We start from the raw sequence: 278,332 nt of genomic DNA on the forward strand, positions 1-278,332 counted from the left end.
GCATGCTAGAATTGTTTTCTCCTGTTACATATAGCTCTCTCTTTCTTACTTTTGAGACAAGGTAGAGTGTTGCTTCTGGCTGGCCTTAGAGTCTCTCTTCCCAGTCAATCCACAGACCCTCTCTGTGGTACACCCTCTGAGCCCACTACTAGTCAACTTGCTCACTATAGCATGACCTGATTCCAGATGGATTTCAACATGATTTCAAGTCCTTTCAACCCTTCCACTTGAAGGGTACCACTTCTCTAAACATGCTCCAGCTGGTCTTTTCTACTCAATTCCATAAAAACGTACTGAGTACCTACTAAGTGCCAGGCTCTGTGGGTACAAAATTAAATTGGACACAGATCCTGCCCTTTAGGGCAGATGGACACATAAGCAATATGGCAATGAAAAAGCGATGCATGCAGTAGTACAATTGAGCTGGCACAACATGGCCATGATTAAATCTGCCTGGTAGACATGGAGTGGAGAAAGGTGTCATAGAAGAGGTGACCTTGAGCTGGCTTGGGAAAGATGAATAGGAACATACCAGGCAGACAAGAGGGCATGCCACACACTTAAAAGTGAATGTGTCACCCCAGGTGTGCACAGAAAGGGGAAAGCTTGCTTTCTTCTATCCTCTATAATTGCAGACTCCAACCATATTCATCTTTTTGGCAGCCTCAATGCACGGCAGGCTCGCAGAGAGCTAAAGCCACTCTCTTTCTCGCATTGTTTGGACCCATCGACCTTCATCATTCATGCCGGTGAGTCATTACTCTTTATCAAGAAATGAAAGCAAACCCTGAGCTCCTTCATGTGTCCCTACTCCATCTGATCACTGCCCCTTGCTTCTGGAGAAGCAGCCTTGTCTCTCCTGTACTCAGCAAGAGAACCCTCCATTTTCACCAATTTTCCCTCCCCTCTCCTTCACACATCTGCTTCTAAGACGACGTGCTCCAAACTTTGCAGGAGGCAGAAATCAGCTTTAGACAAGGTTTACGGAGGGTTAGATGCAGTTTCTACCCAGCTGTTGTCCAGCGTTCTCCGAAACCAATCGAAAGAAAAGAAACCAAAAACATGTTTGCAAAAATCAAATTAAAGCCAAGCTCTGATGGAGTCACAGCTATCTACGCCCATACGGGCTGCCTGCCAAGAATGTTTTTAATATAATAATCGCTCATCCATAGACCCATAATAATTGATATTTGCAATTCGATAATGCTTCTTAACAATTTTTTATTTGTTTCCAATCTCCCCGCTTCCCTCCTCACCTCATCCGCCCAACAACCTCCTGTGTCAGCACATTCATGGCTCTTAATGACCCTCTCAGCAGCTACTGATCAAAGTCAAATTTTAATTACGATTCTAATTTTGGAAGTTTGCTTCCTTTTAATCTGAACTTTTAGAAGGGAGTCAAATGTGTGCTTGCAACGACTCACAGAAAACCCATCAGGCTCCAGGACTATTTAATTGGACGAGTTCAAGTCGTTTTGAGCGTCATGCTTCCTACCAGCTTGTCTCCACTAGGTGATGACATCTACAGAATGTAAAGTACATGACTAATGACTGTAGTCTGGCCTGAGGATGATGGCATGAAAAAAGATGCAAACATATGACCACAGGACGTTGCTTTCATCATTTCAAAACGGGGCTTTTCCTCCAATCTTCTCTTCCCAGTTTGGTCTGAGCCAAACCTAAAGCCTTCTCTGCACCTTCATGGTAATCCCCTTATCCCTTCAAGAATATCTTGATTTATTTAGCCTTTAGAAATTCTAACCATTCTTAACAAAACCACCTCAAAACTCCACTTTCTGTGCAGCCTTTCCTGATCCCTCCTGATAGAAAAGACTTCTCCCTGGAAATCCTGGAGCACATATCGTCATCATGATTAATATCAAATAGCAATCACAATAAAAGCACTATGCTGGCACATGAGCAGCGTTATCTAACTTTATCTTCCCAATAATCCTACTGTATACTGTTATCATCCCCATTTTACAGATGAGGAAACTGAGTTTCAGATATATTAAAATGTGTTCAAAGTCAAGTAACTATTTAATGGGAGAGTGAGAATTCGAATTCTAGGTCTCGTCATAGCAAATCACAAGGATTTATATTCCTCTTACATGCATACCAATAATCTCAATCAGAATGTAAGATTGTGCAAGAAAGAAATTATATCTCATGCTCCTTTGAATCTCCTAATGCTCATTTAATAATATGTTTTCAGGGGCGCCTGGGTGGCGCAGTCGGTTAAGCGTCCGACTTCAGCCAGGTCACGATCTTGCGGTCCGTGGGTTCGAGCCCCACGTCGGGCACTGGGCTGATGGCTCAGAGCCTGGAGCCTGTTTCCGATTCTGTGTCTCCCTCTCTCTCTGCCCTTCCCCCGTTCATGCTCTGTCTCTCTCTGTCCCAAAAATAAATAAACGTTGAAAAAAAACATTAAAAAAAATATGTTTTCAGATTTAATAAATGTCATTTAATAAATGTTTTCAGATTGAATGACTCCATGTTAGAATATATATTTAGAAGATTGAGGGCACCTGAGTGGCTCAGTTGATTAAGTGCCCGACTTTGGCTCAGGTCATGATCTCGCAGTTAGTGAGTTCGAGCCCCGCATCGGGCTTTGTGCTGACAGCTCAGAGCCTGGAGCCTGTTTCTGATTCTGTGTTTCCCTTGCTTACTGCCCCTCTCCCACTTGCATCCTGTCTCTCCTCTCTCTCTCTCTTTCTCTCTCTCTCTCTCTCTCTCTCTGTCTCTGTCTCAAAAAATGAATAAACATTTAAAAAAAAGAGTTAAAAAAAGAAACTTGCTTATCAAAAGGAGTAAATGACTTAAAAAAAAGTATTTCTCTACTTCCTAATAGTTTCTTTTGAAATTTAGCATTTCAAAAAGATAACTGAGGTGGTACCTATACACCACTCCAAACCTTTAATAGGAAGACAAAAGTACAGACTTACATCAATAGTATCGTTATTATCCAGCCTTTATCAAGTACCTAACATGTGGTAGGTCCGTAGAGGATGTGGACATGAAAAGAAATATTCGGGTCATCAAACTAGCTCAGCTTCTAGTTTAGGGGCACAATGAAAAGCCAGTATTTGCTTCGCTAAACCTGACTGCCTTCTGAAAAGGTTAGGTAATGATAATAACAGGGTTTTTGTTCTGGAGACTATTTGGATGAACAAATGTGTGCATTTAGAGTAGCAGCCAGAGGGAGAGAACTCAATTGTTATGAATCACAATTTATAACCCAGAGAGGAATTACAGATAGATTCTAGAATGGGAAGAGAAGAAGGCAAGAGAGATCAACTGTCAGTAACAATGTTTGAAGAGAGAAAAACTGTGTGCTGTGAATTTTAAATTGTTTGATGTGGGGTGCAAACATAAAGCCTTCCTCTATGAAATCGTCAGGAAATTGTACAGTGATCACTCATAAGTTTGTGTCCATGAATTTTTCTGGGAAAAGCAAATATGCTTAATTGTACATCTGTGTCAAAGCAACACAGTCCAGGGACATCACGAAGGGTGTAGGGGCCCTGAGAGATCCACCAAAGCTAACAGGAAACAAGGGTTTCTATTCGAGATGATCACAGGATCCATGAGCAACCCTTGCCAACCCCTTCCTACAGAGGGGCTTGTGTTTACTCTCTTCTGCCTGGCTTTGACTTCCTAGTTCTTTATCACAGGCCCCGTACCCTAAACCTGGAGCCCATTGTTTGGATGTCATTCTCTTCTAGCTTCTTGGGCCCCATACCGGGCTGAATAGTGTCCTCCAAATATCGAAGTTCCATCTGGAACTTCAGAATGTGACCTTTTTTGGAAACAGGGTTTTTGCAGATGTAATCAAGTGAAGGTGAGGTCATACTGGATTTGGGTGGGCCCTAATCTCATGACTGGTACCCTTTTAAGAACAGAGGAATTTAGGGGCACCTGGGTGGCTCAGTCGGTTAAATGTCCGTCTCTTGGTTTCAACTCAGGTCATGATCTCATGGTTTCGTGACTTCAAGTCCCGCATCAGGCTGTCAGGCTCTGTGTTGACAGCACGGAGCCTGCTTGGGATTCTCTCCTCCATTCTTTCTTCCCCTCCCTCAGTCACGCTGTCTCTGTCTCTCTCAAAATAAATAAACATAGTTTAAAAAAAAAAAAGAATGGAGGAAGTTGGGCATACTCATGGGGGCAAAGATTGAAGTGATGTGTCTGTAAGCCAAGATTTCCAGCAGCCACCTGAAGCTAGGAGAGAGGCACAGAACACATTCTTTCTCAGTGTTTCCAGAAGAAACCCAGCCTGCCAACACCTCTAGAATTATAAGAATACACTCCTGTTATCTTAAGTCACCCAGTTATAGCAACCCGAGAAAATTAATACAGACCCTTATTTTCCTAACTCATAGTCTGGCATCCTCTAATACTCAATTAGACAATCTTCTACGGACCCAGACTATAGAGCCCAATTCTATTATTGACCTGCCCAGGGAACTGTGAGCATTCCATTGAGATCCCAATAGGACATTATTTCGTTTTTTCCTAGGACTCTGACAAGGAAACAATGAGGCATATCTTTTCTATCACACTTCCTAATTCTCTATAAAATAATAGCACACAGGACTCTTCAGAGGCTTAGAGCTACTGCGTGATAAAACCACTATAGGAATTTAGTAGCCCAGTCATGTTGACAGTAAGTACAACGTGGCAAACTTCATTTATACTTGAAAACACAGATAATAGGACTGTCACTGTCCACGAACTCCTATGTACTTACTGCCTGCACCGCAGACAGACAATAAATACACACTTGATTAGAGCTAGGATGTTGCTCTGCCACATGGGCATTTCTTTCAATGACCTGGTCCGAGGAGTGTCACATGTGACATAGTCAAGATGAATACTATGCAGCTTGATAAATGACCATTCATTCAGTCATTTGACAAATATTTATTGTGTGCATATGTAGGCCATAGTATTTGGGACTTAATCTTTTTTGAAGAAGTCATGGGACTTGAGGTCCAGTTGAAGAGAAAGAGACATGAATGCTCACTTATAATTCATGGAGGTGAATGCTATGTCATCGACCATTAGAAACTCATAGACTTGACTGGAGTTTCACATGTCTGGGAATGAGCTCGAGACCCTTCTACAAATTTGGATTGCCCCATTCACTTGTTCATTTGGTACGTGAGTCTAGCGAACTCCCCAACATTAGCATCTTCACATAGGTTTGTTGTTCTCTATTCATCTTGTGTACACAGTTACTCCAGTGAGTGATAAAACCTGTTTCTTTGAGGGAAATGATCCTCAAGTGAGAAATAAAACTTTAGTGTGAGAAGAACAAGGTGATGACTTGCTTTGTGCTTCTAAGCACTTGGAAACACCTACTGACGTGGAATTGAAGAGAAAACAAGTCTCCTATTCAGATATTGTCATTGTTGAAACCGGAGATTTTAGAAGATGCCATGATGGACTACAGATAAATACTAAAGGTCTACTTTAGTAAAAATGAAAGGAAGGGAGAGAGCAACAGAGTATTCTTTGAGTTCTTTGAGTACAGTTGAATGATGAAGGTCTAAATGCTCCTTTGTTTGGGGGGTAAGGAGTTTGGAAAAGGTTTGGGAAAGGACCCCCATCTTCCTGTCCATGGATGTCCACGATGAAACTTCAATTAGAGTAACAATGCTGACCTCTCTTTAAGATGCATTTCTGCCACTCTGTAAGTAACAGTAGGACTGAAGCTGCTCCCTTCACCTTCTACTTGGTGGCTATGTTTCACTCTAAAAGCAAGTCTTATGGAATTCAGCTGAGACACAGACACCCACGCTGTACCTCCAATCAGCTTAGTCGCAAAGCATCTACTTCTTGGTTGGCTCTAAACTCAGGAAAGAAAACATGTGGTATTATTAATCTACTCAGACAGTCACTCCTTGCTGACTCCCCTTTGCAAATGTCCACCAGATTGTTCCACACCTCTTCTTATTCTTACCCCCTTAACTTCACACGCCTCCCTGCCAGCTTGTTACATGATGGGGGGGGGGGACTATAGAGGCTATTTCAAATGCTGGGAATCTGTGTCTAACCACATGGGCTCTCTTCTTCCATTGAGCATCCATGGCATGTCATGAATGTGTCACTGAGACTGTTTTCATTCCGCCTTGCGTTGTAGTTATTTGAGTATTTGTTTTAACAGCCTGTCCATGCAAACCACCGCACCATCTGCTCCAGCTTTATCCCCTCATCCACACTCCTGAACTCCAAGCTCTGCAATAATAAGGACTTAAGTCAAATCGTGCGATACCTGGTCTAGTGTTTGTCATAAGGGAGCGCATTTGCAATACGTGTCTTCGTTTCATTAAGAAACTTTGTTCTGACATCAGCTGGTTCTGCTTCACCAATTTCAAGGTACACATATCATCACAATTCCAATTAACTGTTAAAATACCTCTGTGCCTGTGTTAGCAAGTCTCAAGGCTCTCCTACACCGCAGTGTCCAGTTTAGAGGGCTCTACTCAAGTAAAGGTGTCAGTTCTGCTTCAGAATGTCAGTGAGGGAGAGAAATCGGGGATCCTGCCTGGCGACACCTCGGTGTCAGATGGTCTCTGTCACTCGTCCATCCTCTTCTCCCTTGGAAAATATGGTCCCTTTTGGGACCTTGGAGTTCTTTCCTACCGGTCAGTTGGAACCATCTCAATCCATCAAAGAGATTTGAAGTGAATCCTGTTCTTCTAGAGATAACCTGGTCCTTGTGCAGATTTGCCTGTCCCTAACTCTTATGCAACCAAATCTTCATTCCAAGTGGCTTAGGAGCAGCAACTTTGGCCGGGGCTGAAACGATCTGGTCCCATACTAAATGCATCCATTCATCTTACAATTGCAAAACTCAATAACTCTGTCTCAGAAGTACAATTGTTAGAAAAACTCAACTGAGTTTTTTCAGTTTTCCCAATAAATTTAAAGATCTAATTGGCTTGATTCAAGGATTCATGAATCAGGCAGCATACCATGTAGCAAATAGAAGGGAGCTCCAAGGAGTTGTACAAAATGGAAGGTTTTTACAGGCAGAGGGAGGGCAGAACAAGGAAGTTAAAAGAGCGATTACTTCAGGCAAGGGTATCTTCCCTTAGGAGAAGGCAGGGGGTCTTGTCAGGCAGATTACCTCATTAGTGCTGACCAGGAAATTCCAGACTGATTGGCTTAAAATTCCACTCTTGGGAGAGGCTGAAACTGCAATTAGGTTAGGTGTTAAGTTTTACTGGGACTTAGCAAAAGTGACTCCATTTTGAGCCTGTTGGGTTTTTTTTTTTGTAACACAATGATGCTCTAAACTGACAGGCTGGGTTCACCTAGCAAAGCAACACACAGCCTCTATCGCTAAAATATAAAGTTAGGTAAAATAAAATAAATTCTACCTCACCAGGTACCTCAATAGAATTCCTTATGTCCAGAAAATATGTGTGTATGTACTGTCTGTTGGCCAACACCAAGTTCAGATTTTTTTTTTTTTTAATACAAATGCCTTTAGGAAGGATGTATGCACTCCAATTCTGCACAGGATCCACGTAAACATGGAAGCTCAGCTTTCTGCCTGGCCTCTATAGACATTTGAGTTTGAGCACTCTGCTTTATGAGTCTACATGATTAGCTATACCCCTGAAGGTATGGGGGATAAAGACACACACACACACACACACACACAAACATGAGACCCCATGAGGTGAGAGAAAGCATAACCTTCCTAATATTTGTATGTTTCTATTGTTTTTTTTATTTAAAAAAAATTTTTTTTTTCTACGTTTATTTATTTTTGGGACAGAGAGAGACAGAGCATGAACGGGGGAGGGGCAGAGAGAGAGGGAGACACAGAATCGGAAACAGGCTCCAGGCTCCGAGCCATCAGCCCAGAGCCCGACGCGGGGCTCGAACTCACGGACCGCGAGATCGTGACCTGGCTGAAGTCGGATGCTTAACCAACTGCGCCACCCAGGCGCCCCTGTATGTTTCTATTGTTGATCCTAGAGCTATTTTCAGCAACTTGTCCTCTGAACAACCACAGGTAAAGGGATGGAAATTGAAGATAATCTAGGTAGGAAGAAAAGACACTACAATCACCCCCAGGAGTGAGGCTTTCCCCAGTCCTGCATGTTACTGTGATGGTCAGATTGTCTATCGAATGGTTAAAAAAGAATTTTACTCTACAGGCTTGTTTTGAAGTAAGTCAACCATTGTCCTGTGGGTGTCCACAGGGTCCACCCACAAGAGATGGGGTGTCCTGGGGGGTGGGAAAGAAGGGGAGCCTGACTCCACCACCACCACCAGGTACCCTCTTCAAGGAGGGAAGTTGTTTTCATCTGTTTGACCTATTGGTGGTCTCACTAGGAGAAAAGGAAGCAGTTGAGAAAAAAATTGAGAAAATCACTGGGATACGTTAAAATAATTTTTTAAAAAGTCCTCTTTTTAGAGAACTCTACACTTTATTTTTCTTAAGAGAAGTTGAAGAGTAGTGGTTCTCAACTGTGTATGTGCGTTAAGATCATTTGGGCGAGGTTTAAAAGTACCGATGCCTGGGTTCAACCTTCAGAGATTCTGATTTAAAATTTGTCTGGGGCGTGACCTGAGCATTGAGTTTTTTGTAAAGCTCCTGGCAGATTCCAGTGTGCAACCAGGGTTGAGAATTCCTGCAAGAGAGGGAAAAGGCTAGATTTTGGTTTCAGGGAGGTAGGATGGACTCCTAATTCATCTCTGTCTGTAATGCAAGCTAATCACATAAAATCCAGATCCTCCATGTTATCATCTATACATTTGGAAAAACTTATGAATATGTATGTTGTTGCTCATTTGCACCTTTTTTTTGCCCTCAAAATAGTTTCATGTGCCTTACAGAAATGCAGGTAGGATAGCAAGGAAATTGTGAAAAAGAAATAGGAAGTTACAGTAGACTATTCCCCACAGGTTATTAGACCTCTACACTTCCTGGAGCTTCTTGAGGTCATGGCACAATGTGATAAAATCCTCAAAAGCCACAGTAAAAACAGTAAGGATCTCTATAGGACTGGGCTTCAGTTTCCTACACCTATAACATGGGGACCATAACAGACACTGCTAATACTTAGTCCGTAACTGGTCTCACCTTCCTCCTTAACAACAGAACGTTGTTTTTGTTGGGGGCAACAAAGTGCCCAGTTAAGAAAAAAGAGCAAGATGATGAAAGGGTGAAGAAGGAGGAAAAAGAAGAGGAAGAAGAGACAGAAGAGGAAGAAAAAGAGCAAGAAGTAGGAGCAGAAGGAGCCCTTTCCTCCATTTGCTTGCAAATAGTGGTAGTCAATGGGATGGAAATTATTTTCAATGGGATGGAAAGACAATTATTTGCAAGGAAATCTCTTTAAATGGGGCTACTCTAGGCAGAAAAAGTGTTCTTGTTCTTGTTACTTTCCCACTTAAAACAAGGATGTGATGGTTGGAGCTGCAGCAGCCACTATGGAGACACAAGGAAAAGCAGACAGACTTGCAGATATCTTGGTCCTGAACAGACAACATCTCAACTATAGCCAGTGACACTGGACTCCTGATTACGTGAGGTGCTAAAATTACACCTTATCATTTACAGTCAGATTTCAACAACTTGCAACCAAATTCAGTTCTTAACAAATGCAGGGACAATTATATCTTACATAGTCTTGTGAGACTGAAATTAACATAGGCTGTATTTCTGGCATTTCTTAGTGATAATTATATTCATCCATTCCATCAGAATGTATGAAATGCCTACCCTATGCCCAGCATCATTCTTAGTGCTGAAGAACATGACCCAACCTTCATGGAGATTATTTTACTAAAACATTGCTGCTCTTTGCCCAAATGTTTCCTTTTATCTCCATATACATTTTTGAAAACTTTTTGGCTTGTGCAAAATCAGGATTTATACATCACCATTTCTAGCAATAGAGTCACACATCTATCTATTGGTCAAATAGGATTTGAATGTACATGTGTGTATTTGCTTTTCAGGTACCAAATATATCTAAAAAACAGTCACTGCTCAGTCAGTTAAGCATCCACTCTTGCTCAGGGCATGATCTCACAGTTCGTGAGTTCGAGCCCATATCAAGCTCTGTGCTGACAGTGCAGCTCTGCTTGGGATTCTCTCTCTCCCTCTGTCTATGCACCCCAGGCCTGCTCTCAATCTCTCTCTCTCTCTCTCTCTCTCTCTCTCTCAAAATAAATAAATGAACTTAATTTTGTTTTAAATAAATAAAAATAAAAAACAGTCACTGCTCTCAAGAATCATGAATTTCTTTCTTTTTTTTTTAATTAACGTTTATTTATTTTTGAGACAGAGAGAGACAGAGCATGAACGGGGGAGGGGCAGAGAGAGAGGGAGACACAGAATTGGAAGCAGGCTCCAGGCTCTGAGCCATCAGCCCAGAGCCCAACGTGGGGCTCGAACTCACGGACCAAGAGATCGTGACCTGAGCTGAAGTCGGACGCTTAACCGACTGAGCCACCCAGGCGCCCCAAGAATCATGAATTTCTACTAGGAGAGATAACAAAAGCCAGTTAGGCCAGACAGACTATAGGTTCGTAACTAGCATCTACTGATCTAACTTATGTACCATGCGTTTTTCAAGCACATCACAGCACGTATCTCTTTTATTCCCCGCATCTCTTAAGAGAGACTGATATTATCTTCCTTTGTACCCTGAGCAAACTGCCCCAAATCACACAACTCCTAAGTGGTAGTTCCAGAATTCAAACCCACCGAGTCCAAAACCACAGCCCACGTACTTCATGACTACTCAAAACCAACTCCGGGTAAGTGACAGATGCCAAGGAGAGGCAATGGCAGCCGTCAATGGAGACATTTGTTTAAAACCTATTCGTTTATTTATTTATTTTTTCAACGTTTATTTATTTTTGGGACAGAGAGAGACAGAGCATGAACGGGGGAGGGGCAGAGAGAGAGGGAGACACAGAATCGGAACAGGCTCCAGGCTCTGAGCCATCAGCCCAGAGCCCGACGTGGGGCTCGAACTCACGGACCGTGAGATCGCGACCTGGCTGAAGTCGGACGCTTAACCGACTGCGCCACCCAGGCGCCCCTGTTTAAAACCTATTCGTGCAGCACCTTCTATATGCCAAACATTGATTGGGACACAACTCCATAAGTAAACAAGCAAGGAAAACTGTCCACCAGAGGAGTCATGACTTACATTGTCATGGTATCAGTAATCACTGTGACTGAGGCAAAGGTTCTGAGAGGTCAGGAACAAGGTGAGATACTTTTGGTATTGTTTTAAGCATTTTCAATACCTGCAAAGAAACCAGACTATGTTCCTCAGTAAACCACACCAGTCACCAGGACATCTCACTGTGAGTGACTCCGTTCCCCTGCTCTCCCCAAGCCACTTGTGGAACAATTAGGCTTCTATTCTCTTTCTCTCTCTCCCTGCCCAGTGATGAGTGATATTTTTTACATCTCCTTTCCCTGCCCCCTTAAAAAAATAGGTGTCAAAATGAGAGTCTGCGAGAGTTTGCCCAAATTTGGTGACATGTGAGAGGCAGTGACTAGCATAACAAACTAAAATGGTATTTCAAGGATGGCCCTGCTGGGAAGGAATTATTTGCAGAGAGTGTGGTCACTAATGAGAGAAGGTCCCACAAACATCCCCAGTAGAAACCCACAGACACAAGCTACGATCATGCTTTTAATCCTGACGGCTCTTTGCTTTCACAAACTGCAGTAAGCCAAGTCAAAACAGGTTCCATTTGTCTTTGAGAGTAGTCTTTTTTTTTAAAATAAATTTACTTATTTTTGAGAGAGAGAGAGAGAGCACAAGCAAAGGAAGGGTAGAGAGAGGGAGACAGAGAAGAGAAAATCCCAAGCAGGCTGCGCACTGTCAGTGCAGAGCTCAATGCAGGGTTTGAACTCATGAACTGGGAGATCACGACCTGAGCTGAAACCAAGAATGGGACTTTTAACCCACTGAGCCACCCAGGTGCCCAAGAGTAAAGAATATTCTTAACGTCACATCTTCAGTATTTAGAAAAAATATATCCATGAAGCTATTATGTGTATATATATATATATATATATATATATGAAGTAAGTTTACTTCAGTATCCATTACAAATAACAAGTATCATTGGGAGGCATTTACTTCTGTTGTGTGCTCAATGTTCCACAAGAATTTTCTCCTTGACTCTCTACAACAATCCTAGGAGGTGGGGTCTTTTGTGTACCCCATTTCATAGATGACAGGAGTAAGACTTATGAGCTGGGAAAGCAGTTTGGTGGTTCATAAAAAAGCTAAACATAGAATTACCTTATAACCCAGGAATTTCACTACTAGATATGTACCCCATAGACTTGAACATGGATACGGAAACGAATCTATGCACACAAATGGCTATAGCAGCATTACTCAAAACAGTTTTTGGAAATAACCCAGATTTCCATCAATCAATAAATGGATAAACAAAATGTGGTGTAACCGTATAATGGAATATTATTCAGCCATAAAAATGTACAAAGTACTAACACATGCTCCAAAAACATTATGCTAAACAAACTGGATACAAAACATCACATATTGTATGATTCCATTTGTATAAAATGCTGATAATGAGAAAACCCATAAAGACAGAAAGTACATTAGTCGTTGCCAGGGACTAGGAGGGAGGGGAAATGGGGAGAAACCGTTTAATAGGTACAGGGTCTCCTTTGTGGGGGATGAAAACATTTTGGAATGAGATAGAGGTGCTGGTTGCACAACATTGTGAATGTACTAAATACCGCTAAATTATACACTTTAAAATGGTTAATTACATGCTAGGTGAAATTCACCTCAATTTTAAAAGTTTTTAAATTGTAAATGAGACCAGATCTGGGGTGGCCATGGAGGTACGCCACTCAGGCCTCGCTTCAAGAGCGCTGGCTGCAAGGAAGGTGGCCGGCTGACAGCCTCCAGCCGCCAAACTGCTGGCTCCTCTCCCCCAGTCCCCCGAACACGGTATTTATGCCCCAGTGCCCTGCTCTCTGTGATCTCTGTGAGTTGTTCCCAGTCAGTGATGGAGCACTGCAGGGCCCCCAGGGCTGTCTGCCCCTGCCCAGCTCTGGATTCACCTGGCAGGCATCTCTGCTTTCGACTGAACGGCAAACTTCACCCCACTTTCCTTTCTTCTCTCTCACGTCAGCCTTGTATTTCACTTCCCCCTCCACCCACCTTCTTCACCGCCTCCTTACTTTATCGGTCCCAGACATCTGCCTCCAGTAGATCCCCGGCACAGCTAACCCCACCTCAGTGTCTGCTTCTTAGGGAACCCAAATTGACACAAAGCCCAATAAATTGCCCATTGTTACACAGACAGTTGGGGGCAAAGCCAGGACTCAGTAGCTCTATTACTAACTTTCTGAACGTAAGTACAAAATCACATTTATTTGATGATGAGAGCTACCTAAATAGGGTTTTCGTGTATTCCTGGTAGAGTGGCTCTGATTTGCTCATTAAATAGCTGTGATTTTGAGCAAACTGCTTACTGTTAGTATTTCTGTTTTCAAAAATGTAAAAATGAAAGTTTGCCAACTTACAACTTGTCAATCCCTTCTCCCTCATGTGTCCACGGCTGACCTCATTGACCTACCCTCAGTCCTTCCTCACCCTAAGAGACCAGGCAGACATTGCAATAGATCAGAGTATATATATATATATATATATATATATATATATATAAACTGATTTGCTTCCTATCTGTCAGAGTCCACTCTTGGCAGCTCAGCCTCATGTGATTAAATTATCACACTTTTTTTTTGCCTATTTTTTAATATGAAATTTATTGTCAAATTGGTTTCCATACAACACCCAGTGCTCACCCCAACAGGTGCCCTCCTCAGTGCCCATCACCCACCTTCCCCTCTCCCCCACCCCGCATCAACCCTCAGTTTGTTCTCTGTATTTAAGAGTCTCTTATGGTTTTCCTCCCTCCTTCTCTAACTTTTCTTTTCCTTCCCCTCCCCCTTGGTCTTCTTTCTGGTAAGTTTCTCAGGATCCACACGAGAGTGAAAACATATGGTATCTTTCTCTGTATGATTTATTTCACTTAGCAGAACACTCTCCAGTTCCATCACGTTGCTACAAAAGGCCATATTTCATTCTTTCTCATTGCCACGTAGTAGTCCATTGTATCACACTCTTTTTGACCATGGCACCACCCAGAGCACCGAGTCATCCAAGCAAGACCCCCACTCCTTCCTGTGCAGCATCCTTACCACATAATCAGCCTAAACCAGAATGTCGGGATGAACTGAATTGATCTGACTTTCATATTGATGTCAGTCAACACTAGATGCCCCAACTCCCAGGTCATCCTTCCTCACCCTAGAGTTCTTCACACTGTCTGCTCTCACCCCCATCTCCCATTCCTCACCGTGAGCCTTCTAGAATGTACGGTCCATTGTCAGTAAAACTCTCCCTTTATCACCATTCCTTTCCGTTTCTCTGACTTACTCTAACTGAAATCTAGCTTTGTGCCGAAGACGCTAGGTGGCTTAAGCTCTCTTAACTAATGGTTTCTTTCTTTCCCTTATCCCTTCTACCACTGAACCTAGAGGTAGGGTGCCATCCTTGTACGTCCTAGTCATTTCTAGATCATTGTCTCTTTCGCTCAAACTACCAGCTTGGAACTTAACTCAATTAGACTATACGTACCAGTACCACCCTCCTTCTTAATCCAGCCCTTAGTCACTCCTCATTTCTTACTAAATGTAGCACCTGGCTCATTATTACTCTCTAGTATTAATTCTGTCACGATTCTTGGCGAGCTGTAATATCCATGGGAACCCTTCTTTTATTACTCTGGCCTCTTGGTGGGAAGCTTCTTGATCTCCTCCCTCCATGATGCTGTCTACTCAACATCAGCCAACCAGTCCTCCAGACATTTCCTGAACTTTTTCATCACCATAATCTAATCTCAATCTTAACTATCTTCACTTCATACCACACCCCCATTTTGTACAGCTCACTCACTCTTGTGTCCTGACTCAACATTAATAAACCCCACAGGGTCTCTAAACCTCATTGCCAGCACTCACTCTTCTCTTGTTCTCATCTCGTTCCATACCCAACTTGGACTCCATGGCTCCTTGCAAATAGGCTAACATCCCTTCCTCTCTCTTCCTTCATCGTGATTCCCTGATTAACTTAATTTTCCACTTTCTCTGTGCCTGCACCAGGGTACTTGAACTTAGATGGAAAAAAAGAAGCCATACACAAATGGGGGCTCATCCACGTCACTCAAAACCATTACTACGGCCCTCAGGAGGGTCTTTGAACCTGCCTGACAATCTTCCTACCATTCCCAATCTGTTTTCTCTCCCATGATTCTAGGTGAGAATTTCATATCTTCCCTTTAAAATTCCAGCACCCCCTGCCTCCTCCTCATTCCCCCCAGAGAAGTCACTTCCAAGTGCACTGAAAAAATAGAAATAATGAGAAAAGAACTTCCTTGAGAGGCCACTGTCGTGTTTCCCCCTCCTCATTTATTTTATCCCATGTTTTCTTACTAGCCCTTACCCCACCCCAGACCTACTATTTATGCAATCAATTCTTTATTGGTTTGTCATCCATTTTCCCCTGCAGAATCTAATTTCCAAGATAGTAAAGATTTGTCTTTGTTCATTGCTATATCCCTTGCAGTGCCTGGCATGTAGTAGCATTCGATAAATATTTGCTAATTGTGTATCTATTATGTTGTACAGGCACAACTCACAGTTCGCAATCACAAAGTAATCCTACTCTGTCTCCTTTGTCCCTTTAAAACTGTTCTCATGCTGCTAGTTTTGCCAGGAACTTCTGCCGGATTCTTGGTTTTTCTCGTCATCCTTCAGTATACAAAGAGTTTTTTCTTGTCCCTGTGAGTCACAAAACACTGCTTCAATTCAGTGATTAAAATGTGTAGTTCCATGTAAAAGTATATTTCAATTGAAATGAAAGCTTCTCTCTCTCCTCCAGCTCAGACTGCTCTGAAAGAAAGAAACAAAGAAACAAAGAAAGAAAGAGAAAGAAACCAAAACCTTTGGTCAGAAGGTGTTAGACTGACCTCATCCCTTTCCCAGCCTTTTTTCCCTCTTCCGCAATTTGCAATTCAAAGCTTCTTTTTTTTTTAATTTTTTTAATGTTTATTTATTATTTTTGAAGGAGAAAGAGAGAGAGCAGGGGAGGGGAGGTGCAGAGAGAGAGAGGGAGACACAGAATCCAAACCAGGCTCCAGGCTCCGAGTTCCCAGCACAGAGCCCGACGCGGGGCTCGAGCTCACGAACAGTGAGATCATGACCTGAGCTGAAGTCGGATGCTTAACCGACTGAGCCACCCAGGCGCTCCGCAATTCAAAGTTTCTGATGGCTTCCCCCAAACCCAATGTCGAGGAAAATGAGAGAAGAGAGTAAAGGGAGAAAGACATTTATTAGCTGACACTACCTTGTTGATTTTATCATTGACTTTTTCTGAAGTTGTCAGATGTTCACAAGTGACTCTTCTGTGATGCTTTCAAGGGTTACTTGATGTCCTTCCATCACCATGGGCCTCACCTGCAATTTCATAGACAAGGTGACTGTGTCTCTGTTTTAGCTGACTCTTACTCTTTTCCTCCAGTCCTGGGAGTCCAGCAGTAACTCCAGCGGCTCTCTGCTTAGATCTGCTCACCTCTTTTGGACATGATCTAAGACCATTCCATGCAGGTCTCTCTTGTGTGTAGCCACATGAATTTCTAGGAACTACTCATTCTTCCTTTGCTCTGACAAACTCTTTTATTTTATTTTATTTTATTTTATTTTATTTTATTTGAGAGAGAGAGAGAGACAGTGTGTGTGTGTGTGTGTGTGTGTGTGTGATGGGGGACAGGGGCAAAGGAAGAGAGAGAGAGAGAGAGAGAGAGAGAGAGAGAGAGAGAGAATCTTAAGCAGGCTCCACACTCAGTGCAGAGCCCCACATGAGGCTTAATCCCACCACCCCGGAATCATGACCTGAGCTGAAATGGAGTCAGAGACTTAACTGACTGAGCCACCCAGGTGCCCCTGCTCTGGCAAACTCTTATAAGCCTATTGCCCAATGCAGCAAGCTTGCCTTTGTTCTAGCAGTTGAGCATTCAGCCAGCCAGCCCATCCCCACTGTAACTTCACAGCAAACCTGAGTCTCCAAAAAGCCACGTCATAATAGGTAACACTTATTTTGGCACTTAATATATGTGCTTAAAATATATTAATTTACTTAATCCTCAAACAGCCTTTAGAAGTATATACTATAATCACTTCCATCTTACAGATGGGGAACTGAGACACCCCCATTATTGCAAGTCCCCAGTGCTGGGTTCTAGCCACACACTTTGGGATGTGGTTTCTGTTATCTTTAGCCTCAGCCAAAGCAACTGAAGTCATTAGCTAATAAGTATAGAGTAGATAATTTTTAAGGTCTTTTCCAGTACTTATAATGTTGACATTTAAAATTATATTACTGTCCCATCCATCCATGGCAAAGCATAGGAATGGTGGTGGTGGAGGATGCAGAAGATTGGAAATGGCCTTTTCTGGCCTAAATCCCTGGGGGTTCCCCCCATGTGATTCTAGCTACAACTTTGTAGTTCAGCAGGACACTAGCAAAACTAGTCTAGATGGTATGTACTCATGGAACCGTGAAGTTATAACTCTTCCCTGGTCCTATTAGCAGATGTTTAATTGACCATTCAGACTTGCACCAAATTGCATGCAGCAAATGAAAGCATAGTGCCAGAGAACTGGACATGAAGACCTGTGTTGTTGTTGTTTTCTTCTTCTTTTTTTTTTTAAGTATATACTTAGAAACCAAATTCCCAACTGTTTATCTCTGCTCCCATACAATTCCAACATTCTTTTATTGAAAAGGTCTCAGAAGAGTGGGAAGCAAAATTAACTCCATGATAACTAGTTGGAGGTTTTCTGATATGGGAAAAAAAAAGGCAACAGACATGAATTTTATGGCGGTGTTTTGGTACTCCCTGCTGAGGTATCTCTTGCTCGGAAAGGGAAAGAGCTGGGGACTCATCTATGAGTTCAGAGGATATTTAAAATGGCTTCCTCATCTGGGGTCTGTGATCATCATGCAGTTTTGGTACCATTTGTTAACGTCCAGCTGAAGAGCACAACCATGAAGTAGGAGTGAGTACAGCAAGGGAATATTAAACATTAGAAGGCTCTTCAGCCTCATGTCTTGGATTTTGAAGGCTCTGCAGCACACCTGGAGGGCAGGAGTCCCCTGTCTGCCAGTCTACCGACGTGACTGGGGAGGCATCTGTGAGCCCAGAATTAAAAGCCAAGGAGAATCCATAAAAGTAAGTATGTAATCATAAGGTGGATATAGAAAGAAAATGATGCCAGGCCCTTGCCCCTCTATCCCTTCTATAGTTATCTTTATTTCATTCCATCATAGTCATCTCTTAACTCTTTTCTTTGCTTTTAGACTTTCCTACTCCTATCCAAACTCAACTTCACAGCCAGAGTCATATTTCTAAAATGCAAATCTGATCATGTCACTTCTCTGCTCAAAAGCTGTTGCTCCCCACTGCCTACAGGCTAGAGTCCAAACTCATTAAAATGGAAGTCAATGCCCTTGAAAGGCTGGCACTGACCCACCTTCTGGCCTCATTTCTCAATGTAATATTTCTAAACCCATCATGATCTCTCCTCTCTCTCTGGGAGCCTTTGCACATGCAGCCCTCCTGTCTAGAAGTCCCTGCAGTTAGGAGGGGATCCATGGTAAGTAACAGAAAACTCAGCTTAAATGGGCTTTAACAATGAAGCTGATGTATTGGTTCACAGATTGGAAAGTCAAGAGGTTGACAGGATCCATATTTGATTGAACCAATGGACGCTGGCATTATCAATGGCCTGCTTTCATGCCATCTCTCTTCTCTGTTTTCTTCAGTGTCCATTCCAATATCTGGGAGGCTCATGTTGGGGTAATAGGATGGCTGACGATCAGCAGTAAACAGGTCTTCATGGGAGGGAGCATCCACACTTTGAGGAAAGAGTGGTTCTCAGGGAAAAATCTGGATGCTAAAAAGTGAAATGGAGGAATAAAGTTATAGGACATCTTCCAGTCTAAATGATTTTTAGACATCCTTCCAGCCCAGTTCAGGTGTTCCATGAGCTGTAGAGAACACCCCTTTTCCTCATGCTAGGTTACAGTTTGTTCTTTCATGCTTATCTTTCACCTTATGCACAGCTCTTCCATTAATACTCCTACAAGTCATGGGGCACCTGGGTGGCTCAGTAGGTTGAGCATCTGAGTCTTCATTTTGGCTCAGGTCATGATCTCATGGTTCATGTGTTCAAGCTCCACATTGGGCTCTGCACTGATAGTTTGGAGCCTGCTTGGGATTCTCTCTCTTCCTCTCTTTCTGCCTCTCTCCTGCCCATTCATTCTCTCTCTCTCTCTCTCTCTCTCTCTCTCTCTCTCTCTCTTTCTCAAAAATAAACATTAAAAAAAATACTCCTAAAAGTCCTAAAAGTTTTCATATTGGCCTACTATGTGCTGACTATCTGATATACATTAATTTACTTAACACCAACAGTAAAACTTTGAAATAGGTATTTGATATCCATGTTTTATTTATGAGGAAACTGTGATGAGAAGTTAAATAACTCTCCCATGGTAACACAGTTAGCAAAACTCTCTAACATATGCATTCATATTGCTTGCTCTGTACTATGTAAATGAAAACACATCACAAAATATCCACTCGATCACAGTCACCAGAAAGATATTTTGGATGGGTCATAATACTTATCACACGGTCTTGTATTTATGGGTCTCCCTTCCACACCAGCTATAAAACTCTTATAAAAAGGGATTGTATTCTATTTCCATTGAGAGCCCTGGAGTGTCATGATTAGACATTGTAGAGACAAACCTAGCCAGTCTGTCTCTGCCTGACATCGTCCACTTCCTGTGAGACTGTGGGCAAATTTTTTAACCTTCCTACATCCAAGTCCCCTCATCGATAAAATGGGGATAATAATAGTACATCACAGAGTCATTATAAGGATTGAATAAGGTACAGAAAAAGCCCAAACACATATGCCTGAAACACTGAAAGCCCTTGACCAATTTTACATAAAAATGATTGTTGTGTACCTTTCATCCCCTTAGGATAGTGCCTGAAAAGAGGCAAGATAGTCAATGAAATATGATCAGTCATGGGTAAGATCCTTAATCCTGCAGAATACTTAACTTTTACTCCAGTTTTCCCCACTGTCTTCTAGTTCTATGGACACAGAAATGTTTTGTGTGCCTGAAAAGCAACCAGGACCTGGTTAGCACAGAACAGTGACCTTTTGGTGTCCTGGATGGGACACACGGAAGAGGAAAAAAAAAGTCATATGATAGTGAGGGGGAAATTAAAGACGGTCAAGGAATCAGGAGATTTTGGTTTCTAAAGCTGTTCTTAACTGTGTGGGACATTGGAATGATATCAACAGGACTTGATAACATCTAAATGTGTGGATTGAGTAAGAAAGAGAAATTCAGGGATCTATTCTGCTATTGGCCAAACATGTCAATGCAATAGCCCTTGATCTTCCACCTGTGAAATGGGGAATAGCATCATTAGCCTTTCTCACTGCATTGCTCTAAAGATCAAATGAGCTTCCCATTTAATGACCAACACTCTACGAGAAAGAGCCAACACAACCATTCGAGCTGAAGAAAAAGCAGCAGCTGGTGCAGGTGTCCAAGGAGGTAGTGTCTCATACTTCATTTTAAGGACTTGGGACTTCATCCTAATGGGGGGGGGGGGAGCACTGAAGAGCTGGTCAGTAGAGTGGCATTATATTTGCATTTTAAAAACATTTCTCTGATTATAGTTTAGGTAAAAATTGTGGGAAAGTGAAGCTTGCAAAACCAGTAAGGGGTTATTGCAGGAATGTAGACAAGAATTAATGGGAGACTGGGCTGGGGTTGCAGCTATGGGAAAGAAGAAAATGCACGAATTAAACATGTTCAGTAGAACTTGGTGATGGACTTAATGTGGGCCTTAATGAAGAAAGAGGAATTGAGGATATTTCCCAGATTTTCTGATTCATCCAACAGGGCGAAGGCAGTGTCACTTTTTAAAATGAGAAAAGTAGTAGATCAAAGTTAAAAATAATCATTCTTTTCAGAAATTGAAACAAGACACAGAAGAGATTCTTACCTGTGACCTGTTATAATGTAGACTCATGGATTTCATTAGAATGATTTTATACCGATTATTATAGGATCTAGTCTAGAGAATAAATATGTGGAATTAAAGGAAATGACAAGAGAAGTATTTGTCAAGTCCATTTATTCATTCAGCCAGTATGTCAGGTACTATTCTAAACAACTTTTTAACAATAGTAAAGAAGAGAGAAGGTCCTTGCCCTTTGGAAGTTGATGTTCTAGTGGGGGCAAAATATATAATAAACAAACAAATAGGAAAAATCATATAGCAATGAGGATTACTCAGAACATTAAGATAACTTGACATGATGGGAAGGCCAGGGGATTTTTTTAGGGGCAATAGGAAGAGGTCACTCTGACGGAGAAAACACTGAAGCTGACGCTTAAATAATAAGAAGAGGAGTCAGTGACCCTTATAATCAAGGGAAAGGGCCCGCTAAATAGAGGGAACAGCCAGTGCAAAGGCCCTGTGGCAGGGCATGTTGTTCAGGCCAACCACAGAGAGTTATGAAGACAGTGGCACAAGAAGTTGGAGCCGTGAGCAGTGCATTGTAAACTGGGGCTTAGAGTCACATTTTATTGCACATGTAAATGGAGGCCATAAAAGAGGTTAAATTATTTTGCATGTTTAAAGGTACCCTCTTTACTGTGTGGAAAATGGGTTGTGGGAGCCAGGAGGAAAATTTGGGCCCAGGTAAGAAATGTTTGGTGCTTGGTGATTAAGGATCTGCAATTGTTTTTAGTAATACCATTGACATAGTGAGGGAAGGATCCCTGCGCAGAGAAACTTACAATGACTTACAATGACAAAGGGAAGCATGCACAGCGCAGTGAGGGGGAGAAGGTCAGTGGCGGAAAGGCCGCCCACACTGAAGTTAAGAAGGGCCCCTCGCCTCCCGGGAAGCAGGCAGAGTGCCAGCTTCCCACTGGGCAAAGAAAACTGGCAATCATTTGGGGGAGGAAAGGGAAAAAAGAGGGAGTCAGAGAATCTACGAAGAGCACGCGTTAATTTAAGGATATATTTATATTAGGTTTCATTTTGAAATATATATTTGCCTTGTTAATAAATCTTTTATTTTGAATTATGTGTAGTGAGTGCTAGGTACTGGGATGCCATTATCTTTGAGGATGTACTATAAAGTCTCCGAAGGTCTGAATTTATCTGAGAAGTGAACATGCCAAGTCATCACAAGAGACGAGGGGGAAAATAAAAAGAAGACACATTAGGGGCGCCTGGGTGGTGCAGTCGGTTGGGCGTCCGACTTCAGCCAGGTCACGATCTCGCGGTCCGTGAGTTCGAGCCCCGCGTCGGGCTCTGAGCTGATGGCTCAGAGCCTGGAGCCTGCTTCCGATTCTGTGTCTCCCTCTCTATCTGCCCCTCCCCAATTCATGCTCTGTCTCTCTCTGTCCCAAAAATAAATAAACGTTGAAAAGAAAAAGAAAAAAAAACAAGAAAAAAAAAAAAGAAAGACACTGAGTCGAGGCATCCTACATTCTAGAGGCAGGTATGAACCCAGATGCTGCTTCTTTTTCACAGTGTCAGACAATGACAAGTTCCTTTAAATTTTCTGAGCCTCATTTCCTTTATCTTACAGATAGGGAAGATGGAAAGAGAAAGTGACAATATGTATATGGGAAGGTTTATAAGCACTAAGAAATGACAGTGGAGAAATAAATTCCGGAGAAGTCTTGAATAACACATGCACACATATATCCACACAGACACATCCACCTGCACGCGCGCATGCACACACACATACACACACACACACACACACACACACACACACACACACACTTTATAGATCACCTCAGCATCTGGGTGGTGAATAATTTGAACAGGATATGAAACTAGAGAGACCTGGTTAAAAAGAGTGTGAAAGCAGAGGCACAGAGTAAAGAGCCCAGAATCAGACCCATTGCATATATGGAAATTTGATGAATGAGTTGATGCTGCAGGTTGATGAGAAAAGGGAGGACTATCCAACAAGAGGTGCCGGGGAAACTGGTTATCTATATAGGAAGAAATAAAAACAATTGTGTACCTTAGACCATATGCAGAAATTTGTATAAAGAACTATTGAAAACTTTAAAAATTACATAGAAAAACATTCTCACTTTTAAAGGAAGATTTTTAAAATAAGACACGAGGTAAACAACCTATAGAAAAAGGAATGATAAATCTGACTATTGAAGTTATAAACTTTAGTTCATCAGAAGAATTCTCAAATAAGAGGAAAGATAAATCACAAACTTGAATAAGATACACACACACACACACTCACACATGCACACACACACATACATCCTTGACTGCCTCTACCCCCTACCAAGAAAACCACTATTCTGTAATTTGTTAATTATCCCCTTGTTTTTTCTTTATAGTTTTATCACATATGTATGTTTATGCATAATATAGTTTTGCTTGGTTTTGAAATTTAAACAAATGGAATCATAATATTTTCTTTGGGGCCATGAAAACCATAGTATTATGGTTTCTAGCTCTATTCTTATTGATTTAGGTAGCTACTTCATTATCATAGTTGTATTGTATTTCATGGAACAAATATACCACAGTACAGTTATTTATTTCTCCTATTGTTCACCTTTGAATTGTTTCAAGGGTTTTACTCTTCTGAACAAAGTTGTTGTGAACATTCTTGTACGTGCCTCCCGATGCTCACAGGAGAGATCTCTTCACAGCAGGGGTTAGCAAACATTTTCCACAAAGAGCCTGATATTAACTATTTTAGGCTTTGCAGACAATATGGTATCACTTGCAATTATTCAATGCCATTTAGCATGAAAGCAGCAATAGATAATATGGCTTTAAATAAAACTTTATTTTAAAAGTTTTAAATAAAACTTTATTTATATAAACAGACAGTAGGCCAGATTTGGAACATGAGCTATAGTTTGCCAGTCCTTGGTATAGATAATAATCTTTACAATAATCAAAAATATTAATACTGAGGAACAGAGCAAGCTGCAATAAAACATGCTATAATTCTGTTTGTTTACATTTTGGAACCTAGCAAAATTATAACATATCATAATGTAATTTGGAGATATTTATATGAGTGGCAAAACCAAAGAAAGCAAGAGGTTATTAACAAATGCAGGGTGGTGGTTTTCTCTGGGGATGGGGATGAACGCAATCAAGGACTCTTCAGAAATTTTGGTGATATTCTAAGGTTTAAACTGATTAGTGGAGGGGCGCCTGGGTGGCTCAGTCAGTTGGGCGGCCAACTACAGCTCAGGTCATGATCTCACGGTCTGTGAGTTCGAGCCCTGCATCGGGCTCTGTGCTGACAGCTCAGAGCCTGGAGCCTGCTTCCGATTCTGTGTCTCCCTCTCTCTCTGCCCCTTCCCTGCTTGCTCTCTGTCTCTCTGTCTCAAAAATAATAAGCATTAAAAAAATTTTTTTAACTGATTAGTGGATAAAAGGAAGTCATTTTGTTATTTTTTAAACAACACTTTTAAGTCCTCTAGACTCCTCTATTATATAAAATGAAATATGTGTGCATGTGCACATGTGTGTATGTATGTGTACATTTTATTTCACAATAAAAACAAAGAATTTTAAAAAAAAACTATTATAGTGTCCAAGTGATGGTGGCTTGCTCCAAGCTAGTGGAGACTAAGACATGGGTTTAGATTTATAATACATTTGGAATCCAAAGTGACAGGACTTTGTGACTATTTGCATGTGAGTATCGGCAAGGGGTTGAGAGGGGTACACAGAGGTGACTCCTGCGTATTTGCATCTGGACTGGGTAGACACGCCATTATTTCTTGACGTGGGCGGACTTGAGTGAGGTGAAACAGAGTTCAGTCTTGAGTGAACTGGTGATCACAGGTGGGATACATGACAGGGGTCAGCCCTAGGCAGCTGAGTGGACAGGTCTTGCTCAGGAGAGGCTGAGACTGAAACCTAGTAGCGAGTAATCAGCCCCAAGACGGCATTTCACGCTGTGGGAGTGGTTGGGATATGCCGGGTACTGAGCACAGAGGAAGAGCGTATGTTCGGTGGTGAACGCTTTTGTCTCAGAGTCAGATCAGTACTTGGCCACCCACCAGCCAAAATGACTTGGGGAAGTTACTAAACCTTCACTGCTTTAGTTTCTTCATTATGTGAAAACGAATGCAATTAAGGTACAAGGTCCTAGCACGTAGTAGGTGCTTGATAAAAGATAGCTCTTAACTAATAACAAGGTCGCAGAAAATGTTGACCTGGTGAATGGGCAGAGAGACATGAGAAAGATTATCTATTCAATTTTGCCCTTTTTATTCTTTCTGGGGAGAAATATCCACCCTTCTACCAAAACTGTATCTTTTATTCCCAGCCTGAGGCAAGTGGAAAGCAGTGGGGAGAAACCAAGGAAGGAGGAAGAAGCAAGGGAACACTGGCTTACCAGATTATATTGCATTTTAACACAACATAAATCTCCCCGAACTTGTTTCCTGCCCATTAGCATCACATCCTGCGCTCTCTCTAAGTAGTCTGCCCAAGTCCCTAAATGTATCTGGACCATGCATAAACTTCATTTTCCCTTCCTCTTTTCTCTACTTTTCATTAAGCTCATCCACCCACATCATTTTTCCCTCGATGAAAGCCACCAGGCTCATCTGGAAAAACATTAAGCTCTCAGTTTTGTCTGTCACTGGGAAACATTTTCAGATATTTGGTATGAAGGTTGCTGAAGAAAAACAAATTGTGTTCTCTCCTACCTGCCAGCATTGGCTGCTGCTATACCAAATTTAATGAAAGATTGCCATCAGGTGTCTAAATGCTTAAGCGACCCGAAGGTCAGAGGATGCCTTCTCTGCTGTTGTACAACCCAATGTGAGTCACAGACTCCTACTGCTGATGCAGGGAAGGAAATAACAGATATAATCACGAAACTCTTTTTCCATTGTCTTGTCCAGAATTTTAGACAAAAAAATATATATTAAAATATTAAATGATTTAAAATATGCTCAATGAGAAAATGTGAAATTGAAAACTCACCTTTTCCATAAATCACTGCTACATGTTGTTACATCCTCTGAAATTCCAATAGTTTTCCCCAAAATTATTAGAAATGATCCCTTTAATTGTGAACTGGTTAACCAAAAATATCAGTCCTTCTCAGTGAAAGTGACATGATATGAAATACTGAGTAGTCTCAGCTTTCAGAAAATGGCAAAGCTATACTTCAGTTTCAAGCATAATAATCTATTCATTTATACAGCCACTGTTTAATGAGCACCTACTAAGTGGCAGAGACTGTGCCAGACTCCAGGAAGAAGCAGTAGAAGAAAATAGATGAGGTCCCTACCTAGTTTGCATTACAGTTAGAGGTGTGAATTTGAAATAGATTGACGATAAACAAAGAAAAAACATCTGATTACAGGGCAGAAGAGCTAGGAAGAAACAGGGTGGGGTCCTAAAGGACCCTGAAAGCAGATTGTTGGGGAAATGGGGCAACCCCTCTAGGGAGGTGATATGGGCACTGATGTCAAAAAGGTAGGAGTCAGCCATTCAGGTGGTGATGGCGGGGAAGGCTGGACATGTGGGAGTCTCCCAGGCAGTGAGATTTGCGAAGGCAAAGGTCCTGGCTGGGAAAGAATTTGGCTTGTTCATGGATCACAAAGGAAGCCGCTGAGGGGTTCATAGAAGGAAGTGAGTGTAAGAGCACATTTGTGAAGTTATGGGCCATAAGAGGATTATATACAGTCTTTGGACTCAGGCATCCTTACCCGCTTGTGCTCAGTCTCAGCGAAAAATGGCTCTGAGTCTGGTAGCTATTTTGATTTCTCTTTCTTTGTTAGCCATGTTCTATCATTGATCAGGTTTGCCTATGCAATGTTTTACAAATCGCCAATCGCAGCTCCTGGCCTATTTTTTAAGCCCTTGATCTATTAAACCCGGCCCATTGAAGAAGCCCCACCCCCACCCCAGGCCCTGGATTCCCACTGCCTCCCTCTCCTCCTTCAGCCTAAAGTTTTTCCACTTTGCTGCACAGTCAGCTTGTTAAAACCTCCAACCAGGCTACTCCATGTTCGACAACTTCAGAAGCTCTCCACTGCTCAGCCCACTGAACTGCAGAACACAACTGAAGGGCCCTCACCATCTAGCCTCAATTTACACTCCTGATTCACTGTTGCATTGGCTTCCTAGAGCTGCCCGAACGAAGTACCACAGACTGGATGGCTTACACATCAGAAATCTACTTTCTCTCAGTTCTGAAGGCTAGAAGTCCAAAGTCAAGGTGTTGACAAGGTTGGCTCCTTTTGAGGGCCATGAGAGGTGGATCTGTTTCAGAACTCTCCTTGGCTGATAGCTGGCTGCCTTTTTCCTGTGTCTCTTTGTATTATCTTCTATTTGTGTCTGTGTCCATATCTCCTTATAAGGACACAAGTTATAGTTGTCCTTATAGGGCCTGCCTTAATGGCCTCATTTTAACTTGATTATTCTAAGGTTGCCTGGGTGGCTCAGTCGGTTGAGTGTCTGACTCTTGATTCCAACGCAGGTCATGACCCCAGGGTTGTGGGATCAAGCCCCATGTCAAGCTCCACACTGAGTGGGGAGCCTGATAGAGGTTCTCTCTCTCTCTCTCTCTCTCTCTCTCTCTCTGTCTGTCTCTCTCTCTCTGCCCGTCTCCCACTCACTCGCATGCATGCACACTCTCTCTCTCTGGTAAAAATAAATAAAATAACCTGAGTACTCTATAAAGACCCCATCTCCAAGGAAGGTCACATTCTGAGATCTGGGAGATTAGCATTTCAGCATAAACATTTTATAAGTGACACAGTTCAACCCAGAGCACCTCCCATACCGCATCCAACACTCATCCTATGCTCTGATGGCATTTAACACTGTGTCCCCCATATCATCCCTGAATCTTTGAGGCCACCAGGGGTTCCCTCCTTCTTTTCCAAACTCTGCAGATGGAAGTCCCTTCATGTCTTACTCAATTTGGTAAAATCTTACTCACCAAAAAAGACAATCTCAAAAGTTATGACCTCTGTAAAGTCCCTCAGCCCCACACTCGTACAGTTGGAAGAAATGGCCTCACTCTTGTTTTTTTGTACCAATTTGTTTATAACTGGACAGGTCTTGTGATGCATTCTATTATTTAGTTTGGGGCATGCCCATCTCCACAGGTAGAGGGTGACAAGCTGTTGCATGCCCTGCCTGCAACAGACTCTCAACAAATTGTTAGTGGACCATGCTTACATGGCCCTGCTTCTGCTCTCAGTCTGTTGGTTTTTCTTTTTAGAAACATTTTTGTTGGAGACCTTTGACAATGACAAATGGTATTATCAGAATAACGATGGAGACGATGGAATGGATCATGTTGTCAGACTCTGCAGTTTCTTTTCTACATGAAGTATTGACCAGCTACGTGATTGAAGGAAAATAAAAGTATTATCCATTGGATGAGTGGTTGGACTTGACAACCTTTAAGCTGTCTTCCATCTCTCAGGAGTGTAACAGAACTTTCAGCTGCTTCAACTCCCATCCCCCACTTCATAAAGAATCCTTTATTACCCAGATTCTAAAGGTGCATTAGAATGAATAATAATCCAAAGAATAAAGGTGTCCCATGGTCAAATGAGTTTGTCTGAAGCTAACTTCCAAATCTCACTCTTGAAGATGACAATGATGTCAACATATTAAAGATTCTGGGGGTGCCTGGGTGGCTCAGTCAGTTAAGCATCTGACTCTTAATTTCAGCTCAGGTCCTGATCTCATGGTTCATGAGTTGGAGCCTCACATTGGGCTCTGCACTGGGCATGGAGTCTGCTTGGGATTCTCTCTCTCTCTCTCTCTCTCTCTCTCTCTCTCTCTCTCTCTCTCTCCTTCTACCCCTGTTCCCTGCTCACTCTTTCTCTCTTAAAATAAATACATATTTTTAAAAAAAGATTCTGAAAAATCAACCAGCAAAGACTTTTTAAATTTGTTCCAACATTTCTCCCATGCAGTTGATTACAGAAACTTGTATACATATAAATATATATACACACACCTATAATGCATACATTTATAAAATAGTTATTTGCATATAAAAGTATATACATATATTTACATATGTTATATAATATATACATATATATGTGTGTATATATATATATATATATATATAAATGCCGATAGATATATAGATAACAACAGTGCAAATAGGCATTTTATCTTAAGAAACTAATGTTCTGGGGCACCTGGGTGCCTCAGTTGGTTGAACGTCTGACTCTTGGTTTCGGCTCAGGTCATGGTCTCATAGTTTCACGGGTTCGAGCTCCACATTGGACTCTACACTGGCAGCATGGAGCCTGCTTGGAGTCCTCTCTCTCCCCCTCTCTCTGCCCATCCCCTGCTCACACACACACACACACTCTCTCTCTCTCTCAAAAATAAACATCAAAAGAAAATAAAAACAAAGCTAATGTTCTGTATAATCTGTGTTAGGAATGACAAACACAGTAACATTCACTGGACCTAGTAACAAAGGAGAAGCATTTACATTTCTTATATTTTTTAATATTATATACTTATATTTTTCTCTTACTCTACACACATGGATTGGAGGGAGCAATATAAAACTCATTTCTCCACCTAATTCCTCCCTAAAGACATAATAGCAGTGAGTCCTGAACTTCCGAAGACATGGTAAACCCAGTGATTATCATTTCAAGGTAAAATTGTTAGCACTTTAGGTAACAGATTCTCGAAATATTTGTTCAACAGACGTCTGTGATTTTGGAAAAGCTCTACATTAGGTCTCTGACTCATGAGGATTTTGCAAATGATGATTGTGATGATCGGTTTTATGTGTCAATTTGGCTGATGCTTGCCTGAGGTTATTCAATCCAACACTAATCTAGGTGTTGCTCTGAAAATATTATGCAAATGGGATGAAAGTCCATAATGAGTTGACTTTGAGTAAGAGAATTTGTTTTAGATAATTTGGATGGAGCTGGTTCTGTCCATTGAAAGGCCTGCATTGCCACTGGAACCTCCTTGATGAAAGTGGAAGTTCCACCTGTGCCCAGCAGGCTCGACTTGAACCCATAAGTTCCAGAGACCCATCCAGATGACCTCCCTACAGATTTTGGTCTTGCCTAAACCGTCTCCACTATTTCATTAGCCAATTCCTTGCAATAAATCTCTTAACATGTATCTCCTACTGGTTCTGCTTCTCTAATTGAACACTGATTGATACCAAGGTGATGTGTTTTCTATGGCCACTTACAGTTTCTTCAGCTTTTTTGATCAGAAGCATTGTAGGGGCAGGAAACAAATCCCATTCATCTGTTGGACTATCTGTTGGACTTGGTAGAGTTGAGCTCAATAAAAGTGAACTGAGTGAAATAATCAATATAGGCCTAATCCATGACAATGGCATATTTAAATAGACTTCTTTGTGTTTCTGTGTGGTTTTAAAATAACCCACTGAAGTCATATTTTTTGTGGTTTTGTTGAGGAAAGAAAAGAGCTCCATTTTTCTCCAATCTTCTATAGAATGAAAGAAAAATATAAAAGCACTATAAACACAAGCCTTGCCTAATTATTAGGGAAATTACATGGAGGAAGTACAGCAAACAAAATAGTTTCAAGGGTAATAACACTGGCATTTTTGTATAACTCTAGAATGTTGTAACGAAAATTCCAATTTTATGATACAATCCCATAACTTTACAAATATACAAAATACTGGAGGTATTTTTTTAATCATTTTTGTCACATTCCAAAATTCAGGTGCATCATAAGGAAAAGCCCAGGGTTTCAATGGAGATATACTGGTAAGGAAAAAATAAACTAGCATAATTTTCACTGAGTGTATATATGATAGATGTTTGATTCCCAACAAACATGTTCCTCCTTTAACAATAGGTCAAGTGATTATGATGAAGTGAAACAGGCTTTTGAATGTACAAAGGATGTGTATGTATGGGAGTGGAGAGAGGGAAAGACAAATGTTACTTGTTCAAGAGTAGAGAAATGAGGAAAATAACCTAGAGTTCTACTCTATGCCAACTTTGATGATACAGGGGGATCATGAAGTAGGTTATACATCTTACATCATTTAATCTTTACAATTTTGTAAGATACATTTGTTATTGATATTTTACAGAGGAGGCTCTGTACAGTTACAGAGGAAGCTCAGATAGGTTTAATAATTGAGTCAATAACTAGTCAGTCAAAGAGTCAGGATTTGAATTCAGGGCTGACTCTGAAGTTGATGCCATTTTTCACTACATAAATGTTCCCCCTGCATTTTCATCACACTTTATAGTAGGTAAACTCTTTAATATATGTTTGGGTTTGGGGTCATAAATAAATAACATCTATTTCTCACATCTGTCTCTTAAGAATGGAGTAGAGGGGCGCCTGGGTGGCGCAGTCGGTTAAGCGTCCGACTTCAGCCAGGTCACGATCTCGTGGTCCGTGAGTTCGAGCCCCGCGTCAGGCTCTGGGCTGATGGCTCGGAGCCTGGAGCCTGTTTCCGATTCTGTGTCTCCCTCTCTCTCTGCCCCTCCCCCATTCATGCTCTGTCTCTCTCTGTCCCAAAAATAAATTAAAAAACGTTGAAAAAAAAATTAAAAAAAAAAAAAAAAGAATGGAGTAGAAAAGTTAGATAGATGGAGGGCAAGTATCTCATTTATTGTAGGTAAATGTGGAAGGGAGAAGCTGGCTTCAATGTGCAACCACATTAAAACTTCCCAGTATTGGCACACCTGGGTGGCCCAATCGGTTGAGTGCCAGCTCAGCTCAGATCATGATCTCACAGACCGTGAGTTTGAGCCCCGCATCAGGCTCTGTGCTGACAGCTCAGAGCCTGGAGCTGGCTCTGGATGCTGTGTCTCTTTCTCTCTCTCAGCCCCTTCCTCACTCACGCGCACTCACTCACTCTCTCTAAAATAAAATAAACATAAAAAAATGTTTTAAAAAAGGTTAAAAAAAAAAAACTTCCCAATACTACTTCCCAAATCTACACCTTGGAAAAACCCACCTGAGGGAAAGTGTAGATCAGACATCATTACTCAGAAACTTTGAACTATATGCCTGCCTTTTTCCTTATTAGTAGGAGTAGTTACAAATTGAGTCCTTCCTTTAGAAACCAGGCTTATACCCTGATCCACATGTACTAACCGTATGGAAGATCAAAGCAGAAAACACCCATGCTATAGGCAGATAAATTCAAAGGGAGAAACTGGAAATGGATTTAGCTACACACAATCAGTGACCTCTTCTTAATCTCGGTGGTCAGAAAAGTCACACTTCTCCAAAGGAGAGGAACGGGTGAGTGGTGGAGAAAGATCAGAAGCATACATTCTAAAATTTTCCCTCTGGAAAGTGTGGTGAAACCCCACCCACCAGCTCTCCTCGCTTTGCTGATCATGGAGATTTAAGAAGAGGGAATTGTAGCCCTTTCTAATATTTTTACAACTATGTCAATCAAAAAAAATGTAGCTACCTCTCTGGATGGAAATAGGGGAGGCTTATCATTTTATCTGGAACAATCTTACTCCCACTTTAATGAGGTGGTTCCTCCATACTGCTACCTTTTTGGAAGAGCTGGAGGGTAACTGAGCTTTTCCTTAGAGAAGGCTCTGAAATGATCAAAACAATAGATTAATTAAACACCAAGGCCAAGTTCCACTACAGTTACAAATTCATTTCCTAGTTTATTTACCATCCAAAATATTGCCCAGGAAATTAATTATTCTACACAGTTTACCAGTTATGCAAAGTATACTGATTTTCTAGGGCTGCTGTCACAAATTACCACAAACTAGTTGGCCTAAAACAACAGATAGTTATTTTCTCATAGCTCCAGAGGATAGGAGTCTGAAATCAAGGTGTTGGCAATGTTCCCTCTAAACCCACAGAGTACAGTCCTTCCTTGCTTCTAGCTTCTAGTGTTTGTTGGCAATCCTTTAATTCTTTGGCTTATAGATACCCCAATGTAATCTCTTCCTCCATCACTAAATGGCTGTTTTCTCCACTTTCCCTTTGTGTGTCTGTATCTACACATGCTGATCACTTTTCTGTCATCCCTCCCCTTTTTTCTATAAGGACACCAGTCATATAAGATTAAGTGTTCACCCTGCTGCAGTATGACCTGTTTTTAATTTAACTAATTACTTCTACAACAACCTATTTCTGAATAAGGTCTCATTCTGAAGTACTGGGTTAGAACTTCAACAAATATTTTGGGAGGACACAATTCATCCCATAACATAAAGTCATAAGGCAACTACATAAAGGTATAAAACAACAACGTCCACAGCTTAAAGGAGCTCCAGATTTAAACAACTAAATCTTCATACTCCTAGAAAAACATTAAGGCCCAAGATTAAGTCCCTTTGCCTTTTAGCGTCCAATGATATTACAGTCCAAAAATTATGAAATTAAGGTCTGGAATGTATCTCATTCTGCCTCATTTCACCCAGATACATCTCTCTGATACATTCCTCCAGGAGCTGCACTCCCTGGAAAGGAGGTGATTCCTGCAGGAATTAGTTCAATACAAAGAATTTGTTCAATACAGTCCTTCATGCCCTTTCCTCTGAAAAGCCTGAAGAGTCAATAGGACACACAAGATCATCACAGCAAAACCCCCACATTCACACAATTTAGAGAACAGGCCAATGCCCAACCTCAAGAGCAAAGTCACACACACTCCCCAAACCAGCAGCGGGTACAATCCACGGGAATCAGAAGAAATAATACTGAGATAGTAAGATAGTACTTCTAGATTGTATGCTTTCTGTCACACCCACCATCATGATTGTGGGGTCTGGAGCAATATTACAAATGGAGGTCCTCATACCATTGTCCAGACATTCAGATGTTATAAATCAAGTTAACAAGCTGGAAGAAAGTATATTCTTGTCTTCGTACCTAGACAACAATAATAACTTGGAGGTCAAGTTAGAATTTTGAATTCTCAAACTCTTCTGTGTTTTTTTCTAATGACACTTTTAAGAGCAGTGAGACCCTGGGGTCCTCCTCTACACTGAGACCATGGAGCTCTTCTCAGTCATTCCCACTATGTTTTTTTTGTTTGTTTTTTTCACTTTGTGGTGCTACCTCAGTTTTCTTTCTGCTGTTTCCAGACATAAACCCATTTCCTGAATTACAGTTCTATGTTTACCTACTACATCTTGAATTCTGTTTATCTGCTCTCCCAGGTCTTTGTGCTCTTCCCCCGTTCATCTGATTTCTGAGAGAAGGCATTCTAGATACAAGCCATCTCTTGTAAGTTTGTGGACTTTGAGTTTGTGATGATCTCATACAATTTCTTTTCCTTCTTTTTTCATAGAAACTTTTCCAGTGGATCAAGAGCACCAATGATCTCTATTTATTGAGTAAACACACGAGTCTTCCATGATTGGAGCCAGTGTCCAATCATGTGTTCAGGGAATTTGAAATAAGAAACAATTGTCAGAACTTTCCATAACTGACAAGTCTAGAACCAAAGTACAACAATGGGATGGAAGAAGGGAAAATTAATGACTCTCGGATTCTGTGAATAAGCCACTTGGAACCAAGAAGTTTTTTCTTCCAGAGTTTTACCATTGACCCTCTCCATAGGCAGTTCACAGAAAAGAGAAAAAAGAGGCAAAGAGAAAAGAAACACAATGGGGGCTGCAAATATATGGCTTTTTATACCCATCAGACACAACTTAAAGGCTCAAATCTAAAACACAATTCTTTTGTGTTCCAGTAGAACTTGCTTGCCCCTTTGCATTTTGAAGTCCTGTTCTGAAGTTCTAGGTGAGAACACAACAAAGAAACAATAAAGCTATTTTTACAAATACTGCAAGGTAAAAAGTCACCATACTGTAGATATGCTCATTCCAAAGGGAGCTTTAACTGGAAATAAAAATAGTCCTTTCCTTATAATCTAATCACTGTCTCAGTTGAGCCTGGAAAGTCAAAATCAGCTTTAGAAACCCATTCATTCAATCTCAAATTGATTAGGATCAGCACAGCCCAGGTGACTTTCAAAGACAAAAATATCAACAAAGTTCCTGATGGGGAGCAGAATATGCCACCCCAAAATATGCTACTTTGACATGTTGATTATTTTGAATTAAAGTCACTTGAGAAACACGCAGTGTAAGAAGGACACTCAGACTCCTTTGTTCCCCTGAAATCAGGAGATAACTCTCTCACCAGAAAGACATTCTCCTTACATGAGGAGGAAGAAACACATCTGTATCATCAGAAATAGGGAATTTAGGGCTGAGCAGGCTGTATAAACAAACCTTGTTACTTCTTCACAAATTTACTACCCCAAGCCCAGACTTCTTTGCATTGTCATTTCTTCACAAATTTATTATTTCTTTGTCTAAAAAGTATAAAAGCTGCCTTTGGTCACTTCTGTGAGTCTCATATTTTTAATGAGGCTCCCATATGTCCAAAATTGAATTTGTTTTTCTGTTGTTAATCTGTTTTATGTTAATTAATTATTGGACTAACAAAAGAACCTAGAAGGGAAGAAAGGGAAAGTTTTCTTCCCCAAACTACACAACTTAAAAACTTTGCTTTTTGTTCTTCCTGGTCCTTAACATCACCAAGGTGGATCAATTACTTCCAAAGGAATTAAGGTAAGTTGAAGGAAGAATAAACATTTTCCAATATTGTCTCCATTTTACCAGTGAGAAAACCATAAGCATTTGTATCATATGCCAAACACACACCGACTACACCCAGGATGAGCAAAGATCTGTGCTGTTACTTTGAGCTGAATAAAAACAAATGAAGTATTTTTCTGTCCAAGATTATATTATCTTGTGGGAGGGAGAATATAGTTTTATATGATGGCCTGTTGGATCCTGTTTGATTCTGTTAATCCATGAATCTATAAATTAGTGAGTTTTACAAACCAAGACAATTAACAGTAGGTTACATTGGAAAGTTCTATATGAGTAGGAGAAAACACCTCAGCAGAGGGAATGGGAAAGATTTCAGAGAGGAAGTGACATTTGAAATAGGACAGGGTGGGTTGAAGTTTACATACTGACTCATATAACTATTTTTCTATGACTCAACTCAATTTGCTCATGAACTCTGATTCCTGCCTTTAGTGGGCCAACAGACTCAATCACTCTATTTCAAGGTTGTTCTGTCTGGAAACTTAATTTCTTCTAGTTTAACTCTCTTTTGCTTTAAACAAATTTCCAGGGTGTTTCATTGTTTATTGCCTTATTTTGTTTTCAGAAACTCTGCCTACCCTTTTCATTTCTTTCTCTCCCTAGACCTGATCTCAAATCCCAGAGGGTGCTGCCATCATGCTATTACTAGAAGAAGCAGTTGTCAGGTCTGTTTTCCCCCACAGGCCTCACTGGTCTTCACTGTGGTCTAACTGTTCCACTAGAGCACAGGGTATCCTGAACCAGAATCCACTGAGGTATGCCTAGATACACCCGAACCCTTTGGGGATGGCACCAAAGTGCACCATTGTGGCCCATGGTATCTTTTGTGACCTACATACACAGACTGCCCATACCCATACCCACCCCCACCCTCCTGCTCAACCAATTTTCTCAGTGTTTCCCTATAAGCTGGTAGGGCCTGGGAATTCTAAACTGCTATCACTAGACTTCACTGAAATTTGGGGGATTCTATGAGGCTACCTCAAATCCTGCTCCTTAAACATTTTCATGAGCCACAACTCTGGTACTGACCCCCAGAAGGAAAGCCAAGACATTCTGAATTTATGCCTGAAGTTCTGTATGGTCTTTTCCCTCCCCTCCCTGCTTCTGCTTCACCTTCTCCTTTATCTCACTATCTCCCTCCCTCTTCTCCTCTTCTATCCTCCTTTCTTCTCTCCCTCTCTCTTTCTCTCTCTGTTTGGACAACACTAGAATCCAGAGGACCTTGTTTTCCATCTTGTATAACAAAAACTTCTCTCAGTCTATATGTGATGGTCTGCCTTCTCTACAAGCTACAGCTCTGATGACCTCTGACAGACAGGCTTGCCTCTTCACATGTAAAACCCATCCTTGGAAACATTGGCCTTCATTTGTGGCAGGAAGGACCAGGAGAACAAATCAAGCTATCAAACTTGTGTGGCTGTTTGGGGTTGTGCAGTGGTTAGGAAGCTTGGAAGTGTGTAGGTCTCTGTGGATGACTAGCTGAACAGGCTCAGCTAAGACAGGGATTTAGTTACAAAAGGCTTCTTCATTCCAGTTAAGCTCACCTCAAAGTGGGCAAAACTGCTATATGTTGACATTTTTTAACACTGTTTACCTTACCAAAAAATGTCGCTTTTATCATGCTCCTTAAACATTACTTGAGCCCAGCACTTGAAAATGCAAAGGGTAAAACATTCCACTGGGGCCACAGACCACCAGCATTTGAGATTTGAGCTTTCAATTGTTAGTTGTAGCTATAAAGCAGTATTGTTAGATTCGCTGTCTAAACTAATGGGACTTTTCATCTCTTTTGAACTACCTGCATGCAGGTTCGATGAGAGGGCTGTGGAGGGGCAACCTGCTCTTTCCATGTCACTGATCCACTCCCTCACCCTTGTTCCTAATCACCACATGACTTCAAGTTGGCTCTGACTAGTCCTTCAAAATGTATCAAGCCTCACTATTAAAAGGCTTATTCTGGGCAGAAAGAACAAGAGCAGTAACAATGAATATACAGCATGTGGGATGGGAAGGAAGGATAGCAAGTACTAGAATTTGATTTAAGTTTAGGTTTGGACCATAATTGTGAAGGGCCATGATTGTAGAGTTTATTCAAAAGACAAGGAGGAACCATTAAAACGTTTAAGTTTGTGAGTAGTGTAACCGAAGCAAGTCTAGAAAAAAACGTAATGGTCTGAAACAGTCCTCTGTAGGAGCCTGGAATAGATGTGACTTTGGGGGGGGGGGGGGAATCATAATTTACAGACACAATATATGGACAAAGGGGGCACTGTGTCCTAGAAAAAAACTGTCTCTTTCTCAAAACCAGAACCAATAACTTTTACCCAAAAGACTATAGAACTCTCTCTAGTAAAAATGGTTATTTGTACCATTAGTGTATAGACATAGTCTTGAGAAGTACAAAACACGTTGTAGCGATTTTTTTAAAGAACATTAAATATAGGTCATTCACAAATCCCCCTGGCTGATCACACCGAATGCATTCAAATTATGCTCCAATGACTTATACTGTGCCAGCCTGGCGTGACTTCCTAGTGGCAGCAGCTGAGATGTGCTTTAAAAATAGGTTTTCTTTAATTGGATTCAAAATCAATTAAAATCCCATTAGAAACATAATTGTAGTGATACAAATCATAAAATGGTATCTTTTAAAATAAACTAAAAAGGGGGGGATACTTGCATAATTAATACTCGGTACACATAGGCTACATTGTACTTTTTAGTCAGCACCTGCCCTGATGAGAGTAGATGCTTCAATTATACTAGAGAAGGAACAACCGGAAAAGAATGTCAAATGCAGGTGTAGACACCAATGAAGCATGCAGATCCCCACTGGTTCTCTTCCGAGAGAGCCAAAAGTTCTATAGATATCCTAATACGGCTCAGGAAATATTCTCCATCTTTTCTAAACATAATTCACCTATGAGAACATACCAAGCAATACTCCCTTCCACTTACTTTAACCCATTATTCAAGGCCCAACTCAAATGTGAGTCTTTTGACAAAGAGACTCCTGATATCCTCAGCTGCAGTCACTAAATGACCCTTCAGAACAATTATGATGGATTCCTTTGGCTTTTATCCCTTCAAAATTGCTTTCAGCATAGACTCTGTCCTTGTTCTCAAAGTGTGGTCCTCAAACCCATGACAATCACCTGGGAGCTTATGGGAAAGGCAGAACCCCAGGCCCCACCCAGACTGACTGAATCGGAATCCACAGTGTGACAAGATGCTCAGGTGGTTTGTCTAGACATTCAAGAATGAGAAGTGATGCATTTTGTCTTGTTCTTAAGAGAGTTCCTTGGAAAAAAACAATTCTCAATATATATATTTAAATAAATGGCGTTTAAAATTCTGAGGTATTAACAAAATTACGTTAAAAATGTGAGCACATTTTTTTTATATTGGGGCTCCCTTTGCTTCTGAGTGGTAAGAATTAAACGAGACAATTACATATCAAGTGCTTATCCAAAGCAATTACATGTAAAGCACTTAGAGTGGCTATCATCTAGTCGGCTTATTAAATGTTAGTTAATACCATCATTATCAAGATTGTTATGCCACTGATTTCCTTAGTCATGTAGGCATGATTTCCTTGTTTTGGCCAATATATTCAGCATAACTTGGTTGAATTTTGCCGCCAGTGTAGAGCAGGAAAATGACGTGATATTGCCTAGCCATTATTAGAAAACAGTAAGAAAAGCAATGGAAAATATGAGTTTCTTTCTCTTGGAGCAGAATGACTCAGAGCCTTAATGTAAGGAATATAATTATTATGGTCATTGTATAGAACACTTCTTAAGTAGCCACTGGGTGTCTGGGAAAATTCAGAGCCCACAGGTGAAATATGTCCTCTTCATCACCACGCTGTAAGGATGAAATTTGGGGAATGGAGGAATTTTCTTTTGGCCAAAGTCCCACTTTCAGTGATTTCCTCATCAACCTTGCTTTTAAAAATATCTTTAAAAGAATATACTTTAAAAAAAATCCTTTGTGTTGAACAAAGTAGACATTCCCAGCTTTTGAACTGATACTTGAAGTGGGGGGCAATACAAAAATGAAGTACATAGTTTAATTGTCCTTTTATCAGATTGGGGGTGGGGGCACATGATCAGATTCCCTTCAGCAGCCTATTGACTCTTTCAACCTTGCCTCTTGAAACCTTTCTGAACACAGGAGCTGATACTGCAGGTTTTATATTTATAATGATTAATTAATTCTGCACTAAGCAATGTTCTTGACTGCAAGAACAAAATCCACTTTAGAAAGCCTAAATGACAGCCTGCCTAAAATAATTAACACCCATACTGATAGAATTGAAATGTTCTTACTCTATGCAGGCAGATTTCAGCAATTTAATTACTAGTATTTCTAATTGTTCTAGAATTATAATAAAAATAAGGAGAGTTTGATAAAGCAGTAAAAAAAAATCAAGCAAAGAATATAAAATGAGGAAATAATATTTACATGTGGATACACCTAAAATTATTACATACAACCTAGGCACAAACATGCATTTTTTTGGTCGGCTGAACAGTGAACATAAAAACGGAGCTGATTTCGGTCCGGGTTTGGGGCAGAAGCTCTTTGAACCCCCTTGTGACTCCCTGGAACGATTAGACACTCCCGTGAAAAATCATATAACTGTAGTTCCTGAATGTTGAACTTTTAGCACTTTCTTGAAGTTCCTTGGCCCTTACTGTCAATTTTAACTATTATCCAGTTCATTGTGGGCCTTAAAAATTTCCAAATTCGGGGCGCCTGGGTGGCGCAGTCAGTTAAGCGTCCGACTTCAGCCAGGTCACCATCTCGCAGTCCCTGAGTTCAAGCCCCGCGTCAGGCTCTGGGCTGATGGCTCAGAGCCTGGAGCCTGTTTCTGATTCTGTGTCTCCCTCTCTCTCTGCCCTTCCCCCGTTCATGCTCTGTCTCTCTCTGTCCCAAAAATAAATAAACGTTGAAAAAAAAAATTTTCCAAATTTAAGAGTGCTGACATCTGGTTCATGTGACATTAGTAAATAAAAGAGGCAGAATCATGTGATATTGTCTCTTGCTTTTTCCCTTGAATTTCCAACTTGAGTTCGTAAAATTACCTTACAAGTGGAAGCTCTCGAGCAAAGCAAACTCAGCATCGTGCCTGTCAGATTACGTGTCTATAAAGTGACAGCTTTGCTGATAAAAGACTTTGATGACATCCTCCTAGTCCCCATTCTCCCATCTCCCTGTTTTGTATTCCCTAAATATCTGCTAAATGAATTCTAACTGTTTTCTTCTGTCCCACATGAAATCCTAACTACCTTTTTAAAAATTTGCTTATAAAACCATAAAAGCATCTGAGTTCCTGCTTTGCTTAAACAAATACTTTTTTTTTTCCTTAAGGGCAAAAGAAGTTAGACCCTTCTTTGTGGATTTAGCAGGTGTAGCCCAAAATTTCATTGAGAGTATTAATTCATAAAATCTTTGATCACATTTTTCCTCCTTTTGATATACTGTGGCAACTCTGCTGTAGCCACCAACCTCAAGGCCTTCCATAGCTTGGAGAATCATCTAAATTGAGAGAGCAATTGCCTAAAGTTACACTATCTAATGTGGTAGCCACCACCACTTGTGGATTTCAAGCACCTGAAATGTGACTAGTTCTAACTGAGATGTGTTGTATGTGTAAAATGCATACTAGATTTCAAAGGGGAAATACAAGGGGGAAAAAAAGAATTTAAAATACCTCATTAGTCATTTTTTTAAGTTTACTTATTTTGAGAGAGAGAGAGACAGAGGGCATGAGCAGGAGAGAGAGAATCTCAAGCAGGCTCTGTGCTGTCAGTGCAGAACCCAAGTGGGGCTTGATCCCACGAACCATGAGAACATGACCTGAGCCAAAATCAAGAGTCCAACGCTTAACCAACCGAGCCACCCAGGCTCCCCCCCCTCATTAATCATTTTTATATTGATTAAACATTTAAGTAAAAGTATTTGGGGTATATTGGGTTCAATAAAATATATTACTAAAATTAATCTCACTACTTCATTTTGCTTTTATTAAAAAAAATATATGGCTACTGGGGAATTTTAAATCATATACATGTCTCACATTCTTGACTGGCATTTTATTTCCATTGGGAAGTGGTGGTTTGCAGAGAGCTACATACATAACAGTTTACAAAATGCTCATCTGTATGTTTTTAGTGTGGAAAAAAAAGTGGGCTTCAGAATCTGAGAATTCTATGTCTAGATCCTCTCTCTGGGTTTTTTTTTTAAGAACTGGAGGGTATTATGCTAAGTGAAAGAAGTCAGTCAGAGAAAGACAGATATCATAGGTTTTCACTCACATGTGGAACTTGAGAAACATAACAGAAGACCATGGGGGAAGGGAACAGGGAAAAAATAGTTACAAACAGAGAGGAAGGGAGGCAAACCATAAGAGACTCTTAAATACAGAGAACAAACTAAGGGTTGATGGGCGGGGGGCAGGAGAGAGGGGAAAATGGGTGATGGGCATTGAAAAGAGCACCTGTTAGGATCAGCACTGGGTGTTGTACATAAGTGATGAATCACAGGAATCTACCCTCAAAACCAAGAGTACACTGTATACCCTGTATGTTAGCCAACTTGACAATAAATTATATTTAAATAAATAAATAAATAAATAAATAAATAGATAGATAGATAGATAAATAGCAGAATACTTACCTCTCAGAATCACCTACATTTTAGCTAAATAGAATCGTGTCTTTGAATACAGACCCCTTCCCAACTACATAGTTGAGGGCCAGGTAACCGATGAACCTCAGGGTTTTCTTCACCCATGACGTGAAAGGGATGATTTGGCCTGGTGACCATCCCCCCTGCCACCGCCACTAAAGGTCATGGTGGTGACAGAATGGTCCTCAACAAGTAGAGGCCATTAAAACACATTCTCAGATGTGAATCACACTCCTTTTGCTTTCTACCGTTTACTGCTTACCAGATGCCAGGCATTGTTCTAAAGAATTCCAGATACATTTTACCAGTTAATCCTCACCGCCACCACCACCACCACAATAATAATAATGATAACCACAATAATAATAATAATAACAGCTAAATCTTGTAGAGATTTGAGCAAGTCCTGAGCCAAGGGCCTCACCTGTGTTATCTCACAACATCATGATGAAGGATGCAAAGGAATCGAGGTGCCAAACATCACTAGCTTCATTTTATGGATGAGGAAATTGAGGCTCAGAGAGGCTAGGTAACCACTCAAAATCACATAATTAGCAGGAGACTGAGCTGAGAGTCAACCCACTGGTTCCAAAGCTATTCTCTTAGTTATTACATCAGAGTCAATCTGCAAGTCCTTCCCTTCAAGGCTTCATCCCTTCCCATCTTCTTCCCTTTCCTGTATTTCCCTTCCTTTTCCCCTCCTATCCTTCATTCCATTATGTCTCCTTTTATTTCTCATTTCTCTCCAACGACTTGCCACATGCCCGGTTACATACATGAATAGGAGTTTTCCCTCTCCTAGCAATATGCAGCTCACTGCATTAAAGAGCCATATTTTTAAACTTAAAAAAAAATCATCTCTACCAATATTTTCCCTACCTGTGATGTAGTATTTGTACTTCCAGCTGTGAACCAAGGTCTGGTGTGTTCCCCCTTGTGGTTACTGCTCCTCTAATATATTAATCAGTGGATCAGTGCCGCCACAGAGGTTCTTCCTGGGAATTGTAGAATCTGAAGACTGTCAGACATCTAGGCAAAACAGCCAGAATAGCACTGCTGCTTGATTCCAAGCTGACAAGAATATGCATGAAATCCCATTGCAAATCATGGAATTTGGTAGTAACCATCACTTTGGACATCACCCAGTTCATCTCTCCACATTTGACACATAAGGAAATTCTATCTCAGAGAGAGTTTCACTTGATTTTGATTTTCACGTCACTATTTAGTTATGAAGGACTAGATTCAACCCACCGTTCTTTGTACTACAATAGTCTAAACTCCAAACTTGTTTAGCTTTAATAAAACTCTACTGTTAAATACAGAGCTCCGTTTGAGAAAAGAAAATTCAAAGAAAGCATAGCGATATGAAAATTTTTGTGGTTGAATCCCATGACTACTTTCTTTATCTGTTTATCTATGTCTTGACCCTGTTTTAAACTGTACCCATATCCCCATAATCAAGGCTTAGGGTTTCAGTGTAGCAGAAAGCAACCTGCATTTCTCCCATACTTGACCTTCCAACATCCAGTGGAAGACCAAATGCTTAGCTTCAGAGCTGCAAATCCAGCCCGTCTTAATGTTGTACAATATTGGAAACAACAAAGATACCAAGTCTTTAGTTAATTTTGGTTCCCCACCACCACCCTGTCCTTCCCCAGATCTAAGCCCGTAGAACAGGTTAGGTCTGTTTTACTTAAAGACCAGAACTTTACGATTTTCAAAACGGATCTGGGAAAGCATGCAAAGCCAGATGAAACCCTCCAACACTTCTGACCCAAGCTCACTAATCATCTCTTCACATACCTCTAATAAAGTTTTTCAAGCTTCAAAGCACCCCTTCCTGTTTAGAGCAGTGAGATCTTGTGCAACACCAGGAAAGGGTAACTATTCAAAAATGCCTTCACAAGTAGTCTTCTTGATCTGAGAGAACATTTACAAACTTCTCCTGTGGCAGCTTCCCCCCATCATATTTCATACAATCCCCGCCCACCCCCCAGTGCCATTACTCGTCACATTCCAGAATCAATTATTGCTATTATATCTACTAAAGAAGGTGGTAGAAATGATCGCTTATTGTTCTACATCTTTAATTCGCCACTGAGAAATGAACTACAACTTTATTAACGTCCACCGGACTATAATAAATTTGACAGAAATAATGTTAATTTGTAGCAAACACAGCACACACGGACATGCCTCTAATCTCTCAGGCTGGTTACCCGCTCTCCTGGTCCATGTCTCCAGCAGGAGAGTCTAAATCTTTCCCATTTCATAGCATCATTTGCTCCAAGGAGAGCTAGATATATTTTCCAATTGTGCTTTCTGGTGACTGAGCAGAAAGAAATCACCAGCGTCGTTTTCTTCAAAGAACATCAATAGAGTACCCGTCTGTACCTTGCAGGGCTCTAGGCATCACATAAAACCAGATAAGCAGATATGGTCCTGCCCTCCAGGACCTTAAATAGACACCTATGCTATGTGGATGCACATCGGCTTCAAGCATAAACTTCTGCCCCATGTGGTGGACTCTCAGTCAGTTACAGAACATACAAATACTGAGTTTTTACAACGCTTATTTCTACAGTCTCTATTCATGTAGCACATCCTGTGGAAAGGCATTACATACTTTCCTAAGAGAGTATGTTTTTAAAACTTGTGTTGACTACAATTTGGCTTCAAGACTGAGCCATAAATTGAACTTGAATTATAACTTGGTGCCTGTCTATAGCTCCTACCTCTCCCATCAGTCAAACTGTGATTCCAGGATGCAGATTTCTGAGGGACGTGGGGAAGATGTCCTAGGGAATAAATACTGTACAATAACAGGCACATCCTTTTTATAATACAGAGTTTAATGAAAAGGAAATAGATCCTTATGTCTCCTATAACCCCAAACCTAACAGACTGAGTCTGAATGTATCTCCTTTGAGAGACTAATCCCTCTCAGATGCCTGTTGATCTCACCTGCATGTTAAAGGGATTCTGATCTTTCTCCTCTTAATTCTCCCTCAGTTATTTCTAAAGGTCTCTGGCATGTGTAACATATCCTTATGAAGATCAGACATATTGTTTCACTCCTGCCCATGGGGTGAAACCTTATTCTTCTAGAAGCTTCTCCCACTCTCGTTGCTCCCAGGGTCCTCAGTGAGATAAAACAGGTTCACTTGGGAGTCAGAGGCAGGGTGTCCATCCTTTTTGCATCGTGAGCTGAGGGGCCGAGGCGTGCCTAAACAGCACTGTGACCCTCTCAGGGCTCACAAAGTGTAGGTTCCACACCATGTTTCACACAGAAACGAAGAAAAGTTCCACTCCCCTGGGCTGTCCACACAAATAGACTCTGAAATAGTGCTGCTTGGACCCCAGGCCTCCCAGAAGCCTCTCACAAATCAACAAAAAAAACAGTCCATGCAGCTGATCCTGCAGGCACCAGAGTTTTTCCCCTGATGCACTTCACCCGCTCCCTACCTCCTCCCACACAAAATCAGGTTATGAAAATGACATGCCTGGCTCCTGAACCACCATACACAGCCAGACAGGGGCTTCCTAGTAAATAGCAGAATCATAGCTCACCCTCTCTGAGTGCCTAATTTGAGCTGGGCAATGTTCTAAGTGCCTCGTGGGTAAAAATCCTGACTCTTGCCACATCTGTGTGACTTCAGGCAGGTTTCTAAACCTCTGTGTGCTTCAGGTTCTTCAGCTGTGAAATAGGAATAATCCTAAGAATGACAATAATATCTCTGTCAGAGGGTTGCTGTGAGGGCCAAAGAATTCAGACAGAAAGCCCTCGGAAGAAAGCCCGAACATAAAAGGCACAATATCATTTCTACTTATTAATTCTCATGGTAACACTTCTAGGACTAGTATTATTGTCAACTGCAGATGAGGAAACCAAGGCATAGAGAAATCATGTAACTTGTCTAAGATAAGCCAATTCGAAGGTGATAACTCTGGGAGTCAAAGTCAGAGATTCCAGAACCACAGCCCAAGCTTTTTACCACTATCCTCTTGCCCTGTGTATCAAGACTCAAATTTGCAGGCGACCTGTCAAAAGTCTTGTAGGATTCCCATTTGAGGGGTGCCTGGGTGGCCTAGTCGGTTAAGCACTCCACTCTTGATTTCAGCTCAGGTCGTAATTTCATGGTTTGTGAGATCGAGCCCCATGTGGGGCTCTGCACTGACAGCATGTAGCTTGCTTGGGATTCTTTCTATCCTTCTTTCTCTGCCCCTCCCCCTTTCTCTCTCTCTCTCTCTCTCTCTCTCTCTCTCTCAAAATAAATAAATATTTAAAGAAAAAACAATAATTCCCATTTGAGCCTTCCACTTGATTATCTCCCGTAGTGGAGGCAACAAGAAACAGTAAGCAAAGATCCCTGAGCACCAAAGCCTGTAGCAGAGCCCTGTGCAAAGACATCGTCTCTTCTCAAGAGCTTTCATTATTAAATTGTAAACCAGTGTTGTTGTATCCTCTCAACATCTGTGATCACCAACGACTGTTCCTGTCTGATTTCTTTGTCTTGTGTTGTCTGTTTTTGCTATCCTCCAGCATTAATATTGCCTTCACTTCTCATTTCATTGCAGCTGGGTATCTGCCCCTAACTTTCTCCTCTGTGCTCGATTCCATCATATAACCTGTAATCAAAGCTCTGAAGCAGAAAACTTGGGCAGTGCAGCTCTCCCCCTAGTGGTGATGCAGAGAATAGCCTAAAATTGCCTGGGTTGCAAATGAATCACTTTTTGTTAAAACCGACCTATTTCTCTGAAAGTTATTACAAAAAGAAGAAGCAGATGAGTGCGGAATGTCAAATGAAGAGGACGAAACAGGTTTCTGACGTCCGCTAAAAGCTTAGGCGCTACAGTCGCCCGGAGAGGATGAGTGGAATTAACAAGAGGGAGTAGGGAGCTAGGCAAGAAAACCCACATCCCACCACCCCACCCCCACCAGGCCCGTGCATTCAAAAGCCCTGAGACAAAAGGGAGCAATTCTTGTTGGGAGGGGAGTGGGACATAAAGGAAGGACAGTGAGGTGGGAATGCAGAGGAGAGAAGAGAATTAGCAGGACCAGCACAGGAAAGTTCTTCTGGGCCAAATTTAGAATTGGGGGAGTTGTGGGGGGAGGTTGGAGTTGTCTAAAAGCAATGGGAAGCAGTTGAAGGTCTTTAACCAAGGACGTAACATGATAAGACTAGAATTTTTAGTAAATCCCTCAAATCATATCTAGTCATGCCAAGTTGGAGGTAGGAGCCATTCCAATCCAGTGGTTTTATTTTACCCATTTTCTTCATTTCACTTCATTTCCATTCACTTCATTTCACTTCACTTTCACTTTCTTCATGTAGATGAGGCTAAACCAATAGCAGGAGAAACCTGCTCTTTTTTTTTTTCCCAAGGTTTATTTATTTTTGAGAGAGAGAAATAGAGCATGAGCGGGGGAGGGGCAGAGAGAGAGGGAGACACAGAATCTGAAGTAGGCTACAGGCTCTCAGCTGTCAGCACAAAGTCTGATGCAGGGCTCGAACTCATGAACCATGAGATCATGACCCAAGCTGAAGTTGGATGCTTAACCAATTGAGTACCCAGTAGCCCCTAGAGAGAGACCTGCTCTCTTAACAGAGACAATAAGAGAGATGTTTTTGTTGAGAAGCAAGAGACATTTCTAACTCTGCCTTCCCTACTGGTGAGATGTCAGCGCCATCTGGAAATGACTAAAGTTACTTATCAGAATAAGTGTAATCATTCCTTTGCCATCTTCCCCTCTGTGAAGGATAAAATGCTTATCCATTTATGTACCCCAATGGCATGGAAGTGCCAGGGAAGCCTGGAGTTAAATGTTGCCCAAACTCTACCCATTCTTTAGGTCCTTCTCCGTGACAGCCCCCGGCAGTGACCTGCCCCTTTCTCCTTTACTCTCCCACTTGGAATCTGATAGTCAAACCTTGTGTAACATAGTTAAAAGAGAAACTCTGAGCTCCCCTCTCTGCCCTCCAATCTGTTCAGGCCAGGTGGAGATAGATGCAGAGATGAGGGTGATATTCCACGAGCCAAGGAATGCCAAAGGTCATCAGCAAACTACCAGCAGAAAGGGGAGAGGCCTGGAAGAGATTCTCCCTCACAGCTCTCAGAAGGAACCATCCCTACCAGCACACTGGATTTTGGACTTCCAGGCTCTGAAACCATGAGACAATACATTTCTGTTGTTTAGGGACACCTGGGTGGCTCAGCCGGTTAAGGGGCCAACTTCAGCTTAGGTCATGATCTTGTGGTTACTGGGTTCAAGCCCAGCGTTGGGCTCTGTGCTGACAGCTTGGAGCCCGGAGCCTGCTTCAGATTCTGTGCCTCCCTCTCTCTCTGCCCCTCCTCCACTCACTCTCTGTCTCTTTCTCAAAAATGAATGAACATTAAAAAACCTTTTTTTTTTTAGTTAAAAAAATCAATTTTTGTTGTTTAAGCTACCTGGTATATGGTACTTTGTTAAGGCAGCCCTAGCAAACTGAATACAGTTTTAGTCTGTCTTCTATATCTGAAGAAACATCACCACTGAGTCATCCCTGATTTATCAAGTTTCTTCAACACCTACCATCCATGTTCAAATCCTGAGTAAATAGTATGTCAGTGGGTAACATTGCCCCTTTCCCTCTATTTTTACTACTAGTCCCTAATCCAATCCTCCATTACTTCTTGCCTAGACTATTGTGTCATTTTCCTGGTTCCCTTTTTAAAACTTTCCAGTGGCTTCTATCACATTTAAAATATAATCCATATTCTCCCCCATGGCCTCCTGGGCCTCACGTGAACTTGCCCTGCCCATCTCTCTGGCTTTCTCTCTTTTCCACCTTATTCCCCATGCGTCAGTACATTCATCTCTTTTCTACCGATTCAAATCACCAAGCCTGTTCCCACCTCAGGGCCTTTGCACTAGCAGTTCATTTCCGTCCGAATGCTCTTCATCCAGATACCTGTTTGTCTGGTTTCTTGTCTTTCAGACCTCAACTCTTCAGGGAGCCATCCCCTGACTGCCTCATCTGAATTAATCCCTCAGTCCCTCTCTATCACGTCATCATTTTATCCTCTACTTGGTACATTCTATTACTTGCTATTTTATTTTTGGTCAATTGCAAATATTGATTGAACTCTGACTCTGTGCTGAGGACTCTTCTGGGCTCTGTGGAATGCAGTTGTGAATGACAAAGTCTTTGTTCTTACATTGTTTACATTCCAGTGAGGTAAGACAGATAAATCACTTATCCCTACCTGATATTTTATTCTGGTTTATTCATTTTTTTAATTGCCCAACCTACCCCTCCTCCCACTAGAATATAAACCATAAGACCTCAGGGCACCTCTACCTTTTTCATGTCTGTATCTCTAAGGCCTTACATAATTTTTTTAAATTTCTTTTTAATTTTATTTTTGGGAGACAGAGAGACAGACAGAGTGTGGGTGGGGGAGGGGCAGAGAGAGAGGGAGACACAGAATCTGAAGCAGGCTCCAGGCTCCGAGCTGTCAGCACAGGGCCCGACGTGGGGCTCGAATTCCCAGACCTTGAGACCATGACCTGAGCTGGAGCTGGATGCTCAACCGACTGAGCCACCCAGGCACCCCTCTAAGGCCTCACATAGATCTGGAACCATTTTATTTCAGTAAAAATATAAATAAAGGGGAAAAAAAAAGAATAAGTGGTATTGTACTGACAACACAACACTGCAAACATAAATCTGTCATTAATGGATAACTAAATCTCAGCAAACTCATCTGTAAATATGGGAGTAATAATAACAACCCTCAGGGTTATTATGTACATAAAAGAAGACTCTGTTAGTAATATTTTGCACAAGTTTCACACACAGAGAGCATAGAGTAAAAGCCTAATGAGTTAAAACTTATGAAAGTAATTAGGAAGCTTTCTTTGGAACCTAGAAATTATGACTGGGTTCTCAGGTAAAATTTTAGATTTAACTGGTACCTGAATTCTGCAGACACCTTCCCTTCCCCTGTACTCCTATACAACCTCTTTCCTATAGGACTTGTGATTTTTCCACTTTACACCATAGGTATTCAGATGCATGCTTCACTGTAATAGGCAAGATCTACTTGTCTTACAAAGAATTACATACAGGCTGGTATTAATTAACCATTTCTGCTGATTATAGGCCATCTCTTCAACTCCCTTGCAATCTTCTTGGGAAAAGAAAATGGCTCGCACTCATCCTCTGGTGACCACTGAGCCTACTCATCACTGCTACAAAGAATATCATTATCAGTTCTGGGTACCACGTTGGTCCTCAGTCACCAAATACTTGCTAATTGAGTGGGACTGATTGTGGTAAATAGCCTCTCAGATAGCCCTCAGCACTCCTCATGTTTCTGAATGTTTATAATCTCCTCTCCTTGAGTGTTGGCTGGACCTAGGGTTTCCCTTCTAAAGAACAGAATACTGTAAAAGTGATGGTATGTCACTTCTAACACTAGGTTACAAAAAGACTAAGACTTCCATCTTGTCCTCTCTGTCTCTGTCTCTGTCTCTGTCTCTCTCTTTCTCTCTCAGAGACCTCATTCTGGGGGAAGCAACCTCTCATTCTGCCATGTTGGGTAGCCCTCAGGAGAAGCCCACATCATATGGAACTGATGTCTCCATTTGACATCCAGGTAGGATCTAAAGCCTTTCCACAGCCATGAGAGTGAGCTTGGCAGTGGATATTCTCATACCAGTCAATAGCTGTGTTAACGAACACGGATGTGATCCTAGACATGGAGCCTTGTCCATTTGAACCTTGAGATGACTGCAGCCCCAAAAGATACCTTGATCGAAACCTTGTGAGACCATGAGTCAGGGACATCCAGCAAATCCATTTCTAGCTTCCTAACCCACAGAAACTCTGAGCTGATGATTGTGAGTTGTTGTAACCCACTAAGTTTGGGAATAACTTGTTATATAGCACTTGGTCATTGCTCAATAAATATTCTTTGAGTAACCAAATGAATAGCTTTGGCTCTTTACTGATATTGAATTCATGTGAAATCAGAGATTTATAAAAGCAACTTCTTTTGCTTTTGCTTTTGCTTTACTCTGGAATCTGAAACCACAGGCCATAAATATACAATTTGGATCTTTTATTCAGTTAACAAAATTTCTTGATTGCACTTTCATAAAGTAAATATGATACAGTCCCTGACTCCAAAATGGACCTTCCCATCTAGACTAAGGTACACACAGTCTTCCTATAACTCATGAGTGTCTCCATGTAGTGTCTCTCTGAATAGAATTCTGGGTGGAAGAGAACTTAATAAACTGATAATTATTTTTGAAAGAGCCAGACAAGTCTGTATATAACTCCCAGCCCTCCAGTAATTAATTAAACATCTGGAAGAAGTAAAAAATCTCTCCATTTTTTAATTTCTTCAGTAGCAAAACAGGCATCATGATATCTACCTTTGTAAGGATTTATATATTCCAAACCCCAGATTCAGAATTTTAGTCCAAATAAACTAAAAAATATTTATGGTCTCATTAGCCATGCTTCCTAAAATGGGATCATCAAACGGAAAAGAATGTAGATGGTCAACTATGAGGATCTCATAGAAAAGCAAGTGACTCATGGTTCAAAGAGTAGAACCCTATAGTCAGGAATCCCTGACTAAGCATGACTTAAGATCAACTGGGAGATGGCTTAGATCTCAGGTTTTTTCTCCATATCCCCCAAACACATATGGAAGCAGGAATCACTCACAGTTTGAGAAAAATAAACTTGAAACACAACCCCATAAGATCGGTAAGAAACATAAGAAACTTGTAAACCTGAGAAATGGGATGGAACTAAGTGGAAATTTAGAAACATGGAACTGAAGGGAGGGGTGTGGTTAAAAATCCAGAGTGTATCTGAAAACCATAAAATAAAAGTCTAGTAAAAGGCAAAATCAGTGTTACCAAACTTAGTTATCAAATGTGTGTCTTTTAGTCTCTAGGTGCCTGATTATCTTTAGTTTACACAAAATTCTAACAAGTGTTGAAATTCAGTGTCTCAGCCCTGAAATAGTTGTGTAGTCAGGCAAGCTAGAAATACTGGGAAGCACTAGTTTGAAAGAAGACAAATGACAATGAATTAGACAAAAGCCTAAGAAAATAATAAGAGTAATCTGAGCCCATTTAACGAAGGGGAAGGAAGTCTTACACATCCCAATAGTATTAATGTATGCATCACTATGTTATAGAAGTGTGAAAGTATTCTGATTAAACTGAGTCTTCCTAAAGATGTTAACAATTATGTTTTACATTTTATCCCCCTAAACTTGGAAGTGTGACACAACTTAAAAAAAAAAATATTGTTAGTTGGCATTAAAAATTATACTGAATGTCATATTTCAGTCATCCATCGAATCCAAATATAAATTACTCTGAGTGACAGTAGGCAAATAAAATATTAAACAAGTGCATGTAAAGGGATCACAGACACCTAATGAACCACTGAGGGACACCAGACTGTGTGAAGGAGACCCTAACATGTGATCTTGACAACCAGAAAGATGGGCATGACTGTGCTCCACATGTCCCTTGGGACTTGCAAACAGACGGTTCTACAGCTGAGTGTATAACTGGGTTTTTCTTTCTACGTGCAGTGGTAGGAAAGAGGCACACCGTGGGTGACTTCTTTACAGTTTCACACTGGACTTATCTAGTGTAGTATCGGCAGAATCCCTCCAGCAATTTGCCTGGTATTGTCACTTCCCCCTTTGTAAGTCTTTTAACCAAGAAGTACTTTCCCACCTAACATTTTTCTCCCCGGTGGTTCTTTATTAAACGGCCTCACACCGCGTGGAAACATTCTGTGCTGAAGATTCTCCACATGTTCCTGCAGATCCATCCATGCTTCACTCTGCTCTGGGCCCCGGGAGGCTGATCTCTAAAGTCTTCTTCAAAAGACCCCCTTGTCCTCCAGCTTCTAAGTAGGGTAACTGTGAGGGGCAGCACCAAGGGACCAGGGAGTGGGAGAAGATGACTGGCATTTTATCCCCCTGGCTTCCTCCCTGCTGGACCAACTGTTAGAAGCAGCTTCTCTCTCTCTCTCTCTCTCTCTGTCTCTGTCTCTGTCTCTGTCTCTGTCTCTCTCTGTCTGTCTCTCTGTCTTTCTCTCTTTCTTCTTACCGATTTCATCTGTATGTCATAGAAACTCCTTTACTTTCACTGTTTCATGAGTTTTTGACAAATGTGTATACCCGTGCAACCACTGCCGCAATCAAAAAAGAAAATTCCAGAGAATGTTACCTAGTTTCCCCCATGCATTCAGTACCGCCCCTAGCCCCAGCCAACTACTCAACTGATTTCCATTGTTATAGATTTGTTTTACTTTGATTAGAATTTAATAGAAATGGAATCACAGAGTATAAACTCTTTTGTTCAACATAATTATTTTCAGATTTATCTATGTTGTTGACTCTATCGATAGTTCATTACAATTAATTGCTTTGTTGTAGTCCATTGTATGCCTGTCACAACAAAGACCAACAGTGGCTACTTTCATACAGGCCTCCCCTACAACTCGTTGCTCCCAGGTTCCACCATCCTTGTTGATTTCCCTTAAGTCAGTCACCATCTTTGTAAATAGCCCTTTCATGAAACTTTAGTCAATGATCCCTTGTGGACATACCACTGTCGCCTACTGGGCTTTTAACTGATCCGTCATCACTTAGGAAACACAATATTAAAAGAATATGAAAATGTTTGTTCTCAAAAGTGATAGATTTTTTTAAAGTTTTTATTTATTTATTTTAAGAGAGAGAGCGCAGGTGGGGAAGGGGCAGAGAGGGAGAGAGAATCCCAAGGAGGATCCTCACTGTCTGCGTGGAGCACGACCCAGGGCTTGATCTAACAAACAGTGAGATCATGACTTGAGCCGAAATCAAGAGTCAGACCCTTAAACACCTGAGCCACCCAACTCCCCTAAAGTGATAGATGTTTTTATAGGCACCATTCATTCTATCATCCTTCGTTATGTCCCTTTAGGGCAAAGTAGATATCAACATTTTCTAACTTCAGACAGAGATGTGGATTATCCAGCTCATTGCCTATGGTACATCATGAAATTGGTAGGTTAAAAAAAGAATGAGGCAGAAGAGACTGAAGCCTTGAATTTTTAAACCCTCAGAGCCCTTTTAATTACTTAAAAATAGTCTTTTTTCTTCAGATTATAAAAGATACATGTGTTAAATGAATACTTGGAAAGTACAGAAAAATGTAAAAACATGAGATAAAATAATAAACACCCATAAACCCACCTTCCTGAAATAAACATAGCATATTTCTTTCCAGTCTTTTTTTTCTGGTGATCCACATGCAGCTGTTTTAAATAAAATTAGATTCCTAGGGTAGTTTTGTTTCTTGCCTTTTCATACCTAACTGTATATAGCAGCATTTTTCATTATCATTAAATATTATCTACAGACATTATTTTTAACGGCCACATAAATCTTACTTTGTACAACGCGTGTGTTCAATTACCTCCCCATTATTGGTGATCCTCTGTTTCTAACGGGGATCTAAATTTTGCAGAAGGCAAACCAAATTTCAGTTCAACTCATTGGCCATTATGATGGTATTCTTTGACATTTGGAGCCAGCCTAGCTCCTAAATAGAATTTAAAATCAAGGGATTTAACAATTGAAAGAAAGTTACTTGACAGCTAATCGGAGGCATTTGGGAAATATTCACTGGGCCTAACAAGGAAAATAATGGGGTTCTCAGTCTCCACATCCAGGTAACTTCCAAAGCCTGCTCTGCTAAGGTTCAATTAAGATGAGAAGGATCAGGTAACTTTGCAGGAAGACCATAATTCCTGCAATAACAAATGTCAAATGTTGCCATTTTAGCTGTTCTGAGTGACTGCTTTGTTATTTCTAAGGGTTTTAAAGATAGTATTTGTCAATGGCAGTACCACTGACTTTTCAAAGTAATTAACTTTGTATCTAAAAATAAACTTAATTGTTTAACCACCGGTGTATTAGGCACCATGGGAGGGATGTACCACTTTCTTTGGAAATAAATCTGATTCCTTCAGTCTCTAGATTTATTTCTCCAGGAACCGTGTTATTGTCTTGTAAAATGGCCCACCCCTCCCATTATCTCCTAAGTAGCAGTTAGGCTGGGGAGAAAACAGTTATATTGATATATGAAGTTGGAGGCAGATGCCAAGCTAATTGATCTGAGTAGGTTAAATGGGAGAAAATACTTCCAAGAATCAATAGAGGTGCTAATTCGGCTAATTGTTGGATAGTGTTTCTTTTTTAAGTGAGTGATTTTCCCAATTACTGTTTATCATGTTGATTTTTTTTACCCTAAGTGTATCAGTTTTAACTTTACTAAACCTTCTATGATATTGGTTTCCAATGTGTCTTTGTCCCAGAGTTTTTATCGCCAACCTGATGACAGGTAGTTTTCCTGGATATGCTGATCTTACAGCGTAAAAACTAGGCTTGGTCTCTTACCCAGACAAGTCCAGTGGAGACAATTTTCTGCCCGTGGCATCCAAAATAAAAACAAGAGTCCTTGTCTTACCAGAGTTGATGGACCAAGAAATAGAAGTTGAAGCATATTATTTAAATTTACAATGATAACCAACAGACAAACTGAAGATTAATATCTTTCTAATTAAAAAACTGGGAAGAGAAAGGCAGAGTGAGTAGATAATGAACTAATTTCTTACCTGCCCATAGGTGTTGGGAGAAGGTGTGTTAGTACATGTTGCTAAGACTGACAGTTCAAGACATGGTCAATAATGGATACAAGGAGTGGACGTGGGGGGGAAGAAATAAAGTGGCAAGGAGAGAGAATGTTTTCTTTTTTCAAACCCTTATAAGTAATAATTTAAAAATAATCATAATAGAAACACAAAGGTGTTGGGAGTTTGAAAAGAATAGTGAGTAGATAAGAAGGAAAGAGAAATCCTAGAATACTACCCTGTGAGAACTAAAAGAGACCTAAGAGAACTAAATCTTTTCCCATTCCCCCACTTTACAAATGACAGACTAAGAGACAGATGGTTGAATAATAGAGGATATTACAAATATCGAGACTCAAAAAGGACAAAGCAGAGTATATTCTATTGATATGCATGATATTTTCTTGGAATAATACTTGGAGAGTTCTTGCTAACCTCCACCCCCAAGCCTTTTCACTAATGCCTGAAAAGATGGGACTAAGCCTTTCATTCCAAAATGAGGGATACCCTAGGGGAAAATTTACACATTAACTCAGGGTTCTGCTTGAGTAATTTTGACCTAAATTGGAACAAAGGTTTAAATGCCTGATATTAGAAGAGTACAAAACTCTGAATGCAGGGACAGAGCAACTCTGTCAATATGAGCTCAAAAAGGAATGACCAGAGGCATCTGACACAAATATTTTACATCGTAACTGTTTCCTGCTGTGTTTCCTGCTGTCCACTATCTGTCTCTGGCCTCCTTCTTTCTTTCTGCGCAATGGTCCATGATGTTCGAATTGTTTTTATGGCTAAAATCAGCATCAGAATAGGAATTTCAAATAGTTACTGCCAGATTTTGGCTGGAATCTTTGGCAGACTCCCCTGCTGGAGTGTTCACTGCCATATCAGGGTGGTGATGATAAACCTGAACCAACATATCAACTGATGGCTAACCTGGAAGAGAGAACTTTTCAGGGCCTTTCACAGGAAAAGTGGGAGTTTGCTGATGAAAAGAATTCACACAAACATCAGGGCACCAACGAATGTCTCCCTGCAAGTAATAGGTTATCAGAGGACTTACAACAACTTATTTAAGAACAACTTCTTAGATGGTCAGCCTACTCAACTATGAAATGGATGTATTGGACCTGGCCCTGCCCCTTTTGCAAAGAGGCCTACATGTGGACAAATAAATGAGACAAAGAGTCATAGAAGCACCATGAGAAAGCACTAAGTAATCAGAAATGATTCCAAGATGTCGAACTCCGAGGTCAAGGACCCACAGAGCATCGCATGGAGTGCTGCACATCATAGATATTCAAACGTTTTTTATGTATGTGTAATGGAGAAAACAAGACAAAAACAGACAAAAATGCAAGTGAAAAGGCAGCATAGGATTAGCAAGGCAAATGGGCAGTCAGTGCCATGATTTCAGAGGACATCAAGTCCTCCAGAGGGACTCTGGAATGAAACTGGAAGAGAAACTTCAGTTGGACTTTGAAGGACAGGTCAGGTTAGCTAGCTGTTGGAGAAAACAGAAGACCAACAGTGGGGCAAAATATAATTGGTAAATTTATCAAATGCCTCCAGTACATCCAGTTATGATTGTCTGGTAGTCTTTTGCATATATTCTTTAGTTTTAGCCAAAACTTTCTGAGGGATAAATGTAAATATTAATATATGTTCCTAATAATTTGTATCTCATAGATAAACCATGATTTGAAGATGCTGAGTTGCCTGAGATCGCACAGCTAAACATGAGGAGGCTTGCGTGACTGACCTCAAACCCCGGACTCTTAACTGGAAAGCAGATGTGTACAATGGAAACTGCAGACCACCGTGCACTTGACAGTATGATGCCAACGAGCCCTCAAAGGGTGTTCAGTCCTGACATCCCAGAGGAGATTCTCCTTTGTAGCCTGAACTCTGGGAAGATGTATGCATGTGTGTGTGTATATATATATATATATGCACATATATATGTATATATATATGTATATGTATATATATGTGTATATATATGTATATATATACACATATATGTATATGTATATGTATATGTATATATATGTGTATATATATGTATATATATACACATATATATGTATATATATTATATGTATAAGATGCAATATGTATATAATATATATAAGATGCAACATATATATAATACATATAGATCCAATCCTTATTATTTACAGACTGTATTTGCAAATTTTCCCACTAGCTAAAATTTATTGGCTAAAATCAATACTTATAGATTGATAGATGATATATAGATATAGATATAGATATAGATATAGATATAGATATAGACATAGATTCTGTGGCCATTTGCAGACATACGCAGAGCGACAAAAAATTTGAGTCGCCTGACATGACCGCTCCCAGCTGAGGTCCGACAAGGCAATACTCCGCCTTCTTATTTTAGCTGTCATCCTATAAACAAGCGTCTTCTTCAGGATCTGTTTAGTGCCGTGCTCTTCACATTTTTGTGATTTTGGTTGGTGACTTTGCTATTGAAAATGGCACCCAAGGGCAGAACTAAAGTTGTGTCTAATGTTTCTAAGTACAAGAAGGCTGTGAAGTGATAAGGGACATGTTAGGTAAGTGTCATTCAGGTAGGAGTTTCAGTACAGTTGGATGAGTTCAGTGTTAATGAACTAACAATATATATTAAATAAGGAGTCTTTAAACAGAAACACACATAAAACAAGGTTATGGATCCGTTGGTTGACAAAAATGTGACCAGAGGTTCACGAGAACCTAACCCTGTATTTCCCCCAGGAGCAATGGTTCAGTGCTCTCCAACTCAAGGTTCACAGCAACTTTATAGACATAACTACCACAAATAACAAGAATCAGCCCTATCCCCTTAAAGAAATCACCTGTTGCATGCCGTATCATTCATTGGTTACATATCACAAATGAATTTACTGGATTTACTAACTCCTCTTGGGGATAGAGGCAGAAATAGAGGTGGAGAATGGGAAGGATAGGTAGGGTCCTGAGCTAGATGCACAAGCATAGATGGATTACTACCATGGTGAAGAAGATGTCATCAGCCTTACCAGCTAAAGAGAGCTGGGCATTTGAGGTTATGGGTATAAGAGACTTTAAAGGAGGTGGGTTGGGGGCCAGTGAGAACAGGCTTTAGCTACTCATTATTTTGTCTTTACAAGCAGGATTACTGGAGGTGGTGCCTATTGTACTCAATGAGGAATTAATCAGTGGGACTGCCTTCTCTCTAAAACATCTGGTCAACTCTCCAGTCAGAGCCAGCAAACTCTGCAGTTCCCCCTTCAGTGTTTCTTCAGCTGTGATTGGCCTATCCCAGTCTATGCTTCTAAACCATTCCATGGGACAGTGCACATCAGGTTGAAGGAGAATGGACTGAGTGTCCAGGGCCTGGGGCCTATTATCACAAGTTCAACACTTCTTTGAGGGTTTATGTTTTACCACAGAAACTCAGGTGAATTTTGCATTACACTGTACAATGTACCTTGCCTATGAGTGCAACAAAAAATAACATAAAATTAGCACTTTAAGAATAATAGGTAATATGTATGGAACAGGGACCATGAGCCAGGCACTGTTCTATGCACTTTATTTTCATTGCCTTTGTTAATCCTCACAGCATGAAATAGTATGATCATTACTGTTATTATCTCCATTTTACACGTGGAGATACTAAGGGTTAGAAAGGATAATTACTTTGCCCAAGCTCACTCAGTCAATCAGTGCTGGAGGCAAGATTCAAACCCAAGCCACCTGACCCCAGAGCTCTGCTGGATCCTTGAATGTCCAACCACAGTTCCCCCTTCTCCACACGTCTCTCCATGTACCCTATAGTGAGCTCAGTGTCCTCTGAAGTCATAAAATTCACCATCTGTGTCCCTTCCCTAATTATATACAGTAAAACCTTGGTTTGCGAGCATAATTTGTTCCAGAAACATGCTTCTAATCCAAAGCAATTGTATATCAAAGCAAATTTCCCCATAAGAAATAATGGAAACTCAGATGATTTGTTCCACAACCCAAAAATATTCATATAAAAATGATTATGATACTGTAATATAATACAAAATAATAGAGAAAATACAAAATATAAAGAAAAATAAACAAATTAACCTGCACTTACCTTTGAAAACCTCCGTGGCTGGTGTGAGGGAGACAAGAGAGAGGAGGGTTACTGTGTAGGACGACTTTCACTATCACTAACGGAATCATTGCCATCTATTGGCTCAATGGAATCTTTTTCTTTCCATGCAACTTTAACAAGGAACCTATCCAATGATACTTGCTTTTGCCTCCTTTTGAGGATTTCGCAGAAATGTGACATTGCATTGACGATCCACCCACAATCCTGCAGCAAGAGAAAGAGAGAAGAACCATTGGCTCAGTTGTGATCATGTGACATCTGACATCACATACTACTCATATTGCAAGACATCGCTCATTTATCAAGTTAAAATTTACTCAAAATGTTTTCTTGTCTTGCAAAACACTTGCAGAACAGGTTACTTACAATCCAAGGTTTTACTGTACTCCTTATATATTGTCATTCATATGTTTAGTACAATGCACCTACCCTGGAACTTTGGGAATTCTCACTCCTAAGACTCCAACTTTGAGAAGGACAAGCCTACATGAAATTCTTGGCATTCTTTAAGCCAAGCAATCGGCTTCAATATGTGTCACAGACAGCCTTAAGGCCTCAAATGGGAGGAAGAGAAAAAGGAGGGCAAATAAAGGGGTGGTGGTAGGGCACCTGGGTGGCTCATGTGGCTGAGTGTCCAACTTCGGCTCAGGTCATGATCTCACGGTTCATGGGTTTGAATATCATGTGGGGCTCTGATCTGGCAGCTCAGAGCCTAGAACCTACTTCAGATTCTGTGTCTCCCTCTCTCTCTGCCCCTCCCCATTCACACTCAGTCTCTCTCTGTCTCTCAAAAATGAATAAATGCTAAAAAAAATTTTAAAAAGCAGTGGTGAGGGAACAAAATGGAAGAAGGTAAAAATAAATTAATTAATAAAATAAATTAAAATAAAATTAATGGAGGGAGAGGAAGATGGGGTGGAAAGATAAATAAACACTGTATATGAGCCTGGGCATTGTAGACAAATAACAATCATGGCAAAAAGTATCTAATTCCACGTGTCCAATGGATTACCAATCCCACATGGGTTGACCCAAGTTCAAGGCTAGTAATTAGAAAAATAGGAGTTCTGACCTTGTATTCACTACCCATTTGTTAGGCAATCTTGAGCAATTTGACCAACTTCCAATCAACGCACCTCACTGAATCTGTTTCTTCTGCTTATTACCTCCTCTGACTGCTGCATCAGATTACTGAGAGTACAAAATGAGTGCGTATTGTGTGAAAATTGGTGGTGGTGGGGGGGGGCAGGAATCACTAAGCAGAATATTCCATTGCATTTCTGGAAAGTATGGCACATCGACCAAGGTCCCAGTCTCGGTATTAGAGATTCAAAGATACGCAAGACCTAGTCTCCACCTTCAAAGCCTCACAGTCCAGGTATAAACTCAATATGTGTTAACAAATGCTTTTCAAAACAGTATGAGAAGTGTAATTAGAGAGACATAGTCCAGGAGTAGGCAATAGTTAGCTCTATCAAGGGAGGTCAGGAGGAATAGCAAAGAAAGAAAGCACAGGAGTCCGTATTTTTACATGGGGGAAAAAAAGGTGATGAAAGACAAGAAGTAAATAAAAATGTCCAGCTTTAAGCCTATCTATTCAGTATCAAAGTAACAATGTATCTGTTAAAGCCTGACTTCCTTTCTGTGCAATTTTAATCAAGTCCAAAAGGGCACTTGTGAGATTAAATCACCATCCACAAAACCTTGATTTATCTGGGGAAAAATGGACTATTCCAGCCTCCATCCCCTGAGCAGAACAGACAAGCCAATTTTGCCTTTAAAAAATCAACAGGTAGAGACATAACAAAGGTCATATATTATGAGACTGCAGATGGAAATTCAGCCCCAGCAGTTACATCGACACAGTTATTACTGTTATTACAGCTAAACTTCCTCATTCCGCTGACATTATTAACCAAGACAAACGTGGCCCTGCAGCTTTATTTCATGGGGTAGATCACCTATTAAACCAAGAACAATATCATTGTCTTTTGCAGCACTTCCAAAATTGCTTCCTGCCTCCGAGAGGTGTCCTGGGCTTTTTTCCCCTTACCATCAAAATAGGCACCATCCATCTCGTACATGTTGCTGTATGGCCAGATTCTGTTTTGCATATCCCAGTATAGCCCTCCAATATTCATTCAGGTAAGAGACATGCAATTGTTGTGATCATTTGTGAAATCATCAACATGCTCTCTGGCAATCTCATTTAGGTAGTTACAGAGGGAATCAGCCCCTTCAAAAGCCCAAAATGTGTCAGAGTGGTTTTTTTTTTCCTCTAACCAAAAATGCATGTTTCTGGATCCATTAGTAAAACTCATCCCAGAATTTGGGAGTGCTGCTTCAAGCTAGAGGAAGAAACCAAGTCTCAGACAGTTTAGGGAATTTGACTAAAGTTACACAGCTGTAGGTGGCTGAGCAGGAAGTAAAACTAAGGTGAGATATACTTTTCTTCATTTATTTTTTTAGGGAGAAGCACTACTTTTTGGAAAGAGATTTGCAAGTCATTATTTGCTATGTGAGTGAGAACTAAAATTCAAGCCACCTTCCTTTCGATTATGGATCAGGCTGATTTTTGCATGGAAATTTTCCTCATTAATTATACCTTTCTTATCTCAATTAATTTAGTGAGTAAATCTTTCCCACACTCCGTGTCCTGTGCCTTGGATTTGATAATGGTACCTTCATGTCAAAGAGGGAAGAAATTCCCTCTAAGTACTGATTGTTCTGGAACTGGCAAATATTGACTATTTTTGAGGGAGTCCTATGTGACTATGTAACTATAAATAAAATTACAGACAGAAATAATGATGGCAATCACTCAATGGCATCCTCAGTTCTCTTGTGAACAGTAACCTCAAGAGGCAGCATCCAGCAAGAAGCTTAGGACAATCTAATCCTTAAGAAAAGGGAAATCTCTTTTAGGGTGTGTGAAACTCCAAATGATCAAAGCCATCCAAGGAGGTTTGCCATATGGCTTGAGTTCTTGCACATCTTTCCTTAAATTTTTTTTTCCCTGACAAAACGAACCAACATGTCGCTGTTGAACAACAACAAAATAGCAGGACTTGATGTTCCAAAGGCGTCAAGGTCGGGAGTCTGACCTGCACGGGCTTCTGTGGGCTGTCTCTCCCTTGGCCTCCACTCTCCCGGCCAAGCTGGCCGACGGCAGACAAGCATGATGAGGGGAGGCAGAGCCCTGTCGTCTCAGTGGTTCCTCTGGTCTGTGGGCAGCCAGACTGATCCAGGGCCAGACCTGGCTCCCCAGCTCTTTGCCTTTTGGCGACCAGCCACCTGGAGTCTGTTCAAATGAACAAGCTGCCTTTTCTTCCTACATATTGGTTTCTCCTCCATTTGAAAACAAAACTCTTCCCCATCTGCTTGCTTCTGAGATCGCCATAATTGCATGGAGGGTAATTGGCGGCAACTCAATCTGAGGAAAACCCTGTTGATTCGAAGCACAGACTCAATAAACGTTTGTGTTTCATCGTTTTTCTAAATGGAGCCTGTGTCCCAGCCAGCTTTGCTAACGCAGGAGTGGAAATTAATGGGAGGCATATGAGGAGGAGGGACACATCAAACGGTGCTCTACCATGACCCTCTTTCTTTCTAAGAATCCTCCACTGTCAGGAGATCCATTGATTTGTCTGGATCGTGTCTCCCCAATCCATAAAGCACTGAAATAAATGATGTCAGAGTGGTGCCCTAAAGGCTGTGGGACTGCCAAGAATAGAGCCATTTCCCTGACTCTGGATCTGTGAACTGTGGCCCTGGATCTGAGTACTGGACTGGTCAACTCCAATAAAAAAGAAGAAAATCATTGCCTCAATACCTGGCATTTGCTCTCTAAAATGGTTATTGTCTGCCATGAGAGAAGCAACTCGAGTTTGTAAACAGTCTGAGCAGAGCACTTGTATAAGAGAATAAACTTATCATCCACACCCCTGGGTTCCAGTCCTGCCTTTGACACTCACAAGCTGTGTGACCTTCAGCATAGCCTTTAACATCTTACAACCTCCGTGTCTCATCTCTAACCTGGGAGTTAAGAATCATTTCTAACTCATTAGGTTGCATGAATGTGATCATTCATGTAAAGTTCACCTCAGTACCTGATGCGTAGAAAGTTCTGTAAAACATGGGTATTAATGCTAATTACAGTTGATGTTCATTCACTTTACTGGGCATTTACTACCTACCCCACACTCCTTCATGCTCTGGAAATATGTAGAAACAGCACAGCAAAGATAGACATGGTTTTGGCAATCATGGATGTTAGATACTCATAAGGGAGACAGATGACACAGAAATGAGTTAGTAAGCAAGATCACATGAAATAGTAAGAATTGCTATGATGAAAATAAAATGAGGTAGATGGGGGTAGAGAGAGACGGGAGTGGGGACTACTACTTTAGGCAGGGTATTTGGGGAAGGCCTCTCTGAAGTGGAAATATCTGAGTTGCAACTTGATTGGTGTAGGAAAGACCTGGTGCAAAGGCTGGTCACAGGAATGGTCTTGACATGTTCAAGGGAAAGAAGAGGCCCACGGATGCTGGAAAATAGTGAACAAGGGATAAGAGAGACATGAGATGAATCAGGACTTGGTAAGACCTTGTATTTCAAGTAAGTATGTTTTCGTGCACAATGGAAGGGTCTGTGAGAAACTAGTGCTATGTGATTTACGAGTTTAAATGTTCACTCTGGGGGCTTTGAAAGCAGTGTCATGGGCAAGAACAGGAGCAGACCAACATAACATGAGGCCAGTGCTGTAGCCTAGTTGAGAGATGATGGGGACTTGGACTAGGGCAATAGCAGTAGAGATGGAGAGTGGTGGACAGGATTTAAGCCATGTTCTACTTGAGCAACGTCAGCCTGGCACATGTTTACATGGATCTGATTAAGTTCAAGTTCTTTATTTCAGTCCTCAGTTCACCTGTCCAGCAGCATATACACAGGCAATAGTGAGGACTAAAATGAGATATATTCAAGGGACTTCTTTCACTACGCCATGTAATCAGGACAGGGTAGCAGAAGGTGCCTTGGCTCTTAGTCAAAAGAATCTAGAATGAGCTGGACTCCCTCATTGACTAGCTCTATCACTTTGATCAAGCCACTCAATATCCAAACTCATTTACCTCATCTGTAAAATGCAGGGGCTCATATCAAACTCATAGAATTGTAGGGATGGTATATGTAGAAACTGTTCTGTGAACTTTAGTGTGGTATTGAAATATAAGAAAGTATTTCCAAACAGAGAGCCGGAACAGATGGTTTCTGCTTTTCTTGATGTTTAATGCCCAACCACAGGGCCAACTGGGCCACATCTTTTTTGAGTTTCTACATTAGTTTCCTGTGGCTGCTGTAACAAATTACCACAAACTGGGTGGTTTAAGACCACAGAAATTTATTCTCTCACAATTCCAGGGGCTGGAAGTCCAAAATCAAGGTGTTGGCAAGACCATTCTCTCTCTAAAGACCCTAGGGAAGAGGCCTTTCTTGCTTCTTCAACCTTCTGGTAGCCCCAGCTGTTCCTCAGTTTACAGCAATGGTAGTCCAATCTTTGCCTCCAACTCCATGTGGCCTCCTTCTCTCTGTGTCAGTATGTCTCTGTCTGCACATGGTAGTCTCCTCTCGATGTTTCTGTGTTCTCTTTTCATAAGGTCACCAAATCATATTAGATTAGGGTCCACGCTGATTGAGTATGACTTCATCTTAACTTGATTACATCTGCAGAGACCCTATTCCTAAAAAAGGGTGCCAGGATCAGGGATTAGGACTTCAACACACCTCCCTGAAGGACACACAAAAAAGGAAAAACTCAGATTTGGACTGTCCTAGTGTCTTCCTAAACAGGAGAGCAAAGATCAGTTTTGAGTTTGAGGAGATGTCTTGGCAAAAAAGGCAAAATCAAGAATCCAGGGATTAGAGCCACTGGTAGATGGGATAAAATGGGCCCCATTTGATGTTAAAACTAAAAATCAAGCTGGAGCCATCTGGTGGCCCCAAAGAGGGTTGTCAGGTTGGAAGAAGGAAGGAAAAGAGGGACCCAGAGAATAAGCCATGGTAGTGAGAAGGAAAGGAAGAGTTAAGCTGGTACAACTAGGGACACTGGGGACAGTTGCCACATAGGTTGCATTGGTCAGACAGAGTAGGTTACCCAAAAAGAAACAAAGAAAATTCAAGGAAAGCAGGTTTCAAGTTCTGCAGCTCAGTAATTGAGCACAGGTGGAAACCCTAAAGAAATCAGACTTCAAGCCACTCCGAATTGTTATGTGTGTTTGACAGTGGCTCCATCTGGCAGATGGCCATGTTACCAGGCGGACACGTTGGAGAATTTTGTTCTAAAAAAAATTCTTCCTTTGTTGGTTTCCTTTTTGTTTTTGCTTTAATAAAACTTCCATTTAAATCTTTGGTGAATATACACTTACCTACGCTAAACAGAGATAGTGAGAAATAATCCCAACTTATTAACACTTCTTTCTTTCTTAGCTGGGGAGGGACTCTAATCTAGAATTAACGAGGAGTTGAAGAAATTTCAAATGGAGCTTTATGGGATGTCTTCTGAAAGAAATTAATTCAAGGAATGTCGAACTTTATGTAGAAATGAAAGAAACAGAATATTCTCTTTCCACCAAGAAATCATAGTGGCTTTCAGGGATCAAAGCAGTAGGCAAATCATTATCCTAGTGCTAGTGAAATGAAATGTGGACTTTGAATCCATAAAGTGGAACTGACGGTGTTTCCTTAACAGCATCAAGTGCTGCCCTGTAAGTTTCACTGTATCTAATTTCACCCAGGTATGTCATCTCAAACCATATTAGCATCAACGTTGTTATCAACCTCTGAGGGATATATCAATGTGTTAGTGTACTATATGTCTTTGTGTTTATATATTTGCTTACCTGTCTCCCACACTAGACCAAAAACCCCTTAAGAGTAGGGGCGGACTTTCATCTCCATATCCCCAGGCCACTGTGTCATCAAAACCCAAAGAATGAATGCACCTCACATACAAATATCTCACCTTCTCAGAAATCTGTAAGAGGAAACTCTATGGGGACGATGACATCTGAACTGAGCTTGAAGGAAAAATAAAAAAGAACATTCTAAGCAGAGAAAATGGAATGAGCAAATGCATGGAGGTGGCAAATAATTAAGTGAAAATTCAGAAATGGCATGTCTGAGGTTGAGACCAAAAAATTAGCTGGAGCCAAACAGTGGTCCCAAGCACATGATGCTTCCCTGACTTTCCAGACTTCAATATCAGTTGGGGGGCAAAATAGAAACAGAAGCCACCCTAGGTGTTTCAGTCGGGAAGGGATTTAACATAGGGAATTGAAAGCTAACAGGAATCCTGGAGCTGCTGGATATGTGGGTTTAGGCTGGGCCTCCAGGAACATCTCTTTGGATCAATCTACAGTGAGCCACCATGAGAGTTACTGTAGCTGAGAACACTGGAGCTATGCCAGGGTCAGAAAGCTCCTACTGCCTCTGCAGCTCCGCCATGATTGCCTCCAGGTGCTCAGGAAGCTGATGGCGGAACATGGCTGCAGAAATACCAACTTATCCATGCCCTTGTCCAAGAAGGGCAGGAAGACTGCACAAAGCCACTTGATTTAACTCCAATCCAGAGCCCTACCCACAAAGAACTCCAGGAAATGGGGTTTTAATGGAGTTTTCAGCTTTTTAACCCCTCTAACCAGAAGGAAGTTAGTGGTCTAAGGGATTTAAAGTACAGTATTACAGTGCGGATGATAAAAGGGATGGTTTGAGAAATTTCGCCTGGTAGTCAAATGCGGGATGAGTGAAACAGAATCTGAAAACAGAGAAACTAACATAAACAAATGAAAAGACTTATTTTATAACATGAACTAAATATTAATCAGAGATTTTACTGATGACAAAAAAATCTTTTTTAAAAATATATCTTTCCTGCTTTGGAGTGTGGTGTGTGTGTGTGTGTGTGTGTGTGTGTGTGTGTTTTAAGAAAACTGCTTTATGACTGATAAGGGCATTTGTCAGTAGGGAACAATGAAATACTGATAAGGAAAAAGCGTCCCTCAGCTCAGAAGGACAGCCTACAGTTGTCATCTTACACTGTGGCTTGCGGAATCCTGGAGCCATCCACGGGATTTCTTGAATTCATTCGGCATTTCAAATATCAGCTGCAGTTTTAGGTCAAGCATTGGCGTAAATTTCTATGGGGTTTGTTCAATATGGTGCCTCAGGTTTGGGTATTGGCGAACTGTCATTGTAATTGTGTGTCTAATTTGATGTGACTTCAGTATGTACCTTTCACTAAAACCTCCTGAACAGCTTTTAGAATCCCTGATTAGTTTAGGAAAAGAAAAAAATTTCTCCCTTAATAGGAAGAAATAAAAATGGCTGCATTAGCAGTGAGGCTTTCAAGATTTGTGACAGTGAGTGAAGCAAGTCTCCATCACTTCACAGCTACATCCTAACTGAGCTCCTCCCCAGTATGCGTCTTAGGGGGGCAAGGACATGTGCATTCAACCTGCCCTGAATCTCAAGGCTGCTCCTCCCCAGCTCTGCGGTCTTGGGCTAGTTATTTCACTGCTCCAAACCTCAGTTTCATCTTCTGTAAAATGGACGTGACAACGATTTTATAAGATGGTTGAGGGGATTAATAAGATATGTAATTTCTGGCACACAGAATTAGTTTCAATACATGTTAGTGTGTACTTTCTCCTTTTTCCACTGGACCACGTGCTTAAAAAGCATACTGTGCATCTCTTTGTTCCTAGTACCTCTGTGTATACGTGGCACATAGTAGGTTCTCGATAACTGGTTTTGGATACTAATTAACGTTAGGATGGATGGATGGATTGCTCACTACAGCCATGCAGACTCCAAGCCACTGACGGTTGACTGTCGGGGCTGTACCTGTGCGTCTCTAATCCTGGGTGGTGAATTTATACTACAGGCACCGGCCCGTGCTAAAGTGGTAAAGCGACAGTCAGTTTCACTTCTGACTAGAACCAAACGGGACCCTCCCTCTTACTGCCACGGGAGACTTGACTAGCATTTGAGGCTCCAGGAGTAATTGTCCTTTCCAACGGGCTTATTTCACAGTCGATTATGCTGTGGCAGCCCCAGACATCCCATTTTAAACATGTATAGCATGTCCTTGAAGAACCCAATCATTTCAACAAGAAGCAGTCACTCAAAATATTAAATATCGCTCCATCTTCAAAGCAACTTATCATATCAGCCAGCCCCTCCTGAGGCAAGATCTGCTATTGTCAAAAAGTAAAATAAAAATTAAAAAAAGACTAGGCTTGGAGGTGCCATCGGTCAATTACTAAGCCACAGTATCCACACTGTTGGACACCAACCGGGAGACGTCACCTGGTGTAAGGCTCAGACATAGCCTTGGATGGCTATGAACATCCAAACAAGTACTTGAAAACAAATAAATATAGGGCTCCAATTCTGCACAACTTGCAAGGATTTAGATGAGCAGACCCCATCGTCCTGGGGGGACTCCCACGGCTCGCTCTTCTCTCTCAGTGCCTCCCAGTGGTTATTTATCTTGGCTGTCTACGCCACCCTGGTATCATTAATGACTGCAGAAAGAAATGCCAAGTCCTCTCAGCTGTTTCACCCCACTGTGGACAGCAGAGACAGGGTGGTTTGGATAACTCCTGGGAAGTAGGCTGCTAGAGAAGAGGTTTTTTTCCCCCTGAGAAGTGAAATTATACAAGCCTTTGATCTTACTTTTATTTTCCGTCTCTAAAGTGAATTTTATGCCTGTGGAAAGTGCCAGACAGGCAGGGCAGGAAAACGAAGGATCGTGCTTGCCAATGAGAAAGGTCAGAGAGAAGGAACAACCTTGCTCACAAAGGTCACTTTTGTCCTGCCTGATCTAGGGGATTGAGGAGAAAGCGGTCCAAGAATCAGATTCTTTCTTGTCTCTGCCGCAGTCTAATTTGAAAGCTTGGCCAACTTCCTTGCTCTGCCTCAGTTTTCCTTTCTGTTAAGTGGGCAGAATCGCTTGCGAACAAAAGTGTTTTCAGGTTTGAAGTGCTTCTGCTTACCAGAGCACAAGCATGAGAGCCATTCAGTCAAAGACAACTCCATCAGCTTCTGGGCAATGAGGAATGTACACGAGTGAAATCACTCCTTTCCATATGTTTATCAGTTTCCCACTGTGTCCCAGACTGCGCCCACCTTCGTGCAGTGTAGACAGAGAAATGGAAATAGGATTCTGCCCTCAGTCAAAGATTGTCTAGGAGTTTTCCTGCTCTCTCTAAAAATGCAAGCACAGATCTACCCAGGGAAATGAAACTAAGCCAACGCATAATTGAGAAGGAAAAAAGTTACACCAAAATGGACGTGGCATCACTTTAACAACTGTAAAGTAGTGTGAAAGTAGACGTTGCACCAAGGGACTCTCCCCCAGGGCCGGGAAAACTCAGGGAAAATATTAGTGTCATTAAAACAGAACAAAGACTTGGAGAGGCGGAAACTTAGACCCTTGAAGAGGGAGCACTGTTGGGTTAGAGCTGGTATCTCTGAGGGTCTGTGAAGGGGTTGATCCTGTAAGTGTTGGAAAAACTTCCTCATGCATTCAGCTGCTGGCTGGTGAAGTAGCCCCCTGGATGATACAGGAGCAGGAAGTTGAATAAAGCTAACAGGAAATAAACGGGAAGTAGCAGGTATCTTCTCCCCTCCAGCCTTGCTCATAGACTCCCTCAAAGTGCCCCCTCTATCAGGCAGGACTTAACGGGGAGCAGCATGGTGGTTGCCAAGCCCCAGTGTCAGCATCACAAAGAATGGAGTGGAGAGACAATTCCTTAATAATTGGCACAGGGAGATAACAAAGAAGAGAAAGAGATGTGTACCATTGGGGGTTGGTGCTATAAAGATGCAGAACAGGGAATAATACTTTGGAGAAGGAGAATACTGGAATGAGAGAGGTAACCAGTAAAAAGGGGGAGAAAAGTAAACCCTTGGAATTCATAAGCAAAATTTGAAGAGGAAGTAAACATAATACACAATGGAAGATTAGGGTGAGGCAGTTGGGGCAGGGACAGGTGGTAGTGAGCCAGATAGATCTTCAAGGTTAAAACATCAGGGGCATGTACTTTGATTTCAACACAAAGTGCCATAACTTATTCAGTGTACAACCTTGGGTAAGTCGTTCAAAGTCTTTTGAGTTTCATTGTCCACATCTGCAAAGTGGGGATACGAATGCTGTCAATGGGGAGCCTGGGTGGCTCAGTCAGTCAGTTTTGGCTCAAGGGTCATGGGATTGAGCCCTGGGTCAGGCTCTGCACTAGGCATGGAGCCTGCTTAAGACTCTCTCTCCCCCTGTCCCTCTCCCTGACTCATGCTATCTTTCTCTCTCTCTCTCTCTCTCAAAAGAGAAAAACTATTTAAAAAAAGAATGCTGTTTATGTTGAAAGTTTAAAGAATATATTTTTTAAGTTTCTTTAAATTTATTTTTAGAGAGAGAGAACAGAGAAGGGGCAGAGAGAGAGTGTGAGAGAGAGAATCCCAGGCAGGCTCCACACCATCAGCACAGAGCCCGACACAGGGTTCAAACCCACGCACTGTGAGATCATGACCTGAGCTGAAACTAAAACACCTATCCGACTGAGCCGCCCAGGTGCCCCTGTATTGAAAGTTAAATGTGAAGAGTCAATGAGATAATTCTGTGAAAGAGATTAGCATTGTGACTGGCATAAACTAAGTACCACTTTTTAAATATATAGTTTTTCAAATCTATTTACACCTATTTTTGTCATCAATGATGCTATGAAAGAAACTTACTTGCTCCCCAGTATCTACTTTTTCTTTCACATAATCGACTCCTCTTCCCTTCCCCCTTCCTGCTGGCTGGCAGACATGGTGAGGAGTCATCTTTGACTTTATGGATGAGAGTAACACCCCAGGAATGGCAGAGCAGCAAGATCAAAGGAGCCTAGTCGCATGACAACATCGCATAGTTATCATGACAGCTAAGACTTTGTGTAAGAGAAAAATAAACTTCCATTGTGTTGAAGTCACTGTATTTGGAACAAACTAGAATTTGACCCTGTCTTTACGGAGCTTGCATTCTAAAAGGAAAGTGTAGCTGTTATAAAATTATGTCAGATAGGATACTTTTGGTTTCAAGAAACAGAAAAAATAGAAACTAAGAGGCTTTGAAATAAAGGGTTTTTTTTTGTTTTTTGTTTTTTGGGTTTTTTGGGGGGTTTTTTTTGGCCTCACATAAAAAGGACTCTGGATAGTTCCAGGATTCATTTGGTGGTTCAGCAATATCAGGGCTTCATTTCAGTTTCTCTGTGATGCCCTTGGCCCTATCCTCATGATCTAAAAAAGGCTGCCATAGCACCAACATCATAGCCTCACACAAATAATATGTAAAGTAATAAAAATGGAGAAAGGTATGTTTCTTCTTCCTCTTTCTCTTCCCTCAGGGTGGAAATTTTTGACAAATATCCTTATCAGGTTTGGTCTCGGGTCCCACTGGTCAGGAGGGGAACACAGGCCAATCCCCTAGCAGCAAGGAGGCCAAGCAATCAAGGAACTGGCATTTATTTTTAACCTCTGTAGGCTTGGGAAGGTGGGCTCTGCAAAAAATGAAAAAGGAGTCTGGCAATGCTGTTAGGCATCAGTCTTTGCAGGAACCCTCTTCCACTTTCTGTAATTTTCATGTGGGCAAGTCAGTGGTGAAATTCTTCTTTAAATGTGCTTATTTATACTCTGCCTGCTTGTTGAGTTGTCCTCTTGTATTTCAGAGGAAGTAGGTTAGGGTTAATTACTTTTTTGAAAAAGTAGTTGTAACTGCTATTTAATTCAATTCTACCATGTGTCAGGCTCTCCGTTGAGTGCTTGGTACACGTTATATCATTTAATAAAGCATGCTTTCTGAAAATTGCCGGTCATCTGCTTGTTACCTTCCAAAGCACCGCATGTTAGTATGAATAAAAATAAAGCTTGGTGATAGAAGGCACTGTGAATCAATTTTCAATATGTTCAAGAATCAACATTACAGAAAGCAGACATCTTATTATCTTGGGCAAACTACATAAAGTGTTGGCTTAGCTTTTAACTATGGCTTGAAATCGATTCTGATAATGGTGACAGAAAGCACAACGAAAAACTAAAATATATCTGGCATTTTCCTGTCAAATAAACTGACCACTCCCTGGGAAATGAGACATTGGTCAAGAATTTAGATCAATTTACCAGTACCATTCTAAGACTTGATGAAAAGTCTCAATACTCTTCTAATTTGCTTAAATATCTGCTGCAGACATTGTGAACTCTGCCAGTTATTTGCAACTCATAAGTTACTATACATTCTACTTTGGTCTGTGGGCTTGCCCTTAAATCTGTTGAGTTCAGGGAATTAATGTCTGGAGACTTTATTAAAACAGTCGCCATCACATCCCATCACCCAAAAGCAAATGGTCAGGTCGCAGATGTGTAGAAGCTACTATGGCTGCAATGAGACAGTTACTGGAAAGATTGTCCAATAAGACTAGATAAATCCCTCATCATGCAGCATGGCCCAAGGGTGGTATCAGGTCTGTGGCTTAGCCAATTGGGCAAGGTCTCATGTCCTGGCTACGTCTACACTTCTAGATGCATAGGCTCGGCACAAACATAGCCTAGAATCATTTACTCTCATACTTGGGTGGTCATGATAATAACATAAGGAACATGTTAAAAATATAGATTCCAATGTCTCATCCTAAAATGTGTATCCAGTAGATCCGGGTTAAAGTAAATGATTCTGTATTTTTAACACATGCCCCACGTGATTCTGATGCAGGTAGACCAGATCACAGACAATAATTTGACAAACACTGATCTAGATGCTGTTCAGTTGGTATCTACTTTGCCAACTTTAAGTTACAAAATTTAGTCTTTTTAAGGAACTGTGAAGTTGGCCTAAAAAAAGGATTCTTTAAACTGAGATCACATAAGCCAAGTAATCCAATGGTTACACACCAGAAAAATCAATGCAACCTTACCATGTTGATTGGTTCGTGGTCTGTACACACACACACACACACACACACACACACACTCACACTTACACACTCACACACTCACACCAGCCCAGTGACTCAACAGAGGCAGAGCTGTTAGAGCATTTCATCTCAGTCACTTAGTAAATGAATTATCAAGTATATCAGGGACATAATGTAAAGAAAATATTAATGGGTAGCTCATTTGGTTAAGTGTCTGACCTCGATTGCAGCTCAGGTCATGATCTCACAGTTTGTGAGATTGGGCCCTGCGTCAGGCTCTGTACTGACAGCATGGAGCCTGCTTGGGATTCTCTTTCCCTCTCTCTCTGCCCCTCCCCTGATGGCACTCTCTCTCACTCTCTCTCATTAAAAATAAATAAATAAAACTTAAAAAACAAGAAAATGTTAAACAGTTGAAGGCACCCATGAACTGCTGTAATCAAGTCACCTAATAGTTTTATGCCCACTAGTATAACAAAGAAACCTTTGTTATAGGTACCCTTTTCCAGGATAAGCCCTATATTAATATCTGTGAATATGGGCAAATGTTTGGTGGCCATGCACTTCCAAATTCTCAGATCTTACCCTGACAAATATCCTTACTTCCCCATAAGATTTCCAAGAGAGATACATGCAAAATACATAAGCAGGATTTTTAGCATAAAAGAACCACTAAATTACTAGCAGCATGAAATCTTCCTATTACTTCACTATGTTAAATGGCAGAATTAAAGCAAGTTTTCCTTTGATAGAGACCTAGGAGGGGCCTTAAATTCCCTCCCATTTACCGCAAATCTAAATTTTGAGACAACTATACATAGTCAGATATGTGGCGGGATGGGGAGACAAGTAGGGAGAGAACACAGAAGGGAGCATTCAGAGAAGAGAAAATGAATGAGTAAATATGGTGTGTGGACCCTGACCTAGTTACCTACCTAGTCATATGCTAGGAGATACTAAAAATTAAGAAACCTTGGTTCTCAAGAATCAAGGGCCCTGCCTGGATCTGCTTATTATAGGAAGGGAAATCACAAGAGATAAGGAAAGATGCTGTTCCACCTATAAGGATGGTAAGCTTACCTGTAACAACAGTATGGCTCTAAGAAGTGCTTTGGTCTGTCATCCTATTAGTATGCTTCCTTGGTGTCAGGTACAAAAGGGATGGGGTAGTGGCAGTGGAAGAGAAATCCAAGTCTGCTGTGGCTATGACTTATCTGATAATTGGATTTCACATTGAAATGGCATGGTCACCCATAGCCTTTCAGACTCCTCTGTTAAGAACCCTGTCATTTCCACCTCCTATTTTGTGCTTTTTTAGGCTTTGAGGAGGCTGTGTTGGAATGCCTGAGCCACCGTCGCCTAGGCAACGATTTGGTTACTTCCCTTGGTCTCAGCGCTTCGGGGTTGGGGTTGTGGTGGCGTTTCAGATTGCGGGAGCCTCGGCTCCCAAGTTGTCCCATGATCCCAAGCAGCACCAGGAAAGTAAGCAATGAGATGTTCAGTCTGAATCGGAAAACCTTTGTATATGGCAGCCTTGCCTTTGTTGTTGCTGAGCTTGGAACTTTCCTTGCGGACCTAACCAAAATGTAACTTCAAGTACAAGACGAAAGTATTGATGTCCACTTTAATGGGGTAAAATTCTGAGGAATCTTTCATGCTTGGTTCTCAGTCCGTAAAGAAGAAGGTGTTTTGGCTCTGTATTCTGAAATAGCTCCTGTTTTACTAAGACCGGCATCATATAGCACCATTAAAACTGGCACTTACTGGAGCCTGAAGGGATTATTTGTAGAATATTTAGAAGATGAAACTCCTCTAATTAATATGATCGGTGGGATGGTGTCAGGAGTGATATTTTCCACCATATCCAATCCACTGACGTACTAAAGGGTGAGATTTAGCTTTAAGCTTGTGTATTTTGCACAAAAATAAATTGATATTGGATTAAAGACCTAAATGTGAGACCTGAAACCATAAAAATCTTAGAAGAGACCACAGAGAGTAACTTCTCTGACATCACCTTCTTTCTAGAAATGTCTCCTGATGCAAGGGAAACAGAAGCAATAATAAACAATTGGGACTACATCAAAATAAAAAGCTTCTGCACAGCAAAGGAAAACAATCATAACTATTCAAGGCAACTTACTCAATGAAAGAAGATATTTGCAAATGGCATATCCAATAAAGGATAAGTATCCAAAATCTATAAACAACTTATAAAACTCAACACCCCCAAAATGAATAATCCCATTAAAAAATGGACAGTAGACATGAATAGACATTTCTCCAAAGAAGACATATAGATAGCTAACAGACACATGGAATGATGCTCAACATCAATTATAGTCAAAGAAATATAAAGCAAAACCACAATGAGATACCACCTCACACTAGTCAAAATGGCTAAAATTAACAACACAGGAAACAACAGGTGTTGGTAAGGATGTGGAGAAAGGGGAACCCTCTTGCACTATTGGTAGAAATGCAAACCAGTGCAGGCACTCTGGAAAACAGCATGGAGGTTTCTCAAAAAGTTAAAAAAATAACTACTCCACCACCCAGCAATTGCAGTACTAATTCAAAGCACTAATTCAAAGAGATATATGCACCCCGATGTTTACAGCAGCATTATCTACAATAGCCAAATGATGGAAACAGCCCAAGTGTCCATCAACTGATGAATGGATAAAGAAGTGTGTGTGTGTGTGTATAATATATATATTATTATATATATAAATATATATGAGTATTTATATATATATGAGTATTATATATAAATATATATATATATAATGGAATATTATATATATAATATATAGTACATTACATTATATATACTATAGTACATATGTGTATATATATAGTATGTATATATCACATATATACACATATATAATGGAATATTACTCAGCCATAAAAAAGAATGAAATCTTGCCATTTGCAATGACATGGATGGAACTAGAGAGTATTAGGCTAGGCAAACTAAGTCAGTCAGAGAAAGACAAATACCATGATTTCACTTATATTTGGAATATAATAAACGAAACAAAAAGAGAGAGAGAGAGAGAAACCAAGAAACAGACTCTTAGCTACAGAGAGCAAGCTGATAGTTACCAGAGGGGAGGTAAGTGGGGGATGGGTTAAATAGGTTATGGGGATTAAGTTGTGCACTTGTGATGAGCACTGGGTGATGTATGGAAGTGTGGAGTCATGATATTGTACACTTGAAACTAATATTACACTGTAATATTAACTGGAATTTAAATAAAAACTTAAAAACAAAACAAAACAAACAAAAGAAATGGCATGGTTAACCCGTTTCCTCATCTCTACCCACTTTTTAAATCTTACCCATCTTTTAGGGTTCGCCTCAAACACATTCTTGTGCCTGACCCCGATGCAGGCGGTGCTTCCCCTGTGATCACGTGACACACACGTATACCATTCAGTTTGTCACCTCACCTGCTGACAGATTATAAGTGATTATACTCACTAGAAAAAAGTCTAACCCTTATGTGAATTCACAGAATGATCAGAGGGATCTCAGAAATGTGGCTATGCCTGTCTTCCTAACTGGATTTTATGTTCCTTAAAGACTGCGACTTGGTTTTGATTGTTTTTGCAATCTTTGTACCACCTATAGTGTGCACTGCAAAAATTCCCTCACTCACTTACTAACATTCAATTTACAAACTTTTGTAGTAACAAAGGTTTTCGCTTGGGCAAAAGTGAAGCAATCTCTCAGTCATCAACAGATGGTTGGGTATATGGTTCCCTAAGATGTGGCAATCGAATCTCTCACTAATTAACTGCATGTCTGAAGCAGCATCATGTTATCAACTTATTTTTTATTTAAAAAAAAAAAGAAAGAAAATGCAAGCCTATTTGGGAAAAAATGTATGAGGATTAAAAAATCATAATTGGCAAACAGTCACAGCTCTTTAACAAAACTTTACACAAACATGCTGAGATTGCTTGTCAAGTATCCCAGGACTTCTGAACAAATAAGCTAATGAACAGCCTTTTGGATCCTGACTTGATCATAAGTTAAAGAAGATTTTCAACTACCTACTCAATGTAGTAAGGATTCAGTATTTTTTTTTTTTTTGGCTACACAAAAGATTTTTATTTTTTTTAATTTTATTTAAATCCAAGTTAGTTAACATATAGTGTAATAATGGTTTCAGGAGTAGAATTTAGTGATTCATCACTTACATTATCATCCAATGCTCATCTCAACAAGTGCCCTCCTTAATGCCCATCACCCCACCCAACACCCCTCCAGCAACCTTGTTTGTTCTCTATAGTCAATAAATTTTGATCTGATTTCATTTTAATTTCTTTGACTCCAAACTAAATTTTAAGCCTTTTGAAGGGAAGAGCCACATTAACTGCTTCTTTTACATCCTCTTCAAATGACCAAGCAAGGTGCTAAATAGCACGGTCAGCCATAGAAAGAGAACAAGTTAAAAGAATCATTATCAAAATAAGCCCATGGTGGGCACTTGGGTGGCTCAGTTGGAGCGTCTGACTCTTGATATTGGCTCAAGTCATGATCTCGAAGTTGTGAGATCGTCTTCATTGGGCTCTGTGCTGAGCATGGGGCCTGCTTAGGATTTCTTTCTCTCCCTCTGCCCCCTCCCCTGTTCATGCTCTCTCTCTCCCTCTCTCTCTAAAATAAAAATTAGAAGAAGAAAAACCCATCGTACATATATGTGTATGAGATTCTGCATGCTAACCTAGACTTTTTCCCTCCAAGAAAGCACCCCAGAAATGAAGGGAAAGGAAAAAATGTGGAGAGTATCTTCAGACACTTGTATACAGCAGAGTTTGTAGGTTCAGGTCAGACAGCCTGGTTTCTTCAGATGGAGGCACTTATTAAGTATATAACGTTGGGTAAGTCATAGAGCCATTCTGTGCCTTGGTTTGCACCTCTGTAAAATGAGGGTGACAACAATAGCAGGCCCCATGTCATATAGACACTCTGAGTCTTAAAAGAAGGAGGAGTTTGAAAAATAGAGCCCACAGCCCAAATCTGCTCCACCACCTGTTATTTCTAAGATAAATAAAGTTTTATTGCAACACAAAGACACACACACACACACACACACACACACACACACACACACACACAAGTTAATGCATGTGAAGTGCTGAGTGTTTTTGCCTGTCCACTAGCAAATGCTCAGTGAGTGTTCGCTATTGTTTTTGTGGTGTTGGCAGACATAGACTGGAGTCCTGGTTCTGCTGTTCTTGAGACTTGCAATTTTGTGCTTCCTTATCTGACAAAGGGAAATATTTAAATATTTAAACCATAGGATCTCTAGTACTAATTCTAACTTGGGTTATTCAGTAAAGGACATACATACGGTATTTGAAAGAGAAATTTAGGCAAGGAAAAAGAACAGAGAAAATTATTTGACAGAAAGGATTCTTCCTTCTCTTATTATACCCAAAACCAAAAGCAGCTAAGATAGGGAACAGGATACAAGAAGAGATAGTGATAGCATAAAAAGGAAGAGGAGGCAATATTTCACTCAGGGCTCTATTGCTTTTATTAACTGAGAGACAAATTCACTCAGAACTTTTAATTCTTCAAATAACAGGCATCATAAACACCATTATCTGTTTGCTTGTGCCTGTAGCGTTTACTGTAATTCCTCAGATTAAAACCACAGCTTCTAATATTACAGGACAGGGATGGAGTGAGAAAGGCTTAATGCAATTCAAGATATTCAAAGGTAAAAAGCTGCAAATGAAAATTATCACAATGAGCAAGAATAAAATTATTATAAAACTGTCACATTTCTAATATTTCATATCACTTCTGACCATAAGCTCTGCAGCTATAAAAGCAATATCTTTTACTCCCCAGTGTGCAGTGGTGATGGTTCGCATTCTTCAAGGCTTATGATGTTAAAATGCCTTTAATTATGTTCCGGATAGCTATTCATAAGGCATCCTTAAACCTCTCCAAGGTCAGCGTCTTCCTTCTCACTGATTCTCAGATCATCACTCTATGATTCTAGCTTCACTGACACAATATTCATTTTATCCTGGGGAAAGACACAATTGCTGAATTGGTCACACTGGCATCCGGGACGGGAGCAAGAATTGTCCCAGAAGGTTCCTTTGCTGGGCACTTGATGTCTGCATTGGTCTCCTCTGCCATTCTTTAGAGGTCAGCCAAACAGAAAATTCAAACTGGTACTTAATGCAATTCAAAAGCCTAAGCACTGCAAACAGCCATCACCTTTTGGGGCCATTTGGAGACCCTGAGAATCAAACAGATGGTAAGCGGCAGAGCCCCTTACAGATTCGTGTTTCTGGCGACACCTTGTAATGGGGGACATGAAAGTAATGTTGAGTTGCCGATCGCAGTGCTAGGTGGGCACTTGAAAACTGAAAACCTAAGTCTATCGATAGTTTCTCCTGAACATAAGCAATTGCTGGCTGGGCTACATACAGTGATAGACTTTATTCTCAAGCCATTAATTTAAACACTCAGACTCCAAAACCCAAAAAAGAATCAACTTCATGGATCGCTGGCCTTGTTAACAAGTAGCAAATGGGGTAAGTTATATTTCAGGAGCACTGGCTCACCAAGTCCTTGTTAAGGGCACAGCAACTTTGGAAATGTCCTTGTTTTCAGGGATTTTCTTTCCGTTCACACACACACACACACACACCTATACATGTGCTTCCTCTATGTGAAATTTCTATAAGCCCATGACAAACAAGCGGGAGCAGGGGAACCCAGAGCCCATAGCCACTCAGAAGAAAGACCAAGTACAGAATGGGATATGAAGTCATTTCCAGGGGCCACCCAGATAATGAGGCATGACTTCATTTTCTTTTAATAATTTGTACAATAATTTTACTGTGGGTTTTCTGCTTACACAGAGAAATCTAGGCCCATTATCATAAATCTGGACAGCAGAGATGCCATGGCATAAGTTCTACTACTCAGAGATGATCACTGATAATATTTTGGTCTTTTCACCTAATCTTATTTTCAAGCATTGTTGTATGGTCAATTTGTTTTATATCTGTTCATTTCTAGCCTACACCTAATCATGATCTTTAATTCATTTTGCTTATTTATCAGTTTATTGTCTGTGACCCGATCCCTGCCCCCAAACCCTCCTCTTGCCCTAGAAAGTATGCTTCCAAAAGGATTAGAGTTTTGTCCTGTTCCTTCATTTTGCAGAACCTGGGGACCACTTCAGCACTCAATAGATTATTGAATGCGTGAATCAATTGAGATCAAATTGAGCATATAACATTAAATCTTACATTTCTCTCCCAACATCCTAACAGTGTAATGAGCACATCTCGTGTGTCACTACATAATCCCCTCAGTCTTTCCACCATTCCAAGTAGTACAGGAGTGTCTAGTTCCCTGTAGGCCTTCATGAAGTTCATGCAAGAGCAGTTGGAGAACGCCTTACCCCCACTTGGCCTGGCCATAAAATATGAATTACTATATCCTGTGTAATAATTTTAGTATTACTGAGTGTTTTGGTGGTTTATAGCTTTCAATATTACAAATAAAGTTATGATGATCATCTCCACATGCAAAGATTTTCCTCATTTAAGAAATGGAATTAGTGAATCAAAGATGAAAGGGTTTTTTTAACAACATATTGACCAATTACCCCCCAAAAGACTGTACCATTTTACACTTTCATAACAATACAGAAGCTGGTTCCTTTCATTGCAAGCTTACCAGTGCCAAGTATTATCTGCATTGCTGTTTTGATAATTTGGTAAGTTGAATACAATTTTTTATTTTAATTTACATTTTTTGTATTTCTAGTATCCCCTCTTTTAGTAACTGTCTCTTATGGAAGATCAAGACTTTTCAGAATTTTGTGAGGAGTCAGACATACTCTACAACATGAGCCAAATTACCCTAGGAGATGGCCATTAGACCAAATGAAGGTTGGAGAGGAAATCTAAGGGAAGGTTTGAGTTGGAACAAGAAGGAGAAGGGAGCTGTTCAACTGAATAAACATGGGTGCCTATTCCTGGCCACATGGGAAGATAGTGGAGGTCCAGAGATGAAAAAGACACAAAACTGTCATCTTGGAGCTACTAGTCTAGTGATCATGTTGAAGAGAGAACTGAATGCCTAAACTAAAGTCATCCTATAGAAAAATTATAGAGGAAGCTTTATTAAGGTTTAGCTTCATTGGAAAGGGTAAAAATGAGTTCAAAATCCTCCCACAGCAAATTGGGGAAAGTGGATTGTTTGGAATGCATTTAGATGGGCTATGAAAGAAATTACACAATGCTGGTGGTTTAGAGGTAGATGTACCTGGATTAGGTTCAAGTGATACCACATGGGGTAAATGATAATGCAATATTATAATAAGGAAACCCAAACGTAAGAATTAGCCAACCCTGGTTTCAAGACTAAATTCAATGGCTTCTAGGTTATGGCCTTGGACATGTTAATTTCTTTGGTCTTCTATTTTCTTATCTGTGGAATGAAGATGATAATACCTTCTTGACAGGGTTGTGATATAATTTTAAATAAGATAGTGCATGGAAGAGCCTAGCAAATCATAATGGTACAAAGTAGATAACTGATAAAAGTCATGAAGAAAAAAAAATGTTAAAGTTTTTTGAAGTCAAAGATAAAATTCCTCTGAAGACGAGAACTGTGTTTTTGTTACATGAAATAGATCAGTGTCCCATTTGACCAGGAAGAGATAGGCCCAAGACCAGCATCTGAAAATGAAGAAAAGGTTGTAAAATATAGAAACTATGAAGAAAGTAAGAAGTAACAACCAAACAGTAACAGTAAGAACCACAACAAAATGCTGATAAAAGAAACTGTCCCAATAACTTTTTTTCAAAAATGAAGGATATGAAATAATAAGTAACCAAAGCTACTTGCTACATGTTAATAATACTGTATGGTATACTTGAAATATTGCAAAGAGAGTAAATCTTACATGTTCTCATTACCAAAAAAAGAAAAAAAAATCTTAACCTGTATGAGGTGATGGATGTGTTAATTAAATTGACTGTGGTAATCATTTCACTATGTATGCATGGATCAAATCATTACATTGTCCTCCTTAAATACACACAATTTTTATTTGTCAATTACATCTCAATGAAGCTGGAAAAAAACAAAAGTGACTTTTTCCTACCTGCTCACAAAATTGGATGTTGTCACTCTATTTTTTTTTATTTTTCTAACCTTTATTTATTTTTGAGAGACAGAGCACCAGTGGGGAAAGAGCAGAGAGAGAGGGAGACACAGAATCCACAGCAGGCTTCAGGCTCTGAGCTGTCAGCACAGAGCCCGATGCGGGGCTCAAACCCACAGATCCTGAGATCAAGACCTGAGCTGAAGTCGGCACCTAACCGACTGAGCCCCCAGGCACCCCTAATGTTGTCACTCTTTAAATTTTGACAATAAGGTTTGAAAAATGTTGTATTTAATAACTATACATTTGCATATTTTGATATTAGTGGGGTTGTAGACCTTCTTCACATTGAAATAGTAAAAATTCTCTCTTGAAAAAAAAAGGTATTTGTTGGAGGAGGCTGAGATGTAACCCCTCCTTTTATATCCAAAACTTCAACAAAATAAACACCCCCATTATGGATGTGTTCATTCCTCTAAAACACTTTGCTATCCACATAGTCTAATACCAAATGTATTAACTATTTTGTTTATATGGATTTAAGATTACTAGCAGCTCTCTTTTCTTCTGTAGTTATGACTGCTTTCCTGGTGGGGTGGGAGGTAAAGTGCTGTGTGTGTTAGATTGAGAAATAAAAAAGTACATATCTAAAATATCTTATCTACTAATCTTTGCATGTGAATCCAATGCCTTCTCCTCAAGTGAAGTTCTTACAGTTGGCTTCCCTGCCATCTTTCTTACAAAAACTGTACCTGTAATGCCTATAATGCAGCATTAGTTTTCATTTTGGTTTCTCTAAAGTGGATCAATAAATTAAAGACAAAATAATAAGTAAAGGCAAAATACTATGAATATATAATTCTTCTTGGTTCTTACAATTTTTTGGAAAACTTTTACTGTTGTTTTTCCCAGGTTTAATTTAATGCTGTTTTATTAAACGCCTCTCCTTTACTGAGACTTGCCATCATTGTTTCATAATAAACAAAAGCTCTCTTACAGAACTATTTAATCAGCTAGGATAATATTTCCATAAATTAAATAGTTATACTAAAAAAAAACTGATAAGCAACATATCTAATTTTGGTAAGCATACAACTTCTCTGGTAGAAGTATATGTGCATGACTTAAGTGACCTGAAGTGACTTATTTCTAGCAATATGGCAAACTAGGTAATTCTAAACAACCTTCCTGACTAAAGCAGATAAGTGGTGGATAAAATATATATTCAATCTTCAAAAGGCATTGCTGAGTTAGCACAAAAGGAAGTAATTCATAGAGGTCAAAGAAAAAATGGAACTAGGAACTTTGATGGATAAGAGGATACCAAAATCACATTATATGTAGAGGTTTCTGGTAAACCCTAGAGTTCATGAGCTTCTGTTTTGATGCTGGAAAAGGTGCAGGGGAATGGAGCTAAAATCTAGGATCTTCCAGGGGTGCCTGGGTAGATCAGTCAGTTAAGACCCCCAATTCCTGATTTTAGCTCAGGTCATGATCTCAAGGTCATAAGATTGAGCCCCGTGTGGCCATGAGATCAAGCCCCATGTTAGGCTCACTGTGGAGCCCAGAGCCTGCTTTGGATTCTCTCTCTCCCCCTCTCTCTCTCTACCCATTCCCTGCTGGTGCACGATCCTTCTCTCTCAAAATAAATAAATAAAGTTAAAAATCTAGGATCTGCCAAAGGATGGAGCTTATAAAGGCAAACTCCATGAGGTGCAGCCCCTAATAGCTATACATTGAAGGAAAAAAGAGACATAAAAATTGTGTTTTTCAATTTATTGCATTTATTGATTCTATGTTAAGTGAAGAGAAAAAGAATCCCATTTGAGAATTTGCCATCATTAAACAATCATTGCAGAGGTATACAATTCAAATTCATGCTTTCATTTTAGTAAAAAACAAAATCTACACTGAAGTAAAGTGGTCCTGGGTTACTAAAGCTGCCAAATATCATGAATACATACAAATGTCTTTTGGAGGAATCCAACTACAACCTAGGCCTCAAGAAATTCTCAAAAGGTGCCAATTAAAATGAGTAGCTTGTGGCCTAAAATCACAAAACACAAAAGGAAACACAAAAAGTGACCACCAGCAGGAACAAAGCGATGAATATCAGAAGTGAAAGTCTTCAGTGATTGCAATAATCAGACAGAGTATAAAATATACAAATTCAATATGTTTAAAAAAAAATAAAAGAGAAGCTTGAAAATACAGGCAGAGAAGAGAAATTACAAGGAACAACTAAGTATATTTAGAAACACCCACATTACACTCACATACATTAAAAATAAATTAATTAAAATTAAACATAAAATGAGTAAATAGGAAATTGGAGACAACACTTAAGAGTTTTAGTGAATTGAAAGAAAGATCCAAATAAATGATCTAGAATGCATCTTCGAAAGAAAAGTGACTGAAAACATTAAATAGGGTAAGATACATAAAGGATAGAGGGATAAATATCTGGCATAAACCTTAATTGGTGATCCAGAAAGAGATTGTATTAGTCAGAAGAGGCTAATCTATGGCACAACAAAAAGTAAACCCCACATTTTAGTAGCCTAACAAACCAAATGTATTTCTCACTCATATAAAGTTCAGTGTGTATCAGGCAAACTTTCAGGGAAATATCTCCTCCACAGCAGTGGAATCTTATGCATCTTCCACCTCAATAAGTGGTTTGCTGCCAAAGGAGTAGACAAAGCTGAACATTAACAGAAGAGGCATCAATGATACCGAGAATACATAGCATTATATCTGTTTCTGTTTGCCCTCCAGTCATAAAATCACTCCATTCTTCTACCCACACACAGAACACACTCAGCCCCAACCCAAAGCCCCATCTGTCATTGCCCTCAGCTTGAAATCCAAGAATTCTGAGTGAGAGTCACTTAGTCTTTCCAAACATGGCTTCTCTTCTCATGAGATCTATGAAGTCACCATTATGCCACACCTCACCTAATCGACTGTGAAACAGGAACAAAATAGTTATGGTAAAGATTCCCATTTGAAAAGGAAATGAATGGGAGACATATAATATAATATACCCTTCACTGAAATCCACTGGACGGACACTGCGCGTGCTCCTTACTCAAGGGAGATTTTCCTTAATTAACCTCTGATTCTCCTCTTTGGAGGAATCTTTGTCCATTGGTTTCATGTCCCATGGTGTCATTCTCTGTCAAGTTATTCCTTTTTAATTAGTATCCTTGACCACATCTAACATGAGCTTTGGGAGTCATTCACTGTTGTGGTCTGCACAGGTTTCAAAACTGACTTTCTGTTTATTGAAAGTTGGAACCCAATGGTTGTTTCAAATCTTAAAATTCATATGTTTTGTTTTGTTTTTTTCAAATCCAGACTCAGAGTTTTTTTGTCATTATAGGTTTCCTAAAAACTTATTAACTTTCTGAACTATTTGCTTACAGTCAGTTGCTACATGTGCCAGTAATGACACCAGAGGTACTCTTAAAGACATTATTTTTAGATATGATTTCTTCCTTTATTCTCTTGTCCCTCATACTTCTCTGTCTTGATTTAATGGGAGATACTTTAAGGCTATCTGGAGCAATGAAAGGGGTGGAGGTGGGAGTTGGGTCATTTTATCTATTGGTAGGTTTTGCTAGTTGCCATTTTTAGGTCTTTTGACTTTCTCAGTTCTATAGGGTTCTGAGTTTCTATTCCCTATTATTGTGCAAACTGACCTTATCTCTCTTGAACAAATCCCTTTTTAAAAAATGTTTATTGGGGCACCTGGGTGGCTCAGTCAGTTGAGCATCCGACTTCAGCTCAGGTCACGATCTCACGGTCCGTGAGTTCGAGGCCCGCGTCGGGCTCTGGGCTGATGGCTCAGAGCCTGGAGCCTGCTTCCGATTCTGTATCTCCCTCTCTCTCTGCCCCTTCCCCGTTCATGCTCTGTCTCTCTCTGTCTCAAAAATAAATAAACGTTAAAAAAAATTTTTAAAAAATGTTTATTAATTTATTTTGGGGATAGAGAGGAGAGAGAAAGCATGAGCAGGGGAGGGGCAGAGAGAGGGAGAGAGAGAATACAAGGCAGGCTCCATGTTCAGCACAGAGCCCAATGCGGGGCTCAATGCCATGACCATAAGATCAAGACCTGAGTCAAAATCAAGAAACAGGCACTAAACCAACTGAGCCATCCAGGCACCCCTGAACAAATCCCATGTTAATAACATTGTCACAGGTTGGGTTCTCCAGAAAGTAGATGCCGATGTTGGGGTTAGTGTACAGGATATTTGTTAAGGACCTTGGGATCAGCATCTGTGAAAGAGAAGAAAAGATAGGAGGACTGAGAAATTGAGATATGGAGGCCCATGACAACTTCAGCCTACCCCACAGGGAACTTGGGCACTAAAATTGTCCAAGACGATTGTCACAAACTGGGCTAAAATGGCTAGATGTTTATGCATCTGTTCTGATCAGTCATTGGACTGTTGCACCTTTGTGAAAGCTGACTAACTGCAGCCAAGTAATTCTGTGAAGAGGCTGTTATCTGATGGGTCCTGTTAATGGAACTTCCAGAAACAGAGGAGTAAGTCCTTCTATGAAGAGAGATCTAGACAAAATATCTTGTCCATCCCCATCCACTCTTGTGTTTCTCGACTATGCTTCTTAGCATGTTGAGTAGCCAATTTTCAACAATTCTGGTAGGTCTCTCTTCCTGGGGAAAACTTAGTACAAAAAGGTGAGTGGAAAAAACAGACAACTCCCACCATTGCAGATGGTCTGTGGACCACAACTGATATTCAGTGTCTCCATCCTCCACTAGACGATACAATGAATAGATTACATGGTTGTAAACCCACTTACACATTTCCTTGTTGTATATGCACCCCCTGGTCTGACACAATACAACGTGGGATAAACCAGTGAATCAAAGATCTATAAACCCTTCAATAGTGGTGCTGGTTGAGATCCTGAAAGCAAGACAGGAAAATGCACACACAGAATATGTATCTGTTCCTGTGAGAATTAATCACTGTACCTTTAATGATAAGAAAGTGGCCAATATAGTCACTTTGCCCCTAAGGTGACTCATTGGTCTCCTCAAAAAATGGTGCTGCATCTGGAGCCCTTCAATGGTATCTATTATTGATCAATCGGACATTTAGCAGTGGCAATAGCTCCATCAGCTTTGGTAAGTTTACCTTCATGTTGTTGACACCATTCGTGGCCTCCATCACTGTTACCATGACCACCTCAATCATGTGTGCCTCATACCAGCACTGAGGAGGTCAATGACAGAAAAGTCATTTGAATACTTGGTTGTGTAGTATCTCTTTCATGAAGGATATTCTCTGATGGGTATTAATATGTCCTAATAAAGATATTTACCCTTAGCACCCACCCCCATATGTTCATCCACATGCTGCTATCCCAGATCACCCTGTTCCTGGTCTTTCACTCTTTCTCATTTCAGATGTCTGACCAACTGTCCAGGATATTCACATCTGCACTTGAATCCATATATATTTTAACCTGAGGTAGTCACTCCTCTGAATACAAAAGTTGATGACCAAGTGTGCCACTAATATGTCTGCCAAACCTTCCACCCACATTCTTTTGTCCATAATTCAGTCACATACTCCTAACCTAATTGAAAGAGAGGCTAGACCAGCTACTCTTATTCTGTGCCTGGAGTGTTCAAACATTGTCTCTGCCACAGAGATTAACAGAGAATGGAGAAAAGGTAATGTTCAAGTCAAGAATGGTTGAGAATTTTCCAGAGCTATGTAAAGACACCAATTCTCAAAACTAGGAATTACAACAAATCCCAAGAGTGTTAAATAAAAAGAAACCACACCTCAGTCATCATCATAATACTGAAGAACACCAAAGTAAAAGAGGTCTTAAAAGATAGAGTGCCCACAAAGGAACAGAAATTAGACTGATTGATGACTTATCTCAATAGCGATAATCAAAGCCAGATTATATTGGAATAATGCCACTAATGTTATCAGAAAAAAAGATAGTTGAACTAGTGTTCAAGAAAGAGGATAAAGACATTTTCAGATAAATAATATGTGAGTAGCTAACCTAGCACAGATCCTGCCTGGATTACAGTCTATAGGGATACACTTTAAACAAAAGGAAAATGATCGCAGAACATCAGAGATAGAATGGTGAGCAAAAAATACATAAGTAAATGAATAAGATTGAGAAATATGTGGGCAAATCTAAGTCAACATCGACAATTCAAAAGAACTACAATAATTTTTAACTGTTGGAAAAAACTAGAAGAGAGTTAAAATACAGAATAACAATAAGACTTAAATTGAGGGGAAAAGGTGATTAAGTATTTAGGGTCCTTGAATGTCTGGGAAGATGATAAAGTGGTGGTGGTGGTCGTGGTAGTTGAACAAGTCTGTTAAAGGCGTTAGAGTAACAAAAAAATACATTGAGCACATAACATCCAAACATATAAAAGGAAAAAAAAAATGAGAAAAAGATGATACATATAATCATATTATTTTACCAACATATAGACCGGGAAAGCAGCAAAATGAAACAGTATATTTTTAGGTGTACATATCAAACCATAAAGGAAATTTAGACAGTAATTTAGAGAAGATTCAGGATAGTGGTCACCCTGGGGAGAGTATGCAGGGAGGGGGAGCACCAAAAGGAATGCAAAAGGGAGGGTGGGAGAGGATTAGGGGAACCTAGGTTTCTATTCTTAAAGCTAGACAGTGAGTACCCAAGTATTTATTTTATTATGATCTTTTAAAGGAATCAAAAATGTTTTAAATACTCTTTTCCATGTATATTTCATCAAAAAATAAATCTACTAAAATAAAGGTAAGGATGTGAGTTGAGGGATGTGTTAATTAACTTGATCATTGAAATCATTTCACAGTGTATATGAGCATCAAATCATCACGTTGTATGCTTTGAATATATTACAATTTTATTTGTCAATTATACCTCAATAAAAACTGAAAAAAAAAACAATAAGTAAATAAGTGAACAAATAAACAATGAAAATGACTTGCCAATTCTGAGTGTGCAAAGTGCCCATGACTATTAATCATTATAGGTTGTCAGCACATATATTTTAGAGAAGGAATGGACAGTGTCAATTAAGGCAATCAATCAATCCAGAAAAACATTAATCCAGCAATTTGAGTAAGTAGAAATCAATTAAGAGTGGTTCCACTCTGGGTATATAAAACTATTTGGATGTGCTCTCCCTGGAGAAGAGAGGAGAGAAGAAAAGTACTCCTAGTTTGGTTACTCAGAAACTACTCTTGAGTATTGGGTCTGGGTTTGTCTGACTGCAATGTGTGGGCTATATCTCTTTCTATACAGCTTTTGTTCCTCCACGGAAAGTATAGCAACAGGTTATTGGTTAACCACAACAACAAAAAAGATAGTTAATAAGGCTTGTATTTCTTCTAAAGTTGCTTGAATAGTGTCTGCTCAGTTCCCTGAAGAAACTAGGATAAAATAATGGTATACATTTTAATAAAATATGCAGGGAGTTTGAACATTAAAACTGCCATTATTAGTATTACCATCATCAGTAGAAAAGTTGTATACCTAATTCTCCATACATTATGCTAAAAAATTAAAGCATTATATCTAATGCAATGTCAAACACAATGTTAATATAAAAACTAACTACAGGAAAGTACAAATGTGAAAGAATGGAATTCTAAATGAACAGATTAGAAAGATGGTAGCAAGAAGATATCCTCAGCTTCTAGAATCAGCACAGAGGGTTTTCTAATGCAGCACTCTGAAAAATAATTCATTCACGGAAGTTCTACCCGTCATCACTTACATTTTCATAAATGATACGTAAAATGACTAGTTGTTAAAATGCAATATTGACATCAGGTTGATAATGAATCAACAACCAAGAAATGCCCAGGAGTGTATTCATCCAAACTATCATAATTGGCCAGACCCTGTGATTTGTCAGAGAGAAATGTGAGAATAAAACAATCAGGATCCCTGCCTCTTTGGGCGAGTGAAGCAAACAGGTAAAGTGAGTCCCTTGTTTCCATTTCCCTGTATCTTAGAAGGTGCTTACTCAAAATGTTAGCTAACTTATGGTTGGGTAGCAGGTTGAGTAAAAGTGCTTTCAGAATACCAAGGAGCAGGAAATATTTGAGCTGAATCTTTAAGGAAGGACAGGACATTTCCAAGAAGAGAGATATTCCACTAACAGAGATCAATGGAAAGAAAGATGTTTTTTTTTCCCCTCCAAAATGTAAGATAACACAGGGCTAGACGGACATGTAAGCCCTGAAGGATTCCGAGTGCCTGTAACAGAGGCTGAGAGTGGAGATGAGATTGGGAGGTTGATTGGACCATGTATGAACGGCATCTATTCCAAAGTAGTTTGTACTTTCTCCTACAGAAGATACAAGGCCTTCAGAGGTTTGCATGCAGGAAGCAGGCATGCAGGTTTTATTTCTCTAAGGAGGAGAGCTCCTGCAGCATAACAGAATGGCTTGGGTGAAGTGTGCCATGCTGTAGGCCCTGAGTCAGTGACCACTTGTGTGTGATGGAAGGTGTCCAGGTGGTGGAAACCTAGTGGGAAAGGCAGGTAAAATCAGGGGATGGATGACTGCTATATGAAGGTTCAGTGTTGTGATAAAAATATACACAGTGGCGCTTTGGAAGTACACAGGAGGGTTACCTACTTCACGGTGGAGAAGTCAGGGAAGGCTTCTAGGAAAAAGTGAGACTAGGAAATCAGGAAATAAAGGCAAATAATGTACTCTAATAAATTGCTCAGGACACAACCATTATGTTAAGAGATCATAACTGATTCTTATCCAGTGGCATGCATTTTGGGGAACATGGCAAGTGCACATATGAAAGTAATTAATGTAATAAATGAATAAAATCATAAGAACAGCATTTAATCTTCTTAAGCACAAGGAATGTTTAACTGATTAATCATGCACAGTGAACATTTATCAAGGGCTACACATCAGAGAAGCTTCAAGAGAACCTTCAGGAGTGCCAGAATTGTATCCAATGAGATTCCCACCTTGGAAAGGGGTTAGAATGGGTCCTATTTCCCTGAGTCTCTTTCAGTACTGAGGTTCCATTTCTGCCACCTTCTAGCTCAAGAAGCTTATAACCTAATTGATGAGGCAGACGTTTCATGCCAGAAAAGACTAAAGCTAAAACAAGGCTTATACAAAAGTAGGAGTAAGTAGTTTGGTGCAAGCCGAAACTTCATGGCGTTTCTGAGAGATGAGTGGAGAAACCTGGACTAACGAATTCCAGACAGAGGGGAATTCCTGGGCAGAGGGCCTAGGAGTATGCAGAACCATGGCTTTCTCTTTTCTTTCTTCCTTCCTGCCTCCCATCCTTCTGCCACCCCTTTCGTTCCTTCTGTCAATAGATATTTACTGAACCTAGAATTTCTCTTCTAATCAAAACATATTTCTTCACTGCAAGTTGTTTGTGGTTCCATGAAGGGACACCTAAATGAGAAAACCCACCCTCCCCTTCTTCCCTCCTAAATCTAATTCCATCTTCTGGAGACTGGAATAGGGCATTGACCAGGGAATATATCCCCAAAAAAGTGGTGCCCAAACTAAATCATGAAGGGGCCCAGAAGATACTCCAGGTGGAAAAATAGCTCACACCAAAGCAAACTACAGAGTGCGGTATATTCCAGGAACTACTACTAGGATCCAACTAGGGCAGAAGCTTAGGGTAGTGAAGAGGGGTGAGAGGTAGAATCCGAGGAATTGTGCAATAATGACTCTCAGGACAGCAGACAGACCTGGCTCATGGCAGGAACCGTCAGAGATAAGGTTGAATAGGTCATCTAAGGTCCTGCTGACTGGAGAACAGAAACGAACTTGACAGAAACAGGCTCCTGCTAGCCTTCAGAACTGTGTTTGCTAAGCAGTTTTGCACACTTGAAAGCAATCTGGGTACATATAGGCCTCCTGACTATAGTTTGTGTTACCTGTAATTATTATTAATTAAGGCAGAGACTCATGTCTATGAAAGTAGTGTGGAAATCTGCAGGGTTCATTTTTGTATTTGTCAACTTTTATTTGAAAACAGCAGGTAAAATTCTGATTTGAGCAACGTTTAGCCTCAAACTATCATGCAGATTGTTTTGGTATCCATGTAATTGCAAAAGACTGCTTTGGTCGAAGCTCCTGAACACTTTTTATTGCTAATTTTGGCAATAAACCTGTTAATTAGTTAATTGTAAAACATTAGTGAATCAAGCAAAAAGAATCCATCTGTTTATAAAATTTCAAAGATCTCTTCTGGGCATAACATTTAAAAACAAGAGCTGGCTTGCACTCTATTGCCTACTAACTACAGACCATCTCTTTGGAATATTTGTACAGTCTCCACTAGGACTAAGAGGTGATATTTTAATGCAACCATTTGCCATATTTGAAGGCAATTTTGTAGGTACATGGTGCTGCATACCATGTGTTTCAGGGACTGTTAGAAAATGAAAAATTAGTGAGGGATACACAACTTTTTCATTGATATCCCAAGCTGAACCTAGAAATAATTAGCCAAGCAGGAAAAGAAAGCAGAAGGACACTGCACACAGGAAAACACAGTTATAAAAGCAAGTCAGAAAAACAACAACAGAGGACTGCAAAAATTCCTAACAAGGAGAACCAGTAGTGCACACAGAAAAGGGCAACAGAGAAGACTGGCGAGTTGGACAGGGTCCAGACTGTTACAAACTTAAATTTCCATAAAGAAGAAACCTCCTGCAACTTTACTAACATAGTGTGGGGAATCCACTGAAAATCTTCCATCTAGTGAGTGTGGTAAAGAATTGGTTTTTAGGAGTATGATGAAAAACGTTGTGAATCTTTCACTTGGAAAACTGGGAGGATCCTAAGGTCTTCCTTGTCCTAGCTCCCAGAGGCAAGTGTAGTGGAAAGCCTGGAAAAAGCCTGGGCACCCAAAAAGGAAGTAAGAGAAAAGGTCACCACACTAAAAGCCAGAGATGTGGGTTCTAGTTTCAGCCCCATACTGACTAGCTGGGTAGCAAAAGCATGGAGTTCATCTTCCCTGAAGCTCTACTTTTCTTTCTAATTGGGAAAGTTGTATGGGGACACATTTAGTCTGGGTTTGGAGGAATAGATTGATATGGTTCCATCCACAGTCCCTTCTGTGTATAGCTCAGTTATTGATAGCCATCAGAATATAGAGATAGCTTTAAGGAATTCCTCCCCCCCAAAACAATCTGATTCCCTGACATGAAGGTACAGGGCCAGAGGCCATATCACAATATGGGCAAAGGCACCCAAAACTGGAAATATGGAGGTTTCGGGGAAGAAACAAGGTTTGGAATATAAAACTACTAGCTGCTAGTCCGTGGTCTAAAATCACACATAGATGATGTGGTTTTGATGGAAACCCAATTATAATGGAAGTTACTACAGTTGTTATAATCTGAATTTTTGGTTCTGACTTGTAACTTAACATCCGAATTATTTCCATTGATATTTTTATTGCCGATCTTCATACTTTTTTTTATTCCATTAATTATCTGAATTTGCTCTTGGATCTTTAATAAATAAATTTAACGATAACAAAGGTACTGTGCCAGTATATAGTCATAAAAATCACTTGCTCTCTTTCTTTCTACATCCCCAAATATCTTAAATATCCTTCTAATATGCAATTAAAACGAGTACAGAGTTGGCTTCTGGAGAAGAGCATCAAAGGACCCCAAATTCTCAAACATTCTTTCATTTATGCTTTCCTTTGCTGTGGACTTCCTTATGTCTTGATGCAAATAGCTGCTTCAACATTACGAGGGTCCCAGCCACCAATAATTCCAATGCTCGTGTTTCTGCCTTATCATAGATTACCTAGTTGCAAGTCAGAATTCCATTTATTTCTTTATATTAAGACCTGGCTTTAATATTCTCACCTGGGGGGGGGGGGTCCCAGTGGCTATCTATTATTAAGTACTCTGATTTGCTCATGAAATCCTCACTTGAATATTCAACAAAACTTGAAGAAGTTAAGGTATCAGGATATGATGAAGTAGAAGGAGCACTGAGTTAGGAGTCCAGTACAGTCTTGAGAGCTGGGTGGCCTTGAATAATGCATATAATCTCCTTCAGCCCCAGTTTCCCCAGCTATAAAACTAGGGTGGGACCAGTTATCATTTTAGATGTCCTCCTGTTAAAACATTCTGAAATTTGATTTCCCAGGCTGCTTTTGGGAGCATCCATTTGCTTCCATCCTGGCAAGCAGAGGCCAATGCTATTATAACCTGACAGCTGGAGAGATAGACAAAGAATAAAAGCTGCCCTAAGTGTTCCTGATCCTCCTTTTTTGTAAATAAATGAAAAGACTTCATTTTCCAGAGCAAATCCTGAGTTGCAAATGCCATTTTTTTTTCTTCATGGGGAGGTAAAAAAAAATTAGCATTTAAAAATATGCCAGCATGTAACATTTCGTTTGTTTCCATAATGTCTGATTTAAGGATAAAGATCTTTTTTTCAACACTGAAAGCAAAACCTCCTAATTCATCTGGCTTATGGGATCATTTACATATCCAATGGAACATTTATTTTATCTGACCAGAATTGAAGATGATACAACATTCTAGGCTGAGATTAAAAATATATAAGGATGGAATATTGATGGCAACACACAATATAGAGGAGAACAGCCCAGATGATGCACCGAGGATGATAAGAATGAAATGGTTCCTAGCTAAAGTGAAATCATAACCTCAAAAGATATAGATTAATGACAGTGGTTTCTAAGATTGAAAAAGGAGAGGCAAGGATAAAAGAGGAATAAATTTAAGCATTTCAACAAAGGATGGGGAAATTTAAAGGATAATGTTAATTGAATTATGTGTTGTAACCAGATAATACTCCATTATACAGAGATGAAAGCCACGGTCATATCAAACCATCTAGTCGAAAGATGTCAACTTGAATCTGCAAGGGTTATTTTTAAAGTGGCAGACTCTAATATGAGTCTGAATTTCAGGAGTACAATTTTAGTTTAAGCTTATTAATTTATAATGGTGATAAACTTAGTTTGATTGCTCAGTAACATATATCCAGATTTATGACAACACTGGGATAACTGAATGCGTTGTTACTTTTCATCTAGAATTCATTGATTTGTTTTGTGTCTATTTACTGAGGTCTCCTATGTGTCCATAATCCCAAGTGGCCCATAGGGCCCGGTTTTTTCAAACTTCATTCATTCAACTAACCTTTCCTAAGTACCTTCTGTGTAGAAAGTATTGTGCTAAAGTTCAGAGCCTAAAGGACATTAACGCACTTTTTGAGGACAGGAGCCGTATCATTTTCACATGCCTAGCAAGAGGGCCGGACCTAATTTTTGTCACTGGTGAATATTAAAACAAACAGAACATTTTAGGGAGGCAAATACAAAATCAAATAATATTTTACATGTCTACAACCATGAACTAAAGAAGTTGGAAGAGATCTTATATGTCATTGGACCTAATGTTTCCTAAGTTTGTTTCATGGAATAAAAGTAATGGATGTTACTAAAACAAAAGGGGGTGGGAGATTCCTTCGTCAAGTAAGTCTGGAAGGCAGCAGTGCCCCACCACTATGCCACCAATGCTGCTCTGCTCACGTCAACTAAGTTTGGAAAAAAACTGACTCAAACAAGTTTCTTCTCAAAGACTTTGACATGCCAGAATTTTGTCTTTATCTCAAAATCAGATATAGCACATAACATCTCCAACTGTGTTCATCCAGGAGGCACTTTTGCAGAGCCACATCTCCTGAAGACAACGTTCTAACCTTGGAAAAGGATCAAGTGGTCCATTTTCCTGGTTTCAGCCCTTAATCCCAACCACCTTTCATCTAGCAAGAGAGAACTTTGTCCCTCTGCTTAAATAATTCTGTGAAGAAGTGATTCATCCTACTTTTTGAACAGACTGTTTCTATAGTTGGACAGCCTTAACCCCCCATTAGAGATCTTCTGCAACTTGAGCTGAAATCACCTCACAGTCCACTGAGAACAGGTGTCAGCAAACAACGGTCTGCAGGAGAAATCTGGCCTATTGTTTACTTTTGCATGGCCCTCAAGTTCTCAAGATAAGAATGGGCTGTACATTTTTTAAAGACTGTAAAATAAAAAATAAAGAAGAATACACAATAATGATCACATGTGGCCCACCCAGCTTAAAATATTTACAATCTGGACCTTTACCAAAGAGTTTGCAGACTTGTGCCCTAAAGTAGTAGTTTCCAGGCTTTGAACATGCACTCTGTAGCGAGCAACCTCAAAAGTAGTCCCAAAGGATCCCTGCATCCTTGTGTTCAAGTCTTTGTACAATCTCTTCCCCTTGAGTATGGGCTGGATTTAGCAATTCACATTTATTCTATTCTATTCTGTTCCATTCCACTCTATTCAACAGACTTTCTTCTATTTTGTTGTGTTGAATAGAATGTGGCAAAAGTGATGGAATGTCTTTTCTAAGATTAAGTTATAAAAAGACTGGCTTCTGACCTGAGTGCTCTCTTGCCCTCTCGCACTCGTCTACTCTGAGGGAAGCCAGCTGCCATATTGTGAAATACCGCCATATTTCCTACTCTATAAGAGGGCAAGGAAAGCAGGAAGTCCTCCAGCCAACAACCAATGAGGAACTATGGCTTCCAGTCCAATAGTCTAGTCTTCAAGGAACTGGATTCTACCTACGACCAGGTAATTGAACTTGAAATGCATCCTCCCCCAGTTGATCCTTCAAACATGATTACAGCACTGGCCAACAGCTTTATTTCAAGTTCATGAGAGACCTTGGGCTAGAAGCAGCCAACTAAATTATACCCATATTCCTGATCCATAAACACTGTAAGATAATAAATGTTTGGTGTTTTAAGATGTCATGTTTTGGGATAATTATTACCTAGCAATAGATAAGTAACATATATTCCCATCAGAAAAAATTTTTTCAGTGTGCTATCCCAATGTATGTATATTTACTTATGAATTATAAACATGCATTCCTATAAAATTGACTTTAATTACTAGGAAAGCTTACATTCTTTAAAATTTTTAGGTAAAAACACAGGGAATTTTTAATAACTTTTTATGGGTATGGACCCTACTGGATTGGTTTGTCCGTCCCCTGATGTGTCCACATCTACTTTGAAGAACAATGTGATAGAATAACATACAATATCGTACTAACACAAGCACTCCCCAAAGTTGTAAACATAACATTTTATTTGTATGTTCACTATATGCTTTCAATAGAATCAGATTTTTCTGTCTAAAATAATTTATTTCTTCAGAAATGTTAGTTCTTCATTCATGCTAATCAGTGGACAACTCATCACAGATGTCACCTTGGAAACCTATACTTAGGTCTGTAGAAAATTTCAGATGTCTGAGAGAATTTGTTCCTGTCTTAAGGGTTGCTTGGCCACTGAAGAGGAATGTTAACAGCTGTGGGAGAAGCAATTAGTGTCCATTCTATCCTGATTGACAATTCTGTAAAATGCCCAGTAGCATTTTCTATGGCTTTACAAAATGGCGACCTTCTGTTTCAGAGTGCTGGGTAGCTATTGAGTTCCGGGTACAGTTATCATCTTGCAGATGCCCCATGTGGCTTCCAATTAGAGAACTGGGCCTAATTTCACTCCCCAACCAGACTGAAATATAAAAGAGACAGATAAGACCTTCAGAGTGAGGCATGGACAGAGATTTCAGGCAAGCAGAATACATGAATATCAACTTTTAGGACCATTCAATTAAAAATGCAAAAGCAGAGCTCTCTGAGAAACTGGGAGACTCTGGATGAAAGGAGAGAGATTAGTGAGAACCCTGCAATGAATGCTCTGTTTTCATACAATGCCCTAATCAGGAGGACAAGTGGCAGTTGTTAAGAAGCAGTGAGATTCAGAACAATGCCTTTCCCCGGGAAGTAGTCACTACAAAACAAGAGCTGTAGTAGGACAATACTGACTTGTACACATGAAAAAGAATAATTACTTTAAGACACTATGCTCCACATTTGGGAAGCTTCCCTGGCCCAAAAAAAAAAAAAAAAAAAAAATACTAGAAACTGGAAAGTAGTGGGTTATTTTTCCCTTGGCCTCCGAACTTCCTATTTTTGTCACTATGCATTTCATATTATCCCAATTATCTAAGTTAGTGCATTAATACAGAAATACTATGATCTTCCATTTTCCCTAATTAAGACTATTAGGAAGACATTTTATGCTCTTATTTTTTTAATGAAATTCAATTTAAAGTCACTGTATCAGATCTTATTAGCTGCTACATTATAACATATAATATTTCATTGGGGGCAAAGTGCCTAAATCAAAAATTAGATCCAAACTTCAAAAATACAAACTATGATAGTAACATAGTCATGGTCCTTTGCATATATTTCATCCTGTATAAAATAAAACTTTCCTTGTGTCAAGTTTTAATCAAGAATGTCCCCAGGAAATACTATGCCATGGAAGATCTAGGAAGAAATTGTACCATTCCATCTTTTGAATAATAGAGGGTCCAAATTAAAGATTGTGAATATTTTAAGGACAGTCTAAGAGGTGAGTAAAGGAGTTGAGACACCCTATATCGTTTTTTTTTTAAAGAAAAATGGGAAAATTTCATTTAGTTAATACAGCAAGTGTATTGAAGTGTTAACTGCATGCTAAGCATGAAGCTGATCATCGTGGTATAGGATAACGTACTGCAGGAAGATATCTCCAGTATCTACCACATAGTAGTTGCTCAATACAAGATTTTTGAATAAATGGTAAATACCTTACTGTCTTCCCATGAAGGAACATACAACCTACTTGGAATTAATAGGCATTACTTCATGTAATTTTCACCCTATATCTATGAGAAATGAAATATTTTTAAGCTAATTTTTAAAATGTTTTAAGTTTATTTATTTACTTTTGAGAGAGACAGAAACAGCAAGAGTGGGGGAGGGCAGAGAGAGAGAGAGAGGGAGAGACAGAATCCCCAGCAGGCTCTGTGCTGTCAGCGTATGTAATAGGTCAACTTATAAAATATCAGAAAGCTTACTGCATATAAGTTCGGCTTAAACTCACCTTTCGTGAATAATTGAGATAAAAACTTATGTAGTCCCCTATTAGGATTATCGGAAATTACTAACCACCCTATCTCACTTCTGTAACTTCGCCTGCTTGCTGAATAGGTTACTTAGGTTGCAAAATGCCCCCCCACCCCTTCTACCAAGATCTGGCCTAGGCAAGACCAACATGGAAAAAGTCACAAACTCACTGCCCCACGGTATCTTAGGTGTCTAACTATGATTGGTCATTTTAAACCCTCTTAGGACAAAGAACTTTAAACTGATAGGTTCCTGCCAAAACTAACGTCTGTGTGTCACAATATAATTGGCCACCATGAAATGCTATAAATTGTAACTGGTTAACTAAATAATGAGGTACTCTGACTTGCTAAAATTCATATAAACTCACTGCTACCTTTGTTCGGGGCCATTCTCTGCACTTTTCTCCTTAAGATCAGGAGATCAGGTTTGGCCCAGCCATGAATAAAATCTTGCCTCGCTTTCTATTCGGCATCTGGCAGGTTTTCCTCGACAGCACCCTGTTTCACATAGAGCCCGATGCGGGGCTCACACCCACGAAACCGTGAGATCATGACCTGAGCCTAAACCAAGAATCAGATGTTAAGCTAATTTTTTAAATGAAGAAACTGAGGTTCTGAATCTCAAGGTCAGATAACTAGAGAGCAGTGGAACAGACTTCAACCCTGTCTGTCTGACTCTGGAGTCCAGGTAATAACTTGGTATCTTCAGCCACTGATGTTTTGCTCTTCTGAGAGATAAGGACTGCCCTCAGTGATCTCCTGCTAGTCCTTCAGTCCTGGACTCTTGCTAATGTTTTCTTCTCTTGTCTATTATTCTCCCTTAGAAATGATACAAAATAACAATTCAGTTTCCTGCGGGAAATCTTCCAGCCGTAATTATTAAAACACAAGTAAACATGTACCTTTGAAGCTTGAGGGAAAACCATATTTCAAGTCAAACCTTGGGGGCTACCTGGAAAGCCACTTGGCATGTACCCAAAGCTCAGAACAACCACCTCCAGGACAACTGATACTCAGGGATGTTTTCTTTGTCATTGCTGGACAGGAGGGACCTTTCTCAATGATTTTCTGTCACCACATGAAAGTGATAAGTTCTATGAACAGTTTAATGGCCAAATAAAGGATTTCTGGATAACCCCATAGAGGGGATTCTCAATTTTGCTGTGCTCCCAGTACATCTCACAGATATGCTTCGAGGACACATCGATGTTCAAATTTCCACCAGGGCTTGGAATTGTCTATTTCTCTTGGAACAGCTCAGCACTGGCAGGGTTCAGCTGAGACTAAGGATAAAGCACCTTAGGAAGTTGACAGTCAATAAAATGTGGGGCCTTGTTTTGAGCTGATGGGAGCAAAAAGGTTTTTTATTTAAGGTCTGACTTTTTAAAGCCTTAATAAATTTGAATAAAAGAAACCGTAAAATGGGTAAAATATGCCAGAAAGTAAAAATGACCACTGGGATTCCTCAACCAATAGGGACAAGTGGTTTCGCACAGCCACAATAGCTTCTTGCCTGATTTTCATTTTTGTTTTTGTTTTTACAACATTACTTTAATTATACCATTCCTCCTTAATACTCCCTCACTCTTGAAGGAGGTTAAACAACTCTTGGCCAACAGACTTCATTCATTCACCCAAAATCAAATCTGACTGAGAAAAGGGGCAACTCTGAATCCCAAAACATTGACAGATTGCCAACTGTAAAAAAAGGCAGGAACTTCTGGAAACACCACAGAATTGGTCACACCCACATTTCTGTAATGTCTGATCTGTAGCATATCGTTGGTCTATACTGAATTCTTCCCACAAACATGGCTGTTGGAGGTTAGAGGTTTGCTCTTCGCATGCGCTCCGGACATCTTACTCAATCTTTGCACCCCTGTTTGTCAGACACACTAGATAGAGGTGAATGATCATCATGAGAATTAAGCAAAAGTTTTAAATCTCAGACATTCTTTTAAATCTCATCGGGTTTATGGGGTCCCTGGGTGGCTCAGTCGGTTGAGCCATTGACTTTGGATGAGGTCATGATCTCATGGTTTGTGAGTTTGAGTCCTGTGTTGGGCTCTGTGCTGACAGCATGGAGCCTGGAGACTGCTTCCAGTACTGTGTCTCCCTCTCTCTGCTCCTGCTCACTCTCTCTCTCTCAAAAATAAATAAAACATTTTTTAAAAATTAAAACAAACAATAAATCTCAAAAGTTTACAAAATGCTTTCAGATATACAATTCAATCCTTGTAACAACTTTGTTATGAGAACATGCATTCTACAATGAGGGAAGAAATTTGGAGATGTTCAATGACAAGATTAAGATGATCAAGGCATTTAAACAGTGGTGCTGGGAATCTACTTAGCTCTTCTGATTCTTAGGCCAATACTCCTTCCAGCTCTCCATCACTACGGTTAGTTGACTCAATGGCATACACCAAGGGCTCTCAACGTGAGGAGAGTCAGCAGCAGTGTCTGGCCACTCATGAGACATGCAAATTCTCAGGTTTCTCCCCCAGACCCACTGAATCAGAAATTCTGGGACAGGGCCCAGCAATCCATGTTTCTACAACTTCTCCGGGTGATGCTGATGGCTGCTAATGTTTGAGAACCACTGGCATACAGTTCCTACTTATGGTATCATGAAGTCATCTCAGAAACAGACCTTATATCAGTCGTCCTTCTTAAAGCTTCCAGAAGACTTGAAAGCCAGAAGGGAGCAGAATGTTTAAAGCTTAACCATACAATGCAGGTGCTGTGGCCTTTACTGGAAGATTTTCTCCCCCTAATCTCTATCATTTGGAGATAAAGGAAATGGTTTTCATTTCTTGAAGTCAAGATCATCCAACTACTCAATTTTGTTAGAGTAAAAAAAAAAAAAAGATCTTTATTCTATGGAAATCCTTTCTCAAGGATCTTCAGTTCCTTCTCAGTCTGCCCAGGACAATGGTTTTATCCAATTCATGGGCAGCCAAAAAGAGTGACTACTTCTCCCCACCACTCACCCACTCCAGGCACACTGTAAATGCCGACTCTTTCAAGGGCTTTATTCCAGTGTATTTTAAAGTGTGCATGTCTTGGATTTCATCGAGAAAAAAGAAGGGAGGTGAGGCTCCCCTGTCATATGCTCCATAGCATCTGTACTTCTTCACAGTGCTCATCACATTTCTAATTACTTGTTCAATGTCACTGTCTAATTACTTGTTCCCCACATGTTCTCTATTAAGACTTTTAGAGGCCCTAAGCTCTGACACGATAATGGTGTCTCCTCCAACACCATATGGATTTTGAAATTAGGGAAAAAAAATCAAAACTTTCAAATAAGTTTAAGGTGTCCAACAGGTTTTCATATTGCCCATGATGACACTTCAATACTTTACATCAAATATCGTAGACTGAGCATAAGTTTTTAAATTAGGGAGGAGGGTGACTCTTCCTTTGTGGGTGTCCCAAGCATGGGGGTCTTCATGTTGGGTAAGCCAGCCCCATTTCTATCCAAATTGTACATTTCATGAGGATCAAGCTACATCTGTCTTAGTCACAGTGTAGTCCCACTGCTGGCACAATGTCTGAGCCAAGATAGGCTCTTAAGAAAGGTCTGATGAAAGAACAGGAGCGTGAGTGAGTGAGTGAATCAGTGGATGGATGGAGCAAGAGGAAGGCAGTGAGGTAGAAAAGCTAAGGTGACAGGGAGGGAAGGTGAGGGAAAAGTGAGGGTAGAGATGAGGCAGGAAGGGAGAGAGGGCAGAAAAGCAGATGACAATAAATCCAGTTCGTTACTATCTTAATTCTGCTATAGTTTAAGAGAGAGATGTACTGGTACTAAACTCCCTAGCCTACTGCTAGAGCTCAAAGAATCATCTGTTTCATTACTGCTTAATTCTAGAATAAATGTTGCCATCATCCTCTTATAGAACTATGAACTGTGTCTTTATTTACTTACACGGCACAATTTTCAAATACGTGACAGCCCATTGCTCATGTCTTTGTCATGGAATTAGGGAAATGTAGCATAAGCTTTAAATTTGTAGCCACTGTCCAATCAATGAGGAGGGCCCACCATGCAGATAGCTCTGTGATACATGAACTTAGCTATTCAACAGTTGCAGTCTTTGGGACTTTTTGATTTCTGTCACCCTGGAAAATGAACAGCATTTGTGCTGACAGCTTTTTTTCTTTCCCAATTCACCCCTTTCTAATGAATCTATTCTAAAGCATGTTACGCATTTAAATAAATTTTACACGCCATATCAAAACAGCAATATTAACAGTACTTGTCGCCACAATATCCCATGCAAATTACAGAGAACTTACACATGCAATACATTTAGCCAAAATGGGGCTTTTAGATGACAGCAATCTTATAAGGTGTCAACACACAGCAATGATATGCAGACCCTATTTTCTACTTTTTCCTGATGAGAACAAAAGTATGCTTTGGCACAGCATTCAAATTCATCAAATAAGCACCCAAGAATGGATTTATTGCACAGGCTAAAGTTGAGTAAAGAAGGCCCATATGCTGTGTAAAAAAGCTTCTATATCTTTAGGTCCCCAGATCCTAATGTGACAAGGATATTATTATCCACTAGAGTCATAAAGCCTTTTATAGAGATATTTCCCCCCTTAGCCCTGTTATTTTAATTTGTGCACAGATTTTAGCACAGGCAATTTCCCCCTGCAAGGGCTTTTCACTAATAGAATTATACTGTCTTAGCTCAAAATGGCCTTTGGTTCTTAGTCCACTGGGCTCAAAAGATTATTTTCTTGTGTGGAGAGCTCTCCACACCACCCGGGAGCCCACCATTATCTGTACCGAACACCCCAATCCTCTACATCCTCCAACAGGCTACACAGCTGGGCCCAGCATGAAAATGACAACCATTCAAAACTCCACAAGTTTATTTTCCTCTGGCTGGGCATCTCGGCTTCTGGACTCCCGTCAACACCATCACAACACATGCCTTTCAATAAAAAGTGATCCTAACAGGATTAAATGTAATTTAGAGTCAATAAGGAGAAGTTTGCCATTGGGCGGAATTATAATAGACAGTATGATCAGAAGGTAGAAAATCTGGAAGGGTTTCAGGGGTGCATTCTACTGTAAAAAAAAAAAAAAATGAAACAGAGCAGAGAAAAAAATTCATTCCCAGCCAAAACCTTTCACTAGTTCTATCTCTCACGCAAATCAATTCACAGTCTATTAAAGTAATAAGAACCATGTACTATCATTTACAGGGAGGAAAAAGAGAGAGGGAGAGAGACATTTACAGGAGAATGGAAAGGAAGTGTGATCTCTCTGCCAGTTCTCTGTTGCTATGTAACTAGTAAGTAAAATATTTTTGCTTCTATACAACATGGAGAGGACAAAGGGTGCATGGCGGCCACCACAGACTTACATTTGCTGCAGGACAGTTCCCAAATCATGACTTCACAGGCAGCAGCCTTGGGAAGGCTGTTATTTTTGGAGAAGGCAACCCTCCACCCCTTTTCAGGGTGGATCTAGAAAAGTAATGGGAGAATTGAACAGTGAAATGGACTCTATCCCAGGGAAGAATAATCCTCCACTGCAAGAAGAATGAGCTGCTTGCTCGGAGCTGCCTGTAGAGATGCCCATCACCAAAGCACTGCTTCAGTACAAATGGAAGAAACCAGGGAGGGAGATGGGCACGTTGCAAAAATGCATTGCCTGAAATTATTTCCCTAATTTCGAGTCTTCACATCACTATTAACAGAAAATAAGAGCTACCACTTATAAGACATTGTACTTACCACTTAATGGAGGAGTTTTTAAGTTATCTTGCCTGTGTCATCTCTCTTAATGCTCACTACAGTCCTAGAAAGCAGCTAGTTTTATTTTAATTCTCACTTCACAGATGAGGACAACCTTTTAGGTCCATCCACCATGTCACAAGTGTCAGGATTTCATTCTTTTTTATGGCTGAGTAATATTCCATTATTTATGCATGCCACATTTCTTTATCCATTCATCTATCAGTGGACACTTGGGTTGCTTCTATATCTTGACTATTGTAAATAATGCTGCAATAAATATAGGGATGCATATATCTTTTCAAACTAGGGGTTTTGTTTTCTTTGGGTAAATACCCAGTACTGGAATTACTGGATCTTAGGATGTCTTTATTTTTAATTTTTTGAGGAATCTCCATATTATTTTCCCCAATGGCTGTACCAATTTATATTTCCCACCAACACTGTATGAGGGTTCTCTTTTCTCCACATCATCGCCAACACTTGTTATTTCTTCTCTTTGTTATTTTAGCCATTCTGACAGATGTAAGGTGATACCTCATTGTGGTTTTGATTGTAAATGCAGCACCTTTATTACGGGAGTAGTCTTGTTTGGGTATATGCCATAGCTGGGAAAAGTAATCAGCTCATTAGAAGATAGATTCAAAAAGAAAATGGGCTGGATGAGTGCAGAAGCAAAGAAAATGTTTGGCATAGATGCTGGTAGTCTTAGAAAAAGAAGAAACTACACATCTACAACTTTGTGAAATGACTAGCTGTGGAGTATGGAAAATCCGCTGAAGTTTTAGAGACACGGGGGATTTCATATTCAAATGTTCCAGTTCGGTTAAATTATGTGTCAGGGTGTCTTATTGAAAATAACCAGGGTGCCAGGACTGATTCTGACACAACTCTATCAGGAAAGAATATGAAGTAGCTTTTTGATGTTGGGAAACACATGTATGGCTTGCATTTCTGGCTTTACTGCTCTATAGTTGAGACAAGTTATTTACCTTTTCTCCGCCTCAGCTTACTCATCTATAAAACAGGGATAATAACTACAATTGATCTCATTCGGTTCTTGTAAGGACTAAATGAGTCAATCCATATCTTAGGTTTCCATTGCAAATAAGAATTTGACTACCTAACATCCACTGCATCAATGATTTAATCCACATTTATAAATTGCTTAGAATTGCCAGATATCATGCAAAAGGTACTGGAAATATTAAGATAAATAAGACCTCAAGTTGTTCACCATCTAGAAGGGCAGACAAATAAAAACATTATGTGCAGCAGAGATATAATATGTTGGTGATTACAGAAGAGATGTGGCAGTTAATTTTTAAATATCTCAAACCATAACAAGCACTTAAGACATATTTGTTGCCATGATGAGTTTAAAGTATCACCTAGATGAAGTGATGTGTATGCTTGCCATTTTTCATCAGTTGTACCATTGTTCCTTTACAGAGCCATCAGCGACTTATCTACCTCCATGACTTCAACATGCAATGAATCACTGTGACAGATGAAGTTTTTCTTTAAAAATATTTTCTAAGGGCACCTGGGTGGCTCATTCGGTTAAGCGTCTGACTTCGGCTCAGGTCATGATCTCACACTCCGTGAGTTTGAGCCCCGCATCAGGCTCTGTGCTGACAGCTTGGAGCCTGGAGCCTGCTTCAGATTCCGTGTCTCCCTCTCTCTCTGCCTCTCCCCGACTTGCACTCTGCCTCTCTCTCTCAAAAATGAAATAAAAACATAAGAAAAAAATTTTTTAATCTAAAAAATATAAAAATATTTTCTAATAATAAAACAGAAGCTAACTAATGACAACTTAAGAGTAAATTATAAAGAAGAAAAAAGTAGCCTTTAAAGCACAACCCCAAGAGAGATAAAAGGACATGTCAAGACATTACCAGTGGTTATAAAATACAGCTGTGTTTTAGCTCAGTATATGTAGATTATAATATATGCTTATATCCAATATATTCTCAGAATATATTATTAACTCTTCTATGTACATTTTTAGAAACTTTTGGGGGGAATAATTTTAGATTTACAAAAGAGTTGTAAAAAGAGTACTGAGCATTTCTTACTTTCATCACCCAGCTTCCCCTCATGTTAACCTCTTACATGACCATGCTTTATTTATTCAGCAAACCTAAGGAGTTCACATTGGCAAAGCACCATTAATTAAACTGAAGACTTTATTTGGATTTCCCAGTGTTTCCACTAATCTCTTTTTCTGTTCCAGGATCTGATCCAAGAGACCATGTTGCATTTAAGTTCCTGTGTACTTTTCATACATTAATCATAATTATATATTAACTTTTCATATATGCACTTCCTACCTTAAATAGAGCCCTCAACACATCAACTATATTCTGCTACAAGCAGCTTTCTAACTGGTTCCTACATCTTAATTTCTTGGCCATCTTTTGACATATTGCTTTTAAATCTTCACCATCCTGCTCAAAAATCTTTGACTTCTTCTACAAGAAAACCAAGACCAAGAACATCAGACTCTCCACATTCCAATCTTCCCACTCCTTCCCCAAGGTGAACTGGCCTGGGTGCTGCATCCCACACCAAAATTTCATGCTTTCCACTTCCATATCATTGCCTATATTACTCATATTATCATACTGTTTTTAATATTATATTATTTCCCTTGCCCATGAAGCCATATTTGCCCACCCCATTTAGCAGAGAGCTCACCCTACCCCTACTGTCTAGAAAATTCACCCAGCATCATCTGCTATCTTTTCTTTCTGGTTCGGCAACCAGACCATGAACTTCTTTGGAGAAGAGCTGTCTTGTGTGCATCGTTGAATGTCCACAATATATTGCACAGTTTAGTTTAATAAATATGTCCTAATTGGGATGCTGGGAACCTTATATTCTTTTTTTTTTTTAATTTTTTTTTCAACGTTTATTTATTTTTGGGAGAGAGAGAGACAGAGCATGAACGGGGGAGGGGCAGAGAGAGAGGGAGACACAGAATCGGAAACAGGCTCCAGGCTCTGAGCCATCAGCCCAGAGCCCGACCCGGGGCTCGAACTCACGGACCGCGAGATCGTGACCTGGCTGAAGTCGGACGCTTAACCGACTGCGCCACCCAGGCGCCCCGAACCTTATATTCTAATGATTATAAAAATAACGGCTATTTCCTATTTCTGGCCTGATATGTTAGGAGCTTGGAAGGTATTGCACCCCTCCTAACAAAACAACAACAACAACAACAACAACAACAACAAACCAAAAAATAAAAGCCAAGTTAGTAATTTTTCTTAGGTCAGAGAAGTGAGATCACAAGGAAAACCACTAACACAAAAATTGGAGAGAGAAAATCAGAGTGACAGTGAATCACCACTTACCAGAGCAGAAACCTGTGCAGGACATGGAGGTAGAACATAGAACCAGAGTTAGAAACATCTATGCTGTAATTGACAAATTGCTGGGGGATTAGTGTGAACAAGTCTGACAGTTACAAACAATGGTGCACACTAACCCTGCCCTTCCCGTGTTCTGGAAACTGTCTGAACAGGTTACATCTGTCAGATTACTTATGTCTTGCAAAAGCCTTATAAGGAAGCCATTTTCCAGATAGGAAAACTGAGGCACGGGGAGGTTCAGTAAGTGGCTTGGTTAGTAAATGTCAGAACCAAGATGTAAATCCAGGTGAATGGGCTCCAGAGCCCACATTCTTAATGATTACTCTATATTTGCCTCATACCAGGTACCAATAGCCTCTCAGACAAGGCCACATAAGCCAGTCATGGGTCAGATGACATTTACAGATACCAGGAAAACCTAGGGCAACAGACATTTACTGTCTACAAGAAACACTCATTAACTCTCACCACTGGGGACCGCTCTTCCCTGTGACCCTAGCCCAGTGCTTCTACAACATCTCCCCATCTCACCACTGCCACAATTAATAAGGTTTATTCTCACTTCATGAAGGCCACCATAAAGTGCCTCTATGTCAAATTTTCTTCTAATTTCATTCTTCAAGGCTCATCATGCTTTGTGCTAAGTACTATATCCCTCCCAGGACAACTAGAGCCTAAAATATTGTCATCGGTGATGAATATGTGTTCTCCAGGTAAGGTGTATTGCTAGTAATTAAACAGTATTAATTCCATCAGCTTTGATTTATTCTGCTCTCTCAGTAATGAAGCCCAGTATTCTATTTTCTCTCTGCCTAGCACTGAGCAATAGAATTGGTGTTTAAGGATTATCATATAAATCTACTTTTTGGTCAGTCAGTGTTGGGGAATTTTTTCAATATATTACAAATGTATTCATTATTCCCTCGTTCATAAAAATAATTAAAAGCTACGGCCGAACACAAATTCCCAGAGCACAAAAGCCTGACTGGCATGCTACTGCCAAATACCAAGGTTGGCAGCTTCTTAGTTTACGGGTTTCTTAATGAGAACTCGTACCTTCTCATTCAATAAAGGGCTTAGGTGGACATTTCCTCCTGGTGTTCACAGGAGTTATAAAACTAAAGCCCTACACATCAAAATGAAAATGGGCTACTGTTATTTTCTATATGTTTTTAGCAGTTCAGAAATAACTTACCCTAAAATAAAAACTATCCCCCAAAATCCGACAATTCTTGAAAAGTGATCCCCAGGATGTTAATAACATTCTCTTAAAAAAAAAAAAAAAGCAAGGAAGGAGAAAGAAATACAAGTAGATCCAATCCATCATTGTGATATCCAAGTTTCTCCTTAGATAAAACAGACATAAAACATGTACTTTACAAGCCTCAGATGACCTTCAAGACATCTAAAGTACAGTATCTATGGATTTTTAAGAATAATTAACAACTCCTGTTTTTCCATTTAAAGAATCCAAGTTCTGTTTCTGTGACAGGCAAAAGCCAATCAATCTCGTTTTCAAATGCTAATACAAGCAATTAAAAATAACATTAATTAAAATACTGCAGAGGCTGTAGATTTTTGGTGGTGGAGTTTTTTTTTTTTTTCCTTTACCTAAACTCGTGACAATTCTAATTTACAGGACTAATTGAGGAAGCACCCTTGGTTTGATCCATTTCTGGGACGAAGAGCTGGCCCCTGAAACCCAGCTGAGAGCTGCAGAAAGCCACCGCTCTGTGAGGAAGCCCGGGCACTGCAGCTGAAATGCGTATTTCACCTGGTACACCAAATGTGACAGATCGTTTTATTTACATCACGAATATTAATTTTCTGGTTTTGGTAACGAAAATGCAGAGCTCATTTGTATTGTTGTAAAACTTGTAGATATGCCCTGTAGGATAAGTAATATTCAAAACAACATCCTAATTAAAAGGAAAACTCAGTTGTCTTGCAAGATAATATAAGGAGGGCACATAAATTGTAAATAAGATACATGGTAAAAATGAAAAAGACAGTCTGGATAGGAGAGGAATGAAATAAGATTTGGAAATGTGCTTTTTAAATGAACACAAATTGTGAGATAATGTCTCATTGAACAATAAAAATAACAAAACAGTGGCAAAGATGTAATAGAATTTCCTATGTATACCATTTTAATCTTAATATAATTTTCCCCAGTGCATCCACGTTTATTGAACTACTACGACCATTTCTTTCTCACTCTGTCCAAAGTTACCGAGACAGTATTCTTTGTAAATAATTCCGATTATGAACATGAAAACGATCTAGAAATTGACCACAGTGCTTTTTTAAAAATGACATAGTGTCTGCTCAGGGCCAAAGGCCTTATGGGAATGGCAAAGTATGTATAGCTTTCTCAGGGAAGCAGAATGAGAACACAGAAGAATACATTCCCCATGTCCTCTCCATAAGACAACTCCACACCTTTGTTTCTTTTTCCCTTTATTCAAAAAAATGCAAAGGAGACTTCTATGACACCTGAGCCTATGGTGTGCTGGACAGAGCACAGAGCTAATGCCAAAGAAGTGCCGGGTCCAGGAAACAAGTACACATGTGACTTGAGGAAAATCTACATCAATGCATCCTCAGTTTCTCAGTCCGCAAATGGGGGTGATGATACTTGCCTGTTAGCTTCAAGCTTGATCACAAATGAATGTTGAGTAAATACTACTTAAATATGTAGGTGAGAGTCCAAATTCATTAAATATGAAAAGGTTTGCTGGTGTGGACACATGACGTCCAGAGGAAGCCCTACATCTACTACTGACCCCAACTGAGGAAGTTCAGCAAAATGTCCAATTCCAATCCAATGCCATATACATCTCAGATGTGCACACATGTCTTCTACTCGTGTAGGTCATTCAGTCTATGTGTGTATTTCATGGATGTCATCGATGTTCTTATAGATCTTAAATTCTTAAAAAATACTCAAAAGTATAGAATATGCTCTGCTTATTATTTTGCCCTCCATTTGATGTCACTGTGGAGTAGGAATTTGGTTTCTGCTGAACATCAGTTCAAATGCTCTTTCTGCCATTCACAGTCTAATTTGTTTTATTAATTTATTATTTTTCGAAGATAATTCATCAGACAAGAGAAAGATGTACTTGTTCACGCATTAAAAAAACATGTGCCAAACACATCAACAAATCCATTTTATTAAATGTGTTATCAATTAATCCCTTTGTTGAAGAGAATGCATAACTGTATAATGTGACTAACTTTTAATTTTGACTTTTTATACTAGATTAAACAGTAGAAAAATTATGGACCACATGAAAAAGTACCTACAAAGCAAACAATAACTGACATAACCAGAAAAACTAGGTTCACAAACAAGTATTCTTATAATAAGTGGTCTTGCTGTTAGAGCTGCAAATCACGAGCATGCTATCTTTATAAATTTTGCATTGTTTTTTTCTAGAAAAATTCTAAGGATTTAAATTGAAGTTTCCTAGTCTATCTGATTTCTTAACATAAAAATCAATTTCCGTGGTTTTCTATTCTATTTTTTTTCAAAGCCTCATTGATCCACATGCAAATAGAGTAAAGGCCATCATTAAATACATCCCCAGGCATTACATATTCAGACTTTATAATCATGGATCAGCTGGTAGGAGATGATTACAAAGGCAACTTGAGATTGTCTGAAGGATCACCAAAGCAGACATCCTTTCCAAAAGGAGAGGCCTCTTCTCCAGCAGACATGGGACAGCCATCTTTTATAGACTTTCCTTTAGTCCATTATTTCGGATGATCTTGGCATACTCCTTGGCTGATGTGTAAGGGACTCGAGGTCTAGCAGGATCCTCAAAATCAACGTGGAAGAGACCAAACCGGCTACTGTACCCTTGGGTCCACTCAAAGTTATCCAGAAGAGACCATGCACAATATAATTTAAGATTGACTTCATCAAGCTGGATAGCTGATTTTTGTTTCAAGAGAGAAAATAAAAGAAAGGAAGAAAAAAAGAAAGAAAATTGTCATCTCTGGGAAATTTTTTTGAGAACTTCAAAATCATTGACAACCAGCATGGTATCTTTCTCCTGCAGGAGATCACAGAAAAAACTTCTAAATTCTCTTTTCCAATTTTCTTTTTTTTTTTTTAACCAAGTAGGGGCTCCACTCAAGAAGTTAAATTACATATCATCCTAATTATTTGGTTATTCACTCATTTTGATATGTGTTTTATTTGTCCATTGATTTAGTCAATAAATATCTTTTTAATATCTACTACTTTTCAGACACAGAGAAACACACACACACACACACACACACACACACACACACACACACACAAAGAGTTTCTCTCTAGTACCTAGAATTATATTTATTCAAGACACTGCTCAGCTTCCAAGTGTAATCTCTAGATGATCCACAAAGTCCACTAGTAAGTTGGAAGAGATGATAAAAATAGGGCTGAAGAAGCCTTAGCCCTTGTGTCTCTATGACCAAACTGAGACATGTCTTATAATTCTGGAAACAGGACTCTAAAATGAAAAGGGTCAACACACCTCCCTGGTTATACATATATCTTAGACTGAGTAGGTACAAAAATGTGATGGCATCTCCTCTGCCCAACATTTAAACTTACAGTGGTGTTTAAACCCCCTAAAAGCCAAAATAATGGACCATCTCTCCCCCAAATACACTTGTGCACATATGCAATATTCTATATAATTTCATTTGTGGGTATCTGAAAGCCCATCCCTGGACTCTGTAGTGAGATACCAAAGCTGGAGAATTTTCAAAGTAGTTTTACACTGATTCCCATCCTGTTAGGGAATTTAACTCACTTTTTAGTATTTTAAGTATTTCAATAAGTATTATTTTAGCATTAGGATTTAGTAATCAGCATTTTAATTTAATATCTTAAGTTTGGCAAAACTCTGGCATTGTATGAATTGCTGTATTGAATGTCTTTTTAAACCAGGATAAGTGAACTCTATTTATGGGATGCACTCATATCTATTTCCCAATGCGGAAATTAAATAAAAAGGCAAGTTTCCGTCATAAGATAGACATATTCCTAAATAAGTTGGGTAAAAAGGAACATTCATATAACATGCCAATTTTTAATGATATTAGGGATCACTCTCAACCAAAATGGCTCTTCTGGCATTGGCAAAGCAAGATCCACTCTATTTTTTTCTTTGATGTAAATCTGTGTTTGGGGGTTCTCTTAGAAGCACTATACTCATAAACTATTGCATATGTGTTGGTCTCCTAATCACCTTGGAATTTTTTTTGACTATGGACACCCCCATAGACAAAAGGTTCCTGAGAAGTTAATTGATGCATAACCCCTCCACCTTTGTGCATGGAGGCGTGCAAAGTGCTGTACTTAGAGAGCGCCTTATGAATGGTCTCAAGACAGGAATTAAGCCAAGCTAGATTGACTCCTTTTAAATAAAGTATGGTTGGAAAATGAAATACATAAGATTGAAGCACACCAAGTTTTGCAGGCATTAAAACATTTACAGATATCCCTTCTTCTACTTGTCCACATTACCATTCGTGTCGCCTCCCCACTGTCAACCACAACTGCAAAACACCAATATTTTAAAATCATTTTTTTAACTAATTTAAGTTCTAGATGGCATATATATAAGAATTAAAATAACTGAAACCAAATACCAGGCCAGAAAACAAAAATCTCCTGTGACTGCCTTAGAATTCAATCCGGAGACATGTAAGAATCTGCATTATTTTTTTTTCTTATTTGCAGAACGACTGCCCAACACGAACGCCTGCCAGATATAAAGCCAGACAGTTTCTGAAAACACGCACAGTCCCACTGAACGTGCACAAAGGATTGATTCATGTGCTCAACCAAGGGATAAAGACGATGCCCTGCCTGCTTGAAAGGAAACAAAAAGGAAATGCTGACAATTTCATCGTTACCTGCCAGGAGTTCAGCTGCAGGTACTAAACTGCCCAGTGACGCTGGTGGGCGTAGCTGCATTTTCACTGCAGGAACATTCAAATAGAGAATCACCTGGCTGCTTAGGGCTGAGGAGTTAGCCTGCTGGATTCCTTCTCATTGTGCTACCACAGGGAAAAGTTACGAAACCATGCTAGAGCCTGTATGCCTCTGCTCTTCCAATCTCCTCTGGAACAGAGAGAGACCATCATCACATTTCTCGTCGGTGTGATTTAGGAGGGCCCAAATCTTAGTAGGGAAAAATCACTTCTGTGAGTTCACTTTCTTTCCTTAACCAGAGTTGCAGGCAAAGAAAACAGACTGACAGGGACTACGAATGGGTACAAAACACACGGGATAAAAACAACAAACATACAGAGCCAGAGTTTAGTTTTAGACAAAAAGGCCAGAGGAAAAGATCTCACAGTCAGCAAGTTGAACATAAAGATGCAAGGAGAAAAATATCTAAGACTTGCTAATATATTAACGTCTGAGTCAGGCTGTTCTAATTATAAGAACCATGTGCCAGTGTTATCCTACTCACACACACACACACACACACACACACACACACACACAGCCCAGTTTTAGTCAAAGTGGGAAGGCTGAGGGGAATGGTCCTTTATCAGACCACCCTAATTCTTTACAAGTTCAAGGGGTCCCCAAACCACCCTCAGTTTCAATAATTTGCTAGAACTCACAGAACTCAGTGAAACCTGTTATACTCACAGCTATGGTTTATCATGGCAAAGGATACAAATTACCATCAGTCAAAGGAAGAGATGTACACATCAGAGACTGAGGGGCCCCAAACATGAAGCTTCCATCATCCCCTCCTCTAGGGGTCCTAGTATGGGCATGTGACCATACACACAAAGCACAGTCAATCAGAGAAACTCACTGGAGCTTCAGTGTCCAGAGTTTTTATTGTGACTTCATTACTCTGGCATGATTGATTAACTGACTGTCCATGTGGATGAACTCAGACTCCAGGTCAAGTGACACTGTGTAACCCAAAGCCCCCACCTTCAATCACATGGTTGGTCTTTCTGATGTTACTAGCCCCTATCCTAAACAAGGGCATTCTGTCAGGTATGACATAGATTTTCTCCCAAAAGCTGAAGGCAAAGGCCAACCTGCTATTTGGGCAAAACCAAATTCTTTACTACACACACACATGCACACATATACCTATTTTAAAAGCTCATTATTTTATGCTCCTGGGCAGAATCTTCTCAAATTACTGGTTTATGAAGTGCCACGATTATGCCTGTGTTTGTCACATTACAAAAGGCTAATAATTGGGCACTCAGCTTCAGTGGGTTTTATTTCCTAACAGTTTATAAACAGAGATAGCCTTCGTTTTCAAGACTGCCTGGGACTATATAAGACATCCACGAACGTAGCACAACTGTTCAGCTGTCAAACAAACCACTAATCCACAGGCCCAAACTGCTGTGGTGAGGACCAGTGGAAGGGATCTGTACAGTGTAAAAGGCAGCCACCTCACAGAAGAAAAATGGCAGAGATAAAGCCCCAGGAAGGAGTGAGAAGAAAAAATACAAGCCTCTAGATTTCCGTGTTTTGGTAACGGCAGACTACATTACTTGAGCAAGCCCTCCTAATGAAACAAGTAAGCATGCTGGATAGAATTTTAAAACCAAATCTTCAAAACAATGAAAAGCTGAAAATTTCATAGGGAATTACCTGGCCACAGCAGAACAAAGAAATTGAGATTGATGGGCATGGTAGCTACTTTCACCTGATGGAATTGTCTATTCTTAGGAAATCAGAATCTTTTCCTATTACCCAGGGTGAGGATAGGTGTCAAAGCCCAGAGACACATGGAGGGAAATCTGAGACCCCACACAGAGAAAACTAAGATCCCAAAGGACAAAACACTAATACCTTAAGGGCAGGATGAGCCAGAAGCAAACCAGTCACTGGAAAGTTTCAAGTCACCTGGTGGTTCTGAAAACATCAAGTCTGGGTCTTGGATGGAAGTGATTCCGGACTGAAGTAACTCCAAGTGTCTGGAAGATTCATATTCAAATACTTTCTGAAGGGAGAGATCTATGTTCTAAGCCTTCAATTATTATCACAAATACTTTTAAGTATAATCATCAGCACATAATCAAATAATCAGAAAGACATGGGAAAATAACAATTAGAAAATCACTAAAATCAACAGACAACAGAAACAGACCCACAAAGAGCTCATTTATTAGCATTGTCACACTATAAAATAACGATGTTCACTATGTTTATACTGAAGAGATAAACTTGAAATATCTTCAAGGTTTATAGGGACCTATAAAAAGTGATGTGGCAGATTTGGAAAAGGAAACAGTAACACTTGGGTTTGAATCCCAGATGCAGCAGTTACTAGCCATGGGACTTCCAGTTTTTAATGGGTACAATATAGACACTAATATCTACTCCTGGGGCTGCTGTAAAGATTAAACAAGACAGCACGGACTCAGCACAACATATTGCCCATGTGGGTTTCTGTTGTTTTCCACTCTGGCCACCCCTCAGAAGAATACAGTATCCAAAGTAAACATATACCTTGGTGTGCCCTCTCCCCACCAATGCAGATATTTTGATGAAGTAGAAACTGGGTTTAAATGAGCATCTGGGACAATGTAAAAGAGGAAGAGGAGTCACAAGAACAAACTTCAGTCTCAGAAACTGTAAGACTTAAGGGAGAGGCACAGACAGACTGTATAAATCTGAGGACAGGGGTCTTTACATCAGTTGACAAACTCCTTTCTTTTCTCCAGGGTGACATCTCCAAGTCACTGCCTGGCTTCCTGCCTCCCTGAGTCTCGAGAAGCAGTCTGGAGACCCCTATAATGCCGACTTTCAGGTGTCCAAGCTCTCAAACTTAAGAGTTGTTAGTTGAGCAGATGCATCCTGGGATTTACTTCGTGAACAGCAAATCTGATCGGGGGTATGGAAAAAACTAATAGCATGGGTCTGAGTCAAAATCCTTAAGTAGTGCATGGCTAAGTCTATGTCAGAAGTCCAAAAGGCAGGATGCAAAACAAGCTCAGATTCAAAGTCATTGAAGTAGAATAAGAAGAGATCAAAGACAAAGGCAGGGTCTTGGGGAATGTCTGCAAAGGGTCATGGAGTATTTTCTATTTTCATTAACTTGTTGCCAAATATGTGGTATATAGAAGAATCTGGCTGATGTAAAGATATAGAGCCAAAGCAAACATCAAAATGATTACTAATCCAGCAAGACATCGTTTCTCCAAGGGTTGACTCTAACTCCCTCCACTCTAACCAGTTGGAATCATCTAGGGCATAGCTAAAAAAAAAAAGAATTTGTTAGCCTCACCCCAGACGTACTAAAATCAGAATCTCTTGGGTTGTGTTATGAGCTAAATTATGTCCCCGCCAAAACCCGTGTTGAAGCCCCAACCCCTGGTACCTCAGCATATGACCTTATTTGGACATTAAGTCTTTAAAGAGGTGAATAAGTTAAAATGAAGTTGTTACGGTATGCCCTGATCCAGTCTGACTCGTGCCCGAAAAAGAAGGAAGTCACCAGAGTTATGTGTGCACAGAAGAAAGACCAGTGAGAACACAGTGAGAAACTGGTTATCTGAAACCCAAAAAGAGAAACCTCAGGAGAAACCAAACTTGCTGACCCCTCAATCATATGCCTCCAGCTTCCAGAACTGCGAGAAAATAAATCACTGTTGTTTAAGCCATCCTGACTGTGGTGTTTGGTTATGGCAGCTCTTAGCAAACTAGGTACAGATCTGAGAATTTCTGTTATTAATAAACAACCTGAGTGATGTTTATACTTAGTCACGTTTTCGACTCCTAAGCCTAGGATAAGCTCTAACAGTCCACCATAACTTTTTGAACACCAAGGCTTCCCTCCTGAGGTTATAAATGCGGGCAACTCCCTCAGTACCTCTCCTTAGCACTCGGAGCTGGAGGAGCTCTTTGCCAAGAGACACGTGATGTGCAGGCCCGACCACACCACCTTTCAGAAACAGGGGACCACAGAGAGACAAAGGTGGGAATCCTGCAAACTCAGGGGTGCCAAAGGCCTGTCATCTGCTGCTTAATGAAAGCCTTGCCTTACCCCAGTGGGTCCTGAGACATCTTCTCAATTCACCATGTGTAATGGGTTTGATGGCTCCTGTATAGATCTGTTCATTCAAAACCTGTGAATGTGACCTTACTTGAAAAAAGGGCCTGTGCAAATGCAGTTAAGGATCTCAAGATGAGAGACCATCCTAGATGATGCTGAGTCATAAATCCAGTGACCAATGTCCTTAGAAGAGAAGAGAAAGGGGGGAAGACACACAGGGAAGAAAGCAATGTGAGGCCAGAATCAGAGATTAGAGTGATATGTCTGTAAGCCAAGGGATGCCAAGGCAGCCACAAGAAGCTGGTAGACATGCATGGCCTAAGTTGTCTCTCAGACCCCCAGAAGGAATCGATCCTGCTGGCACCTCAATTTCAGATTTCTGGCCTCCAGAACTGTGAGAGAACAAATTTCTGTGGTCTGAAGCCACCAACTTTGTAGTAATTTGTTACAGCGGTCACAGATCATGCACCATACTCATGCAGAGTGGTTGCCAACTGGGCTCCAAGTCCCAAACCACCCACCTGGTTTCGCAGAGGGCTTGTGAGAATCTTTTCTCAAGGCCTGTCAAAGAGAGAGAGAGAAATCCTTCCTGGGACACAGTTTGAAGCACATTTTCTGGCAATTGCCCCACATGCTAACCTTGCAAATGTGTTTCTCCGAGCTTGGTTGAATTGCACAGAGCATTACAACGGGAAGACAGCTTTGGCTGGGTAACAGTGCCTGCAAGGGAACCGGCACACTGTCTTTCCCTTTCTTTGGGAAAAAAATAATAAAATGGAACAACATCAGGAAGATCTAAACATAGAAAATGCATAATAAGCCCCCCCCCCAACTCCAGGTGAGTATCAGTGGCGGGACAGCATCTGTGAAAATGCCCAAATAATCCCAACACGGGACGCCCCACCTGCACATGGTAACTCCTAGTAGCAAAACATATGACTCTCTGAAAAAAGAGTCTGAAAACCAAAGGCTAAGTTTTAAATATTTTATAGGAAAATGCCAATTAACCAGAAATAAGCTGTAAAGATTTCTTAATTGTCTGTATACTTCCTATTACTTACATTAGATTTGGGAGGGGAAAAAAACCCTGCAAATAGTAAGAAGGTGAAAGGTATAAAAAATTATATTTTTATTTAATTACAAAACTGATCTGAGGATAGGTACACATTCAGTATCACCTTCTATAATTTATCCATCAATATTATTTTCAGAGTTACCTCTGCTGCAATAGAGAAATTCTTATGAAAACCAGTGTTCTGAGCAAGTGAAACTCTCCTTTAGCAGAAAACCTTTCTTCCTTCGTCCTTTCCCTGCTCTTCCCTCTTCCTTCCTTCCCTTTTTCTTTCCTTCTGGGGACTTACGTTTCCCTCTGCAAAATGGGGGCAACAATATCTTTTTCCTAGGATTGTGGTAAGTATTAAATAAATTAACTCATATGAAGCTCTATGAAAAATGCCAAGTTTATAGGAAACACTCAACATATGGTACTGTTGTTGTTGTTGTTGTTGTTGTTATTTCTTTCAGAGTCTGGAAGGGTGATGAATGAAACCTGTTTTCTCTCTTCCTCCCATCTGGCTTCAAACAGCTTTCAGAAGGTATGGAGTCAGCAGAAAATGCTCAGTGCTGAGAACCAGAGAAATCAGGGCATCAAGGGAAAGAGCAGCATCTGGGCTAGGGTTTGTGCTCTGCGGGAAAGGGTCAGTTGTGGGTCACGAAAAATAAGTCACTAAAGACAAGGACCTTGGGGTGAGGCTGCCAGGAAGACCGGGTGCTGCTGAAGCCGGCCTGTCTCAGTGAACTGGGAGGTGAGGACCACATCGCTCAAGGTTCCTGGGATCCTACGACAACATCCATCCTGCACTTATTAAATAAATACATATCATGCTAGGAATTGGGAATATAATGGAGAGCAAAATAAACAGCCCCTTTTTTTGTAGAGCTTAACAGCGCATGTGGAAGACATATCTTAATCCAATTACCACCCTGTGAGCCTTTAATTACACTCTGTGTAGAGTATTATGGAAGGAAAGACATGGGAACTGTGAGAAAGAACAACACATCAGCTCACATTTATTGAGCATTTAGGTACTGATTCAAGCGTTTCATGTATGCATTAAATCAGTTCCTCTTTACAGTAAACCTAGGAGTTAGATATTATCATTGTCCCCATTTTGCAGATAAGGGAACTGATGTACAGAGAGGTGAGGTAACCTTTACAAAATTCATATAGAAAGTAAGTGGGAGAGTTGGGGTTGGAACCCAAGCAAGATAACAACAGAGGCAGCATGCCATGTCCTGACGCATGCTCTAATGGAAGAACTAGCTTAGTCAGCAAGGGTGGGAGAACAGGGTGAATGGAGCAGTCTCCTGGAGCAAACTAGAGCTGAGAGCTCAGCATTCATTGGACTTATCTACTGACATCAGCCGAGGTTCTCTCTTAATTGTAAGTGACAGAAACTGACATTGATGGATGAAGCATAAAAGGGTCAAGTTGGAGAAGTAGGCTCAAATGAAGCTTCTAGGACCAGGGCCCAAAAGCACAACACAGAACTGGTGGATGGAAGAAACTTCTTTAACCGCTAATGACCCAAGGCACTGAGTCCTGTGGTGCATGTTGCTGCCAAGACCCAACTTTCCTGCAAGCATAGCAGCCACTACTTCTGCACCAGAAGCTAGACCTTATAACCACTGTCATTCTCAGAAGCCAGATGCCTCTGCTGCTACCCTCACCAGCACAATCAGTTCTGCCTTCCGCAAGCTGTTTGCTTTCAGATCAAATTCCCAGATGGATAAGTCTGATTGGTGGGACTAGGTCACATGTGTGAGCCCTGGCTCCTACAAAATCTGAGGAATGTCATGCTCTACTTTGGTTAGACAAAACGCTTGAATCTGGGTGTCCCTCAAATGTAGCAAGAATGTTCAACAAGTACTAGGCACCCCAAAAATGTGACAGATGCCCACTTCACTAGATGAACAAGGACAAGAGCAATCCAAGGAAAATGAACCACATATGTGAAAGATCAGACATGGGAAAAGTTCACAGCACATTTAAGGAACTCCAAGAAGGTAGTTCAATGGATCAAAAAGACTTAACAAGAATTTATAGAAACAGAGGGTAGAATGGTGGTTACCAAGGGCTGGGGCAGGGGGATAACGGGGAAGGGTTGTTCAAAAGGTACAAACTTTCAGTTATAAGATGAGTAAGTTTTGAGGAAATGTATGGTGAATACAGTTAACAGTTTGATAATTATACTGTATTATGGACTTCAAAGTTGCTAAGATTTTAAATGGTCTCACCACGAAAAAGAAATGGTTATGGGAAGTAACGGAGGGTGTTAGCTAACGCTACAGTGGGAATCATTTTACAATATAGAAATGTACCAAGTCAACACACTGTATACCTTAAACTTATACAATGTTATATTTTAATTACATCTCAAAAAAGCTGAAGGAAAAAAAAAATAATTGTGGAGAGATAGCCATAAGGCAGGGGACATGCAGGTCCTTATAAAGATTTTAAGGATTTTGATCTTTATCCCAACCACATTAAAAGTCATTGAGGGAGTTTAAGCAAGGGAGTGACTTTAGCTAATTTGCATTTTTAGAAGATTACCATGACCTCTGTGGAGAATAAATTTGAGTGCAGCAAGAATGGAATCCAAGAGAGTATTTAGGCGTGATTGTAATAAATCATGAGGGAGATGACGGGAGCTTGGTCTGGGGTGGTGTAAGTGAAAAGAAGAGAGAATCAGATGGATTAAATAGATATTCAGATAAAATCAACTGGATTGAACAATTCACTGGAGATCAGTGGTAGAGGAGATAAAGGAGCAAAGATGACACAATTTAATGGATAACATTGAAGTTAGGGAATCCTGGGTATGGACAAGTTCTGGAGGAAAGGCAGAGAAGATAATGAATCACGCTTTGGTTATGATGATTCGAGGCTTCTTTTTCTGATCTCCAAATGAAGAGCTGAAAAAGCTCAGGGTAGAGTCCGAGATGAAAATGTAAATTTTGAAGCCATCATGTAGAGATGGTAATTGAAACCATGGCTGTTGAACACAATTTAGAGAATAAGAAAACAAGACGTTGGTGTAAGCCTTATGGTAGCCCAACACTCAAAAATAAGCTGGCAAGGAAAACTGAGGAGGAGGGCCAGAAATATTCCATGTCCTTTACCTGATACAACCATAGATGACACTTCCTGATAATGTAACTGACCAACGTTACACAGCTAAAATGGGAGAGTTTGGAAATGAACACTATGGCTATCTTGACTCCAAAGCCTATAGCCCTTCCATCGCAATAACATGGAAAGATTGTAAATCTAAGACTGTGGGTGCTATGCCAGCGTCAAGCCACTATGGGAAGCACATAGCCAGGCTGTGTGAAGAGCATAAAGAGGGTGGAGATGGGGAGGGGCCTCCAACATCTATTCCCTAAGAGCCAAAGTCTAGTGCTTTCTCAAGGCTTCTCTACCCCTTTAATAATCCCCTTATAGCACTCCAGGAAACATTCAGGGTCAAAACCAAAAAACTTGTTCCAGTGAGAAAGAGTAGCACTCAATTTAGAGGACAGTAATGGATCCAGATTTTTCTAGGATGATAGTTTTAAAGGGGATCGGGTTATGAAGTTGTGACCTACATAGGTAGGGGTCTCTCTTTCATGCACTCTTTTTTTTTTTTTTTTTGAGAGAGAGAGAGAGAGACAGGGACAGAGCATGAATGGGGGAGAGCAGAGAGAAGAGAGACACAGAATCTGAAGCAGGCTCCAGGCTCTGAGCTGACAGCACAGAACCCAACATGGGGCTTAAACCCATGAACTGTGAGCCTATGACCTGAACCAAAGTCGGACACTTAACCAACTTAGCCACCCAGGAGCCCCATGCACTCTTGAAGTCAGAGTGGTAACATGGCATGGATTCTTTCCCCTTGGAGCACACTTTGCCAAGGTGCATACTTTGTTCAAAGTCTCTCTTTTTCCTATCTGGCAACAGACTCAGAGCTTCTTGACTTGCTCAGGCTTAGGACACAGGCAGGCTTGGGAGGGGGCTTTGCGGGTGGAAGGAAAATGCACCCTCTCCTGCTATCTGTTGCTCTGGTCCTATTTCCTAGGGTGTGATATAGTGGTGTTAGTTTTCATCATATTAGAAGGGATCAGTTCAAAGATCCTAAGATGAATTTAGGAAAAACTGTGGCCTTTAAGCTTATTTTAACTCTGGGCTTTAGAAGAACTCCAACTTGTCTCTGGGCAAACAACTATGCCATGTGGTTCAGCCTAGCTCACTTAACTTATGAAGAGAATTGGGAACCATGACCCAATTTAGGTCAAATATCATATGATGACTCCAAAATTTATACTTCTGTCTCTGGCATCTCCCTTACCCCCAATCTCTATATAGTTGAATAATTAACCTCTCCCCTTTCAGTCAAAATGACATTTGAAATTAACATGTATATTTATATACTAATGTTTAAAGCAGCATTTTCACAAGAGCCAAAAGATGGAAACAACCCAAATGTCCATCACTGGATGAATGGATAAATAAAACATAGTATATACATACAATGGAATATTACTCGGTATTGAAAAAAAGAGAATAAAGTTCTGACTCACTTTACAATATGGATGAACTTTGAAGACATTATGCTTAGTGAAGTAAGCCAAAGAAGTCATATATTATATGATTCCATTTGTATGAGGTACCTAGAATGTCAAATTCACAGAGTCAAAGTAGGACAGTAGTTACCAGAAATGGAGGGGAGGAGGCAATGAGGAGTTACTGTTTAATGGGCACAGTTTTGATTTAGGGAAGATGAAAAAGTTCTAGACATGGATAGAGGTGAGTACATGAATGTATTCAATGCCACTAACCTGTACAGCTGAAAATGGTTAAAATGGTAAATTTTGGTTTTATGTGTTTTAATTTTGAAATTTTAAAAGTTGATTTTAAAATTAATTTTTTAATGAAAAAAAATTAACACGTATAAAATAGAACTCTTGATTTTTAACCCATTCCTCAAACCTGCCCCCCTCTGCCAGCTTTTCTAATCCTAGCAAATGGCACCATCTCTCTAATCCTTCACACCAAGCACCTAGAAGTCATGTTGGATTCTCTCTTGGCTGTATTCTCTCCCATTGCCAATCTGTAACTGGTTTTGCTTCCATCCATCTCTCTATCCCCTGAAATGGCCACAGAAGCTTCCTCACTGGTCGCCTGCCATAACTCTTGCATACAATGTAGCCAGAAAGTGTAAATCTTTGAAAAACCAATTTAGCTTATGTCCTTCCCTGTTTAACTCCTCCACTCAATGGTTTCCTATTTTAGTGAAAATCTGACATCTTTTTACGACCTTTAAGGCTCCATATGGTTTGGCCTCTGCCTGGCTTTCCTCTGCCTTCTCCTTGCTGTCTTCCACCTCCATTCTCCAGACACACCGGGCTTCTTTCTCTTCTTGAAATGTGCTGAGCTCTTTTCCATTTTATGACTTTTGCCCCGACTTTCTTCTATGAGGATCACTCCTCTAGGTTCTCACTTTATGGTCTTTATTGCCAACAATTCTTAACTTAAATTCATCTCCATAAGCTATCTTTTCTGATGGCCCAATTAAAAGTTTTATTCTCAACTACCCCATTCTCTCTCATTATCCTGAACTATTTTCTCTGTGGCCCTTATCATTAAATGAAAATGTCTTATTCATGTATTTACTTATTTTTCATTGTCTATCTTCCCTGAAAGACTGAAAATCCCATGAGAAACAGGGACATCTGTCTACTGTCTTCGGTATGCCCAATCCTGAGAACAGTACTTAGCCCATAGTGGACGTTAAATAAATACTTGTTAAAGGAATGAAGAAGAGAGGGAGGAGATCTGGAAGGAAAAGAGGAAAGAAGGAAGGAAGAGAGGAAGGAAGGAGGGAGGGAGGGAAGGAAACAAGGAAGGAAGGAAGGAAGGAAGGAAGGAAGGAAGGAAGGAAGAAAAGGGAGGAAGGAAGGAAGAAAAAAAAAGTCATCTTAATATGATCTTAATAAGACTCTGGTCTCACTATTACCATCTGGATATTAGAATCATAGGATATTCAGGCCGAATAACCAAGACTTCACTGGGTATTAATTTCAAATCCACACCCAACACCTGAATCCCTGTTACCATGCTGCTGGCTATCCCTATTCCATGGAAACCAAACTCTGCCTCCACTCCCAACTTGGCGATTCCAAGTCTCCACCCATTCAGACCTGAGATTCCTAATCACTTTCCATTGGCTTCTTACTCTCCAACATTTCCCCAAAAGCTTGTCCACTATTTCAGCTTCTGCCACCACACTTCCACTCTGATTCCCAATATTTCTCAAAGAACACTTTATTTGGCCCTTAGTTGCACTTCTGGGATAGTCCTCTGGAGTGCTTACCCTTCTTGAGAACTCTGGGAGATCCTCTTGAGCAATGTCATTCCACTCTCCTGGACACAGTATAAGCTTGAATGGTGGCTCTCGGTTCCAGAAATCCCATAGGGTACCAGAGTAGAGCCCCAAGAGAAAACATCCCCCATCATACAACCTTATCCATAGGCCTGAGGTGCCCACTTGGGAATAGCCATCATTTTTTCAGTCCATAAGAATATTGATCTACTTGTATTTAGAAATAGCCCATCTCTAATAACGACAGCCATGTAAGAATAGCCCTCAAAGGAAGTGATGCCTCAGCTGGTGCCTCAGAGAGAAATATCAGAGTCCCACCTTCCTATACACAGGTGAAAAGGTAAATTCTAGGTTCTAAGTCTCACTAAGTGCAAAAATAAGCACTATGGGTGAATAAAAATTGTATAACTGCATGTGAGAACAAAACAAACACGTAGTTTTGCTCTAAAACTGATTTAGGGCTTTAGAACTGTGATTTGTCAAACCAAATTCTGAGCATGTAGATTAATATTAATACTTCCTTCTTAGTTTCTTTCATTCCTCCCTTTTGTCCACAATATACTTTATTAAGCACCTACTATATGCAAGTTATTGTTTTAGGCAGAGCGATTCTCATAGAGGAAGGGAAAATCTGATGTAGAATTTACCCTCAAGGTAAAGCAGCCAAGTAGAAGAGAAAAGCTCCCACATAGTTTCTCTGATTTGTGCATTCACCAAACACCCTTAACTTCCCTTTTGTAACATGAATAAGACATGGAATTAACTATTTGTTCATTTTCTGTCTTCTACTCCCAGGGTCTAAGTTCTGTGAGGGCATTAAGCACATACATCTTATCCTAGGGAAGGACAGGTGTTTAATGAATATTGCTTAGATGAAAGAAGGACTACAAATGGATATAGAACACTGAATATAATGTTACCAATATAAGAATAGATAATAGGTAGTTCTCAAGAAGGCGAGATTATTTTCTTGACCATGATAACAAAATTCAACTCCAAATTCATCTTGTCCAAATAAAGAAAAAGAAATAACTTCTTCCAATCTGATCAGCTCCCTGCTCATTTTGTATTCTATACTATCTTTCTGTGATCACAAGCACCATGCCTCTTGTCAGTTACTGGAATTTCTATACATATATAATAAATGTTGAATAAATTATATTAAATGTCCCTTAAAAAGTCATTTTCAGTGGAGTCAATGCCACCTTTTGCTAATGACAACGCGAGAGGCAGCAAGTGTTAGCATTATCCTCGCCACAAACACACTTCAGGTGCTTGCATACAGTGGCCACTGTAATGGCCTAGAGTGAAGAGATACAGGAAAGTGAATAGTAGAGAGCTGAGAAGAAAGAACACTGGCATCTCTTTAAAATGCTACCATGTAAGTTTTCATATTTCTGGCACCAAGTTCAAGCCCAGGTGGGTACACCTTACCCAGACTGCCCGTTCTGGCCTACTGTAGAAGTCTCGCTAGTCTGCTTTTTAAGGACAATGAAGGACACTGCTTGGTGATGTGGCTACAAGCTGTTCAGGGAAGAGACTTTGCTCAGCACATTTCAGCTACTGAGCAAGGTTGGGCTCGTTTCACAGAGCCACATAAAATAAATAATCATGCAAAAGCAGATTCGTTCTGATAGGGCTCTGACAGCTGCTCTGAGAGGTGGATCCTTGCAAGCCCATCTTTCAACAATGAACTGACCCAAAGATCCAGGAAAGCTCCAGACAGGACCATATGGCCTGGAATAAAAACATATTTCAAACTCTGTTTATTATGCATATCTTTCAAAGGTTCACTACTCTGTGATGAAACATTGCACCTGCAAAGCTTTAATAAGCTTCCCAAGCAAGTACAATTATAAAATCGCAGGCACCTGAAGAATTTGTCTTCTCTTACACTTAGCTATGCACTGCCCACAAACGACTGGTCTCATTCTTTTTAATTATATAGGTTTGTGGTATTTTGTAAGCTGTGATCAATACTTATTCAGAAAATAAAACCCCTTATAGACCTCAGCATGAGGCCATGAAATATCTCTCCTCCTAAATTTTAGGGACTCCAACATTATTGCATATAGAACCTTCTAGTCTGCCTGAAAGGAAAAGCAGCAGTTCAATCATGCAGCCCTGCAAAGACAGGAGAGCATTTGACATGAATTTAGGCTGGGCTTCATTCATCAGCAATGGAAGGGGTAGAGGGGGTATGAACAGTTTCTCTCACTAGTGCACTCTGTGACTCCACATCTGGTCCAAATATTTGAGAAGCACAATCTGTTCGTTATTCACTCAACAAATATTCACTGAGTAGCAATTATGTGCCAGACACCAGGCTCGGTGTGGTGATTCAGAGATACATAGCACATAGTTTCTGCCTTCAGGAGTTGACGGTCTCATTGGGAAGACTCAAGAAGAACCTTTGGAAGGTTCCATACCTCATGGAAGGTATGAGCCATATCAGTGTTGGAACTCGGCCCATGCCAATTTTAATGGCCTGTCCCAAGGCCATAGCAGTGTGATACAGTTTGAGGCCATGAGTTCTGTTTCTATCCTTGCCTCTAATCAGCTTATGCACTAACAAGACATGTGTCTCTGAGACTATTCATGTGATCCAGTGATGGGTTTAGAATAGATGACCTTTACAGGTCTATTGGCATTAGAATCCTTCTAGAGTTCTCTCCAAACTAAGAGTCTACATGAAACTTAGACTTCTTTTATTTCTCTACCCCAAAACAGTGTACAGTGTATATTTTAGGATTTAGAAGTTAATTTTACATAAGTTGGCTTAGCCTAATCGTTATGCAGTGTGACGGAGTAGCTGAGTCTTACTGCTAGGATCCTGTCTTATTCCCCTTGAACCCATAGTCTTGCATCAAAAGAGACTTTGGATTATATCATAGAAGGATTATATCATACTCAGCCTTCAAAATGAAGAATATAGGACCAATAATGGTACATGAAATGTACTATGAGATTATGAGATTACATGTAGACCTAGAGACATGAAAAAAGTAACTGTTTCTTCCTAAAGGTACTGATGATGCCATTAATAATATGCAAGATGAGCTTTTTTTTTTTTAACCACAGGTTGTTATTTGACAAGTGTACTGAGGACATTAAAAAGAGAAAGGAAGGGAGAGAGGGAGGGAGGGAGGGAGGAAATAAAGGAGAGACAAGGCAGAGAGGGAGAGAGGAGGTGGGAGAAAAGGAGGGGAAAAGGGAGGGAGGGAGAGAAGAAAGCAGAGAAACACGTACTTCCTACAACCAACACTGTCGCCAAGCTTTTTACCTCCAGGCTCTCAACAATGATTCACAATATGTAGCCAGGCCATTACCTTTCAAGGCTTTTTAGCCTCAAGGAGAACAGCAGAGGATTACCAAAGGTGGCACCTGATACTGCCCAGGCACACAGAAAAAGGGACAGCTATGATTTGTTGCTAAAAATCACATTGTTCACAACAACCCTTAAAGACTGATGCTGTTGGATCACCTGGGTGGCTCAGTCAGTTAAGCATCTGACTCTTGACTTACGCTCAGGTCATGATCTTGCAGTTTGTGAGATCAAGCCCCACATGGGGCTCCATGCTAACATGAGCACAGAGCCTGCTTGGTATTCTCTCTCCCTCTCTGCCCCTCCCCCACTCATGCTTGCTCACTCTCTCTCTTTCTCTCAAAATAAAATAAATAAACCTAAAAAGACTGATGCTGTTATGTCCATTATACGGATAAAGAAAATAAATTTCAGAGAAAGTGCTCTCGAGGTGAGCAAGAGAACAGGTAACAGAGAAAGGATGAAGACCCAGCTCTCTGCTTCCAAAGTCTATGCTCTTTCCAAGACCCTATCTTGAGTCTTGTCTTCTTTTTAATTCATCTTCATGACACCCCTGCTCAGGAGGTGGAGAATAGCCATTTTTGTCTCTGTTTTACCTATGCTTTGAAAGACTGATGATCACAGCCATACATGTGGCCATAGCAGACGAAGTGTCAAAGGAATTCTGGACAGGTACCTGACACTGAGGATGTCACTGACAGGTACAGGTCCAACCAATGTCTCTTTTTATTTGGCCTCACTGTCTGTCATATATCAGTTAATCTTTTCTGGTGTGAGTATTAACAAGACAAAAATGTTCCTAAGAGGTGTCAGCAGAAAGGGAGAGAGAGAATTAAAAACCTTTGTTTTACTATGAAATATAGGCAGAGAAAACCATCATTCACAGAGAAAATGGAATCAACAGATTTTTGTTTTCTCTGGCTTATGGTAGAACTCTACATTCTCCAAACTCCATTGTTTTTATTGATAAATATTGGCTTTGTTTGAATTTTAATAAATCCATTTTTTATGAGATACTTCACTAAGGTCCAAAAAAAACTACAGACCACCTCTCCCACCCAGCTTTTCACTGACCACTTCCACAAACAACTGTCTTCAGTGACGAATGGGGTGAATTTACTTCTATTTTGAAGCTAATAAGACAGCAGTAATTTAAATTTACTGGGTGTTGACTGGATATCAAGTACTGTTTTAAGAGTTTTATATGCATATTTCATTTGCCCTTTACAGCAACAAGATAGATACTCTTATTATTCTCATCTTAAAGCAGAGAAAAATGAGTCTTGGGGAGGCTGTATCATTTGCCCAAGCTCATGAATGAGATAATACATCTCAAGTATGGTCTCCTTTGTAAGCCTCTTGTAGAGTGGAGTGGATTAACAACTTGGAAATGATTCTGGAAGGACAACTACATCATCTGATTTTTATTTAATATAATATTTATTCTTTAATCCAATCAACATTTTTTTCCCAAGCCACTGAAAATACAAAAACAAGTAGGATGAGATGAAAATCCCAAAGGGTTCCTCTGTCTTACAAAGAAAAAAATACAAAAGGAGTAGTTATGAAACAATGCAATCAGGACAAACACTGGGTATCATGGGGGCACAGAAGAGAAACTCCTACTCAGTGAGGATATTGGGAAAAGGAGACATCAGACCTTCTTTTGTTTAGATAATGCTAGAATAACCTTGAAGGGAAAGTAGAAGATAATGAGGAACAAAGGGTCAGAAAGCACAAGTAAAAGACAAGGACATGTTCTGGCAACTACATCTAATTGGATGTGACACAAGGCATTGAAAAAGGCAAAGGGCCAAGAGTAACCCTGGGAAAGTGTGTAAAAAGTGTGTAAATAGTGTGTAAAAAGCCATGCCATTCAAGACCTTGCTTGCCATGCTAATAAATTGGAATTTGATGCTGAAGGCAATGGGCAATGAAAAACCACTAGGGAGGTTTAAGTAGGAGTAAAAGAAGACTGAATTTGCATGTTAGAACAATTGTTCCTCCAGCCGACTAGAGACTGGAGTCAGGGAGGCCAGCTAGGAGGCTGCTAGAGCCTTATATTTAAGGAAATTGCAGTGGGATAAGAAGAAGGAACCAGATACTAGAGATATTAAGAAGAATCAAATCTTACAGCCAACTAATTGGGACGAAGGGTTTAATATGGCTGGCTCCCACTTTTATAGCTGTGTCTGTTGGGTTAACGAGAAAGAGAGAATTCAATAGAAGGATCAGGTTTGAGGAATTAAGAATGATAATTAACAAGGAACTTTACAAATGAAATGGACAGATACGATTTTATTTTTCCTTTAAACAACCCTCTGAGGTTGGCAATCCTCATCTCAAATGGGAGCCCTGAGCAGAGAGGTCAAGGGACTTGTTCAAGCTCCCACAAGTATTAGAGGGAAGAACTAGAATTCGAACCCTTTCCAAATTCCCTTTTGGAGATTTAGAGACATTTTCCACTATGTAATCTGACACATAACAACAGTAGCAGAGTAATAAGGATGATAGCTAATGTGTGTTGAATACCCAGGTTCTCTTCTCAGAACTTTGTATTTATCAACCCATTGACTCCTCAGCACAACCATATGCAGTAGGTATTGTTATCTCCACTTTACAGAAGCAAAGGGACACGAAGAGGTGCCAGCTGTAAGCTGCATCAGCCACGATATATACTTGTTGCCATTTCCCCTGTGGGGCGGATCCAAGCACCATGGCAAACTGAACCACACAGCCACCAGTTCATGGCTTGTGTTCTTCACCAGACATCTTGTTTCTTTCGGAGCCTGTGGTTTAGGGGAAAATCCAGACCCAGGCCCTCATTGTTTTAACCCATATAAGAAAGATGAGAACCATTTTCCTCCAACTCCAATTCCTTGAGTTTACCGGCGAGGGTGTCCAGGACTTCCTTACTAGGCTGCCAGTGTTGACTTCTGAAAGCAAGAGCCAGGCTCTGTTGATCCAGTTTGAGTTTTCAATAGGGAACCATTTTCTAGCAGCTTATGTGTGCTGGGCTGTGCTGTCCTGGAGCGGGATAAACAACCTCAGGCTTGACTGCCCAATGCATCAGGCTGTGGAAACAGCCCTCCAGAGGACACTACTCACCAAAAGCCCATTAGCCAATTACTCAGAGCCCGTTTAGTAAATGAGCTCTTTCTGTGTACTAATTGGAGCCCTGTAAAAGTAAATTTGCAGGAAGAAGCTAGCTCTCTGTGGCCAGATTCCTTTCTCTGGCACACCCCAGAATCGGGGGTCCTGGAGAGGCAGAATGACTTGGTACGGCCACAGGCCCTAAGCCTGCACTGCCTAGATTCAAACCCCAGTACTGGTACTTCCCACCTATGTGGCCATCAGCAAATTCTTCTGGCCTCAGTTTCCTCATCAGTGAAGTGAGATTATAGGGCCGATATCATGGGATTTGGGGGGCTCAGATGACGTAAGACACCTGTGCCCAGCACATGTGAACTATTCAATAAATGTTATGTGATACTGTTTACTGCTCTTGCTTGTATTACATTCCAAAGAATGTAATATAAAAAAGTGACAGGGGCGCCTGGGTGGCTCAGTCGGTTAAGCGTTCAACTTCGGCTCAGGTCACGATCTCACGGTTCGTGAGTTTGAGCCCGCATCGGGCTCTGTGCTGGCAGCTCGGAGCCTGGAGCCTGCTTCAGATTCTGTGTCCCCCTCTCTCTGTGGCCCTTCCCCTCTCAAGCTCTCTCTCTCTCAAAAATAAACATTATTTTTTTTTTAAAGTGACAGGAAGCAGTATAAATTTACTCAGGTTTAATTACTGAAGTTTGACTAAATATATTTACACAGGCTATCTGTGATGTCTGCTATACTCCTAATTTGGCAATTAAGATATATTTTATTATTAGTTTGCATTACTACATCACTAAGTGACTTTTCATATACCTAAGCATTAATTATCTCCTCAATTCGATTTCATGCTCCCCTAAAACAATTTTTTTTGATGTTTATTTATTTTTGAGAGAGAGAGCACAAGCAGGGAAAGGGCAGAGAGAGAGGGAGACACAGAATCCAAAGCAGGCTCCAGGCTCCGGGTTGTCCGCACAAACCCTGACATGGGGCTCAAACCCATGAGCTATGAGATCATGACCTTAGCCAAGCCAAAGTCAGATGCTTAACCGACTGAGCCACCCAGACACCCCTCAGTTTTATGCTCCTTGAAGAATGGTTCCTTGTAGCCTGATACCCACCCTTACCATCCAAAGATTAGATATTTGTTCATTATTGATGTCATTGAGTAAATTATTGTCATTCCTGATGAAAATCAGCTGGAATGAATATTGGTGTGTTACTACCCATAATACTTAATACTTCAGGATTGAAGGTTTCCAATGAATTTAATCTCTATTCATGATTTAGTGTCAAATTAGACATACATACATACAAACCCATAGGGCAAAATAGTAATAAAATAAGCTACAGCAAAAACTTACAATACTCATGAATCATAGTTGTTTATTTTATGAGGACTTCATCACAAAGTTAAAGTAGATGAATACTAAAGGTTTCATGGTCTTAACTCCCCTAGACCTGGGCAACAGCTAGCTTAAGAAGTAGAAAAGACTTGGGGTGCCTGGGTAGTTCAGTTGGTTAAGCATCTGACTTTAGATAAGGTCATGATCTCACAGTTGGTGGGCTCGAACCCCACATCAGGCTCTGCAATGATAGCTCAGAGCCTGGAACCGGCTTGGGATTCTGTCTCCCTCTTTCTCTGCCCCTCCCCCACTTGTGTTCTCTCTCTCTCTCTCTCTCTCTCTCTCTCTCTCTCTCTCTCTCAAAAATAAACATTAAAAAAAAAGTGGAACTGACTCTGAAAATGAAATTGAAGTTCTGCCTAAGCTAACTATAATTGTCACTGAAGTTGTGCAAACTTGATCAAATAATTTTATTGTCTGCAAAATTTTAAGTATATTTTAGTGTACATGAAAATAATGTGCTTGGTATTATTGAAACAACATTAACTCAGCAGCCATTTTATGGCTTGAGTACCTGATGGTGATTTTATTAAAAGTTAGTTTTCAAGATAAATATTGGAAATAATAACTTCATAATGTGGTAACAGCCCATTATTCTATTTAATCTTTTAAAAATTTAATGTTTAAAAGCATAAAAATAGGGGCGCCTGGGTGGCGCAGTCGGTTAAGCGTCCGACTTCAGCCAGGTCACGATCTCGCAGTCCGTGAGTTCGAGCCCAGCGTCAGGCTCTGGACTGATGGCTCAGAGCCTGGAGCCTGTTTCCGATTCTGTGCCTCCCTCTCTCTCTGCCCCTCCCCCGTTCATGCTCTGTCTCTCTCTGTCCCCCAAAAAATAAATAAACGTTGAAAAAAATTTAAAAAAAATAAAATAAAATAAAAGCATAAAAATAATATGTTGATTTGTTTAAAGGAAACATAAGAAAAAACAAATTTAACATCTTTTGGTAAGTGTTGGTAACAGCTGGATGGAAAAGTCAGAACCATACACGTGCAGACCTATCACTCAAACAGACTTAGGTAAAGAGTTAAATTACTCTTCATTATCAGGTTTCTATGGAAATAACTTTGTACTTAAAAAAAAAGAGAAGAAAACCCTGAAATAGCTTCCTTTCTTTAGCATGGTCATTTTCCTGATTTCATAAGCAGAAGCAAATACAACGTGACTAGCTAATTCCCAGATGCATAAAGATTTAAATCCATGTCTGAACACTGGACAATCAAATTATGTAGTAGTACAGTCACCAGAAATAAACTCAACACATAAATGCAGTTTATTCAGTATTATTAACACAAATAAAATTTACACCTACAGTCCTGTGTATTAAAAATAACTTTTCCCACATCAAATAGCAATATTTTGCTCTGCCAATCAAATTAAACCACCAGAAACATATGGAAAGAAATCAATTCTGTAACAAAACTTTGAAAAGTATGGCATTTATCATGTTCAAGACAGGTTAATTCTAGTTCTAAACAAACTTTCTTCCAAGTAGGGCTTTTGTTTCTGTTCTTTTCTTTGCTGGAAATGTACTTAACACATTCTGTCACTCTAACCACAAAATCCTTTTTCTCCCACCCAACAGGAATTAAAAGGAGAAAAAATACACACACACACACACACACACACACACACACACACACACACAAATAATCTTACCAGACCCAGACAAATTTAACTGTATCGATTTTAGGCAAAAGTGAGACTAAAATCCTATGCCAAGAATGAGAGTCTGAAAATTCTGGTGAGAAATGTTTATAGAAAAAGCCCTGTCCCCTTGTTCCCTGTCAACAGCACTTTGGGGACTAATTGTAAAATCACCTTAGTTAAGTGTACTTAACTAAAGGGAGAGAGGCCGTCTTTAATAGCTTTCAGAGCCCTAAACTCCACAGAGCTCTACAGATGAAAGCTGAGAGCCTCAAGTAGAGCCCTAACCTGAACAAGAACTACATCATCCACATTACCTGAATCATATTCCCAAGTTAGCAGGCTCTGCAGACGCCATTAGCTCATGTTTGAAAGACATAGTCAAGACCAGTCTTCCAAATCATGTACCACAATAGCCTCATCTACAAGTTATGAGCAAATGAACAATACAGATGAGACAAAAAGGAACAATGCCTGCTCTAAAGTGCAAACAAAGTGTAATGGAAGGAAAAGAAATGCACAGGGTGCACAGTTTTAGAGCAAAAAGAGACCTTACCAGTTACTTAGTCTGGTCTTGTAGCTTCCATCACATTAGAGTTTGGCAGTGGAAATGTAGAATGCAAAAAGGTTTCCCTCTGGCAAAGAAGAAATGAACACATGGTGCCAAATGCCTGTGGGGCTTCTCAGGGTTTGTGCAGATACCTGGTTGTTCTCCACGAAAAAGGAAACAGTCAAAACTATTGTGTCAAAATTAAGAGAGGGGCTGGCTTTTCAGCTGGGAATCTGAAATTTGCATTTAGTTAAAACCAGTCGACTGAAACATCAACGTGAGTTTCTTTGTTTTGCCTTAATTTTACCATATGCATCCTAATTAATTCATCAGACATTCACTTACTAAGTCAACAAATATTTACTGAGAGCTACCAACTATCAGTATGGCCCTGGCTGGAGGGGTATAGTGAACCAAGGAGAGAAAGCGCCTGGGAAGGGATGGTCAATAAACAAGTACAGACTTGTATATATCAGGTAGTGGTGCATGATATAAAGAAAGAGAAGGCAGGGTAAGAGTCCAGACTGTTGGAAGATGCTATTTTATGCAGAATGGCCAAGGCAGGCCTCACTGATAAAGTGACATTTGAGACAAGGTTTACAAGAAAAAGGGAGCAAATCTTGAGAATATACAATGGGAGTATTCCAGGCAGAGGAAGCAGCAAGCAGTGAAAGCATTTTTGACATGTACAGGAAGACCAGGCTGGCTTTGAATGAGCAGAAGAAGAGTAGTTTGTGGGATGTGGAGACGAGATCGAGTAGGGTCTTGTGGGCCACAGTGAGGCCTTTGGACCACATTCTGAGTGAGATGGAAAGCCATTAGAGTGTTCTGAGCAAAGAAGTGGCAGAATCTGACCTGGCTGATGGGGAAAGAGTGGAGCACTAGGGAGCAAGCAATGGGCATTTCAGAGAACTGCCACTAACTGGTAGCAACCCCTGCCCCATAGAGCTTGTTGCATTCAAGAACCAAGTTCAGGGCACTTGGGCTTCTCAGTCAGTTAAGCATCTGACTTTTGTTTCAGCTCAGGTCATGATTCACAGTTCATGGGTTCAAGCCCAGAGTCAGGCTCTGCACTGGTGGCACGGGGACTTTTGGGATTCTCTCTCTCCCCCCGCCCCGTTCTCACCCTGCCTCTCCTCCACTCTCTCTCTCTCAAAATAAACTTAAAAAACCCTCAGTTCATCACGCACCACCATAGCCACTACCAACACCTCCACCCAACCCAGCAGATATGAACAGAACCAGGAGGGGAGAGATGTCACTTTGAGCATGTAGCGCAGCAAGCATCCTCTAATAGACCTCTCCATCATCTCTTTCTGTAATATTGAAGGGACCCAAATGTCCTCCCCACCTCTGCTAAGTCAAGAACCGTGACCATTTCTTGCCAGAAGTGCTGAGCAATGGGAACCTCAGATTGCCCAGGGTTGCAACTGTGGAACAAAGGGCAAGGGCAGGATGGCAGAGGTATGACAGGCAGCAGTTGGGGGCAGCCTATACTCACACAAGTTACCAGGGCAAAGATACAGAAAGTCCTCCTGGGTCAACCAGTGCCAGAAGATAGGTGGGTTTAAGAACTTCCAAAAGAGTCACTCAATGAATGAGGGGAGCTTGCAGCAAGAGGCCATAGAGTGAGTGGCTTGCCCATAGCGTGGGCTGAAGCTGGCCTCTGCCCACAGGTCAAGACTGAGCCAGGTCTCCCGGGCCAGTATACTGTATAGGGCAAGTATGAAGAGAGCTCTCCCATGAGCACCCATTAGAGGTAACTCTTGGGGCAGCTGGGTGGTTCAGTCAGTTAAGTGTCCATCTTCGGTCCAGGTCATGATCTCATGGCTCATGAGTTCGAGCCTTGCATCAGACTCTGTGCTGACAGCTCAGAGCCTGGAGCCTGCTTGGATTGTGTCTCCCTCTCTCTCTCTCTCTCTCTCTGCTCCTCCCCTGCTTGTGCTCTGTCTCTCTGTCTTTCAAAGATAAATAAATGTTAAAAAGAAAAAAGAGGTAACTCTTTGGTGACCTGCCATACAGAAAAGTGACGATCAGCTGATAAAGGAAGGCAGATTAAATAAAGGACTCTGAGAAATCCTGAAAAGCCCCTTACCCTAAAACTATTGCTTTGTATGTGATAATAATATTATTCTAGGGGTATTTCTTCGAGAAGCTTGCAAATATGGTTTTCTATGCATACAGTTTAACTTGTGAAAACACCCCAGTGAAAATTTTCTACATTAAAAAAGTATCATGAGGGAATGATTACATAAAGCTTATATATATTCACCTTTTACAGAATTAAATTTAAAAACAGTTCAAAACAGAAAGTTTTAATAGTTCTCTCATAAAGTTGTATTCACTTGCTGTTGGGGGTTTTCCAAACTTTTGAAAAGACAAAAATAACACTTTCAAAAATGGACTATTGTTTAAAAATAAGCTATATGGTTAACCTAAGAAATATCTTCATCTCTAGGAATAGCATTACAATGGTTGTAGGCTGCCTCTGACTTTTTAACCGTGATTCAACGAACAAGTCACTTAATTTTTAGAGATGATGTACTCATGGAGGAGCTAGAATGTAGACCGTGTTCCTAATCTCTGGATTTATAGTCAGTCCTCTGGGGAGGGGTTCCTCCTGACGTCACCTACCTCCCAGGCTTTTGTTACTACGACATGTCCTGGAGTCCACCTGTGGAGTCCTCATGGGCATCTGTTACTTTTGCCTGCCTCACATTTATTTGCCTCCCACCAACCACTGGTAAGAACACCCCCAATTTTTATGGAGAAGTAATGTTGCTCACACTTAATATACCAGCTGTGATGGGACTGGCCACATCCCATGAATCCAGGTGTGGACACAAGAACTATTTCTGGTCAATGAGTATTTTCCAAAACTAAAGTCACAGTGATGGGTTCAAGGATGAACTCCCGATTCAAGTTGTCTAATCAGAGCTAAGCCAAGCATTGGCTCGAGAAGTGGGAGGAAGTTATTCTCCTCTCTGATTATAAACCTAGAAGATATACACCTAAATCTGCCAGCAACCACCACAAAGAGAGAGTCTGAGGGTTGAAGAGAATCTACAGAAAAGCAGAGTCAAGATATGGAGAAAAAATAGGTCCCTTTAAACCACTAAGTCCAATGAACTTGAAGAACTGTCCTGGGATCAGTCATTTGAACAAATAACAAATGTTTTTTGTAACTAAAGCCAGTTTCTGTCAATTTTTTGTACCTGAAAGAGATATGTCTGATACACATGATCTACAAATTGAATAACTGATTCAGGCTAATATAGAGACATACAAATATTTCTATAATATATGTAAATAATATGCCAAATAAAATGTAAACCAGTGTAAAAGTTTTCTAATTTTTATTAGGATTTTCTCAACCTATAGTAAAGATGCAATTAGAAAATTTCAACAGTCCCTTCAGGTTCTAAAGTCCTATGATGTTTAAGAGACTTCGTATTACATAAATCAAGGTATACTCCTATGAACAAAGTGGTACAGGGACATCTGTCCACACAGATTAATCAGTAAGCGACTGTGTACCTTTGCCTGATATTGTGAAATGCGGTAACTTTGAGACAATGATGTTATATTGTGGGTTTTGCAGATTAGAGACATGGAAATAAGGTTGCGAATTCTGAGTAAGACCAAAAAAAAAATTGAAATCCAAAATATGCCTTTTGTTTTGATCCTTCCTTTGGTGCCAGTGGAGATTTCACACTGGGTAATATAAATCACCAACGTGCTAATTAAGCTGTGTTTCTCACTGTAAGGTCTTTCTGTGCTTCCCTCAAAGTGCTAACAAATAGAACATCATCATTTTCCTTAGATCTGAGATCACAAAATGTCCATGAGCAATATACAGCTGTAGTGATACAATAGCCAGCAAAAAAAAGGCTTTAAATATCACCCACCACAAAACTTGGAATATAAAATGTGAAATTTGCAGAGGTATGACTAATGGGGTGATTTCTATTTTTCCAGCAACTGAACACCCAGTCCATGAACCGAGCACATATAATACTTAGAAAACAGTCTTAGAGAAAACTGACAGATATATAGGGCATTTTATCTTGCATTATGTGATTTGTAGAAGTAATCTCAACTGGAAGTACTTCAAAGGAAGGCATTAAAGAAGTGTAAAATAACTAATCTACAAGTATTTATTAAGTGTTTGCTATGTAGCCAGCCAAATCCAAGGTGATTGAGGAGGAAATAAGAAAGTGAAATCTAAGGACCCTGTTGAGAGTAACTTGCTAACTATGTCCCCCTCTTTCAACCTCATCCCCTCCACATGGTTCCTAGCCTAATTGATTCAAAGCGCAGTATAATTCACTTAACCATCTAGCTCAAGCATCTTCAGGGGCTCTTTGCTGCCTACTAAATACATTCTAGATCTTTTCTCTTGGCATAAACTAGTTCCAACCTAATCTCATAGCCTTATCTCCCAGTACCCCCATTTGGGTGACATTGATACAGGTTAGCATTTTTATCTGAGAAGGAATTGGTTCCAGAATGGCTATGCCCATGTTAGCAACAACAACAACAACAACGATGAAGAGGGGGAGAAGGAGGAGGACGAGGAGGAGGAAGGAGGAGGAGGAGGAGGAAGAAGAGGAAGGAGGAAGAGGAGGAGGGTGAGGGGGAGGAGAAGAGGAGAAGGAGGAGGAAGAAGGAAGAAGAGAATGGCATTCCTTGACTGGTTGCAATGTGCTAAGCATTAACCACTGTGCTAAGCATTTCATGGCCATAAGTCTTATTATTACCCTGTAGAGTGTGTACTATTTTTATGCCTACTTTTTTCTGTTGAGGTGAACTTGACATAACATAGACTTGACCATTTTAAAGTTAACGAGCATTTAGTACATTTACAACGCTGTGTAACCACTACCTCTATCTGGTTTCAAAATGTTTTCATCAGCCTAAAAGGAAAACCCACATCCATTATTCAGTTGCTCCTCATTCTCCCCTCCTCCCAGCCCCTGCACCACCAATCTGCATTCTGTCTCTGTAGCATCTACATTTTTAAAATGAGAAATTCGGTCTTAGGAGAGGCTACTAGTCCAAATTCTCACTGCAAGGAATAATGGAGCTGGAATTCTGTCTTCTTCCTTAAAAAAAAAAAAAACTAAGCTATAAGGCTTTTGAAACATGATTACTTGAAGAATAAACTTATCATGAATATAGGGACTAGAAAGAGATTGAATGGTATATGTTGGAGAGTTCGTAATTTTAAAACAAACTAGATTCCCCCCAACTACCTAGAAGAAACAGCATACCAGCTCTCATTACCCTGAGGGGCCCCCAAAGCTGTTTTTTAGCCAGTGTTTGCTTCCATCGTTTTTGTATTATGTAATATGAATTGAACACCTACTATGAGCTCAGTGTGTAATTATCAGCTATAAGTACAGTCCACTAAATTTTTTATGCCTTTAAAACTTTCCAAAAGGGACAAAGTTCAAAACAAAATCTCTAATAAGCCTGCATATGCCACACTTGTTAAAATGGACCATTTTGTTTCTCTCATGTTGGGATCCAAGTTCTTTTGTAGAATATAGTATGAATATCATGTAATATCTTACAGAGAAGATGTAAATAACCTAATCTATATTATGATATACACACTTCAATATTATAATTCCACAATACTACAAATTATGGCAATGTAATACAAATCCAAGTATATTGTTACACATAGGAAATCATACAAATTAAGTCTAAGAGCATAATGTTCTAAGACATCTCACTTGACCCCTAGATTAACCACTACAATGGCTGTCTGACTTATGCCCCTAATCCCACCCCTTCTACTTCTATTACAGGTGACAAATGAAACAGAGAAATAGAACCAATGGAGGAGGAGGGAGAGAGAGAGAATTCAAGGAACTGGCTTGCATGATTATGGGAACGAGGAAGTACAAAGTCTTCAGGCCAGTCCAGGAACCCAGGAAAGAGTTAAAATTGCAGCTCAAGTCCAAAAGAGTCTGGAGGCAGAATTTCTTCTTTTTTGAAGGACCTCAGTCTTTTTTGCTTAATGCTTTCAAGTAATTGGGTGAGCCCCATCCACATTATAGAAGGCATCCTGCTTTACTCAAGGTTTACTTGTGTTAATCACAACTAAAAGATACTTTCATAGCAACGTCTAGATTGGTGTTTGATCCAATTGCTGGCCACCATAGCCTACTAAGTTAACAGATAAAATTAACAATCATACAGTAGTTATGTGCTAGATTTTGTACCCTGCCAAATTCTTATGTTGAAGTTCTAACCTCCAATGTGACTGTATTCAGAGTTAGAGCCTTCAAGGCTCTATTACATGAGGTCATAAGGTTACATGAGGTCATAAGGTTGGGACCCTAATCCTATAAGGCTGGTGTCCCTATAAAAGGAGGAAGAGACACCAGAGACCTCTCTCTTTCTCTCTTTTCTGTGCGCACAGAGGAAAGGCCACCTGAGCACACAGCAAGAAGGCAGCTGTCTACAAGCCCAGGTGAAATGCCACACCAGAAATCAACCCTGTTAGCACCTTGGTCTCGGGCATCAGCCTCCAGAAATGTAAGAAAATAAATTTCTGCTGTTGACGTCACCCAGTCTGTGGTGTGGTAGCCCTGACAGACTAAGAACACACAACCTAAATCTCTTCCCAGTGGAGTATCCAGTGGTTCACTGAGAACACACACCAGACACTGCCATCCTCTGCATAAAACCTTTCAATGACTCCTACTGCAGTCAAAGTAGAAGCCGGTGTCATTAAAGGCCTGTCCTGCCCTATGGGATCTCTTCATACAGGTTCCCTCTCTTCCTCGATGGCGCCTTTTCCCTCACCCATGCCTTTCCAGCCATGCTGCCCCTCCTTGCTATCGCTGGGCCATGCCAGGCCAGATCCGAACTCACAGATTCCATCCTAGCTGTTCCCTCTGCCTGAGAGCTTTCTGCTGAATGTCTGCACTGTTCCATTCTCATCTCCTCCAAGCCAGTCCTCAAACAAGCCCTACTTGATGGGACTTATGTTGCAACCAGCCTTCATCTCCACCCCCACAGTCTGCCCCCAAATGCCTCTGGCCTCCATACACCCCTTCTACCTTATCGATCCTCTCAGGAGTCCCAGGAAGAAAGAAAGTGCTATTACTACCCCCATTTTATAGATGAAGAAACTGAGGAAGGGATGGTGTAAATTACCTTGCCCTTCCCCATTAATCCCAGAAGTGCAGAAACCAGGGTTTGAAGCGAGCCAGTCCTTCTCTAACTCCATACCCTGAATTACTCAACTAGATTCTGTCACTGTTTTGGGAAGAAGGAAATGCCACTTTCCCCCAGCTTTACTGAACTATAATGGACATATAACATTGTGTAACTTTAAGATGTAGGTATACACTGGGAAATGTTGTCACGGAAAACACTGCTTTCAGAGTAAGCACAATGCTTCAGGCACAGCCCACAACCCCATGCCAGTGCACACTTTTTACACATTGTTTCATTTAATTGCCAAACAATTTTGTGACTTTGACATGGTTCCCTTTATACAAATGCAGGGACAACTTTTTAGAAGAGATTAGGTAACACAGCAAATGAGAGGATTCAAATCTTCTTCCCAAATCTATGTCTCTACTACTCCATGCTAATCATCTGCTGTGAAACTGTGCCCTGTAGAGCTAATGAGGTTGAAACTCCCAGAAAGTTTAAAGCTTGTTTTTCAGAGAACTGTTTCCCTCTAATCAGTTATTGTGTCGTTTCAGTCCCCACTAACAAATCCACTAGCTATCTCTGCAGAAGCCTGGACTCAAGGTCAACTAATGTGGTTTCAGCAAGGCCCTGCATTCCTTACGAGAGATAAGGAGCCCAAGACCCCATTCAGTTTGTACCAGCTCTCGGAACATGCTGATAGTGCCTTGTCCTTGTCCTAAGATAACCTCCTGATGTCAGGGGCTGAATTTTGCCTCATTCTGATGTTAAGTCTCCACCCCAAGGTGAATATGGGATGCATGTTATATACAAGCCTTGCTTAATGTGCATACTCCTAACTTTACTCATAAATAATCTTAAATTCCCCTACCCTTTTATCAAGATGTATGTAATCTCAACCCCTGTACTTATAAAAAAAAAAACTTGTTCTCTCCTCCTTTGGGGAGATTAAGGCTTGCCCACCCCCCATCTTCTCCTCTGGCTGCCTCTCAGTTTCTTTGCTGCATTTCTGATTTCTCAGTGACTGGCTTTGCCATGTGTCAGACAGACAGACTTGGGTTCAGTTATAGCTGTGGATAATATGGGTATATTACATAAATGTGAACCAAGAATAGGTTTAGAGGCAAGATTCCCAGATGATTTAGGGTCTTCTCAAACAGAGAAATTAATAGTTTGGGTGTTACCTCTATATAGGGGCTGATGGACATATGCTTTATAGAGTTCATTCCTTGTAGTCAAAGCTAGCTTTTTTTAGCTTTACATAACCTAAATATTATAAGCTGAGGGATCCTATAAAGTCTGTTACAATGCATGTAATTTCATCAGTAAAAAGGAATTCTTTGGGGTTCCTGGGTGGCTCAGTTGGTTCAGCGTCTGACTCTTGATTTTAGCTCAGGTCTCACAACTGTGAGATCAAGTCCCGCATCAGGCTCTGTGCTGACTGTGGAGCCTGCTTCTCTCTCTCTCTCTCTCTCTCTCTCTCTCTCTCTCTCTCTCTCTGCCTTTCCCCCGCTTCTCTCTCAAAATAAACATTTAAAAAAATGTCTAAAATTTTTTTAATGAATTCTTTTGAGTTATGGCTTTACTCTATTCCACTACACCTTTTAAAATTACAAGAGAGTATTTTCTAAAACTCTTTCTTTTGAGACTAACAAAGATTCAGACCTAAACAATAAAGGGAATTAATAGACCTAGGTAATTAAAAGTTGAGAGATATAATGACTTAAGGTAAGGTTTGATCCAGCAGCTCAAATGATCTCACCAAGGATCCAGGGTCTCTCCATTTGTCTGTTCTGACTTCTATATCTGCTTCAGCCTCAGGATTCCCTCAGTCCCCCTTGTGAATGTAACACAGTGACCAGAGTCTCAGACTTCCCTTTCCCGCACCACATGAGGAGGACCAAGGGTCCCCTTTCACAGCTATAATGGAAGAGAGGAAAATAATCTTTGTAGAAATGCCAACAAATGTCTTCTTGCCTCTCTTTATCTCTGCTTAGGTTACACCCATCTCTATGCTCCGGTCGAGTGTTGTTCTGATTGATTTGAACTAATTAGAGCTCCTCTTGGAAGCTAAGGGTGGAGCCATGCTTACTGAAATTAGGTGGCCGAAATGGGGACCAAATGAATGGCTCAAAGGACATGTCGGATGATGTTAGAAAAGCTACCATATGTCCACTAGAAAAGAGTAATGTATAAAACCATTTAATACTTTAGCAGGATATTGGTCCGTCCACTGAGTGCCAAGCATGGCAACCAGCCTAATACAAGGCAATGAGAAGAGTGTGCGGAGGATGTTAACGTGGGCAGGTGTCAGGGGGTGGCATTTCATCTCCTGAAGCGAGAGTTAGTAGAGCAGGCATATGGAAGAACTGGGACAACCTGAGGGGACTGAGTGCCTTAGGTCACTCTTGAGTATCAGAAGTGATGAGGCGGAGAAAGGGGAGGAAGGCAGAAAGGTGCAGGAAAGAGGAAGAGATTTTGCCTACTTGACAACTTCGCCTTTTCTGTGAGGAAATGAGCTATAGGACGGACAGGCTACAGAATAAGAAGAGATCGACTCTGCAAAAACAAGCATACATTATAGAAATTCTCAGATGGGATGATCCTCCTGAGAATTTTGTTATGTCCTAGCTAATTAGCCAAGGAGATAATTCATTTTACTCTTGAGGATTCGGTTTTCCCTGAGGGGGGTAAATATTCAAGGTCTGCAAAATGAGAGTCCCCGACTACTCTGTGCGTTGCTAAACCAAACATTCATTCTCCAGGGCTGGAACCCAGCAAGGACAAAGCAAAGACAAATGATGTGGCTTTGAGAGTAGCCACTCCCCTCACACTTTGCTCTGCCTCCTTCTCATCCTCCTCTCCCCTCCCCTAGCATTTAGGCCTGGACATAGCTCACACCATGGGAATGCAGATCCTGGAAAGAATCCCTTTTGTTACTGCCAAAATACACAGGAGGGAAAATCATGCAGCATGATGTGGGTGGAACACAGGGGAACAAAAGGCATGCCCAGTGCTCAATGAGATAGAGGAGCATTACTGTATAAAAAGGGGTGACAGCAGACAACTGCAGAGACACTCTTAAGCAACACAGTTTCCCCCAGTACAGAACTGGAAGGTGTAGTTACACCTAAAGACAGGATGTAGCAAGGAAACATAAGGATTGGACAGAATTCTGGACACAATGTGTGCTCAGCAAATCCAGGGACTGGACTTCCCAGACAACTAGTGTAACTTTTTTGTGCCTCCCTTGGAGGAATAGCATTATAATAGAGAGGGGTGCATCAGGCTAAAAGATGATACTCTTAGTCCTAGCCATGCTTTGATCACCTAGCCAGATTTTGAGCTTTTCTTCTGTTTCCCTGACAACTTTCTTCCAGAAAGAGGATGTGTTGACTGATTGCTACAAATATCTTACATCCTGGACAGTTGTATTTCAAGTCATGAATTAATAAATTGACATTTGGGTTTATATATCGGGGTCCTGCAAGTTGCTAGACATGTGCCTATTACATGAGAAACTGATATGCTCTGGGAATGCTGGCAACATTTCATTTTCTGAACAAGCACAGCTGAAGAGCAGAGCCATCACTGGCCAGGAGAATGCCCTCTGAAGGGCCTTGCCCAGCTGTCTGGTTGGACTCTCTGAGTGTCTTCCCTTTTGCTCATGCCTTCAAACTGCAACAGCATTGCAGGGTGGACAGCAAGGTCAACTTCATTGCAGAGGATTAGCCTCCACTATAATTAGTAGCATAGGAGAGACCTTTACATGTTGAAATTTTGGGACCACTTCATTCAAAGCAGGCAAAAGTCAAAACACCACCCAGAATCTGAGAGCTGTAGTGAGTCTTCACTTCACAAGTGATGCCAAAGAGTCTCAAAGAAGTCAAGTGACTTGTTTATGGTCACATGTTTTTTGGCAAAAACAAGACCCAGGATTCTTGGTTTAAGTCTCAGTTTATTTTCACTGCACCACAGTGGTCCCCAAAGACCATCAACGTTATCACCATGTTCACAAAAAGCCATCTTTTGCATTCACAGTTATTATTAAGTGAATTAAATTTGAAAATATAGCCTATCCTAGTCTATGTCCTCCATCCACCAAATAGCATAGAAAGTTTTTATTGCATTTCAAAGATAAAATGCTCTAATTTGCAATCACATTATAATTGCCCTGATGCGTCTTCCATTTTCTTATTATAATGATGCTAAGACTTCATATAGAATTTCAATATAGATCAAGGGAAATATTAATTTCAATATGTTGTCAACTCAACATGAGTTCTCATTTTTACATGACACACAGCTAGTTCCTGATAATGTCACAGTCAACTGTTAACTTTATTTATTTTATTTTAAAGAATATTCTCTTTTTTAATGTTTATTTTTATATTTGAGAGGAAGTGTGAGTGAGGCAGGGGGAGAAAGAGGGGGGTACAGAGGATCCAAAGCAGGCTTCGCACTGTCAGCGCAGAGCTGATTCAGGATTCAAACCCACAAACCAACTGTGAGATCTTGACCTGATCTGAAGTCAGACGCTTAACTGACTGAGCCACCCTGGCCCCTCAAGTGTTAATTTTAGTATCAGGAGATTATACTGTTTTGCTTCTTGAAGAACTGGCGTGTATCCTCTTATTGGGTAAAGAAAAGTATACAGCCCATAGTATTTTCCCTTTTTGTCCTAACTGATGGGCGACTCAACAGTAAACCTAATGCTCAATCACAGGAATTGTTCTAGACGCGTTTTGGTATACTCGCATGCTTCGGTCTGAGCCAGCCATACTGGGCTCAAGCTACATTCAGGCAGAGTTGCCTGAGAAGAAACTATGTAGGGATGGTGCAGAGTGGAGAGTCTGGTAATACGTAATCTATGCTACATCTGGGATGAACTAACTAAAATCTTAAAAAAGTTAAACAGCCAGAAAAGTAGAATAAATAGTGTATCAGACTAGAGAGAGAAACTACAGACAAAAAAAAATAGGAGTGAAGCACGTGTTAGCTAAGATAATGAAATCTAAAGAAGAAAGGAGCTAACAAGGCCAAAAATCCTGTGAATTCAGGATAAGCACTCTTACATCTACCTTGTGTCTTGATTGGTTTCCCACCTTAGGTTCCTAAAGAGTCATCTTCCTTTAGTTAGGCATCTTTGTTACCAATCCATCTAATTGGATATGTTAATTTTGCTTGAAGCCACCTCTATTCCTATAGGAAAGCAAGTAGACATATTCTAAAATATGTGGATGGGCTATCAATGACCTTTCTTTAAAAATATGACTGCTCTTCCCTCTAGGTGGTCATGTGCCTGGAGTGTTCAGGAACAGCAAGAAAGCAAGGGTGGCTGGAGTGGAATAAGGCAGAGAGAAAAATAATAGAGATGGTCCAAGAGTTTGAATAGAAGTTAAAGGTTTCACTGTTATGCTGTGTGAAATGGAAAGCCATTAAAGAGCTATAGGCAGGATATTTTTATGATCTGACTTACATTTTAAGAGGATAACTTTGGCTGCTATAAGATAGAGAAATGGGAAACCAGTTAAGAGCCTATATCATCAGTCCAGGAAAATATGTGACAGCTCAAACCTAGGTATTTGTAGATGAAAGAGAGAGAGGAGTCAAAAAAAAGAGAAAAGACAAACTAACTCCAAGACTTTGGGCTCAAGGAATTGCAAGTCTGATCCAAGGAGATGCCTTGGAATGAGATGCTGTGCCAAGGGGTAGGGCATAGAGGATAAGCAGGACATGGTAGCTCTGAGAACTCATAGTCTACAAGAGGAGATGGACAAGAAGGATAATGAGGGGCGCCTGGGTGGCTCAGTTGGTTGAGCAACTGACTTCGGCTCAGGTTTGTGAGTTCGAGCCCCGCATCAGGCTCTGTGCTGACAGCTCAGAGCCTGGAGCCTGCTTCTGATTCTGTGTCTCCCTCTCTCTCTGCCCCTCCCCCACTCATGCTCTGTCTCAGAAATGAATAAAATAAACATTAAAAAAAATTAAAGAAGAAGGATATTGATAAAAGCAGGTTCCATTTCTTTTATACTTACTGTTTTCAGACACTGAAGGAAAGATTCTACAAACACAACATAACTCAGTCCTCCTAATGACTTGATATGGTTGATACAATTAGCCCTAGTTTACTGAAACTCAGCAAAGTAAAAAGATTTGCCCAAGATCTCAGAACTGAAAGATAGGCATGTCTGTCTAACTTCAAATGTCTACACTTAGTCTACCTCTGGCTCAATTTAATCTGAGGAAGCAAGGAGGGCAGGATATATGAAGCATACCCATGAGTACAGGGAGCGGTTTACCTATGACAGAATGACTGCATGATCGCTTTTTTTTTTTTTTAATTTTTTTTTCAACGTTTATTTATTTTTGGGACAGAGAGAGACAGAGCATGAACAGGGGAGGGGCAGAGAGAGAGGGAGACAAGATTGGAAACAGGCTCCAGGCTCTGAGCCATCAGCCCAGAGCCCGACGCGGGGCTCGAACTCCCGGACCGTGAGATCGTGACCTGGCTGAAGTCGGACGCTTAACCGACTGCGCCACCCAGGCGCCCCTGCATGATCGCTTTTAATCCATAAAACAAGAAGGATGGATTTGATGATTTCCATGGTTCCTCTCGGCCCTAAAAGCCTGTAATTTTAAAACATGGCGATGCTTCTTTTCACTAAAGTGAAGTCATTTTACTCCTTAAGTTTGAAAAGCATAAAACACAAGTGTCTTATTTACACAAAGCTATTCCAAGCCAGGCTGAATTGAGCCCCATACCTTCTATGTTGCCCATTTTGAAATAGAAAGGGCATTAAGGGTAAAAAAAAAAAAATAGCAGTGAACACAGAAGAGTATATGAAGAAAAGGAAAAGGCACATCAAGGAAGTAAAGGCATTATATAAAATAAGCAAGGAAAATAAAAAGGAGGTTTGGGAAATTGCCATGTTCCAGAAAACTGAAGAATGTTTACATCTTTATACAGAGACATCTTGATTACTGACTAAAAAATTCAGTGACAACTAAAAAAGTATCCTGCATGTAAACAGAAGCTTTAATTTTCATAGTCTCTCTTGTTCCAAATCCTGGCCTGTAATATCACACCTTCAATTTATCACAATAGCAAAATCTTGTGAACATATTTTCACCCAGAGAGGACATAAATCATGTATAGCTGGAAAAAGATAATGCAATACATTTATGTTTGCCTCCAATTTGGGATATGTCTGAGAGATTAAAGCAAAATTTGGCCTAGATTTAAGGAATCATAAAAACAACTTGGGGTTTAATAAGGAAGTAACAAGCAGCGTGTTTTTCTTCATCGTCGTCACTAAATTGATAATAGGCTTCCATAATGCATGTGTCTCTGTACCAGTAGGCAGCTAAGGGATATGCCACTTGATCTGCTGACACTGGAGGCAAATGAAGTTACAGGGAAATGATAATAAAGTGTCCCATTAGTGTGAAGAGTAAAGGGAAAGCTCTAAACTCTAGTTTTGAGGCCATGCTTCATGGAACCAGAGCGTCACAGTCCAGAAGGAAGTGCTCGCTCTCTCATTTTGTCTCTCTCATTCCATCCTCCTTTAGATGGCTGCATATGATGTCATTATGTAATGCACCTTAAAATTTCATTTTAAGCTTTTTAAAATGTGTAAAACTGCATCTAAGATTATAATGAATCAGTGAAATGTTTAAAGATATAAATAAATTGAAGATTTTACCAAGTATATTAGAATCAGTATTGTTTCTAAATACTTTCTGGGAGTTGCTAAGGGAAATGACATTCATTTATTATAATCACTATTATTCTCTTAAACCACATCCTAAATATGAAAACCACAATAGAATGTTCAGAAAACATGAACAGACACCTCACAGAAGAAATTCAAACAACTGACAATAAAACATTTGGTCTTCTCTGAAATTAAATGGAATACAAATGAAAACAACAAAAACATACATGCAGACACACACACACAAACACACACACACACACACACACACACACACACACACATCATACCAAATTATCAATGTGTGTATTGCATTGATGTGTGTGTTTTGACAGTAACACTCAGTATTGGTGAAGCCATGGCAAAATAGGTACCTAACAAGAATTAAGAAAAAAGTTAATTTCTAGAAATCAATTTGAAAATATATAGCTATACATGTTAAAGTGCATAATTTTGACCCAGTAATTTTCCATCTAGAGCTGTATCCTAAGGACATAAATGGAAGCTGGATCTAAAAGATACTCTCCAAAAAATAAACAAATAAAATTAAATTAAAATTAAAGATATTCTCCAAAGATCATGATTTCATTTTTAAAATTTTTTTTAATATTTACTTATTTTTGAGAGACAGAGACAGAGAGTGAGCAGGGGAGGGGCAGAGAGAGAGAGAGAGAGAATCCAAAGCAGGCACCAGGCTCCGAGCTGTCAGCACACGAGTCCAAATGCAGGGCTCAAACTCACAAACCACAAAATCATGACCTGAGCCGAAGTCGGACGCTTAACCCACTGAACCACTCAGGCACCCCTATCATGATTTTAGACAAGCTGTCAGTGTCAGCACAAGCATCTAATTCTTCCAATTCTCATATTCCTATAGCATATTTCAAATATACATATCAATGATTCTCAGCATTATTTGTCCATGACAATCTCTTGGGGAACTTGTAAAATCCCTAATGCCAGGGCCATGCTCCACACACTTAAATTAGAATCTCTGTTCTGCATTTTCTTGTCCACTGTATCATTGTTCACAACAGTCAAGGTTATGGAAACAACCAAAGTGTTCATCTACAGATGAATGGATAAAGAAGATGTGGTGTACATATACAATGGAATACCATTCAGCTATGAGAAAAAAATGAAATTCTGGGGTGCCTGCATGGTTCAGTCAGTTAAGCATCCTACTCTTGATTTCGGCTCAGGTCATGATCTCATGGTTCATGAGACCACCCTTGGGCTTTGTGCTGACAGTGCGGAGCCTGCCTGGGATTGTCTCTGTCTCTCTCTGTCCCTTCCCCACACATGTGTGCATACACTTGCTCGCTCGCTCTCTTTCAAATAAATTAATTAATTAAAAAAAAAAGAAATTGTGCCACTTCCAACAACATGAATGGACTCTGAGGGCATTATACTAAGTGAGATAAGTCAAACAGAAAAAAAAAATATTGTATGATCTCACTATATGTGGAATCTAAAAAATCCAAACTGATAGAAACAATAGAATGGTGGTTTCCAGGGCCTGTGGGGTGAGGGAAATGGGGAAATGTTGGACAGAGGGCCCAAATTTGGAGTTAGTTATGATTATGTTCTAATGTACAGCATGGTGACCACACGAAACGATATTGTATTACATATTTGAAAGTTCCTGGGGCGCCTGGGTGGCTCAGTCGGTTAAGCGTCCGACTTCAGCTCAGGTCACGATCTCACGGTCCGTGAGTTCGAGCCCCGCGTCGGGCTCTGGGCTGATGGCTCAGAGCCTGGAGCCTGCTTCCGATTCTGTGTCTCCCTCTCTTTCTGCCCCTCCCCCGTTCATGCTCTGTCTCTCTCTGTCTCACAAATAAATAAACGTTAAACAAAATTAAAAAAAAAAAAAGAAAGTTCCTTAGAGTAGAACTTAAATGTTCTCATCTCAAAAACAAAAAAAATTACATGAGTTGATGGAGTGTGTTAATTAACCCTATTGTGGTAATCACTTACTATATACATATACATCTATTAATCACCTTGTACACCTTACAATTATACACTGTTTGGGGTGCGTGGGTGGCTCAATCGGTTAAGCCTCTGACTTTGGCTCAAGTCACAATCTTACGGTTCGTGAGTTCGAGCCCCCGCCTCGGGCTCTGTGCTGACAGCTCGGAGCCTGGAGCCTGGTTCAGATTCTGTGTTTCCCTCTCTCTCTGCCTCTCCCCTGCTCATGCTCTCGCTCTCTCTTTCTCTCTCTCTCAAAAATTAACATTTAAAAAAAAAAAAAAAATATATATATATATATATATATATATATATACACCGTTAGTTACATCTCAAAAGAAGTTTGAAAAAATAAATTAGAATCACTATATGAGATGAGGGATGTTAATTAAAAAAATTTTTTTTCCACTGGGGGTGGAATCCAGGTGTCAGTATTTATTTTATTTTATTTTTTATTATTTATTTTTGAGAGAGAGCAGGAGAGGGGCAGAGAGAGAGGGAGGCAGAGGATCCAAAGAGGGCTCTGCGCTGACAGCAGCTAGCCCCACACAGGGCTGGAACTCACCAACCTTGAGATCGTGACCTAAGTCCAAGTTGGATGCTTAACTGACTGAGTCACCCAGGTGCCCTCGAGTGTCAGTATTTATTAGATCTCCCCAGTGTTGTGGGCAAGATTAAGAAGCAGTTCTCCAAATCTTTGCTCTAAAGAGTGCAAAAAACAGAGTATTAAAAAGGAGTAATGTAGGAGCAATATTTTCTCCCTGGTGAGAATATGCAAACCTCCATTTTAACATTTTTAATTTTGCAATTTTCTTTTTTGTTTCTCCAGCTAATATCCTTTAAAAATCTTCACAGAAAATACTAAATGGACACTTCAGGCCCTGCCAGCAAATCATTCTTGGTGACTTCCAAGCAATGGCTTGGGAAAGTTGTCTCCATTGTGCATTCCTTTTGGACTATATCTCTTATTGGAACACATTAATCTGAATTACATTTGGAGGACATAAATTTAAACTAGATTAATTTTAAGGTCAACAAATGAAAAGTAAACACATACAAAGAGACTTTGGCCAATGGAGGGAATAACTAAGTCCCCAGACTCTACAGCAAAGGAATATGTTTAAAGACTATTCAAGTGTCTTGTATATTTACTAATATAGTATGAAAGCAAACATTAAATATCTGGGGCTGCACATCTACTCAGGGTCAAGGTGGCCCCCAGTGTTCTGTTAAGTAGCCTAAGGAAACATGTTAATCTCTCAGGTCACTGTGATAGCATGTGGATCAGTGACTACAGCAGGTATTACCTACATTAATGAGGTCCCAACACACTTGTTTCTGCAATGCGTGCAAGACAGAGAGGCTGTATCCACGTGACGGCCAACTTCACTGACAACTGTCATTGACAGAGGCCAGAAACTTCAAACCAAAATGTTAGGTTCATAACATGATATCCACATGTAACCCCCAAAACTGTTCCATCCAGACATTTATTTATGAATGTTCTCTCCTGTGCTGAAGGAGGTTTCCAAGTCAAACACTTTGTGATTGATGGGAGCAGATTTGACTTTAAAGAATTAAGTGTGCTTACTTATAATTTCATAAAGTCTCTATAATTCATGTTTTTTTGTCATCGGTGAGAATCACAGTGATCCAGTTCTAATGCAAAAATATTTATCTCAACAGAGTGTGATTAAATAAAGCCAACACATGCCATCCTGAGCTCAGAATTCATATTAACTTTCAAAACCAGAAGAGAAGTGAACAAAAGGCGGAGGAAGAAAACTTTTACATGCTATCATCATTTCTGTTGCAAAAGCAAAGCCAGAGTTTCAGCTGGGGGCAAAAGTAGGACTTGGCTAGGACGTGGCAGTCCGCACCATCCTCGTATCGCTGGGCGTAAAGTTAAGTGCTACCAGTAGGTTGGCAATGTTTTGGGACTTCATCACTTCAGACTGTTCTAATGTAGAGGATGCGAGAATTACATCAGGGCCTTGGCTAAAACTCCCTGAAATTAACAGAACTTAGGATTGGAAGGTGATCGTGTCCAGATAGCAGCTGTGTCTTATATATTTCTGCATCCTCCATGGAAGCAAGTGCAGTGTGTGTACTCAATAAATATCAGACGGTTGCACACACTTGTGGAATGACCCTCCCACACGGGGCAGACATCCTCTCAACAGCGTCGTTGACAGATGGGCACCTGGCATCTGCTTCCATGCCATCTATTGACAAGTATCTAATGATCTCCTGAGGACGCTCACTCCCTTACTCAGCCCCACTAACGGTTAGAAAGCTCTGTCTTATGTCAAACTGAAACTCGCTTTCATGTAATGGGCCCCCACTGGCCTGAGTTCTGCCCTCTCCAACAACACAAAATGAATCTGTTTAGTCTTCTATCTGATAGTTCTTTAGCGATCTTAGCAAAAACTAACAGCCCTCTCCCTGTTATGAGATCATCCCAGTCATTGCCTTCTGGGCATCATTTAGAATGTTAATATTCATGTGAGTGCTCAGCGGTGCCAAGGATGGGAGATACCATTCCAGACAAAAACTGCGAGTGATGCTATTATACCTCATAATCAGATCCCGCACTGTGAACGCAAGCACGGCAAACTTTTAAACACACGTTAGCTTCCGTGAGGCATATGCAACAATGCGTACTGGGCTTCTTGTGTTGACTCCTTCCAAATTTCATTTCTGAATGAGGAATCCGATCATATCACTTCCTTGCCTAATATTCTTCAATGATTCCCATGCCTTTCATTCAATCAACAAAAATTTATTAAGTTCCTATTATGTGCCAGGAACTATGCTATGTCCTGGGGTGCCAGAAATGATCAGGGAAGCACAGTCCCTTCTCTCATCAAGCTTGCAGTCTGTGGAGATGTGTCAGAAAACCATTAAACAACTAAGAAATACAATTTCAGATAAAGAAAACAGGTAAAAACTGATTGGAAATGAAGGTCATGTATTAGTCAGCTCCTCAGGGAAAGCCTGTATCAGGAGGTGAAATTTAAGCTAAGACCTCTTTGATGAAAATGAACAAACCACCATAAAAGTAGCAGCAAACTTGGTTTTGCTCTGTCCCAGGGAGCTTTTTCTCATCTGCAAATGGGAGATGCATTCCCTCAACTCTTCACCCAAATCACTGATTAATAATGTTGCCCGGGACAGGGTCGAGAAGGGAACTCTAGGCACCTAAGAGAGTTTCCTGCTAGGCTGTCTCTTGCAACATCTAATTTCAAGGACTTTGCAAAAGCAAATAATACGGCTTTCAAGATTTCGAAAGCAGGGCAGAGTTTGCTCCCTACCACACTCCCATAAACAATAGAGAGGATGGTGCTGCCTGTTCTGGGGTTGTTTTCCTCTCCAGCAAAGCCACCTAGTGAGTAGCAAAGGAACTTTCCAGGAACGCATTTCAATGTATTGGCACTTGCAGCACCAGCCCCAGCGGGAGGCTCACAGCATGACACCTCAGCCCAATACAATTCAAACTTCCTTTCCCAGAGCAAAGACATAGCCGTCCCTGGACAGCTTGCCTTCCTGGAGAAGGCAATACTGTTGAGTTAGTAGATGAAGCCTGGTAGAAGCCTGTGTCGTACTGTATACATGTCTACAAGAAGGGGCTTGAGGGCAGTGTTCTGGAAAGGGGGCAACTGAAAAATAAAACCTCTATACAATATCACTTTACCTGTCCCTGGTCCTCTGTGACCAGAAAACAAACAAACAAAAAAAAGCCTTATACATCTTCCCTGTGTTCCTCATTTGCAACATATCTCTGAAGAAGATACAATTTTCCCCAGCCCTTACCTTTAGCTAGAAAGACCTCATGTGAATACTCAGCACAAATCCCGCATTTTAGATTACAGTTGCTAACCTGTTAAACACACTCATTCACCCAGACTCTTTATAGTCTGCAGGTTTTCGTGCTGTGCATCCCCAATATACAGGGTGACTGTTATGATTATGCGGGTTTTACTATGCACAAGTATAGAGAACACCCTTGAAATAAAGTGATTTTAGATTTGCTTAGTCTTTGTGACCATTTCCCAGAAAATGTAAAGTGTTTTGAGGATAAGGAGCCTCATTCTAAATGGTACAAAGACACCAGGTGGGTTAGCTGAAGGCCTGCTTCATAATCTCCCATATAAGAAAAGCCTTTCAAACATGAGCTACTCAACGATATTCAGAGCAGCACTGTTTCTAAAAGTGAAAGAAAAAATGTCCATCATCTGGACTATGAATGTCTGTCGGCAGGAAAATGAATAAATAAATGTGGTGTGTTCACATATCCGAATACCACAGATCCATTAAAAAGAATGAATTAAACCTAAAAGTATCAACATGGGTAAGTCTGCAAGAATGTATCCTTGAAAACGGGTATGTATAGAGGGACACCATTTATGTGAATGCTATAACGCACAAAACCACATATACAAATAGGTTATGGATCCATATATTTGTAGCAAGACGCATATCTAATACACAAGTGGACACACATCAACTTCAGGTTCAGGATCACCCCAGGTCAGGGAGGGGGCCTTGGACAGGAGATTTGGACAGGAAGAGTACAAAGGAATTCCACCATGGTCACTTTCACTTATTTATTTACCTATTTATTTATTTGCTAATGTAAAATATATGTGGCAAAATACGAACATTTGTTAAATCTGGGTCACAGTTATGTGGGAACCTGTATCTTTCTGTATGTTTGAAATAACATAAGTGAAAGAGCAATGCGGTTAAGCTTCATTTCCCCAGAGGAGCTGTTCTGTTGCTTCCCCTCTGACAACGAGATCCTTATTATTCAGCGGCTTTCCAATTTTTTCTTTTTTTAGCAACAGTCTTCCTTTCAAATGAAAATTTTTACGGGTTCCTAATAAAAAGCTGAGGTGCCCTGGAGCCCCACTTCCTCACCTTACCTCCATGCAAACTAACAGTCCCCAAAGAGATCTCTGTGCAACCCGGGGCTCCACACAGCTCAATTTCAAACCACAGATGTAACTAATGGGGAATCCCTTTGGACCTGGTCTCCTGGACCCTACAAGCCAGTTTCCAAGCTTTGTGTCAACGATCCATGGTCAGAATGCTTGCATTCTCCCTTTGCCCTCCTTCTTCGGCCTCACTAGCTGGTAACCATGTCTTTTTTATCTAGAGCCTGAAATCTTCAATAATCGATAAAAATTAATACTTCTCAACAAGTTGAAACTGGCATTTCTTAACCGTCCTTCCTACCATTATTCTCAATAACAGATTTAACAGTGCTTGTGTTAAAGTAAATATATATGTGTGTGTGTGTGTGTGTGTGTGTGTGTATTTTAAATAGTAACACAAAAAAGAAGATAATTTCTTTTCAAGAAGCAAATCTCCCTTAAATAAAAGGAAAGCAAGAAATGACTTGGGGTGAATGCAATTACACATGTTTATAGGAGAATACAGTATTAGGAATGTCAAAAGTCAGAAAAATAAGATACATCAAATAAACAAACACCCTTGAACCACTGACCAACACAAATATTTAATATGACATTTCTGTGACTAATGTTGCATCAGTACAGAAAACTAGTAAGCATATTTAAACCCCAATTTTGTGAATGTTCTTATGCTTTAGCATTATATTTGTATTTTAGTATATGTGCTGGTGAAGCAAGCACCGCATTATATTTATATTAACATGTATCCATTTGTTCTGCCAGATGGTCTTCTCCTACTACACTTAGGGAAATGTCACATTTTGTTAAAGTAGCCTATTCAATAAAACATTCCAATTGACCATTCTGAGATACCAAAGTTCAAACTCACGGTTCCCAAAAGATTCAAAATAGCCCTATAAGGCAAATATGGTTTGTCAAACACGAAAATGTTTGTGGTAGCTAAGTAGATACACGTTTGGTATAGATAAGAAACAGTGATGGTGATAGCATTGAGTTGCTGGCTTTTAAAAAATGTCTATGTAACGAGAATAGAAACTACTTTGGGAAGAAACAGTAGTAACATGGAGCTTGCCTTACGGACTGAATGACAGCTACCTAGTGAGCTGAGTCTCAGAGAGATCCCAGGATTAGAGTACAATGCTAATTGTTGCTGTCTGGCAATGCACCCGGGCTTCCTCTCCTCAGCTAGCGCCCACCGGGACATCACATGGCAGACTTCTACATTGCGACGGGAGCACCCTCACCAAGGCACCCTGCCTTCGCACCAGGACCGAGCACTGTGTGGTCCTGGAAAGCAACATGAAATCTTCACCAGCCTGTTTCCCCTTGGCCTTGCTCTCCCTTTAAAGGAAACAATCCCCCTCCATCTACTGTCACTGTTGCACTCGAGGAGTAAGTACTGAGGATGGCAGCTGGGATGTGAAGGGCGTTGTGGAAGAGAGACTGTCATGTAGAAGAGGGATTTCAGGGCAAGGCAGGGATTTAAAGGCAGGCAGAATAGGGCCAGAGGAAAACCAATGCATACTACTATGTCCTATGGTGATCAATTAAATGACTAAAATCAATCTGCTTGCCTGAGAATGAATACCTTGTTAACTGAGATCACAAAGGGACAAGAATAGTGATAATTTTTTGAAGAGGCTACTTTTAACACAAGCCAGCTGTCAAGCCATCTTTTAAAGCAGCACACGACCTTATGTGGGGTGGGGGGTGGGGAGTGGGGAGATGAGGGGAGGAGAACGTGGGAAGTTCAAAGGACCACAGAAATGATAAAATGCATGGTGAAGTTTTCATCAGGAAGGTTATATAGCCTAAGAAGCCCAATGAAAATAAGTCTAAAACATGATTGGATAAGAGTAAAGGTTGATGAAACACCAAGATAGATTGATTACTGATGTCAGCTGTGATGCCCATCTCTAGCAATCCATAGGAAGAGAACAGACAACCCTCAGGGCTAGATTTAGTTACTCATCTGCACAAAATCAGATGGGATGACCACCATTATGACCTTGTGATAAAAAAGCATGCAAGCAGGGCCTTGTATACAGTATCATTTCAGGATATTTAAGGATTAGGTCTAGAATTTCCAACAGGTAATAAGTCAACACATTGGGCCTGAGAATGGATAGAAGACCAGCGTGAAGTGAATCCATCCAGCAAATGCCCAGTTTATCTGTAGGGCAGAATTTGAGTTCCAACAATGTACAATACACTCTTTATTAGCCTGACAGTCAGGAAGTGGAGTGCTTCAGCTAATCAAATATTTTTTGTTAATTGTTACCACATGCAGAAGGATTACAAATTTTTAAAGAATGAGAATAAATTAAAATACACTTAACACTGAAACTAAACTGATTATAATTTAATCTTTCTCTAATTATTCAGAATGCATTTCAGGGTCATCAGAGAAGCATAAATTATCAATGCTTGATGACTGATCAGGAAGTCACAGTTTTTTGAAAATCCTGGTTAATAGATGCTGGGTAACAAAGAATTCATTGCAACAGTTATCATTTGGGGGATTTATGTGCTAGGCATTTTGCTAGGATATGAAGTATGCCATTAATCCTCACCAAAAATAAAATTTCACAAAGGATGAACTGATATTCAGAGTCCAGAATAACTTGTCCAAGGCCACACAACACAAACAGGTGTCAGAGCCGGGCTTTGAATGCAGAACTATCTGTCTTTAAAGAATATGTTCATTCACTACATCAAGCAAATCCTTGTTGTGTAAAACTATTCATAGAATGTGCTGTCTGTACAAAACTTACACACAATGGGTCATGCTGTTTATTCTTCCAGGAATGCTGAAGGATTTTTCTTACCCAGTCTTGAGATTCCTATCATGTATTCATGAGGGCAGGAAACTGTGGCCATGAAATATTTTTGAAGTTTCTTTTTAAATGAATGGCCAACTGCTCCTTCATAGGATCCACAACATAGACTGAACATCTTTGGAAGAAACATGTTTTAAGACACTAAACCAGTGTGGCCTCAAGCACAAAACAAAATGATTTACCAATAAAGGTGTATACACTTAATATATACACCCATATACTCAAATTTTATACAGCGATTTAATTTTTGTGCTATTTTGCTTATTTTTTTAATGTTCATTTATTTATTTTGAGAGAGAGAGTGCGTGAGCAGGAGAACAGCCAAGAGAGAAGGAAGAAGAGAGAGAGAAAGAATCTCAAGCAGGCTCTGCACTGTCAGCACAGAGCCCGATGCGGGGCTCGAACTCACAAACGGTGAGATCATGACCTGTGCCAAAATGAAGCACTGGACACTTCACCGACTAAGCCACCCAGACACCCCTTATTTTGCTTATTTTTAACTATAAAACATATTAGACTTGAAATTACTCATGAAACAATGTGGCTCTTTAAAATTATTTGACTTTGGGCTGGGTTTAAATCCATTAAAGAAATGAGTTCTACCTGTTAAGGGAGGAAAAAAGTTATTTCATCAACAGATATGATACATCCTTCTTCCCATTATCTATGTTTAGTCCCAAACTCATTCATGTTTTCACTTGAAACATTTGTGGCTTCCTGTTCACCTTCCCTCACCAGCGCCAATTAAAATTCTTCAAGGTTCAAATGGCTTTTCTTCCTCCACCCATAATGGTTTCACTTATCTCTAAAGCAGGCAGTGATTCCTATAATGGAATTTCACAAACAAGGGGGGGCATGTGGCTGAACTTTAGAATGGTACAAAATAATCTCAGGCCATGATACTGTTTCATTAGCTAATCTCACTCACACACAGGAGACTTTGCTGTTGCTGAGATGACCCTATTCAAGGAGACAAGCCTCCCTCCCTCTCCTCTGCACATAGCGTTTCCAGATAAGCCCTAAGAATTTCTGTCTATTCCAAAATGAACTATTTTCATCTCCAGCAGCAAGCTGATATTTTCATTGTATTAAAGAAAAAGCTACCTTAACGGTAACTTGGGGTAAAAGGAAACCTGACTGTGCTCAAACGCTCCAATCAGAGAAAGAGACTTCCAGATATGAAGCTTCTCCACAGAAATATGGTGGGAAGGTAATTCTGAAAAGGCTGCAACTTGATTCCTCTTTCTAACTCAGGGTCTTGCCCAGACACAGAAGTGTCACACTCAAGTCAAATCTAAGGAAAGTGAAAATCACTGCACTTCGTAACTGAATTAAACTTCATTTAAGGTGGAGCTTGGAAAACGTACTCAACTGGCTTAAAACTTGATCGATTAGGCGGGGCTTGCCATGATCATATTTTGAAAGGTGATTCTACTACTCATGATTGTAACTTCCGTGGACTTGTTCAGCTGGGGATTTTACTCTTAGTCTTTGGACTGTTTGTTCGTTCTATTTCCTCCCTGAGATTCTATGTTCTCCACAGTAATTCTGTTAAACTTGAATCTGAGGTGACCCTTCTGACTCTGAACTCCAAGGGATTACTTTCTCAGGGGAAGAAAAGTGAGGCTCATTTTTGATATGAGTGAATAGAAGAGGAAACACCCAGATTGAAGGTCAAGAAAATGTTACCTGGAACCTGAGTCAATATCAATAGGAACAGTTCATTGAAAATCAAAGTGTTATTTTATGCTCAGCTAAGAAAGGTGTTCACATTGCAAATTAAGTAGCTGAATGAGAAGAATGACGAAAGCTTAAAAAAAAGATATCAATTATAATTCCTTAGACTTTATTTTATAACCTAAGAAATTATCAAGAGTTCTAATAAAATATGATCCTTGACATACCTGCCTAGAAAGGATATTTATAGGGTCACAAAATTTTTAAACTGGAAGGATCCCAAAAGAACAGCTAGTTCAATACTTTTTCTTTTTTTTTTAATTAAAAAAAAATGTTTATTGTTTCTGAGAAAGAGACAGAGCATGAGCAGGGTAGGGGCAGAGAGAGAGGGAGACACAGAATCCGAAGCGGGCTCCAGGCTCTGAGCTGTCAGCACAGAGCCCGACGTGGGGCTCAAACTCACGAACCATGAGATCATGACCTGAGCTGAGGTTGGAGGCTTAACCAACTGTGCCTCCCAGGCACCCCAACACTTTTCTTTTTCTAATGAAGAAATTGAAGCACAGAGGGGTTATGTGTATTTAAATATGTTAAAAACTGTCAACATATATTTCAATTATTGTCACAGCAAAACCAAGTTTAATATCAGAAGAGTATAAATAAATAACACCTATGCATATACCAAAGCATGGAAACTATTTTCATAACAGCAAAAACAACCTGCTATCTCTTTAAAAGAGCAAACTGGTGGCATAAATCTAGTATTTTCTTAAAATTCGCAGGAATAATTCAGTTTTCCTGCTAATCTAGACTCAATTTCCTAATCAACCATTATGCTTTTACTGATCAGCTACTGAATGCTAAGTATGTAACTCAAAACTCCAAAATTTAATTCTGGTAAGAATTTTGACATTAAAAAATGGTAAATAAAATCTTTGTACACACTGTTCCTGCCTATGAGTGCTTGTACCTTTTAATAACTTTCATTTCTTCTGAAGATGGTTTTCTTCCTTACTTCCAAGGATTATAATGGTATTGTCTTTAAGAATCAAAGTGTCTCTCAACTCCCATGTATTCAACTGTCTTATTCAACAAGTGCTTAATTGAAAGAAGGGCTGTGGTTGTGTAAGGAGCCCATGAACCAGTTATGGCACCAATTTTTAATGTTTTTGTTCATAATATTGCTGATTTTCTTCTACACAGCTATTTTTCTTCTTGCTATTGAAAAAATAATATAGGATGTAGTTAACCAGTTATTCACCCAACCTGGGAAAGCGGACAGAAACAATATTTATCGTACTATACAGCAATTGACCATTATACCATGTCAAAGTTATAAGTAGGTAAGATAAGACCACTGAGAGGAAGGCTATAAAACCGGTGAGCTTAGCACTGCTTAAAGTATAATTACCAACACTGCAAATCCAGACACTCATTTCTTTAGTGCACCCAGAGTCAGTCCCCACTGAAGACCTTCATCTACATAACATAATGTCCATGTATTAATTTATGATGGGGACTATTTTTTTTTCCAAGCACTGGGAAACTCATGTAAAGTTTCCTGAGTAGCAAGGGCTAATACCTGGCCATCCGCTTCTCCCTACTCTTTTCATGAGCCCACAGGTGTCCAATAGAATCTGTATTAACACCATTATCCAGGCAACCCCTGCCAATCCCACTAAGATAAATTTTACAAGCCTTGTTCCACAGCAGTGCCTTTTCATTCTCTAGATAACTAAGCGGCCAGGTAGTAATCAAGTTATTTTGGAGATCAGGAAATAAGAGCTAATATAAGCAGCTGCTTGAGGACCACTTCACCATGGCCCAGTGGAAAACTTGAGGAGTTCACCTTCTCTCAATTCCAAAAGCTCTCTCATCAACTGAATATTCTAGCATCGCTCTCTCCTGAAACAGGTTTTAAAAAAAATCATTACCTCTTCAAACCCACGTTTTAATTTCTTTTGGATAATAAAAGGAAAGTAGAAATAGAATTGCTTTATCATATGGTAGCTCTATTCGTAATTTTTGGAGGTACCTCCATACTGTCTTCCGTAATAGCTGAACCAACTTATGTTCCTGTTAACAGTGTACAAGAGTTCCCTTATTTCCACATCTTTGCCAACACTTATCTCTTGTCTTCTTGATGATAGCCAAGAGATATATGCACTCCTATGTTTATTGCAGCATTATTCACAATAACCAAAGATATGGACACAATCTAAGTGCCCACCAACAGATGAATGCATAAAGAGGTTGTGGTGTGTGTGTGTGTGAGTGTGCATACACAATGAAATATTATTCTGCCATGAGAAAAAGGCAAAACTTGCCATCTGCGACAACAGGGATGGAACCTGAGGGCCGTATGCTAAGTGAAACCAATCAGAGAAAGATAACTACTCATAAAAAAACAATGGAATGATGGGGGGGAGGGGGCGGTGAGGGAATTGGGGATAAGTTGTTTAAAGGTACAAACTGGAAACTAATAATGAATAAATTCTGGAGAGCTAATAAGGCATATCATAGTGATTGTGGTTAACTATATTGTATTATAAACTTCAAAGCTGCTAAGAAACTAGATCTTAATTGTCCCCACCACAAAAAAAGAAATAATAATTATGTAACATAATAGCTAACACTATGGTGGTTATCTTATTGCAAAATTTAAATATATCCAATTAGTGTGTTGTACACTTTAAACTTACAAAATGTTATGTGTCAAATATATTTCATTTAAAAATCATTATCGGGGCGCCTGGGTGGCGCAGTCGGTTAAGCGTCCGACTTCAGCCAGGTCACCATCTCGCAGTCCGTGAGTTCGAGCCCCGCGTCGGGCTCTGGGCTGAATGCTCAGAGCCTGGAGCCTGTTTCCGATTGTGTGTCTCCCTCGCTCTCTGCCCCTCGCCCGTTCATGCTCTGTCTCTCTCTGTCCCAAAAATAAATAAACATTTAAAAAATAAATAAATAAAAAATAAAAATCATTATCAAATCCTTCCTCTTTTTTTCTCACCTTTTTCAAGATTCCATTGAGTCTACTCTTCATATGGGAAAAACTGATTTTCTCCAGGTAGATTTTTCTTCAATTATTTTACAGGTCTCCTTTAGAGCCATAAAAATAAAACTGGGCTTCTGTTTGCTGCTACCTTGCACAAAAACTAGTGGACAGGTTGACATAAAAAAATGGAGAGGGTAAGTTTGAAATCATCTTAAATGTTTTTTTTTAAGTCTTTATAGAAGTCTTAAAATTCACCTGGCCTTAAGTAGTGGGGATCCTTAAGTAATCATACCCCCAGAGCAGTTAGAACTGAATTAAAAAGGAGTGCAGGGGCGCCTGGGTAGCTCAGTCAATTAAGCGTCTGACTTTAGCTCAGGTCAAGATCTTACAGCTAGTGAGTTCGAACCACGTGTGGGGCTCTGTGCTGACACCTTGGAGCCTGAAGCCTGCTTCGGATTCTGTTTCTCCATCTCTCTCTGTCTCTCCCCTGTTCGTGTTCTGTCTCTCTTTCTCTCTCCAGGGGAAAAAAAAAGGAGCACAAAGGAATATCCATCTGTAGGGGCACAGCATACGTACAGAATGCAACTGAAGGGGACGGTGAAGAAGAACTTTGCACATTCTTTGCACGAGGGCAGATTCTCTGATGTGTGATTGAGCTGCTTCTCACATGGGCGACTCCAAGAAACCTACTGCCATGGAGCAGATGTACCAGGTTCTATGTTTCTACGAGAGCGTGTGTGCCACATGGTGTAGATCTCTAATCCTATCAACATGTGCGGCACCCAGATAAGCCTGGCGAACTAGTGTAACAACCACCTATGTGTGTGTGTGTGCATGTAAGTGTGGGTGACTGTGAGCATCACCAAGCTCTACACCAGTCCTGCGGTCACAGCACACGTTCTTGAAAACCCCTAAACTAATCACACCATCACAGCAGTTGAGAAACGTGCAGGAAAATAAAACTGCAGAACCTGGGAATTGCAGATGAAAGCAAGTGGATAAGGAACACCAATCCCGTTTCTTTGCAATGGAGAATACTGAGGTCCAGATTATGGATTTGGGGCCAGAGTGACAGATGTCCTTAAAAGTAAGGTAAATATATCAATATGAGAAAATATCTAATATTTTAAGGTATTCAAAGCATACAGAGACAGAAATCATCTCATTTTATTGCACAGCTGACTTTGGATTGGCAGAATAGTAATTAGCATCAGTCCCATTTAACAGGTGAGAAAGATGACATTCAGAGTCCTGCTGACATTCAGAGCTGAGCTGCAGGCACACCACAAGAACACAGGACTTAGTCTGTCTTTACTCTCCAAGACCCGCACAGACTTTTTACTCTCTTATGCTTTCTGTGGAGAATAGAAGGCAAAGGTAAGTGTGCCACTACAGAGAAGTAGGGGAGAAGGTAGCAGGGAAAGCTCATTTGGCATGTCTCTGTTTCAGGTAAACTCTGGCTGTCTGAGTTTGTATGTGGTCTGAGTATGAAGGCTGATGGAACACAAACGTACTGGAAATTGTTTTCTTCGTAACTTTTCATATTCCACAAGTCTGCACCCTAGCATACGCTAACAATTCTTGTGCACAGCCTTCAACCCCTGTTCTTTCTTCTCTATTCTGACCTTGACTAGCTGTCATCCAGTTCAGCCAGGAGCAACGGTACCAAGCGAATCTGATATCCGACCACACATGTTTCCAAAATTGTGAGCTCTCTGTGAGCGACGGGAGGAACTGCTTCATCGGGACTAATTGCCAAAGGTTTACTTTGAGAAGCAATAAAGCAGTAGATAGGGAGTGGAAATCTATATGCAGGTACTTGGGTTTCTATTCTGAGCTTGCAATGGATTTTTAATTGGTTAGTTTTGCTAAAAGGTCAATGTATTAACCTTTGAGATCTTTCCTTAATTCTTAAGATTTCTTAAATGCACATTTAGAAACACACAGGTGCTTAACACATTTTGTCCAGTTAAACGGGCCTCTGTGATCTGAAATTGACATAGGCAGGTGGCTGCCAGATCTGCACTACTTCGGGAAATGGATGTATTTCTCCTTTACTGGCTCTCCGTGGGAAGGAGAGGAGGAGAGGGGAGGGAGTATGCTGACAGACAACAGCGGGGTGATTCTGTGCTCAGCATCTTGTCTTGGTGGTATACCCAAGCTGCAAGATTTATAACCTTCTTGTTACAATGCATCAGCTTCAACACTTTCAGTGAAGTCTTCAATAACTTCGATGACATCTTGCTGAGGGGTTTTGTCATTAAAAGCCTAAAGCTGGTCATTAACAAACCTTCTCTGCAATCATCTACTGCTGTGCTAACTCAGGCATGGATCCGACTGGAAAGTTGGGCTGGCTCAGAAACTTTCCAGAAGTCTGCTTTTTTTTTTTCCTCTCTATGGGGTATATTTCTTTAGGGAAAGAAAATACAGTTCTCAATTATTTAATCATTTATTTCTCATTACCCATTGGCTAACTCTTCTCTGACAGACACAACCAAATTCAACCAAGTATACAACACCTACTACATGACAGAAATGGCTGTCAGGGCTGAAGATATAACCACGAAAAAGACACAGCTCCAGTCTCAGGGAGTTCACGGCCCCCTTCAAAAATTAGCCATCGTTTACAGAATCCTTTGTAATGGGCCAGACTCTGTATTTAGGCTTTAAAGGCACTACCCTGTTCATTTTGCAGATGTGCTTATTAGCCCCGTTTTAAAGATTAGATAGCTGAGGTGTTGTCTGCTTATGAATTTTCCCCGAATTATTGATTGAGCATGTGAGTGGCAGAACCAGGCTTCGAACCCATGTCCTGCCTGAGTCGCAACAAGTTCATGGGCTCCAAACAACAGGATCTGGGCCAAGAAGAAGGCAAAGGCCATGGCATTCCAGGCTGAGGGAAAGATCACGGGCCACACAACAGGCAGACAGGCACATGCTGGGCACATGCTCAGGCACGTGATGAACAGGCAGAACACAGACTCAAATCCTCTTTCAGGAGAACTGAGGTCATGGCTGGAGTATTACTTACTGGGGCCAACCTCCCCTGCTTCATACTCTCCCTCACCTCAGCGGCTTTCAGATTATTGAGGCATCCATTTGTGTGTTTACACAGGAACTTAAACTCGCCTGCTCCGGAACAGCAAGGACTGGTGTACGTTTTACAAATATAACTGACATTCATATGATGTGAGAAAAGCTTAACTCCTTGAAGATGACTGCTTTCCAAACTTACACAAACATCAAGCAACCCAGTTGCTTGATGGTCGTTTCTGCTGCCAATGATTTAAGTTTTTCCCTAATCTGGCAACCTCTCTGATGGAAATAATGAATAGAGGGAGGCTGTTTCTGCTTTCTACTCCACAGGAGTCAACTGTAAATAGCCAGAGGCTCAAAGCTACAAGACTGACTCAGAGGTTCCCCCCAAAAAATGACGGAGAAACCTGTAGACATGGGGGAATATTCTGCTATAACTTAATTACTTGGAGGGAAATTTGAAAAAAAGCCTTGGGATGACATTTTTAAAATAAAAAGTTAAAAAAACTTGGGGTGATAAATATATTCTTAAGAGTACATATTTCGGGGCTCCTGGGTGGCTCAGTGGGTTGAACATCTGACTTCAGCTCAGGTCATGATCTCTCAGTTCATGAGTTTGAGCCTGGGATCAGGCTCTGTGCCGACAGCTCAGGGCTTAGAGCCTGGAGCCTGCTTCAGATTCTGTGTTTCCCCCTCTCTGGCCCTCTCCCACTGGTGCTCTGTCTCTTTCTCAAAAATAAATAAACATTTTTAAAAAATTAAAAAGAGTACACATTTTCTAATAATAATAATAATTATTACCATTGATTGAGAGCCTACTGTGCACCAGCAGTTGGTGGTTGGGGGTGATTACACAATAGCTCATTAAATGGAATCTTTACAACAACCCCGGTCAAGGAAAGTGTTAATCCATTTGTATAGGTGAACAAACTGAGGATTTGGGAGGCTGAACAATTTGCCAAGGGCCCCTCACTGAATAATTTGCAGAACTGAAATGTAAGCCTAGTTATAGGTTATTGCAAGTTTTTTGTGTCTCTACTCTGTTGCTTTTATCTATATCTATGTTAATGAAAAACAATCTATTTAAAGGCATTTAAATAATGCAATGATTAAAAAAGCATTAGCTGATTTCCCTCTCTTTTTTTTTCTTGAAATGACATCCCCCGCCCGCCCCGCCCCCTGCCGCCCTTTCCCAAAAGGAAACAGAAACATTAGCTTACTTTTTACTGCTCAATTAATTGCTGTGGGATTTTACCTGAAGAGATCAGAAAGACCTCCAGGCGGATATCATTGATCCAACTATAGTGTCATTATGTGCCTGTCCGTATGTGTGATGTTAGAGAGAAGGCTTTGTTTGTGGGGATCACAAAGCCATCATCCATCCGACTCTGCGGGTTCTGGCGGGCCCTCACCTGCAGTGCTTCCCACGAATGTCTTCCTTGGCCTGTTATTAGTTTTAATTGCTCACAGGGCGTTCTTACTAGTAAAGTTCTTGCCAGTCAAGATCATCAGCACCACCTCAAAGGAGTCTCAGGAAATCAATTAGTAAATTAGGCTCTAGTCCCCTGAGGAGAGGCAGGATAGGGAGTGTCGAAGCTTTGTCCAAGGTCACAGGACCAATTGGCCCCTGCAGACGCAGCAGGAAGCACATTTATTCAAGTCCAGAGTACCAAAGTAAGGAAAAGGTTCTGTGTGGTAGGACAAGTAATCACTCTGAGTCAGAAAACCCTGGACTCACAGATCTTATCAAACACCAAAATAGTAGTAGTGGTAATAATAATGCACACATTCTGCTTGGTTCTAGGAGATATGACTTAGTAACTGTGATCTTGAGCAAATGACTTAGCCTCTTTGAATCTCACTTTTCTCATCTGTAAAATAGGAGCAATGACCTCATCTCACTGTTTTGAAAATGAAGTAATACGATGGTATCAGCGAAGGTTCTTTTTGTTCCAAGTGATGGAAACCCAGTCAGATTCAGATGAAGCAGAAAGAGCACTTAATTATAAGTAAAAGTAATGTCTCTCAAGAACATGCACGCAGCTGGGTCTGAGGAAAAACTGGAATTAGAGGCTCCATTTCTAAGTGCCACCCTGAAGCCCTCCCTATTTCTTGTCTCCACGTCCCTGCAGCCCCCCTTTATACTACTGCTTAGCGTCCATGGCAGGACATAGCCAACAGCCCACAAAGGTACATCCCCCTGCCAAGTTAGGCTAAGAGACAAGGTGACTGGCCCAAATTCTAAACCTCAGGGAAGAACTGGGATTGGCCCAGCTCATGCCATGTACCTGCATTCCGACCAATCAATTATATATTAACAAGGAGCAGGATTGTACTCTACTTATATGGCTATCCCTGGGGTAAGCCTGAAGATGAGAGGAGACGGGTATTTCATAGAAGAAAAGGGATTAATTACTAGAAAAGAGAGTTTCTCCACAGATTACATAAACGGTGTCCACTACAACAATATATAAGAAATAGCTATCACTATACTCACTCCAGAATAAATACGCTTGTCTTTTTTTTGTCGGTAAGTAGATTTCTGCATATTTGAAAGACCACATTTTTTTAAAAGCAAAAAATTATAATATGTATTAATGACAATGAATATAGATCATCTAATGTTAAAAAATCAGAAAAGAACATAATACTGTGAACAGTTAATGTTTTAAGTGTATAATATTTTTTTCCATAGGTTTAAAGACACAATTGAAATTCTACAAGTAGAAAAACAGAATTTTGTTTCTAGTCCTATTCTCCTCTCTTGCCCCTGAGAAATCCAAATCTCTTCACATTTTCCACTCTCACCTTCAGTTACTTTTCTGTCTTTAAGTTGTCTTTGTTTGTGGGTCTACCAGCGAATTTTTAGTGTTAAGGATCTAACTGTATTAAAGTACTTGAAACTATTTCAAAGAGCAATGAAATGTCCTTATATGTTAGCACTAAACAGAGCACCAAGCTGAAAATGAAGAAAGCCAATTTCTATTTTTCTCTCTTTTCCCAGGAAACACAGAACAATTTTGGACAAGTCATTTGTGGTCCTTATATCATCCATAAATCTGCCTGCCGGTAACCAGCTTACTTTCCTCCTAGGATGAAGCTGGGAACATCGATGGATTAACTATGAATAGGGTCATTTACAGGGAGAAAGAGAGTGGAATCTCAGAAAACTGGACATTTCCTTTTTATTTTATCAGGAAGTGAATTCCTACCTAGAGAAAGAATCTGTTTTGCATGTAATACAAAAGAATTATTTCACTTGGATCAAACTGTAGGAATCCAATTGCCCTCTGCCAATAAATTCCAAGCCAGAGTGAGGGATTGAGTACCATATATTTTAGGTTTTGGAAAGAGACCATTTTGTGTCACTTTCCAGAATTCCTTCTGGCTGATTCCAGTATATTACTGATTAATTTGGAGAGAATAATTTTAGGACCTTTCAAATAGAATGATGAGAGAGAAGTGTACCTATCATGGTAAAAAAGGAAATTGAAAGTCTCGTTTTACATTGGATTTTGTTTCTGTGATATGATTCCTTTATAGGGAGGAGAAATTAAATTTACAAAGCAACAATGTTCCAAGTAGAAGCTGAAGTGGGGAAATTAACTGGTGTAGAAATGTGTTACCAGTTAAAGATGATTCCTTCACATTTGTTTTCAAATGTGAAAAGAATGCCATGGGGGGAAGAGCATTTGCCAGAATAATAGTATTGTCTTAAAATAAAAGTCACAGATTCTATATGACAAAAACCTGTTCCTAAATGGAGCTGTTTGGTTACAAATGAAACACACAGTGCTGGAAGACTCATTTTAGACCAAGACTCATCGAAGGCCATTCTAAAGTTTATTGCATAAATGCTTAATTTTGGTCCTTTACAAATTCCGTCAGTTCATTTCTTGGTAGTTAGGATGTTGAAATATGCACATAGGCATGCTGTAGTTGGTCAGTACTAATCTTTTTGTAATAACTAATGTTCTCTTCGAACAGACACCACCCCCTCTGTTCATATCACCTTCACCCAGGAGTCACAAAATGCTGAAGACAGTCACTTTTACTTGATTAAATTTTGAAAGGTTGAAGCTAGGCCAAAATTCTCACCTTCCTCTTTCCTAAATACTTTTTCTCCTCTCTCTTAATTACGTGGCTTTACACTGATTTACATGAATTTCGGCTTTCAAAATCATTGGTCTTTGCTGAATGCAAATAGGCACGTGGGAAAATTATATTAAGTTTGCACAATTGATCTTTCATCATTTCAAATGGTACCTTTGAACAGTTCCTGAAAGGTCTGTCTGAAATACTCCCAGCGCTGAGTGTCATCAAGAGATGCAGGGTCACCCTGGGGAAACCCGTTCTCAGTGATGTAAATTACAGGGTTATTATACGTATCCTGGAACAAGAGAGCAGAAGTTTTATTCCAAACAGATGTAAAAAAAAAAAAAGACTCATAAAATCAGGTGCATTACCCTCTATCTTCTCTAAGCTACAACCCAAAACTAGTTTTCATCAAATTGCACTGACCCTATTAACTTAATTTTCCACGCACTGACCTTTTATGACTAACAATGGGAAAGCAAAACTGTGCAAATGTCCATGAAGACAGTCAAATGACTCTTATCGTAATGAGAAGACAGAAATATCTTTCTTCCATCAGCATCTGCTGATTGTCACTACTCCTTAACCCCTTGGTCCCACCAACAGCTACACTCTCTATCTCCCCACAGCAAGGGTCCTAAAAATCATTAACTTAAATTTTTAATTTCAGCTACCTGGACACTATCCAGCATAACGGAGGCCAAAAAAGGATCCAGTTATTTCAGCCTTTAATGTGCCTTTTGATAATCACAGTTGTGACATCAGCCTGAAAAATATTTCCGAGCAACTTCTTTGACCCCAACTGACTTTAACAAAGAATCCCAACTTTGACCTTGTTTTGAAGCCTCTTATCAGCCAGTTATCCCTCACCAACTTAAATCCTAATCTCTCTTCCCAAGCCAATATATAAGCTACTGTCTAAAATCATTCTTTTTCCAAGTTCTTATATATACACATATGTCTGTCTTTCCGTTTCCACATATTTGGGTGTACATGAACACAAACGTGTTTTACCTTAATATATTTCAGTAGTTTACGTATTCCCCATGGCACCACATAGACCCAATCCAACTTTTTCCAAGATGGGTCTGGAAAAACTTGAAGCTCCACATCCTGAAGAAAACCCACTTCTTCTTTCTTGTTCTCCTGGTACTTCACTAAACGACTTGTATAATATTGCACAGCAAAGAAATCAGCTGTGCCTTTAATCATTCTCTTCTCTTCTTCTGTAAATTCTGGAAGCCTTGATGATGGATAGCCTTGCTTTTTACTCATGAAGGCAATCTGGGACTTGACAACTTCTGGATAATCACCGTCAATAAATATGGGTTTAGCAAAGAAATCCAAGCAGAAAGCAATGGCTCTTTTGGCAGCTTCCTGGTCGGACACTGAGTTGGTATCTGCTGGTTCCGCCCAGCCAGCAAAAATTCCTAGGGACACCATGCCCTTCTGCTCCTTTCGGAATAAAGAATCGTAGCTGTGCCAGGATCTGGCGTGAGCTTTGATCAGATTATGAGCTGCCTGATAACCTCCAGTTCCAAAGTGAGGTACACCAGGAGGAAATACACCGAGATCATACGCCATGATGGCAAGAATATTAGGCTCATTTATGGTGATCCACTGCTTGACTCGATCTCCAAATGTACTGAAGCAAAACCGGGCATATTTGTCAAAGGATTCGATGATTGCCTCTGACAACCAACCTCCTTTGTCTTCTAAGGCCTGAGGCAAGTCAAAGTGGTAGAGTGTCACTATGGGTATGACCCCATTAGTTAACAAATCATCAATGATCTTGTTGTAATAGTCTATTCCTAGGAAAGAAAAAAGAAGAACATATGAGAAGTAAAGTTATTTTTAGAACATTGACCATAAGTAGCGATCCGGAGAGGATTGGGAATAATTTCCTAAGTAACTTTTATTCCAAATAAGGTTTGTTACTTCCTGCATATAATCCAGTAAAGGCTGGGAGGAAGAAACATGAAGAATTCCAAGGAAGAATGGCTGAGCAGAGGGTTGGGGATGTGACGGAAGATGTATGTTCTGAAAGGAATACATTTGGGCAAGTTGCTACCACATAACTTTGTGTTATTATCACATGTATTGAAATTATTCTATTTGCATGCTTGATTTCTAACCCCACTAGAATACAAGCCTCATAATAGCTGGGGTCGTATCTAAGTCACCTCTGGATCCCCCAAATCCTGGAACAATACCAGAAAGTCAGTAGATAGATGCTCAATAAATAGTTGTTGAATGAATGAATGGTTCTCAATGGTATTAAATATAAAGTAAAGGAACTGATCTAGATGACTGTCTCAGTTCTTCTCCAGATACAGCGGTCTTATCAATCTAAAAAGGAGACCCACTGAACATGAAAAAGAGGTCCCAGAATGTGGGTTACAAGGGCAGTTAGCCAGAGCCTTGGCATATTAAGGAATATGGTTGAGAACTTTGCTCTAGGATTCTGACTTAGTCCATGAGATACCTAGCCACCTCTGGCTCTCACCTAATTCTCCAGCATTGCATGTGGTGGAGGGGGGAGAGCTTTTAATATTGTGGCAGAGTTCAGAAGAATGTTATTAAGTTGGAGATGCTCTGTCTCAGAAACCAATGCCAAGAAGATGTTGCGTCCAACCTAATAAGGACTCTTAACTGGAAGAGACTTTCTTAGGACAGACTGATATTAGTGCTTCGTGTTATTTTATGTCTAAGATTGTGGAAGAAACCTAAGCTCAGAAGAGAGAAGCTGTCCTGCTTTTCTGGATAATAACTAAATTCCTATGTAGAATTGTATTGCACTCAAAGTTTGTTCAGAAGTAGGGTCCTTTTTTCTCTTTTTTTTAACTTCATATCCTCTGATTAAAAAATAATTTAGGCTTTTTAGGGTGCCTGGGTGGCTCAGTTGGTTAAACAAATGACTTCAGCTCAGGTCAGGATCTCACAGTTCATGGGTATGAGCCCCATGTCGGACTCCATGCTGACAGCTCAGAGCCTGGAGTCTGCTTTGGATTCTGTTTCTCTCTCTCTCTCTCTCTTTCTCTCTCTCTCTCTCTCTCTCAAAAATAAATAAACATTAAAAAATAATTTAGGCTTCATACACAGAAATAAACTCAAAATGGATGAAAGACCTAAATGTAAGACAGAAAGCCATCAAAATCCTTGAGGAGAAAGCAGGCAAAAACCTCTTTGACCTTAGCCGCAGCAACTTCTTACTCAACACATCTTTGGAGGCAAGGGAAACAAAAGCAAAAATGAACTACTGGGACCTCATCAAAATAAAAAGCTTGTGCACAGCGAAGGAAACAATCAGCAAAACTAAAAGGCAACTGACGGAATGAGAGAAGATATTAGCAAATGACATATCAGATAAAGGGTTAGTATCCAAAATCTATAAAGAACTTATCAAACTCGACACCCAAAAAACAAATAATCCAGTGAAGAAATGGGCAAAAGACATGAATAGACACTTCTCCAAAGAAGACATCCAGACGGCCAACCGACACATGAAAAAATGCTCAACATCACTCATCATCAGGGAAATACAAATCAAAACCACAAAGAGATACCACCTCACACCTGTCAGAATGGCTAACATTAACAACTCAGGCAACAACAGATGTTGGCAAGGATGCAGAGAAAGAGGATCTCTTTTGTATTGTTGGTGGCAATGCAAGCTGGTGCAGCCACTCTGGAGGTTCTTCAAAAAACTAAAAACAGAACTACCCTACAATCCAGCAATTGCACTACTAGGCATTTACCCAAGGGATACAGGTGTGCTACTTCAAAGGGACACATGCACCCCTATGTTTATAGCAGCACTGTCAACAATAGCCAAAGTATGGAAAGAGCCCAAATGTCCATCGATGGATGAATGGATAAATAAGATGTAGTATATATGTACAATGGAGTATTATTCGGCAATCAAAAAGAATGAAATCTTGCCATTTGCAACTACGTGGATGAAACTGGAGGGTATCATGCTAAGTGAAATTAGTCAGTCAGAGAAGGATAAATATCATATGACTTCACTCATATGAGGACTTTAAGAGACAAAACAGATGAACATAAGGGAAGGGAAACAAAAATAATATAAAAATAGGGAGGGGGACAAAACAGAAAAGACTCATAAATATGGAGAACAAGCTGAGGTTTACTGGAGGGGTTGTGGGAGGGGGGATGCTAAATGGGTAAGGGGCACTAAGGAATCTACTCCTGAAATCATTGTTGCACTATATGCTAACTAATTTGGGTGTAAATTTAAAAAAAATAAAATTAAAACAACTTTGTGGGCATCATAAAAAAATAATTTAGGCTTTTGAATTTGTTCTATTCAATCATTAATTTCTTCATCCCTCAAATACACATGTATAGAAAAGCTACTGTATGCTGGACTTATAAACATATGTAAGATAAATACTGTCCTTGACCTAAGGAAGCTCCAATTTTAGTAGGACTACAGATAAATTCACAAACAATCATAATGCAGTATTACTGGTAAAGATAAAGTATGGAATACTATTTAAGTATATGGTAAGGAGTACCCATTCCTAACTAAGGACATTTGAAAATCTATTTTGAAAGCAATATAACATTATGATTCCAAAAGTGAACTATGGCAACCAGCTACCTAAATTCTACCCCATTCCTTCACCTACTTCAGTGACCTTAGGCAAGTTACCTTATCTCTCTGAATTATCTTTCCCTGTCTGTAAAATGTGGATGATAATAGAAACCTACTTCAATAATTTACTGCCAAGAGTTTAATGAGTTGATAAATTGAACATCACTAGAAAGTTCTTGGCATAAGGTAAGGGGCTCAGTACAAGTTAGCCATCATTTTAATAATTATTATTGTTGTTATTGTTGTCACTAGTGACATCTAAGTTGATACTCAAATGATGAATATAAATCATTCATATAAGACAAGGAAGAATGAGTGATCCAAGAAGAGAAAAAAGGGAAACAAATATGTGAAAGAGTAAGGGAGGTGTGGAAATAAACAAAGACCACCAAATATGAACAAAGAGTTTATTTATTCGGAGCTTGCTGTAGCGAGGGAATCAGCCATCATCACTTGCATTTGACAGATACTCAAAGTCTGTCAGGAAAGAGAGGAAGCTTTATAGTGAGAAAAAGGAGGGGAAGGAGAAGACTTCAGTTACAAGCTGATTGGAGATTGTTGGCACAGGGAGGCTGGAGGTGGGCTAAATAGAAGCAGGGCATCTTAAGCAATTGGTCTGGGACACATATGTGACTTTCTCTGGCTGGTCCTAAGTTGGAAGCAGGGGGAAGGGGAACAAACATACATAACGAAAAAAAAAAAACAAAAAAAAAAACCAGAGAAGTTGGCAGATGTTGATCTAGTTCTGACTATTCTGAGCCAATTGCTACAGAGGTTGTGTTTGGCTTCCTGGGTTTCTTTTGTAGATCCGAGTTTTAGTACCATATATGGACTAGCCAGTCTTCACTTGTAAACTGTATTTTAGCCTAGTGTGGCTCTTTCTGGGAACTGTAAGTCCAGGATAATGATAATGTATAGCTGAGCAGAGAAAGCACAAGAATGGTGAGAGGTAAGCAAGCCAAATAATGCAAGATCATGTGTTGTCTGTCTGTCTGTCTATAAGAGTGGATATTTTTAACAACAGCTCTCTTGTTTTGTAAACCAGAACATAATGTGAATCATGCATAACAACTCCATACTTGGAAGACCCTTACATATGCCATTACTCACTTGGCAGATAGGATACCTCAACCTATGCCCTAATCCATGCCCTATGTCCATGCCCTAATCCATGAAACATGTGAATAAGTTACTTTACATAGAAAAAAGAATTTGCTGATGTCATTAAGGTTAAAAATCTTGAGATGGGGAGATTTCTCTAGATGGTTCAGGTGGGCCCAATCTAACCACATGAGTCCTTAGAAGTGAAAGAGTAGAGCAGAGGAGTGGGTCGGAACGATGAACAACAGAAGAGGCCAGAGAGGTGGCAGCATAAGAAGCACTGAACCCACTATTGTCAGCTTTGAATGTGGAAGGAGGGAGTCACCTGCCAAGGAATGCAGGTTGCTTCTAGAAACGGAAAATGGCCCTCAGTTGATAATCATCAAGGAAATGAGGCCTTCAGTCCTACTACCATAAGAAACTGAAACAAGCCAAGAAACAGACTTTGGAAAGAAATGCAACCCTGTAGGCACCTTGGTTTTAGCCTACAGAGACCCATGTCAGACTTCTGACCTCCATAACTCTAAAGTAATAAATTTGTGCTTTTTAATTGAAATATACTTGATATACAATTTTATATTATTTTCAAGTGTAAAACTTATGCTATTTTTAAGCAGCTAAGCTTGTGATAATTTGTTGCAGCAGCAATAGAAAACTAATACATTCACCAAACGTTATAAAGTTTTTCTTTTCTCTCACAATGAAAGATCATTCTGCCGTCCCATCTCAGGGCCTCTGCAAGCCCACGTCCTCATTTGTAAAACGCAATATCCAACGATGGTATAATGGAATCAGTTTGGAATTGATATGTGTGAAGGTTTTCATAGACAATTCCTTCCATTGGCTCTGAATATAAAAATAACATCAGTTTTCATTTATTGCATTCATACTATATGTGCCATTTCATTTAATCCTAGCCCTAAGCCCAAGAGGTGGGCTTTTTTTTTTTAAGTTTATTTATTTATTCTGAGAGAGAAAGAAAGCATGAGCACGGAAGGGGCAGAAGAAGGGGTGGGTAGAGGAGGAGGGGGAGGAGGAGAGACAGAGAATCCCAAGCAGGCTCCACACTATCAGTGTGGATCCCGATGTGGGGCTTGAACCCATAAACCATGAGATCATGACCTGAGCCAAAGCCAGACGTTTAATCAACTGAGCCACCCAGGTGCACCAAGAGGTAGATATTTTTTATCCTCATTAAGCATCTAAGGAAACCTCTTCTCTTCAGAGACAGCAAGTCCCAGACTTAAGTAATAATGTCATATGGCACAGCCGACATTTAAACCCAGTCTGCCTCACTACAAAGACCGAACCAGTTCTACCATGACATTCCGTTTCTCACGTTTACTGTTTCAGAACCAGAAACATGGTGACAATGCTTTACTGATCTTCACAATCACCTATTTTGGAGCTGATTCATAATATTAGATCCATTTTTTTCATTTTTGGAGGAATCAATGATTTACCCTTGTAAGTATCATTAGATGTGGTACAATCATTAATGACGGCAATCAACGTAGTTCAAACAACATGATAATCTTCAGTTTAATTGAAGATTTAAAAAAATTTTAAATAAGATTTTTTTTTCTCACTCATCAGCCTGACAGAGCAACAAAGCATTTCATAATTAATATTTATCCCAGAATTGAGTACTTTTGGTTTATACAGAGCACTTTTGGTTTGGTGCTGTAATGCAATTTTCCCATGGGGCAGTGAAGTGAGGTTTGTAAGAGCAGAACTCCAGAGTCAAACAGTTGAGCTGAAGAATCATGGACAAATCACTTGGCCTATGTACATCCAAGTTTCCTCATCTGTAAAAATATTATGGTATATTATAAGTGCCACCTCATGACTGTTTTGAGTATCAAATGAGACCAAATCATGAAAGGATTCTTTAGCTTTTATAAGAAATTCAGTCGTTGGACAAATGTGTATTTTTAAATGATCATCTGTTACCAATAAAGGGACCTTGAAACTTTGAGAGGCTATTTGGACTCTATTCTGCTCCTGGATATTTAGGACATAATTTTTTTAAATATATAATTTTTTTCTACTGTTTATTTTTTAGAGAGACAGAGTGCAAGTGGGGGAGGGGCAGAGAGAAAAGGAGAGAATTCAAAGCAAGATCCAGGCGCCGAGCTGTCAGCACAGAGCCCAACGAGGGGCTCGAACCCATGAACCAAACTGTGAAATCATGACCTGAGCCAAAGTCGATCGCTTAACCAACTGAGCCACCCAGGCGCCCCAGGACATAACTGATTATTTTAAGTATTTAAACTTCCATAGCCTTCTTTCATACTTAACTACCATTTTCTCTGATATAATTAAGCCCATTTCTTCTTATTTGATCTTTGGAAATATAAAGCAAATTTGAGTTAAATGTCTTTTGGATATAGGGGAAAGCAACCCACTTCAGATTAACTCAAATATAAAGGTGGCATGAGGGGCAGGTGGCTGTTTGGTGTAGGAAGCCTGGGCATTATTTGATATGACAGAGAGCTATCAGATTCCCAGTCACACAAAATTACAACTGAAACTCAAGGGAATTGAAGCTGGGAGCTGAGAACGTCTTTGCCTCTCAAGAAAGACTGGTCTCACCCATCCAGTTTCACTCAACACATGCTTTCTTTATGCACCAAATTTGCTATGGTCTCAAAATGGCCATCCCATCTGCCAAAGCTATCTTATAGTCCTGGTTCCAGCACCAACCAACTCATATTCTCAACTTCTCAACTCCAAACATCTCTGAGAGGGGAAGACAACTGGGCAAGATTCTCTTTTTCCATGAGGTTATACCATATTACGTCACAAGGGAAAAAGGTCTTTCCCTTGTCCAGTCAGCTATGGCCAGGAGTGGAGCAGGTCTATGTAGAACAAAGAAATGGGGAAATTCTCTCAGAAGAGGATGTGGCTAGGACTTGCAAAGATGATGTGTCAATGCAGAAAATAACTGACCTGGAATCCCCCTAGCCAAACTATAAATATCTTAATGTAGAATTAATTTTGTTCAAGTGCCTAACATGCATCACACATGAAAACTAGGTTCATTCCCTTCTAGACTCACACCACCAATTAATTTCTTTGCTTGCCCTATGTTCTCTTATCACAGTGCCTGTATTTGCTTCCTATTGCTGCTATAAAAAATTACCATAAACTTAGTGGCTTAAACCAACACAAATTTATTATCTTACAGTTCTGGGCATCAGATACTCAAAAAGATTCTCACTGAACTAAAATCAAAATGTCAGCAAGGCTAAGTTCTTTCTGGAGGCTCTCAAGGAGAACCCATTTCTTTGCCTCTTCTGGCTTCCAGAGGCGGCCTGCATTCCTTGGCTCGTGGCCCCTCTAATATTCTCAAAGCCAACAGTATAACCATCTTCTCTCCTCTCTGACCTCTGTTTCAGTTCCTGTATTTTCTCTCTCTGACTCCGATCCTCTTGCTTCCCTCTTATAAGGCCTCATGTGATTACACTGGGACCATCCAGATAATCCAGGATAATCTCCTCATCTCAAGATTTTTAATGTAATGACAACTGTAAAGTCCCTTTAACCATGTAAGATAATATAGTCACAGTTTCTATGAATTAGGATGTGAGCATCTTTGGGGGCCATTATTCAGCCTAACATATTGCCTGATATGGAGTAGCAGATTAATAAATGTTTCTTTAGTTATTTACTTTACCATTCCTGCTAACTGTGCTCATATTTTAAATACTAAAGTGAATAAGGAATTCTGCATAGACATTCCTTTTTTTTATTTCCAATACCTGGGTCTCCTACTAATCATCTGAAACTTACATTTGTGGCAGAAATGAAAATGAACTTGAACAGCTGAGAACTACAGAAATATGTGATTTCTTTTGCCAGCTCAATCTCTTCTTGTTAAACCTCGAAGACTTGACATTTGAAAGAGAAAGGCTGTGTAACAATTCCACTTTGTAAAATATTCTTACAGTTTGGGAACATAGGTTTTACACGTTTCCAAATGTCCTCTAATCAAGCTTTAAAATAGGAGTTAGAACACAAAAAACGGGATGCCTTGTAAAGGATAGTGACAAGGGTTTTTCCAATTCTTTACATGCTCTTTGAGAAAATGTTTAAACAGAAAAAAACAAATGATGGCCTTTCTGAGTTAAAACAGTTCCAGTTGCTTCAACAGATCACTGCACAACAGTGAACAACCGCTTATTGAAATTCTGCCGACTGGAAGCACCTCCTGTGCCCTCTTGTTCATGGAAAAGTCTGTAATATTAATCAGCTATGACTTTACAAAAGCTGGGGGCAAACATAAAGAGCTCAGTGCTGGGGCACGTGATCCTCACATGAGATGTGCGTGAGTTATCTTCCCACATTGTGCAAGTGGCCCCAGTATCTCCAGTCTCATCACCACCCCCCTCCAGCTTTTCTGCTGCCCTGTTCCTGGATGGCTGATCTATAGTGTGCTCCATGGACTTCTGTATATATCTCATATTTGTTTTAAATAGCTTGATATGTTGACATAGTGGTACAGTAATCCTCTATCTGAAAATCTTGGAGGGAAATGTGTTCCGAATTTTTGGATTTTTAGAAAGGAAATACAGAGCAAATACCATATACTAAGTTAATACCCTCAGTGGGTCTGGATCAGTCTCACTTAATATTTCTGTGTCATAGACTCTAAGTCTAAAGTTCTCTTTTGGCCAGCAAAAGAGCAGATGCAGGATTAGAGCGGGAGATGGCTAATGTCCGGGAAAAGACAAGAGCCCCAAATAAGGGTCTTTGCTGGGTATTTATTAAGATCAGAAGGCTTACAAACGTGATGGGCATGTACAAAGAGACAAAGAAACTGTCAACATTAACTTGGGGATGTGAGGGAAAAGGGGGAATTTGAAAATATACAGTATTTGGGGTTTGGGTCAATATAAAACAAAATCTTGGCGCTGGGTAGATGGGCAGGTGGTTGATAACGGCAGACAGGAGGTGCTGTGCTTGTTTATCTTAGCTAGCCTAGGGGATGAGACAGATAGGGGAAATAACCTCAGGGTTAATAAGCCACCTTTTCTTTTGTTAACCATCTCTTCTCTGAGCTGCATCACCTGCAGCGCAGTGGTCCATAGTCCAATTCACCAGTTTACCGAACTGGGCCCTATCCTCCTGTGAAAGCAACTTTTCTGCTATAGTACTAAATTGGGGGTGCTTCCACCTGAATATCTAATCTTGTTTATTTCATATACCTATGTATTGGGCACCTTTGCGCCTGTTCCTATTTTGGGCCTTTGCCCCTCCCTCTCTATTCTGGGGGCTCTGCACCCCCTCTCTATTTTGGGGTGCCTGTGCACCTCTCAATTCTTGGCATCTTTGCGCCTCCCTATTCTTGGGTGCCTTTGCACCCCCTATTTTTGAGGTGCCAATCTGGTTTACCCATACTTGAGTATGAGCATTCTATAGCTTTGTATTTCCTTATGCCTTGTTAACCCATTGGTGTAAGCCTGGGGGATTCCTAAGCATATTCCCCACATTTCTGCAATAAACTATATAAATATTCTTACCAAGTGAAATCACCTAACATTGTAAAAAAATTTTCACAAGGGTTGGACGTCCAAAATATATAAGGAACCCGTAAAACTGAGTATCAAAAAACAACCTGATTGGGGTGCCTGGGTGGTTCAGTCGGTTGAGCATCTGACTCTTGATTTCAGCTCAGGTCATGATCTCACGGTTCATGAGTTCAAGCCCCACATCAGGTTCTGCACTGACAGGAGGGAACTTGCTTGGGATTCTCTGTCTCCCTCTGCCTCTTCCTCTTTCTCTCAAAAATAAATAAATAAATATTTTAAAAAATAACCTGATTAAAAAATAGGCAGGGAACCTGAATAGATACTTTTCCAAAAAAGCCATACAGATGGCCAAAAGGCACATGAAAATAATGCTCAATGTCACTAACCATCAGGAGATGCAAATCAAAACCAGGATGAGATAACACCTTACACCTGTCAGAATGGCTAGTATCAAGAAGTAGCAAGTGCTAGTGAGGATGTGGAGAAACAGAAACCCTCATGCAGTATTAATAAGAATGTAAATTGGTGTGGCCACTATGGAAAATAGTATGGAGGTTCCTTAAAAAGTTAAAAATAGAACTACCACATGATCCAGCAATTCTACTTCTAGATATTTACCTGAAGAAAACAAAAACACTAATTTGAAAAGACATATGACCTGCTGGGTTCATTGCTGCATTACTTACAATACCCAAGATATAAAAGCAACCTAAATATCCATCGATGGGTGAATGGATAAAGATGAGGTGTCTGTGTATGTATGTCTGTGTGTCTGTGTGCGTGCGTGTGTGTGTGTGTGTGTGTGTGTGTGTGTGATGGAATATTACTCAACCATAAAAGGGAATGAAATCTTGCCATTTGTAGTGAAATGGATGGATCTAGAGGGTAGTATGCCTAGTGAAATTAGTCAAATTCCATATGACTTCACTTATACATGGACTCTAAAAAACAAATGAACAAACAAAACAAACCAGAATCAAACTCAGATATTGAGAACAAACTGATTGTTGCTACAGGGGAGAGAGGAGGGAGAATGAGCAAAATAGGTGAAGGGGATTAAGAGGCATAATCTTCCAAGTATAAAATAAGTAAGTCATGGAGCCATAGTGTGCAGCATAGGGAATATGGTCAATAATATCATAACAACTTTGTATGATTACACCTGGTAACCAGACTTATTGTGGTGATCATTTAGTAATATATATAAATGTTAAATCATTATGTTCTATACCTGAAACTAATACAATATTGTATATAAATTATTCTTCAATTAAAAAAAAAGCATCAATTCAGGTTAGCTTTTGTTGCCAAATTACTTTTAAAATTAAACTTGCTAAAAAGGATTCAGTATTCAGAGCTTTTTGGATTTTAGAATTTCAGATAAGGGGTTATGGATCTGTATTACAAGTTGGCCCGGGGAGGTGTTGTTTTGCTGTGTGTGTGTGTGTGTGTGCGTGTGCGTGTGCGTGTGCGTGCGTGCGTGTGTGTGTGTGTGTGTGTGTGTGTTTTCAAGTTTTTCCATTGTTTACCATCCAAATGGAAATTCAGTGAAAACTCCAAACACCCAGAATCATGGACTAGAGCAGTGGAAAGAGTTCTGGTGATGCGGTGCCTTTGCTTCATTTCACCAACAGAGAAACTGTAGCACAGGGAGTAGAAATGGTCTAGTGAGGCTAAAGAAGGTTCTAGAGTAGACACTACATGTTTGACACTAGACAGACCTAGGTTGAATTCAGCACTAACTAAATTGCCACCTTGGCAAATTTATACCCAGCCTTCCATCCCAGATCACCATTATTCCCTGTTTAGAGAAGCACCTCACCCATAAGGGTATTAGGAGCATTAAATCAGCAAAAGCAGGGTGCAATGTTCGGCACACTGAGCTATACATACTGTGTGCTCAAGAAAACACAACCATTACTAGCTTTAGGGTTATTTTTATGATTATTATTGACCTAATTCACTTAAACTCAGTAAATGTTTACTGAATTCCTCCTTGTAAGACACCATACTGTTATGCGGGTGAATGAGGCAGAATTATCTGCCCATACACTATAGGCAATTCAATACAAGTACCTAGCACAGTCCCTGACACACAGTAGATACTTAAGACACATTTTTTGAATTGAATTAAACTCAAGGTGCTTATAATCTAACAGGGGATATAATAATGCTAAGAGTAAAAAATGTGAGAAATACTCAAAGAGGTTTATGACATGCTATGGGAATAGAAAAACAAAGATGTATTCTGTCTTCGAACAGGGGAGAGTGTAAAGAAGAAGAAACATCCATGCTGGTCTTACCAAGAGGGTTGATATTCAGTGGGTATAGCCATTCCAGGCAGGAGAAAAGAGTTTAAGAAAATTCCTACAGGGGTGGAAAATTGCATAGTACGTTTAATAAGTAGTGGGTTATGTGCTTAGGGAATTACATAGAACAATTGCATGGGTCGTATGCATGAGGGAATTTCAGCCTGCAATGCAACAGAGGTGAGTTAAGACTAAGTCAAATGAAACCTGAAACGGTGTTATGAAGGAGTGTGCACTATACATCGAGGCTTGAGATTTTGTACAAAGAATTAAAGGGCAGAGAAAGTGTGAAAGTAGTTAGACCCAGCATGGGTATATCAAAAAGTCCTTGATGGGAATGATAAAGAACTAAACCAGGGTGGAGGCAGAGAAGAGGGCCAGGAGGGAGAAGTTAAAGAGACATAAGTGGAATGGATCATACTTAGCAACCAATTAGATGTAGAAAGAAAAATAAGAGGAGATTCAGAGATTACTCTTAGTTTTTAGACTTTTGAGGGTATAATGGTGCCAGAGAAGAGAGAAGGTTATAGATGATGGATGAGGAAGGCAGAAAATTATTAGTTCACTTTTAAACTGAACAAGTTAATGTGTGTTCAAGGCAGGAAAAAAAAACTGGTCTGTGATGTCAAGGAACTAGACATTCAACCAACAGGAGTTAGTCAGGGGAGCTAATGTCTTTAGATTGGGCAATGGACTTGCTAATCTTGTGTTGTCCCTTATCTGAAGTTGCAGCTGCATTTCACAACCTACAGATTCCCCCACCTTACATAAAAATCAACATTTGCAAGTACATATGCCCACCTAGCAATTGTTGTCACAGGTGGTTCTTACTATGTGGGAAATCAGATAACTTACCCAAAAAAGAGCCCCTGAGGATCAGTGAAGGCACTGAAGGCTGGAAGCGGGATGAGGCAAGCAGGGCCCTTCATTCAGGTTTCTGCAAGTGCCCACCTTGCACTTGCAAGACCCTGAGAGTCAATGTTTCCTTGGATTTTGCACCTTGGGCACATCACTTGCCTCACCTAGTCCCAACCCTAGGAGTAGTGTGAAGTATTTCCCAGGACAAAGTAGCAATAAAGATTCTTTATTAAGAAGACTTTATGTTGTAGTACAGGGGTCACAAAACTTTTCTTGTAAAGTACCAGGTAGTAAATATTTCAGGCTTTGCAGGCCATATGGTCTCTGCACCAATTACTCAATTCTACCAAGGTAATGGGAAAACAACCACAGACTATATGTAACGAATGGGCATGGCTGTGCTGCAATAAAACTTTATTTACAAAAATGGGAGTCAGGCCAAATTTGGCCCTCAGGTTATAGTTTGCCAGCACTGTTGTGTGGAAGGAGCTAGCTAGACCTTAGGTTTAAATTCCAAACCCACCATTTACAAAATATCTGGATTTGGACATGTACCACTGTAAAAAATGTGATTAATTATACCTTCTCCTCATTGATTGTGGGGATTTGAGAAAATGTATTTAAAATGTCTCATAAATAACAGGCATTCAAATAGGGCAGTAGTTTTTTTTTTGTAAAGTTTTTATTTACTTATTTTGAGAGACAGAGAGAGACAGAGAGAGACAGAGAGAGACAGCATGAGTCAGGGAGAGGCAGAGAGAGAGAGAGAGGAAGAGAGAGAATCCCAAGCAGGCTCTGAGCTGTCAGCACAGAACCCGATGCGGGGCTCGAATTCACAAACAGTGAAATCATGACCCAAGCCAAAATCAAGAGTCAGACACTTAACTGACTGAGCCCCCCAAGCACCTCAGGACAGTAGTCTTTTTAATTACAAAGCTCAATAAGAATAATAGCTAACACTATTTGAATGCTTTTATGATATACAAGCTACTATGTAAATAATGCACTTTACAGAGTTAATTCCACTTAAACTTCCCACAACTGTTGGAAGTAGGAACTATTATAGTATTCCTTTCTACTTGTGGGGAAACTGAGTCATGAAAAAATGCCCAAGAGATGCTTAGATAGTAAGTGATATAGCTGGCACTTAATCCCTAATTAAGTGAACTTCACATGCCTTGGTGCTAATCTCTTTGCTAGTTAATTAGCTCCACCAATTCAGCTCCAACTGAAATGCTCCAAATCTCCTCAAGTTCTGCAGGGCTTTTCATAACTCATCACAGCCTAACACAACTGAAAACAGTTTAATACATACCTTTTGGAAAATTCACCTTCAGGTAAACACTCCATATCTTACATCAATGAAATACTTATTCCCACCCCCTGCCTGCCCATCTATTTCGCCCCTCCCAACAAATATCTCCAGTTAAAGGAAAACAGAATATTATTAAGAAAGCTAATGCAAACCTATTTCAAAAAATTTATCCTATAATCACCCTAAAAGCTTGCAATTTCAAAGCTAGGCTGCAGAACAGCACATTGGATTAATTATGCCAGACTGCAGCAATAACCTTGAATTAAAGCTGCAACCTTCTATTTTTAAGAAACACTTGCCTTTCTGGTTGATGAAACCTGTCGTCCCATCAGGTAACAGACGTGACCAGGAAAGAGAGAAGCGGTAATGAGTCAATCCAAGCTGTTTGATACATTTCAAATCTTCCTCCCACAGAGTGTAGCTGCCACAAGCTACATCGCCAGTCTGGTTCTGGAAAACTCTCTCTCCTCCCTGATGGGTGAATGTGTCCCAGACACTAGGGCCTTTTCCATCTGCATCCCAGCCTCCTGAGAAAAAGAAGAAAATGAAACGGTTACACTCTTGACATCAAGAGGCATATGTGGAATGTAAATATTTGTCGCCAAAAGAACATACCTCATTAACTCAATGTACCATATTTATAACTTTAAAATATGCCTTTAAAATAACATGCATGAGCGAGTTATGTGTTTAGCTGTCCTTGATCCCTGAAGCTGACTGGTAGCAAATGAAAAATGATTGCATACTGCTGCTGCATCACAGGCTTTCATGGTTCATTTTCTGAAGATTTCCCAGCTGGTAAATAGAGGCAGGCCCCAGACATTATGAATGTCTGAGTTGAAAATATCTCCTCCTGGCCATGACTGACATGTCTTGTCCTTGCTGTGCCTGATGGAGTCTCAGGACCTTGTCTTTGGCCCTCTACACTTGAACCCTATTTTCTGTTAGTTACCACTGGAGCCTGCAATGGTCCAGTCAATTATTGTGGGGAGGGCACTAGTTTCTGCTGCTGTTGACATGATATTAGCATCCTACATTCATTCATTCATACCTCCATTAATTCCACAAATGTTATGTGTCAGGCTCTATGCTGAGCACAGGAGATACCAGGGCGAACTCTGCTGTGCTTCCTGTCCTTGGAGAAGTTAGCTATGGGCAACTGCAAAACAGCTAAGGTAAAAGCCTTGCCAGAAAACCAAGGAGGGGCATTTATCCAGATGTGGACTAGAGTCGGGGGCCTCTTAGAAAAATGACTTTTAGACAGACACCTAAAGGAAAAGTTGGGTCATCAAGATGAATTGCTGGGAAGTGGGGGTGGATACAAAATAGAAAAAAGGGCAGCTAAGATCCAAAACCTCATAGGAAAGAGAGAGTGTTGCACATTAGAAGAACAGAAAGTAAAAATTGCATTAGATTTGGAATATCTGTACACATAGAAATGTTGTTTAAAATGGTAGTTAAAATGCATTCTATGGTATAAAGGAGTAATTTTAAAAATCTCGTGACTCCCTAATTCCACTTCTAGGTACATACCCTGGAGAAATGCTCATGTATTTTCACAAAGAGATTATATGAGATCATTGAGGCAGAGACGTCTGTACTAACAAAATCCTGGAAACAACCTACATTCTACCAACAGTAGAACAGATCATTAATTTGAGGTATAAGCATACAGAGGAAACACTTATCAGCAGTTAAGGGAAATGAATCAGAGAGTAACCCTGTGCTACACTCTGAATGTTTGTATCCCCCAAAACTTATGTTGAAATCCTAATGGCCAATGTGAAGGTATTAGGAGGTGGGATCTTTGGGAGGTGCTTCAGACATGAGGGAGGAGCCCTCATGAATGAGTTGGTGCCCTTGTAAGAGACCCCAGAGTTCCCTAGTCCTCTGTGCCATGTGAAAACATAGATATCTGTGATGCAGAAGAGGGCCCTTGCCCAGCCACTCTCACCTCAGACTTGCAGCCTCTGGAATTGTGAGAAATAAGCCTTCCAGTTTATGGTGTTTTGTTATTAGACTCCAAATGGACTCAGCCTCAAAACTATGAAGTTATACAAACAAAAAAACTGAGATCCAAAAGAATGTATCCAGGGATAAAGATATGGAATTCAGAATTTTAGGGCAGTGAGTATGCTACATAATAATGTAATTCTGGGTATATTTATCAAAACCCATAAACTATGAACTTTATTTAATGATACTGCATCGATATTCATTCATCAGTCGTAATAATTGTTCCACAGTAATGCAAGATGTTACTAGTAAGGCAACTAGGGGAATGGGGTATATGGAAACTCTCAGGATTTTCTGCCCAATTTTCCTGTAAACTTAAAATCATTCTAAAATATGAAGCCTACTGATTTTTTTAAAGAATATATACAATATGAGAAAAAGAACATATACATTTATCATGTTTTGTATATTTTTAAATATGTAAAAACAATCCATGTATTTTCTGAACATATAGATACAAGGTAAACGTATAACATGCCTGGGAATGGTCAATTCAGGCTAGTGGTTACCGTTGGGGAGAAAAAGAGGGTAATGGAACCTGGGAGGAGTGTGACTGCAATTCTTATGTTTCCTTCCTTAAACTGGGTTAGGAGCATATGGGTAGGTATTTATTACATTATTCCCAACCCTTTTAATGTGTCTAAAATATTTCATAATTATTTTATTTTAAAGTGTATTTATTTACTATTTTGCAAGAGAGTGTGTGCATGTGTGTGTGCGCGCATGTGTGAGCGGGTAAGGAGCAGGGAGAGAAGGAGAGAGAGAATCTCAACCAGGCTCCACGCTATAAGCATGGAGCCTGATGCAGGGCTCGAACTCACGCATTGTGAGATCATGACCTGAGCCAAAATGAAGAGTATGATGCTTTAACAGACTGAGCCACCCAGGTGCCCCTCATAATAATTTTTATATAAGAAAGGAGGTCACAGATAGAGTAGAGTAGACCAAAGCAATTACAGGAAGGTCTTTCAGGTCTCACTTAGCATCTACTTACTCATATTGTGCATACAATTCAAACAGGATTGGGTATTAGGTTTTGGACCCACACAAGGACAGCATAGGCTGTAAGTTATGGGAGGGGACCACGGGGAGACAGGAGAGGCTAATAAAAGGAGGAGCTCTGACAAGAGCAAAAATGACAGTTGAAATCAAGTAGGATACTAAGTATCTATACAAAGAAATCGTGAATATTAAAAATTACTATACTCTGGAGTCATAATATAGAGGCAAAAAGCTATATACATTCCAATGGCTCTCAATTTATGTCTATATATGAGGTTTAGAGGGATGGGGGAAAATACCGATATCCAATCTTAGAAGGAAACAGGTATGAATACTAAAATACAATTTAGTCAAATATGGTGCTCCTAGTTTTGGATAAGTGATTTAACAGATGAAGAACTTAATCTCAGAGAGTTTAAGCAATAGCGTTCTAGTAAATATTAGCAACTGGCTCTACGTTTAAAACTGTGGGGGCACCTGGCTGGCTCAACTGGTAAAGCATGCTACTCTTGATCCTAGGGTTGTGAGTCCAAGCCCCACATTAGGGAGAGAGCTTACTTAAAATAAATAAATAAAAATAAAGTATGTGTACATATGTTAATTAGAAATTTTATTGACACAAAAGCCATGTAATACACAATTTCCAAATAATATGTAATGCTCTTTCTATAAATTCCATATGGCCAACTGATTCTCACAGAACGCTCACCTAGGTTTTTGCCAAATTTTTATATTGGTAGCCAAGCTATGGTTGCGACCTAACAAATGTGTGTAGTTCTCATGTGAATGTTAACTGATATGTTTGCTTAAATTAACAGGCAAGATAAAAGGAAAACAACAGAATTTCACTTGTTCATCAGTGATATGAGCTACGTCTTCACTGAATTGGATAATGTTTTCCAACACTGGAAAATTTCCTCAAACATCAGTCCTACTTACAATGTAACGCTACAGATGTGACACACTTTTAACTTCACTCTGAATTATTAAGATTGTCTCTATCACTTTCTTAGGTCTTGACAATCAACAAAACAATACATTAAATACTGACTTGGCAGCACTTGGCCAATTCCTACAGTGTTAATACTTCCACCATGGCCAAATTCAAGCAGCCAAGGGGATAGCACTGAAGGTGGGTGGGGAAGAGATGAATGGTAGCACAGCATTATATAGCATTTCTTCTATACAGATACAAGAATAAGCTAAGTAACCTTGGGTTATTTACAGGGGCATGGGGAATAATAAAATTTGGTAAATTTCTATAATTTAATTTTGAATCATGAATATGTTAAGAATCAGCTCACAAAATTGCTGAAAGCTTAACAGTAGGTACTGGTGAACCAGTACAAGCTGGCTTCCCCAGTCACTGGTAAGTGGCTTGTCTAAGAGCACACTGGTAGTAAGTAGCAAAGCCAAGTTGTATTTCCAGATCTGCCCAATTTTGAAGTCTAAGTCCTTCCAATGAAATATGCTACTTTTAGTAATAATTACTCTGAGTGATGAAGGAAGAGTCAATTGATGCCTGTGCTAGTCAATTTATAGAGCCTAAGAAGTGCATAACATGATTTATTATACCTTTTGGAAAATACTCCATTGAAAGTGCATAAAACAAATTCTGGCAATTTTGAAAGGTAAATGTCAGTTAGTAGGAAAACGTGGAGCAGCTCATCCTACACGTACACTAGTTAGAGCATATCTAGGCAATATTGTTTCCACGAGAAACTAAAATTTGAATTTTAATTAACCATTATAATTGAAATTTTGATAAAAAAAAACATATAGTGCGTGGGACTCATCAGTACATTAATGTAAATTTTGCTGAATTAGTGGTATCAATAACTCAGTTGTTCACTACGGATTTTCTCTAGATGCAATTATGTCCATATTCTAAAAGTGTGACTGTCCTTTATAAGGAATGAGACTACCATTTTCAGATGGATTACATACCCTGAGACATCCTTCAGACAACTACAGTTTCTGGATGAAATATAGGAACTACATTTTTAAATGTGTCATTGATCTGGTGGGATGGTAGGTAACTCAAAAATAAAGTGAGTGAGGCAATTCAGAAGCACAAATGAATAACGAGGCAGGCTTTTGTCCTGAGAGCATGTGCCAATCCCAGATGATGTGAGCTGCCATTTTAATGGCCTTCTGGGACCAGGCAGAAAGGAGCAAAGTCTAAATCTTATCAAAGATGGGAAGCCACATGAAGATGTTTACATAAGGCTGGCAATGGGAGGACACCACACTCTAAATAAGAAACAAACCCTACCTGAGAAAGAGGCAACAAAGCAACTAGCTTGACACAAAGTTGGGTGGAAGGGGGAAATGACTCCTCAATATCTGCACCAAAATCCAACCCTCCAACCATTAGTCAAGTGTGATAATGAAAAAAGATACTATCAGACATATGAGCTCTCATTGGATATTGAAAAAAAAATTCCTCTCACTGGATATTACAGGAGGATAAATTTCACCAGAATAATCATGCATACCAAGAGAGAAAATTCTAGGATCCAGGAAACAAGGAATTCAGCAGAAAAAGATCAAGAAAGGGTATGTCTGGGCTAATGTAAAAAGAGACCTCCAAGGATACAGCTGTGCAGCAAACCCAGGGACTAACCAGGTCATGTAAGCATGTCATAGGCTATAAGAAAAAGTTCTCCAAGAAAATTAAACTCATAGAATATCTAGTATGATTTTTTTCAAGTATAAATTTTTATTATGGAATTGTCAACATGCACAAAAGTAGACAGAATAATACCGCGAAGCCCCATGAACCCATGGCTCAGCTTTAACATTTTCAACATGGTGCCAATCTTGTTTCATCTGTATCCATTCAAACTCCTCCATTCAATCGGTAAACATTACAGTATATGCTCTGATAAGAATATTTTTTAATTGTGGTAAAATACACATAAAACCACTTACCACCTTAACCATTTTTTCACGTAAAGTTCTGTTGGATAGTTCTGTGGCATTAAGTACATTCATACCATTGTGGGACCATTACCACATCCATCTCCAGAACTCTTTTCATCTTGTAAAACAGAAACTCTATAACAAGTTGGCAGTAACTCCCCACTTTTTATGCTATTAGAATCATGCGTAGGGTCAGTGAAAAGCAGGGGGCTAAGGGAGAGAAAGTGGACAAATGGGTAAATCCTCACCTTTCACATTGAGAAGTCAATAGATTATGCCTACAACAGGACTAAAATCAAGAACTGGTAATATAAGAATGTTTAAAATATAGTGGTCAGGGTGCCTGGGTGGGTCAGTTCGTTGAGCATCTAACTTCAGCTCAGGTCATGATCTCATGGTTCATGAGTTCCAGCCCCACACCCAGCTTGCTGCTGTCAGCACGAGCCCGCTTTGGATCTTCTGTACCCCCTTCTCTCTAACCCCCTCCCCCTCAACTTGCACTCTCTCTCTCTCAAAAATAAACATAAATAAATAAATAAATAAATAAATAAAAGTCAATACCAAAAGGATCACCTGAAAGAGTTAAAGGGGCTTCCTCTAGAGAGAGGAACATGGAAAGGGACCAGGCATTGATGGTTTCTCAGTCTTATTTTACTCTTTAAATTATTTTATTTAATTTTTTTAATGTTTTTATTTATTTTTGAGACAGAGAGAGACACAGCATGAGCAGGGGAGGGGCAGAGAGAAAGGGAGACACCGAATCTGAAGCAGGCTCCAGGCTCTGAGCTGTCAGCACACAGCCTGACGCGGGCTCGAACTCACAAACCCGATATCATGACCTGAGCCGAAGTCAGATGCTCAACCGATGGATATAACTGAATTTCACGATATAAAAACTACAGTGGCTGAGATGAAAAATACACCAGATAGGAGTAATAGCAGATGAAACACTGTAGAAGAAAAGATCAGTGTACTTGAAGACATAGCAATGGACACCCTCTAAAATGAAACATGAGGGGGAGAAAAAAAGACTCGAATGTAAACAAAGGATCACCGACCCCTAGGACAACTTCATTTAGCTTAATATACGTGTAATCAGAATCTCCAAAGGATAAAAAGAGGAAGGGGCAAAAAAAATTTTTTGAAGAAATAATGACTGAATTTTTTAAAATTTGACAAAAACTATAAACCTACAGATCCCAGATCAGTGAATCCCAAGCACAAGACAAACAAAGAAAGCTATGCCAAAGCATAATCACGTTGCTCAGAACCAGTCTGAAGAGAAAAATCTTAAAAGCTACCAGAGGAAAAAGATGTGTAATGTCTAGAGGAACAAATATAAGAATACAGTAGTTTGCTGTCACAAGCCATGCAAGCAAGAAGACAATGCAGTGACATCTTTAAAATAATGAAAGGGGAAAAAAAATTTAACTAGAATTTTATTCCAGTAAAAATATGTTCCAAAAATGAAGGCTAAATACTTTTCCAGACATACAAAGGCTCAAAGGATTCATCACCAGCAAACCCTCAATGCATTAAAGCAAGTCCTTCAGGCAGACGGCAATGGATACCAGATGGAGGTACGGATCTACACGATGGAATGAAGAGCACCAGAAATGGTAATTACACGGGCGAATACATAAGATTCTTCTACTATTCAAGTCTCTTTAATACATAATTTATTGGGTAAAGAAAAATAATCACACTGTAATATAGAGTTTATAACATATGTAGGCATAAAACGTATGGCAACAGTACACAAAGGCCAGGGAGGGAAAAATAGAAGGATATTGTTGTAAAAGTCTTTAGTTATGCATGAAGTGGTATAATACCACTTGAAGGTAGACTGTAGCAAGTTAAAGATGTATACTATAAATCCTACAGGAAACACTAAAATAATAAAACACGGAGCTAGAGCTAGTAAGCCAAGAAATAATATATAATAGAGTCATTAAAAATAAGTTATCTGAGAAAGGCAGGAAAAGAGGGAAATGAGAATAAAAGACAGATGGAAGAAATAGAAAACAAATAGCAAGATGGTAGATTTAAACCCAACCACATCAATAATATCATTAAATGTAAATGAGTCTAAACAATTGAAAGAGATTATCAGATTGGATAAAAATGCCAGACTCAGCTACATACTGCCTACAAGAAACGCACTTTAAACATAAAGACAAAAGAAGGTTAAAAGTGTCAGGGCGAAAAAAGACATACCATGCTAATTCTAACCAAAGAAAACTAGAGTCATTATGATGATAACAGGGTAGATTTCAGAGCAAGAATATTACGAGGGATAACAAAAGTCATTTCATAAAATTAAAGGGGTCAATTTATCAAGAGGACTTACAACCCCAAATGTTTATGCACCTACTGACAGAGATCCAAAACTCATGAAGCAGAACCTAACAGAACTGCAAAATATAGACAAATCCACAATTGCATTTGGATATTTCAATTAAAAAGACCAACAAGACTATAGAAAAATGGACAAAAGATGTAAACAGTTCCTTCACAGAAGGAGAAACACATGGCTAGTAAACATTTAAAAAAATGTAAGAGATCATTAAAAATCTGGAAAATGCAAATGAAAACCGCAATGAGATACCATTCTACACCCACACAGTTGGCACAAATTTAAAAATTGGGCAATATCCAGCATTAGAGAGATTGTTGCATGGCAGCAATGTTTATACACTGCTGGTAAGAGAGCAATACGGAAATATTTAGTAAAGTTGAAGAAGCACATAAACCAAAACCTAATAATTCGCATAGCACCATATATCCTGTTACTACAAATGCAAACCGGGAGACATATATATCCATGACTGCAACAAAACAACAACAAAAACCCACAGTGGATACAGCTGAAATTTCCTTTTCAGGACAATTAATCAATAAATGAATAAATAAACTATAGAAGAGTCATACGATGAAGATTATACTGGAGTAAGGAGTGAATGAACTACATGTATACAGATCAGCATGCATAAATCTCCCAGATATGATATTAAGAGGGAAAAAGCAAATTACCAAAAACATACAATGATACATTTCCACTTGTGCGATATCCAAAACATCTCAAACTCACAATCTAGCTGATATCAGACAACTAAATTCTTAGACTACATCAAGATAAAAGTTGTATTAAGATATTGTAAAAACACTATGAGAGAATCAAGAAGAAAACACTTAAGAGTTACTTTTGCCATTGGGAGTCAGATAGACTTGCCCAGGAGAAATACTTAAGGCAAGTGTTGAAAAATGAGTTAAGAGTTCTCACAGTGGACCTGATAAGGGAAAAAGCAAATGCATAATTCAGTGGCAATGCTGAGGGTGAACTGCAGAAAGAACGCAATAGAGACACAAAGATCCCCCAGTTAGCAGGTCATTGCAATATTTTTTGGTAAGAAATTATAAGCTTCTTTTATTTATTTTTCTTTTAAACTTTTTAAACAGTTTTATTTATTTTTGAGAGACAGAGAGAGACAGAGCACAAGCGGGCAACAGGCAGAGAGCAAGAGGGAGACACAGAATCCAAAGCAGGGTTCAGACTCTTATCTGTCAGCACAGAGCTGACACAGGTCTCGAACCCACGACTGTGAGATCATGACCTGAGCTGAAGTCAGATGTTTAACCAACTGAGCCATCCAGGCGCCCCTGTTTTTTTTAATTACTTGGAAGAAAATAAATTGTCTCTAAAGTCCTCACCATGTTAGGACATAGAAGGGATTCCCACAAAAATGTAAAATATTGATATCACCCACAAACCTAAAATCAAAGATTTCCAAGGCTTCCAAGTATTATGAAAACAGCATTCTAGAGTCAGGCATAGGTGAGTTTAAATCCTGTCTCTACCCTTTACTTCACTGCTCTGTACATACAAAGTGGGAAGATAGTATCTACTTCATGGGGTTCTAGTGAGATCAACTCAGCGAAAGCAAAAGCACTACCAGCAAGGTACATGGCAGAAGGTACGGGCTCAACAGATATTCTTTTTCTTCTCTTCTAGATGCAACGCAACGAACACTAACTACATTTACACAAAAAGTGACCAGTTGCTCTTTTTTTCTTCTCTCCATGGCCTACTCTTGATACCAGAGGACATACAAAGGAATTACTCTAACTAAAAATATTTGCAAACTTGCCTGCAATTAAGATTGGTGTCCATACTTGCATGACTAGGTCGATGGGACCCTTGGCTTCCTGATTTGGAAGACATCATTACAAGTGGGGCCGTGTCACTTTCACTTTTGCCATGACAATACCCTCTGAGAGGACATAGATCTATTTGGACTTCAGTCCTCTGCATGAAAAGAAACCATGTCAGATAAAAATAAGTAAGTGTATGAGCATATGAGCGTGTGTGTGTGTGTGTGTGTGTGTGTGTGTGTGTGTGTACTCTTGCTTCAACACCCAAAACTGACATTGCCACATCACCTCTTTTTAGAAGTATTCCCTGACTCCACATTAGACCAACGCCCTCCTCAGTGCACACTCTGTACAATTAACACATTATGTTGAGTCATCTTTAAAAATACCTTTGTCTCCTTTCCACTCTGAGCTCTGTCAAGGCAGGGCCCAGGTTTCACTCATTTATCTATGTCTCTCGTGTGCCACAAATGACATATGGAAATACAGGTTCCCAGCTATCTGAACGTAGAGCGTTCCTAGGAAACCTTTCGTAACCTGAAATGGCATAAAGTGAAGAGTATCCCCTGTTGGCATATACCACGTTCCACTTTTACGAAAAAAACCATGACACCATTACCATACTAATGCAGAGCAGTGGCATAACATAAACTTTCAGAAAGCAGGGGCTACCTGTAGTATGTGCTAAGTAAAATGGCTTCTGTGAGGTGTGTTTAGCATTAAAAATAAATATTGATATTTGCTATCTCATCACTTCACAGAAATATGCAGAAGTTATTTTAATGCTCATAAGTTATTGCAAATTATTTGAGAAATGAAATGTGATTAAAAATTCAAGTAATTGCCATTTATAAGTTAGGACCTGGTGTACTTTCAGACAAAAATATGTTTATTTTGGCAATTAACATTCAAATGTATTAAACATAACTATTCTATGTGGCACTTTGAAGTTGTGGTGAGCAAAGGTTCCCTGATCTACTCGCAGCATTCGGTGTCTAAAGCTATTTCAGAAGGGACAGGGCTCCCAAAGTGACAAGAAAAAACATTATACTCTATGGAAATACATTTCAATATCATGTCACAGGAGGGTGGAGGGTTCCAGAAAAGTTGTCTCCAAGAAAAAAAAAAAAGAGAGAGAAATGAGAAACTGATAAAGCATCCGATGTGTTTGGCCAACAGTGTGGGGATGAATTAGTCAAAGAACCCCAGAACAGGAAGCCATCAACAACAGCCAATCATTAACTCTCAGGCAAAACAAAACCATACACGAAAAGAAACTCAACCAGAGGACGTTAAGTGGCTCACTTGTGCACAATTTTTATATAAAACAGTGATGTAAAAACTGAATGAAGATTTACAAAATGTGTTATATAACAAAATGGGGAAAAATGGAGACGAAAAAGTTTGCTTTGTGAGTATGGTGCTACAGCAAGCTTAAAAGAAAAAATAACTCATCTTACAAAATGGGAAGTCACAGGGCACCTGGGTGGCTCAGTCGGTTAAGCATCGACTTCATCTCAGGTGATGATCTCAGAGTTCGTGGATTCAAGCCCTGTGTCAGGCTCTGTGCTGACAGCTCAGAATCTGGAGCCTGTTTCGGATTCTGTGTCTCCCCTCTGCCCCTCCCCTACTCATGTTCTGTCTCTCTTTGTTTCTCAAAAATAAACAAATATTAAAAAGAAATTTAAAAAAAAAATTTTTTTTTCAACGTTTATTTATTTTTGGGACAGAGAGAGACAGAGCATGAATGGGGGAGGGGCAGAGAGAGAGGGAGACACAGAATCGGAAACAGGCTCCAGGCTCTGAGCCATCAGCCCAGAGCCCGACGCGGGGCTCGAACTCACGGACCGCGAGATCGTGACCTGGCTGAAGTCTGACGCTTAACCGACTGCGCCACCCAGGGGCCCCTAAAAAGAAATTTTTTAAATAGGAAGTCACTGTTATATTTTCAACTACAATATCAAATAATGACTCTCTATGTATGCTATTTAGAAACACAAAAGTAAATACTAGAACAAGATGATAGGACTCTCTCGGCTTTAGGGAAACTAAGTAAGAAGTTGAGAGTAGTGACATAAAAGATCTTTCTTGGTTGTTGGGTGTTATAATTCTCACAGCACTATCTGAGTTTTTAATCTAAGTACATGTTATGAAGACAAAATTAAACATTAAATTTGGAATTACAAGAGAAGAGAGATTGGAGGCCTATGTCTACCCTGTTTCCAGGTTAGGAGTGGTAGAACACCCAGAGGCATGTGATAATATCCAAGTGTGCTGTCCATCGTCCCAGGGACTGGGCTGCTACTGATACTTAGCGGCAGGGCCAATAATGAAGGCCTGCCCAGTGCAGAGAAGCCACACACAAAACCAAGAAATGCCAACAACACCTCCACTGGGATACACCGCACTCAAGGGAAAAAGTAAAGAAAAAATAAATGGGTGGGGGTCGAAGGAGGAGGGGGAAAGCAAATGGAAACCATTACATAGAAAATATAAAATAATAATATGGCAGAAAAAAGTTGAAACCATGGTAACCATAAACCCATTAAATAGTCCTATTTGAACAAAATAAAGGTGAAGAGGAAAAATATTTACCATGTAAATATTGATAAAAATAAAGTGGATTTTGCAATATTAATATTATATTAATTATATTTATTGATTTTATAATTATTAATGTTATTATATAATTAATAATACATTAATTCTGACTGGCTCATCAGAAAATCATACAGCTCTTAGTCCCAGAGTCATGGGTTCAAGCTTCAAGTGAGACGAAGAGATTACTTAAATAATAAAACTTAGAACAATGTAAAAAAATGAATATAAAGAAAAAATCATATGAGGCAAAGAGTAATATTCTCATATTAATAAAAGTTATAGCCCACCAAAATTATATAGTAATCACGAACTTTTGTGCATCTATCAATACAGTTTTGAAGTATACAAGAAAAAACCTATGATAAAAACAGGGATATACTGAAAACTCCACTAACAGGAGAAATGCTCTCAGAAAATGACAGAGAAAGAGAGAATTTGATTAACATAGTATATAAGCTTATTCTCTTACGGACAGATGTCTCTGTATGACTTTATATACATAGGTGTATATGTATGCATGTGTATATAACATAAGATACAGACATATGGGAGAAAAGACTGTTACTCAACTCAAACAGAAAATTATTTTTCGAATACCTTGAAGTATTAACAAATATTAGAATTCATGCAGGCTACATTCTCTGACAATTAAACATAAAAGGAGGAAAGGAAAAAATGAAGAGAAAAGGAAGGGAGGGAGGGAGAGGAAGATTAACAAGAAAAAAATAAGTCAATGTATTTTTTTTAATTCTAACTAAATCTTGCAATAAACAGAAAATAAAGGCAGAATGATCGTTAAGGGGAAAAAATGTGTTATTAACATTATCTTAAGAAAAGGCAGAAACCTGAAAACAAACATCTTTAATGCAGCTAAATGCTTCAGAACAGACTTTCCCTCAACAGATGGAAGCTAAGGCAAACGGCTGGAGAGCAAGTGATGAACCAGAGCAGATAGCTTCACCTGTACCCAGGACGCTAGGCACTCCACAGCAATGGGCAGGACCCTGAGGAAGCCATAGGCATGTCTAGGAGAAAAAGACTTCGTTCTAAATATCTGCCATAATCAGATGTCATGAAACTGCCTTAAGCATTTTCCTTTTTAGGGGTGCCTGGCTGGCTCAATCAGTTGAGCTTGCGACTCTTGATTTCGGCTCAGGTCATGATCCCAGGGTTGTGGGATCGAGCCCTGCATCCGGCTCCATGCTGAGCGTGGAGCCTACTTAACACTCTGTCTCTCTGTCTCTCTCTCTCTCTCTCTCTCTCTCTCTCTCTCTCTCTCTGTGTGTGTTTCTCTCTCTCTGCCCGTCCCCTGCTTGTGCTCTCTCAAAAATAAATAAATGTTAAAAACAAATTTTTTTAAGTAAAGACAGAAAATATCCAGCATACAATAAGCCTTAATATTACTAAGCCCACCTGTGTTTATTTCTAAAGAGAAGACAAGAGCTACCCCCACCAAGTATGAAGAGACAGTGGGGAAAAAAAAACCCATATATATATTATTTTTAATATTTTTAAATTTTATTTTTGAGAGAGAGGGAGAGAGACAGAGTGCAAGGAAGGTAAGGGCAGAGAGAGAGGGAGACACAGAATCTGAAGCAGGCTCCAGGCTCGGAGCTGTCAGCACAGAGCCTGACTGTGGGGCTCAAACCCATGAACCAAACCGTGAGATCATGACCTGAGATGAAGTTGGATGCTTAACCGACTCAGCCACTCAGGAGCCCAAAAAAACAAAATTATTTTTAAGAGTGTGCCCTGAGGGGCGCCTGGCTGACTCAGTCAGTAGAGCATGTGACTCTTGACCTCAGAGTCATGAGTTCAAGCCCCATATTGGGCATGGAGCCTACTTGAAAAAGAAAAGAAAAAAAGAAGAAGAAGAAGAATGTGCCCGAGTGTGCTACATGTGGACTGCACTGTGTAATGTATAATAGAATGTGGATATAACTTAAGTACTGATTTAGTAATTCGGGGAAGTGATAAATTCTTCCAGAAATAAATGGTGAGAGGAAATATTTCAGTCCTCCTTTTGGGACTTGACCCTTGAACTCCAACTCTGCACTTGTCGTGTTGTTGTTTTCTGATGATCCTAATGTCTTTAGCTACAAAGGCTTCTCACACTCCCCTTTCATTTACTTTAGTCCTGTTTAACATATGCAGCTTTTTGTCTTAACTGCTTTTGCCTCTGCTATTCTGCTATAATTATTCTTATCTTTCAATTAAGTCTCTTTGCATTCAGCCATTGATGCATCGAAACATGCTATCTAGTGAAAGACACTTTTCTCTGTCTTTGAAGAAAAACCCCCACGCTTCTCTTCATCCATCAAAGCACTGCAGTAATCTGAACCGGCTTCAGCTTCTGATTGCCGCTATGCTAATCTGAGCCCCACTTGGAAGAATGGAACAGTATACTGGAAAAAGCATCATGATAATAATAATAGCTATCATTCATTAAGCCTTACAATGGCACAGGCACTTTGGCAAGCACTCTACGTCTGTAGAGAAAGAAAAAAAGTTTTCCTTGACCCTCTTAGGGTCCCTGGCTGGGTCTGAAAATTAAACTGACAAAGACAGAGGGGCACCTGGGTGGGTCAGTCGGTTAAGTGTCCAACTTTGACTCAGGTCATGATCTCACGGTTCATGGGTTTGAGCCCTGTGTCCAGCTCAGTGCTGACAGCTTGGAGCCTGGAGCCTGCTTCAGATTCTCTCTCTCTCTCTCTCTCTCTCTCTCTCTCTTGGATTCTCTCTCTCTCTCTCTCTCTCTCTGCCCCTCCACCACTTATGCTCTAAACTGACAAAGACAGATTAATAGGCAAAAAGCATGTATTTAAGTTTTACATGCCCTGGGAGCCTTCGGAGGAAATGAAGACCTGAAGAAATGGTTAAACCTGAGTATTTTTATGCTAGGTTTGATGAAGAGTGGACAGGTATGGAGGAATATGATAGGTCACGGAGCATGAGGTAAGGGGAGGAAATTGGGGGAGAGTCGGCAAGGTCTATTTATTCTGATTCTTCTCAGTGTTCCTCTGTCTTCAAAGATAAGGATGCTCCTTTCCTGCAGGTATAGGGAAGGCGCCTCTCACATGAGCGTTTTATGACCTCTGTCAGGGGAGAAGTGGCAGGAGGCCACAACCACCTTCCCACTTCTGCTGTTTTGGTGCCGTAGCATGTCCTGAACTCCATCCCACAACTTTCTACCACTGATATTAACCCCCACTTAAACTGGAGGAATCTGAGTTTTCCTTAATTTTAAGGATTTAGAGGAAAGCTTAGGTAACTGACGAAAGTGAAATTGTAAGCCAGGTGTCACTGAACGGAGACTGTGTTCTTATTCACATTTTCTATAAGCATACGAAATCTATCTCTATGCCTTACGATCTCTGTGACCTCAAGCAATTCACCCCACCTTTCTGTGCCTCTGTTTCCTTATCTTCAAAATGAGAGTGCTAATAACACCTGGGTCATCCTACTTCATAGCATTGCTGAGAAAATTTATCAGATGTATTGTTGGAGTTGATGCATTTAGAACTGGCTCCCTGGGAGGTAGCGTATAATTGTTGGTAATAAACGGTTTTCGTACCCACTACTCTAGCCTATACTGTCTCTCCTAAGAGGAGATCTCAAAGTAGCTAGTCTTTTTAGGAGCCCACCTTGTCTTGCTGGCCTCCTCAAGGTTCTCTTATCAGGACTAGCAGACTGTGTTGCTGCCCTGGCTCTTCGGGCTAGGGACCACCAAGCCTGTTGGGCATGCAGTGTATCCTGTCTCCACAGTGTTGCAATTCCTCTGTTTCCTGCACTCAGTTGTCATTCTGGATTCTCAGCACCCTAAGAAGGGCATTCGTCCTGTTCTAGAACTTTGGGGGCAAAAGGAGATGACTCCTGGACAGCATGTACTGTAAAAGCTATCCCCCAGGGGCAAGTATTTTTCTCAGTAGCCTTTTTTTCTGTTTCCCTTTAAAAATAATAATAAAGTTATTTTGTTACATAACTGTGGGACAAGGGACCAACCATAAGTGCTTAAAATGCAAAAGGTGCCCTACATTTAAACCTCTCTTGCTCAGAAGAAATACCCCTTGCAACATTTAAATCCTTTAACTTTTTCCTCCCTCTTCCACATGAAAATTATAAACAGCACCATGCTGTTAATCTGTAACTTCCTAGTGGCATCATGGCAGATATAAAATACCCCCAAAAAACTTCAGCCTCTAGGAATTTGCCTGGCCTGGTTCCAGTAGCAAATCAACTCAAAGATTTTATAAGCAATAATTTGCTTTTCATTATTTTCCTATCACCAATCAGACTTTCATTGTACAACACAACTAAACAAAGAAAGGAGGGTTGGGGGGGGGGGGGGACTTCCTAAATCTACCCTATGAATTGCACCAGGTAAAGGACTCTGTTTGCCAGTTAAATACAATGGCCTTATTTTAAATAATTCCATGTTAATATATGTTTTCTAGAATACCTTTATAAATCTGGCATTTGTGCAAAGGGGCTAATGGCATCCTTTTTTTGACTAATAGAAATCACAGTCTTCAGAGTCAGCTGAATCTTTTTATCATACCAACAAATATTTACGGATCACACAATGCTGCAGATACGGAAGCATGACTCCAGACTTTAAATCCTGGTTCCCATTTCCCAAGAGAAGTGAGAAGAGCTGGGAGTGAGTAAACGTGGAGACACTGACTTGAGGAGGGATAGGTCATGTCCAGATATTTGCACCCTAAAGAATTGTGAGCCCACTAACTAATGGGGCAGGAACTCCTGACAACCTGCCTCAATAGGAATTTGAGGGTTTTTTTCTGTAATTAAAAATTTTTTTCCAGAACTCCCACATACTAATTCACCCCAGATAACTTCACTTCTTTGAGTCTGTGTCTTCATCTGTGAAAAGGGAATAATTACACAGGAAGTGTGTAAAATGTCCGGCGTGGTGCAAATAATAGTTGTTAAAAGGGGAGGGGGCAGCCGTTATTGTTATTATTCCTGTCACTCCTGTGTTAGCAAGCTTTTTCTGTATGTGGCTTTCATGTTTTCAAACATCTCATTAGACTTGCTAAGGCGTATTTAGACACATGCAATATACCCAAATGCATTTAATGACAGGGTATGTCGGAAAGCAGCTCTGCTATAGCTTTTGTCTTTTAGAAGGATGCTCTTCAGAACCAGTGTATCATAGAAATTAAAAGCCCAACTTGAGGTATTATAGAGTCATAGTCCATTGCCTGGGGAGAACAGAACCATACATCCCCTCCAGACAGGTCTACCCTCGGTACTGGCGGGTCTTACTAAATCTCTATGTGATCTAGGTTTTGTTATATACTTGAAATGGTTAATTAGAAGAGGTAGGGGAATCTGAAATGTCACAGCAAGTGCCTCCTGGCCCACTGTCACGTTTCATGAATTCTCGTGCGGAAGCCATTTGGATTAAGCAGTGACCCAATCCAAACAAATTGCTTCTGTGCCTCTTATCTCCTATCACCTATTTATGTCCCAATACATCTGCATTGTGTGGCTCGGGAAGATCCATTAAGTCCTTGGGCAGTGTTTACGGCTAGTTTTTTTTATTATTATTTCTTTGAGGCTCAGATTTCTCACATAAAGTGATAGAAAACTACTGTACAGACAGTTAACATTTTTTAAAAGAAAGGGGAAAAAAAGAAGTATGTATAAGATTCGCAATTTCAGTCTGGGAATTCTCAGAGCAACCCTGTGGGTGAGAGACAATAATTTCTTGTAGGTTTTAGGTAAAGATATAATTTACCTTTATTTGCAGACACAAAACTCTAAGAAAACATTATGTGCCATCAATGCCTCTGGCTTTAAAAATATTTATGAGATTGAAATAGTTACCTGGAGGCAGACATTTCCTTTCAATGTCATAGGTCAGGCACGTTGGCTAACACCCCAGATGATATTGATGTACCTTCAAAACTTAAAATAATGTTTATACCATTTATTTATTCATTCATATATAGAGCACCCATCCTGAAGTATCTGGGACACTGAACAAGGTTTACATAAATCTGACTGTTTTTTCCTCTGGGCCATTTGGCTCAGTCTGATAGACCATAAATATTCAATAATACTTTACAATGACAAAGCATCTTTTATGCAAACATCTCTAAGCACATTATTCACCAATATTACAATCTCCTTTTTAACCTACTGGTAAAGTCACAGAAACTAATTGACTTTCTTCAAGGTCCCACTGCAAATTGTTTATTTTGTAGATCAGAGTCCAGGTGTCCTGATCCTAGCCACAACTAAAGGAAGAGAAAACAAACAGACACATTTTTTAGGTGCTTAGGCTGATGACCTACACTAAATATTTCTAAATTGAATCTATTAGGCAAAACGTCCTCCTTAAAGATGTTAAATGTTGTGATGCATCCAACTGAATTTTACAACTTTTGTTCCAATTTGCCCACGGCCAGTTACCATTTTCAGAGCCCCCACAATGACCTATTTTAATTGAATCCTGCTACAAACACTTAAACTTTCACTCTTTAATCAAATCAGGTTTCTAAATAGAAATTAAAGTTGGAGCAGAACAGCGAAACTTTTCGTGGAAAGGTCCAGTTGAAGTAACGGTGCGGCTGTAACACAAAATACCGAAGCAAAGTGTGAAAAGCTGGGAATTACTCCGAGATTGGGCCAGTCTCAAACACGTCAGGGAATGCAAGTGAAAGAAAATACTTTAAATTCATTATTTTACATCTTCTTTACGTTAAAGTAAGGCAGCTTTAGTATAGAGGATTAATAAAATGGCAAAAAAAATTGAAAAATTTTTAAAATCACTCACAACCATGACTGTCGTTAATAACACATTTACAGACTCCTAACCTCAGGAAGAGTAGTTGACCAAGGGCCCCAGGTCTGAGCCCTGAAATCCTCTGTCCCAAGTGCTGGCCTTTGCACTGAGGTCACACTTTCCTGGGCTGACCTCAGCCAGTGCTGAGTGTGGTGAGGCTACCATGACAAGCCTGTATCTGGGAGATGGGGGACTTCCTGACAGGTGACTTTGGCTCAAGGACTCCCTGAAGACCTGGCTGGGCTTTCCCTTGAGCTCTCATGCAGTCTAAATGCTTCATTCAAAATTCCTTCTTCCTTCCCTCTCTCCTACACTTGTCAGACCTGCATCCCAGCCTCTTCCCACTCCAGTTTCTCTCATTGAGAATAAACTTCTTGCATGGTCAACACCATCCTGGCCTCTGCTTCCTGGAGGACCCAGTGTGACATGCCAGTGTGACATGGCAAAGACGATGGTGAGGACGATGGTGTTGATGATGGTGGTGGTCATGACGGTAGTCTAAATAATAATAAGGATTAACATCTACTGAGTTTGTTTGTTTTTTTTAATGCCAGGCTGCATGCTAAGAGATTACTTGAGTTATTTCATGCACTATTCCCAATAACCTCCAAAAGGTAGATATTACCCACCTGAGAGAAGTAAGTCTTAAAGAAATTATGAAACAAAAACAAGACCACATTGCTTATGAAAGTCAATAAGCTAACTTATTCAAATATTTTTCATGTTTGTATCACATATATGAAGAGCCACTGCATCAACTCTGGGTAGTTGGGAAAGTTTTTCCAAGCCCTTAAAACAAACAAAGGTCAAGAAAACGAGTCAAGGCCAAGTAATTTAAACAATTGGGACCATTAAAACATCCAAAATAACAATACCCAGTCTCCAATTTTAGAATTTATTGACACTATTAAACAGACCACTTAATAACAAACTAATGGGCTTTTTCTAAACGAAACAATTGGTACAATAAAATGCACTTAAAAAGATTTATACCCCATAAGCATCTTTCTGAGAAAGAACACCAGCTTGGAACTTGTAGCAGCTTGCTAATTCAAGAACAGAACTTTCTGATGGCAGCAAATGCCGTTTAGAATAATTTGAGGTTTCTTTGACTCATAAACGAATTGACTTTGCTCAAGGTCTCCCAGGAATCACTGGGTCAGTCTTCATTCTTAGGAGATGTCTGCTGATGTCTCAAAACAACTCCCTGAATACAGAGTTTTCTGAACTTTTCATGTTAAAGTCTGATTGTGGCAGCTACAAAGTTTCCACAGTATGTCAATTGGCAGTACAAAGGGGTATGCCATTGGTAAACCTCCAAAACTCTTAATTTAATTATTAACTCAATGCAGGGAACAAGGTCCTCCAGTACATCATGGAAACAGACCTTTTGTGACTCTTCTGGCACAATTTCTCTCCAAAGTCATCATCCAACATCAAGCCAACCATATCACAGTTTTAGTGTGGTTGCATTTTGTCTTTAGTTAAGCCACAGAGAGTATACTGGGGTGACCCTGGCAGATGCTTGTCTGAGCTGTCTAATATCTATGCTGAGAAGGCCTCAGTTCTCCCTTCACTAGATCAGTTGGATGACAAGATTTATTGTATACCAACATTTGCCAAGTTCTCAGCATTGTGGGGAACCAAAGGATACATTAGAGTCTCCATCACCTCCATCCCCATATCTTGTTCTTCATGCAAACAAAGTAGGCAATGGTCAAAGCCCTTTGTAATATTTCCTCCCGTGAAAGACCCCTAGTCTCCTACACTGTGTTACAGAGTGGTAGATGCACATCTCTAATCCGTGCCTGCAATCTAGACCTGGATAATAATTTGTAAGATATATGAAGTAATGGACCATCAAGAGAAAATGTTGCTCTTTCAAAGATCCCCAAGTATGCGTCTGTATGATAGACTACAATGACTCCAAAGGAAGATTATTGTCTTTAGAGTAAATAATGCACTTTTCCCCTCAAGTCTCAAAGCCTATATTTAAATGATTATTCATGGGTGTTGTGGGAGACTTTAAGCCTTAGCTTGGCAATTCCCAACATAAAAATGTGTAATGTTTCAAAAACCTTGTTTATGAGTCACCTGCCCAGAAACTCACCATTGCCTCTTACATTATATTGAAATTCCCAAGCCAACCCCCAAAATCTATTTATCTCATTACACACCTGAAGGGTATTCAGTGACACCTACCCCTATTTACAACGTTGTTCCTTTGAGAAAATGTCCTCTAAATTCCTATTCAAGTGACATGTAAATACATTTCTCCCTGTACTCAGGGGTACATAGGGAGAGACAAGAGGATGAAAATGAGAAGTGAATGAGCTCAGACATTCAGACAGCGATCAGAACCCTGTTAATCTTATACATACATTCAAAAAATGCCCTTCTCTACATGATTATTGCTCATTAGGGTTGAAGAATTATAGCCTCCACTATCAAGACAGATATTTTCAGAATCTGAAGTGACTACCACCCTCCCCTTGGTACCTAAATGAAACATAAACCTAGGTATAGGAAGATTTGACATTGACTCTGAAACTGTCCAACCTCTTGTCTATATTTTCAATATTTCCCCTAACTCCTTTAAGTGCCTATTATAATTAGTATACATTTTAAATAGGTTTTTAAATGGGTGCATCACAAAAATATTTTTCTGTCTTGAATCAAGGTAAACCCTAATAAATTTACAGTTTCAAAATATCAAATAGGCCCTTTTAGATTAAAAGAAGAAGAAGAAGAAGAAAAGAAAACCTACCTTGGTTTTTTTTCTATTATTAAAATGTAAAGGATTTTTAAAATCTCATTTATTTTGTCAATTGGTTCTGCTTAACATTCTTCAGCCCAGTCCACTCTCAATTATCCATGCTAAGGAAGGGGGATCAGTGGCCTGGATAATCTAAAACAGCAGACAATTTTAAAAGCCCTTGTATTTGGCCTGGGCATACTTTACAATCAAACTCTGATTATCCACACTAATGAAAGGAAGATCAGGCACCTTGAGAAAGATCCAAAGCCAATATAGATGTGCTCAGCTGGTTTAGGGCACCTCGAGGCAGAGGCTCATGTAGCACAGTAGAAGGAAAAAACAGGGCTCCAGCTATTACCAATGGTGACCACCCATGCCATCCAAAATACCAACACACAGCTACAATATCCGTATCAACACCACTTATGATGGTAGTCTTCTTTACATGCATGGAGTCATGTCCAAATGCCACCATGTAAAAAAGCATGTTGTTTCCAATATTTAATAGAAGAGCAGATTGTTCATGTATACTCAAAACCTCTTTTAGGGGTTCCCTTTGCCCCTCTCCATCCCCTGCCCCTTACTACCTTTACTCAGAAAAGTCACATACTCAGAAGAAGAGTGTAAAGGATAGAGATGAAAGAGGCAGTATGTTAGAGTAAGAAAAGTTCCAACTTGGAAGGTGGAAAGACTGGACCTCTGTCCCATTGGTCTCTGCTCATGCCAATAGTCAGGTGTGCACCCAAGCGGAGGGAATAATGTGTGCAGCAGTACATGAAGGTCATGGCACATTTAAAGAATGGCATGTGCTTCATCTTGGTCAAGGAAGAAGATACAAATGAAGAAAAGCAAGAGGAGAAGCTGGCGATGTAGTGAGAGGTGAAATTACAAAGTTTTTTTTTTATGCCATGCCAGAAGTTCAGAAATTATTCTGTAGAAGATAGAAGACAGTAATAATGTTTTTCATCATTGTTAAAATTTATTAAACGCACACAGGTTGCCCAAGACTGCTCTAAGAATTTGATGTTAATAAACACATTTAATGTTTACAACAACCCCAAGATAGGCACTATTATTGTTCCCATTTTACAAATCAGGAAACGGAGGCCTGCAAAGCTCAGGTATCTCCCAAGATCCCTGACTGGTGGAGTCAAGATTCAAACCTAGCCAGTTTAATTTTGGAGCTCTTGTTATCTCTCACAAAATGGAATGATGTGGTCAGAATTTGAACAGACCACACTATAAGCACTGTGCTGGAGAGACTGCAGGAGTGTAGAGGAGCGAAGGGTATTTCAAGACGATAAGCGCCAGTGAGTTCCAGAACTAAAGAAAAGGGAGTAGTAATGGAGGAGAGGATGTAACCAAGAGGTTAAGAAGAGATAGAATAAAAAATAATTGGTTAAATAAAGAAGAGAGGAAGAGGAAGAGTCTAACATGAGTCCCAGAGTGCTGGCGTGGGCACTTTGTGATGGCCTAATAATTTTTAAAGAACCACTTGACCTTGTGCACCAGTGAACTTACCTGGAAAGCAACCCCTACCAGATGGGCAGGCCCAGGAAGGAACAGCACAAGTAATGCTTTTTATTTTCCAGTACAATGCTGACACATACTCATCCAAATAAACAAATGTCCCATCTTAACTGATGAATTTGGTGGTGACAAAAACAACAACAACAACAACAACAACAACAACAAAACTCATGTACAATTATGTAGGCTAATATATAGAACCCATACTCCAAACAAATGATTGAGGTACAGCAATTTTTTCTTGTTTTTCCTGGCTAAATATATTGAATCACATTTAGTTTTTCATGTAACATCCATGAGCACTATAGAAAGATAAGAAAGAAAAAGCACAGGCTGATGAGAAAAGATGCAGACATATTATAGCTTATCAAGATAGTTGTTAAGTGTCATAAAAAAAGCCAAAACCATTTATAGAACACTCATATTCAGGTGAAAAATATAAAAGGGTATGTGTGCATAAAAGTCTATGGATGGGGGCATCTGGGTAGCTCAGTTGGTTAAGCTTCTGACTCTTGACTTCAGTTCAGGTAATGATCTCCACAGTCCGTGAGATTGAGCCCCAAGTTGGGCTCTGTGCTGGCAGCACAGAGCCTGTTTGGGATTCTCAATCTCTCTGCCCCACCCCCACTCACACGCATCCTCTCTCTCAAAAATAAATGAATAAACAAATGTATACAAAAAGACTAGAAGTATATTAACCATGAACTTGAAGAGAAGTGGGGGCAGGAAGCATGAAAGTAATAAACAACAATCCGACAGAGAAAGATAAATACTGTATGATCTCACTTATGTGAAATCTTAAAACAAACAAACAAACAAAACTCATAGAAAAAGAGATCAGGTTTGTGGTTACCAGAGGCAGGAGGTGGGGCTTTGGGGATGGGAGAAAGTGGTCAAGAGGCACAAACTTCCAGTTATGACATAAAATAAGTACTGGGGACACAATGGACTACACGATGACTACAGCTAAAACCCTGCTACATTTGCCAGTTGCTAAGAGAGTAGATCCTAAAAGTTCTCATCACAAGGAAAAAAATACGTTTTTGGTGAGGGCGATATCTATATGAGATGATGGATGCTAACTAGACTTATCGTCATGATCATTTCCCAGTATGTCTAAGCCAAATCATTATACTATACACCTGAAATTTATACTGTGTGTCAATTACATTTCAATAAAATTGAAAAAAAAATTGACTTCATAAAAATACAAAATTCTAAAAAAAAAAAATCAAACAAAAATATTCTTTAAAATCCTCATTATCTGGAAGTTATTGAGATCTAAATCTTGTCTCTTTCTCTTCATATATAGTCCTTTATGAAAAGACTGACTGTCAATAGTTCCCACCCACTTATACAGAACCCTACTTCTTATAAAACCAGTCCTGTTTTAGTTAAATAGAACTATTTGACTTTTAAAAACAACCTAACTCAGACACTGATATCAACATAATCTTTCATTCATGAACATGAACAGGCTCTCAAGGATCACCAGACATTTGACAAAAACAAATAGTATGAAATATATGCAAAAAAAAATCTCAAAATCTTAAAGTGATACAGAGGGAAGGAAGGTAGGAAGGAAGGAAGGAAGGAAGGAAGGAAGGAAGGAAGGAAGGAAAGAAGGAAGGAAGGAAGGAAGGAACTTAATTTTTTAAACAAGCATTCTTTTTTTTTTATAAAATTTTTTTTTTCAACATTTATTTATTTTTGGGACAGAGAGAGACAGAGCATGAACGGGGGAGGGGCAGAGAGAGAGGGAGACACAGAATCAGAAACAAGCTCCAGGCTCTGAGCCATCAGCCCAGAGCCTGACGCGGGGCTCGAACTCACGGACCGCGAGATCGTGACCTGGCTGAAGTCGGACGCTTAACCGACTGCGCCACCCAGGCGCCCCTAAACAAGCATTCTTAAAAAGATTTGAGGTGTGATTACATCCAGAAAACAAAATACAGCTTCTTAAAACTGAAGCAATCAAAGAATAAATTTGAAAACCTAAAACTATGATTGCCACAATTAAATATTCAAGAGGAATTGAAAAACAGAATGAATGAAGCTAAAGTCCAAATTAGTAATCTGGAAGAAAAAGTTGAGGAATCAACCCAGATCCAGAGAAGTACAAAATGTAAGAAAAAATGTCTCCCATATTCACCCCATGAAGTTTCAATAAAAAGAGATTAGCATTGGGAATTCTACAGGTGAGAAATCTGAGGCTTAGAGAAGTTAACTCATTTAATTCTCCAGCAGTATACAAATAGAATCAGGCATATTCCAGATGTGTCTTACTCATAACCCCAAGACTGAAATTCAATCAGTACCTGTAAGAGTGGCCCCACTCTGAGTGGTTCATGTAGGTGCCAGCCTGATCAATATCAGTAGTTTACAGCTGGCCTCCACTCTTAATGGTCAATGAAGATGATAGTCTGCCCCATACCAGTTGTTTATGGCTGGCATCCACTCTCACTAATCAATGCAAGTGCCAGTCTGGTCTATACCCATTCTTTATAGTCATCATCTTCTTGGGTAGTGAATCAGTTGATGAATATTTGAACATCATCCCTGCCCCAGCCCGTACTCTTTCAATGATGCCTACATACTCTCATGGTACAATCAAAAAAAGGGATGGATTAAATACGTGAGGGGGATTAAGGAGTGCACTTGTTGTGATGAGCACAGGGTGTTGTATGGAAGTGTTGAATCACTATATTTCACACCTGAAACTAATATTGCGCTGTATGTTAACTAATCAGAATTTAAAGAAAAACTTAAAGGGAGGCGATCACTGAGATTTTTGTGGGTCACAAATTTGAACCTGCGGGGAAGAAATAAAGGTGGTTTCTGTCATATCACCCTTTAAGCTATGAGAAATTTCATAGATAAATGCTTCCCTCTCTTCTTCCTTTTTCCTTACACACCAAGAAATAAGCAGCCATGCTTTTAAGTCTTTTTTCTCTCCTTTCCTAGGTGGTCCAGACAAAGAGTAGATCTATCTGGTAAACTCTATCTGGTAAACTCTGTCCTAGAAGACTACCACAGGCAGTCATCCTAAACTGGAATGTTTAAGGGGTTTAGCAGAAAACAGGAATCAAGATAAACAGGAAGTGGTCTAAAGAAATATAGGGCCTGTGCTGACATCTAAAACGTGTAGATGTCATATGCCTCTGGCTCAGGTTTGTGTAGACTAGATGAGTTTTTAAAAAGGACTAGAGAGGAAATAGCCTGAATAGAAATCACCACAAATGGGATCTAAAACCAACTTGAAAATTCAGCTGCCCTGTTTATTCTCCCACTTTTAAAATGCAAACATAACTCCAATTTCTTAACTATAGCATTCCATCTTTGACATACCAAGGCAAACAGAAGGCCAAAATTTGAGCCCAGCCCCAGGTTCTGCCAACACAAAGCCAAAGTTAAAGCTAAATCAACATCCAAACGTTATATTGATATCCAGTGTAGCATCAAAGGTTGATAATGACATTCATAAAACTGAGGCCTTTTCCTCCCTAAGAACCACAAACTCAAATCCCACCAGGAGGTGTTGACGGAGTAGTTTAGACTTTGCTTAGGATTTGTGGGATTCTGCAGATCTTGTTCACCCCTTAAGAGCCTTCCCTGAAATCACTGGGAGTTATAAGCTCATAAGAGCTGTAGAACTGGGTCCTAAATGTTATTTTCATAGCTCCTCTGTGGCCTACCGAGGGAGTAAACAAAATGCCACTAAGCTACCTGCTGTTTTGTGCCTCTCATTCCCTCCAGCCAAAACAGAGGCAGAGGTGACTTCACAAAGGGTTAAAACTCATGAGAAATGTGTTTTTTGTAATTAAAATACTGCAGGAGACTCACTTCTGTACCAACAATGATTATCTGCCTTTTTTTCCTGCCTCTTCGTCTAACAAACACATTTTACAGGTTTTACAACGTTCTTTACAACTCACCTAAAACACATAATTTTCCTCCTGCTTATATCACTCGTTTATTATTTATTTATTAGATTTATATTGTGCTTTCCTCCAAAAGGCTCAAAGCACCACACAGCCAACTCTTATATAATAAACATTTCATTAAACTCTTCTTAAAAGCTATAAACAGGGAAGTAGCCAGAGTGGGGGCAGAAGAGATATGAAGGACAGTAAGAAGGAAGAATCAAGGGTCAAGTGAAATAAGCAACCAAATGATCAATATATTAGCAGGCCCGGTGATCAGAAAGTCCTGTCCTGACCCACCTACAAAGACCCTGACAGTGCCTTCTATTCTGAGTAACAGAGCCAAAATACCCTATTTCTGTGTGGGGGTGAGGCATGGGTATGCCGGGCAGTGGGGAGGCGGGGGAGTATGCTCATTATCTCTCAGGGCTAGCAAGAGGGTATGTGAAAACAAAGATACCTACACAGACAGCTGTGTTTTGAAAGCCAGTGGAAAGACATACATGGTAATGCTTTATCACACATAGCCAAAACGTTAGCTTTTCGTTGTTTTTTTTAACAAATACAATTTACATTTCATCCTCAGTTCTGTTGAGGGTATGTGACTTCTTCCAACGGTTCTGCAGACTTTCGGAACCAGGGCAACCTAAAAGTTCAAGGATTCTCAAAATCAAAAAGTGACAAGGCGACTTCAGCTTTTAAATCCCAGGTCACATTGATTTGACAATGCCGTATGACAAAGCCACTGACATCCCGCATGTGTGATCTGCACCACAGTGGAAGGGGAGCTACACTCTCCCAGCAACTGCTGGTGGAACTAGTCCGGAATGAGCAAAGAGGGAATGTATTCTAACATGCAGAAAAAGGGGAAATCACCATTCCCCTTAGGTGGAGCAGACAATGTAACTCTCCCGTCAGTAAAGGAGTGGAAGAGACCACAGCCAGGAGAAAGAATCACCATGACAGGATTAGTGTTGCTGCTCTTATGCTCCAGGCTCTCTTGTGCTCCCCTTACACATGCTAAACTCTGTAATCCTCAGAACAAACCTACAAAGTGGGAATGACCACTTTTCTAATTTTATAAATAAGGAAACTGAGGCTTAAGTTATTTGCCCAAGGTCACTCAGTTAGTAAGTGCCTGAGCTAGGATTCAAACCTAGCACAGAAGCATAGGTGGAAAACCACAAACATAGAAAAATCATTCTGTGAGTTGACAAGGAGAGAAGTCATGTAGGATCAAGTCTCCCCACTTCAACGCTGCTAGAGAGTTAACAGCACAGTGGGAGGTTAGGGGCCACAAATAAAAACCCTAAAACAAGGCTGCAGCAAGCTCAGTACAGAAGGGCATGAACAAACTGCCTCCAAAAGACAGAAGAGCTATGGCAACCCTGAGGCCCTGTGAAGACAGGAGCTCAGAATAGACCGGTAAGGTTATCCCTAGGTTCTACATGAAAAGGACCTGGAAACTGGCAGCTGAAATCTATGATATCGTCTTGTATAACTGATTGCAGATTTATGCCAAGTTAACTTCTAAGTTCCACAGAGTCATCCCCAGAAATCCTTTTGTAACCCCCTCAATATAAAGACCATGCATTGAGCACTTACTAGGTACCAAGCATTTGACATGTGTCATCTTATTTTTGTTGTTGTTGTTGTTGATTGTTTTTAATATGAGAGAAAAAGAGTTGGGGAGAGGGGCAGAGGGAGAGAGAGGAGAGAGAATCCCAAGCAGGCTCCACGCTCACTGCCAAGCCCCCCACAAATGCAAGATCATGACCTGAGCTGAAATCAAGAGTCAGATGATCAACCAACTGAGCCACTCAGGCAATTCCACATCATCTTATTTAAACCTCACAGCAATGATATAACATAGATACCCTAATTTTCCCCATCTTACAGATTGGAAGCACAGAGAGATTGAGTAACTTGTACAAAGTCACACAGAGCTAGTAAAAAGTAGAGTCTGGGGAGTCACGTGGCTTGTTCTGGCCCCCAGAACTGTGAGAAAATAAACCCCCCAATTTATGGTAATTTGCTACAGGAGTTCTATGAAACTACTACAAGAAACTCTCTTAGCTTTGTTTAGCCCAGAATTTCCCACATGGAAAAGATATGTATATATGGAGCACAGGCTCATCAGTAGTAGGACAGAGACCAGGGCTCCAACTCCATTAGACCTCCAGCTCCATCCAGGGTGCTTTCTCACACCCTGCGGTTGGCCCCTGCACTTATCAGCTGCCCCAGAGATGGAATGGCACACTAGACTAGTCTCTGCTTTTTAGCACTAAAAATAGAACCGGACACCTCTTCCAATGGATGAACATCCTCTAATAAAGTCTCTTGTATTCCTTGAAGAAATTTACTGAGTATTTTTCCAGCCAACAGTGGAAATTAATTTTTTGTTGCTGTTGGGGGAATTTTGGCAAGAGTGTTCAAGAAATCAATGACAAAAGCAGCTAGTCCAAGGTAAATTGATGTCTCAGATAAACTTGAACTTACTGAAATTACAGGTGCAGCTTAGTCATCAACCCCTCACTACCACCAACCTTGCCGAAAGAAAGGGACAAAGGAGTGTGAGCCTCTTCTGTGTGAAAAGTGACAGTTTCACTTCTAAGATTACAGACTCACTAATCCCTTTCCTTCTTTTCCTTTTGCCTCCTCAGCCTCACCCTCTTCCCTAGGCACATAGACCCCACCAGAAGTAATTCCATTCCAGCCCTAGTGAAGGGGAAGGAGCTTCTCCTACCTTCCACTTGATAAGCTGCAGTGGACGCCCCCCATCCAAATCCTGCAGGGAAAGCCATATTTTCAGAAGAGGGCCAGCTAGACACTCAGCCAAATGGGAGTTCTGTGCCCTTTAGTCAGAGGAGCCCAAGAAATTGTGCAAACAGTGTGGGGACTCACCCCGACCAAAGTCTCAGAATGCAAATGTGTATGCAAACAAGAAGGGAGCCAGATTAAATGATCACACTTGACTGGCCTTGGCCTTGATACAAATCCAAGACACTTTGTAAAGGCAAGCATTTCCACTTTCTTCTCTGGGCACACCCTGATTTTAACAGAGTTAGACCAGCCTGGATGCTTTGGCAGGGCACCCATTCATCCAATCTTATCCGTTTTATTAAAAAACATGGACATTGTTTTTAAAAGTCACATTATCCTACTAGAATTCTCCCTTAGCCAATTCCTCCCAATTCCTAAGCCCCACTCCCTACAAGTAACAGTTTGCAACTGTCTCTTCTGGAATTTTCTCCCATGTTATTTAAACAATAAACTGAGATTTACTGCTTCTTTGTTTTCAATTCTAGATAATAACGATCGAATTCTGGATATAGAGGTAGAAGATCAAGCTCACTCTGTCTCCCTCCCTCTGGCTCTCTCTCCTCCTCCTCCAACATGCTAAATAAACACTTGCTATTGGGGCTCCTGGGTGGTTCAGTCAGCTAAGTGTCCAACTTCAGTTCAGGTCATGATTATCACTGTTTGTGGGTTTGAGCCCCACATCCAGTTCTGAGCTGACTGCAAGGAGCCCACTTCAGATTCTGTCTACCTCTCTCTCTGCCCCTCCCCTCCCTTGCTCGCTCTCTCTTTCTCTCTCTCTCTCCCCCTGCATCTCTCAAAAATAAATAAACAAACTTCCAAAAAGTTACATAAATACTCGATACTTACATTACTATGACCATGTATGGTTCAAAGCTGAGCCGTGAAATAATAGACCATGCTTACGTGCAACCTTTTATTTTCTCTGGGGTTAATCAACTGGCTGGTTTTTATATTGAATTTTCTGTATACCTATCACTAATTCATCCCCAAACACTCTGAGAGAACGATAAATCTCTGATGTTCAAACCTTCTATTTTCCTGCTCATTCTGCACGGTTTTCGTTCAGGCCACCACAGAGCTACGTAATCTGCAACCCCATCACCTCTTCTCTGTGCTTTCTTCCTCTTTGTCTTTTCTCCGTGAATAACTTTCTGACAAAGGAGGCATGAGAAGTAACTTTTTGGAAACTCTGTAGTTCTGGAATTATCTTTATTCTAATGTCACGCTTGATATGTAATTTGACCACTATGGGATTCTATGATGGAAGTAATTTTCACTCAAACTTTTGCAAGCATTGGTTCCTGGCCTTCTAGCTTCTGGTGTGGCTATTGAGAAGTCTGATGACAACCCAAGTCCTAATCTTTTATATATAACCTGTTTTGTAACCCAACCCCCCTTCCCTGCCTCCCAGGCTTCTGTTTCTGAAATCTCACAGTCATGCGCCTCGATGTGGGACTTTTCCTCCACTGTCCCAAGCATGCAGCATATGTATCACCGTAACTCAGAATGTGGACAAGAGGGGAAACTGAGGGGTGCATGAGAAGGCTCTGTACTATCTTTGCAAGTTAGCATCTAAAATTGTTACTTATTCAGGCTAGTTACTTATTCAGTTCCCCTACATCAGCTTTTAAATCATCCTACACTGTGTAATGAGAGGAACACAAGATTGGAATGGGGTATAACTCATTTCAAATCCCACCCTGTCCAGTTATCCTAACCCTAAGAAGAAAGAAGAGGTTAAATATAGAAAGAAATGAGAGAAGACATTTAAAATATTTAAAGGTACATGTTTGGTGAAATAAACACAAAAAATACAGGGCATACTATTAAAATTAGGCCCTAGAGTCATTCAGTTCTGAAGCAATCATCATAAACTGAATGAAAAAAAATTGGAATATTTTCATTATGAAACACTAGATGGCAGTATTGCAATTATTTTAGGTTTACACATTGCCCTTCGAAGTGTTACTAAAATTTAGTTATCCCACCAAAGACCACCTTCCCCTGCAGCCCCTAGCTAATTGCTACTGTTCTTCTAATGATTTTTCTCCAGAAAGAACAATCTACCTTCTTAGCACTCCACAGCCTCTGAGGTTACTTGACCACAAATGGCAGAATATAATTTCTCTCACCTCTGATCTGATTCTCTACTATGGCATTCTCAAGCAATTTGGCATCAGGACCTCGTACACTCTTAAAAATAATTGAGGCCATTAAAGAACTTTTTAAAATGTGGATTATACTTATCAATATTTACCATTTTAGAAATTAAAACTGAGACTTAAAATTACCGATGATTTCATTTAACATATAGCAATAAAAAGCAGGGAACAGAAATAACATATTTTATGAAAAGTAATCATATGATCCAAAACAAAAACATTTAGTGGGAAGAGTGTTTTACATTTTTGCAAATTCCTTTATACGTGGTTTAGGAGAAAACAGCTGGGTGCCCATAGCTGCTTCTTACTCTATTTGTTGCCTGTGTAAAACTCTACTGCACACTCAAACAGCTGAGAATAAAAAAGGAAAATCATGTCTTCCTATTTATGAAAATAGTTTTGACCTTGTGTATCTCCAAAAAAAAGTCTGAGAGACTCCAAGGGATCCGTAGACCACACTTTAAGGACCTGAGCTTTCCTGGTAGTCTCTTCCTTCCTCTCTTCCAGTACCTTCCTTTGCTATCCACAATCCTTCTGTATTCTTCTGCCCTTACAGAAAATTCACACTACTAACAGTCCCTGCACTGAAGTCCTAATGGATATACGACATATAAATATGCAGCCACAATACTGAGTAAAAATTATCTTATTTGGGGCTCCTGGGTGACTCAGTCGGTTGAGCACCCGACTTCAGCTCTGGTCATGATCTCACACACAGCTCGTGGGTCCAAGCCCCACGTCAGGCTCTGTGCTGACAGCTCAGAGCCTGAAGCCTGCTTCAGATTCTGTGTCTCCCTCTTTCTCTTCCCCTTTCCTGCTCACGCTCTGTCTCTTTCTCTCAAAAATAAATAAATGCTGGGGGAAAAAAAGAATTACCTTATTTGTTTACTTTCTTTATACAAAAAGAATTCTGATTTTATAGCCCTATCTAACAAAACTGGCTATAATTTGTCATTATGTAGGTCCCCTCCACTTCATTTTAGGGCCATTCAAGAAAATTTAGATCTTATGAAGACCAAATTTTAAAGATGCTTAGTGTCCTCATTCTCCCATCTCCTAGTTTGGGCCCATCTTGCTCAATACCAAGATGTCCACTTTCCAAGCCTGCCATGGGTCCTTCAAGCCCACTTACTCTCTGCTCGTGAGGCACAGAAATCCCTCTCAACGGGTATAAATCTGAGACCTTAGGTTCAATTCCCACCTCAAAACCACACAGTAATTCCTTTGAGATCCTGCCACCTTCCCAGGGTACGGGCTCAGAATAGCACTCCAGACCCTGCTATTCATGAGAGTCACCAACCTGTGTCCACCTTCCAACTGGAGGGAAATAAGGTACTTGCATTATGGTTACTTGCACAATGGCTATCAGAATGTATGCTCTCACTAGACGTCCTAGGAATCCCAACATACTATATATCCAGTGACCTCTAGGTAAAAATACGTCTTGCAGAAACTCTTCTCTTTGTTAACTGCAAAACAAGCCATTCTTCAAGGATTCAGCTCAGTAGCTATGACTTTCACTCTCCCAACTTACAATGCTGAGAGTCAAAAGCCCTGGCTTTCAAAATGTTCCTGTGTACCTGTGTCAGGAGAAAAGCAAGGTTCTAAATAAGCATTTTTCAGTCTGCAACAAAGACTCCTCTGCATTAGCCAAAACCTTGTCCAGCTGGGCACACAATCAAACCACATTTGTCAGCTCCCTTATAGTTAGACGAGGTCACAGGACTGTCTTGACCAGTGGAATGTGGGCAGAAATAGTGTGCACCACTTGCAGGCCAGGTTGCTGAGATCTGCCCACATCATCACCTGTGTTTCATGCATAATACCATCATTCTCCTTTCGTCTACTGACTGGATACACAGGCTACAGGCTCCACTGAAATCTCTGAGGCCCTAGGCAATCCTGAGATGGAAGGAGCCTGGTTCCCTATATCACCGCATGGAGCAAGGCAAATGCTCACTCCATAAGCAACCCACTTTGGTTGAATGAGAAATAAATGCTTACTTTGCTAAACCACTGAGATTGGGGAGTTGCCAATAAACACGCTTTCTGAACAATGACTATGAGTTTTAAAAAAGAAGCCTAAGAAAAAAGTTTAATTACTTCAAAGTATTTTCCCCCCTAGCAGGGAGACTCTTTGGTCATATCACATCACTGGAGAAAAAAGACAGTGACAGGGAAAGAGAAGGGGGTGGGGCTAGTATGAGGTAAAGCAAAGGGCAAATCTACCCCAGGTTGTTTGTGCATTGGATTATTCATCTTGACTTTATGTACTTGTCAGGAAAGATCTAGTCAAAACTTGACGTTGAAGAGGCACATTTTACAAAAGTGCTTCCCAAACAGAGCCCTTGATTCCTGAGAGCCATCAAGCTATTTTTAATATTTCAATAATTATAATTGCAATTGTACATTCACTTCCTTTCAGGTCTCCTAAGCTTTCTAAAACTCCAATTTTATTACTTTAGGCTGGAATTATAAGAACTCATTGTGGTAATACCAGTTTTTTTTCATGCATGAAAATACAAAAATGAATTCTTTATAACAATGCTCTCAGTTTCTTAGTAGATAGAATCTGTTAAAACATGAAGTCCAGAAAGTAAATCCATTATAAATGGAATCTTTGATTGTGAAATTCCTGACAACCATGATGTGTGCGCTCACGTGTGTGGGAGACAAGGGGTAGGGGCATTTATTAATCCAGACCACCTAGGATTCAATCAACTCTCAAGCTTCTGTTGGTAACAGAATCTGATTTTCCTTTGGCTCTCTGCCTTTCCCCTGTGCAGACCACATAATTCCAGAAAAGCTGACACCGCACCACACCCAATAATCCACCAGCTCTGGGGATTAATTTTAGGCCATCTTCACACCTCTCATTGGTTAAGGGATTGGATTAAAGGTGGGCTTGAAACCCAATCAAACAATAAGATGTGAGAAAATGTACTTTTAGGGGTTCTGAGTAAGAAGTTTTTTCACTCGGGGAGCCTGAGTGGCTCAGTCGCTTGAGCGTCTGACTTCCGCCCAGGTCACATCTCACAGTTCGGGAGTTCGAGCCCCGCGTCGGGCTCTGTGCTGTCAGCTCGGAGTCTGGAGCCTGCTTTGGATTCTGTGTCTCCCTCTCTCTCTGCCCCTCCCCTGCTCTGTTGGGCTCTGTCTCTCTCTCCAAAATAAATAAACATTAAAAAAAATTTTTTTTAAGTTTTTTCACTCTTCTATAGAAGTTACCTAAACAGACATCCTCTTCCTGCTACACACGAATATGGAAGTTTTTGGCAGCCATTTCATAAACATAAAGAGGACTACCTTTGGGATACAGAAGAAAGACGGAAGGAACTCTAATTGCCTTTATTTAGACCTACTTGGATTGGGTTTCCTATTAGTTGCAACCAAAAGATTCATATACAGTATATATATGTTGTGTGTCTATATCTGTATCTGTCTCTGCATATACATACATATATATGTGTACATGTGTATATGTGTGCAATATGTATGTGCATGTGTTCATATTTAGCCATGCATATGGTCTGATGTAGATATAGACGTATATAAGTGCGTATGGACTTAGATATATGAAAGTGAATGTGTGTACATATACATAATTCATATGTGTGTCTATACATCATAAATCCCCTCCAAATAAAGAAATTTACTGGATATTTTTTCTAGCTGTCTTGAATGCTGGCTCATGTCACCAGGCAGGCAATGAAGATATATGTGAGATAATTAATGGCACACTGAAGTGGGATTCAATTACATTATTTGCATTTATTTATTGAAGGCCATACGCCCCATAAGATTTAGCATGGGTGCAATATAAAACAACAGCAGTGCATCAATCAACATTTCAAAAAGTCATACTGTTATATAATTAAAGATTACTGTTGAGTAATTTCCAAAACAAACAAAAAGATGCTCTGTCCTTTAAGGTGTTGACAGGCTGGTACTAACAAAGGCATATAAGTAATCACAAAAACCTCTCTATACCACTCAAAGTTCAACTGTTGAGCTTAGCAGCTCTAAGAATAAAAGGCAGTCCGAAGAGACAGAGAGAACTCATAATACTTTGGGGAGCCTTCCAGCAAATACCCACAGCTATAGTATCAGATTCTAGTAATAAGGCATTTTAGGACATTATCCATAGTGCAGTGACTCTGTCCACCTCATTAACAATTCAGATTCACCAGAACTATTATTCCACATACTCGAGATTTAGCTACTCAGATCATCCTCCTAAAAAAACTTCCACCAATGTAATTTAACCTCCATTTGTATATCTATGGATTATCTGGAGAAGTGCTAAACTGAGCTGGAATTAGGGTTACAAGTGAGGTGCCTAGGAGAAAAATTTAAGGAGGTACAATCTCAGTCCTGGTCTTCATGTTAAATAGCAGAAACAGAGTCCTCAGGCTCAAAGGCCTTGCTACAGACCAGGAACTGGTTTTCCTTCTGAACTGTTCATGGCCATGCACAGGTGTGCCATGTGCCTCAGGACTAGACTGTAGCTAATCCACCTAAGTCCCATGAGCATTTGCACATTTGAAAGTATCTTTGATTGTTAATCTTGCTTCAGGGATTGGGTTTGGAACTTCAAAAGCATTTTCTTCCCATAGTGAATAAAGCAAAGCATTGGAGGCCCACAATCTGAAAAGGAAGTGTAAAAGGCTAGAATGAAGCCAAACACGATGTAAAACCAGAGTGAAAAGGAACAATTTCAGTGATCATAAAATTAATTTAGGGGTGCCTGGGTGGCTGAGTCGGTTGAATGTCTGACATCGACTCAGGTCATGATCTCATGGTTCCTGGGCTCAAGCCCCACTTGGGGCTCTGTGCTGACAGCTTGGAGCCTGGAGCCTGGAGCCTGCTTTGGATTCTGTGCCTTCCTTTCTCTCTGTCCCTCCCCCACTCGTGTTCTGTCTCTCTCTCAAAAATAAATAAACATTAAAAAAATTAATTTAGATGAATTGTGTGGAAAGAGCAAGCCATGATATAGAGCATGTGATGGCCTAGGAGAACCTGCCCAGACCTGTGTCTCTTGGGTCCTTAGTCAAAGAGCACCAGATGGTCTAGACAACATTCTGAACCTTTCGCTTGTCCTCTTCCCACTTTCTACCACATGCAGCCCACCTCCAAATACCGTTGACTCCAATTCCTTGACCTGTCTTATATATGTCCATTCACCTTCATCTCTGTGACCTCTTAATGCAAAGTCCACAGAAATCCTCTCAAGACTACAAAGTTCCAAAGGTGCTAACTCCCAACTTCCAGTTGTGTTCCCATCCAAGAGCCTCTAGAGCAGCCTGAGCCATCTTTCTAAAACACAAATTGTTCAGATTGTCACTTGCCCCTGAAGTTCAAACTTCTTGACCTGCATAAAGCCTGCAATGATCTGGTTCCTGCCTCCCTTCCATTGACATCCACACCAGTGTTCCTCTCACAAGCTCTCCTTTTTTCAGATTTTCAAATCTACCATGCTCCATCTCTTCTTCAACACAATTATTATTTTTTTTAATTTTTTTTAACGTTTATTTATTTTTGAGATAGAGAGAGACAGAGCATGAACGGGGGAGGGTCAGAGACAGAGCGAGACACAGAATCTGAAACAGGCTCCGGGCTCTGAGCAGTCAGCACAGAGCCCGACACGGGGCTCGAACTCATGGACAGTGAGATCGTGACCTGAGCCGAAGTCGGATGCTTAACCAACTGAGCCACCCAGGCGCCCCCTTCAACACAATTATTAACAAACGCTGCTTCTTCTGCCTGGAATATTTTTCTCCCTTTATTGTGGCCAACTCTCACCACTCTTCCATTAGCCAGCTGAAGGTTTCCTTTTAAGGTTTATTTATTTTTGACAGAGAGAGACAGAGCATGAGCAGGGGAGGGGCAGAGAGAGAGGCAGCCACAGAACCCGAAGCAGGCTGCAGGCTCTGAGCTGTCAGCACAGAGCTCCAACGTGGGCTCAAACTCACAGACCACGAGATCATGACCTGAGCCAAAGTCGCACGCTCAACTTACTGAACCACCTAGGCGCCCCTGAAGGTTTCCTTTTTAAGAACATATTCTCCAGAAAGAGTTAGGTGTCCCACTGCCCCAAGCTCCCATTGGACCTTGTGCACCCCTTATCATAACACTCATGCCATTTTATTTTAAAATGTGTTTAGTGGTCTGACTTCCCTATCGGTTTATAACTCTTCTAAAGTAGAGATTACCTTACTCAGGCGAGCTAAAAATGAAAGACTCATTTGGTATATGGTTTCCCCGAATTCATCAATTTAATCACCAAATGGGTAATGATCATTTGTTATGAGCCAGGCACCATACTAAACCCTAGGAAAAAGTGGTGAACCGGTCCAACCAAGTCAATCCCTGAACATAGTGTTAGGGCTTGAATTATCTTCCAATTTACTAATTAAAGGTCCTCAACTTTGTTTAGTAGCATCCCATTTTTATCCCAAGTTACTCAGGGAGGAATCAAAGAATAAGAGTTACCAATAATTTTCCTAAGCATATTATGGCCACTCCTCCTCCCAACAAATTTACGGATTCAGAGTAGAAAAAGGAGACAGGTAGGGAAGAGGGAAGTGTACCAAAAACTACAGGATGCTATTGTACATTTGATGTCATCAACAGAGAAAGCAAACCCTCTGGGACCATGGCCTGAAGTGGATTTAGGATTTAGGCTCAAGGAACAGATGATAAGGATTCTTCTCCGAGCACTCCACCAGAAAAGCTATCTGTGATGCTTCTGGGTGTTAGGGAGGCTGGTTTAAAAATCCACCTGCCCAATTTGGTGTGCTGATGGTATGGGGTATCTCTCTGCCTCTGCACCAAGCAGGGAGCACCCCTCATTGTCCTTCATAGGCAGCTCACAGCTTCACAGGCAGCTGTCCTGTACTCACATTCCCTTTATTTGGGAATCCCTGCTTTGAACAATGGTGCATGATACAACACCAGACCTCAACTTCTGCTTTGGTTCATAACATTTAGAGCTAAAAAATGGTCTGCTCATTTTCAATAATTATATAAGATTATTACATTCTCATTTCATGTGTGAGTTCTATGTGGTTGTATTCTAATGATTTTTTGCATTATAATCTTTACATGTAACAATCAAAATGTATAAAGCATGAGCAATACATTGATATTATTCCTGAAATAAAGGGGAGGTCATTAAAATATGCCAAAACAGTTAAGGTCAGCATGAAGAAGCTTGTGGCAAATGAGAATTTTTCCTGAAAACCTCTTTTTAGAACATTCACTTCATGTGCTTAGAGTTCCATTGAAGAGACAGGTATTAATACACACAAGCAAAAAAAAAAAAAAAAAAAAAAAACCACAAAAATCTAATCATAAATGTGATTAAAAACAAAAGTTTTAGCTTCTGATAATGGCAGAGTAGCTTGTATCAGAATTACCAATTCCAACTGTAAACTCTAAATATAACACCAAAGACAACTGAAGATAAAGTAAATGTGGATAGCTACAGGGGAAGAGACAAACCATAAAAGAAGGAAAGTGAAGCAGAGTGTGATCCATTTTTAAAAGTTTTTACCCTGAGGACACCCCTCATGGAATTCAAGCAGGAAACCTCTGTCCTCTGGCTTGAAGGCAAACAGGGAAAGAAGTCTGAAGGAGGAGAGGGGGCTGGAAACTGAGGGGTAAAATCCCAAAACAGAGGAAGCTAAAATTTAGTAAAATTGCCATGTTCTCATTATATTTATGCGTTACCTTTTACTTACAACAAATGATTCTAGTTTTCTATATGCCACCATGATATAAATATATTTATAAGCCCATTTTTAGGCTAAAAAAAAAAAAAGGTTGAGTCAATGTAAAGTAAGTAGTAATGAAGGTATGACAAAGCCAATTGCACAAATTTTAAAAGTGTACCCAAATGTTTGAAACTGGGGCCAAATGGCCAAATGTCTTATGCCATTATTTTCACCCACTTTAAATCCACGCACAACCACTCATTTCCCCTCTGTCTTATGTACATTTTAACAGTAAGGAAGATGTTGATTAGCTTTGCCTTTGCCACTTTTTATTGGGAAGAAAATTTGAATATGCAGTATTTTTAAAACTCAGATGACACTTCTTTTCTAGAATAATGAATGACTGGACAAGGTCTATGGGCTTGGATGTCACATGACAGGCCCCATGAAAGGGATAACTTTGCTGTTTCTTACTTATGTAAAACTCGGATGCGTTTTTTATTATTTATTTATTTTTATTTTTTAAGTAATCTCTGTACCCAGCGTGGGACTCGAACCCACAACCTCAAGATTAAGAGTTGCATGCTCCACCAACTGAGCCATCCAGACACCCCTTTGGATGCATTTCTTGACCTCTCTGAACCACAGTTTTCCCTGCCAAGGAGGGATCATCATTCTTAGCTCATGGGCTTGTTGTGCAGATCCAATGAGATGATACATGTGAAGCTCTGTGAAAAGTGCCAGGCCCACCACTGATAAGCTTCATCAAAAACAGTCATGGGTAAGACATGCTATTTGTTCAAAGTAGCAGTCTCAGAGGGCCATAAGGACAGCGGTGAGGTTGGGCAGGGATTCTTTTTCACAGCAGAGAACATCTAAAAGAAGCCAATTCCCTAAGTCAGTTTAATTTGGCAGTGGAAGGGAGACAGGTGGAAGGCAGAGGACATGTGAAAGCAGACAGTTATGGGGTGTATGGGAGCAGTATTTCTCCAAGGCTCACACTTGTGAATGGCTTCTCTCCTTAGACACAGCTCCTCTGACATGGATTCTCCCACTTTTACAATTGCTGTACCTGCTCTTGTCTAGACAAATCCAGCAAAGGAATGGAGCCAGAACAGAAGTCACATGTGTGCATGGAAAAATGTACCCTGCTAATTCTTTCCAATGTCCAGTGTGATGCATTAGGTGCCCTCTCTTTTGCTGGACTTGTGGCCTTTTGCCATTTGTTATTGCAATCGAATGTAGTCCAATAAACACTGTGAAAATAAATCTCTCAGCTATCCAAAAAAAAAAAATACAGTCTTCCATATTCTCACACTCACATCTTTCCTTTCCTTTTTTTTTTTAAGTAAGCTCTATGCCCAACGTGGAATTTAAACTCACGACCCTGAGATCAAGAGTTGCATGCTCTACTGACTGAGCCAGCCAGGCACCTCTTGCACTCACAACACTTCTGAGGCCAGCCATGTGGGTTTTTTCCCACACCGACCAACTCCAACACCAACAGGGGTCCTACAATTCAGTAGGACAATTCCACCTAGAGTTTGCATCAGATCCCGTAAGTTATGTGCTCAGTCCCAGGGAGTGCCACCACCTCAGAGGCCAGTTGCAAGTCCCAGTTTGTCACCTATACTTCTGACAAACCAGCTAGAAGTTGAGGTTCCCACACTCCTTCTAACAATTCAGAACTCAGGGAAACACTCACTCATGTTTATCAGTTTGGTATATAATAAAGGATGTGATAAAGCACACAGAGGCACAGCCAGATGAAGAGATACACAGGGAAAGGTCTAATAGAATCCCTGGTGCGGGACCTGTTGTCCCCATGAAGTTGGGGTGCTACATGTCCCAGCTTGAATGTGTTCACCAACCTAGAAGCTCTCTGAGCCTCCCATAATTAGGATTTTTATGGAAGTATGATCAATTATTAACCCCACTTCTAGCCCCTCTACCCTCTCTGGAGATTGGGGGTGAGGTTGAATGTTCCAAGCCTCTTCATGGCTTGGCCTTTCTTGTGACTGGCCCCGTCCAGAAGCCCACCAAGAGTCCCCTCATTAAAGCAAAAGATGTTCCTGTAATCTAGTAAGTTACAAGGATTTTAGGAGCTCTGAGTCAGGAAGAGAGGCCAAAGACCAATATAGATATGTCTTATAACTTCACATCAGTGCAATCTTATAAAAATACTGAATCCTTGGGGTCACTCATTTCCATATTCTAAGCAATATTTGCTGCACTTGCTATAATTAAATTTCAGTCTAATAAGACAGTTTAAGAAGTTCTTTTTTTTTTTTTTTTAGAAGTTCCTTATGTAGTTTTCTCCTGGGGTTGGCCTTATATCCTTTAAAGAGGCAATCAGAACTGTAAAAATGAGAGAACAAATAGGGAATATTGAGGACGAGATTTGGCCCCTTCTATTTTAGTGCATTTGGATATTACTTTTGTTAGGACAAAATGCCAGCGTGTGTCAACACATCCATTTCTGGATCACTTTCCCCAGCTTTTGTTTTATTTCTGCCTCTGTTATTCAGAAGCCTGGAGGCGTCAGCTAAAAATAAGGACTTTATTTGATGGCATAATGGCTAATACATGAAGCAAACACTTAGTTTGGGTTGGGTTTTTCCCCAAACCAATCGACCCCTAAATCAATAACTTAAAAAAAAAATTGGATTGTCGATGACTGAATGGCAAACATTGTTAAATTCCTTCCCAAAAGCCTTTATTTCCCTACAATGTTAATTTATTTCATTTTGCCTCTGGTCTATTGAGCTATATCTATGTTAATTATTTTTTTCTCATTCTCTCTTGTGCTGTTCTTTTCTCTTCCTCTCATATATATGGATAGAAGCTTCCAAAAACTCTAGTGACTGGAATTTTTTGGCAGTAGAAAGCAGGACACTCACCAAAGTCCTTTTTCCTTCATGGCAATCACTCATATATGTCCTTACTAAGAATAAAAAGCTTCACCCACTTAAAAGAACTGTGATTCTATATTTTACGGAGTTTTTTGGTGCCTTAACCAGAGCTGTCACTTTTGCCAGGCTAAGGGAAAAAAACATTTTTATTTGCAACATTCTTCATAAATATGCTCTGTTTGGCTTTTATAGTTAAAAACGCATCATTTCATCCAAGTGTAAATATTTTCTTGGGATGAGAAATCCAATAAAACCACAGGTCCCTGGCCTTTGTGGTTGGTATAAAAAAGCTCTGCTTTTAGAGCTTTCAGTCTCCAAATGTGACAGCCGCAATTTTACTTTAAAGGTTATACTTTGCATTTTTTTTAAAGTGTTTGCAAGATTTATTCATATGTGGTTAAATGTTTCCACATCTCTGAAGTCACCTGCTAGGTTCAGCCCCACTTTACATATGGGAAATCATTTATGGGAAGGGAACAATATTTCCTTTATATCTAGCCACAAGCTGGATCAGCCTCACCTTCACAATTAACTGAGCTTCCAAAATCATTATCCTGGTGTGCACTGTGATTCTTTTCTTGCTTCAGAAACAGAACAAAATTGCCTTATTCCAAGACCTTACTTTAGCTTTTGAATATCAACAATGCTTTCACTCTTCTGAAATGTTTAGCTGAGCCTGAGGAAGGGTGGTGTAGTACAAAGAATCTGTACATGTTGCAAGGTTCCTTAGCTTCTCCAGGCCTATTTCCATATGTGCACATCTGGATTTCCTCCCTCCCATGCTTCTCTGGCTTCTTCTTGATGTACAAAAAGACATATCTGCATATGTCTTAGTGGTGAGGTTATGGTATGTTCTACAATAAGTAGACATTATATATTAGAAAAGCAAAAGCATTTTTCTTAAAATGAGACCACATGAGGAGTAGACAAATTCTACTGACCCTCAACAGACCCTGATTCTAACCACCAACAGTCTTCAAAGCCAGCTGTGTGAGCATTCCACTCCACCCCCTCTAGAAAAGAGGGAAAACAGAACTACACAGGCCTACTGTTCTCTCTGGAGCACTTGCAACAACTGTTTTGAATGGCAGCCTAGGCACATTGAGTAATAATGTCACAATTGACTGCCAGTCATCTGGGGCTAAATAAAGCTAACATTCCAGCAGCTCTTACCCTTTCACTACTTGGTCTTTTTTTGTCCACTTTAGAACATCTTATTTTTTTAGGAAGCAGACTTGCTTGTAGTACAGCTGTTCTTTGTGCCACATGGTAGAGCAGTGAACTACACAGAGCTCCCTTCCAAATCTCTCTCCTCTTTTTCCACAGTGGTCAAATGGAAGTAAGACCTTCATTCAGAATCATAAAACCTAGAACTGAAAAGGCCCTATTCATGGAGCTTGGAGAGGAATCCTTGGTTAGGGTCATAGAGTCTTTTGAGCTACAAATAATATTAAAGGTCATTTGGTAAAGCACCAGCATTTATAAATGAAGAAGAGGGCCAGAGCATTGCCTGGAAAAGCATTGTGATAAGTCAGCAAAGCCAGAACTCAAGTCCAGGCTTTTCCATTCCAAGTCTTGTCTCTTTCCAGAATTTTCATCCCCTTGGAAGACTCAGTCAATTCTTCTTATAGAAGGCAGAACACATTTCTACCGCAGAGTCCATGTACTAGAGGAGCCTTTCCCAAAATTGCTTTGATTTTTCTTAGCTTTTTATAAGCACTTATATCTTCACTTGGTAGTTCCACTTTTCAACAGGCATATATCTAACAATAACCAAAAGATCATGAAAATTCCACTTGAGGCCAATGTGTCTTCACTCTACGTTTTTTGGGGTTTTTTTTGTTTGTTTGTTTGTTTTTTTAATAATCCCCTCTACTCTTTCCTTCTCTCTCTTCTATGTATAAAAGTAAAAACTGCAAAGGGAGAGACAAACCTAGAAATACGTGTTGACATATACACCTGGTACTAGGTTTCACACAGTAGAATAAAAGAAAGTCATGACATTGTGGGACACCCAAATGAATTGGTAGCACATTGACTAGAAAACATTGAATCGGGTCTCCAAACCAGGAAGGTTATTTCAAGTAATCACCATATCTTGCACAAATATCTCTTGCTAGGTCAACATACTACCAGAATTCTGGCACTCCATTTTGTTGGATCAACACTATGCTTTAAAGGGAAAAAAAAAAAGCCCACCAAAACGCTTTTTAAAAAACTTTCCTGCAATTTAAATCATTCTATAAAAAGTGTCAAAGAACTTACTTGAGTTAAATTATGTAGATAAGAATAATACTTTTTGAAGCAAGGTAACTTGCTTTTGACAGGAAGGAAAAAAGTCATGCTTCCCTAAATCAGAACAATCAGCTCTAACACTTGAGCTTTCTACGTCAGTCTAGATTTCACATTCCAGAGCACAGCCTGATTCTAGAAACCCATACTACAAGGTCCAGTTTGGGTAAGAGAATGCAGTAGGTTTTCCAAGGCAAGGATTGACGATTTATCTCTCTTCTCCTGTCTCTCTTCACAGACACCTAACATAAATGAGAATAGTTCATAGATAAACTACAGATGTTTGAGGGAAGAGAGAAACATCAAAAAAGCATACACATAATGTTATTCTTTCAATGACTGTTGGCAGTATGTGTGGGACTGTGTTCACAGCGCTCAGACCTACAACAACTTTAACCATTTCACTTTGTCTTAAAGCTCTTCCATTTTTCATGATGAAACTAGGTATTTGGAGGGAGTGGTGTTGAAAGAGAGAGGGTTGAAAGGAATCAACAACTGTAGCCCAGGCATTATCCTATCCACTTTGCCAAGCTGACTTAATTCCTCTCCACAACAAACTTGAAGGCTAAGAAGTCTTACTCTCTTTTTAAAGACTTAGAAATGGATGGTTATCAAGATTTAGAAACTTGCTCAATTCAAAGCTGGGGAAGAGCAGCATGGGGATTTATTTGACAATAAAACTATTGGCTTTAACCTAAATCTCCAATGTGTGATTTTAGCTCTTCACTCCAGGGCAAGAGGACAAATGAGGAGGACACACCTATTCTTTCTGTGAAACTGAATTCCTAAAATATCACCATTTTCCACTTAGGCAAAATCTAGACTCTTCCAGACAAATGATGGCTAGAAAGGAAGAGGTTTAGCCCCTGAGGTGGAATTGTGTACTCATGTTTATAAATGAAAGAAAAGCCATGTGGAGTGTGGGAATTGTTCTGATTTACAGTTCAGGAGTCACTAGAGACAAAAGCCCCAGAAGGCCATCCTCCCTTTTTTTATGGGGCACCAGCTGTTGCAAAGATCATCTTTGTTTGGAGCTCTCACTTCTGACTTCCTGGGCCATTAACACCTTCCTTTAAAAAGCCCTACCTCCCAGAGACCGCTTCCCTTGTGGAACAGAGGCTTGCAGTCTCTCTTCTCAGGTAGATTTTAAGCTTCTTGAGTACAAACTGGCCTGTGGTAACTATTTTGATATCTACAAAGGATCTCAACTTGCATTCTGGTGGTTTTCTTGAATAAAGCTGGCGAGCAGAGGGGAAAGGATTAGAGGGAAAGGGGTAAGGTTTGGCTAATGTAAAACAAACAGGGAAAACCACAAACAAACAAATAAACAAACAAAAACTGCTGCTTTCCCCAGCTTTCCAAGCTCTGACACATTTTTTCAAATCCATTTCCATAAACCATCTTGGCCACTTGCCTCACTTTATCTTCTTAAAATCATAAATTAGACAGACCGTCATTTAGGCATGGCTCAAATATATTCCATCAGCCAAATGTAATTTTCTGTTGGTGGGCAAGACCAGACCGTAAGACCTCATGATTTGTGATCTGTTCATGGTGTGCATAAGTCACTCTAGGAAAACGGTTCAACAAGCTGGATCCGATGCCTCTGGCAAGTATCGCATCAGTGGGTGGATGTACCTATTGATGTAATGATGTAAGGAGAAAGCAAAGAAAGGGAGAATACTTGTTCTTATTTATGATCAGAAAGTTTCCTGGAGATTATTTCTGTTTGCCTTATTTTATAAATGAGGAATTTAAGACACTGGCTGACAGCTGCTAAAACCAATGCAAGTCGGTCTCATAACTCACTGCCTTCCACTTGCTATCACCGTGTACACCTACCTCTAGGCCAACTATAGATGTTCATAAAAGGATCAGCATGCTACAGAGATCACTTTAACAGCTACTGGGAAACCTGTAAATCCAAATTGCTACTTTCAAATAAGTTGCATACAGATTTATATTGTGATTGCTTTTACAAATCATTATTACAGATATCTGGTCAAGCTCAGAAGTAATTCTGCTGTCTTGATAAGGCTGCTTATTCTGCATCTACATTAACCAAACTCTAAAACAGCTCTTGCTCCTGGGAAAATAGCGACGTGTGGTAGTTACACGGTTGCATGTTCATGCCATAGTCCATGAGTTCAGATCCAGGCTCTGTCACTTACAGCTGCAAGAACTTGAAGCAAACTAGTCCTCGATTTCCTTATTTGTGAAATGTAACAGTACCCACTTTGGATAATTGTTACTATTAATTTATTTTATTCACAGGGAACATTTAGAACTGTGCCCGATACATATAATCATTAATGTGAGCTTTACATTCATGCCGAAACAGACATCTGTTTCATTGTGGGAAGAAGAACAAGATGGTCTAAAGAAGAAAACAAAGTAATGTAAAATTCCAGGGCCCACCGTGAGGATACTCAGAAAATATTGAGCCTGAAGTCAGAAGATCTCAATGCACTCTGTAAGGACAGGGCATACTTGGGGAAGTCTCCTTAAATCTCTGTTTCTCAAGGTACCTCATCTGCCTGCCTTGAATTGGTTGAAGGATCAAATGAACCCTTAGCTGAAATCTGTTGTAAAGTGAAAAACATGATACAAAAGTCAATTTGGTTATTTGTCTTGGTGTTGATTTTTACTAAAATTAATCTGACAGTTTTTATTGAAGTCTTAGAAATTAATTCTGTATCAATCTGCAACTTTTTAAACACAGTTTTGATCATGTCTTTCCATCAGTGGTTCCTACAAGCAAAATAAAATTCCTTCACCTGGAAGTCAAGGCTTTCCCAGATTTGGCAAAGCATCTTTTTCCAATCTTATTTCCCTGAGTCTCGTCAAAGTGAATGATTATTCATGATTCCTGTCCACAGACTGAATATGTATTTATTCCTTCTCTAATGCTATTCCTGCCATTTGGAATGCTTTTCCCTCTCCATCTTCATCTGTCCAATTTTCATTCGTCCTTCAAGATTCAAGTGTCATTCCTATGAGATCTTATCTAATTTCCCTAGAGTCAACATTATATTTTCTTCCTTCTCTGAACTATGCCAGTGCTTTATTTATAATGTCGTGGGAAATCAGGGCTCATCTGACATGCCATTGCACGTCAACAGCCATAGCAAATGACTTGTGCTTCCTGGACCCACTCTGCTCTTCTCTCCCGGGAGTGCTTGCTCCTGCTGGCTCTATAATCTGTCATGCTGGCTCTATAATCTGAGATGTCCTCCCTCATCTTGTTCACGTAGTAGACTTCCAGTCTTGCAAATCATAGTCCAAGTGTTACCTTGAGTTAAATAATGGCAGAGTTAAATAAATGCTTCCCAACATCTCATAGCACCTAACTGACTCTGAGCACATCAAGAATCAGTAGAAGGTGTAGTTTTTGACACTTGACAACCCTGTGTTTGAATTCTAGCTCAGTCACTTATCATTATCATTCTGATCATTTTTATTAAGTTAGTTACACCTACTCTAAACTCCAGTTCCTTCACAATAAATAGAAAGAGTTTGAGAGACAGAGAGAATATTAAGGAGAAACTACTGTAACAGCTTACAAAGTCTTGAGACTCTGCAGCATTGTGAACAAAACACTTTCATATTTAAAGAATAAATATAAGAAATATTTTCACATAACTCTCTGTTGGCTTCTATCATAATATATCACAATTGCATGGGTATTGACGTTCCCTTTGTTCCATGCACCACTGAAAAGCAACCACTATGGAACATGAGAATCCCAAAGCCTGACAAACACGTGGGTTTGACTATCAGCTCTGTTGCTTGAAAGTGGTGGGGCATTAAGCAAGATCTTTCATCTCTATGCCTCAATTTCACTTCCTGTAATATGCAGGTAATATTAGCTATGTGGGAGGGTTGTTGTAAGGATCCAGTATGTATAAACAGGAAGTTCAGAAGAAAATACAAGACACAGGAACTTGTCAACATATGAAAATTATTATTTATTTGTAACACCAGTAGCTAAATACAGAGCATAACAGATGCTAAAATAAATGTGTTTTGAAGAATCGTGTAAACTTTTATAAAGTATTAAATAGATAGTAGTAATTATTATGACTATTGACTTGATGAGATTACTTCAGCTCTGAGATCCCATTCCCAGCTGTGTCGGGCAGAAAACTTAATTTCATCATTTACCTGAGTCTCTGTGAATTGGGCTCCAGGATACAGATAAAAGACATTCCATATTTTTTTCTTTTTAAACATGCTGGGGGCACTTGGGTAGCTCAGTTAGTTGTGTCCAACTCTTGATTTCAGCTCAGGTCATGATCTCATGGTTGTGAGATCAAGCCCCACATCAGGTTCTGCACTGACAGTGTGGAGCCTACTTTGGAATTCTCTCTCTCCCCCTCTCTCTCTGCCCCTCCCCTGCTTGTGTGCACTCTCTGTCTCAAAATAAATAAATAAATAAACTTCAAAAAAAATAAAAATAAATAAAATAGGCTAGAAAATACACCTGAACCGATTATCAAAACCAATTGCCTTATCTTTAGGCACAGAGTTAATTTCTCACATTATCTATCGGCAGATTCTCTACAGGTCAAAACAAAGAACGCTGCATCTTAAATTCTTCTGGAGATTTTTTCCCCTAGGTTTTTTGGACTAACCTGGATTTGTTTGCACTAAGGTTATTCTCTAAGGTTAGTCCTAGTAGCTAAGGGGCTCAGAATCTTGTTGGATTCTATGGAGAGAGGACAAAACAAGACATGTTCCCTTCCTTCCAAGAGCACATGGTATTCTGAGCTAATATATTTAAATTAAATAAGGAATCAAGAGAAGCTGCTGATTAGAATCAGAACCCATTGGTTCTTGGTTTAAGGCTGAAAACTTGCCATATTCTTACTCTAGGCCTTTGTTTTTCACTATGAACAGAATCTTCTGATTCTGATTCCAGTATTCTACACACTGCAATATCACATCTACAATTTCAACACCAAGTTTTACAAGAAAGACATCTCCTGATTGCTTCTTGCTTACCACATGGGTGTCTGTTTCTGATATGTTTCAGATTTTTTGCAGATTCTAATGTCTTTGGCAGCATGCGTGTTGTCTTGGACACTTGTTCATTCACTCACTTCAAACAGGGCAACATTGAAGGGGACAGTGAGTTTTAGTGTGAACAACAGAGAAACGAAGCACCATATTATAATTTTGACTCTTGTTGGAAGAGCTTTTGGGACAGTTAGCTTAGTTTTGAATTGTTGAACTCTAAGAGTTACCAATTTCATAGAATTTATGCTAATATGTGCCTTGTATCATGTTAACTTTATGTTTAGCTATTTAAATGATTTGTATCTTTATCTTATCTCCTCTAAAAACAGCCAATATTTTTAAGTGCTTAAGATGTGTCAGACCCTCTTCGGTGTCATTGAGTCCCTACACAACAATCATGTAGGGAAGGTATTATTAACTCCATCTCACAGCTGAGAAAACATAGTAAGGATTTAAAATTTGCCCAAGGACCTATAGCCAAAACAGAAAAGCAAGATTGGAACTCAGTTCTTCTGATTTCAAATCCTGAATCTTTAATTACTATGTCTTAGCAGCTCCCCAACCAGATTGAGTATTTCTCTACAACAGAAACAATATCTTGCTCTGATATCTGCATCTCTTCCTAAAGCCTAGCATAGGACCTCTTGCCCAGTAGCTTCTTAATATATATTTGGGATGAAGAAGAAAAAGAAGGAAGGAGTAAGAGGAGATAGATTCTAAGAATGGTATAGCCACTGTACAAATGTTTCTCATTTCTTGAAGGAATCCCCCTTGCTTTTCTCAAAAGCCTTGGGCTCCAGCCAACAGTGCCCACTTGCTGCATGGGGGATGAAAATGAGAGGTGGGCGGGTAATGCATTTCTAATTTTCTGCATGGATGCCTTAGTTACTATTAAGATATTGTCAAAGGGAAGTAATTTCAAAGAAGAGAAGCTAGCCTGATTAAGAAGTTCGATTAAGATTGACTTTTGAGAATATTAAAAGCTCAGAGGAAAAAGAAAAGATTAAGATTAGGAGCCTTTAAAGGAACCCTCAGATATCGGAATACCAGAGGACAGCTGCTCACTGGTGTAACACAGAGCCTTAATATTGACACCTTTTACGTTAGCAATCACCACACAAGCATGCATTGTCATTCCACTCAATGCCACGCACAGCCATGTTAGCTGTGATTCTAATAAGCTTGGGGTCTCCGCTCAGAGCCTCCCTGCTTACCTTTTCTCTTGCTGGACCACTCAGGACTTAGACCTTAATCATAGCACATGGAGCTTAACTTAGTTTCCCTCCTTAGATGTTGCGAATTAATTTTTTCTCTCCTTAGAGATCTGCTGAGACAAAAATAATCACCCCAACTACCTCTCATTTAAACAAAAGATACACTTACTTTTAACCAAGCATATTACCATATGTCAAGCTCCTAATTCGTGGAACCGTTTGGCAAACTGTCCAATTCCTCTAAACATCCTCCCCTTCCAACCAGTGCTGCCCAGGAGTGGATGTTCTGGCATTCGGCATCAGGAGTGAAGTCAAGAAAGGATGTCAACAACTCATCTCCTGGAGAGATCTCAGAAGGAGAACCTGTAGGAAGGAATCCTTTAGGGACAGCTGACATATAGATCCATACTCTCTAACCTCTGCAAAGCCTACCTATTTCTCTGTCTGGATTTTATATATTTGGCAGCATTTGGAAGCTGCTATTCAAATGGACTCTAGCCACCCACTCTATGGTCAGTTCAAGTGTACTCCAAGTGCTCTAACACTAGCAAGTAAGGAGAAAGCTGTCAGGCTGGTTATTCACAGAACCAGAGCTGGGAGGAATGCCTAGGAAACTTTATTTCAATTAAAGCATTGGGCATCCCTGGGAGGGACAGGAGCTAGGAAACTGGAATCATCAGGGAACTTCAAGGTCCTTTTCATTTTTTTCTTCCTCATTTTACTTCAGGGAAAGAAACAAGGTCCTGAGTTTCAAAGTCCCACACTTTTACAGAAAAAGGGAAAATGGCATTGTCACCCTAGAAGTTTATAGTGACAAATGGAAAGCTTTTGTGTTACTGTATAATGTGTGTGCTCACTTGGTGCAGCAGAGCAATAATGTCTTCCTCAATTTACTCAGAGAAATGTGAACCCGAGAGTGACAACAGTTTGCAACCCGCCACATACTGTCCCCATTCATGTAATCACCTTCTGCTTTTAGAAACCCCAAAGAGGGGGCACCTTGGTGGCTCAGTCAGTTAAGCATCCGACCTCAGCTCAGGTCATGATCTCACGGTTCGTGGGTTCGAACCCTGCGTTGGGGTCCGTGCTGACAGCTCACAGCCTGGAGCTTGCTTCTGATTCTGTGTGTGTGTCTCTCTCTCTGCCCTTCCACGCACCCCCCCCCCAAAAATAAATAAACATTAAGAAAAAAGAAACCCTAAAGAGTGCATATGTTTGGCGAGTGAGGATATGCACCAGAAATATATAATATGCCTTAGAATTAGACAGTAGAATCTTCAAATGTTACATCTACTGTTCTGAACACGGTAACCCCCCCAATAATTCTAAGTTAACAGTTTTTATTTCCTCTGGATGCATGTATGTGTGGTGTGATGTGGTGTGTGTGTTTTAGTCAACTTTAAATAGCTTTTACTTTTTCATTTCTTTGTTTTAAGATTTTATTTTTAAGTAATCTCTACACCCAGCATGGGGCTCAAACCCACAATCCCAAGATCAAGAGCCACGTGCTCCACTGACTGAGCCAGACAGGCACCCCCACCTGTCTCTTATTTCTAAGAAAATGAAGAATTATTGTATATATGTTAGAAAGAACAGAGAAGCAAAAAGAAAAAAAAAGAAAAACCCCACTCACAGAGGTAGTTAAGATTTAACATCTTGGAGTACATCTTGTCAGTGTGTTACATTTTGTTCTTTTAAGTATAAGAAGCCCATTTCATTACATCTTCCTTCACAGTGTTCTTCACTAAAACATGAAATGACTGTTTTTTTAGCCCATTTTTAATATATCCAGAGTAGATCTGAAGGAGCAAAAAGACCGGACAAGTGGTCCACACATATATGCATGTGCACAGAGAGCCAAAGAGAACATTCTGGTTTAAAATGGCTTAAAAAGGAGACTTAAAACTAAATATGATGACGTGAATACTTGTTTCCTTCGCACTCAATTCATGCTTCTGTTAAATATTCTATTAATCGGGGTGCCTGGGTGCCTCAGTCGGTTAAGTGTCCGACTTCAGTTCAGGTCATGATCTTGCGGTTTGTGAGTTCGAGCCCCACGATGGGCTCTGTGCTAATGGCTCAGAGCCTGGAGCCTGCTCTGGATTCTGGGTCTCCTCCTCTCTCTGCCCCTCCCATGCTCACGCTCTGTCTCTCTCTGTCTCTCAATAATAAATAAACGTTAAAAAAATTTAATATTCTATAAAAATTAAAATGTAGGGATAAAGTCACAAGGCCAAAGAGAATGGGAAAAGGGCAAGAAATTTTGAGAAATTAGAAACCAAATGGTCAAGTAGTAACAGACTCAGCAGAACAGAGAAAAACATGAAAGCGCAGAAGCAAGCTGAATTGGTCCTTGGGCTTCCAAAATCTAAAAATGAGGTGGTAAATGGGGCTAAAAACAGGAGAGTTTATTGAAAATCTGTCTAATAAGCAGCAGGAACCAACAGTATGATAGTCTCCAGCTCCCTACCTGCCTCATCACAAAAAGCCCCCTTTGCCAATTTCCGTGGTATAAATACCCCCACCATGACTAGGAACATAACGATACTGAACACAGAATTGGGATAAGATAAACACACTCAACTATAGAGAACTGGTTCAAGCTCGCTCCATCACACCTCTGGTCTGACCCTATTAAGAGGTAGAAGAATGATCCTTCTCCTTCTGTAGCTAAGGAATGCCTACCTATTCTCTGAAGACATCCAGAGAGAGACATAGGACTCAGGGACCCAAGGCTCAATTAAAGAAAAGGTGCATCACTGAAAAAGGAAGCTACATGGAAATGCATTCATGGTACAGTCCCTTTCTCTTCTTGGTTTCCAGAACTTCCCACAGGCTGGAGCTTGGAGAATCCCTTTCTAGGGAAACAGAAAAAGAAGAAGGAAGATCCATAGATAAGGCTTTTGAAGGGTCCTTCAGTGAAACAGCCTAGCCACATCACACCAAAGTGAAACCCGTAACTGAGATGCCCCACCCTCCTCCAGAGCTTCCAGTCAGCTTTTCGGTGCATTACTTTCCAAATAGATAGAAAACCATATTGTGTTGGTAGTATTAGTGTTGCTATTCTGAAACAGCATACTGTGTATAAAATGGAACAAAATGCATGCATGATTGCGGGATATTCTGCCATCCTCTGTCTTTGAGAATCAGAATTCTTGATGTAAGAGAAAGATTAAATGTAACAAAGAAGGAGTTAAACCCTCACAATGATGGTCAATTGATTTTTGGCAAAGATTTCAAGGCAAATCAACAGAAAAAGGAAAGTGCCAAGAAAATTGGATATTCATATGCCAAGAATATGAACTTCGATTCACACTTCACCCCACATATAAAAGGTAACTCAAAATAGAAGACAGACCTCAATGTCAGAGCTAAAAGTATACAACTTCTAGAACAAAACACCTAAGGTAATCTTTGTGACTCCGAATTAAACAAGCATCACTTAGATAATGACACCAAAAACAAAATCTGTAAAATAAAAATTTGATAAATTGGATATTTTTAATAAATTTTACCAAAATTACAATCACTCTTCAAAGCATACAGTTAAATAATAAAAAGCTAACACAAGTTGGGATAAAATATTTGTAAGCCATATCTGATACAGTTTGTATCCAGGATATAAAAGGAATTCTTGAACTCAATAAAAAGTCAATCCAATTTTTAAAATGGACAAAAAATGTGACTAGAAAGTTAAATATACCCATGTTTGATAAGCCCATAAAAGATGTTCAACATCAGTAATCATCAGGGAAAAGGCAAACTGAAACCACGATGAGATACTACTATGCAGCAACTAGAAATAGCTAAATTCAAAAACACTGCATCAACTATTAGCTAGGATATAGAAAAACTGGATCTCCTATATCTTGCTGGTGGCAGAACAGTCTGGAAACTTTGGGAACCAATGTGGCAGTTTCTTAAAAAGTTAAATACAAACTTACTATACAAACCAGCAATCACATCCTTAGGTATTTACTTATGAAATGAAGAGAACTGAAAACTTCTGTCCACTCAAAGATGAGAATGACCACAGCAACATTATTCATACTTGCCCAAAACTGGAAACAATCCAAATATCCGTCAACTGGTAAATAAACAAAATGTGGTATAGCCATACAATGGAATGCTAGTCAGCAATAAAAAGAAATGGATTCGTTTTACATACTACGAGATGAATGAGCCTCAAATCAAGGCTAAGAGCCTCCAATCAAGGCACATCCAGAACCTACCCTTTTCTCTCCTATAAAGCTTTCCCACTCCTCTGTGTGCCTTTGAGTCCCTGCCAAACACAAGTGAGGATGGCTGATTCCCTTCTAATGTAAGTTCAGAATAAGTGTACTTTGCTCTTCTCGTTTGGTTGATCTCCACTTATTTCTGCAACACACACTGGCCACCCAGGCCACAGGCAGGACTGACCTGGAGGAGAGATCCACCAAGCCCTGGAAACAGAAGCCAACAATGCTGAGGCCCTAGGTGTCTGGAACATTTACAGAAAGGAAGAATATGGGGCTCAGGTGGGGGAATCTCCTCAGCCCATGACTGCTTGTCTTCTGAGCAGGGAAACAGCAAAGAAGAGCCATAGCCAGTCTCTCCAAAGCACAAGGCCCAGGGCAGGAGCCCTCCCCCCAGGTCTACGCAAAGTTCTCTTTCTATACTACTCTGAAGCAGACTTAGGGGAGATTGGCTTTTTTATGAGATCACAGGGATAGGAGCTTGATGTCAAAATTAGGTTGACTTAAAGAAAATAAATCATCTTTTACCTAGGCATCCAAGAGTGCTTCGGAATCCATCTGAATTTTTGTGACAGTCTCAGAATTCTCAATGACTGCTCCTGAGCCTGGGCAACGCCTTCTGCAGACAGTCGTCCCCATGCTTGTGTGAGGCAGGTCCAGCTAACCCTATGAGCAGAACCAGGGTGCCTTGCATTGCCTGACACTGCCTGCCGGGGGCCACCTACGACTCTGCACATGTGGGGCTGTCTCCCTATTCCAGATTCCCACTTTGGTTGTTGCCTTCACATCTCCACTCCACCCCTCCAAATGTTCATTTGAACCCTTTCCTCATCACTGAGCATACCAAGGCTTTCCTCATGAAACCACAGCATTAGCCCATTTTGGTGCAGTTGGGGTTTCAGTCACCAAAGTCCTGCGGGACCACAAGTGCATTAAAGAAAAAATTATTCAGACGCTCATTAAAGACACCAAGGTGAACTATTCAAGAGAAACTATGCAACTGGGGTTTAGCAGTAGGGGAGAGAAACTGGACTCAAATCCAAACAGAAAAAGGACAAGTGGAGATTTATAGCCAAGGAGCAGAAAGGAAGTCAGTGGATGGAAAATTACCAAGACAAAAACATCAAGGCTAGGGGGATTCTTGCTAGACCAACTAGACAGGATTCCTGTTGAAGGCAAGCTAGGATGATAAGATATTGAGGGTGGGGATAAGGAATTTGATCAGCTATCAAGGATGAAAGATTTTTGCTAAACTAATCCAGGAGAATTCTTGGTAAAACTGGACTAAGCAGGCCAAGGACAGATCCCAAGGTCAGAGCCTAGTCAAAAGGAGGACACAAAGGAACTTGACTCAGGTGTTGTCAAGGAATGAATCTTTGTCAAGTGGACTTCACTATCCTTTTTACTTTTGACCAAGTTTGTGTGTATGTACGTATGTATGCATATATATACACAGTGTAAAATGTGATATTTTGGTATATGTACGCATTGTAAAATAATTGCCACAAACTAATTAACATATTCCTCACCTTCCATAGTTACCATTTTGTATGTGTGTGTGATGTGAATACTTGAGATCTACTCTCAGCAATTTTAAGTACACAGTGCATTATTATTCACCCTTCAGTCATTATGCTGTGCATTAGGTCTCCAGAATGCATTCACCTTATGACTGAAAGTTTGTACCCTCTGATCAACATCTCCCCCATTTCCTAACCCCAGCCTCTGGGAACCACCATTCTACTCTCTGTTACTACAAATGTGACTTTAATTCCATATAGAAGTGAAATCATGCAATATTTGTCTTTATGTATCTGGTTTATTTCCTTTACCATAATATCTTCAAGTTTATTCATGTTGATGGTAAGGGTTCTTTCTTTTCTTAAGACTGAATAATATGCCATTTATATATATACTCCACATTGTCTTTATCCATTTATCTGTTTGTAGACACTTCGGTTGTTTCCATTATCTTGTCTACTGTGATCAATGCTTCAACGAACATGAGTGTAGATATCTCTTCATGATTTTATTTCCTTTGGCTCTATACCAAGAAATGGGACTATACAGTAGTTCTATTTTTAATTTTTTGAGGAACCTCATTCCTATTTTCTTTTTAAGTTTATTTATTTATTTTGAAAGAGAGAGAGCGCATGCATGAGTGGGGGAGGGGCAGAGGGAGAAAGAATCCCAAGCAGGCTCCATGTGCAGTGTGGAGCCTGAAAGAGGACTTGACCCCACGAACTGTAGGATCATGACTTCAGCCAAAATCTAGAGTTGGACGCTTAACCGACTGAGCCACCCAGGTGCCCTATATACTATATTTTCTACAGTGGCAACATCTATACTATTTTCCATAGTGACTGCATCAATTTATATCTCCACCAACAAAGCACAAAGATTCCCTTTTCTCTAAATCCCCACCCCAACACTTGTTCTCTTTTTTCTTTTTGATAGCAGCTATCCTAATAAGTATGAAATGATAACTCATTGTGCTTCTGATTTGCATTTCCCTGATGATTGGTGATGTTGAGCATCTTTTCATATACCTATTGGCCATTTTTAAGTTTTCTTTGGAAAAATGTCTATTCAGGTCCTTCGCTCATTTTTACATCACATGGTTTTTTGGGGTTTTTGTTTTGTTTTGTTTTGTTTTGCTATCGAGTTGTACTAGTTCCTTATATATGTTGGATATTAATCCCTTTATCAGCTCAATGACTTACAAGTATTTTCTCCCATTCCACAGAATGACTTTTCACTTTGTGGATTATTTCTCTTGCTGTGCAGAAACTTTTTGGTTTGATGTAGCCCCACTTGTTTATTTTTGCTTTTGTCACCCGTACTTTTGGTATTGCAAAAAGTTGTTGCCAAGACCAATGTCCAGGAGCTTTTCTTGTATGTTTTCTTCTCATAGTTGCACAGTTCCAGGTCTTATATGTAAGTATTTAATCCATTTTGAGATGACTTTTTCATGTGGTATAAGGTAAGGGTCCAATATCATTCTTTTGCATGTAGATATCTATTTCTCTGAACATCATAAATTGAAAAGACAACACTTTCCTCATTATATATTAGTGACTTTACCAAAAATTAGCTCATTGAATATGCATGGATTTATTTCTGGGCTCTCAATTCTGTTCCATCATCTGTTTTTATGTGAATACCAGATTGTTTTAGGTCACTATAGCTTAATAATATAATTTGAAATCAGAAAGTGTGATATCTCTAGGCTTATTCTTCTTTCTCAGGATTGTTTTAGCTATTCAGGGTCTTTTTTGGTCCCATACAAATTTTAGGATTTTTCTTTCTGTGAAAAATGCTGTAATTTTCATAGAGAATGCACTAAATCTATGGATCACTTTGGATAGAATGGATAACTTTTTTAAAATTTTTAAAAATTTTGGGGCACCTGGGTGGCTTGGTCGGTTAAGCGTCTGACTTCAGCTCAGGTCATGATCTCACGGTCCGTGAGTTTGAGCCCTGCATCGGGCTCTGTGCTGACAACTCAGAGCCTGGAGCCTGTTTCAGATTCTGTGTCTCCCTCTCTCTCTGCCCCTCCCCTGTTCATGCTCTGTCTCTCTCTGTCTCAAAAATAAATAAACGTTAAAAATTTTAAAAATTTTAAGTCTTCCAATCCATGAACACAGGATATCTTTCCATTTATTTGCATCTTTTAGAATTTCTTTCATCATTGTTTTATAGTTTTCACTGCACAGATCTTTCACCTCATTGGTTAAATTTATTTCTAAGTATTTTATTCTTTCATTATTATTGTAAATGGGATTGTTTTCTTACTGTCTTTCCAGATAGTTTGTTAGTGTCTAGAAACACAACTGATTTTTGCATATTGATTTTATATCCTGCAACTTTACTCAATGCATCCATTAGTTTTAAGAGTTTATTGGTAGAGTCTTTGGGAATTTCCATATAGAAGATTGTCATCTACAAACAGAAATGGTTTTATTGGCAGCACAGGCTAGTGACAGAAAGCAGGGCCAGATTTGGGCTCCAGAATACCCGCAAGGGCCTGGGCTGTCAGAGTGTGCAAGGATCTGGCTGCAGTCACTAGCTGTAAGTGAGCAGCAGTGAAGCCTATATCAGGAGTTTGGCCCAGCTTCTGGTGCACAAGTAGCTATGGGGACCTGAACTGTTTGTGTGCATTTGTGTGGCTGTAGGGGTTGGCCCCAGGAACACACATGGAGTTGGGGGGTTGGATGTGGGGGCCTGGACTGGCATCGTGAACATGCACAGCCACAGAGGCTGAGGCTGGCTGCTGCAACACAGTGGATAACAGAGCTCAGAACCCAGGGTGTCTGTGGGAATTCTAGCAGGGGGTGGGGATGGAAAGGGACTCAGGCAGCTGGAATACGGAAATGCAAAAATTTGCAGAGCATTCAATGCTGAAATCGCAGGGGGTCCATGGTGGCTTTGCTGGCCATTGGTTTCTTCAGGAGCAAAAACTGCTGGAGGCTTCTGTGGAGCCGTCCCCTGAGGTTCACAGTGGAGTCCACAGTGATGAAATCTACTGAGGGACCACAGCATCCACAAGGGCTCTCGAAGAGCTCAGTATCAAAAGCTGCTGAAGTCCCGTAAGGCTACTGAGAACTAAAATCGTGCCCACCCCGTGATTGATACTGCTGATAGCTACAACCTTCTTCCTTGCTCCTGTCTGTATATGCCCCAGCTACACCACTCTCTGAGTCAGATGAAACCAAGCGCATCCGTTATCCTGTCCAAAAGGCTAGGGAAGCTGGGTGCTCACTCCAGTGAGGGGAAATCCCTCTCACCAGGGAATGCCTCTTGGCACTGACCAGTGCCAGTCTGGAGGCCGGGATGATGCATGCAAAATGAAACTGCTCTTCCTACCTATTTTGCAGTCATTCCAAGGTTTTTTGCTCAATTGTGTTGCTGAAGCTTCTTAAGTATGCTCCTGAGCTACCCCACTAAGCTATTTTCATTAATGAACAACTGTTTAACTGTTACTCTTTGTGGGGAGATAGAGGCTGGTGTCACCTACCATCTTGGTGACATCACCGGACATGACTCTCTTTTCTCACTCTCTGTTCTGCATTAGATCACGGGCCTACCCAGAAGCTATTGCTGCCAAAGTCATCCGCCTTCCCCTCACTTCCACTGTGCAGGGAAAGCCCAGGACTTGGAGGCAAGAAGACCAGAGTTTGAATCTGGGCTCCACTACTTATGGTTGTAGGATCTTTTGTAAATCATCTGTCCATGTTTAAATCATTTATCCTTATTTGTGCCATGTCCTCGTGTGCAAAATGGGAATGGATAATATCTTATTGGAACAACTGATGTTTATATTGGAGATGGCTACGTTATAGTGACTGGCATGTATGTAGTTGGTGATCTAAATATTTACTCCTGCTGCTATTACTACTGTAGTTATTGTGTATCCTTTTACTGGACGTTCCGTTAGTGCTATCTGATTCAGTTTGATGCCTAATTCCTGTCAAAATGTTGCTAAACAAGTGTATCAAGTTGTGTATTTATGCAGCTAAGAGAGAATTCTGTCCCCTCCCAGCCCACCCCCCCCCACACACACACACACACTACATGTCAGGAAACAATCTTGCATTGACAGAAAGAAGGATAATGATACCCAATGGGTCATTTTCATGTCTAATTTCAGTCACTCTATGGTTCTGCAATTGCTATAGCCAACTAATCAACTAAACATAATTATGCACTATTCCAAACATATTATGAAGTAATAAGGCCTTTATTTTTCATTGTGCCCTGAATGCTTGTATCATTAAAGATGTAAAAACAGAATTTAATTTGGACTCGCAGAATGGAAAATCAAAGGAATGAAAGAGAAGATTAAGAGGGCCTAGATTATTTTTCCTTTTTAGTTCTGAAGGATATAAACACCTGCACCTGTACAAATTTTAAAAGCATGTAAATAGCCTCACAGCTCCAAGATCATACAGGGGACTCGCCTTATTCAAGTCATTATTGTAGGAATTTTATCTTCAATCTTTTGGGAACACCTGTAAGAAAGTATCGCAAGTCTCTGATGAAATGTAAATGATCAAAAGTGTCCTGGAAAAACTAAACACATCTGTATAAAGATCATCGGAACACGTCTCGATTATCCTGCAGCCTGCAAACATGTCTAATTCCACAGTTGTCAAAGTTCAGACTGTGTGTATATACTGGCAAATTAGTTCCAGAAGCATATTAATGAAAAGCAAGAAAGAGAATAGGCTTTTACAAAGTGGTTATGATATAACTCCTGTAGCATATCATTAAATGAAATAATGAATGCCACCTTGTTCCGTAATCTATAATATAGTAGAATAGGTACAGTCATTATTTTCTCTAATGATGAAACCCACTAAAATTCTCATGATGAGAACAGAACAAAGTTATGCATCTTATCCAACATCTTCAATATACAGCCAAGTGCAATAGCTACAAGAGTTGGTATATGCTTTGTACAGAAAACCAAACAAAATAATGCATGTGCTTGCAAAATGAAAAGAACAAAAGCTATCACAAGTAATTTAGAAATTATTTTAATAGTTCTTTTCTGAATTAGAAGCTGAAATATGGTAATACTAGGCTCTATCTTTGCAAATTAATAAAATCGTAAGTTAGTTTAAATTCTAGATTTATTATATCCCACTGTTTCCCCTGCAACCTGCTCTAATTTTTAATCAGCACAACACAAAACTGTATGCAGTGCCCTCTCACGTCTCATTTTGTATTTGTTATTTAAATTTTCTTGGAGGACACTCAGCATAGCTAAATGTCCATCACTCTCTAGGCAAAACCATGCATGAATGTGGATTCCAAATTTTGCCCCCTCTGTTTTACCCTATATGGGAATGCATTAAAATTCTGACTAGCTTTATGAGGTACCATCATGAATAAAACAGAAAAAATTAGAAGTGTTTAAATCCAACGAGTTGGAGCTGATATTTCAGGATCCAGGGAGGTAACACATTGTATTTTTCTTCCCAGCTTTTTACTCTTCTACATCTTCTAGTCTCTCAGAAGTTAAAAGAAGAACGTTGAGCTTAACATCAAAGATAGATTACTCTCGAAAAGGAACATTTATCAGAGAAAATATTAATTGGTTGCTGGAAAGCGGAGCTATGAGAATTAAAGAATCTGCAGTGAAATGGGAGATAAAAGCTAGAAAACATCACTAATGAAGAATGGAATTCCTTTTATGCATGTGGGAGCCTGCATGCGCGTGTTCATTTCTCCCAAATATCTAAGATGTTTAGATGAGCAACAACACGCCGTTAGTTTTGGCAGGCGAGTTTTACCTTTGCCTCTTCTGGTTTGTGATATGAGACTTTTCGCCCCTTAGCCTCCTGACAAAGTGTTGTAATTCTGCTCAGTGTTGCAGAATGCCCACGCTGCTGCTGTTCATGCTCCGTCAACTGCCAAGTTGGGGATGTAGGGAAAGTACACCCCTACTTGTAATCCGGGCTAATCTGGGCAGCGCATGGGAGCAAAAGGCAAGAAGACCACCTAGTGTCCTGGCAGAACATGCAGGTACGTAAGCAGGGTTTACAAGGCCCCTAGAGTCTAACACATGGTAATTCTCAGCATAATAGCACCCAAGAAAGGGGTGGGGGGAATGCAGGCAGAGGCAATGCCTGTTGGAAGTTCTAGGGAAAGTGGAGCAGGAAGATGAGTGTCAGCAACCTTTCTTGCCTGTTAATTTCTGAATCTTTGCCTTAAAAAGCCCAAGAAAAGGATCAGGGGTCAAAGAACCAGACATGTGAAGTGAGTGACTCTCTTTGCTGTGCCCCCTCCTTCCCCAAAGTTCAGATCATCTTTTTCCCTCTTGCCCTTTTCACCTTCCCCCAAAACACAAACGCATACTGATTGGGTTTGGGGGACATAAAATTACTCAAGAGAATTTCACTTGGCCAACTCATCTTTCCACTTTCTTGCATTCCTTTCTCCCAAATTCTGGAGCTTTCATGCCCCAAGGTCTCAGCCTCAGTACCAATGATAATAATGATAGTTGATGTTTATGGGACGTTTACTAAGTGTCAGGCACAATTCTCAGTGTCCTTTGCCCTTTTAAATCACATGGGACATAGCAATCCTGTACTGCACATCTATTATCATCCCCATCGTATAGATGAGAAAATTCAGGCTTAGTGTTGCCTAAACATAAGTAGCTTGTCTAGGCTCCTACAGCTCATGTATGGGGCAAAGATTTGAAGCTGGATCTTCTGACTTCAGAGTGCATGCTTTTTTTAAATTTTTTTTTTAATTTTTTTTTTCAACGTTTATTCATTTTTGGGACAGAGAGAGACAGAGCATGAACGGGGGAGGGGCAGAGAGAGAGGGAGACACAGAGTCGGAAACAGGCTCCAGGCTCTGAGCCATCAGCCCAGAGCCCGACGCCGGGCTCGAACTCACGGACCGCGAGATCGTGACCTGGCTGAAGTCGGACGCTTAACCGACTGCGCCACCCAGGCGCCCCTTAAATTTTTTTTTAACATTTATTCATTTTTGAAAGGCAGAGAGAGACAGAACGCGAATGGGGGAGGGGCAGAGAAAGAGGGAGACACAGAAACATTAGCAGGCTCCAGGCTCCGAGCTGTCAGCACAGAGTCCCACGCGGGGCTCGAACCCACGGACCGCGAGATCATGACCTGAGCTGAAGTCGGCCCCTTAACCAACTGAGCGACCCCAGCGCCCCCAGAGTGCATGCTTTTCATCACTACTTATATTATCACCGTTGCTACCTCTTTCCTCCTCGTCAACACTTAATGTCCTATCAGCATTACCGTGAATGAAACTGAAGTTAGGTTACGCCCCTAGACAGCGGCTAGCGATACTAGAGGCACTGTTAGTATCAATTGTCTCCTCCCCTATTCTCATTAATAAATTCTAATACGGACCGGCCCAGACATCTTGTTCAACGACCAACTCTCCCCTCCCCTTCGGAATAACATTGCCTCGAATGTTTAAGGAATGGAAAAAGTACTGAGATTCTCAGGTTTCCTGGAAGTGGCAGGAAGAGAGCTCTTTTAGGGCCTCAGTCTAGTCCTCGTTATAGGCTTCGGTGGAGGGGTGAACATTACAGCCAAGTGGATGATACGAAATGGTGCGGAGTTGTTTTTTTTTTTCCCCCCCGCTGCCCAGAGTTTTTTTTTTGTTTTCTTTGGGTTTTTTTGTTCGTTTTTTGTTTTGTTTTGTTTTGTTTTCCTGCTGCCCATTAAGAAGGACTTGCATTGTCATCATGGAAGTTCAGTTCCGGACCTTTATTCAATCACAACACAGGGCTGGCTCCTGACATTTATTAATTAACACTGTGTCCGAGCTCAAGTGATTTCTCAGGATTGCTAGACAAGTAAAGAGGCAATTACTGGGCCGTAAGATGAAGTCCAAGAAAATGCCAGTCTTCATAAACTACATTACAGTCATCCCCCCTTATCTGCAGGGGATACGTTCCAAGACACCCAGGATTGCCTGAAGTCACCAACAGCACTGAACCTGTATACACTCTGTGTTTCTCTTGCACGTACACACCCACGACAAAGTTTTACTTGTAAATCAGCCACAGCAAGACATTAACAACAATAACTCATAATAAAATAGGACAATTAGGACAATATACTGTAACAAGCGTCACGTGAACGTGGTCTTTCTCTCACAAACTACCTTACAGTACGGCACTCACCCTTCTCGTGGTGATGGCAGGTGATAAAACACCTACTCGATGAGGTGAAGCGAGTGAAAGACGCGGGCACTGTGACGTAGAGTCAGCCTACTATTGACCATCTGATGATTCGTCAGAAGGAGGATCCTCTGTCTTGGCCCGCGGTTGACCACGAAACTGCGGATCGGGAAACCGCAGATAAGGCTAACTGCAGGCCTGCTTCATTTTATTGCGCTTCGCAGATACTGCGTATTTTACGAGGCGAGGGCTTGTAGCAGCCCCGTGTCCCCCAAGTCTGTCCGCATCCAGCAGTCTGCTCACTTCAAGCCTCTGTGTCACATTTTGCTAATTCTCACCATATTGCGAACGTTTTTATTCTTCTTATACTTGGTGCCCGTACAACCCGGCGAATTTAAGGGATGAATGTGTGTATTCTGACTGCTCCGCCGACAGGCTGTTCCTCCGTCTCTCTCCCTCTCCTCTGGCCTGTCTGTGCCCTGAGACACAACGGTACTAAAATTACGCCAATTCATAACCCAGCAATGGGCTCTAAGTGTTTGAGACAAAGGAAGAGTCAATCGATGCAGCAACCTTTATCCTTGTCTTATTTTAAGAAATTGCTACAGCCACCCCAGCCTTCAGCAACTACCACCCTGATCAGCCAGCAGCCATCGACGCTGAGGCAACACCCTCCACCAGCAAAAAGATTACAACTCGCTGAAAGCTCAGATGATGGTAAGCATTTTTTAGCTATAAAGTATTTTTTAATTGAAATGTAGGGGCACCTGGGTAGCTCAGTCATTTGAGCCTCTGACTCTTTGATTTCCGCCCAGGTCATGATCCCAGGGTCTTGGGATCAAGCCTGCATCTGGCTCCGTGCTGAGTTTGGAGCCTGCTTAAGGTTCTCTCTCTCTCCCTCTGCCCCTCCCTCGCTCATGCTCTTTCTCTCTCTCTCTAAAAAAAGAAAAAATTTAATTAAAGTATATACATTGTTTTTTAGATATAATGCTGTCACATACTCAATAGACTACAATATAGTGTAAAGTTAACTTTTATATGCATTGTGAAAGTTAAATTTACACTTGCATTGGCAACCAAAAACTTCACATGACTAACTTCATTGCGATATTCCCTTCATTGTGGTGTGTCTGGAACTGGTATGCCTGTACTACACTGTTTCAACACTGATGTCAATTTTACATGAATTAAAATAAAGATCAAAGTAATTGTTACAAATAGCCAAGTAAAGAGAAGGGGGAGGAAAAAATACTCAAATGGCTTGAGGTGGGATGAAGGATGGCATGTCTAGAAATAGGGAACAAAGCCAATGAGATTAGCATGTAAGGCAGGTGGAAGGATGTTTCATGGATTTTGTTGTTTTCATTGTTTTAATCCTTATCTCTTCATTTTCACAACTCATATGTACTGATCTTAGATACAAAAGTGGCCCCAACTTTGGATCTCACATTTGTCTGGGCTGGTCTAAAGAACTTAGGCCAAATGTCTCTAGGAGACGATTTGCATGAAATTTTTTGATGAAAATAAAAAAAAAACATGCTAGAGGATTTGACCCATGTGATCAGAATAAAAGGTACTAGAGAGGATGGTGCAGAATTTGCCTCTAATTACTCTTGGCCTTGGTCCTTTAGACTTGTGCCTTTAGACTTATGCCTATACCTCATGGAGACAGCTCCACAAGAAGCTGAGAAACCATTACAAGGATTCAGGTATGTGTGCCCAAGACATACTGCAGGTCTTAAAGAAATGATACTCCAGATGCAAGAGCTTCCCCACATGGGATACCCATGAGAAGACATCAGAACATATTCTGTGCAAGTCGAATAATATGTGCCCCTTTATTAAGGTGAAAAGCAGATATCAGCGAGAATGAGGGTTTGGAGAAGTTCTCCTCAGCATGAGTCTCCTTTGAGAATTGTCTATAATTAAGGAGCCAGTACAGGCTTAGATCAGAGCAAAGGGGGTCTCTATCCAGGGCCCAGCGCTTTCAAGGAGGCCCTTACACATAAATCCACCCTCACAACAGTGTCTAAACCAACACATGGGTCACCAAAATAAAAAGTTCTCTCATAAGAGGTTAAGAAAATGAAAAAAAATCAGACTGGGAGTGAATATGCACAAGACATATATCAGATAAAGGACTTTTATACAAGATACATAAAGAGTTCCTACAGATCAATAATAAAACACAAGGGGCACCTGGATGGCTCAGTCAGTTGAGTGTCCAACTCTTGATTTTGGCTCAGGTCATGTCTTGCATTTTGTGGGTTCCAGCCCTGCATTGCGCTCTGTGCTGACATCGTGGAGGCTGCTTGGGATTCTCTCTCTCCCTCTCTCTGCCCCTCCCTAGCTTGTGCACATGATCTCTCTCTCTCTCTCTCTCTCTCTCTCTCTCTCTCTCTCAAATAAATAAATAAACATTAAAAAAATTTAAATAATAAAAGACAACTCAACTTATTTTTACATATGCAAAAGACATGAACAAATACTTCACAAAAGAAGATATAAAAATGGCCAATAAGCACATAATAAGGTGCTCAATGTCATTTATCATTAAGGAAATGAACATTAAAACCAAAATTGAGAGTGACCAAATTTTTAAAAGATTTAAATTCCAAGTGTTGACAAAGATGTGGAGAAATTGGAACTTTCATACCAAATGATACAACCACTTTTGGAAACTGGAAGTTTCCATAAAATTAAACATAACTGCAACCTATGACCCAACAATTCTACTACTCGATATTTACCAAAGGCAAATGAAAACATACATCTGTACAAAGAATTGTATAAGGATGCTTGTAAGCAACTTTATTCACAATAGCCCACAACTGGAAACAACCAAATGTTCATCGACAAGAGAAAGCATTATAAATAAATATATTATAACAAATATTTTGAAACATAAATATATATATTCAGCAATAAAAACAACTATAAACACAAAATATAATGAATTAATATAAAAAACATTACATTGAGTTGGGGCGCCAGGGTGGCTCAGTCGGTTGAATGTCCACCTTCAGTTCAGGTCATGATCTTGCAGTTTATGAGTTCAGGCCCCACCCTGGGCTCTCTACTGTCAGCATGGAGTCTGCTTGGGATCTTCTGCTCCCCACATTTCTGCCTCTCTCCCTCACTCTCTCTCTCTCTCTCTCTCTCTCTCAAAAATAAATAAGCATTAAAAAAATTATACTGAGCTAAAGAAGTCAGGCACAAAATAGTATGCATCATACAATTTCATTTATATGAAGTCCTAAAATGGGCAAAATGAACCTATGGCAATAGAAATTGGAGTGGTGGGGGGTGTCTGGGTGGCTCAGTCAGGTGAGTGGCTGACTTCAGCTTGGGTCATGGTCTCACAGCTCGTGAGTTCAAGCCCTGGGTCAGGCTCTGTGCTGACAGCTCAGAGCCTGGATCCTGCTTTGGATCTTTGTCTCCCTCTCTCTCTGCCCCTAACCCACTAGCATTCTGTCTCTGTCTCTCTCAAAGGTAAATAAACATTAAAAAAAATTATTAAAAAAAGAAATTGGAGTAGTGGTTGCCTCTGGTTTGTGTAAGAATTTACTGGAAAAGGACAAAAATGACATTCCACAAGTATGGGATGTTCAGTATCTTGAATGTGGTAGTCTTTGAAGGAGTGTATACATTTGTCAAAAATTATCTATTTTTATACCTAAAATCTGTATATTTTATTGCAATAAATTATGCTGCAATTTAAAATATGAGTTTGGGATTTTAAAAAATATTATCTATAAGAAAAAGTTATCCAAATCCACATTTCACCTCATTAAAAACATTTCTCTCCTAAAACACTGAGTGCCTCTGTCAGTCAGGAACTAGTGTTTAACACTGATAATGCAATGCATTATCTCTGTAGGGAAGGAGAAACTTTTCCTCTACCCTCTTAGGTTTTGAGAGTGAGATCTGCAAATTAACGACAAGAGGTTAATAGGAGATAAAAGTCTGTGTACATACAGAAGCCAACAGAGAAGTAACTGGCTTATCTAACGGTTAAAACTGAAGGCATATATATAGCTAACATAGTAAGAGAAAGTTACTTTAGATCACTGCTGTCAAGAGAGTGCAAATTACGTATAATTTTGATTTCAAAAATACATGATTTGCTGAAATGCAGACCAGAAAAATAAATTTTATAAAATAAATATGTCTTCATTATCTATTCATAAATCTTTGCTTCATCAACAGAACCTCCAGCCATGTGCAAAAATAATAAAATCAGTCATGCGTAACACATTTTGCCAACTTGCAGTCATCTGAAATTCATAGCCTCACACATATTTTTCCATTTTGTCATCGTGAAGGCACATTTTTTCAAGGTAGAAAATACTACATATGTTATTTAATGATTTGTTATTTGATTTATACCTTTCAAATAACTAGACAATGGTATTTGGGTCTCAGTTTTTACTTATGCCTGGGGCTCTGTTCATGTAAGGAGAGAAGAGATAAGCACTCCCATATGTGTGTAACCCTGAGACCTGCTCCTCTACTGCCAAGAATTACTTGGTTGGGACTTTGTAGGACAATCTTGTGTTTGCTTTGACAGGATAAGTCTTGCTCTCTTTGATGTCTCTAAACTACTATGGGGTGAGATAATGCTCTTCATTCTTCCTATGGTCTTTTTGTTTCCTGTGGGTAACTATTGGCCAATACAAATACATGCTGAGTGGGGAAGGAAATGGGGCTACAGAGAAGGAAACTCCCCCCCCCCACTTAATGGCTTTCTGTACTCCAGAAGCACAAGTAAACAAATCATTATATATGAAGAGAATTACTTACAGAGCAAGTGAACCTCCAAAGGTTTCCCAGCCACAATGGAGATAATGTTTTCCATCATTCTGCACAGAATTTCAGTTCCCATTTCTTCCTCTTCTTTCTCTGACCTGAACATGGGTTTTTTTCTATGCCTAAGAAATTGGAGCCTTGACAATGACTTCCAGTCTCCCCTTGCTCACCATTCTTATTTCTAGAAAGCCTCAACAGAAAGTTGAAAATTTGTTTTTTCTTCTATCTTGGCCTATATCAAATTCTTAGTCAGGGTTTCTACCTACCAATATTCTGTGTAACCCTGAAAAAAAAAACAGTACAAGATTTATTTTCTCAATGTTAAGTGTAAATCATTATGAATTTTCTCCACTTTTCCAGAATAGTGTCATCTGATCGAGAATAAGGAACAGTTTCTCTCTCTTGCTGTCTATATCCCTACCCCTACGTATTATATATCCTGTCCCCATATATTCATGCTGCTGGCCTAATATTGTTTTGTACTAGCAAATTCACCATTTCTTAGTGGGCAGTACATCTCATAGAAAAGAGAGGGAGCCATAAGATGCCGGATCTACTGAGAAGCTAAAGAAGCTTACTTTAGGACTCCTCACTTGCACACATCCATTCAGAGCCTTAGAAAAGGCCCTACCCATGTGGTCTCATGGTCATGCATTGTGAAATTTGCAAAAGTGAGGCCACTATCTCTCTACAATTTGACTTCTCCATTTGCATGTACACTTCTATTAAGGTGATGTTGAAATGACTATGGGCACTTTTTTTTTTAAACATGCTAAGGAGGACCTGAATTGGGATCCTTCTAGTTTATGTTTAGTGGGATATAGTTATGTGGTTTGCAATCACCTCCATCTACAATTAAATCATTGCCAACTTTCCAGTGAACGAGCCTTTCTTTTGTTCACTGTGCAAACTCAGCCAGAATGATAATCTGAAGGTCAGGGCTGGAGATTGCACCATGGCATGACGGTGTCATAATTTTTTTTCTCATTCATAATTAGTAGTTAGTTACATATCTAATTTTAAATGTATGAATGTGTATGCTTTATCCTAAAGAAGATCTCCAAATTATATAAAGTCCTGGCCCCGTAAAACTCAGATATTTCTCTAATAGATGGATGTTCAGTAAATGTTTGGTGCAGGAATGAATGACCTTCCATGATCAGATAAATTTCAATTCATCTGATACAGCACCTTAATTTTATTAAAAAATTAAAAATTTAAGATAGCAAATTAAATACCTGAATCTTTAAATACCACTTCAGTATATCAGGAAAAGGTTAGAAAAAGCATACACTTCAGAGTCAGAAATGAATTTATATCCTTCCTTCTAGCAGCTTAAACCTGGTCAAGTTACTTAATGTCCTTGCGGCTCATTTTCCCCATCTGTAAACTGAGGAGGATAATACTTACTTTGCAGAATCATTGTGAAGATGAAATGAGATGATATATGTGTAGCACCCAGTCAGGGTGCTGGATTTAGGAAAGTGTCGGAGGCATGGTGGTAATGGCCGAGAACACAGACTCTGAAATCAGATCACCCCGTTTAAATCCTGGCTTGGCAGCTAGTTACCTGTAACAATACAGGACAAATTGTTTCCATGCTTCCGTGTCCTCATCCTTAAAATGGGAATAAAAATGATACCTGTGTTATAAGGTGGTTATGAAGATTAACTGAGTTAATATTTCTAAAGTACTGAGAATGGTGCCTTTGGCATAAGGTATGCTATATAAGTATATATTAAATTGTCAGCTATTTATTTATTGAAAATCTTTATTCCACTAGACCAGAACTGTTCTATTAGGTGCATGTTATAGAAGAATAACCATAACATTATCTCTGATAATGTAGGAAGTTTATTCTAATTAAATCCACACTTCATTGTTGGGGGTTTCTTGTAGCTGCAGATTTATAGACAACTTTTTAAAGAGCTAAAGTTTTGAATCTATAGCAACATGTTCTACCTTGTTATTATACATAAGGACCCCAATTATACTACTCGGTTATAGCCTTCAAAAGTATTTTTGGTAACAGTTAAAGAGTTCCAACACACACATACACACACACACACACACACACGCACGCACACACAAACACACAATTGTTTTCTCTGGGATCCAAGAAAGTTTAATTAAAATGCCAACATGATCAAGCAAGCTAAGAATGTTTTCTCATTATTCCAATTAAGAGTCAGTAAGATTTGATTAATATTATTCTGACTGCTTTGGGCTCTGGCAGTTCTGTATATTTTCATTCAGTTATTCAACTCTAGCATATCCTATTAATTATCTTTCTCTCTGCCTTACTGTTCTTCAATATAATCCTTCCCCCCCCCCCAAAATGGCCTCAGGAGCTTTTTCTTTAAAATAGTAAGAATTATTTTAAGTGCTACAGTTAATTTTAGTCAAAACCTTAAATACCCTTTTGAGTTAATTCATATCTCAGATTCTTCCTATAAAAAGAATATGTGAGTTTTAAAAAATGGAACTTTCCCAGGCTTGATATAATTTACTATGTAATTCAGTGTCTACCAGAGAATTAAAATGATTATTTATGTTCCCCAGACTCAGAGAATTAGGGAAACATTGAACTGTGCTGATTTTTTAAAACACAGTTGGAATTGTTTTGTAATGCTTCATTTGTATGCAGAAAGCCCAACACATATTAAAATAGGTACACGTCTGTGTTGGTTTCAAAGAAATGAAGGTGAACCAGTTTATCATCAAAGCTAATATATTCAATACCCACCCCAAAATTACACAAATTGGTACCATGTCTGAAATATTAAATGGACGGAAGTCTAAAATCCAAAGTTATGACTCCCAAAGAAATGATAACTCATTCTTTTATGTATTTGCAATATTAAATTCTTGGCTTTAATATACAATTCTGAGTAGGTGTATGAAATGGTTTTCTATGGGGAAAATGCTTAGTTAGTGCTCTCTTTCAGTCTGGTAATTTTGCTGGTATTTTTAAATATGTTATGATACCCAGAGGTTTTGGAAATGGTCATATGTTTTATAAAAATATGAATAAATGTGAGATAGAATTATGCTGCAATTTCTGTGAAAACCATAATTCTGAATTGAATACCTTTTGTGTTTTTAAACCTCACCTGCATAAACATGAAAATTAAATGTGGGTATTAAAAAGAAGGGCGTCTATAGTTATATTCTAGTTCTTTTGTGTAATCAGTTTCACAGTAATGTATGTTTGTATACACACACAAGTTTTTGGTTCCTGTTCCAGGGGGAAAAAAATCGCCCCCAAATTACAGTGATATTAAGACATGATATACCAACATGATTTCATAAACAGTTCTTGCTTTTTAAACTTGGGTTAGTTTGGTTTTTAATTTTTTGTTTCTTTTGTTTTTGTTTTTAATTTTTTGATTTAAGAATCAGAAAGAAAAAATAAAATATACTCACTCTTCCCCATCTGCCCATTACCACTGCAGGTGGAAGCCTGGTGCACCTGGTTCATTCCATCCTGTGATATGGATTTATGTCCTAGGAAGGTAGCATTCCTGACAGCGATTTTATACACAAAACAATGCTTTTCAGCTTCATTTACCAGGCTGCATTAAGTAAAAGATGGAAAGGATTATTCTGATTTTAATTATTATCATTTCACATGATTAAAAAGCCTTAATTTATGCAGCTCTTTATTGATGACACAAAGAAAGGAACTCTAAGTGATGAAGTATATCTTATTTAAGAAATGAAAAATTAAAGCTCCTGAATGACATTAGTGGCAAGGAAAATTCTTCCATGAAGAGAATTAAATGTAGCTTCTTGATCCGCTCTTTGATGGCAGAAGAATAAATAAATACGATGTGCTATGGTAACGGTCTGATCATTTTATTGCAAAATGGCCAAGAGCCAGTCACTGACCGTGTTGTATCCTGATTCTTTACTGCGCTCTGCATTCTTTAACTTGTGTTTCAGGTTTAAAGTAGCATGAAAAAATATATATACTCCTTTCTGTGTTGATGGCAAACATCAATGAAATAATTCATATAAACTGATGGATGCTTGATATATAGTGGGTGCTTAGCAAATGATAGTTCCTGTTTGAAGACCAGATTTCAAAAACTTACTTTTTTTCACCATCCCTAACTATAGATGTCTTTTCTTTGTAAAACTCCTAGTCTACTCCTTTTGCTTACAATAAATAGCAGTGTTATCTTCGTAAAATGTTCACCATCACCTTTCAATAATTCCTGTTTACTTTTGAGAGAGAGAGTGTGTGTAAGATGGGCAGGAGCAGAGAGAGAGGGGGACAGAGGATCTGAAATATGTTCTGTGCCGACAGCAGATAGCCCAGTGCGGGGCTCAAACTCACAAACTATGAGATCATGATCAGAGCTGAAGTCAAACACTTAACCAACTGAGCCACCCAGGTGCCCCTGTTCCAAATGTTTTTTTTTTTTTCAAATCAAGTTTCTCTCCTTTAAATAGGAAATATTTTCATCACTTGCATGATTGTTTTCTTAAGGAATTTCCTTTTATTGCATTATATCAGCAGCTGCTGTATCTACAAACGGCAACAGCATGTAAAACACTATTTTTCCTTAGCCTTGATTTGAAAACGTAAGATTGATTTTATTTTCTTTATAAATCTTCAATTTTGTTTCCAAGAAATAAACAACACCCACTACCCTAACCTCCCAAACACTCAACAATTAAGTTAAAACTCAGGGTTGAACATTTTGGAAAGAAAATGAAATTGTGTTTAAACTTCCAAGTTACTTAGGATTAAGAAAGTGAGAAGGGAAATTTTAAACTAGCAATTTGTACACTACCCAACTACATGTTTTCTACAAGAAACCCACTTTTAAATATAAAAACACACACAGCTTAAAAATAAAAGGATGGAGAAAAATATACCAAGACAGTAACGATTTGTTACAGTTGAACTTAAATGTGTCCCTTTTTGATGGTGCTTAATTTTAACTCCACGAATTGCGCTCAGGATGCACGAGTCCCTTTATCTAATCATGGGCTGCCAAAAATCTGTTTAGACATTCACCTGGGTTAATACGCATGTTATTGTTCCTCAGTTTGGGAAATGAAGCTTCAGACATAATCCATTATCTATGTGCATTGGTTTGCTTGAGCAATTGTTTCCCAGATGCGTATTAATTTTATTTTTCTTATTTTTAGCTTTGATCCATCTGAGTTCTATTCACCTTTGTTTAACCCAGAGCTTCATAAATGTATTTGAGCATGGAACCCTTTAAACAAAACAGCCATAGAAGACTTTTTTTCCCTTTTTCCTTTGATCTGCTTTCTGAATTTTCTGCAGTAAACAACCATTACTAGAAAAGAAAGCAACAAAGGAATGGGAAATGAAACAATGAAAGCTGCCAGACTAACGGACTAGAATACCTGTGTGCATCTGTTGAGATCCTGACTTTCCTCACCATGTTTTCCCCATATGTCCAGCACAACCAAAATCACATTCTCTGATCAAGTTAACCATCCGTTCCCAGAGATGTTAGTGAATGCTCCACAAAAAAGTTTCAAGGTCAAAAAAATTGGAATCGACAACGTAGTGATTGGGCTTCTCAGAACTTTTAATATTCGGACCTACTTTGTGCATTCCCAAGAGGCAGGACATTGCCGTGTTTCACCAAATTTATTTGTCCATAGGTCGGCTTTTTGTTAACAATACCTCAAGGGGCTCTTCCTACCAAATACACTTTGGAGAACACTGGTTTAAAATTTCAGCTGAGGAAGTGTGTGAAGACAGAAAAGGCAGGGATTAAAATGGTTTTCAGCGGTTGACCTAAGACCCTGCCTGAGCTCTGAGGTTTTGCCAACAGAAAAAAATGCAGAGAATTTTGCCTAACAATTGTTATGGGCAGCTTAGAAATCTAGGGACTTTGTGTTTATATGTCAAGGGAAGAGAGATGATATTTTCATGAAGACGATAAGGAAATATATTTCCTTAACTGAATGTGTGTGTGTGTGTGTGTGTGTTTCTCTTTTCACTTGGCCAATCAATTCAGTGCCAATTTGATTCCTAAAACAGGTGTAACACGATACAAAGGCACTTAGAGGAGTGTGTGACCTCTGAGAGTCTGCAGTCTCATTGGTGAGAGAGCCATGCACACAGCCCAATACTGTGATAACTGTAGGGGAAAAGCTGTGTCTACACAGCCACAGGAGCAGAGAAGAAGGACCCAGAGCTTGCAAAGCTTTGGGAAAGACACTCTAGAAGACTATATGACTGGGCTGATATTCCCATTGCAGCCACTTCCACCACTGTCCCCACTGGAAGATCTTGTAAAGCGTGAAATTGCATCCTGTAAGTTTATCTTTTTTTTTTTTTTGTACTTCTGACAACAGTGGCAATTTCTTCAAACTTTGAATTGAAAGCCATGTTTACCCAGTGGTAATAAAATCGTGTCATTAAGATAGTAAATGTGACCCTCCTGTGCTTTATATAGAACAAGAAATTATCTCTAATGAAGACAGAAAAAGCCTCCAAAAATGAGATGAGACTATCATTCAGATCATCTATGTTGAAGAAATACTGAAAATCCTCTCTTTTAGCTGACTGCAATCTGCTGCTGAATTGAACCTTTGAACCATTGAATCATTAATTTTAAAAAATCGCATTTTGCCATCCAATTACTCAGCATTCTGTGACATGATCAATGATGTTAAAGGTTTTCAGCTCATTGTATTAATCAATTAAGCACAGAATATAAACAAAAAACAACTGTCAGCTGATCTGGGTCCACTGCTGATGAACTGCTGTTTAAAACAATTAATAATGAAGTAATCCCGCAAAACTAAGGGCAAAGGCCTAATTGATTTTTCAAAAGTAAGAACACTCTAAATGCTCAATTAGTTAATAATTTGCCTACTCATTGATTTCTTCAAGGTGTCTGGCTGGCAAAATTGAGAAAGATTCTATCATCGCTGTCCTTCTACAAAAAGCTCATTTCTAGGCATCTAGGAAGGTTAGAAGATCAGTTTACACTCCCATTAATAGTGTAGGAAACTTTCTCCAAGGATGAAAAAGCAACTATCAAAAACAGAAATCATCAACTAATAAAACTCTGGGGAGCACTCTATGAAATGAACCAATTTCAGGAAGAATATTAATGAATTAAATAGGGGGAAATCATGAAATGATGCAAATATCTATTAGAAATAACAGACATTTACCAAATGCAAAAGGACAAGTTTGAGACTGAGAGACTTGTGATTAAAATGCTTTTAATTGCAGGTAATGAACTCAATAAAGAGAAATGAACTTATGAGGACACTGGGACTTCCTCTAATTATTTTTTTTTTTTATTCCCTAATTCTGTCTTTTCACTCCACAGGGCAGGTTTTGGTAATGGAACCTGATGCATGGTATGTAGATGGCGTAATAGAGATTATTGGTGTTAAAAAAGAATCCAAAAGCATCCTGAGGATAGATCACAATGCTAACAGTATGAGTAGGAGTAGCTGACATGTATTGAACATCTGCTATGGGCCAGCCCATTTTTCTAAGTACACAAATTAATGCATTTAATCCTCACAAATTCCTGAGAGGTTGTCTTCCCAGAGAGTAAGTTGTATTTCCAGAATTTGAATATAACCTGGTTGCAGAGTCCAAACTCTTACCTCCCCACTTCTTTATAAAACCGTGCACTCTTTTAGCACTTGACATAGGCTTTCTTGCTTAATCTCACAACAACTCTATGTATTAGTTGCTGTTTTATCTAGATTTTACCAACTAAGAAATTCTGATCAAGTAATTTGCTCAAGGGCCACAGAATGTCTTAGGAAATTACAGGACTAATATCAGAACAGATGGTCTTTGGGCACAGTGTAGACACACAGGCCAAGTTTCTATCACTAAGTACCTGGTGACCTTAGATTCTTAATGGAGGAATTTTATTCCAACTCCTTACTGTTTCTTCTTCTCCTCTCTCCTCCCACAATGTTTTTAAAGATTTTTTTAAGTAATCTCTACACCCACCATGGGGCTTGAACTCACGACCCCGAGATCAAGAGTCACATGTTCCAGCGATTCAGCCAGCCAGGTGCCTCATCTCCTCCCACAATTTTAAATCAACCATCTGACAATACTTGTTTTTCGGGGGTACATGAAAATACAAGCACAAACTGCATGTAAAAATTATAAAATAGAAAGACATTTGCACAAGTAAGAATATACAGTTTTATGTGTATAAATATTCCAAGTTCATTACTGTAAATTGCCTTATAGGATGGCCAAAAAAAACAATGTTAGCTAAAAGTATTAAGCATATATTAGTTGCTGAGCTAACAGCCAGAAGATCATTTCAACCTTAAGAACCATCTGTGTCAAAGCAGGGATCCAGAGGACCAAGAAACTGGAGGAAGGAGGAAGATGGGAGTCCATCCGGAGTACAGGGGCAGGAGCTGGGACCCAGGGCCCAGGCTTTGGGCTCTAATATTAAGTCACCCATGGTGAGCAGCAGCTTCACCAGTTAACACCGAGTGGTCACCAGGTGGTCCCAAAGAAAGGTTGCAAGTCTTCTTCTCCAGCCCCTCCCATCTCTTGGTTAATCCTCTGGGGAAATACAGATGCAAAGAGTGAAGCAAGAAACACATTTTAAAGAATTAGGAGCATCCACCTTTCCTCTTGGTTCATTTCTTAATAACCTTGGATTAAAACTGTCTTCAATGAATAAAAGGTGAGGATCCTTGATTAGGGCTTTAAGATTCTAACCCTAAGATATGTTTTTTATTATTTATTTATTTAGGTCAGAAAGAAATTTTTTATAACTCTGTGAGAATGACTTCCTGCAGGACAGGAGGAGAAAAAGCAAACAACCATGTGTAGTGTGAAGGGAAGAATCTCCTTTTTTCTGATTTTGAAATTGAATTGCAGCTCGTGTACTATTTGCCGTGGTTGGGAAGATTAATTGAATAACTTACCCAGTGTGCCTGGACGTAGTTGGTGTTTGTTGTATATTAGTCAACCACCTCCCGCACCCCACACACAAAACCCCACTAGCTCTCCTTCCCACTTACTTCCTCATTGCATTGAAGAGATCATTGCTATGCCTGAGTATTGAATTAGTCACCCAGATCAACTCTTTCTCACCATCTCCCTTCCTCCCCCTTCTGTGGCTCTTTGTAGGTCTTCCTCTCCTGTAGGACCCTCTCCAAGGGTCCTTTCCTTTTTCCCTTTAACCTTGCCCCTATGCAGTCAGCCATATGCACTGTCTGAGGGGGCGGGGCAGAGTTACATGTAATATAGAGAACGAAGAGTTATCTTGGCTTTTTGGAGTTCCAAAATTTACTCCTGAATTTCATAGTCTATACAATCACCTTGAAATTAAGTTATTTCAATTTATGAATATCAGGATTTTTCCCCCTCTATCTCTCTCTCAAAAAAAAAAAAAACTGCACACAAAAATTTAGTTTTATGTATGGAAAGCCAAACCTCAGGAATGAAGTTACAAATTGAATGTCTAACACTAGAATGGAAAACGTATTTGAGGAATCAGAATACTACAAGTTGGATAGCTAGCTTCTGAGAGAAGAAAATAGCATCAATTCCTAGTACATGTTTCTAAGAAGGTGTGGCACATGATAGTAGGAAGGCAGAAGGGAGGCATGACAGAAACCACAGGTGGATTTAGAGGGAATTCTGAGGTAGAGGGACCGCAACCAATGAAGCTCACTTGGTGGGCAGTCCTCCAAAGACTTCACCATGACAGCCAGTAATAGCACCAGTGTGGTAAGGCAGCATTAGAAATAGTGGCTGTGTGGGACATCTGAGTGGCTCCGTTGGTAAGGCATCCGACCAGCTCAGGTCATGAGTTCGAGCCCCACATCAGGCTCTGTGCTGACAGCTCAGAGCCTGGACCCTGCTTCGGATTCTATGTCTCCCCCTCTCTCTGCCCCTCCCTGCTTGTGCTCGCTCTCTCTCTCTCTCTCTCTCTCAAAAGTAAACATTAAAAAATAAAATAAAATTAAAAAAAAGAAAGAGATAGTGGCAGGGTGTATCCAGGCAGAGAGAACCTGAGTCCACTCACCGGGATTTCTTCAGCTCCAGGGAGCATGAAAAAGAATCCAGAAGTGTCTCAATATCTTGAGAGGATCAGAGACATGCATGACAGAGCACTTCAAACCAGAAGGGGCCTTTAATCAGGAAAGGGCAGATCTTGAGTGAGTGTACTAAACTGTTAATAGCAACAATGATGGGAAAGTACATGAAGTTTTCTTCCTCAAGGATGACAGTTCAGGATAGTGTTCACACGTAGTTTTTACCCCGTTTAAAAATGAAAAGGTTTATACCTGAGTTTGTGATCTATAAAGTGTTATGCCCCCCTCAATAGAATTTATTTCAAGTGATATCTAAGCCCCATTTTAGATTTACTAAAATGAATTAGAAGTTTTGTCACAGTGAATTGAAAAATGGGTATGTTGAATAAGAGTAATGTCAGCGTATTAACTTTTAATATGCCACAGATAAAAATATTTTGTGGAGTGCATCCATGTTCATTGCAGCAAAAGGTGGAAATAACCTAAGGTCCATGAATGAATAAACAAAATGTGGTGTATGTACACACAATGGAATATTATTTAGCCTTAAAGAGGAAGGACATTCCGGCACATGCTACAACATAGATAAACCCTGAGGGCATTCTGTGAAGTGAAATAAGCCAGTCAGAAAGGGCAAACACTGTATGATTCCATTTGTTTGTGATGCGTGGAGTAGTCAGATTTACAGAAAAAGGAAGTAGGTGGGAGTTGCCAGGGCTGGGAGGAGAGGGAATGGGGAGGAGAGGGAATGTGGATACAGAGTTTCAGTTCTGCAAGAGGAAAGGGTTTTGGGAATGCATGGTGGGAATGGTTGCACAACAATGTGAAGGTACTTAATGTCATTGAATAGTACACCTAAAAATAGTTCCAGTGATAAATTTGCGTTGTGTGTATTTTATAATGAAAAAAAAAAAAACTTTTTAAAAGATTAAGGCAAAAAAAATCTGCGGGGAAAAAGAAGGAACTTCTGTTTGTCAGTATCCACATACCCCTTCATGGAAATCTTTAAAACACAGCGCTCTTCCATATGAGGAATTTACGAGACTACCCAATGCTATATAACTGCCAAATTCACATCAAAGTCTCTTGAATCCAAATCCACTGTTTTCTCCATTAACTCTAATAAATATACATTTGAATATATGTGAGCAAACACCATATACACGGTCATACAAATACAAGTATAGTTAGCGTGTGTTGTGCTCATAGGAAACAAAGCAATCAATGCATTTTACTAAACATTGTAATGTTACCAGTGATTTGTGAATTTAAGACCCATGTCTTTTAAAAAAAATTTTTTTTAATTTTTTTTTTTTTTTTTGAGAAAGAGAGAGAGCTTGCAAGCAGGGGAGGGGCAGAGAGAGAGAGAGAGACACAGAATCTAAAGCAAGCTCCAGGTTCTGACCTGTCAGCAAAGAGCCTAACGCAGGGCTGGAACTCAAGGACTGTGAGATCATGACCTGAGTTGAAGTCAGAAGCTTAACTGAGCCACTCAGGCATCCCCAGATTCATTTGTTTCTAAATAAAACATATTTTCAGGGTACCTTTGATGCCCCATAATTCTAAGTCGGCTTACAGACTTTGTTCTTTGAAATAGTAAATCAGGGTTACTAAGTACTTAAATACTAAATGGTTGATTTTCATTGTCTCTAAATCTACAAAAATTTATTCTTGCCTGCCCCTTTAAAAATGTATCTGAATTTCACATGCTTCTTATTTTTACAGAAGTCCTGTAAAAAATATCTATTTTTACAGAAGTCCTGTAAAAAATCTATCTATTGTATACACACTTGAAATTGGAAATAGGTGGCTGTCATTAAAATTAGGGACTATTTTTATGCTATACAATATTTAGACATCATTAAAAAGAACTCACAAGTTCCAACAGACTGATAGCTTACGTTTAAAGTAGTACACAGAGCAAACATATATTTATTGTATGCTTAAAAGCTTATTTTGCTACATTTTGTATTCATCTCAAATTTTACTTTGCCATAGATTTAAAAAGAAATAGGATTTTTTCGCCCTCAAAGTCGTGCTGGGAAAGGAAGCAGCATTTTATGGTGGAAGAGTATTGGCATCGGAACAGTCATCCAAGCCCTTCTGCTGTGTAATCTTGAACAAGTAATTTTACCTCCCTTAAGCTCATTTTTCTCCCCAGTAAAGTAAGAGAGTGAGAGTAGTTGGACTGAAATATTTTTCCATCTTCCATGTTCCAAGACCTCATGCTTCTGAGACTCTGACGGGCATGCACATCAGAAGCACGGGCTACATCCAACACTATACAGTAAACCCATGCTCGTTTCCTTCAACTAAATTGGACTGAACCAGTCAGCTCAACCTGTAATTACTTAGGGCCTTCAGTGATGATGATGACAATGACAGGTAAAATTTATTGAGCACTCACTACGTGCCAGGCACTGACTATGGTAGGTTGCTTGTAAAAAACAGCCCCCATTTTCCAATCCAATCCCGTATCTATGCTCTTTGTAATGTACCCTTGCAGCCCCTTCCTATCATGATGTGGAGTCACTCTCCTTATTCTCTGAATCTGTGTTTGCCTTGTGTCAAATCTTGGCCAATAGAATCCTACAGGCAAAAAGATGTGCCAGCTCTGAGCCTAGTCCTCCATGCTTGTTCTCGGAACTCTGCTGCCCCCGAAGAACAAGCTCAGGATATCCGGCCAGAAGATAAAAGAACATGTGAAGCGGTTCTCCTGGTCGTGACTCCAGAAATGTGAGAGAGCCCAGCCAAGATTAGCAAAGCTTCTGCGTTGACCCACAGCTAGCCACAGACACACGAGTGAGGCCCCCGGAGTCCAGCTCAGACAGCAGAACCACCAAGCTGAAATAATTCAGGGTTATTATAAGCCACTAAGTATTGGTTAAATGTTACACAACATTTTTGTGGCAATAGAGAACTGTTGCTCTGCTCTAAATATGTCATATGATTTTCTCATTTACTCCTCACAATAGCCTTATATGAGAGGTATTATACTTACCCTACTTTAGAGATAAGGAAAGTGAGGCACAGAGAAATAAATTAATTTGCCTAAGATCACAAAACTACTATATTTTACTTATTATATTATCAGTTATAAGATGCACCATTGTTTTATATACCACTGAGAAAGACAGAGTACAACTTATTATAAGATGCATCCTAATTTCAGAGATATCAAAATATGAAAAACAGGGGTGCCTGGCTGGCTCAGTAGGTAGAGCAGGTGACTCTTTGTCTCAAGCTTGTGAGTTCAAGCCCCATATTAGGTGTGGAGCCTACCTAAAAAAAGAGAAAAGAAAAGAAAAGAGAAGAAAAAAGAAAAAAACAGAAACAAAATGAATGTTTTGTGTTTTGGTGGTTCCCAGGGGTAGGAGGGAGAGAGGGATACATAGGTGGAGCACAGAGAATTTTAAGGGCAATGAAATTATTCTACAAAATATGTAATACCAGGAATAAACCCTAAAATGTAAATTATGGACTTTGGGTGATAATGATGCGTCAGTGTAGGCCCATCAGTTGTAACACATATATCATTCGAGTGGGATGTTGATAATGGGGGAGGCTATGCATGCTGGGGGCACAGAATATACAGGAAATCTCTGTACCTTCCCTTCAGTTTTTCTGTGAACCTAAAACTACTCTAAAAAAAGAGTTCTATTTTTTTTTTAGTAAGCTCTGTGCCCAACGTGGGGCTTGAACTCAGAGACCCCGAAATCAAGAGTTGCATGCTCTACAGACTGAGCCAGCTAGGCGCCCCTCAGTTCTACTTTTTAGAAATGAAGAAGAAGAAATGCATCTTAGAATTGATGCAATAAGAAATAAGTGGCACCAGCCAGGCCTTTGGGTCGGGCATTTTTACTTATTTAAATAATTTAAGGAACTTGAGTATTTAGCTGGTATTTTGAGAATTGTAACTACCTTTTATAGTTCTCTGGAATAGATGATGTATAAGGGATCTGCTCCTCTTAAAAATCCTTTGTTAGTACTCTGAGATTTAAAAATTTTCTCTGCCCAGTGTGAACTGTGCTATATCCCTATGCTCTAATCAGGACTTCTATTCTTTGTTGTATACTTCATTGCCTGTATTATTTCATTAACATTTCCTCTTTCTAAATCCCTCTTTGGTTGGTTGGTCTTCTAAAAATTCCTCCAATTTATCTATGTCTCTTAAAAGAAATTAGATGCTCACTTGCTAAATATAGTATTAACGAGACCTAATCACTTGTGCTGAATTAGATTAATTACCTTGCTTGTTTGGAATGTGACACTCATCAATCAATTAATATTCTGCATAAGTGTGGTTCCCTCATTGGATTCCCTAAGACAGATTAGTCTGATGATGGCTTTGGGGGGTAGATAGACTAAGATCAAATATTGCTTCTTTCTGCCACTTGCTATTTGTATAACCTTGGACAAAGTACTTAACATCTAGGAGATCCAGCATCCTCATGTAAAAATGTATATAAACATATTTCAGCCTGAATCAGTCAAGATTTGTTCAAAGAAGCAGAATTACTGGAGGAAGATAGATAGAGATACAAATATAGATATAGATGTGATTTATTCCAGAGATTGGATCTTGCACAATTGTGGGTTGATTGGACCATCTAGGTGAGGCTGTTGCTGTGGTGTCTGCTGCTGTAACCCAAAGTCAGCAGGGCCAGCAGTCTAGAAGAAATGAACATGAAGTAGGGATTAAGGACAAATAGGAAACTTCGAGGCTCAGGAGAATCCACAAGAATGTTCTGGATCTCCTGTTGGTCTCTCATAGTCTCCAAGCCTCCAACATCAATGATGAGGGTATCCTGCTGGGGAAGCTGCTCCCTACATCACTTTTTTAAAGGCTGTGTAATATTTTACCATGTGAATATAGTACATTTTCTTTATCTGTTCATCCATCGATGAACATTTAAGCTAAACACACACCTGACCAAGGAATCAGTGAAACTGGAGGAGGAGACACAGCAATTGCTTGGAGTTGCTACAGATCTGGCCACTTTCTTACACCAAAGGGTGAACCCACATATCTTCAGCAATGCGCACAAGCCACAACAGTGCTGGGTGTCTTGCATTTAGTGTTGTCAGATTTAGCAAATCAAAATGCCAAGAGCCTAGCTAAATTTAACTTTCAGATAAGTATTTTTTAGGTATAAATGTATGCCTAATATTACATATAAATACTTTTTAATGTAAATATGTTTCATGCAGGATTGGGGCATACTTATACTAAAAATTATTTTTGTTTATCTGAAATTCAAAATTAATTGGGCATCATATATTTTATTGACAACCCTACCTCTTCTGGCCCTCAGAATCTAAAAAGATTATGCATGTTACTTTACTTTTATCTTCCAGTTCATACAAAAGTCTCTTGTGGGCAAATCAAAACCACAATGAGATATTACCTCAAGCCCATTAATCAAAAGAAAAGAAAACAAGCATTGCTTAAAGAAGCCTTGTGCACTATTGGTGGAAAAGTAAAATGGTGCAGCTGCTATGGAAACACTATAGCTGTTCCTCAAAATATAAAAACAGAATTACCATGTGATCCAGCAATCCCCCCATATGGGTATGTATTCAAAGGAATCAAAAGCAGGATCTCAAAGAGATATTTGCCTACCCATGTTCATTTCAGTGTTACTCCCAATAGCCAAGAGATGGAAGAAATGCATGTATCCACCGATGATGAATGGATAAACAAAATGTGGCTTATATGTACAGTGAAATATTATTCAGCCTTAGAGAAGGAGTGTCATAGACTCAGGGTCTGGAGTTCTCTCTTGTCCAGCAAGAAAGGGGATGCAGGATTACAAATGCAAGCAAGGCTAATGTCGGGGAGGAGACAAGAGTCCCAAATAAGGGTCCTTGCTCCATTTTTATTAAGATCAGAAGGCTTACCAACATGGTGATGGGCATGCACAAAAAGACAGTGAAATCATGAACATTAACTCATGGGCATGAGGGAAAAGGGGGTTTGAAGATATGTGGTGTTAGGGGGTAGGGTTAATACAAAACAAAGTCCTGGCAACTGGGAGCCCAGCGGAAGGTTGTTTACAGCAGACGTGAGACACAACCTCTGTTTACCTAAATAGACCTAGGGAACAAGAAAGACTGAGCAAGCTACCTCAGGTTCAAAAAGACACCTTTCTTTTGCTAATTAGCCCTGCTCTGGGCAACTTTGCCCCCTCAGTGGTCTATAGCCCTATTTACCTGTTTTCCTAATTTGGTCCTTCCTTCCTGTGAAAGCAGCTTTCTGCTATTGTGCTAAATTGAGGTGGGGGGGGGAGCGTTTCCACCCTGAATACCTAATCTTGTTTACCTCATCTTGGATGTTTTCATCCTGAGATTCCCTACTGCTATACCTTTGTTCTATACTGGGACCTTTGCTCCGCTTTACCTATCCTAGGGGCTTTTGCCCCACTTACCTATACTGGGGGCCTTTGCCCCGCTAGTCCTATACTGGGGCCTGTGCCCCATTTACCTAATCTTATTTACCTAATCTTGTTTACCCAAACTTGGGTGTGTACATCCTATGACTTTCTAATTCTTTATGCCTTGTTAACCTATCCATGCAGGCTAAGGAAATTCCTAAGCTTATTCCCCACAAAGGAGTTTCTGGCACATGCTACAACTTGGATGAACCTCAAGAACATTATACCAAGTAAAGTAGATCAGTCCCAAAAGGATGAATACTATATGATGCCATTTGTGTGAAGTATCTAAAGTAATCAAACTGATAGAAATAGAAAGTCAAAAAGTAGTTTCTGAGGACTGAGGGAGGTGAGAGGGGGAATTAACGTTTAATATGCACAGTATCAATTTTGCAAGCTGAGAAAGTTCTAGAGCTCTGTTGCACAACAGTGTGAATATACTTACCACCACTGAATAGTACACTTAAAAATGCTTAAGATGCTAAATTTAATGTATATATATAACCACAATTAAAAATAAAATAATTTTTTAAAAGTCCCTTGTGGCTTGCATGGATCAGAAGGAAATGCTGATTAGAGACAGAAATTCTAGAAGTATAGCAAGATTAACATTATACCAATTGTCCACACAACACAACTCATATGTTTGGAGGATTTAATTAGATAATGTACTTGAAACCACTTTGTAGGTAAATACACTTAGTATCTAATCTTTACTGTAAAGTTACTCTACTTACTTATACAGCATAATTTTCTGGCCTCGTATGTCACATATTCTTATGGGAAAACCCCTCATCAGTCCTTTCCAATGGCACAATTTTAACCTCACCTTCCTCTAGTAGGGCTGAGTTCTATCCACAGCCAATGACCAGTTTAAAAAAAAAAAAGTGCAAGCACACTTACGTGGTTCTAGAACACACTGGTCTGTGATTCAGAGTTGAGGTCATTATAAGACCATGATTGGAATGGGATGCTCTGTCCTTCAAGAATAGGAAAATTGAATTTCCCAGTGTCTCTCAGTAAAGAAAAACTTTAGATGTCAAAGGAGTCCAAGATGCCAAATAAACCAAAATGTTTGTACCAGAATGCAAGAGAACCTATCAGAGAAGGCAACAGACCCTTTACAATATGTCTGCAGTGTAAGCCATTGGTAGAATTCATGAGCCCAGGAGAGAGGAAAGAGGTTGGCTTAGGGGTACCATAGCCTGGGGATGAAGGCACAGCCTCAGGCATGAAGGGCCAGATAAGAGAGGGAGAACTGCATTATGGGAAGCAGCATACTATGGAATGGAAAGAGCCCTTTCACTTTTGAGTTTCTTAATTATCTTTCTCTTCTCCATTATCTCTATCACATTCTCTTAGTCTATTACTTCTCCTAAAACTTCTTCCTTTTTTAATTCTCCTATACTTCGTTCTACTATCTTCCACCCACAAGACATAAAGAAAAATCCATTCTATTGACATCACAGTGCCCTCCCAATTATGGGCAAATGGGCCGTAACATTTCAAAATAAAGGGGAAATAATTATGGATGACTAGCACCACAAAAACGATAAAATGGTCATTATCAGTCCTCACTCTTCCCTTAGCAGCAAGTATGTACCCATATGGGATATAGTCCATGGCAAACTAGCCAGAAATAATATAATTCAGACAGTATAAATATTAAAAGATCCCCCAAATAAAGGAATATTTGTCTTCTTGCTTCTCTCCCTCAAACAGATGTTATTTCTGTTACCTGGGTGTGGTTCTGTTATCCAAGACAAAGTCTTGTATTTCCAAAAAGGTATATTCTTCTCCAG

The 278,332-nt window shown here is 39.9% G+C and overlaps 1 protein-coding gene and 1 pseudogene across 5 annotated transcripts; one reads left to right on the plus strand and one right to left on the minus strand.

Annotated features, from left to right (window-relative positions):
- Nucleotides 1-75,750: 75,750 nt before the first annotated feature.
- Nucleotides 75,751-76,294, plus strand: LOC125164910 (brain mitochondrial carrier protein 1-like; annotated as a pseudogene).
- A 36,698-nt stretch (nucleotides 76,295-112,992) lies between these two features.
- LOC125163314 (cytosolic beta-glucosidase) lies at nucleotides 112,993-243,040 on the minus strand. Of its 5 annotated transcripts, none has more exons than XM_047854849.1 (6): nucleotides 242,966-243,040; nucleotides 241,502-241,695; nucleotides 189,780-190,007; nucleotides 174,757-175,553; nucleotides 173,914-174,037; nucleotides 112,993-113,742 (listed from the first exon to the last, which is right to left on the minus strand). In XM_047854849.1, the coding sequence occupies exons 2-6, from the start codon at nucleotides 241,521-241,523 to the stop codon at nucleotides 113,540-113,542; spliced, it is 1,374 nt and encodes a 457-aa protein (XP_047710805.1). In that variant the 5' UTR covers nucleotides 241,524-241,695; nucleotides 242,966-243,040; the 3' UTR covers nucleotides 112,993-113,539. The 5 variants fall into 5 exon arrangements, 4 of the variants coding, with proteins under 4 accessions (XP_047710805.1, XP_047710804.1, XP_047710807.1 ...); XM_047854851.1 differs by lacking the exons at nucleotides 241,502-241,695; nucleotides 242,966-243,040 and adding exons at nucleotides 137,310-137,388; nucleotides 219,945-220,066 and having other exon boundaries at nucleotides 113,640-113,742; XM_047854850.1 differs by lacking the exons at nucleotides 241,502-241,695; nucleotides 242,966-243,040 and adding exons at nucleotides 137,310-137,464; nucleotides 219,945-220,066 and having other exon boundaries at nucleotides 113,640-113,742.
- Nucleotides 243,041-278,332: the final 35,292 nt, after the last annotated feature.

Source organism: Prionailurus viverrinus, chromosome B1, assembly GCF_022837055.1.
Source record: "Prionailurus viverrinus isolate Anna chromosome B1, UM_Priviv_1.0, whole genome shotgun sequence".
Taxonomy (NCBI): Eukaryota; Metazoa; Chordata; class Mammalia; order Carnivora; family Felidae; genus Prionailurus; species Prionailurus viverrinus.

Excerpts from the sequence above, each read along its gene's own strand:
- LOC125163314 (XM_047854848.1), bottom strand. The coding sequence starts at position 220,002 with ATGGCTTTCCCTGCAGGATTTGGATGGGGGGCGTCCACTGCAGCTTAT. Across the intron at positions 174,038-174,756 it reads AACTACTGAAATATATTAAG|GATACGTATAATAACCCTGT; the intron begins GTAAAACACGTT and ends CTCTTGTTCCAG. Across the intron at positions 113,743-173,913 it reads CTTTCAGGAACTGTTCAAAG|CTATCCAGCTTGATGAAGTC; the intron begins GTACCATTTGAA and ends AACAAAAATCAG.